The 261,131-nt window shown below is 43.1% G+C and overlaps 11 protein-coding genes and 2 long non-coding RNA genes across 15 annotated transcripts in view; 5 read left to right on the top strand and 8 right to left on the bottom strand.

Annotated features, from left to right (window-relative positions):
* The window catches only part of mcu (mitochondrial calcium uniporter), a 54,556-nt gene extending 29,583 nt beyond the window's left edge, over positions 1-24,973 (top strand). Inside the window, exons 3-9 of the mRNA XM_036547501.1 lie at positions 15,541-15,607; positions 20,464-20,634; positions 20,841-20,945; positions 21,539-21,699; positions 22,000-22,203; positions 22,706-22,822; positions 22,961-24,973. Coding sequence (XP_036403394.1) covers positions 15,541-15,607; positions 20,464-20,634; positions 20,841-20,945; positions 21,539-21,699; positions 22,000-22,203; positions 22,706-22,822; positions 22,961-23,041 — 906 coding nt within the window. The 3' untranslated portion in view covers positions 23,042-24,973. The remainder of the gene's footprint in view (positions 1-15,540; positions 15,608-20,463; positions 20,635-20,840; positions 20,946-21,538; positions 21,700-21,999; positions 22,204-22,705; positions 22,823-22,960) is intronic.
* A 4,674-nt stretch (positions 24,974-29,647) lies between these two features.
* Positions 29,648-39,148, top strand: oit3 (oncoprotein induced transcript 3). Its single transcript, XM_036546848.1, has 9 exons — positions 29,648-29,821; positions 31,261-31,635; positions 32,363-32,473; positions 33,675-33,797; positions 34,602-34,724; positions 36,525-36,685; positions 36,875-37,287; positions 37,551-37,650; positions 37,836-39,148. Exons 1-9 carry the CDS (start codon positions 29,773-29,775, stop codon positions 37,992-37,994), a joined length of 1,614 nt encoding a protein of 537 aa, XP_036402741.1. The 5' UTR covers positions 29,648-29,772; the 3' UTR covers positions 37,995-39,148.
* Positions 39,149-40,865: 1,717 nt separating this feature from the next.
* On the bottom strand, positions 40,866-43,661 carry pla2g12b (phospholipase A2, group XIIB). Of its 2 annotated transcripts, none has more exons than XM_036547340.1 (4): positions 43,194-43,661; positions 41,509-41,597; positions 41,231-41,396; positions 40,866-41,055 (listed from the first exon to the last, which is right to left on the bottom strand). In XM_036547340.1, the coding sequence occupies exons 1-4, from the start codon at positions 43,480-43,482 to the stop codon at positions 40,937-40,939; spliced, it is 663 nt and encodes a 220-aa protein (XP_036403233.1). In that variant the 5' UTR covers positions 43,483-43,661; the 3' UTR covers positions 40,866-40,936. The 2 variants fall into 2 exon arrangements, with proteins under 2 accessions (XP_036403233.1, XP_036403234.1); XM_036547341.1 differs by having other exon boundaries at positions 41,521-41,597; positions 43,194-43,660.
* A 2,650-nt stretch (positions 43,662-46,311) lies between these two features.
* Positions 46,312-51,244, bottom strand: LOC118790351. The gene is made up of 9 exons (XM_036547261.1): positions 50,651-51,244; positions 49,460-49,582; positions 49,060-49,200; positions 48,566-48,786; positions 47,750-47,799; positions 47,173-47,369; positions 46,711-46,764; positions 46,491-46,552; positions 46,312-46,389 (listed from the first exon to the last, which is right to left on the bottom strand). The coding sequence occupies exons 1-9, from the start codon at positions 51,242-51,244 to the stop codon at positions 46,332-46,334; spliced, it is 1,500 nt and encodes a 499-aa protein (XP_036403154.1). The 3' UTR covers positions 46,312-46,331.
* A 6,061-nt stretch (positions 51,245-57,305) lies between these two features.
* On the bottom strand, positions 57,306-140,680 carry pde10a (phosphodiesterase 10A). Of its 2 annotated transcripts, none has more exons than XM_036546831.1 (22): positions 139,972-140,680; positions 93,859-93,990; positions 80,735-80,763; positions 79,209-79,332; positions 77,784-77,833; positions 76,335-76,475; positions 74,719-74,874; positions 74,420-74,470; positions 72,849-72,907; positions 72,320-72,371; positions 69,792-69,934; positions 68,744-68,836; positions 67,494-67,680; positions 65,963-66,105; positions 64,843-64,926; positions 64,303-64,453; positions 63,589-63,744; positions 61,939-62,111; positions 61,479-61,590; positions 60,882-60,962; positions 59,843-59,931; positions 57,306-57,423 (listed from the first exon to the last, which is right to left on the bottom strand). In XM_036546831.1, exons 1-22 carry the CDS (start codon positions 140,054-140,056, stop codon positions 57,306-57,308), a joined length of 2,409 nt encoding a protein of 802 aa, XP_036402724.1. In that variant the 5' UTR covers positions 140,057-140,680. The 2 variants fall into 2 exon arrangements, with proteins under 2 accessions (XP_036402724.1, XP_036402725.1); XM_036546832.1 differs by lacking the exon at positions 139,972-140,680 and adding an exon at positions 114,118-114,181 and having other exon boundaries at positions 79,209-79,329.
* Positions 140,681-149,817: 9,137 nt separating this feature from the next.
* tbxtb (T-box transcription factor Tb) lies at positions 149,818-154,932 on the bottom strand. Its single transcript, XM_036547041.1, has 7 exons — positions 154,635-154,932; positions 153,514-153,778; positions 153,194-153,328; positions 152,876-152,937; positions 152,703-152,764; positions 151,296-151,428; positions 149,818-150,522 (listed from the first exon to the last, which is right to left on the bottom strand). The coding sequence occupies exons 1-7, from the start codon at positions 154,838-154,840 to the stop codon at positions 150,252-150,254; spliced, it is 1,134 nt and encodes a 377-aa protein (XP_036402934.1). The 5' UTR covers positions 154,841-154,932; the 3' UTR covers positions 149,818-150,251.
* A 2,236-nt stretch (positions 154,933-157,168) lies between these two features.
* On the top strand, positions 157,169-157,723 carry LOC118789676. Its single transcript, XR_005005470.1, has 3 exons — positions 157,169-157,222; positions 157,465-157,504; positions 157,639-157,723. It is a non-coding gene; the product is annotated as an uncharacterized LOC118789676 (long non-coding RNA).
* Positions 157,724-157,889: 166 nt separating this feature from the next.
* Positions 157,890-177,261, bottom strand: si:ch211-130h14.4. The gene is made up of 14 exons (XM_036547260.1): positions 177,194-177,261; positions 176,595-176,706; positions 172,920-173,039; positions 171,716-171,871; positions 168,263-168,358; positions 167,870-167,999; positions 167,637-167,752; positions 162,986-163,087; positions 160,584-160,655; positions 160,080-160,186; positions 159,379-159,439; positions 158,827-158,886; positions 158,512-158,614; positions 157,890-158,426 (listed from the first exon to the last, which is right to left on the bottom strand). The coding sequence occupies exons 2-13, from the start codon at positions 176,682-176,684 to the stop codon at positions 158,588-158,590; spliced, it is 1,137 nt and encodes a 378-aa protein (XP_036403153.1). The 5' UTR covers positions 176,685-176,706; positions 177,194-177,261; the 3' UTR covers positions 157,890-158,426; positions 158,512-158,587.
* A 2,033-nt stretch (positions 177,262-179,294) lies between these two features.
* On the bottom strand, positions 179,295-180,828 carry prr18 (proline rich 18). The gene has a single exon (XM_036547145.1). The coding sequence runs from the start codon at positions 180,683-180,685 to the stop codon at positions 179,900-179,902; it is 786 nt and encodes a 261-aa protein (XP_036403038.1). The 5' UTR covers positions 180,686-180,828; the 3' UTR covers positions 179,295-179,899.
* Positions 180,829-184,111: 3,283 nt separating this feature from the next.
* Positions 184,112-201,389, bottom strand: sft2d1 (SFT2 domain containing 1). Its single transcript, XM_036547038.1, has 8 exons — positions 201,217-201,389; positions 199,005-199,091; positions 196,654-196,736; positions 193,360-193,441; positions 192,540-192,575; positions 192,299-192,357; positions 187,530-187,559; positions 184,112-184,654 (listed from the first exon to the last, which is right to left on the bottom strand). Exons 1-8 carry the CDS (start codon positions 201,280-201,282, stop codon positions 184,615-184,617), a joined length of 483 nt encoding a protein of 160 aa, XP_036402931.1. The 5' UTR covers positions 201,283-201,389; the 3' UTR covers positions 184,112-184,614.
* An 11,310-nt stretch (positions 201,390-212,699) lies between these two features.
* On the top strand, positions 212,700-237,747 carry mertka (c-mer proto-oncogene tyrosine kinase a). Its single transcript, XM_036546853.1, has 19 exons — positions 212,700-213,014; positions 216,200-216,512; positions 216,710-216,810; positions 217,141-217,311; positions 223,971-224,057; positions 224,225-224,340; positions 224,587-224,770; positions 226,379-226,524; positions 229,131-229,266; positions 231,321-231,471; positions 232,676-232,764; positions 233,016-233,111; positions 233,519-233,599; positions 233,765-233,857; positions 234,545-234,663; positions 235,032-235,141; positions 235,475-235,634; positions 235,861-235,997; positions 236,359-237,747. The coding sequence occupies exons 1-19, from the start codon at positions 212,921-212,923 to the stop codon at positions 236,777-236,779; spliced, it is 2,805 nt and encodes a 934-aa protein (XP_036402746.1). The 5' UTR covers positions 212,700-212,920; the 3' UTR covers positions 236,780-237,747.
* A 4,018-nt stretch (positions 237,748-241,765) lies between these two features.
* On the top strand, positions 241,766-252,658 carry tmem87b (transmembrane protein 87B). The gene is made up of 20 exons (XM_036547259.1): positions 241,766-241,955; positions 243,379-243,439; positions 243,801-243,892; positions 244,025-244,159; positions 244,503-244,556; positions 246,097-246,150; positions 246,337-246,430; positions 246,729-246,790; positions 247,017-247,200; positions 247,669-247,768; positions 248,318-248,411; positions 249,316-249,387; positions 249,683-249,791; positions 249,880-249,938; positions 250,297-250,400; positions 250,772-250,845; positions 251,014-251,081; positions 252,190-252,242; positions 252,388-252,418; positions 252,617-252,658. Exons 1-20 carry the CDS (start codon positions 241,803-241,805, stop codon positions 252,656-252,658), a joined length of 1,695 nt encoding a protein of 564 aa, XP_036403152.1. The 5' UTR covers positions 241,766-241,802.
* Positions 245,295-245,843, bottom strand: LOC118790479. The gene is made up of 3 exons (XR_005005493.1): positions 245,826-245,843; positions 245,487-245,547; positions 245,295-245,328 (listed from the first exon to the last, which is right to left on the bottom strand). It is a non-coding gene; the product is annotated as an uncharacterized LOC118790479 (long non-coding RNA).
* Positions 252,659-261,131: the final 8,473 nt, after the last annotated feature.

Below are 261,131 nucleotides of genomic sequence, written 5' to 3'. Positions count from 1 at the left end.
GTGAAGTGTCCGTGCTCAGGGCTCAACAGCAGGGTCTCAGTGGGGATCCGAGTACACAACCCCACTGCACTGCTGTCATCATACTAACTACTATTCCACACTGCTCCTGTCATCCACCACTGCGATAAACTGCTCCTGTCATACTGAGCACTACTCTACACTGCTCCTGTCATCCACCACTGCGATAAACTGCTCCTGTCATACTGAACACTACCCTACACTGCTCCTGTCATACTGAGCACTACCCTACACTGCTCCTGTCATACTGAGCACTACCCTACACTGCTCCTGTCATACTGAGCACTGCTCTACATTGCTCCTCTGTACTAACCACAGTTCCTGTGATGTAACTGCTGCTGTACACTCCTCCTGTGCTGTATCCACCAGTGATCCCAGAACAATGTGAGTAGCTACCCGCCCCCCCTTTCTCCCCAACCACCTTAACCTTTATCAACCTTTACCACGCTATAAAGTCAAATGGAAAAATTGGATTATACCAACAGATGAGAGACTGGCGAAGGAGGAGTTCATCCGCCCTCCCTGGAGTTCAGCTTTCGCTTTCATTAAAGCGCCAATGTGTCGCTCCGGCGGCTCCGCAGAACGAGGTCAGCCGGAAGAGGCCCCGCGGGACGCGCAGAGTTAATCAAGCCGTTTCCGTGGCTCCTCGCCTCGTCCGCGGGCTGCCGCCAGGGCGAGAGGGCGTGTATCGCTGCGAAGGCCACGGCTGCTCCCCCATGCCTCCGTGCTCCTTCCAGTGCAGTGGGCCGGGCGCTGACCCGCTCGGCGCAACCAACACCACTCTGCAGAGAGGCACCCGCTCCACCGGCTTTTCAAAATAAAAGCCACCGGAGACGCCGTTTCCAAGGCTCAGCAGAACACGTGTAAATAACGTGATTAATACTGACGAAGGTTAGCTTTACTAGCATTTTGGCAAGATGGCAGCACTGGCACATGGAACACGCTGTTCTGCATGATTACGTTGTCAGAGCCGGAGGCTGTAAGGATAGGTGAGTTGGGTCTTGGGAAAAGAAGAATTTCCTTTTTTGTTGCTTGTTTTATTCCATTCCCGAAGGCGGCGTTCCACTGAGGAAGCCAGGCTCAGAATGAGGTGGACCTACTTTTCATAGGGTTCAGTTACCCTGTCAAACAAAACATTTAAAAAGAAATCACTGTGTTGGTTATCAGGTTCTTCCAGGACACCTCTCAGGCTGTGCACATAGCAGTGGGTTCTGAGCCTGTCCCCTCGGATTTGATGGATCGCAGCTTTTCCTCGCCTGAAATGCCGCCTCTTAAAAACGACGGTGGTACGGAGTTAGGTCAGCGGTCATGATGAATCGAACCCCAGGGGATGTCAGTGACTGACTGAGTGACTGGCTTCTGATGAGTGCAGGTGTTGAGTGCTGGTGATGTATTTCCCAGAGTGGGTGTGTGAATGTGCGCAGGCACGTGTGTGTGTGTGTGTGTGTGTGTGTGTGTGTGTCTGTGTGTGTGTGTGTGTGTGTGTATGCTGGGATGCACAGTCTCTCTCCCTCTCTCTTTTTGTAATACCACTTCAACTATTGAGTCTGACTTTTGCAAGATTTGGTAAAGAGAAAAGCCACATGTGTAACCAATCTGGGACACCTGCACACCATCTGCATCCCTCTGCATAGTGTGGAAAGAGAACTCTGGAGTGGTGGTGCTTGCAGGTCACGTGTCATTGGGTCGGGGGTCAGCTCAGAGTTTGCCTACCAGTCAGAATCAAGTGGCGCATTTGTTTGCATCCAGCTGAAGCGTGACAGCACGTCCATGAACTCCCGGGGGGTCAAGTTATGCGTAAGTAAGAATGCTTCACTCGGGAGCTATAAATGAGCGGGCAGATATTTGTCTCCTTGTGCCCCTGTTCAGATCTGCTCCAGTATGACAGTTAGCATTTGCTCAGTTGGTGTTGATCCCGGGGCATCTGCGGAGTTGATCTGTACTGGTACCGCGTAACCCTGCCAACATCGTGTTCGCTTGTGAGTAAATGAGAAAGATCATGCGCCAAATTTGCGCACTTCGCCAGCTGGATTGTGATGGATGATATTCCTGTTTTGGAGAGACCGCGACAGGAAGGCCGCGGGGAACGATGCTGATTATTTGCGGGACTGGCCTACAGCTCAGGAGGCAAAGTGATGATGCCGTAGTGCGAACTATCGATGGTGTGGGAGATACGGTGCTCAGCTTGTAAGAAAGCACACACATTTCTGCCCGTGATATTTCTCACAGGATGAACTCGTCCGCTTCCACTTGACTCCCTCGGAAGCTTGGTCATCCTATTAGCCTGTCTAAGGCTGGCCGACGTGCTGTCGACCCGGGTCAGCCTGCTGTGTGGACGCACCCGCCTCGAGAATAGCTGATGTAGAGCTATGACCTGTCAGTGGAAAAGCACTCTCTTCCTCTGTCCTCCTCCCTCTCTCTCGCACTCTCTCTCTCTCTCTATTTCTCACTTTCATGTGATGGCAGGGAGATGGGCTCTGAGCAGCGGAGCAGCATGCGGAGATGGCCTGAAGGTTTGATTGCTGCCACAGTCAGGGAAAGGCCTGTTTGCTGCGTGTCTCCCAGTGGCGTAAGCTTGCCTTAAATCACCGTCAGCTTGCGGACACACGCGTAAGGACTGTTAGCGCTTTCCCTGTCACGCCGGCATAGCGAGCTCAGTCAAAACCCGCAAAAACCCCACCCCCCGTGCCTGTGTTTCATCTCTCGTGCAGGTAACACGAGCTGTGTTTTGGTCTAATCGCTGTGATGATGTCCTTTAACGCCCACGGCAGCAGGTGCGGGGTGAGAGTAATTGCAGATAAAAGTCCCCCGGGACGTGAGGGAGGATTTGGCCCTGCAGGTAGAACCGCAGACGGCGGTTCCTGCTCCATTTTCCAGCTCTCCCTGCTTGTGCAACATTCCACTGATCTGAGATCTGTCAGGAGGAAACGATTGTTCTGTACACTGTGATCTTGATCTGGATCTGAACTATACCGTGAGTGGAGGAGAACGGAGAGAAAGGGAAGGCAGTATCTGCATCGGGAGAGTGGGGGAGAGTGGAGAGGAGGGGAAGGCAGTATCTGTACTGGGAGAGTGGAGGAGAAGGGAGAGGAGTACAGTTGATATCAGTGTTTGTACTGTGATAGCAGTGAATCAGTCAGTCAGTGAATGAAGCAGTCTGTCAGTTCAGTTTCATTTAGAATTCCGCCCCTCATTGCGAGTTCTGTCTGTCCTGCTTCAGTCCAGCGCCTCTGTTGTTTGTGTTCCTGTGCCTCGCTGCTGTAGTGGACAGAAGGCAGGCCTATCCCCGGAGCAATGTGCCTCTGCTTATTTCCTGCACCTGTTTCTGCATCAGCAAGTACTGATATCATCCAGCATATGGTCATTAGGCCTAACACGTGATCCACTGAAATGGAGAAGGGGATGCCTGACACAAGAAGTCTCGGATCACTGGAGGTCTTTGGCACTTTTTGTCACCAGCACCTGGGGTGGCAGTGCTGCTTGTTCAGTGTGTCATGCAGGTAGACTGATGGCAGGTCAGTGTTTAATAATGTCAGATTTAATAACCGACTGTAAGCTAACGTGTTTTAGAGGTAGACTGATTGTAGATCAGTGTATAGGCCTGATGATGTACAGGTTGTCGGTCAGGGTGTTAAACAGGCAGACTGATGGCCGGAGAGTTTTGCCTGCGATGCTGTGCTTTGCATAGCTCAGTGTTTGAGGTCGGCCTGGTTCGGTTTACTCCACCTGATGTTCTCTTGACGAGTGTGAGGATATACTGCGATCTGCCGGAGGGGAGAGGGTGCAGGGGCGGACAGCAGTTGTGTTCCAGGTCATTAAAACCCTCCCGAAGGGAGAACATGTGTCACGCTGCCCTGAGGGCTCGGGGTGTTCCACCTCAGTGACCCCTCCAGTGTGGGTCACGAAGATGGACGGCGTGGGGCAGCCGGTGAGCATTCGGCATGTTAGCAGAAGGTTAGCGGAAGGTCATTGGTTCTTATTCTGGGAAGTGGTAAGACAGAGCTTTAGCTGCAGTGCTAGTCTACATGTGTGAACAGAAGATGTGTACTGTAAACTGCTGTGGTACGCTGCTTCACTGCAGCGTATACACATACCGAGACACTGTCAAAGGCACCCTCACAGACACAAACAGATACACACACACACACACACACACACACACACACACAGGGTCCCAGGACTCTCCTGGCTGTGAGGCAGATATTGTTGGCTATAATCACTCATGGGCATCTTTTCCAATTAGCCTTGCGGCACTCAATACTGACTCTGTATTACTGAGCACTCACTGTGTCTCTGCTGCTGTGCAGACTGCCTGCATTCTGTGTGTGTGCGCCTGTGTCTGTGTGTGTGTCGATGTATATGTCTGCACGTCTGTGTGTGTGTGTCTGCACGACTGTGTGTGTGTGTGTGTGTGTGTGTGTGTGTGTCTGCGCGACTCTGTGTGTGTGTGTGTGTGTGTGTGTGTGTGTGTATGTGTGTATGTGTGTGTGTGTGTATGTGTGTGTGTGTGTGTGTGTGTGTGTGTGTGTGTGTGTGTGTGTGTGTGTGTGTGTGTGTGTGTGTGTCTGCGCGACTCTGTGTGTGTGTGTGTGTGTGTGTGTGTGTGTGTGTTGTCTTGCCCCTTTATTGTTTGCTTTGTCACAGTCAGTTTGCCTTGCAATGGCTGATTCACTGACCAACACACTAACAGGCTGACAAAACCCTGACACCTAACAGTGCATGCAGGAGAGAATTAGGCCAATATTCACTACCAATTAACATTTGTAAAAGAGACTAGTTTCAATTCTGCGAAAAGAATTGAAAAGAAGTCCAAGAGTCAGAAGAGGAGTCCCCCCCAATCAGATGGTCCAGGCATACAGCACTAACACACGCTTACACAGAGAACCCATCTTGTTAAAAAATGTAAAACGAAGAAACTACTGACAGTGAGGGAGCTCAGCCTGGCTACAGAGGGAGGCCATCACAGGCAGACATGGCTGCTAACAAGCAGCAGGCTGTGCACTGTCCAACCAGGTCGAGAAAAACAGATACATTGGGCCATTTGTGCTTAAATGTTTAAAAAAAACATCCTTTATCTTCACAGTCCTGCCAAGAATGCAAAAAATGAGATTCCTCCTGCTGTAGGAGAAGAAAGGAGCTATGTATTTTTGGCAGCATAATGTATTATTATTGTTCCTGTAATTATTGTAAGGGTAACAGTTGCCGTTGTTATTATTGATCACAAAGCTTTGGAGATATATACAGTACATATACCTGCATATCGTGCTGATCACAAATTGAGAGATGGGAGAGTGAGTAAGGTGAGGAGGGGCACTGAAACAGACAGGAGAGCTCTGGAGAGGGGGAGAAGAAGGGATGGAGAGGGGGAGACGAAGGGATGGAGAGGGGGAGACGAAGGGATGGAGAGGGGGGAGAAGAAGGGATGGAGAGAGGAGAAGAAGGGATGGAGAAGGGGAGAAGAAGGGATGGAGAGAGGGCGAGAAGAAGAGATGGAGAGGGGGAGAAGAAGGGATGGAGAGGGGGAGAAGAAGGGATGGAGAGGGGGAGAAGAAGGGATGGAGAGGGGGAGAAGTAGCAGAGGGAGGACGGAGTGCAGGATTGACTCCCTGCACGATATTCTGCCATCCTGTTTTGCACGGATGTGATGTCGTCTGCACATCCTGTGAGTGTTGCCCTTTGACCTTCTCTTGTCCTTTAGAAAGAGGCTGGGAATACCAGCAGAGGCAGAGTGGTGGAGAGTTAACACGTCTCCCTCCCCTTCGCTTTCTTTTCTGTACCATACTTTCCTTTTAGCTCTTTCTCACTCCTTCTCTTTTTCTCACTCCCTCTCCTCTGTTATTCCCCCTCTCCCTCTCTCTCTGACCTGAGCTGCCCTCCAGGTGGTATCAGAGGCGGGGAGGTGATGTTCCCAGTGGGGCCTGGAGTGGTGGCACTGAGGAGGGAGGGGTGGGGTAGGGGTCCGTACGTGGCGCAGTCCGCAGACGTGTGAACATTGGCACCGGCAGGCACCGCCATCTGTCCATGTGCGCAATCGGGCTGCCTCTCACCGCGCAGACAGACTGACACAGGACTGGCACACCGACCCACACTCATATGTGCAAACGCGCACACCCGCTTACACGCTCTCTCACGCATGCAGGAACGCGCACACATACCGAGACCCTGTCAAACGCACCCTCACGTACACACACACACACATTCCCATACCCTCATACAGTGCCGCACTATTCTTTATTCTTCCTCCCTCCCTCTCTGCGTATTCTCGCTCTCTCACTCCTCCATTCCCTCCATTGTTTTTTGTACATCCTGCCAGCTCTATTCTCATGTTTACCATTTTCACATGTTCCACATATAGCAAGAGAATGGCTTTTCATCTTACTGTAAATATTATACTTGCACACCCTTCTGTGTTTGCTGTGTTTCCTGCCCTTTAATCTGGAGATCCAGCCAGAGGACTGTTATTGAAATAGATTAATATGAATGAGTCCTTTTGATCCATATGAAAATTAGGCTTCAGACATGCATGCATTGATTAAAACTGTGATAACTCACAAAGAAATGAATTATTAATTACAGAATATTGTTTACCTAGCATGCTTCATGCCATTCAAGATATGCTAATACAGCATGATACATGGGATATGGTCAGATGTAAAGATATTTAGTTCGACCCGTGTGGTTTTAGTTTCAGTAAATAGGTAACTAATCTAAACCTTAAGTAGCTGGGAAATTGAGAAGGCTTTTGAACAGCCCCCTGCAGAGTGACATGTCCTTTGAGCTCATGTAAGATGTGATCGTAATAGTAGGGTCAGCTTGAAAATGTTTAGCATCGTCATTGTGTTTTTTTGTGTATTCATAAGAATACACCTATACTCAGTGTTTACCATTTTCCTGTGTTTATCCATTATTGCATATACACATGATTATATTTCTATTGGTGAAAAAAGTTTCCCAACCCCCTCCATCCTCCTTGTCCCTCTTCTTTTTCCTCCTTTTCTCCATTCCTCTTTCTCTCCATTTTCCCTCTCTTCCCGTCCCCATCCTCCTTTTTTATTCCCTGTCTCCACCCCCCCGCCCGCCTTGGAGAGAAGGCCGTCTCTTCCCCTGGTCAGCGGGGCCTGAAGGACTCCGGGTTCCTCTGAGGCTGTTGGATAACGGGATTCCTGTGCAGTCTGCACGTGCTCAGTCCGCCTCTGTCCCTGTAGGCTCAAATTACAGGAGGTTTCCAGATCATTTGTTCTGAGGGGGCGGGGGTTGTCTGTCAAGAGGGCAGTCCTCCAGGAGGACTCTTTTGGAGGGGGTGGGGCAGAGAGCACACAGGGAACCCTGCCTCTCTGTCTGTTCCCCTCCCCTCTCTCTCTCTCTCTCCCTCTCTCTCTCCCTCTCTCTCTCTCCTCCCCTCATCTCTCTCAAATCAATTTGCTCTATTGGCATGACCGTTAACAGTGTAGTACTGCCAAAGCAACAATGATTCAACAAACACAAACATAAATGTTAAATGCTCAAATCAAGCTTTCATAACACATCAGATAGATACACATTAACACAGGCTAGGCTGTAGAAATCAAGGCATTGCTGCTTTTGGTCCCTATGTATGTCTGCTCGGTGTCTCTCCAGCTGTGACATGCCAAAACATGGTGTGTAGCTAGTGGTGCTGTTTTCCCCTGTCCTACGAGGATCGGAGGTCTTCTCTCATCTGTTATTTCGAAGAAATCATTAATGAGGAATTTAATTTTCAAGTAGGAGTATTCACCTATAATTGAATAGTTCTCACAATACAGGAGGATGTGCATCTCTGTCCCTACCTCACCTGTTGTACAGTGCTCATGCATCCATTCTTCTTTTTAGCTTCTTAGCTGTATATAACACAGTGCAACAGTTGTCTATAATTAATAGTTGGACAGACCCACAGCCTGCACCCATGTACACTTTGACTTATTGTGCAGTAGCTGTTCATATTGATTTTTATATACCTCATTCATTCCATCCTTATTCCATGTATGTGTCCTGCATGACTGTTTCTGTTTGTTGTGCTGTCACCTTGACATTGTGTGCACTAGGAGAGAAACTGGAACCAGAGTCAAATTCCTTGTATGTGTAAAAGCATACTTGGCCAATAAAGTCTGGTTTCTGATTCTGATTTGGGCAGCCATGATGTTTGGTGTCTGCCTTTCTAAATGGCGAGACTGTGGTCACTGAGTCTTTGCTTGGCAAGGATCTGTCAGGAACTGCTGTCTGTATCTTACAGTGAAGAGAGAGTCTGCTAATCTGCGTCTGCTCGAGGGCCCGCTAGCAATTAAGTTTGTTTTGTGTTTTGGTTTCATTATCCGAATGTTCCGAATGTGGCATTTTGTTTCATAATTGTTTCATAATTTGTCTCTCAGCTCCCCTGTTCTCTCTCCAGGCTCCTCTTCTCTGTCTGCTCTTGTCTGTCTTTCCTCTCTCTCTCTTTCTCTGAACCCTTGTTTTCTCATCCTCTAATACCTCTCCTTCCTTTCATTTAATCCCTGCTCTCAAGTCCTTCGCGGCTCCGTCTTTCCTGGCTGCTTTCCTTCTGCTCTCTTTCTCCCTTCCCGCTCTCCTTTCCTTTTTCCTATTGCCTCCTTTTTTTTCTTCCTTTTCTCTCCTCTCTCCCCTCCCTCCTTCTTGGGTCAGTAGGTGTGAAGAAACACTCTTAAGCCTGGCCTCTGCAGTAATAATAGTTTGACACTCTGAGCGGTGTGAGCAGTTTTGGCCTGTAGGGGGCACAGTGTCGGCTCTGCGGGGGCGGGAAGCTGCCTTGCCACGTGGGCGTGTGACTTTTTCCACTGCTTACCTCACTGTGGGGTTCGCCCGGGCTGCCAGGGCTGCCAGAGCTGGCCTTAGACCAGGAGTGCCACAGTTAGAGCAATCATTGCACGCAGTCAGTCTGAGTGCAAACACAGGCCACTGCATTGATACACTGTGCACAGACGTCACTGCAGGGAGTTACAATGCAAACAGAGGTCACTGCAGAGAGTTACAGTGTAAACTGAGATGACTGCATAAGGTTACAATGTACACCTAGGCCCCCACACAGTGTTACAGTGTAAACAGGGATTACTGCAGTTACAGTTTAAAACAGGGATCACTGCATATGGTCACACTGTGAGCAAAGATCACCACATAAAGGCTCTGTCTCTGTGGCTGACTGAGGCGGGAGGGGGTGGGTGCAGCGGTTCTGGTTCACAGCAGATTTACGATGTGGTGTTCCTAGCTGTCAAATGACCATGTCTGTGCCACCTCACACCCAAATGAAATTTTCCTCCCCTCCACCATAACTTTGCCGATCCATCCTCTGCCTGCTCGCTACTTATTGACCTTCATCCGCGTTCTCCGTCCCATCCCCATTCTCCTCCCTGTTGATGAAAAGACAATGGGGTGTCACGTCAGTGGGGGTGCGTTTTTAGTGATTTATGAGTGTATCTGCGCAGAGCTGCGCAGGGCTGTGTAGGCAAAGTGCCTGCCGACAGAAAGCATTTAGGGGGAACATGGAAAATTAATGAGCTTGGGACCATCACTTAGGCTGTGTGTGTGTATATGTGTGTATGTGTGTGTATATATGTGTATGTGTGTGTGTGTTCTTTCCCATGGAGGTGGGTGGGGTGGCTGTGTAGTGACAGGCTAATTGAAATTTGAGCAGTTTGTACACACACACACACACACACACACACACACACACACACACAGACACAGACCAAACATCAGTGCTGAGCAGGTTTCAGCGCAGTGCAGTACAGGGGTGGGGGTGGGGGGGTACAGAGAGGATCAAATGGGGAAAGACATGGAGATTCACACACACAGAGAGAGAGAGAGAGAGAGAGAGAGAGAGAGAGAGAGAGAGAGAGAGAGAGAGAGAGAGAGAGAGAGAGAGAGAGAGAGAGAGAGAGAGAGAGAGAGAGAGAGAGAGAGAGAGAGAGAGAGAGAGAGAGAGAGAGAGAGAGAGAGAGAGAGAGAGAGAGCAGCAGAGAGTGAATGAGCAAACGGGATACCCCCGCCCCTCCACCATCTAGGCCAGGGATTCCTCCACTGCAGTGATCCTCCCCCTTCCCCCTCCTCCCTCTCTCGCCCTGTTCTCTTTCTCTCCCTCCCTCTGTCACGCTCTGCCCCTCTCCCTCTCTCCCTCATTCCCTCCCTCTCCCAAACTCAAACTCGGAATTATTTATTGGCACAAATCCACAATCTACTGTATTGCCAGAGCAAGGTTATAGAGGGGAAGCAAAGGTATGATGCAATGATAACAGCGAGAGACTGTAATTTGCATACTGATACCAGTATTACTGCAGCAGTAATCTGTCTGTCTTTCCCTGTGTAATAATGCTGTGTACAGTCAGCCCAGTTGCATTTGCTCAGGATTCTGGTGCTGTGATGTTACCCCAGATCCTGCCGTGACCCCACTGGATAAGCTATTAGCCATAATTAGAGAGAAAGACAGTGTTTAGTGATTAAGCTTGACAATGAGTGGAATCACAGTGCTACAGGACTCCTCTCTGTCTCACACACGCACACACGCACACACACACACACACACACATACACACAGGCGTTTTTTCTGATGTTGGCCCTCTCCTCTGTCATTTCCTTCTCTTTGTTGTTCTCCCTGTCTCCTACTCTGTCTCCATCTTCCTTTGGGCCCTCTCTGCACTCCTTTTCTCCAATCACTGTCTTCCTGTCCCATTTTTCTTTTAGTTCTCTTCCTTTCCCCTTTCTCTCCCTGTCTTCTCCTCCTATCTCTCCCTTCCTCTCCTCTCCTTCTGTGTGCCTCTATCTCTCCCCCTCTCCCTCTCTCTTTCTCTCTCTCTCCCTCCCTCCCTCCCTCTCTCTCTCTGCCACTTGGATGACATTGATTCCAAGGTTGCGGGGCTATCGACCGCTGTGCTGTTTAATATTTCAGGTGGTGTTTCAGTAGCTGCTTTGAGAGAGTCAGGGCTTTTCTCGACCACATCGGCTCCGCGTTAGACTGAGGAACCCCATCACCTGCTCTGACACACATTACACATGCTGCTCACATGGACTGCTGCTAGGCGGACGCATCACACACACACACACACACACACACACACTCACTCACTCACTCACTCAGACACTGGCACAAACACACATACAGGCAAAAACAGAGACACATACACAGACACTCACGCACACACACACACTCAGAAACAGGCGCATGCACACACACATACACAAACACAGAAACGGAGACACACACACAGACATACACAGACACACTCTGCACATGTTCTACACAGACAGCACATAACACGTACATACACATTTTGCTTCTCTCAAAGACTACACATACACTACACAAGCACTAAACACAGGTGACACATACACTGACACACACTACACATTATACATTCACTAAATGTCCTATACATTGATTACAAATACATATATCTGACACACTTGGTGACACGTGTAAATCTGTGAGCAAAAGCTCATCTGAGTAGTGTGCATGTAAAAGTGTAAATATGGCACTCATCTCATAAAATAATTTCCATAAGAGCAGAACTGCAGCAGGACTACAGCAGAGGGAGACAGCCAGACAGAGAGAGACAGGCTGGTCTACAGTCATGGCTGTCAGAAGGGGTCATGGCCATGGAGTCTCTGGGAGACAAGTGAGGGGCAGGACTGAGATGCACTTTCTACTGCACTGTGAAAATGGATACAGATGCCTTCCCACAAGTTTCATATTCGTGGGGAGGGACAAATGAATGGGGAAGTTCTGCGGATAACCGATGACCACATGACCCTTAAAGAATATCATTATGAATATATCAGGTCTCTTCTTTTTAATTTAGACTTGTAATCATTGTTATTATTATCATTATCGACACCATTTATGTGAGTGAAGTATCGTTGTTAATGTCTTTCTCTGGCAATAATTAAAATAACTAGCTTGCTTTGGCAGTATTTAACAGTGTACTGTCATGTCTGGGTATAAAGGAGGAGAGAGAGAAAAATGTCATGGAAAGAGGGAGAGTGTGTTTCTGTGGCATGAGAGGGTGTGTCTGTGAGATAGAGACAAGCTCTGTAACTTTTTTCCTGTTTATGGTCGGATTTGCCGTGAGCGTTTGCCAGCAGAGATAAACCATATCCCTGAGGTGAAATCTGAACCGGCATTCTGGCGAGATTCGCTTTTGCAGTGTAGCGGTTTTTCCTATTTCCAGCACCGTGTGAACTGTTGAGGAGCGCTGTGACTTTGACGCTGTGTTCACGAGCGTCAGTTCTGAATGGGTGCGTTCTGCGCAGTGCAGCTGCGCTCTCTGACTCCCGCGACGCGGCCTGTCGTATGGCGGAGGAGGGATTAAGGCTCAGGACCGTCTTGCTCGGGGTTGGGGGGGTGGAGAGCTGACCTTGAGAGATGGCTGATATGGAGCAGAGGTCAGCAGAGTCTGGCTGATGTGAAACCATTGACCCCTTTTTCACAGCGTGGGACATTAAGACAAACATAAAGACACATACAGACATCCAGCGCATGCACATACACACACGCAACACATGTAACACACAGAGAGGAAGCTTTAGAGATGTCGACACATACACACAGACGCACATACAGGAAAATGCATATTTAAAGGTCCACACAAACATGTGCACACAATCATACACAGACACACACATAAACATAAAGGTGAAATATGTACATAAGGCACACACATGCACATAAACATACAGTTAAGGATTCCCAGGAGGCATACACACGCAACACATGTAATACCCAGAGAGGATGCTGTGGAGATGTCAAAACGTATACACACAGACACAGAAACGGTAGATGCACAAAAGACACACATGTAGGAAAATGCATGTTGAAAGGTCTGCGCACACTCTCGCATGTGTACACACTGTTACACAGAGACACGCGTGATCATACAGTGAAATATGCGCAGGGTATACACACACACATAAACATACAGTTGAGGATACACAGAAGGCACCCACACACACGCAGAAAAACACGCGCACAAAGACACACAGTATGTGCTCACACAGAGCAGCCAAGTGTTCCTTGAATGATGCTGGCTGCGAATTGAGAGTGTTTACTGGGACTCTTTATGCTAACCTTTTGGGTCTGAAGGTAATGAATGGCCTGCATTCGGATCTGCGGTTGCAGTTATTACGGCAGAATGCTGCTCAAAGCAGAAATTGATCAGTGCCGTAATCAGTGCTTGTGTTGTTGTTATTACAGTAATGGTGGTGGATGATCATTACTTGTTAATTTAGTTGACATGGTGTTTTATCTTGAAAAGAAATGTGTGTCTATACACTGGCGAGCTTACAGCTGTGCTCTCACTGGCCAGGAGATTTTTCTGAGGGAGCAGGCATGTCCTCTCTGGCTTTCTTTGCACAGACACTCACACACACACATGCACCCTGAGACAATTACACACACTCACACACACACACACACAAACCATTTGCAGGGTTTAACAAAAAGCAGAAAAGAGGAGAATAGAGGAGCATTGTATGGCCCTCTGACCGATGGCGTTTCACCTAGAGGAGCGGTGGGTGGATGGCCCTGGCGGTGGCATTGCTGGGGGGGTTGGGGGGGCTTGGCTGTGATCTCTCTCACTCTCCTGCAGGACAGACTGAGCGAAACAGAGTGAAGGGGACAGAACCCCTGGGCCGAGGCTCGTTAATGCCTCATCACTAATTAATGTCACCTCCCTGGCCAGGGATCTGCAGTCCCGCAGGCATCAGCAAATTCTGTTCCTCAGATCACCCACCCCACGCCTGCCCCCTCCCTTCCTGCTGGGAGTTCCGCTTTGAGGGATTTCTGACACGACAGTGCGGCGGTAGTCTCGCAATATCTCGTCCTCTTATCGGCTCCGTTTTCTGATTGATGGCTGCTTGACTGATAGATAGCTGGATGCCAAATTGACAGCTTTGTGCCTGATTGACAGAGGGATGCCAGGGCAGTGGGCTTTGGGCTCAGCTCTACATTCAGGCCCATCCCTGCCTCTGACTCAGCTCCACGTAGGGGCTCAGCTCCACGTAGGGGCTCAGCTCTGTGTCCGAGCCCAGATCTGCGTAAGGGCTCAGTTCTGTAAAGGGGCTTAGCTCTACATCCAGTGTGTATGTGTGTGTGTGTGCGTGTATGTGTATGCGGCTGACCTGATATTTTGAATACTAAATTCATTAATGATTATTTAAAGGAGTGTTAGGGGAACAGTGTAGGATATCAATATGAGATCATTCATTTCTATTTAAAACTGAGAGAGGAACAAGCCTGGAGAGCCGTATCAGTGACAGCCTAGGAAACTCGGTTAGCTAAGACTGGTCCAGTAAGGCTTGTTTATTTGCCAGTGACATTAATCATGTCCTTAAAAGCCAGCTCTGCATTTCTGTTGACATTCAACACCCCAACACCCCAACATTCTGGCACATAAACAATTACCACAGCCATGCCCACTGTGTCAGTGTGTATGAGTATGAGTGTTTGTGTGTGTATGTGTCTGTGTCTGGCTATGTGACTTTGTCTGCGTGTGCATATCTGGGCTTGTACCGATTTCTGTTTTTGTGTGTGTTTTTGTGTGTATGTGTAGGGTGTGATTAACACTCTGTCCACTGTCCTTCCCCCTCCTGTGGGTCTGTGTGGCCCTTTATTCTGTCTCCCAGTGCCTTACAAGGCGCTCTCTGCCGGCGGGCGGCTGAGGGGAAACGGTGACGCATTTCTCAGATTTCCCCTAATGCAAAACATGTGGCTCCCATCTGCAGGGAGTGCAGAGGGAGACACGGAGAGAGAGAGAGAGAGAGTGAGGGGGAAACGGAGGGAAGGAGAGGAGGGTGGAGGTTTTGACGTTTCCCAGGCAGCCCCCCTCCGTCAGTTCCTCTCCATGTCCGTGTGTGCTGGTGTTTCCTCAATGACTGTGGTCCTCCACAGCTCAGGAAGCCATAACAGTGAGGGAACTTGCCTCTACTGTTCATTCATGGTTTACCGGCTGGTCCTCTGAAAAGTGGTGTTTACATGCGTGGGAGGAGTGTGTGTATGTGTGCGCGCGTGCGTGTGCATGCGTGTGCGTGAATGTGCAAGTTCAGAAAGGGTGTGTGTGCATATCAGACTTTCCGTGACAGGGCTGGTTGTTCTGGTAGGTCTGCGCATGTGTTGATTGTCTCTCCACCCTGCCCTTGGGTTACTGTGTAGAATCTGAACTAGAGGGCGTTCAGGCATTACTGTAGCATAGACACACACACACACACACACACACACACACACACACACACACACACAGCTTCAGTCCAATAAACAGCAGTCTGTTCAGACGTCAGACAGTTTGGCGAGTTCAGACAAGTGTGCTCTACCTGGGGATTGATTGTAAGATTGTAATTAGTGCGTGTGTGTGTATGTGTGTGTGTTTAAGAGTGCTTTGTCTGATTCTGTTTTTTTTTTTTTTTGCACAGGCGTTGTCAGGGAGATTTCTGTTTATTTTAAACATTGTTAACTCCTCCTGTTTCTCTCTGCCTCTCCCTCGCTCCCTCCCCCCTCCCTCCCTGCAGGGTTTGAAGGGTGTCCCCACATGGCAGGGTCAGAGGCTGCTCTGCTCTTCTGCAGCGTCTCCTGAGGGTAAGGCTTTGACCTGCGATACCATGAGGTGTGAGGCCTAGCACAGACAGAGTGTGATGCAGTGGGAATACAGACGTTTTAGGTAGTTAGATTCCAGGTAGAGATGTGTCCCTGTACATTTGCTGTAGAAATGGACATGGTGCCATGTAAGTATCTCCCTCACATTTATATACTGCCAGTGTTGCTTATGGTTGTATTAGGACATAAAGATTAGTGTTGGATAAATCAACAATTAGCGTTGTGCTTTCTGTGCATGTTTAGTTTATGTAACGTGACAAATAGGCAAAAATACACACTCCAGTGTTGTGTGTGTCGTTCAGATATCAGCATGACCGTCACTGGAAGTATCAGCGTGAGGAAAGTGTTTCGCCTGCTGATTTTCTCCCTGTGTTTGACTCCTCTCATAGGCATTGAAAATGTGTGATAAATCAAATTATTTTGCATTTAGTGTCTAAGGGAAGGAGCCTTGGAGAGACAGGCCATTCTTAGTTTCCACCCTGGGCGGTGAGGCAGCATGGGTAATGTAGTTTGACCTTTGCAGTCAGGGCCCATTCGTCATCAGAAGAGCTGTGTGGCAGCGCTGTGTGTCCCCCCCCTCCCCCAGGCTGACGGGAGAGGGGGGAGACTTGTGTCCTTGCTCGCAGCCTTCGGCGGTTTCATTAGGAGGTGCTGTGTGTTGGACAGCCATAATTAGGGCTCCGCCGATGCAGGTAGAGCATTCAGACGGAACACCTGCAGCCCCCCCTCTTCCTGGCCCCCAGGAGAGCGGCTCTGTGCTGATTGGACGGGACACTCGTTAGGAGTTAAACGCCAGCAGTCATTAATTTGAGAGAATTTGTAGCTGGCATCTGCTGTGAGAGGCAGAGAAAAAGACAGAATGAGAGAGAGAGAGGGAGGGAGGGAGGGAGAGAGAGAGAAAGAAATGACTGGTGAGGCGCTCGGTATCACGGAGAGTGGTTGATTTGCTCTGAAGTGGGTTTTAATGACTCTGCCATTATAGCACTGTGAAGAACAGAGATTTGGAGGCAGAGGGGGGCAGTGTTCACGGCTGTGGCAGAGAGGGACGGCCGCTGTCAACGCGGCGCTCAGGAAGAGGAAGCAGGGGAACGCCAGGAGGGAAGAGGAAGCAGGGCTTTCAGTTGGGACGGGAGCATTTTGGGGGGAGGTCAGAGACAGTAAGGAGGGGTTCCCCCACACGCAGTGTGGCCGGTAGCCAGAGCCCAAAACCATAGGCATTAAGTCGCCTACACTGCTTTCCCCTGGGGAAGGGAGCGCTCACATGTTTCTGTGGAGCGGCGCTGACAGGCTGAATGCACAGGGCCTGGTGAAGGATAGCACAGCACAGCACAGAAGAAGCAGGGATCTGAATGTGACCTGAGACCTGCCAGCTCCTGTTTGAGCTCAGGTGTTCGATCTCCGCTGATGTTTCTGCAGGGCTGTGAAATGCCCCTGAGTCATTAAGCACTGGACTCATTATCCAAGACTGATTTTAATCCAGTTGAATAAGGCAGTTCCACCGGACAAACTTCCCACAGTTATAAAGAACAGGTCAGAACCCTTCTTGGATTACTGTGTACATGACATGTAACCAGATATTTAACCAGCAGGTAAATACCACATTATGATATATTGTAATGAGCATGTCATTTTTTAATATAGAGATTGAATTCTGTTTGTTCACCTGATGTTTGCATACTGATTGAAATCTCGTCTGTTAAACAGGTGGACTGAGTGTAGATCAGTGTGTTTTACAGGTAGACTAATAGTGGGAGTGTTTTGCATGTATAGTTGTGCTGTACAGTTTTATCTTGTAGTGTTCAGACACTGATTGACCTCCACCTGTTCCCTGAATGAGCAGCAAGATTCAGGCAGCCCAGGGGCTTATGGGAGATGCAAGGATAGACATGGCCTGGAATTACACCCTGAAAACCAGCCCGTAAAAAATCACATGCTCGTCAGGGTTAATTACGCCTAATAACTGATCTAATTGAATGACATGATGTAGGGATGGCAGAAAGAATATATCATACTGTTCCAGAATAAATTTCAGAGCAGCACATAGCTGTGAATTTCAGATCGCCTGTGTGACTGATTGTACCTGATGATTTGCTTTAATTAAGGGCCCTAAGAGTGTGGGTGCAAGCAGTTGTAGAGCTGCTAGATGTGTCTGCGGATTAAAGGTGTCATCATGTTGTCAGAAATTCACCAAAGTGGACAGCAGTTCTGTACTAAGTGGATTTTCTCAAGCATGAACTTGAATTGAGGAGCCAAACAACATAGCAGCTCCCCTCCAGCCAATCCCTGAGGGCGGTGAAACAAAAGTAAAGCTGAAGTCTCGGCTGGTTTGCAGTTGTGTGATGCACAAGTCAGTGTGGAAGCTGTGTAACCGCTGCCAATTCAGGCCCCCAGAGACGGGTAAGCCGTGGGCGTGGGCTCCTTGGGATTGGATCCTACTTTAAACGGTGGCCAGCAGCCCAGTTACCCACACCAAGTCCTGCAGGGATAGGCTGGCTGGTAGGGTTCTGGTCACATGGTCCGATCACCAGTCTAGACTGAACGCAGCTCCACCGGCCATTTACTGTGAGCATTGCTGCAGAATCAACTAGGCAAGGATACGGCTCTGCTGATTGGTTTAACTGATCTGAGTACAACATGTGCCGAGCCGGGCAGCCTTATTCAGATTCATAGTGTGCGTGATGTAATGACAGGAGGCCAAATGCCAGAAATCCCGTTGCAGGACGTGTGGTCTCGTTTCCATACGCAGAGGATGAGTTGCGCTACGCGGGCTAAAGCTGAATTATCGACACAACACCGCCCCCTCCTGGTGAGATGTGTTATTGCAGTGCTTCAGCTTCCTTCCCTGTTCCACCGTGTGATGGATGGGGTAGTGTTTGAGCTGTCAGAGTGAGAAACATGGAAATCTGTCATTTCCTTCTCAGATCAGTCGGATAGGAATGGCTTCTGGAACGGCACTGAGCCTGAATTCTTACTCTTTGTCCTCTCCTCCTCTCCACCTCTCCTTCCCTCTCTCCTCCGCACTCCCCCACCCTCTCTACCCCTGTCCCCGGGCACCAGTGATGGTGGTGTGTCAGAATAGGTTTCTTGTGATTTCAGTAGCACTCATTTTAGAGAATAACCTCTGCTGGTATGGAATGGGGAAAAACAAAGCAGTTTTGTGCTTGGGGACTAGTCACTGGAACAGGCAGGGGTTGTGGGCCCTACAAGCTTCGCTTCACAAAGGCCTCATTACCCAAACTGCTGGATATCCTCCAATGGAGGGTTCTTCACAACAGCCTTTACTGTAGAGAGTGTCATCAAGATTAGTCAGGGCACAGCTGAGAGGTGCCAAGTCTCAAGATTTTTTCCCATCTGTGTCTCGGCCAATGTTTGAATTCATAAAACGCATTTTGATGACTCTTTAAATTCAGAGGTGAAGACAAGAGCACTGCGTACTTACACATTTAACTTCCGTTCTTCCAAACAAAGCCGGCTCTCCTGAAATCTCACAAGACCACACTGGGGAGGTGAGAGACTTAGAATCCCAGTCTTATTTCATGGTGGTTGACTGCCTCCAGAGTGCAGCTGAAATTAACTTTATGTACGATGATGGCCAGCACTGAAGTTTTTTTAAATGAAGTGGGCAGTAGATGTGAGTAGGTGCTGCTGTTGGTGTGTCTAGGGGTTAAATAAGTTCTGTGTTTTGTAGATGTGTGCATTTGTTCTGTAAAGTGATTCTTTTTGGGATGTGTTTTGGGTTTGTAGGTTTGTGTAGGTAAGACTCTTCTTCACCTGGTGATTTAATTAATGGTGTCTAACAATTAAGAAACCTCCCTTTCCCCCAACACTCTTTCTCTCTCTCTGCCAGACACCCCTGCTTACTGTTTTAGATTTTACCCATTGTAGTAAGAATTCAGTGATATTGCAGTGATAAAATGTTATGGTCTGGATTGTAATGGACCATTTTAGATTCTAATGTGATTTTTTTCATGGATGACAAGAAAAAAAGGAAATTCTGTCTTGCTAGTAGAATACAGGTACTGCTAGTTTTTTTTATTAATTCATGTTTCAGTGCATTTAGTAATTAGTCATTGTATTACTGTTTTGTACAGAAAATTTTTGGTGTTCACTTTACAGAATGTCTTGAAAGGACAGTGCATTTTTAAAGTTGTAAGGCTGGTCAGGTGAAATTTGTCTTCATTGCATTGTGATAGAGATCGTGTCTTGATAGAGGTGTTTTGCCTCATCCCTCATCTCAATGCTCAGTGAAGCAGCTATCTCTTTTAATGTCAAATGTCAAAGGGTAAGAGAGCTGCTACCTGCCTCATCAACTCTGTGATTGGACAGGACAAAATGGCAATTCACTTAAGCGGAACAGACAAGACAATGAAAAAATCTATTCACTCGTGTTCATTTAAAGGTAAACCTTGACTTTAGCGTTTAATTAATAACTTGGCTGGCTGTTTTATTAAAAATGTAGCGTGTACAATGAAAAGGGTCAGATCAGTTATTCGCTCGAGAGTTTCTCTATGGCGTGGATTCAAAGTAGAAGTCTAACGTGCAATGATGAAATATGTGTAATCTTCTTTGTGTCTTTGTAGAGTCTATATATCCTGTGTTTTCTTGTGTTTGATCTTTGGGATGCACTGAAATGTGCAGTCCTTAAATGACTGGATATAAACCACTCTCCCTCCCTCCCTCCCTCTCCCTCTCTCTCTCTCTTTCTCTCTCTCTCTCTCTCTCTCTCTCTTTCTTTCTCTGCCCCCCCATCTCTCTTTCTCTCTTCCCCCCCCCTCTCTCTTTCTTTTTTCTCTCTGTCTTTCTCTCTCTCTCTTCCTTTCTCCATTTCCCCCGGCCAGAGGTGACGGTGGTGTATCAGAACGGGCTCCCTGTGATTTCGGTGACCCTGCCGTCCCGCAGAGAGCGCTGCCAGTTCACTCTGAAGCCGCTGAGTGACTGCGTGGGCGTGTTCCTGCAGCAGCTACAGGCGGAGGACCGGGGCATTGACCGTGTCGCAATCTACTCCACAGGTACTCGTGTTCTACACCGCTCTTTGTAGTTACTCACATCTGCTACACGTGCATACTTCAGACAGGTAACAGTCAGCAGCACTGATGCATACTGCATAGATACTGTTTTGGTGTAGGACGTTGGCCTGAACTCACTCACTCACTCTCTCTCTCTCTCTCTCTCTCTCTCTCTCTCTCTCTCTCTCTCTCTCTCTCTCTCTCTGCAGATGGTGCACGGGTAGCCTCCTCCACAGGAATTGACATCCTGCTCCTGGATGACTTCAAGCTGGTCATAAACGACACCACGCACTTGGTGCGGCCACCCAGGAGAGGTGAGGGGAGAGCTTTACACCCTGGACCATGGGGTGGTAATGACCTGTAGGTAGAGGTCGTCCTGTTGATGAAAGGACCTGCCAGGCAGCAGTAGGTTGCTGGGCTGTGCTTAATGAGACACGCATCAATCCTCCAGTCTGCAGTGGCTCTCCCATAGTGCACTCTGGGACTTGTATGCAAAACAGGTGTATAGCTGTGAATACATTTTCACATAACTTTAAAGCTTGATGTGAAAATTTGAAAGTGTAATCTATCAGAACTATACTTATGGCAGAATTATCTAATTCCAAGGTCTCAAAATGAGAAAGAAATTCTATAATTCAAAAAGTACGTTTTGTAACAAACAAAAACAAAGGAACCAAAATTGTGTATAGGACTTTAACTTCACAAGTGTGGTGGTTGAAGTTTCAAGGTTGTAGGAGGAAATATAACATTTTTTGGTAGTAAAACACAACCAAAACTATATGTCATCCTGTCATCCTGATAGATGACAATAGCCTTGACATGTTTTGTATGCAGACTAATGTCTGTGTGTGTGTTTGTGTGTGTGTGTGTGTGTGTGTGTGTGTGTGTGTGCGCGCGTGCGTCTCAGAGTTGCTGGCACACGAGGAAGCGGAGAGGCTGAATGATGTGAAATTCCTGGTGCAGCAGCTGTACACAACCCTGCGCATCGAGGAGCATCAGCTGAGCAAAGAGCGCGAGCTGATTGGACGGCTGGAGGACCTAAACTCTCAGCTCCGCCCTCTAGAGAAGGCCCGTCTCCTGTATTTTCCTTTCAGACGTCTGTTGAGAATAACGAGAGGCACATTGATTGGTTAAGAGAATGTCTTGTTTAGGAGGCATTATCCCGTGAGCCACAACAAAATAAGCTGTTTAAATTTTAATTTGCAGTTTCAGCTGCAGTACCAGTTTGAGGCGAGATGAGCTTTAGAGTTTATGTTTCGATTTGGTTTTCTAGTTGAGGTTAGGATATGAATCTCGTGTGTGAATTTGGTGTCCTGTTTGACTTTGGAATGTTAAATCTGGCTTTGAATTTGACTGTGACCCGCACAGGTGAAGGAGGAGCTGAGCAGGAAGGCGGAACGCCGGACCACCTGGGTATTGTGGGGGGGCATGGCGTACATGGCCACACAGTTCGGCATCCTGGCGCGCCTCACCTGGTGGGAGTACTCCTGGGATATCATGGAGCCCGTCACCTACTTCATCACCTATGGCACCGCCATGGCCATGTATGCCTACTTTGTCCTCACGCGTCAGGTGGGTGTCTCAGACCTTCTACGGACCTGATTCTGCATCCCCTTTGGACCCTGTAATGTATCAACGATCAGTGACTTTCTTTATTCAGGTTATGCTTTTTACCACCTGTCAAATAAACATTCCCGATCTATTTTGTCTTAACCTTCCCTATCTGCCCCCCCCCCCCCCCCCCCTTCCTTAATTTGGTTTGTTCCTTGTCTGAACTTGCTGCATTTGTGGCTTGCCATGTTTTTTTTTTTTTTCCATGAACAAACATTTTCCCACAATGCACCACGTCATTACCGTAGAATCTGTCGGTCCACTCCATTGCAACAAAACACAAAAAACCAACACATGTGGTTTTGTCTGTTAATACACCTCAGGCCCACTTCTTCCAGTCTGTCTGTCCCTCTCCACAGCTGTCTGTCTGCCTTTTTATCAAATATGCCTCTTTCTGAAGTTAGCTAAACTCATGTTTTTTGTGCAGCTCTGATCTTTCACCCTCTCTTTCCCTTTCTCTCAGGAGTATATCTACCCCGATGCCAGAGACAGACAGTTCCTCCTATTCTTTCATAAGGGAGTGAAGAGGACCCGCTTCGATATTGAGAAGTACAACAAACTTAAGGACGCCGTTGCTGAGGTGAGCTGACAGAAGAAACACCCTCCCCCCTCCATTTACTTGACCTCACACACTACTGGTATAATGTTGCTTAACTTACTACATGGATAGTCATCTTTTTTGTGTTCCTCTGCTCTCCCCATTTTCTCCCCCCCCCAGGCGGAGTTGGATCTGAAACGCTTGCGGGACCCCCTCCAACTCCAGCTACCCATCCAGCAGATCACCGCCAGCAAGGATTGATGGGAAGAGAGGCCCACCAGTCCCTCCCTCCATCCTTCTCTTCCCTCCTCTTCCCTCTCTCCATCCACTCCTCTTGCTTTCCTCCTGTTTCCTATCTGCCTTTTTTTTTCTCAGACAAAACCATCACTTCAGCAACCAGGGGGTTCCTTTTTTAATTCTTTTTTTTTTTTATTTTTCTGACCGACAACAAAGAAAATTTATAATGGAAACCGGAAGAGGAGAGATTAAGAATAAGAAAAGCAATGGATCGCTTCTCACGAAGAAGGGACAAAATAATGATTTGCAAGGAAGTTGAAAAACGTTGAACTTTCCGCTGAACAAACTGCAACGGAATTAGGAGAGATGCAGGAAGTCATGCTGTCTGACAGGAAGTGACACGTATCTGGATAAGATGTAGTGACACAGCGATGACGCAAATTCTCCCACCCCCACCCCCGCCCTCCAAAAGAAACGTGTGTAAACAAAGCACCTACCCTCGACGAACACACGGAGAAGCCAGCCGCAGCATTACCGATGAATTAGATCCCTCCTTTTTTCTCTGAGAGAGGCTGTCCTATTTTGGGGTTTGGAGGCGGTGACTATTACTGGATATTTATCAAATTGTCACAGAATTACAAGGATCCTGAAGAATGTGTTCAGCCTACCTCACCCTGCACTCCAGATCTGTTGAGGAAAGGGAACATAGCTGTGGGGGTAAGAGTTGATGGAAGATTTGCTGCCCTGTCCTGCACCATACCACCATAGCCCCCCTCCCCTTCATGCCGTTGGTCTCTCCCGTTTGTGTGTACATCTCTTGTTGTCAGGCCCCCAAAATGCTGCCACCCCTCTCTCTGCCCGCCAATGAGGCCCCTCCCACTCTCTGTATGATGGACAGCAGATGAATGTTTGCTAATAAAGAGCTTTACCAGGAGCCTGTGTGCCCGGGCTGTCTGCTGCCTGGGCAGCGTGTCAAAAGGCCAGCAGGTCATGTGACACACTGCACTTCCTGTCTGTGACTTCCTGTGTGGACCTGGCGTCGTGTGCGACTGAGAGTGCTACCGGGCAAAAATAACATCACTGTGTGTTTAATTATTCCAAAAAAGATTTTTTTGGCACTTTTTAATTTGAAAGCCATAATAACTTTGTTAAGAAAAGAATATATCAATCAAAATGACCATAAGCTTGTTTTTCTCATTGGGGGAGGCACCCCCTCCCTCCTTTTTTTCCACCCAATCCGTTATACCCATCCACACACATCCTATGCCATGGAGTCCTGCCCATCTTCTCTTAACATCCCCTTTTTCATGCACCTGCATCTTCTCTCACATGCAGACGCACATATAGCACACGCTGTTCAGCTGTGATCTGTATTTGTTTTCAGGGATACTGTGTAAAGGCACAATCTCCACCTCTCTCTTGGGGCACCTCCCCTACTGTCATGGTCTGTGTGTATACTTCATTACAGAAATGAAAAAAAAAACACTAACAACATCTCCCACAGTGCCTCACTGCTTCCAAATCCCAGGATGCAGTGCGACAGGCGGGTGGTTGCTCCCTTACCACACAAGCTGCTTTGAGGTGATGGGAGTGACCATCTTGGAAAGCAAGTAAGGGTTTTGCCAGTGGGTAGTCAAGCAGTAACAAGAGGTATGAATGTGTGAATGAGGTTTGTGCTGATTCTATTTCTGATTATATGTGTAAGTATGGAGAAGCTTTAAGGCCCCCATAGTTCCCTAGTTCAGAAATTCTATGAACAGGAAATGGAGAGAGAGAAAGTGTAATATTTTAAAACCTATTGTAGTATTGAAGAGCTTCAGGTGACTTCCTGCCTTGCTGAAGAGCGAGATCGGTGCATCTTTGCATGCCTGCGAGGCTTCAGGGGTGTAGTGCTACCTCCGACCCCTATACCCTGCTGCGGTTCCACACTGCACCTGCACCACCTGAAAAAATGTCCTCTGCAATATAATTTATCTTTAAATGAACGTGATTCATGAGATTAATTTTGAATCTTTCTAAATCAAGTTTAAAAAAAAAAACATTGTGACTCAGTGTTTTTTCAGTCACTCAGTGACTCCTCATATGAGATTTTCTTTCTCATTAGCATATTTATTGTTAGATAATTGGAAAAGGTAGTCATTTAAGGTTTCCTGATTTAAAATAAAAAGACTCAAAATTGTAATCTTAAACATTCTTGTCCTCTGACAATTTTATTGAGTTTGTTATGCTCTTGCAGTGCATTCTTTTGCTGTCTTACAGAATTTTGTTCCGTCCTGTTTAAGTGAATGATCTAAGATTTCCCACCTTTGACTCCATCCCCTCATTCAGCAAACCAGGATGGCTACATGCGGTGTGCTCCCTTAGTAGTGAGTAGTGGATGACTAGGAACAATAATGCAACTGTCTTTGTTGACATGGGGACATGTTACCTGCATGGACTTGGGCCTTCTGCAGAGTTTCGAAGCCATATGCTTGTTTTGTCTGCACTGTTAGTTAGGTGAGGTGTACTCGTTGTGTCCCTGTGTGTTTGGAGTTGGAATGGCCTTCTTGAGAGAGGCAGTTTGTCTGTCTGTCTCTGTGAATTTGAAGTGGCCTCCAGTCTTGGGGTTTGTGTGTCAGGAAAGCTGCAAATTATCTGTCCTTGGTTTGGAAAGCACAATTTAATCATCTGACTCTACAAGGATGAAGCTAAAAGCTGAAGAGTACACTGTCTTACATTGGCCTATAACTGCTACAAGTAGCAGTGCATGTGTGCATATACACGCATATGCCTTGATCTTCTCCAGGTAAAGTAAGCTGGAACTGGGGTGAGATCAGTACTGTATGACATTGAGAACAAGTCTTGTTTTAATGTGAAGGGACAAATAGGTGGATAGATTTTTGAAAAACGAATGATTTGTTAATCATTCTCTGATTTGTTAAAGCAACCTGCCTTCTGACATTTGAGAAAGAGGTTACCCATCATTGTCCCTCTTTTGCCAGTTTCTCTCAACCTATGTCCAGATACGGGGGTAAGGAGATGAGGGGTGTATGGGGGGGGTGATCTCTTGCCATTGTAAACTGAAAAGGGTTGAGTAGCACCCCCAGGCGCTCATATCTGTGTGTGTGTATGTCTGTGTGTGCATGTGGGGAGAAAAGTGCAAGTCATGGTATTCATAAAACTTCTTTCCTCAGTTGGTTCTGATAAATAAATAATGTGACCCCCCCCCCCCCCCCCCCTTAACCCCACAAGGGCTGGTCACTTGGAGAGCCAGGAGGAAAGAATTCTCCGCCCCCTCTCCCGTCCCCACCCTCTGCCACCCGACACTCGCTGACAGCTACCATCTCCACATCTTTGACTCATTTCATTTATTCTTTTTTATGTTTTTTTTTTCTTTTTACAAAAATATATCGGATATAGGGGACTTTATTCTAAAGCGGGTGTTGCATGAATGTATGTTTACAAGGGGAAATTATATAGAAAAGATATTTAAAAATATTAATAAAAAAAGACTGATTTGTGAGAGCGCCGTTTGCTGAGAAACGGGCTCCTGGCCACCCGGGGCGACAACGGGGATGCTTCCTGTTGGGCCATTTGGGTAGGCCCGACCGACCCTCCCCCCACCCCTCCCCCTGCGCCCCCCCCCCCCCCCCCCCCCCCCCCGTTCTGTGTGTAGATAGGAGCCCAGTGTTTGAGCCGTAGTAGTGTAGAAGGAGCGAGCTGAGCTGTGTCCTCCTGCTCCTCTCCCCACGTGTCCATCCGTCTGAGGACGTTTCTGAGGGTCTACAGAAGGCAGCTGTGACCTCCTCCCCGGCCCCCCTCCCTCGCCCTCGCTCCCCCTGGTGACGCCAGGCGACCGGTCACTGCTGCCCTCGAGCTCAGACGCGAGGAGAGGCCCGCGCCGACAGCATGCAGGAAAACTCCCAGAGTGCACGTTTCCCAGTCCTCCCACGTTCCTTTATCGGCCCTTTTACTCTTCCCTTCCTTTTGTTTCCTTTTCTTTCCTTTCCTCAGTCACATTTGAATTTTTTGATGCGTGCATTGTTTTAAAATTTTATCCTGTTTGCGTGCACTTATCAAAGATGTTAAAAAGCAAAAAAAGTAAAAAAGAGTGAAGCAGGATGTAGGATTTAATTCATTTTTTTTCTCCTTTTGGACCTGTTATTTTTTTTTCTTTCTTTTGTTGGCATTGGATGCTGTAATGTCGAAAGAGATGAAAAAAATCTAAAAATGTAAAATCCTGTATCATTTATGAAATATGTATAAAAGAGAAATGTAATTCAGTTATCAATAAAATACTTATCCAGTTTTTGGAAATGTATGTCCTGTGTTGTTTTTTTTTAAAAGAATTATGTTTCATTCTGACCTTGATCTCCAAAATGGTTCAATGCTATGTCAAAGTTGTTTCTCCACAAATGGTCATTTTTAAATTTATGTATAGATTATATGAGTTTGGACCTGTCATTTGACCTGAATTAGTTTACATCTGTAGGTGAGGGACAGTAAGTAGAACTGGTCAGTATTAAATCATAACTAAGTCATACAGAGCGAAGCCAACTGCAGGAAAAGGTTCGAGACCAACACACCCCCAGCAGTTCCTTATGTTTATAATAATGGAATGATGAGAGAGTAGGATGTCATGACCATCAAAATGGGTGGAGCTATGTGTTATCAGTGACCCTCTGATATGAAAATTACATTTTGCTACGGTGTTTTGATTGGTTCACAGGAGATGGTGACACACAGCAGCTCTACCCATTATGGGGCTCATGGCGCCTCTCTGTCCCATCACCATGACATGATGCACATCATCCAACAAGAGCTACACAATCTGCAACTAAATCGATGGGGCCTGGCTACTTTTTGACATGGTTTCAAATCTAAGCAGGTAGCTTGCTAGCAAGCTAGATGAAAATGCTGAGCGTGAGCTATTTGCAAATATGTCTGGGAAATTATCTCACATGCTGCTGCTTTCCAGAATAGCAGTGATTTCCTGTTTTTTACTCTTTGTTCCAAAGTCCTGGGTTTGGAGGCTGTCCTCATCATCGGGGCACCCTGTGACATCAGTAAACCAAAGAGCAGGGTGGGAGGAGAGAGCTGAATTTAACCACTGCCCTAAATACACCACAAACCCATGTTTATAATATTACAATGGTATCCCAAGCTCGGAGTTGTATTCACAGTTAAAGCTGTGGTCAGAGTTCAGTGTACACTCTATGTTCATTGATGGTGTTAAGTGTAGCCATGCTAGTGTTAAACACGGTGTTTAGTGACGGATGTTTGCGTTATGAGTGTTGAGGACTGCCTTGTTTACAGCAAGGGATCCTTGACCTGTACCTCCGGTCATCCTTGACCCCCTGTCCTTCCCGTATCAGCTGGACATCCTCCTTAGATAGACCTGTCTGCGTCTATGGGGTGCTTTGTTTCTCCCCTACCACTCTTCACCAGACACGTGTACGGGAGGGGGCTGGGAGGGGGGGGGGAGCTTGAGCCCCTGCCCTTTTTCATCTCAAAGTCAAAAGTCCCCTTTCCTGCCAGATCAACCATTGCTAAGGCATACCCTGCCCTCCAGAAACCCTCATAAACATGTAAGTTTGGGGTGAGTTAAGGACCTGTGCACAGGTGTCCTCCTTTGGGGTGTATCACTCTACCTTCTGGGAGCCTACCTCTTGAGCCACTCTGCTGCTTCAGGTGGTTTCCAACTGTCCGGAGAATGAGACCAATGCAGATGGAGTGGAGGAGAGAGAGGCCGTGACGGAGGGCGGCTGAAAGGTTTTCTGATGATGGTCAGCAAAAAAGGGGAAGAGGAGGTCCTGCTCGTTCCAGCTCGTTTCGTCTGATGGCCTCATTAATTAAAAGAAGCAATTAATTTAATTGAAAGAAAAAAAAAGATTGGTTGGTGTAACGCCAGGGTGCTCCAAATAGAAATTACGAGGTCTGTTAATTTTTGTGTTTGAAGAAGTGAATTCTGTCAGCAACAGTCACGCTTCAGTGGCCTTGTTCTTCCACAGCAGCACAAGAATTGAATTCCCTCTCCCTCACCCCCACATCCCCAAACTGCCAACCCTGCAGAGATGCTCCACCCCCAAAGCTAATTCTGTCCCTGATTAGTTTATTGTTCTGGTCTTTCCGGCCTTCTGAAGAAAAAAAAAAAAGAAAAAACTCGGGGGGGATTTCACAGAGGAGAAATTGGAATGGAGAATAGAGAGACCCATTTTCTCACAAATCATTATCAGTCTAGACAGAAAATGGAGGAATAGAATTATGATTTTGAAAAAGAGAATGATAGAAGGAGGACGAATGATTTTGCTGAATATTGAGTGAGAGGGCTCAAAGTTGACGTCAGAGATAGGCTTGAAATGAGGGAATAAGGGATAAGGAACAGCAATAATGGAGGGATGTGTGGGGCACAGAGTGTGGGAGAGAGAGATTTGGAATGACCTGGTCTGTAATCCAGTCCCGTATGTGTTTTGGATAAGGCTGACTACTGGAACAATGGAAAGATGGTCCTGTCGCTGTTGAGTAGTGGGGGGGGGGGGGGGGGGTCAAGGTGAGACAGATGTCCTGTAGCCCCCTCCCTCTACATACGCCACACTCCCCCTATTTCTCTTCTTAGCTCAGCCAACCTTTCCTGCATGGAGATAAGAGTGGGGCCCGTTTATAAAGCCACCCCACTTTTCCTGGGCAGCCTAGAGAACGAACAGACACTCTTCCACTAGAGACTACTGCGGCCAAAGGACTGACATACAGACACTGACACCCTGAGCTCTCCCATCATGCTGCTGCTCCTACTTGCTGTTCTTTTGCAGGATGCACATGGAATTGGTGAGTCTCTCTGAACTCTGAACTCTGTAATGCAGGGAGTAACAACTCTGGTTATGAAGTGGAGGAATCCAGTTACAAGTGTTTTTGAATATGTACTGTATGTTCATGCTGTGCTTTCCACCTACATCAACAGATGGCAGACCCAGTTAAAAAGTGCTGGATCATAAGGGACAAATGCAGAATGCAAGTTCAGTGAAAGACCCTTTATGACCAACCATGGTGGGATTTACACACAGCCATCAACTAGCAGCTTGGGGGAGAAGTTAAAGAAGTGCTCAAAGAGTCTAACATGCAAGTGAGAGGGGCACTGAAATTGTTTGTACACTTCATACTAAATCACTGTTGAATTTGGCAGTAAAGAAGAACGGATAGATGTAAGGTTGGTGTCCCAGTGCTCAGGGCTCTGAACTCAAAACATTCTGTTGTTCTGACCACCACTCCAAGCTGTTGCCCCCTTCAACCTCATGGCAATCAGTAAATGGGCAGAATGTAGCATTTGTGACATTCTTCTTACTTCCTTTTGATGGATGGATAGATGGTTGGATGAGGGATTTGACAGGAGAGGGACAGTGATCATCACAGTGAACAGCCCTTTTAATGTACGGGGGGATTTACATTGGGCAATCAGGATTCCAACAGGAGATCCTTGGCTTGCTCCTCCAGTCATCCTTGACCCGGTGTCTTTCCTGTGTCAGCTGGATATCCTTCTCAGATAGACCTGTCTGCATCTACAAAGTGCTGTGTTTCTTGCACATTGTGTGTGTGTGTGTGTATGTGTGTGTGTGTGTGTGAAAGAGAGATATACTGTATAAACCTACAGCCTTCATGCGTATAGCAGGGCTTTATGGCAGCAGTAAGGACAGCAGCAGTATTGGGACTGCAGAGTCCCATTTGGCCGGCCCCGGGGCTGCAGATTGATGTGCTTTCTCTGGCTCGTCTGCGGGCCTGCCGGTCAGCAGCACCCGTGCTTTATGGCGGAAGAGATTGTTCCATTCCCGCTCGTCTCCCTCTGACACTGTGATTAACGCTCACCCGTCCTCGTGGCCAGATCCTTTCTCATCTCTGCCCATCTGGCTCTGCGTCCCATTCGCGGCTTAATTCTGCCACTTAATTAGATTGTGGAGTGAAAGAAAGAGAGACTATTGATTGTCCTCCACTGCAATTTGTTTATTCCCCCTCTCTGTATTGAGTCTTCCTGCTGACCCTGATTATGGTCTGAATAGAACGGTGTCTTGCGCTGATGTATGTGGCTCTAACAAAGACAGATATTATTTCACCCCTGTGGGTTGGGCTGCTTGTTTTGGCTGGTTGGGCACATCCGGGGATGACCTAAATTTGGCACTGGGGTGATGAAATGAAAGTGGATTTCTCCATGTGTTTTAGTTCAACCCCTTTGAGAAAATAACTACCTCCGCTTCCTCCCCGCCGGCCACGCCCAGCCCTGGACCCATGCTCCGCCTACATCAGCCTGAACGAACCCTGGCGGAACACGGACCACCACGTCAATCACTCGGCGGGCTTGCCCCTATGCGACAACCACGTGGACGGCGAGTGGTACCGCTTCACGGGCATGGCGGGCGACGCCATGCCCACCTTCTGCATTGCGGAGAACCACTGCGGCACGCACGCGCCCATCTGGCTGAATGGCAGCCACCCGCGCCCCGCGGACGGCATCGTTACCCTACCTACATGCGCCAGCTTCAACGACAACTGCTGCCAGTGGAACTCCACCGTGGACGTCAAGGCCTGCGCCGGTGGCTACTATGTGTACCGGCTGCCACGCCCCGCGGTCTGCTTCCATGTCTACTGCGGCCGTGAGTCCATCCGTTGACCCGTCTGACCCAGTATCACTGTCCATTCCACTGTAAAGTTCTTGCTGTGTATTTTTTTCCAACTCCCCGCCCGTCTGTGTGTCTATGAGCCAATCCACATGTCTGCCTGTATCTCTGTGACCATTAGTCAGACAGTCTGTTTTCTCTCAGTCCGCCTGTAAAGATCTGTGTGTTGGTTTCCTAAATAACTGCCTTTCTGCCTGCCTGTGACGTCAATTCGGTCAACATGTGTCCTTTGCTTTGACCCAGTTTAATGGAAATGATGCTGTGCTTCACCCAAAGCTCAGCACTTTTTGTTCTTTATGGTGATTTCTGGTTGTGAAAAAGTAACACTTGCCTGTAATTGCAAAACGGTGTCCCTGTGGTGCACTGTGGGAATTATAGTGTGAAAATAGCCATTGCTGGCATGTCAGTGGATTGGAGAATTGGTTTTGCCACGCTTCAGTGTAGGGTGGTGACTGTTTTGATGGGGCAAGTGTAAGGCGCCATTTGGGATTCAAAAGTCAGGGAGAAATAAACATAAAAGGTTAAGATTAAATATTGAAGCGAAGCCAGTGCCAATGTTCCAGTTTTTGCATTTGTCTCTCTCTCTGTGATAACTTCTATTTCCATGTCCCTTTGGTTTGGGTGTTGTCATAGCTGACATGCACAAGCTGTTCTTCAGGGACAGACTGGCAGTGAGCCGTGTGTCTGCCTGTTCATCTCTCAGATTTCTACGACATCTGCGACGAAGTGGAGTGCAAGGGTCCAGACTGCCAGGAGCCGGACTGTCAATGTGCCAGTGGGACCACCCTGGGGCCCGACGGACAGACCTGCCTGGGTGAGAGAGAGGGATGAGGGCAGGGAGAGAGAGAAGGAGAAAGGGGGAGAGGGAAGTAAAGGGAAGTACTCTTCCTTAAGGTATTTAAGACCTTTTACTCAGGTGTAATCCAGTGTTAATTCATCATCTTAGAAAATTTCCATACATTACATACAATTGTCAATGACCTTTTTAGGGTTAGAGGTTAGGGGTTGGGGTTTGGGGCAGGGTTAGGGTTACCCTTACTGAGCACATCCTGAAAAACCACCTGGGTTTTCTGATTAGCTCGCATTTCTAATAATTCCCTGCCTTACATCAATTTTTAACATTTTTACCTTCACTGTTAATTTTAATCTATATGCAGCATATGTTGCATAACTCTTCTCAAAATGAATATTATCAAAACCGAAAAAAATTTAAGGGGTGCCTTTCAAAATGTTATTTCAGTGGCTGTTTTGGTTGATTACAGTTTATTAAAATCCTATTTCACGATCATTAACCTCCTACTAAAAATGCACTCGTGTGATAGCATCACATGTTGATATCCCTCTCCTTGAACCCAAGGAGTTTCCTTGTCAGTAAAAAAAGTTAATCCAGGTGTGGAAAGTTACCAAGGTCAATACATCAGAAAATTATGCAAAGGACATTGGGAAAACCACTCATGTGTGAAGAGGGGCAGGGAGATGTACTGTAACGAGGGGGACAGGGATGGAGGAGGAGGGAGGAGGGAGAGGGGAAGATAAGGAACGAGGACAGGAGGAAGAAAGGAGGCAGCAAAAAACAGAGGAAATATGGAGATTGTGGGAGAAAAAGACGATCTCGGAATCTTTTCTCGGAGAAAGTGATGAAGGGTGGGTGAGAGAGAGGGAAGTAAGGAGGGATGGAGGGAGGTGGAGAGAAAGAGCAAAGGAAAAGAAATGCAGAGCACAGACTGGGTTTTGTTTGCGTGTGCCTGTTGACAGAATTTGCTGAGTCATTTAGATGTGTGATGGCTGTGTTAAGGAGAGCGGGAGGCAGAAAGACAAGAAGGGAAAGAGCATGTGAGCCTGGGGGGATGGGGGGGGGAGGCAGCAGAACAGTGCAGTGCTGATGTAATTAAGCATGTAAAAGCTGCAGTTGTCATTATCATCTAATCAGCCCCTCTCCCTGCTCAATCAATGAGTCACGTTCCCCTCCAAACCCTCTCTCTCTCTCTCTCTCTCTCTCCCTCTGCTGCGATCAGATGTGAATGAATGTGAGCAGGGTAACGGGGGATGTGCGGAGGTGTGTGTGAACACCAAGGGCTCCCGGCGCTGTGAGTGTGGGCCTGGGCGAGTGCTGGACGAAGACGGGCGGAGCTGCAAAGGTGAGGTCATCGCTGTCACAGTCACTGGTCAATACAGATGAGGTCAGTTCAGATGAGGTCATGATTTTTACATCACAATCGCTGTTCACGGATGAAGTCACTGCCATTTCATCACCCTGGCCTATAGTTTTTAGTCATTATGAGCTGGTTCAGTTGGTTACACAAACCAACGCTAGTGTGGCAAAGTAGCCTAAGACTCTTCTTGAAGGCCAATGACAATAAATTTCTCTTTTCTCTCTTAACCATAGCCTTGTTCCTAAATAAGCTTTACAGTCATCCCTGTCTGTGGATATACACACTTATGACTTTTGGGTTGAATATTATATTAAGAAGCTATAATCATAATGATTTTTCATTGGTATACACGTTGTTGTGTTACTATATAAATATATATATATATATATATATATATATATATATATATATATATATATATATATATACACACATATAGTAATGTATTACTATAAACTCCTAAGTATTCATCTTAAGTAACCCTGTATATGCTCCCAGATAACAGTTATCACAAAGCTACAACCCTTTGTACTTAGCTTTCAATAATAGGATTTTTTTCTGCCTTACGCTCCTGCATCACACATTGTTGTCGATCAGGGCTGGGTCCTCTCACAAACAGCAGCAGTGTTTCAGAGCAGCTGTCTTTTAGAGCTTCTGATGGTTTTCTTCGGCTGGGCCACAGTAGCCTGCTACTGTTGTAGTACACATGTGTGAGAATAACGCATGTCACAACACATGACTGGAGATGAGGACAGTGAGGAAGCAAATGACAGCGATTTCCTCCTGCAGAGGTCGAGGGGTGCCACGTCAATAATGGAGGCTGCAGCCATGGCTGCTCTATGCTGAGGGACTCCTTCGTGTGTCACTGTCCCCGAGGCCTGGAACTGGGGGAGGACCACCGCACCTGCCAGGGTGAGAGAGATGGAGAGCGTGTGTTTGTGCGTGATTTAGAGGTGTATGTGTGTATGTGTGTGTATGTGTGTGAGATGTACAGTATGTGATTTAGACGGATGTATGTGTGCTAGAGAGAGAATGATTTATGTGAGACACGTTGTGCGTATGTCTGAGTGAGAGAGATATGTATGTGTGTGCTAGAGGCAGAGTAAGAGATACATCATCTCCTGGAATATATATGGCCCGTACTCCTCAAACCTAAACTCAGGCTCAGATTTTATTCAGGAGGTTAATAGACGAGACATCATAATTCTATTACAAAGTCAGTGTGATGCACGTGCACTTAGGTTAAGGAAATCCAGTACCAGCTCAGAAGAGTGAAGTACAGCAGTTACTAAGGAGGAACAATAAAGTTATATAGAAAAGACCTGGCAGCCCACATCACTCCAATAAAAGGCCCAACACGAATATGGTTTAAAGGATAACGAGGAGATAACGGTGTGTGACAGTGATGTATGCCTGTGTGTGGCTGACATCCTCCCTGCTTAACCCACATATTATGATACAGCTTACTTTCAAACCCTCCAGACACAAATCAGCCATTTTCCAATCCACATCCAAAATGTGCTGCCACATGGACATTTTAACGCAAGAACAGGCCCAGAGCCAGGTTGTATCGTCACAAAGAGTAATAGCCATATATTTGGACAAGTCCCTCTGCACCTCACACCAGACACAACAAAAAAACAACCCTGACTGTCCTGTGAACAAAAATGGGAGAGGGCATGTCTGTCCAGCCTTGAGCCTTTAGATTGCTAGTGGCAGGATCAAAAAGGACAATTTATGATGCGCTCAGCTCCTGGGACTAGTGAAGTCAGCTGTTGTATCGTTGGACATACATGGACTCCCTCAGTATTTGTGCATTCATTGTCAAACCGCTTCAGTCAGCTTTGTGTAGTCAGTGAGCCAAAACACCCGTCTGAAGTCCTGCATGCAAAATTCAGTATAAACATATTGTGGGTACAGAGGAATAAATCCAACCACCTTATGTGGGGCTGAAAGTATACATCTATAGCTCTTATCCAGATCCAGAAATGGATTTACTCTTATAAAATGTGAGTAAATATGTCCAAAATATTATCTGTAGTACAAGCCTTATCAAACCCTCACTACAATAGCATGCATTAACAGAAACCTGCTTCAGGTCAGCACTGTTGAGTATCTCTTCACTAACAGAGATACAAAGCAGCAATGTGGTGCAATGGTAAGGAACAATGTTCCAAAGGTTGTTAGTTTGATTTCCACTGAGGTGCTGCTGTTGTACCCTTTGGTTATTTAATCTCAGAAAATATCCATCTGTGCAATTGGATAAGATGTAAAAAAATGGAAGCAGTTGCTTTCATCCAAATGGCTAAGCAATTACATGTAAATATAAATAAAGACACAATCTGACCCAGTACAGGCTCAGTAATCCCATCTTAACAACTGAAAGAGGCAGACACAAAAAGTCTGGTTTCCAAAAGATGGCCGCCATATGTACACTGCAAGAGAAGGAGAGGTAAAGACAAAGATACAATTCATACTACATTGGAAGGAGGCAAATGTATCTTTAACATTTTTTTAATTAGAAGTGTGTTAATTCCACAGAAACCTGTGATTTGAACCTGTAAATCCTGTAAGGTAAAGGAACACTTATAGCTTTCCCTAATGTAACCTGAAGTACAGTAGATAATTGCCCAGTGCTGACGTATGAAGAACGTGTTGTCAGTGTGTTCTCTCTCACTGTATTATCAGTCAGAGTTTTCTCTCTGCTCTCAGTGCCAGTGCAGTGCAGTCCCAGCTCCATAGAGGTATCAGTGCCTAAGGACATGGTGGGGGGCCTTGATCTCTTCCTGTCCAACAACTCCTGCCGTGGTGTCTCCAACGGCACCCACGTCAACCTCAGCTTCAGCCTGAAGACCTGCGGGACTGTCGTGGAGGTGAGATGAGCACAAAGCAAAATGGATGGTCTGTAGCCCTTCGGTCTGTAGCCTTCTGTAGCAAAGTCCCCCAAAGTCCCACAGTGGCCTCCCATTCAGCAGTTAGACAGTGCAGATTCAATTGCATCTCTGGCCACATGACTGTGCTTTCTTTTCATGTGTGTGGCAAAATCTGTGTGCGGCGCCCAGGTTGTCAAAGACAAGATCGTGGGGACTAACCTGGTGACGGGGCTGCCCAAATCGAGCCCCGGCAGCAGCGGTGACATCATCGTGCGCACGAGCAAGCTGCTGCTCCCGGTGACGTGCGAGTTCCCCCGGCAGTACGAGGTGTCGGACGGCTACCTGCCCAGCCTGCGCAGCGCGGCCCTGGAGCTGGCTGGCCACAGCGAGGGGCTCTTCCCTTTCAGCCTGGAGCTCTTCAAGAGCGCTGAGTTCTCGGAGCCGTACCGCGCCCCGCCCCAGCTGCGGCTCCGCGACTCGCTCTTCTTCGGTGTGGAGCCTCAGGAGCGCATCGACGGCCTCGCCGCCCTCGTCGAGAGCTGCTTCGCCACTCCCAGCGCCAAGGCCGACCAGGCGCTCAAATATTACCTCATCAAGGATGGGTGAGTGGCAGGGCCACCTCGTTTGGGGTGGGTGAGGAGCAGGGCACTCAAATATGACCTCATCTAAGATGGGTGAGTAACAGGAAGGTTAAATACAGCCTTATTAAAGATGGGTAAGGAACAGGGTACTCAGTTAGTATGCCACTAAGGAGAGGTAATTCCCCCAAGGAGAGGTTAATACCGTATGGAGATGAGGCTTGTTTAAATCTGCTTCATATCCTCTTGGAGGGTCAGTTTGGAAGAATCTCCTTCTCTCTCTCCAGATGCATCTCAGATGAGACAGTGAGGCAGTACTCTGCTAAAGACCAGCTGTCCAAACACTTCCAGGTGCCTGTATTCAAGTTTGTGGGCAAGGACAACCGGGTGAGTGGGAAAGCTGGCCTGGCTTACTATGGCCTGTTATGATGTGAGTATGTTATTATAATGTGTGTATGTGCTTGTGTGTTTATGATGTGAATATGTGTTTATGTGTGTTTGTGTGCGTGTGTGTGTGTGTACAAGCATATTGGTCATGTGTTTGATGTATGTGTTTGTTATGCCTGTTACAGGAGGTGTTCCTGCACTGTCGGGTGCTGGTGTGTGGGAAGGGAGATTCCCGCTGCTCGCAGGGCTGCCAGAGACGCTTGCGCCGGGAGGTGTGGACCAATACACACCAGGACCAGCGCCTGCTGACCAGCGGCCCCATCCGAATCCTGCCAGACCCATGACACACTCACTGAGGTTTAAAAGTCTTCACACACACACTCATACACATATCTACATTTACACATGCACATATCACACTCACAATCACTGAGGCATAAAGTCTGCAATCAAACATACCCAGACAGTCAGACACACACACACACACACACACACGCACGCACACACAAGCTCCCATTGTCCCCATCACTCTGATATATATGCCCTTGTGTACAACGCTTGGCCGTTTTGCACAGCACCAAAGTTTACTCACATTAAAGTGATTGACAACTCCATTAGAAATCGTTTGGAAGGGAGCTTGTGGTTAATTTGCTAGCGCTGCCAGATGAGCATTGTCACTCAAGCCCCTGGCTGCCAACATTTCTCAAGCCTCATTATTGTTTGTGCTACACTTTTAGACTCACTATATATCTGAATTGGTTCCATTTTTTATGACAATATAGAGTATGTGCATGTATACATTGATGCTTATCGACATTGATGCTTATTGACTACGTACCTGAAAACTATAGATTTTTACGAAGATAATATAAAGTATGTACATGTATACATTGATGTTATTTTCTGTATGACTTTATTAAATACCCCACAGTTAAAGTACTCCTACCAAAGTATGCAAAGCACTGGCTTTTTGGCTGTACTGACAGATAAAGATGTATGAATGTAACTCTATGGCAGCCTGTGAGTTCCAAACAGGGGAGGATGAGAACTTACCTTGAACCTCATAATGGTCCTTTATCATGCTTTCCCATGTTAATATGCACCACTCATCAGCAGCTGATTGCTTTCAACTTAATTATAACTCATTTTAACATAAAATATACATTATTACATTGAATAATTGTAATTACAACAAAGAGGTTGTAGATCATCGTAATTATCAAAGCAATTAGAGTATTTAACAAATCACTTTTCCCTGTTATAACTAAAATGATCACGTGCAAAGGCAGAGTTACATCATTAGATGCAATAAAGATGAATCAGCTGCTAATGTGTGATCCTTATTTGAACCAGTAAGTTAATCATGCAAAACAATAAAAAGCAGTTTCAGAATAATGATCAAGTATGGGTAAGTTCTCTGCCTGTCCTACATGCAGATCAGCAGGGCCTTATGTAAGTATGTGTTTGATCTCATTTTTTCTTTTTTTAACTCCTCAATAAAGATACACTGTTCATATTCATTGCTACTCTGAGTTCTGCGGTGCTCTCAAAATCAGTCGATATGACACAAAAATGTACAATATAGAACTCCTTGAAAATAACTGCTGCTCTTCAAAAAGCTTGATAAAATCAGGGTGTTCAACTTATTTCTGTCTCTCAAGAGGGATAGAAATGCCCAAAACACTTCAGCATGTCCAAAAGGCATTCTGATATGCTATTGAAACTAGAGTAACAGGTTAGTGTGTGGGTGAGAGATTTTGTTTCCATGGCACCTTTGCAACACAGATGAAGAGTTTGTGAAATAGAGCATACACTGCATCTTCATGAGAGCATATCAGACCGACTCCATTGTGACAGAAATGTAGCTTGGAAGGTCTGACATCATGAACAGGTATACTGAGACAGGACAGGACTGTGCAGTTACAGTGGTTAACTGAGCCATGTTATGTACTATAGACATATCAGATTTAAATACCTTCATACAAAGCATGCTGACACACATGATTTTTTTTAAGAATATGACTTAGGAAATTCCAAAAACCTCCCAAACCAACAGTATTACCAGTATTAGTCACACAGCATAATCCATACAAGTACTACATTTTCAAGGAGTGAAATCTTGACAAGTTGTGTTGTTTTTTATTAATGGATAATCTTTTTATTTTAAAAACAAAAATAAAAATAATACTTAAATCCAGATGGAAACTTAAAACAGCCATACAGCTGGTTTTTGAGACTTCATATTTAATAACTTAAAACACTGATTCTTTGAGCAACAGTAATATTATTAACATCATCAGTAATGCAACTTGTATACATCTTAAGTCGTTAACACCAAAATAATTTATACAACCAGCTCCTGGTAACTGCATATCAAATAATTACATACTTGCTTTTATTGCATATTATGCAAGTTCTCCCATGTAAATCCCTCTGATTTAGCCCTCCATACACATGTTACTCCTGTGCATACTGTGATCAAGAAGCTAACATTACAACAGTACCCATAAAATGCAATTGTCAGGGGCTGGCTGCCTTGGAAAATGAGTCTTCACAACATGGGAGACAGAAACAAGGAACTGAAAAAACCTCTTTTACAAATGTTCACTTTGCTGCAATGACAGACATAAGTCTGGAAACGGCCACAACCAAATGTCACAGTAAAATATTCCCAGAAGAGAACAAAATTCCTTGATATTTACTTGTCCAGCCCTGTGATATTCACACACATACATAAAATTATTTTGAAAAATCTTTTATGGAGCTTTAAAAAACTGCAATTGTCACAAAAGTTCTAAAATTGCTTTAAAATGACATATGCTGTACATTCTTTTTGCAATTTACCACTGACTGCTCATCGAGGTGTGAGCACTTGCCAAAAACTGCCATAGAGATGGTTTGTCCAGAAATGTCAGTGTGACCCAGGGCTACCATGCAACCCTACTTCTCTATAGGTTTTCCTTAGTTCATTGTTTCTACAGGGAGTGTGGTCAGATTCCATGTTGCCATGGTGACTGTATCCCAACACTTTCTGCCCATATTCCCGTGGCAGGTATTCTTTACAATCCTGCAATGCAGCATTACAGAGTATGTGTACGAGTGTGTGGTTCATTGCTGTGTATTGCAGTGCTGTGCTGTGGTGTGTATTGCTGTGTTGGTCTCTACTGCACATTCCTGTGCTATCCTGTGCTGTTTGTGTCTATACTGTATTATGCTGTGTACTCTTGTGCTCTGTCCTGTTGTATATTCCTGTTCTGTACTCTGCGGTGGGGTACTGTAGAATCAATCACAGCTCATCCTTTTCCTCTCCTTCACAGAAGCACGCTGCCCTCTGGCTGTTCATGTAGGGTCTACAGCCCAGAGTCCACACTGTGTTATAAAGGGTGTCTGCTACAGTCTCACACGCTGAGGGAGAAAAGGAAGAGAAAAAGAGAGAGAGAAGGGGATATTTCATTAGTTTATCCTCATGCATCAGTATATTTAATATCACAGTATGATGGTGTATCAGAAATTGGCCATACAAAGTATGACAGCAAAAACATCCAAAATCGACAAGCACAAGGGAGAGAGCATGGCTGACCTTCAACCTTTGACACGAAGCCCAGGCTCCTCTTGAGATCAGAGCAGATGCCGTGCAGGCACCAGCGGAATTTGGAGTCGCAGCGGTATTTGTTGGAGCCACAGGTGTCATAGCAGAGGTCCAGCTGGTTACAGCACTTCGTCATGGCTGGGATCCCCATGTCCAGCTGGAGGAAAGGGTCAGACAGATGGTCAGATACACCACACACACACAGGGTGTATGTGTGTGTGTGTGTGGTGTGTGTGCACGTGTGTGTTTACTGATAAATGGTTACATACACTTTGAGGTACCTGGAATCCCAGTAATGAGGAACTGCAGCCGTTTGGCTCTGGAGTCTTGTAGTCAGCGCGAGGAAGTGGAGCTTTTCCTGCAGGACCAACAGTATCAATCATATGCACACTACATAAACACTCCTGATTAGGTTTATAGGTTTATACACTTATTTCTCTTCTTGAATATGGCTGTCAGTATTTAGAGTGGTACGAATCTGCATTTAAGCCAGAAAAGCACTATGTTCTACTTTTTATGCCATCCAGTTCTTCAAGGTGTTGAATATGCTTGATTGCTCTGCTTGATTGCAACCCAGCCAACTACAATTTTGTATTCAATCAAATAAATTAAACATTGTGAAGATTTAAGGCACCATTTATATTCCAAAGCAATTTTTTGAGAAATAGTTATGTTTTCAAATTTACAAATGAAATGTGTTTATGTTCTGTATTATACATCCATTGAACTATACATTGAATGTAGCAGTTCAGGATAAGCATATGAGAGTAGTGCCCCCACAGTGTGTGACCTTAACCACTACACCACATCACCGCCCCAAATGTAAACTATTAGAAAGAGTCAACATCAAGGAACAGTCTACATCTGTGGGTATAGACAATGGGCCATTGGGTAAATGTGAACATATGGAATAGAATCAAGGCTCTAGGTATAAAGGGAAGTGTTGTTTCCATATCCCCTGTCACACAGTAGCGCTGCTCTTGTCAGTCTTAACTCTTAACTCTCTCTTCTTACCTCCCAGGCACAGGGCTGATTGTAACATTTGTAACAGCTTCTACATACACAATACAAAGATGAAGGCATTTTTCCAAATTTTCATGTTTCTCTCTTTATACATACATTTGTGTGTATTTCCTTATACACAGTGTCACTTATGCCGTCTCAGTTATGTGTGTGTGTGTTTGTGTGGTACCTGTGTGTCTGAGATCTCTGCATCTAGAGGAAGGGATAGTGAGCGTAAAGCAAACTGAAGTTTCATGAACAGTTTTGTTAAACAGACCCCGTCTCTATTGTTTGTTTGCCCCTGTGGCGTGATATCCATGGGTCCTAGTTTAAATGGAGTGATCACACCACTGCCCAGAACAGACTGACCTCCCAAAGCCTGACACAAAGTCAGGGATCATAGATTATACCAAGCATACAACTGTAACGAGAGTTATTAATGCATGGAATGGCTCTGAAGGACATAGCAGAAGCGGAGACTGTTAGATTATTTAAAACCATGATTGAATTCTACTCTACATAAACTAATAATAATAAACTCTACTATAAAATGGTAAGCCCACATGATATGAATGACCTTTTTTATAATTAAATTTTCTTATTCTTACACCGTTATACTGTAAATTATTTCTGCCCAAATGGTTTATATGTGTATTAGTGTATGCTGTAAAGGGTGCCATGGGTAATACTGTCTGCAGAGTAAATAAACTACAATTTGTTTAAAGGCCAAAACACAACCTCTGGTTTGCACTGGGTCAGGTGTTTTTTTCATAGGTAGCTGGGTTTCAACTGTGTTCTACATTCCAGCCTTCAAGAACACATATTTCTACTTTACATTCTGCACAATGTATCTCTCTGTCTCTCTCACACACCATCTCAGACACACAACCCTTTTCCTCTTACACACACACACACACACACACACACACTCTTGCTTTGCTGGGGCACTCACCGAATCGGCAGCGGTACTGGCACACACCGTTGCGGCCTCCCATCAGCTCAACCAGGGAGTCGAAGTAGCTGTTGACGGTCTGAAAGCTGTCCCGGATGGAGTTCAGCCCCCAGTCCGACTCCTCCGGTTCAGCCTTGGTGTCGTTGGCCACCTGGGGGGGTGCGGGGGTGTTTGCAGGGGTGTCTGCGGGGGCGAGTGCCGGGGCCTCGTCTTCCTGGGCGAGGGTGACGGCGGCCCTCAGGGAGAGGCACAGCAGGAGCGGGAGCAAGACGCGGGCTCCACGCGGCATGGCGGCAGACTTCTAGCAGGATCCGGAGAGAAGGAGCACCCTGCGGAGGGTAGGGGGGACTGAGAGCGCTGTGGTGTCACGCAGAGAGACGGAGGCACTGACAGCCACAAACGAACACGCTCTCACGTCTAATACAGCCCTGAGCGCGGCCGTCCGGACTTCGACCTGTTATCTCAGCAGGCAGACAGCGGGGCAGGCTCTGCAATAGAGGGGGCGAAGGTCATCTCCTATCATACCTGGAAAGAGGATTCTGTCTCTGTCTAATCCACTCCTCTCTCTCCTGTTTTCTTTCTCTTTGTCACCCTGGGCTCCTTCCCCCTGCCATCTTCTCCAGCCAGGGCCTTGTAGTAGGATCCTGGCCAGCAGTACCCAAACTCCAGGCACACTGTGTGAGTATTTGGCTGCCTCTGTCTCTTTCAACATGATGTCACACAATCTTACAGACACTGGATCTGTTCAGTTTGGCACAGGCTCTGTCCTTCATTGGACACGCAGTCTGTGAAAATCTATCTCAGCCAACAGGCTACAGTCACGCATAGCACAGCTGTTGATGTCTACAACAGGCATTTTGCTCAGTATCTTTAATGAGTTTTGAGAGCTCTGAATCACTTCACTCACAGGTGCCATCTGGAGGTTGGAAAAAATGCTGTGGATGACATCAGCTTCTCTCTCCAATATCTGATAAAACATATCAAGGGTGGGGTGGGCTCTTTGAGCAAACAATGAACATTTTGCAATAGTACCAGTGAGAGGTGAAACATAGATGGTAGATGTTGTTTTAGATGTACTTTCCCACATGCTCTGGACTTCAGTTCCCATGAGCCCTTCTGTGAAATGTTGCATTTGTTTCGTGTATTGAACTTACTCCAATAGTGTGCATACCTGTATCTCTCTCTCTGCATACAGTAAAACATACAGACTCACTGCCACTCTCTGGTGGTTGTGGATGCAGGCAGGAACACTTTCCCCACTGAATTTCCTGCCCTTCATGTTACAATGTTTATTCAGGAATAAGGCAAAATACATGCTCACAATTTTCTATCAATCATATCTTCAATAACAGCATGGAGTACAATACTCAAAACATTATTTAAAGGTGTGTTGAGATGGTCAACTGCATAGGTTTTTGGATCCCAAGTTTCACAATGCAGTTGCACTTTTGAGAAAGTACTTAAGTACTTAACCATGAATTACATCATTAAATGTCTACCCTACTATATAGGAAATGTGGAAAACTCAAGTGAAACACAACCCAGAACAATCAAGAATAGTATCCACCAGTCCACCAGGGGATGTCTGTAACCCACAGCAAGACAACCACAGATATGGCCCGTGTTACAAAAAACACTTAAAAAACTTACAAAAAACACAGCTTATTCGAGGTTCTGTTGCCAAATTAAAGATATCAAAAGCATTAACGACAAAAAATCATGAATACTATTAAACTGTTAAACACTATTAAAATAGTGAGCAGCATGCTTTGTAAAGAGTGTTGTTAGTGAACATTTGACCTTGTGTTATTTCCTGCCTGAGGGGCTGATTGACCAGTCATGACCCTGTTTGATTGGTTTAACTGAACTGTGACCTCATTTGACTGGCTCAGCTGAACTGCAAAATCCTTTTATTGATGTGGCTGAACAGTGAAAAATTGTCAAATGAATACGCTCATCAGTAAGCTTTGATTTATTCATTGTATTCTTAAATAATTTTTTTAAATAATAAATAAAATTATTAAATAAAAAACTTACCATAACCAATCTGACAGTCAAACGCTCGAGCTCCAGATCTCCTCTGCGGCCATACACTAACATGTAGGAACCACAAGCATTTTATAAACCAGTTCTCAAAATACACAGAGTTCGAGGATGTTTGTTCATGTTCTTCTGCTAACAGCTCCTTGTTCACCTGTTGAATGCTCAGACAGGTTTGTGTGTGCCAGAGCCACTGTCACCTTTGACTCTGCTGTGGAGTCAGAGACAGTGTGAATGTGACGCAGCGCAACCATGGTGACTGGCGGGTGGGGGGGTGGCAAGTGGCAAAGTCTGTCATAATGTGAGCTGCTGGAAGGTGGTGGGGCAGGGTAATAGTGTGTTGAGAAGCCTCTTCTGACAGGACAGGGCATGGGAGAGAGAAGGAGAGAGGGAGAGAGAGGGACACTACCCTAGGACACAAATCAATGTTCGTGCTGAGTCTGGGAAAAGTACGATAACCTTATCAGAACTCTGTCACTACGGTCACAGATATTTCTGTTTGTTTGGTTTATATGATGTAATTGAAGAACAGGCAAATGCCAGTAAGTCTCCCATTCATCTTCAAAGAGTAGTTCTGAGGATAGTGCATGTCTGAAGAAAAACTAATATTGAAAAGTAGCACAATGATGTCTTCAGTGATGTAGAAGAGCAAAGTTTCTGATGAGAGGGGAGCATCCTCTAGTGGAGATGGTCCACACCAGCATACATTTTTAGCTCTCTAACCATGAGTAAGTGATGTTCTAAGTTTGTTATAAAACGGTTATCAACAGAGTAAGACTATTTCACAGATGAAGGCAGTATATATATCAAACTTTTAGCCTTATCTCTATGAAACTATGTTGAGAGCGAATGTATGTAATATGTATGTTTCTACACCAGAACACATAGATTGTAAGATTTTGGGACAGGTCCATGGCTTGGTCTTTGGATTCCTTCTCTGGATCATGTTTTTACTTCAGCCTACACACAGAGAGAAGACAGAGGTCACAACGAGCTGGGCGATCAGCAGCAGCAGAGGCGGTGTAGAGGAAACCACTGGCTACAGTACAAAGTGAGTATTTTCTTTCAACTCAGTTGGTGAGGAAAACATGTTACTGGTTAAGAATTGTCTCCGTCTTCCTGTTTCATCGTGTACCATATCTTCTCCCAGAATTCCCTGAAACAAGATCAAATGTAAGTAGAGACCAGTGGGTAGTAAATACACAGCCCTTGACAGAAAAGTTTTACTATGTGTGCGAAGGTGTTGGTGATACTTACACTCTCTCCTCGTTGCTGGTTTTTGCTCTGCTCAGGAGTTTGGAGATACTGTTCTCCAAGTTCTTTGGACAAAGAAAGTGAAAAAAGACAGGTTTAGTGATTTTCTTTACTGTGCTCCCTTATCTTGCATATTGACATGTCACAGAGGTGAAATCTGTTCATTCAGAAATCACTATGTGACTAAAGCTGTTTGTGCTGTGTGTGTAAGGCAGAACCTTACCTTGTTCACATCACAGAGACGTGCACTGGAGGCTGACAATGTTACTATCTCAGCCTGTCGGTGAAAAAAATGCGTCATTACACAGCAAGCTACCATTCATACACTGCATTGTTCAGATCTCAAACGGAGCTTGAATAAGCATTTCCACTCATGACTTGCTTTCCTGTTCCTTTCGGAAGGGCAACAGTGCCAACAGAGCAATTCATCCATACTCCCTGCAGGGCTGCAGGTCTAACCAACCCTGGTCCTGGAACAATCAGGTCAGTAGCTTTTCCAGCTCTTATAACTGCTGTGGAAAATCAAATTAGTCTGTACACTGACTATTCAGTTCAGGAGCCAATGTGCTTGGGTGTACTGAGAACACTTTGAGGGCAGCAGTGCTCTAAGATCATAAGCAGAAAGGCTTTGTCTCAATGTGGACCACTGTATGGTAAAGTGGCAGTGAAAGATCTGGTACTGTACCTCTGAGTCTCTGATGCATTCCTCCATGGTGCTGGTGGTAACTGTGGAAACCATCTCTTCTTTGATCGTTTTTTCCAGAAGCCGGACCTCCTCCAGCATGTTCCAAACCTGGCACTTCTTTAGCTGAACCCAGTCGATGAGGGAGGCTGGACCCGCTCCCTGGTTCAGACCCGGGAGAACAGCTTCCTCCCGGAGCCCTGAAGAGGTACGTTGTGAGGAATAGGGTCAGAAATCCTTCACCGGATCATAGCTCTATTCTGTAACGGGGTCAGAACCAGTGCTGCTGCCATGCGAGCTACAACCAGATCTTGATGGGCACAGATGTTCATGGATTTTTATATGTTTAATGATATCTCTAATAAATACCTCAATCAATCAATTATTAGGTGTAAATCCTCTAAATCACAAATTGATTAGCAAACTCCTGAAAACTGCACATCAGCAAACGCAGACAGTACAGCATAACACTTGATTATGCAGGGCACCATGTAAGTATTAAGACCCTAGCTGAGTGAATATCACCTAACAGAGTCATAGTCATAAACACTTACACACAACTCTTCTGGAGTCCACTGACCTTTTCCTTCTGGTCCATGATCCCGTTCCCTCCGCAGCTCTAGCCTGACTCTGGAGCAGACATTCAGAGGACAGATAAAAGATCAACACTGAAACAAAGTGCAAACATACATTAAACAGTCTTCCCCTTCCGTATATTTATTTAATACATTAATTAGCTTGATTGAGCAATTTTGAGGCGTTCTGTTAGTTTCAGAAAGAAGCAGGCACTGTAAGCTCTTCAAACACAGTGGATCTGTACGGATCACAGTTTCTTGAGAGACTGTCACAATCAGTCATTAGAAAGGGAGGCTTCATGAACCCCATGCTGGATATGGGTAGGAAGTAAAAAATCATAACTCTATCCTTATTCTTTAGAATAGATGGCAATGGCATTTTATGACATAATTTCTCATTCTAAATATGCTTACATCTTTGGTTGTCAGTCCCTGCAAGCATTTTAAGAGAGAAGAAACGTTCAACTAAGCACTAAAGATGAGTGCATGACAAAGGACAAACTGGGACACACTCCCTATGGCAGGCAGCATACTGCTGAGCAAAGAGAGTTAGCAAACAAGCGATTAAAACAATGTAATGTAATCTAATGGTGTAGGGGGCAGTACGGTACTCAACCTTAGTCTTGTATCCAAAACTTTAAGATTTAATAACAAGCCTAATTTAACTGGAGATTTTGGTACTTTTTCACACCAGTGAAAACATGCCATGTGGTACATTTCTCAGTTAGAACAGGACTGGTTGTGTGCTGTATGTACAATATACAGTATTGTACTGGGAATTACCCAGTTATTACTGTAAGCACTGCTACTCTGTCACTCACTGATCATTCTCCTCCAAGGCTCTCCTGGCTTCCCTCTCCAGCTTCCACACCTTGATCCAGGCTTTTTCCAGGTCTCCTTCCCCAACTACCCCACTCCACTGCCCCCGAAGAGGAAGGGCCTTCACACAGAGGAGAAAGAATGTCAAAAACTCTGCCTTCAACAATGCAGAAGGTGATTCAGTTATAAAATAAAATGGAAAGAAAGTGTTTGATTGGATGTACTAAGCACTTATGACCAGCTATATCCCAAACTTATTCTAAACACCTCTCCTCAAAATGACACCGAATCACATAGTTGAGGGTGCCCCAAACTAGAAAAAGGAACTCTTCGTCACGTTTCAAAACTTAAATTTAAATTAATTTAATTTCAAACTCAATATTTCATGATAATTGGAAGTTAAACCACCGATAGTCTTTCACAAAAGAGCCCTAGATTTTCATTAAACCCCATTCATTCTTAATAAAAATTATTCTTAATCACAAGTACCCCTGGCACTGCTCCTGGATCTCAAGGCTGGAGTATGAGTATGGAATCTGCATGAATCCTTATAAAGAGTGAAAGAGGAAGAACGTACCATGTTCTGTAGACCTGACTGTGAATCAAGGACTGAATTCAGGTACAGATCATACTCCATCTGAGATAATGGAGGAACAAAGGAGAAAGATAGTAAGGAACTGAAACATTCCACTCTGCCAATCCTTCCTCTGCAGGGTATTTAATAGGTGAACAGTGAATGTGTAAGAATGACGTTGTTTTTCATGATCTCTGCCTGAATTTGAAAATGAATTTTTACTGGGGTTCAGTGTTCATGACACAGGACAGACAGGAGTTAAATTGGTCCACCCCTGATTTATTGATAGAATCAAAATCCATCTAATTCCATTTAGGATCACCTTTATTTGCCTCAGAATATCGCCGAACACTTGTGACCCATTGCAGATGTCATCAAAGGTGTTGCTGAAGATACGCAGTCGCTCTCTGCTGGGCCAATTCTCAACAGGCAGCTTTCTCAGTCCCTGGAAAAGGCAGGAGAATATGAATATGCACTATGAAATATGGAGAGCCAACGTGCTTCCACACTAGACATTTAATTGCAAGGGGAAGCAATTAACGTTCAGGGGGTAAGTTTAATGTCATGTCCTGCCCCCTAACCATGTCATAGTGAAGCATGATGGGAAGGCACAAAACAGGCAGACCCAATACCTACTTTCAACACATCAAAGCAAAACATGTTCCTGCTTTAAGAGGGTGCATCATTAATGTTTTACACAGGGCTCTTACTGATAAAAATGCCTTCCAGTGCACCTGTATTTTTGGTAAAAACCAAAGTAGAAGCACTTCTAGCATTTTGCCTGAGAAAGCACTCAATAAAATTCCAGGTCCTGAATTTCTTCCCTGTGTGTCTGTCTCCCCCTTGTGGCTGATATACGTAATAACATAGTGTGTTTTTCCACAGTAGAACCTTTATGATATGTGCTTATGTTGCAGTTTTATATTAAATAAATAGACAATTGAGGCAATCATTCAAAACAGACAGTATATACTGTGTGGCTGAGGACAACTCAATTCAAAATGGACAGATGTATCAGCTACTTATGAGGCTTATACCTTCCATTACAGATTGGGACACTACGTCATTAAGTTTCAGCCTTGGGGCATGGGTTACCTGTTACAGGATAATCTTTCTGAGCCATGACGCAATCACAACAGCTGAACTGTTCGAACCTTTCCATACCCTTACACAGAGGTGTGTAAATGTGTGAATGACATGAAAATCACCAAACACCTTGCACCAAAGACAGGTGCAGTTAATTCACCATCAAGATCTTTTCCAGAGAGAGACACATGGTATCAGCAAGGCAGGCTTGCAATGGGACCCAAATATTCAATCTACCCTGAGCATGGAAGTGAAGCTGAAAAGGTGATTCCCTCCAGAGAGATCTGCATTCACTTGCACCGTCTGGAATTATATCAATTAATAATCGACACAAATGAAATAATGATAGTGACTTACGTGAATACATATACGTGAATTTGTGTCATTATAGTTTAGTGCTGTTCTCATTGAAAAAGCTATTTCTCACCTGTTCCAGTCGCCTCTCGTACTGCTCTATGGCCTTGCTCCTGCTCAGGCACTTTTTCTCCTTCAGGTCCTGAGTCTTAAGGATAGAGTGAGCGAACTCCAGCCTCATTTGGAGCTGGTCTTTCCGGGTCAGGCCCGCCATATAAGACCTTGTGAACCAGTATCGGTCTGGGTCTCCCCTGGTAACAGTTGACTCAGTCTGCCGTGCGGTGCTTGGTTTGAGCAGGAAGAGCTCAGTCGGGTCCAGAAACGGACGGGGGGTTTTCTCCGCTGCCTCAGAGTAGGGGGAGTGGGCTGTGGCCTCAGCAGTAGAATCAGTGCCTTTGAACAGAGTGTTTTTCGTCCTCTCTACCCTGGCCTCCGTTTGGCTACGCTGTGGTAAGAGATCACATCTATCACGCGGGTTGACAGCACCCCGCCAGATGGGATCCTTCATCTTCCTGATGTTGTCTCTCTGGGAGAGCCAGTAAGGATTCAGATGTCCCGAGCTGTAGGCCCGGATGTCTGCTTTGTGGGCCTCCTCAATAGCCAGAAACAGCACCCGGAGCTCATGCCTGCTGTCAGAGTGGTGTCTCTGCTCACTGGCTGCACACATCCCTGAAAAGGTAGTGGGTGATTTGTCCCTGTGATTCGATGCCTCATTTTGAGTTGGATCAATGGCAAACATTGTAAGCACACTGCAAAAATATATGTTGTGTTTGTGTAAAAGTTCAGAATGTTTTCTGATAGAAGATAGAAAGACTCATAAATTATAGAAAACAGACTTGTAGGTAGTATGCCTAGTCTGTACAGTAACAGAAATCTTACATAGATTTGTTGTTGTACTTTTTCGGCAAGGCACTTTACTTGAAACAGTTCAGAAAAGAATTTAGGTAACCTGAAATACTCCATAGGAATTTAGGTCCACAAAAACTTTCACTCCACGAAATGACCCCACATGTCGCCTACATAACTGTACGTTAAAAATGTTAAAATACAGAATTGGGGAACAGATTGTAGGTTATAAATTTTAGACGCCTAAATATTATGGACTTTTAAAAGAGCACGATGGAACGAATAATGTCGTGAACAGATCATTGTTAAATTTATCTCCTGAAAATCTACCATAAGCTCATTAAAGCAATTATTTAAAACAGTGTCTAGAGCAACCAGAAAACAAACGCACATTTCAATAGTGTAATGTAATACCTTCCCAATGCTGAAATTCAGAGATGCAAAAGCTTTTTAATATGTGCCAGATGCGTCGCGACTCACGCACTAACCAAAATTCACTGCAGATGCGACAACTCGATTAATAGAAATGCACATCACGCACAGCAAACATATGAAAAAAACTACTTTTCAGCTGGGGTTTTTGTGTCGTGCAAAACACTTTTGACCGGTGAGGTAGTAACTACTACGCTGGCTAAAATCACAATGAAGTCTACAGGTGTGAAATGTTCTTGGCTTTTAACTTCGTGTTCAGCGAACGTTTGACATGACAGATCTCACTATCAAGTGTTTAGGCATGTAAGCGGAACCTTCTGGCACCTGTATCCCGCGATACGCTGAAAACCCCCAACAAAATATGATTCTACTTAAAAACGATAATGTTTCAAACTCTGAATGATAATGACCATTAGCTAAAGTACACGTAGGACACAAATCACTGTCACTGGTCTTTTCAGAAAAATCTTGCACAGACATACGAAGTTCGTAATTTCAATTTTCACTGGCAGATTTTTCCCTGCTGTGATTTTAGGTCAATCACTTGACGCACAATCGCGACTCTGATATTAAAATAACGTGATCAGTACTCACCGAAAACCAAACCAGGGTAAATAATAGCGGTAATACACACGCAGGAAGTTTCTCCCGTCGTCAAGGGTAACTGTCCACAAAGGACCTTTTCCTGGTACAAACTTGCTCTCAGTTGCACTCTCATTTGATTTTTAAGTGTTTTGAGTCTATGAAAAGCTATGCATCCTAGTCCATAGCGCACGCACAGACCACCGCATCTTGTAGTTTATGGAAACAAATTATTTGCATAAATGAAATTAATATATTAAAACGCTTACGTGTCAACACGTCTGTTTAAATATCTCATGAATTTTGTTGTCACAGAAAAGTTTTAAAAAACACTTAGACTGTGATTTCTTTAAAAAAAAAAAAAAAAACTCGACAAAAAGTTTTCTGTTCCTGTTAATTAATGTTAATGTAGAATTAATGTTCTAATCGTGGCATAATGTAAACACTAAACAGAAAGACGACTGTGTGATTATTTGCAACAATACACCAATAACTGAATGTGCCACAGAACTAACATTTTAATAGACCATATGGATAACTACTTACCTCACGATTCCAAGCTTCCCATCTGAGACTGTCCACTTCCCACTCAGGGGAAATAAAGGGCCGCGGTGACGCAGACGGCAGGTTTTGTTAGTTCTTCTTTACACCTTAAGAAATTCTGCCTGCATGGAACATTTCCAGGAGTTTGAGTTCCATGTGCTCATTAATTCCTTGAGAGACATGTCCTTTGTAAGGTCACCCTGGTCACCCTCTGGGAAAAGCGGATCCAGTGCTCCCTGTCACCGTAGCTGTTACTTCAAAGCTCTTTCAGGCATTCGACACGGACGACAAATGCCCACGGAGACAGTGAGGAGACCTCAGATATTACGTAGGGGACATTGTAGTGGAAACTGTGCCAAGAATAATGTATCCAGCTGACCTTACAGAAGGGTTTTGATGCTGTTGATTCTCAAAATAACTCATGCCTTGCATGCGTGAAAACTTACTGAACAGGTCTTGCAGTCATTGATTGTAGAATAACAGTTATATACTCTCTGAAACTTAACATTATACATTCTCATCAGAGCAGAAAGACATTTGTTTAACAAGATAGGACTCTTTGCGCACACCTTAATTCCCTATGCACTGTTAAGGTGAATAGTAGATTGAAGACTGGCTTCACATAAAGCCTGCTGCAATGCACTCCCTGAGTCAGAACCATATGAAGCAACTGAGCAAAGTCAATTAAGTCATCGAGGGAAATGTATTGCATCACTTTATAATGAACAAAATTTAACTTTTTTTACATTAACTTTGTCATCTCAAACATGTCTTCTTCGTGATTGCTCATTCCTCCACATGGGGGAGCTGGCTTAACAGAAAACTCCAGACGGCCCAAATCCTGTTTTGGACACAACGAAATACTATAATGCGGTTCAGGCAGGTTCTCTGCTTGAGTTAGATGTTAGGCTCACCCAGTCACCATATTTGTTAATGCAGTCAAATGAAGCCACAAACACAAAACAGGAGTTTTCGGAAATATTTAATAAAAGTAATTGATGTTCTTACATTTACAGTTGAGATATCATCTCCTTAATTCTGGGCAGCAGTACGCAACAAGTCTAGATGACCATTCTGTGTTACTCATATCGTACACTTTGTACAAAACAAAAAGGCCAACATTTCTCTTTGTATAAAAAATATAAGTTAATTTAAATTTAAATCTAATTAAGAAAATAATAATACCAATAATAATAATAATAATAATAATCATTAATAATGATAATAAGTAGCTAGACGTAGTGCAGATGAGGGGTGCAAATGGGTGCCGAACAAGCAGACTTTACCTGGGGTGTGTGTGGGGGGTGGGGTGGGGAGCACAATGCTGTAAAGCCAGTTTTGGGCAGGGGGTTGGGCGGGGTGAAGAGGACAGGGACTGCCAGCAGGGAAAAAAAAAAATAAAAACAATAATGCGGGGTCAGAAAGTGCAAGACTGCCGTCCTAAATTAGCACCATTGTAGAGTGTACAGCCTGCTTTCTCCATGGTGGCATTGAGCATGTAAGCCAATATACACCTTCTGAATGCTACTCAGTGAAAACATGGTAGACTACAGAGAGCTGCTGGAAGCAGTTTGGAAAGGTAAGACAAGGCAGAAACTGAACTGAAATCAAAAGCACACCCCTCAGTTTCATACTACCCACAATGCATCTGCAAACATATAAGTCAAGACAACATTCATTACAATGTACCTTTAATCCTTGGGCTGGGCCCAGCAAGCTTACACATGAAATGGGCATGTATCTGTCACCTTGGACGCCGGGCTGGGCAAATAGTGAAATGTTTTCCCAGCTAGACAGAACGTTCTAATGATGTTGCAGTGACAACCTGCTAAAATGTTGCTACATCTGTAGGGCATGGTGAGAAGGTTATGCGGAGCTGGGTTCAGCTCTGCTGAGTGCTCTGGACTTGAGACATACAGCTGGTGCTTGAATTACAAACCAGGGGATACTGAACTGTGAGGTGGATACTTCCCCAGACAGGACAGACAAATTCACGACTGGATTAGCCCTATCTACTGAATAATTTTGGTAGTCCTATGCAACAATGTAGCAAGGGAACAGAAAATACTTATCTAGGTTAAGTGGCAACTGCATGGAGTAATTTTTATATGGCGTACATAGTTCTTCCTGGATCCTAACCCTACAGTAACACCACACATTGGTAAAGGTTGACTTCTTAAAGGCCTTTTTTTTTTTTTTAAACAATCTGACATCTACCAAAGACAATGTTAGAAGTTTAAGTCACTTTTTTTTTTTTAAATGTTCAGCTCCCATCAAACCCCTTTCGAGACCCTGGCACACATGACAGATGTGGGCAGAGCCTGATATGTAGCCAACCAATGGATATGTGGCGCTGCCGCAACGTCAGTGTTGGGAGTGAGCAACAGGCCTGAATTCAGCACTTAAAGACAGAAATCCAGGCCACGCTTCTGTTATAGTCTGGAGGACCTGTCTACAGTATCTGTGCTTCAGTCTCAGATGAATCACACCATCTTGTTACTCTTTCTCCTGTTTTTTTTTTTTTTTCTCCAACACCACCCAGATGGCGGGTAAAAACACGAGGTGAGGTGCACGGGCCTCTGATTCACCATGTGGTTTGTTTCACGGGCTCCCACAAGGAGCAACAGAAACGTGCAGGTAAAATGCACCCCTCTGTTTGAAGGCGGAGCATTCCTTCAACATCACAGCAAAGTTTTCACATCACTTCCACAGACGTTTTCTACAGTAAGTGTGCGCGAGACAGGAAGGAGGGGTAGGCATATTTGAGCATATCTGGAAGGTCAGAGCAGGAGAGCGAGAGAACTGATATACTCCACACGGCATGGGACGAACAATCGGCCATCTGATGATCCCCAAACAAAGATGGTCCTGCTTTGTTTTGTTTTTCCCCCCTCCCAGAAAAAGACACTGAAAATTATTCTCCACTTCCCTTGGGCACTGAAGGAATTAGGGTTAAATTATATCACCCAAACCTCATAACTTTAAGAAATTAGCTTCATTTGACTGGGTTACATTAACACTACCTAAGAAAAAAAAACTTTGTTGAGTCATGCATTGTAGACCTGGCAAATGTTGTTATTAAAACAACTTGCTTCGATTCTGAGATATTTAAAGCATTTATTTTAGCATCTTAAGGCATTTATGGATGCCTTTATGAATGCATTTATGAATGTTTATTTGCTTATGGGAAATACATTATGAATGCTATCATTTCCAGAAACAGAGACTCAGTATAATTCGAAATAAGTGGGCTGCAGCTATGGATAATTTTTTTTTATCCCATTTTGGCTTTTTATCACCTCTACTTTCTACAATGTGGTCCCCTTGTTTATTCACCTCTGTGAACCACAAGAGGTCATTGTGGCCAGTACCATTGGTCTCAACTCAAGGGGTGTCCATAAAACAGAGCTTAGAGTGTTGCATTCTGGTAATCAGGCAATCAAAAACAGTGCAGTGGTATCCAAACTGCTGAGGACAGGGGGAAGGGGCGGGGGCAGAGGGGTACGGGTGTCTTCTTGGTGAGGAACGCTGTGACTCTCGTGTGACTCGAGACGGAACCATGTTATCTAATCCCCCCTGCACAGTCCTCTGTGTCTGGCACAGGGATGTTGAGGAGTTTTTTGCCATCTGTAGTTAAAATAGGCTGTATTTCATTCAAGTATAGTACTGATAAAGACTTTGTTTCCTCTTATCAACAGAAATCACTCTTAAGACCACCATGGCAGGGGAAACGGCCTCAACGTGCATCTTCACTAATGCTCAACATTCCGTCTGTCTCCCCAATAGCTTTGCGTGCGATAAGTCTACCACAGTAGGAAAAAGTACCATTTCAAAACAAGCTAAACCCTTTGAATTTACAGTCAAGTTTTCAAATCTCCTGCCTCGCAAAGGGCTCAGAGTTAAGGCCTCAGCAAACAAATGACCGCAAAGGAAACCAACCAAAATCAAAGCCAAAGAAAGTGGAAAAAAACAATTATAATAACAACAACAGAAAATTGGACACAAAAGCGCAAAAATCCACTCTGCCGAAGGTATTCCCAAGCGGTGCGGTTTTCAGGTGATTGGCTCACAAGCCGCAGTCATCAGCCTGAAGTCTCCACAGTCAGTCACAGGTCATGGTGAAATTGTCAGTGTTGACACATCCATCACCCAATGAGGTAACTGTATGGTTTAATGTCCTCTAGTGAAAATCACCTTCCCTGCTCTTGCTGCTCGCCACTTCCTGCCACCGCAGGGAGTGGGACATTCAAACAAGAAGTCCAGAGTCTCTGGCAGGGCTTGGGTCGCACACTGCTTGGGCTTGGCAGTGGCGGCCCCAGTACCAGTCAGTTGTCCACCTTCACAGGGCCAGTGTCTGCGGTCTCGCTGGACTCTGGGGTCTCGGGCGGAGCCCACGTCGTTTCCTCTCCTCTCACAATCCTCTCCCATTGGCTGAGGTTTTCCCTACAACGGAAAAAATAGAGTATACCATGTTTCATCTTTACGAAGCATGTATTTGCTCTCATTCTCGCTTCATGCTGCACTTTATGAGCCTCTTCAGTGTCAGTGTGTCTTGCTGTAGTGACCAGCGCTGTGGTCTTCAATGTAGCGGTGTAGAATAGTGCTTAGGGACCCCGGGTTTCGCTTGGAAGACCGAATTTAAAAGCTTCTTAGACACCACACTTCAGGTGCACTCTACCTGCAGGTTAACATGCCCACCTCACCCATCTGCACCTGAAGGGACATTCTGCTCCACTGTAGCAGAGCATGCTGATGAAGTCTAAAATGAGAGGACATCAGGGGCAGGAGGGGTAAGGAAGGTGATGACTCACACAACCTTGCTGATTTACTAATAAACGTCTTTGGGCACAGCTGAACTCCTCATTCCCATTTCTGCACATACTTGGAAAGCTATCATTCACAACGATGGGAGGGGAACAGAAAGGGCAGTCTGACCAAGACATGAGATTACATTTTTTTTTCACATTATATTGCATTTATTCATTTGGCAGATGCTTTTATCCAACCATAAATCAAATAATAAGGCGCCAACAATATTAGAAGCGCTGCAGGTTTCAATGGTTGCCCAGACAAGGTAGAAGCTAGCTGGTAGAGACAACGAGTGCGTTAACCCATTAGATTACGTTTTTTTTTTTTTTAGGTTAGTAGAAAACAGTTTTGAGACATGAGAAATTCCTTCAGGTGATAGTGTTTCAGGTGGAACGGCAGAACCGATGAAGTGTGGAAGTTCATTCCACCATCGGAGGACACCGACTGCAAAAGTACTGGCTAATGGGACCACCAGACTCTGTTTGGTAGCAGAGCGTAGCAGTTGGGAGGGAACATAGGCTTGCAGTAGTGAGTTCAGGTAGGTAGATGCAGTTTTGTTGGTCGTCCAACAAAACTGAGATGAGAAACTTTGTATTTTTTTGTAATTTTTGAAATTTTTTTGTAATTTGGTTTCTTATTTATTACTATTTTTTTTACCCTGATATCACTTCTGATGAGGGAAGATTAACTGCAGCCCTTTCAGACCTATTCACTCCGATTAGCAGCCCGATGCAGGTCCCAGGACTGTGTCTGATCTCACAGTTCGCTGGGCTCCACAGTGTCTGGGATCGCTGCCCACAAATTCCATTCCGGAACCTTGGTGCTGACGCAGGGCCCCAGCTTTTCGTATCGCATTCCCCGCAGATCAAGGTCACGAAGGCATTAACACTGCGATGGCCGGGAAGCCTGGAGCAGGAGCCATTCTGATCCTAGACACACGTGCACGCACATGCTCCCCGGACGCACGCTCATGTTAAGCACACAGCTATCAGAGTACCCCTTCTGAAGACCCATGTCAGCTATGGCGTTTTGAGATTTAAAAAAGGGAAACATGGCAAAGACAAATGACATGTCATGAGATGCTGTGCAATGAAGATGTGGATGTACGTGCATTACCAACTGTGTTTTAGCCTGTGCATACAATTCAGTTAAGTTTTTTTGTCATTGTGTGTGCATTTCACTGGTGTCTTTGAATGGTCTGTTTCAATTAAATTCCTACAGGTAAAAACCAAGTTCTCTGTGTCACAATATACCTCACTGCCAGAGACCCTAAGACTTTATTCTATAAGGCTGGAAAATTTCCAGGTGTTATTTCTCAAACACGATGGTCTCTATTGGCTAGGTCTGACAAACAGTTTATAATTCAGACCATGTTTTATAACTAAGGGGCCTCCTCAAACATGGAACAATGGGACTGCACCATAGTACTGTACCAACTTTCCAGACTTACAGTCCTATGATCACTACTGAGGTTTTTTTTTTAGCTAAAATATTTTTTAGCTAGATAAACAGTGTTGACGTCCCATCTTGACCTCACAATGTCATTGGTGATGCTTGGTGGCACTCAGTTTCACCCTGTGCCTCGAAGCCACATCACCACAGGTGCCAATATTCACAACAACACACACCCTCTTGTATGTTATTCCTTTAATAAAAAATAGCAAAGAACTCTAATTAGTGGATGTACTGATAGCATGTACACTGGTAAAGAACTTTGATTTTATAGTGATTTAACTACATTGTGGCAACACTCTGTTGGATCAATGCCACCAGAGACTATTTGCTGATTAGTTGCTGATTAGGATGAGGCAGCATCTACTTGATATACTAATGTGCTTTGTGACATTATGGATTGAACCCACAGTCATCTTCCTCAAATCTGCCTTGAAAAACCATATCCAAGAGGACCGACAGCATCCCGACAGAGCTCTTAGATGTACATTAACGGAGTTATGAGTTTGCACTAAAGCTTTAAGTATTTTCAAGACAGAGCAGGATCCCAGTGCTTAAATCCCTGCAATGTAAATGGTGGTAGAGGCAGCATGTCACTGACCTGCAGGCATGGAGGAGGGGCGTGGACGGGGGAAAGAGCTCAGAAAGGGTGGTATAGCAGGGGATCGCCACGGCATTATAGAAGCCCACCTGCAGGGACACAGATCAACCTTAACTCATTCGTCATCATCTTTCTACATACCAAGCTGTTAAGTTACGAAACAAGAAATTATACCCCCTATATTCAAATACTATTTCTCATACTGATACAGCTCTTTCACAACCCAGTCTTCTGTCATGTTGGGCTGCAAAAACTGTCAATATGAGGAGACATTTCTCTGAATTCACTGAGTTTGTGATAACCAACACATTTGCTTTAGTCTTCTGTACTAAATCTGGCAATTATCCTATTAGTCAACCTTATCCTGGTTAAATTCTGAATACGTTTAAGGTTATTCTGCTATACTTCCATGGTCATTTCTGATTTACAATCAGCTTCAAATCCTGGAATCGAACCTAGCTATTGTAAAGGTTGTGAACTGTTTGAAGAAAAAAAAAGTCCCCCCCCCCCCCCCCCCCCCCAGAATGTAGGCTACATGTTGCAGGTTTCCTTCACTTGAGTTTCTTTGGTAACTGCATCCCCGTTCACTCTATATGTGCTGATGATCATCCCAAATTACATGCATTCAGGTTTTTCCAGGGAAGTGTTTGTAGACACTAAACTAGAATGGCTACAGTGACACATGGTGGATTTCAGCTGAATTATGTGCTATACAGCCCTCGCTGGTGACCAGTTTCTCGCATCTCAGAAAATCCTTGATAAATTGTGTGTATGTCCCCAAATTAATATGCACAAAAAGTGCTTTCATTCTCTACCTATCCCCATAATCCCCCACACCAACAACACCCCACATCATGGAAGTTTTAACAAGGACACAATTCATCTGAAGCTAGGAAACAGCCTCAACAAACTTCAGATTCCTCTAAAACATAAAAGCATAGCACTGCTCCCATGACGGTTACCATTGTATGGATGGGACTGCATGGTTTTCCCACATGGAAATTCCCCTTATTTGAGCACTCAGCCACCCCTTTCTTACCTGTCCTTGGGGCACCTCATTTTTCTTGTCCCGGTCCATCATTGGAATAGGCTGTATGCCAATCTTCTTCATCTCATCCCCCTGCAGACAGACAGATGCAATTCCATCACACTGCATTGCATAACCTGTTTACAGAAGTAACAGTACAATGATTTGCAGTTCTTTATGATTTACATCTTATACACTCATTCATGACCCATTTATACAGCTGTAATTTTGTTAAAGCTATTGAGGTTGAAAACCTCTGGCTAAACTGGCAGTGCAGAGGCACTGTCTCATTTGGGATTCAAACCCATCACCCCTCTGGATGAAGATTATGTAAGACGGTACAGTAATCACATTTTTTTGAAAACCACAAAGGTATTGTAGATTTTCCCCTTTTGTCATAACACAAACTTTTCACTGGACAGTGAATTAGATAATGCAGTGGCACCAAACAAAATCAACGAATTACTCTGTAGTCTTGAAATATACATGTTCATCTGGACCTTTGTCCTTCAGTGGAACAGATATGAATCCATTGCCCCGCCCCCCATTTTATTTTCCAGTTTCCTGTAGTCTGCACAACCCAAGATAAAGCTTAACCTCCTCAAGTACCTCAGCCCAGAATTCAGCATAGATGTCATTAGCTGTGAGTCGTGTGACTGGCCACAGCTTAGTGACGGAGCAGAGGTCACACGCTGTCATCATCAGACCAATCACACGGTCCCTGGGGAATAACAGACAAGTTAGATAACCAATCAGCATCTGGGGGTCACCCTAAAATGAACTGCTGCACTGCACACTCCACAGCCTCAAACAGTGAAACCAAAACGCCTGCTGTGACATTCCTAATGTCGACTTAAGCTTGTGATTGACCTGTTAAAGATGTGTGTGTGAGAACTATTCTCAGAGGAATGTGTGTATGTGTGGTACTGTTAGTGGTCATATGATGTGCGTGTAAAAGAGTGCATTTTTCTGTGACAATGGCTGACCCCCTCATCTGTGCGAATGATTATTCATAGGCATCTCTACACCCAATTATCCTTTTGTCCTGTGGGTTTGTATGGTTTCTCACCTGTGCGCGTGATTGTTGAAGTCCAGTGCTCCTGTGGTCAGCAGCTCCACCAGCTGCTTGCGGTTGCCGAAGTACAGGGCCAGGTCGGTAGCGATGATGGCTTTGCGGATGATCTCCAGCACCTGCTCGTACTCACTGGAGGTGAGGTTGGAGAAAATATTGTGCCCTTCCAGCTATGGGAAACAAAGAGATCAATAAAAAAGCAAAAGCTCTTCTTATGAGGCGTTCGGCGGAGCTGGACTGCGGCTGCAAGCTGGATGGGCCTCTTTGGAACCCCTCCAGCAGTTCTACAGCTGGGCTGATGGTTCCAGAACAACCATCTGTGTTCTGTGTTCTACTCAACTGAATAAAGAAAATCTAGCGGAAAAACTGCAGTCCAATTTTGCTTGTTTTGATAAAGGAACCACAATTTTCTACAATGACATGCTTTCTAAAAGCTTTCTGGCCAGAAATTTCAAGCTGTTATAAATGTTTAGAGGTCCTGATAGAGATTATCTGTGTCAGTCCCTTCTCAGTCTATCTCAAGAGCATTTTTATCTTCGAGGCAACAAAGTTGAGGTGAAGTAAAATAGGCCAGGCATAAATAGAAAGTAAAACGTGGAATACCCACTGTAATAATTCAAAACAAGAGGCAAGCGGTATTCAGAGAGGTGCGCTGAGCAAAGCACATGTGCAATGTTTGCTGACCACTGAAAGTCACATGAAAGCACTCCTCCTTCTGCAGGTCACCCAAGATATGTGCTCAAGGTCACAGCCCTTAAGACTATGGTGTAAATACAGCCATGTGGACTATTAGGTGAACATGTGACACCCCAGATCAACAAGGTAAAAATGTAAATCATGGAGGGTTCTCTGGGAGAGCTCTGGACAGAACCAAGTGGGCTGAGGGTGAGTGTGACATGTGAGAGGAACAGATGGGATCCTGACTTTGTATAAGTGTCAGCCCCAAGGATTCCCCAGAGGGGCATAGAGGTATGCTGAGGTGTCACAGTGTACGGGAAGCGTAAACAGGGCAATTGTGGAGACCCTGTGGATAGCGTATACTGTAGCGAGATTGCTGGGACTGTCAGGAATGTAGGTGATTTGATTTCTACAGTCTCCTTAAATGTTCTTGTAAGTTACACACTGGTTTACAGGCACTGGAACCTGGTGTCTCAGCAAGGATCATTTACACGTCTGTGGGAGATTCTGTCCACAAGCAACCATTTGGTCCAGACATTAGCATAACAGTCACCAATGTTCTTGTGATGGGATAGTGATTAATTTTATTATCATCTTTGCTCTTGAGCTGTGAGTGGACCATCATGGTGGGTCCTGCGAGGTATTAAGACACTAACTGTGTCACTTTTCTTTGTATTTTCCCTGCCTTGTGGTGCCTGGTGTACTTGTACATTGTGATCACTGTTTATGCCCTTACATAAATGACACTTGACTAGAACCTGTATGACCACCAAGAAATCTCACAAATAGCAATTCCTACATATTATTGAATAGAGTATACTAAGGGAGATTACTGGGACCCTGTGAATAGGGTAAACTTCAGGGGGAATTTTAGGACCCTGTGAACAGGGTATAATGTGCAGAGATCGCTGGGACCCTGTAATGGTTGTAAGAGGTTTAGTGTGACCCTGCCACTTCTAGGACCTCTACCTGCAGGATGGACACAGTCTGGGAGAAGTGGTGCTGCTCCATTGTGGATGTGGAGTACAGGGCAGCCAGTGGGTGGTCAAACTTCTGCAGATAGCTGTTACTGTAGCCCCTGTGGTCCAGGTCGTGACACAGACAGGCCACCAGCAGACCCTTCCTCTGAAAGAGAGAGAGTGCAAGATCTGGACATCTGCATTGACAACAGTCTACTGCAAGGGGAAAGGTAAAATACTGAACTGGCATTCTAGAAGGGGAAGAGGACCTGGAAATGGATACATGCTACTTGATGACTGTGTGGACTGGGATTAGCTCTACCTGATGTGTGCATAAATCTGTTTCTTCCTGAAGAACATCATTTTGTCATCTTTAAAGCACAGCTGCTGAGGGCAATCACTAATGTGAATGGATCACTGCCTCCCACAATATTCCAAGGATACGGCCGGTGCAATAATATAGAGGCATTAATAGCAATCGTCATACTGCATCCTGAGGGTGGGAAACAGTAGGTGGACACTGTAGTGCTTATGGATGACAGAATGGGCATAATATATTTGTATGTTAAATTACAGTACACGGTCTTGCAATACTATTCAACTGCAGTGCTTATTAGCTAATCGGATAATGTGGCTGCACAGACTGATGCAGCCTGACTGTTTTTTTGACTGACTGACTGACTGACTGACTGACTGATTGTTGCCTTGAGCAGCACAGACCAACCTCTAGCTCAGTGAAGATTCCGGAGTTCTTCTGCAGGATGGCGTACATGCAGTGTGCCACCGTCACCGCGTGCTTCCAGTTGTGGTAGGGAACACGCCGGTAGTTCTTCCGCACCGACATGGTGAAGCGACACAGCTTCTCCAGCTCAAAGCTATGGAGGCAGGAGGGGTATGGGAGGGGATGGGAGGGGTATGGGAGGGGATGGGAGGGGATGAGAACAGAGGAACAGACTGACATCCATTCAAATTCTGCCCCAAAGTGCGCACTAAACAGCCCTCAATGCTTTTACATGACATCTATTTGGTATTCATGAACAGCATCAATTTCTCTGACAGGTGTACCATCTGTTCGTGAATCAATGTGCCTGGGTGTTAGAATGTAGTCTCTGTGAGCCTCTGTCTTTTTCCCTCCTATTTTTCCGCTTGTTACTGTAACAGGAGGGAGTTGCTTTGGTCAAAGAGTTAGATGGAAAAAAAAAAATGACACGAGCACTCAGCCAACACTTCCTGATTTCAGGGACTGCCGTGGTAACATCCCTACCTGTTCTTCCCGCAGGAGCTGTGAACCATGTACACGAAGACAGCTGGCCAGAGTTCCTCGAAGGGACTGATGTCAAAGTGGAACCTGGGTGAAAAAGAAACGACAGTAAGCAGAAAGAAAGAAAGTGGCCAAGTGCTGAGCTCCGCCAGCCCGTCACACAGTTGTCTTCCTCTTCCTGTTCTGCTAAATCTCCTGCCCCCCCCCTCCAGAGAGGACCCTCTGACAAGCCTGCAAAGTGTTAATGTCAACGTGATGCTTCACAGAGTCTATACCAGGACCAGGCCCAGATGGTCCGGTCCACAGCACGACATTGTGTTAAACTTGGGGACCCGGCTGTAGTGTTTGAAAGGAGGAACAGACTATATTGTCTGAAATGGGAACAATGTATAATGGACCCCTTTAACAGATCACCCATTTCACCTTCCCACCACTGTGTACCACCCACCTGAGAGCTGCATAGCAGTCAGAATGCTCACCACACATCATCTGAGGTAGAGAGGAAGGCTGTATTATAGCCAATTAAACTGGGGGAAGGAACAGATGAGCAGACTGGACCCAGACTGGAAATTTCGCCAAGGCACCCGGGAGCTGCAAATGCCAGTTTAACACCCCATGTGAAAGATGCTGTCTCCTACAGCAGTGTCCCTGGCACTGCATTTGAGTTACTTGTTTTCTACTTGGGTCAGAGGAGAGACTGGACCCAAATGTCCTTTCAGGTTTTCTGAAGGGTCTCCTATCCAAGTGCCAGTCAAGCCCAGCCCTGCTTATCCTCTGTGATCAGGTAGATTACTTGAGGACCTGCCTTTCTGCAGGCAAAATGTAGCGAGATGGGAAATTGTTCTGGCAAGGTAAGACTGGTTTGTGCGGGTGAAAATACTGTAGAGAGCAGCAGTCTCTGTAAAGCAAAAATGATAGGATTGTCAGTGTGTTACAGCAGCTGTCAGACACATGGACTAAGCCGGACTGGATCACAGATAAGTGACAGGTAAGAACTGACAGGTATATTCCTGAGTCATCCGGTTACCGGTTCCATGTGTGAGCAGCCAGGTAAAATGCTACGCTGTCTGTGAACGGACAGGGTGCACACAGCTCCACCTGAATGGCGGGGAATGACACTCACATCTCAATCTCCTTGTACATGGGTGCCGGCAGGGACAGCTGCGTGAGCGTCTTCCACTCCTCCGAGGTGCAGATGCTGTGGTACGAGAGCTTCTCCATCGTCACTCTGTAGATGCACTCCGAATGTCTGATCCGGTGATACATCTGTGAGCGCGCAGGTACACAGACACAGAAACAGAGACGAGCATGAGACGCGGACCTAGAATCACAAGATGATTCAGCCTCCTAACCTGTGAAGGGGAATCTCCAATAGAACCTCAATCTGTCCATTAAAAAAGGAAGGCTACCTGTCAGCACTTTAGACTCTGTTTAACCGTTTTACATTACATTACATTACATTACATGCATTTAGCAGGTGCTCTTATCCAGAGCGACTTCCAGCACAATAGAACAACAGAACATAAGCATATTCATTCATGAATGAGCAACAGTGTCAGACCAGGCTCACAACAGTCCCAGGCCAGTGAGTGTGAGCATAACACTATTCAATCCCTACCTGCAACCTGACTAGACAAGGGAAGCCGAGTATACTTCCACGCATCAGTCACTAGATCACAGAATCCAAAGCACATCGCAATACTACACGTTTTGTTAGAAACGGTGCATGCTGAGACAGAGAGGGAGAGCGCTGAGTGTGTCGGCTTCGGAAGCAGGGTCACCCTGAGGCGTACATGCAGAGGTCACACCATCAACCCCGCTACCGTAGGCCAACCATTTCTGCAGCGCACATACTAATGCTCCCCCGCCCCACACCCATCAATAAATCACTACCCCCCACCAAAGAGACTTACCTCGACGCGAGGCGTGAATTATGTCTGTATATAAATCCTATCGCCTGATGGCGGTTGGTACTTGTGGTCTTAAAATATTAACGTGCCTCATCAATTTTAAAAGTGGCACTGTGACGCTGCTATTACGCAAATGTTTCGCACTGGAGTGAGTCAGACTCTGTCGAGGGGGGGAGTCTCGAGCTAATGCACTGACGCCACCAAAGCAGCCGGGTAGACTGTTGTAATAATTCCTCCCTTTAACACTTGCACATAAACACATACTGGAAAAAAAAAAAAACACTCTTGACTCTGAGCAAGGTCCTGAGGTAGAGCCTATTTGAATCAGTCTGGGAAGAATCAAAATCAGATCTTTTGAGGTGGTTCTTAGGATTTGTGGATCATATATGGACAATAATTATAACTTCAGTTGGATATCAAAGTGAATCATGTCAACATGACTGTGCGAACATTGAAACGTCATTGTTGGACAAATCCAAAAATTATCTAACATTATTTAGATTTATCCTACTGTCGCAGAGCATACTACATATATGACTGTCATAATTGTATAATAAAAGGAACCTTAAAACCTTAAAAATCATCCTTTCTCTCTCTTAAAAAAAAAGAGTCCTTTCTCATGTTTTATGCAGACTTTGAGCCCTAACTTGAGACAACCTGAGATTTCAGAGCACAAAAATCTAAATTGTCACTTAACATACACCATGCACCATACATGTGTTTCTACAGTAAGGCAAAACTCACATTTGCACAGTGTAAGGCCAGTGCACAAAAGACAGCAAACATTTTAAAGTTGTTCTCGTCGGTTTTAGTGAAGGCACTTCCGTTGAGTTTGTTCACCATCTGTACGACACCTATTACAGTGCCCCGGCTCACGATAGGCATGCATAGAATGTTCCGGGTGGTGTAGCCAGTGTAGAGGTCCACATCTCTGTGGAGGAGAACAGAGAAAACACATTACATTTGGCTCATTTATTTCCAATAAAGTCCATATCTGGAACAACTCAAAATTTGATTAACGCACTGTAAACCCATTTGTGCACCTTTTTTATGGAGTACACTGAGGTCAAGTACAGTTCCTGCCTTAATGGTAGACACACAAACACACTCTGACAGCCACACAACTGATCCGAAGTCTCCTTCTCTCCATCTTAGGTTTTTGTCTTCAGTAACACTTTTCTTCAAGTGGATCTAATGAAACCTTCATAATACCTCTATCAGATGAGACTAATGGTTATAACACTTGTCATAAGCTCCCACAAATATTATGTACAGTTTAAAACAACTGACAAAGGAATATGAAGCATATGATATACATTATATCACTACTGACACAGAATCATATGTCACACGTTCTCTGAAAAACAGTAGTATAAGATGTTTATAAGATGTTATAAGATGGTTATAATTTATTACACAGCACTTATTAGGTTGTTATGAATGCTACATAAGACCTACTTCACTTCAAGTAAAATGTCATAAATGTGAGCATATTAAAATGGACTGATTGCATTAAACCTGAATCACAATATAATTGTGATTACTCACTGCACTGATATCTGGGAGCAGACTGGTGACTCTGTCTTTTGACCCATTACTTCATCTAGTCCACCAACATTGTGGTGATATCACAGGCCTTAAATTAATTCTGATTCATATCTCGTATCAGAAACAGAAACAGAACATCTGTGTAAGAAGTAGAGAAGCTTGTGGGGCAGCCGGAAGGTGGAAGGTTTCATTATATCGCACCTGCTATAGATTGCAGTACTGGAGCCACGAGAGTATTATCCAAGACAGTCCGGTAAAAACCAAGAAAAATACTTGTAAAACTACTGGAAAAACATCCGGCTGAATAAATATAATCAAAAGAAATGTGAATGAGCTGGGTTAAAATCCATAAGCACTGTGAACCATTCCAATGACTTGCTTTCAGCCATAAAATGAGAGAACTGTTATAAGAGAAAACCAACAGCAGCATGGGAATTTTTTTGTACCTGTTGAAGCGAGGGTCTGCATAGGCGTCTGGAATATTCAGAACCTCTCCTGTTCTCGCCACTTGGCCCGCTATTCCTTTTTCTATAGAAAACCTGAAAAGGGAAGAGTGCTTTGTCAAAGATGGGAGACTGAGGCTGTGCTGTGCTGTCCTGTGCTGTCAATGGCGCTACTCCATAACAAAACACTGTGAGCAATTCAACGTTTTATTCATTAATATGACAGCATAGTGTGGCTCCACCCATTCTAGGGTTTGTGGAGCTCTCCCAACACTGGTGACAACTGCACACTGTTGACAGACCAGACCCATGGGTGTTAGAACAGTTTTGCCGTTTTTTCTCAGTCCAAGTGGATTGGGGAGGGGGGGCAGGGATGGGGGTGAGGATGAGGGTGTTTGGGGACACGTTCCTGCCGAAGTGGCTCATTATTCGGGAACGAGGCCTGTCACAGTGCGCAGATGTCACTTCGTGGAGGGCTTAGCACCTTCCCTCTGTGCCAGGATGTTCTCTGCTAAGCCCTGGGAAGTGTTCCATCAACATGGGCGCCGCTGTGAGGGACAGTTTACACTGCTAGGCCTGGGCAAGAGCCACAGCGGCAAATCAAACAGCCGTCAGCCTTTTAAACACTGCAAAGCACACAAAGTGAGTCTCACTCAACATCTTATGGAACCAGTATTCAAACTGGGGAAAAAAAAAATCAGTGGACTGTCAATGAAATACAAAAATACAGTACCAGTCAAAGGTTTGGGTACAGCTGATTAAGACAATGGGAAACATGCATTCAAAGACATTTTGATCTAAAGACCTATGCTTAAATTCTTGAAATTTATTTCTTAGACAAACATAAATATTGAAGTTGATGCCTATATATGCCTAACCCATCTATGAGTAGGTGTGTCCAAAGTTTTGGCGGGTCCTGTACATCCCCCAAAAAACACATTATTGAAAGAGATGGGAGAGGACAGAGTTTTGGTTGATTGGTTGGAGGCCTAAATGTTTCCCCACTCTTAACCATGTGTGTGCACAGACAGACAAACATGAACACACCCACCTAATTTCTTTGGTCTTCCTAAAGACTGGTTTCCCTTCATTTTCCTCCCCGATGTCAAAGAGATCTGAGTACAGTTCTTTGTTATTGTGATCCACCTGGAAGAGCGCGCATCGGTCTGCATTCACCAGGTTTTTTGCATATATCTGGAAACACAAGGCAATACAGGTATGACACATGTGAGCTTGGGTCACACTGCTTGTTATGAGGAAGCATGTGTTATTATGTGGCCATTGTAAACTAATTCATAAATATTCACACCTCGTTATGACAACTGGTAATTGGTCTGACTGAAACAAACCACTGACCCCAGTTAGGCTGAGCATTTACATCTGTTGCCATTTTACTGAATGTGAGATTTATTAATGATGAATATTTAAAATAAGATGACATATAGGCAATTGACCCTATAAATGAAATGTAACAACACCTATAAGCAAATATGCTCCCAAAAAGGCCACTGCATTGAGCTACAGTCTAAGATGGAAGACATTCTAACTGTAGAACGTTATTACTGTGCCTTCTCATGACTTGCATGCTTGCACAGTGCTTAATTTGTAAGGGAGACATTCCATTGATTGGCCAACAACAGCTGAAGACCGCTCCGAAAAGAAACATAAGACCAATTTATACTGAGGTAGTTATACAGATTCCTAACCCTCCAGTGTTCCCTTGCATGGAACAGTCCAGCTCCATGGAGGGATCTTTATTCTTCGAGCCACAGTTTCACATAGAAGTGGACCTCAAAACTATTGATTGTTTCCATTAGCCACATTCAATTACATTTGGATGGATGCCATATTAAAAAGGCCATTTCTATTTACTGCCAGATGCAAGTGATGTGGGGTTAAAAGCAGGTCACCCCATGTACACTTGGCTACCTAGTATCTGATGTGGCCAGGGTGTGGTTACATTACCAAGGCAGAAATTGGCATTTTTATGAGACTAAATACAGAGGAAGCAGTTGCGGCACAAAGCCAAGACAATATTGCAATATTCTACAAAATTATTTTTAAATACATGAACATGTCTAAACAGGTATATATGGAGAAAAAGGTATAATTTTTGATTTTTAATTTTTTAATATTATAAACCAAATAATGCAGGAGGATATTATAATCTGCCAAGTTAGACAGCTAGCTAACTATCTCCTAGTAAATGAAGAGGTGCTCATCTAGCTAATTAACTAGCAGTTGTACTAGCTGCTTGTTTACCACAGTGAAGGAAGAAGGGTGGAGAAGGGGTGGACATATGGCATCATATGGTAGCTAAGTGTTCTTCAAGATATTGTAAGGAGCCCCAGTTTAGTTTTCAGCGGAATCTGTGTCCAGTGGAACAGCTAGTCCTCGGCTGGCGGAAACAAGCCACTGGATAGTTCCCTGAGCTTGACGATGTGATTACTTAATAGCGAATTAACAAAAGTCCAATTTTAATAGACTGCACACGGTGCACCTAGACACAGCATCTCCTTCAGACACATGAAGCAAACAGCAAATGCGCATTACAAAACCACAGAAGTCTTATTCCCACGATGCTTAATTAGCCAGCCCTTATTACAGCCTTATCACGCTGGGGCTGTACTTGTCGCTAGGTGGGGACTCCAGCCGCCTGCAGGACACATGAGCCGAGCAGTAATCTGGCCACTCCTCAGCTAACATGCTGACTATCACCCCACCTCCTCCCAACCCTCACCGCTCTATGTTTTTGCACTTTTGTCAATGGTGATGATCCACTGGAAGGGCACAATGTGGGTCAGTGACTCCATGCGTAGTGCATTGAGCTAAAGCAAAATCCAAAACCCGAGGTTGCTGGACATATGGGTCTAAGCACTGTTGGGTGGATGTATGGAAGAGTGCATTTTTCCTCAGTCACTGCTCATTGACCAGTCAGCCAGAATTTTGTTTCTGTGCCCTTCTCCTTGCTGAAAAGGTGAGTTGTGAATGTTCATGTATAATGAGACAACCCAGTCAAGATCTTCATACTTTGTTTATAGTTTTCGGCACAAAGCACTTACTCCTCCAACGTATTTTAATCCCGCCTTTGTGCTCTATCAGCACAAGCCTAAATATGCATCTGATTACAGTTAAAAATAATAACCAAGAGAGACCCCCTCTGCCACTCACTGGGCTGAATGTAGGGGCTGTATGTATCACAGGTTTGGTACATGAGCGCAGAGTTTCAGCATGACTGCTCTCATCTTCACTTCCTGTGTTTGATGCACTCTCGGTTCAGAGGAAAGATACAGCTGAGTAACAGTAATCCAACACTGGGGGGGTGTGCACACGTTTCCTTCATCTACCAGGTGCCTACGGGCTCACAGGTGACACAGCAAATCGGAGCACGACTTCATACAACATTCCACAGCTGACTACAGCATTGCTGTCACCACACACTTAAGCACAGTAAATTAGTGGAGAGGAACACTGCTCATCCAATCAGTGACAGGATTAATCAGCACAGAAATAGTTAAATCACTAGTCCCCTCAATCAGTTTATATGTAGCATTAGTGCAGAATCCCAGACATACTTACCATAATATGTTCAAGTAGGGAATCTATTGCCACAATGTTATCGAAGTATGTTCTGTCAAAAGGAGAACGAGAGAGAAAGAGAATGACAGCCACGGTTTATTACACATGCAGGACTTTGCTGCAGCCGTGTAATATTAATGAAGCTTGGTTATACAAACTGTAGTCATGGTGTGGCAATTGACCCTACCATCAAACCATAATGAATCTAATCCAGTTGTTGTCTGTAAAAAAATGACAAAACTTAACACAACCTATAGTCACTAATGTGAAAGATGAAAAAACTTCACTGAATCACCTGGGCCTCATCACATTATTTCTCAATTAGATTCTCATATAAGCGGTCATTCATGCAGAAAGGTTTGTACTGTAAAAATCATCTTATGCTTTTTACCCTTCAATCAAGGGTACAGTGACAATTCACCAGCATACGATTTCCAACTCACTTATTAGTCAGCTATTAGTCTTACGCTCTTGCCACCACTGCACCCCCAAACCCACACCACCCATCCCATGTATCAAGGCGCCTTACTTTGACACGTCCAGCAGGAAGTCATTGAGCTCAGTCTGTTTGGCCAGGCCTCTGCATACCTTAGGAAGCAAAGGAAGAGAAGAATGGAGGAATTGTGGGAATTGAGGACAGAAAAAGAGGTACAGCACATACCGATAACAGTAAACGATAAGATTCACAAACACTTTTGAGATTTTCAGGGGTTACTTCTGGTGAGAAAATCTATTATTTGCAAGCTGTTTGAGCAAAACACACCCCTGCCCCATTTTTGGCTGTGATTTGCAGCATAAACCTGAAAAAATGCCATCTTATGGGCATGACACCTGACATATACTATTCTGGCACATGAGTGAGCCTAGATTTTGTACTGCAAGTATAATTATGTTTTTAAGAGGGGAATCGTCATAATGGGTTAAAATCCTATGTAATAAAGGTATGATAAGGTCCAATAAAGTGGAAGTTATCTGTGTATTTAGCCTGATAACAGAGCTAACAAATTAAATTCACATAATTATAAATTTACATCATAATTCAGTTTTTTAGTTGGACATAGCAAGCACATCACATGTGGTGTGACTTGCAAAAACAAACAGAGAAATCCCTAGTTTTATTTGACCCATATTCTTTGTATTCAATGATATCTGCAATTCATAAGGAATAATATGGAAGTTAAAAGTATGTCTGAAGTCAAGTGGGAAGGGCCTGGTTCAGAGGATACACTTTACAAGTTACATGCAGTCTTAATTGGAGTGTGACCTCTAAATATGTCTGTGCTCAATGGTTTAACCTGCAAATTGCTTCTTCATTGAGGTAATAATAATACATATTTCCAAATGGATAAGTATATATACATATATCTCATATATGTTCAAAACCTCTGAAGAAAGTAAAGAAGCCATAGTGTACATTCAATAGGAATGAGATGAAGTGCACAGAATGGGGTCCAGGAATCCAGGAAGGTCCTGAAGGTGGTCTGCCTTTCTCTCTCCCACCCCACTCCTGCCTTCCCTCCCAGAGGAAGTCTCTCCCACTGTGCCCTATGGTGTGCTAGATGCTGACACGCTGTGTCATTAACCAGTAGCAACTGTTCATTCACAAACAAGGCTGCAGTGCAGTAATTGCCCCTCAGGAGACTTGGGTGTTTAATACACAGCACCGTTGATTAGAGATAGCCGCCTAACAGCACGGTGCCAGTACACAGTGGATTTCAGACTCAGGTTCAGCTCAAAACATGTGTACTGTACCAAGCAGCTCTTACAGAACAACATGTCAACCCTAAAACAAAAACATGTGCACCAAGGAGGTGTTTGCTTTGCTTATAAACACGTGCATAAAAAATACAGTCTACTTCTCAACTCTTACATAATCAATATGCCTACATTAACCCTAACTCTTATGGAAAAGAAAACTGCACATTACACTAGTCAGCTGTCAGCTGCATCACTTTCCAATGAACTCTTGACTATAACATACAACATCAACTCTGGCACAAAACAGATGCAATGCGCCTGTGCACAATGCAAAATGCAAAATGCAAAATGCAAAGTGAAATCAACATCAAGAGCCCTTGTTACTCCATTTGGATGACATACCTGCACTTGGTGAATAGCCACAGAAGCCCAAGCTAAATTTGCTGTTGCAACCTGGAAATACAATAAATCAAAAAAAAAAGAAAAATCAACAGACACAACAAAATGTTAGTAATATAATTATACAAACAAAAGTTGTTACAGTGAAATGTTTGCATACTGTGTGCAGACTATAACTCTGAAAAAAGTGAAAGAGCAGAGTAAAAGTGCTCTCCCTGCCCACATACATAATTTCTAAATGGCTATCCACTTCATCACGCACAACCATTGACCTCCCATCCCATCCCCCCGCCATCTCTCACCTCCTGGTGGCTGAGGTTGAAGGGATCCTTGCCCCACTGCCGGTGCAGCTCCAGGATGGCGATGAGATCTCCAATGGCGGTGAGGATGGGTAAACACAGAACAGAGTGCACATGGCTCCCTGAGTCCTGCCCTGTGCCGTGGGGGAACCGTTCGTCCTGCATGGGGCGCACCGCAAAACAATCACAGACTCCCTCACACTGGCCCACCCTTGTAGCTTCTGTAATCCTAGTCCAAGTATAGTATACGGTGTCATTTCAACAGGGTGTTTTTGGGTCAATCAGCTACTGATGAATGTCTGTGTTTGGGTAAATATATAGGTTTCCAAATGTCACACTAAAACCTGATGTTTGGTTGGGTAAATTAATACAACGAATGAGGCCCTGACTGATTCACAATTACAGTATTGTCATGTGACTATGGTCTTGGGGAAACACAGTTTCACTCCTCAACAGGTACCCACAGTGCATGAGACCACACACTGGAGACTGACTAGTAGTGTGTCATAAAGGATAGACTGTAGCAGGTCTCACATGTATTACATGTAAGAGGTTCTTAAAGATTGCTAAAGATTCTCAAGTGGATACAGGCAATTTACAGAGAGGGAACAGTAACATACACCCAATTAGCCTCCAACTAATCATGACAATACATAACGTTACCATGCTTGTCTGCTCACAATTGCTTGAATTCAGTGGAGAATTAGTAATAGTAATAGTTAATGTGCAAACTGTTTGCATTGTCAAAGAACACTGAATACAGTACACAAAGAAAGATAACATATCTTTCTTTAAAATAATCACCTTGCAATATCATCAAATAGCCCTAGGCAGTCTTTTTGTGCAATTAGGGGAGAAAGCCCCAGACATATTAAAAAGCGACAAACACCAGCACATTTTCAACACACATCAGGGTGTCCATTTTCAAGCACAGAATATTTTAAATTATATAGTGCTGTGCTATACTTGTCACCGCTGTTCTATTCTTAAATACTGCAGGACAAACATCCCGTAATAAAAGTAAGTTAGTATGGGAATAGTAACACTATGATCATCAAGGTGCCCGTGTCTCGCTGCTGAACAGTGATCTCCATCCGGGATCTTTGAAGAGCTGAAAAAGCTTTTCTACAAAGCAGGCAAAATGCACTAATATACAATAGCTGATCCTGAACCTGAGACACAGGCACCTCGCCAGCCTGTAAGGAAATACATGTAGACACTGTAGGACAAACAATTACAGTGGCAGTGCCCTCTCTAAAGCTGTCTTCCTGACAAGGCAGGACATCATGTCCTAGATGCAGAAGACTTGAAGTAGCACGGAGGAAGAACCCATTCAGTTCATCATTGAATAATTTCAGGTGTGCTATGTGATGGAGATGTGGGTTCTGCCTGAGCTCTGGGATGGCCTTGTAAGTATGCTTGTAGTACTGGGGAGGTTATAGAATATGACCCTGTGAGGCAATGACAGTTTGGCTGGGTTGTAGAACATAGTCCTGTGGGGTAATAACAGCTGAATAGTTTAATAAAGGTGTAGGATACAACCCTGTGAGACAGTAATAGTCAGCCTGGGGTGTAGGAGCTGACCCTGAAGGGCACAGGTCCACAGCCATAGCTCTCACCCCCATTATGTCCTCCACCAGCAGTGTCTTGCGTGTCTTGGCAACGTGAGCGGCGATGGTCGTGCCGAATGCGATGGGGCCAGAGGGGATGAGCCCTGGAAGCCCCTCCTTTGCCCCCGTCGGGGTGAACAAACATAAACTCTAGGAGAAACACAAAAACAGCACTCATGACATCAAAAATGGTATCATCATCCACCCATTCTTCCACTGTGTCACTTCCTCACACACTCACTCACACAATTTCACATGATCAAAATTAACCACAACACTCTGGTCCTGACACCTCAGAATACAAGGCAAACGAGAGGAAGTGCACGGTGATTGTTCCAATTCTACAGAACAGGGCTCCTGAGTGGCTCAACCAGTAAAGGTGCATTCTGTCGCAAGCACAAGGTTAAGCATTATGGTTCGGGATCAATCCCAGCCGTTTCATCAGCCGATGATGGCTAGGATTGCACAGTGACAGAACAAATTGAATTCGTTCCACCGCGGGATATAGAGGAGGGTAGGTCATTAGGTTGGCCAAGGGTTTAGGCTGCTCCATTGCACATTAGCACCCCCTGCTGATCAACAGGGTGCCTGCCTTTCTCCCTGTATAAAACTGCATATGTCAACTTCCTGCTGAAGTCTGCACTAGCTTAGTGGGGAGCTACAGAGCATAAAGTGGAGGCTGACATCATGTGTTTCGTAGGAGAGAATGTGTTTATTCGTGCCGTAACACATTGACTATAAGGGCTGCAGCAGTAAGGGCAGCATCTAAGGAAATAACTGGGCAAAGTTTAAAAAAAAGTTTTCCAAAAAACAAAAAAAAAATCTACAAAACATAAAATCTCTGTGGCTGTGTGCACCCTTGAGTAACTGTGTAAAACTGAAAAAATAAAAAAAAAACCCACAGTGCAGTTTCTTTAACCTTTCTCTCTGAGGTAGTCTTATGGACATCACAGATTCCTCAGCCTCTGTGACCAGACCAGGGGATGTAGCAGTAACAACAACAAAAGAGTGTGTTTATAATTTTCCTTTCAGACTTTGTGGTACCACGGCCATCACAGAGCAGGCAGGCACTCCACAAGACAAACAATGGAGACCAGCCTTAGCTGGAGACGAGGGACGGCAAACCTGATCTATGTTTCTCATGAGCTCCTATCTTAATCACCACTGTCACGAAAGGGCAGGCATTTCTCCCATCAAAGTTGCTCTTACAAAATGAATTAATCTGCATTACAGATAAGAATCTTGAACTGTGAGACTCCAGTGAGGCCCATCCAATGGGTTTTCATTTCAATAGAACCATTTGTTCTAAGGAGAGTTCTATTCTGGCAGTCTGCAACAGGTTGGAATGTATCCATTTGCTGCCTAGATCAGAGGTGTATAAGTTAAGTGGTTTGTCGCCATAGAAAGCACAGTTTTTGTGGTTGCTCTAGCACTGTAGAGACAGCCTTTGGCACTTACATTGTTGCATTCTCCCAGAAAGTAAAGTGCAAATCCATCGGCTTTCGTGGCTGTAAAAAAAACACAGAAGACAACATGCCACATAAGTTGGTTTAATCTGCAGGATTCCAAACACACACTGCATTCCACCCTTGAAGAGCATCTGAGATCAGTTGCCAATGACAGAGCTTATGTTTGAGGATTCCGACATGCAGCGCTGTAATTTCAAGCCTGATGAATGTTCAGCAGCTCCTTGCCATTGTGACATTAGAGTGTACAAAGGTTAGATTATAGAAGTAGGGTAGCTCTTCCCTTGACCTGCTCCAAGTAAACACTGAACTGCTCGACCACAAATTGTAGCAGAGGTGAATTATGTATATACACTGATGTAACGTCACCACAGTCTGTGCTATGGTGCACAATAAAGCAAATGTATCTCTGAACAGGAGTCAGACCAGCAGCGTGTAGCAATGATTAGTGCAGCAATGTGGAGCAACGGTCAGATCAACAGTGTCAAGCAGCGGTCAAAGCAACAGCACAGAGTAGGAAATCAGGGCTTTTTTTTAACCACCTTAAAACAAGTCCCTCATACTGCTCCTTTCACTGAGCACCCTGCTACCAAATTCAAGCCACTGAGTTTGGCTGCTATATTTTTGCAAGTCAGCAGTATACAGTGCCATCTGTATGTATTCATACTCCTGATTAAACCAGAACAAAATAGATGACATAAAAGGAAAAATAATGTACTGTCCAGAAATTGTAAAATGTTATACTTTAATCTTGATATCATTTTATGTCAGAAAACATGAGGTTCACATTTTTTAACAACTTTTTCAAATAAATTGTCTGTGACAGTCATTGATCACCACAAACTGTGAAAGGACTCTAGTGCACAAGAGGCAATAGCTGGAGATCTTCACAAAAAACTGGTATTTTCATTTCCATGAAGAGGTGGCTTGCATTTGACAAACTACATCTCAATGATAATGGGAAGCATGTCTTATCAGATGGAACAAAAATGTAGATTTTGGACCTATTCATCAGTGTTGTTTTGTCTGAAAATTGTGAAGCTTATCTTAAAAAATAATAAAATGCTTGTTCCAGCATGACAACAATCCACAGCTTTCATCCAAATCCACACTCTGTACAAACACACACTTTAAGTACAAAATACAATATTTGCAAATAGCCAGTTCAGTTTCCAGACCTCAACCCGACCAGACACTTGCAACTCAAACTCAAGGATGCAGTTCACAGACAAAAATCAAACTTTCTTAAGAACCAAGAGTTTGCGCTATGCACAGGGGTGTGAATAAGTGTAACCCTCATCTCTTCTGGAATAGAAGAAACCTTTCTGTGAAATCATGACCTGAGAGAGAAAGCCAGTCAGAGCTGACTGGTTGAATGTTTGTGAATCAGCTATGGGTGGTGTCACTGGAGGCCTACCAGTTTTGATGATGTTGCACAATTCGTAGAGTAGGAGCTTGTTGTCCCCTCCAGTGTCCAGCCGCTGCTCCATGTAGCTGTTGAGTTCATACACCACGCCCTGCATATTGCTGTCCTGGTACTGCTGGACACAAGAGAGAAACACACCATGCAACTCGCTGCCTTTATGTCAATCACAAGCTCTCACCCGCATCACCAGCCTCCAGCCACACCTTCTAATCCAGCATTGCCACGGTGATGCATTTCTGAACCTAATTAAGGCGGAAACAAGGGATTCATATGGAGATGGACCATGACAGACACTGAACATACATAATAACAGAATAATTAATAACCACGCAAGCAAAAGCCCTCGTTTCATTTTCATTGTGCCGGAGATGTGTTTATTACTCCACTGTGGTCCTGGAATGGCCATTTCCAGTTGCCATTGCCTTGTCAGACTTGAACACACCACTGGCACATGTCTGACAGGGTGTGGTGGGTTACAGGAGGTGGAGGACATGCAGCCCTGTGTGTGTTGAATGGTTGTACTAAATGGAGGTCGAGTCCTCCCTGGAGTTTTGGAAATGGTCCACTCGCTGGTTTATTCCACTCTGGCCAGCGCTCCACGGCCCCCCGCCCACACCTCAACCCCCACCCCCGCAGCGAGAGGCCAGTCCTCCTCCGCGACCCTCATTAGAGCTGTCGGAAATCTGCACAGGAAAATTATTACATAACGCCAGGCCCTACTGAGCAGAGAGAGAGGTGTCTGTTTCTGTGCCTGCCGTCGCTCAGTGACGAGAGGTCAGAGCAGGACGGTGGGCCGCAGGCGCATTGGAGAGCCCCCCCCCCAGGACACGACCCGTCCACATCCTGTTTTCCAGACATATGGATGACGCACTCTGAGGCTCCCCTGGGCCACACCCCCCCACCCCCCCGACGGTCCCAGGTGACAGCGCGTCGCCCGGATGTTCGTCTGCACCCTTCGAGTCCGCAGCGGTGTGGACAACGCACTTCTCTCGCTAACGGGCACTGCTGACGAGTGTGCGCTGGGTCTCCCGTTCCCTTGGGTCCTCAGAATCAAAGCCACCTGGAACATTTTCCAGACACGGAAGAAAACTGAACGTCACAGCGGCCTTTCAACATGTGCCTGATCTCTGGTTGGTGCTTGAAATTCATCTGTGGATTGAAAAACACTGATTTATCGCCCGTTCGTCAAGTACTGCTGTCCAGCAAAGCAACATGATACGATGGGAGGTTGGACACAGGAAGTGCAGGACACGTGACCCTGCTAAATATGGTCGAATATCACACTTCCTTCTTGCAGATGCAGGCTGAGGTTTTAGGAGCTCATCATGTTTTGCGATGTTTTGTGCCTGAATCTGGGTGACACAAATTAAACCCAAAGATGTAGTGTTGAATGCATCACAAATGCCACAGCCACACAGAAACAAACACACATGTATATGCATGTACAAGCACAAGTGCATCACACACACACACACACACACACACACACACGCACACACACAGGATGCCATACTTACCCTGCTGACTTCTTTTGTGGATGATTCATCTGTAAGGAAACAAACAGACTTTACATCAGACTCATGGAACATGAGGTAAAGAGCACCCTCTAGAGGGGGGGTGGGGTGAAATCTATTCACCAATTCTCTGATATAAATGTAGAAACAGGCAGGTGAAATCTCAGCCACACTAGGGTGGGTGGCCAACATTAAAACACAGAGGATGACCTAAAAAAAAGATTTGAAAAATTTGTTGGTCATGCCAGCTAGATCATGACAGCAGCAGTACAGCTGGTGCTAGCAGACATCAGCATTACACTGTCGGGACATTTGTGATGCTTGATGGAAGTGCTGTATCTCACCTTTTTTTCTGCATTCTTTCCCATATTTCACCCAACTTTGGTAATCACCAATTGTACTACTTAAGCTCAACTCACTGTGAGAACCACTGCACTCTTGAGGGAGAGCAGGGCAAAGAAAATGCAATCCCCCGATACGTCAGGACGTCAATGCGGCCCAACAGCACACTACAGAGCAGGTGCACTCATTGGAGGACAGGTGCTACTCCACTGACGTCTTCTGAGCAACTCGCAGGTGCCCCGACGAGAGAGCAGTGTGACGAGGGAGCCCTGGCTGAAAAACCCGCCCCTACCCCCGGAAGACCGAAGATAAATTATTCCGCTGCTGTGGGCTCCTGGTCATTGTCCCAGTATGACACAGCCAGTTTCAAACACGAGCCATAGGGCTCAGCCCAAGATGAGCTTCCTGTGGACTGAGCTACTCTGGATGCCCAATTACAGTCTTTGACAAGAGATAGAAACACTACACATAAACAAAAAACAGTAAAGTCTTGGCATCTCTGCATGTGTCAATGTACAGATTAATCACTGTTTATTCCAAAATGGTAAAGATTTTCCTGTGTTGCATGGATACATTGAATCTGAACTACAGTGTAAGGAGTCATTATGGCCTTCAGAGACAAAATCGAAGACGTTTTCAGAGCACTCTTGATTACTTCAGCCAATAAGAGTAGAGGAAGACTCAACAGTGTGTATATCCCCACCTTTATCTCCTTCACTTTCCACGCAGGAACACGTAATCTTTTCTAACAATTAGGATAAACGTCAGCTAACAAAGAAGAAAGAGTCTGACAGTCCCCGGTATGGCACACAATCCAAATACAATTACTCAATATGATTAATAAACCTACTGTAGGGATTAGAAAACAGACTTTTAAGCCTTTAAGATGTCAAATAATTTTTACACCCCCCCGAGTGTGGTTGGTACATGTTTACTGTTTACTTGTTCAGTTTTATCTTGTATTCTGTAAGTACCCGAGTCAAGAAGCAGGAGACAAAAATCACAAATCCCGCCCTTACAGCACTGACAAGTTAACGTAGAGCAAAGAGCAAGGCCGATCCTGAATAATTAAAATGGCCTACACCACCTAAAGTATCCCTGACCCTCTTTCAGTGGAACATTTAATACAATATTCATATTATTAAACAGTGCAGAAGAGATTAAAGAACTCAGATTGTCAGACAAAACTGTTATAAAACACCAAATAAGGAAAAGACAATTTATGGTGAGGCACAAAATGTAAAAACATAAGTTAAAAAAAACAAGCGTTTCCACTGTGTGACAGGAAAGCACAGTTCCACCATTCATTTGACATTTCTTTCTGAAATCGTGGTAAAATTCCACACTTTTAGCCCAAGGAGCTATTTTAGCATGGACACCAAGTCCCAGTCAGACGCAGGATGACGTCGAGAGAGGCCCAGAGACGAACATCCCGGAGCTAAAATCTAGGCCTATGTGTCTCTCACTGTGTCTGCACATGTGTGTGTGAATGAGTGTGTGTGTTTAGGAGCATGTGCGTGCGCACGCTGTTTGTGCATAACTGGGAGCATGTGTCTGAGAGTGTCCGCATGTGTCTGAGTGTGTGTGAATGACTATGTCTGTGCATGAGGGGGTGTGTGTGTGTGTGTGTGTGTGTGTGTGTGTGTGTGTGTGTGTGTGTGTGTGTGTGTGTGCGCGCGTGCATGCATTTCAGGGGTAATTAATTGCATTCCACAGTCAGTCTGTCACGCTTGTGTCAGCCACCAGGCTTTGGTTCAGAGGTCTCCTCCATTCACACAGCAGGGTCAGCAGGAGTGCATGTGCTGGAAGGCGTCTCGAGTTTCATGGTGGCATCCCATATTTTGCCAGAGCTGCACTGAGCATGCAGTAAATACTTAAGCAGCAGATAAACGTGTTACTGGAAAACATGCTGTGATGTGATAAAAAAGAAAGACAGAAAAAAAAAAACACACACACATAACATTCTCACAGCACTTCAGTAACAATGAAGCAGAACTACAAAGTTCTGGCCAATGATATCAGGTCTCAACCAATGATCAGCACTGTCAGGTTTTGATCTGTTTTGATCTGTGGTTTGGTTGAACATAAATTCCAAAGGGTGACACAGAAACACAGGTAGAATTAATTACCAGCAGTACTTTTGTAAAGTGTCATCCACACATGCCCACAAATCGTAAATCACCAATTCCAGGTTAGAGGTGTGATGCCTTGTTCCCGGTGTCTTATGATCCAGCATATTTCTAAGCCCCTCTCTGTACAGTGAAATAATGAGCACCCTGAGCACATTATCTATAGCAATTATTCAACCCAATAATCAATCCAGTGAAATAGTCCAGTGACAACAAGTTTGGGAGGTTGAGGCCTGTCCAACCTTCCCCCAAGTCACAGAGTCCTTCCCACACTGGAGATTTTAGATTTAGGTCCATAACTGGCTATGATGAAATAAAGAGATGGACAGACAGACCAACCCACAGTGCCTCCACGGGTATATAAAGCATATAGAAAGTCTTTCCAGCTCAAAGCCCTCCCATCAGCTCAGACTAATGTAGCTCAGGTCACAGGATGTGTGAAAGATGATCGATACAGTGACTCAGTAGCCACGGTGCTGTAAGCCTGCGGTCTTTAAGTACTGACCCACAGCTCCGTCAGTGGTCTTTCAGAGGTCAGTAAGCGGTCAGTCTGCGGTCGATTAGTGGTCAATCAGGAGTGAATAAGCACACCGAGTGCGAAGATTTCAAAAGGCCAGAGCCGTCAGCTCTTAGGCTAAGAAGCTCAAACACATCCCTGTCCCGCGCAAGGGACAGGGATGTGTTTGAGGTCTCCTGAACATGTGACCGAGGGGGACGGGTGGCCCCCCATGTGATGTGACAGCCCGTCCGCTGCAGCCCCTGCAGGTAGGGCAGTGGTCTCGTCCCGCTGGGGGGGACGCGCGGCTCGGCTCTCACAAACGCGTCATTGTCTGGCCGTGGCATTCATCCAAACGCGCTGATAAAAAGGCATCAGCTGCTTCCAGCCAACCCCACATCAGAGCAGCACGGGGGCTCCGCTCCAACCCCCCCCACCCCCCCCAACTCTGCCCCAATCCGGCCCCACCTCCTGTGTGGTTCTGTGTGAGGGTGACAGCCTGAGCAGAAACAGTCACAGCCACAGACAGGACTGCGTACATGTGACTGCAGTGTGACCGCGCCGCCTTCCAGCACTCACGCCAAACGTCACTTCCTGTGCGCTTCAGTGCCCGGCTTGTGCCCTTTCCAATCAAGACTATGATGAAAATAAAACAGTGAGCAACTTTTAAAACGGCATTACACATGGTCATGTTTCCTATGAGCTTTTTATAATTCCGCATACTCAGAAAAATGTAATAAATACGTTTGCCTTTTGCCAAGTGAGACTCACCTGAGACTACCATCAAGTGGTGTGTATCCTTTTTTAGCAGTAATATGAATGAGAACTTGTGGCAATTTTGTCCTTACTCACCTACACTGTGCATTTACAAGAGGATCTGCCACAACATGCAGATGTGGCCACTAGGGGGCATCAGAGAGTTCTGGTAGTTACTTCTCAGGTATGGCTTAATATTTAAAGAAATTAGTTGATTAAATATGGCAACTGGAATCACCAGTTTCACCAGTTTCTCCTGCAGTCAGTAGTAGTTCCTGAATCTGTTTTTTGCACCATAAAGTGCACCCCATTTGAACTGCAAAACATAGACAAAATAACCATGGATTCTAATAATGCTAATTCTAATAATGTGACTTAAAACATCAAACATCTGTGACAGACTCTTCTGCTAGGCACTTTTTGCCAGGACTGCATGCAGTGTAATCCTTCTTCAGGTTTAATGTTTTCAGTCCTTCGTCACACAAAGATGCTCCTCATGTGAAATCTGGTGTAAAATTTAAACAAATGAAAGTGGATGGAGTGGGGGGTGGGGGGGTTAAGTTAGCGTCTGCAGGTTCACGGCGTTAACCACAGACGTAGTGCAGCCCAGCACGACCTAGCCCGGTGATATTTTCTGCAGGAATGCATGACGGTCCACAAGTGCCTGCTACACTGCACGTCTCCGGGAGAGTGGAACACACTGACCCGCTTGTTCTGACGAGCCAGGCCTGGATTACGACATGGCCGGCGACAGGAACACACTGCCCTCACTAATAGGAATGAAGTGAAACTGCCTGAGACACATGAGTAAATACCACACTGAAATATTATTGTTTTTTTGGCATATACTTTTTTCACCCAGCATTTGCTGATAACTGACAATTAAAGTGGGAGGAAACACATTGAAACAAATCTATGGAAGCAGCACCAGAGAGGTTCTCCCCCCCCACCCCCACCCCCCCCATATAATTTTTTTTTCACGACTCTTTTTGTGTTTTGGTGCTGTGCTTAACATTTTTCGTTTGAACTCATCACCATTCTGAGTTTAGCCTTTGTAATATTCAGTACAAAGGCAAAAAAAAATCATGGACTAAAATTATATAGCATTACATAACACATATGGCAAAAATAGGATACATGTTCAGCTGAGGAGTCTGCTGAAATATAATGTGTCGTGCAAAGCCAAACATGAAGAACATTTATACGCGCACATCTTATGGGAAAAATAGCTCAACATGATACTGTAAGTGGTAAAATATTTGTTCCGAATACTGACCCCAGTCTCTATTTTTTTCCTGTTACGGGGAACGGGAAGCAGCACAGTTTGGCAGCCCTTCTCCCCCTTGTTGAATTATGGTAGATCTTTATTATTTATTTATTTTTTTTGCTTCAGCCTCAACTACAGCTCTTTTTACAAGCAGGGGTCATTATGGCTGTGGAGTGATGAACCATCTCTGTGACTGGGGCGTGAATCACTGCAGGACGCTGGGGGAAGGTGGGGGGGGGGGGGGGGGGGGGGGCGGTGAGGTGCATGTGGCGGGAGGGAGACGAGGGGGGTGCAGCCAGCCGTTGGCAGACCTCTGGAGGATTCGTGGCAGTGGGTCCGGGACTCCTCAGTCCCTCCTGACTGTGCACTCCGCCTTGTAAACAGAGCCAGCAGGACAAAGTTGGGGGGGGTTCTGACGTCAGTGGGGCCTGGAGGATCTCGTTAGTCAAAGCAGAGGGAGCGACTTGATGTATGTGCATGTGTGTGTGTGTGTGTGTGTGTGTATACGCACAAGGTGGTGTTGGTGCACAGTTTCTTGTCTCTTGTCCCACTCCTGCCTCAGTCTACACACTTCACATAAGGTTTGACAGTACAGTAACCTGCAAGGTATATGGTGGAAGAGCACATGTACACACACACACACACACATATATTTATGCCTGCCTTTACACACACGTACACAGCGTGTACCTGGTCTTGTCGCCTGATAGTCCGGCTAGAGCTCTGTAGGAAGTACATCACAGGAAGTACATCACAGAAAGTCACAGACCACTGAAATGTAAATATCATGGTTATACTGCTAGTGCTACTGCGACACAAGCAAAAATGCCATAATCTGGGCGCCACTAAATGTCTCTCTGAATACAGATCTATGTGGATTAGAGGAAAAGTCTGAATGAGGAAAAAACATCCACCCCAGATTGCTTTAGCAGCGGGGGAAAAAAGCAGTCACAAGGCACGAAATAAGACCAAGACCATTTTCAATGACTGTACATTTTATAGACATATCTTCTATAGTTTGCCTCACATATGAGACCAAGTGTTGCTTCTGCTGAAAATATTAAACAGCTTTTAGCAGAAAATAAAACTTGAAAAGTGACAGTTTTATGGTGGTGAGGCGTGCATGGTTTCCCTCAAACTGACCCTAGTGTAATCTCCCTTATTTATTTCTGAGGAACAGTATGAATGGAAACAGGATCTTCACTCCCTTTAACGTACGAGTAAATCCTGCTAAAATAAATATCCCCGCAAAGTCCAAGCTTCCTAATTTCATTTCTTTGCATCAGTTCTCTGCCAATTGTAGCATTTTCTAAAGGAGCTGGGCTGTACTCCTGACACCTTTACATTGAACCCTGGACTCATTTCATCCACTGTACCACGAGGCAGTGAGGTCAGTGCTGCAGACATTCTATTTTACCAGCAGGAAAAATCTCTCTCCCTATTCCTTACTGGTACAGCTGAGGCATTTTAACTGCAAACCACTCTTTTCCTTTGTACTGTACATGTGATTTTCTTTACAAACTGGCCTGAAACAAATTGACTGAGAACAAATAGTTACCCAGTAACAAAGACCAGCTTTTTGACAGTGACTTGATTCACAATCCAGCAAGTGAGTGTTCACACACATCTACCTTCATGAGAAGGGCTCAGCAACGGAGGGAGAAAATTTTCAAGGTAATGTTCACCTTAGAGAGCATTTAATCCTGCTGCTGTTATAGATTATCTTTGCTGTCACATCTTCAGAGAGCTCTTTAAAGCGGACTTACTTACTTCCTCTGTCGGTCCACAGCCAGTGCCTGCCTAAGGTGTGAAAAGAACCATGATTTTGAGCGTGTGCGTGTGTGTGTGTGTGTGTGTGTGTGTGTCTGTGGTCTGTGTCACAGCAGTTTACATTGTTCATGGAGTCTTCGGTTCTAGAACACGGACCATTTCACAATTTCCCTCTTGCTTTGCCAGCGCAAACAGGAAGCTTGCCCTTCCCAGAGAACAGTGGTGAAATTAAAGCAAAACACAGGCCTGTCTAAAGGTTGCCCTGTGTTTCCAATCATAAATAAATAAAAGGGTATTTAAGTACACTATAATATCAAAAACTAAATGCCACCTCTTTTACAAATATTGTGGTCTGTGGTGAACACTAAAAATGTTCAAAAATTCAAATATTATACCATAAGTTCTTAATAACAAATGTTTCTCTTTCAGCTAGACACACCTCACACAATCATAGCCTGAGGCCTGAAAAGTCTGACCTAGAACTATGAGTCAAACCAAGATAGCATGCGCACACAATAGTCCCAGCCAAGTGAACTAGCGACCTTATTCCACATACATAAACATACACACAGAGACCCAGCTCCAGCTCAACATACAGTGCAAACATTTTTAATTATTTGTTGGTAAAGCTGGATATTCTGCTGAAGTAAGTAATCATAGAAAGGTTCAACAGCTCATCTTGAGAGTGGACCTGGGGTTGTGTTCTTTACTCACACTGCCACACAGCGACCTGCCACCAAATAAAAAAAAAAAAAAAAGCTCAGTGAGACTGCGCAGAGGTTCAGTGGGACTATGAATCCAGAACAGCCCTCGTCACATATCAGGGCCAGCACACACACCCGCTGTGTTACGTAATGTGTGACGCTGAGTGCTCAGCAAGGGGGGACAACGGGGGGTCGGGGGAGGGGGAGGAGGGCTGGTGATGAACATGACAGATTCGTGACAGTGGATAACGCATGAGCGTCAGCCTGGAGAGGGGCCACACGTCACCCCTCACGTGACCAGGGACAGAGAGCATAAGGGGGGAGTGGGGTGGGGTGTCGTGGGGTGGGGAGGGGGGGTCCATTTCCAGGAATACGCGGGAAGCAGGCTTCAGGCAGAGGACATGTGCCTGGTTCACTATCTGGAGACTCTTTGTTAGGGATGGTGTAGATACCAAGGCAATGCCAATGGCTGTCCAACATGCATTTTCCTTTTTTTCCTCCACTCAGGAAAATCAGACAAAAAATAATTTAGCTAATGAAGCCATCTCAACAAAACAACCGCTTTTTGAAAATTATTCCCACAACATTCAAAGCTAAGCTGTTCGTATAGGTCACATTCTTCCGAACAGTAGTGACCGCTTCCAGTTATTCACATACAAAGCCACATTTGCGACCACATCTTTCCCAGAATAGGTCCCGGGGACCAGATGAGGACAGTTACAGTATACTCCTTTTACACTGTGGGGCTGGAACCAGGCTGGCACGAGCTCCAGCCACAGCTGGCTGATCCGGTGCAGCACAACTTGCCTTTCCACTGCATTACCCACAGTCAGAGCTATAGTGCACGACAACACACTGAATGTTGCTGTATGCCCAGATCAACATGTCTGCCTGGACTTCATCTAGAGCTCAAGGCAGGATTTTCCTAGTTTGTCCTTAATTTGAATAACAATGAACACCATTTTAGGAGCTCTGTGTTAGCTGAAATGTTGTTCAAGTAAATGAAAAATGTGTAAATAAGTCATGAAAAAACACATTTGTTACTCAGAGTTAAAGACAAACTACAATGAGATGTTACACCACTCAAAGCAGATTTAGACTGGGATTCAGAGAGAAGGAGAGGTGTGAAAACTAGGTGGCAAACTAAACCCTTCGTACCTCAGAAAAAAGCCCTGCTCCACAAACCATCAATACTTTTAAAAAGCACTGATAAATGAGAAGAAGGGTCTCGGATACCAATTCAATACGGAATAAGTGCAAACTGGTAAATATATAAAACTAACAACTAACAAGAGTGTCTGTAGGACTGCATTCTTTCCTGGTCCATTTCTTTTGCAAAGACTAAAAAAAGACATAAAAAACCTGACTGAAATCAGAGGAGGACATGAAGAATGAGAGAGAGAGAAAAATAAAAAAAGGAGCGATAGAAGGGGAGGGAGGGAAAGGCTGTAGAGGCAGCACACGCCAATCTTAAAGCACTGCCACAGGAAGAGACTTTTAAGAGATATTGCAGTTATGACGCTAAGCAAATCCCGCAGAGAGATGTTGGTATAATGAGGTGCCTGTCGTCCTGATTACTCACGTTTCCAGCTCGACCGGCGGTCGGTTCCCTCATCTCCTCGGCGATCTGGCGAGGAGCCTGACGCCGTGCCGGCACAGGCACCAGACTAGCCTGATGTCACTCTGGCGGAACAGCCGCCTTTTCCTTTCCATCAGCAACAATACGTACACTTTAGTGGGTGTATCTGCTACATTGAGTATACACACACACACACACCTAATGCCGCTTCCATTATACTCATCATATGTTATAAAAATATCTGTTGAATTTTATATTTCATGTACAAATGTGAAAGGAGAGAGTTCACTGATTTGTGATGTTATAAATTACCTCTGTTTGTTACTTAATATTTTAATTGTATCATTTAAATCAATATAAATGTATGTACAATTTCATTTTAATTTCTATTGATTATTTCTGTGTTTTATTTGTTTACATCCTTATTAATGGTGTGCTGTCAACACATTAGTTTCCATCACTCCTTGCTTTTATCCATTTATGAAATATGAATGAGATGAGATACAAAACCATATAATCGCAAAGCTGTGCCACAAAAGAGATTATTCCACCATTAAAGCTAGGAGCACAAATATTTCCATAACAGCAACAATAGAAACAAGATACACGAATCCCTCAAGTTCCATTGCATGGAGCTGGTCACACCAGAACTCACCTTGAATAGCTAAATTGAACTAGTTATTTTGTGTGATCACGTTCTGAAAGAGACTTTTTCTACAACAAAAAAGTGCTTATTTATTTCACTGGCTAGATGCAAATCGCAGGAGCTGTGGCAGAGATGGAGTGCTTGAAAGGAACTGATCGTATGTATGGAGTTCTCTGGAGCAACTACTAGTGAACAACACATCATTACTGCTTATAGTTACTTCCTTTGTACACCCTGGGTGTTACTCCACCAGTCATCTAGCAACAGTCTACTACCCCTATTAAAAAGGTAAGTCCATGCCCTTGCGTGTGCCATGAGTACCAGTGATGGTCAGTGTTATGCTGTATGGTTGCAAGGAGCAGGTTTAAATACCCTGTAGTACCTAGGAGCCTCAGGTGTAAAACGAAGCAGGTTCTGAGGCGCCTACAGGAGGACAGAGGAGGTATAGCAGCCGAGCTCAGAGGAGCATGTCAGTCTCTTACAGACAGTGGCAGCCCCTAGAGACAGGAAAATAACACTACTGGCTCCTCACGCTGTGGACTTGGGTTTTAAACTAACAGTGTTGCTCAATAGGAGATGTGCCATTGAGCTGTGAGGGCCTGGGGCTGGCTCCCTGCTCGGACCACTCCAGCTCAAGAACAGAAGGGGCGTGGAGGTATCCCATGGTTGTCACGGTGACTGCATCCGCAGCACACGTGGAGCACCAACTCCCCACTTGCCCCCTCTCGGCTGACCTGTACGTGGGTGGGAGGCAGAGATTCCACCAGGAACAGCTGATTGTCTGTTCTCCTTTCCTGTTGGCCGTTTTTCCATTTGTTTCTGTCCTGCTGGACACGGCTCAACAATGCCTCCTTATGCAATAGTTTGTTTTGTCAACGTTCCAATGGCGATTGCTGGCCCTTTGCGGCCATGCGCAGGAATTTTGAAAAGCCGCCTTTGCAGCTGTCGAAAAATTTCCCTGACTCCAACACCCCCCATCCACCCCCCATTATTAAAAACAACAGCTCCAACACCGTCACCACTTCAAAGAGAAGGGGGTAAAAGTCGCAGGCCCAAAAACCGGGCAAAGCGCTGTCACTCGCCACTGAGATTCCGCAGTGCGCGGTTTACCTTGATCTGGCCGCACCACGCTGCCATAACGGCCTTGTGTAATTCCACTAACGAGACACGTGCAATTAGGAGAGCGGGCCACCGCTCCCCTCCGTTCCCGAGGCAGTATAAAGGGGTGAATCATGCCTCTGCCGTGCAGACTCACTAGTAGCGCTGCAATCACGCAGGTCTGTGTGCCAGTGTTTACGTTACGAACTCATGTCTTTTTTTTTGGGGGGGGGGGGGGGGGGGGGGGAGTGGAGAGAACATAATAACAATATGCTAGTAACTCAGATCAGTGTCTTGTCTTCTGTATCAGAAAAAAAAAAAAAAACATACAGTAAGTCTGAATTACTGTTTTATGCCTAACCCTCAGTACATTTAATGTGTCACATTTGTCATTTAATTCCTACTGTGAAAATGCTTTCATTGATTTCTGTGCTTTCAGTGCTTTAAACCAGCCTGTGTGTACATACACATAACGCTTGTATATTTGTCTGTGGTGGAACTGTCACAAACACTAGTTAAAGGCCACTTCACAGACACTAATGGATCAATCTTCATGTTCAATGTTAATTCTGGAAGATGTTCCGAGATCTAGTCATAAATAATCACCGCTCAGTGATGAGAAGTTTACTCTTGCATTCACAGGTTAATGCATCTGAACATAAACACAGTGGCATGCACCAAGCTGCTAAACAGCCTAAGCTGAAAGCTGTAGACAGTGGGGTCAGTTCTGATAATTATGAGACCTTCCCCTACCGCATACAAAAATATGGAGAGAGCGAGAGACAGAGGCGTGGCTCATCAAAGAATGACAACAACCCCAACAGACAAAATAATAAATGGAGGAAAAAAAAATCTGGTTAAATCAAAATTCAGTGTCGGACGCCGAATGGAATGTCTGGGCCAGGCCAGGCAAAGGGAATGAAAATGTCAGGCTTGGAGCGAGGAAAAGGAGCTTTCTGGCGCAGCCCAGTTAAAGACAGCAGGCCTCCTGAACCAGCACCGGCCCAATCAGCAGAACGCCCTGCAGACTGCTGCACTCATCCAGAACGCCAACCCACCCCCATCGCCAGCCCGGGCCAGTCCCCGGGGGCCACTTCTGACGTCAGGGGCTTGAACTTGGCCAGGGGCCAGAAATGTGGGCCCCGGGTGGATTCCGGTGGGTGTGCAGGGGTTGGGGTGGTGGAGGTTGCTCTCCTGGTGGGTCTGTCAACCGGGCAGCGTCCTGACGCCTGGCACAGAACCAGCCGGCCCACTGAAATGGGTCTAACGACCCGTGAAGCCCCTAGAGCCCCCGCTGCATGCCCCTGCCGTCTCTCCCATGTTTACTCTGTGAGGCACGCACACACACATGCACGCGCTCACACTCACGCACACACACACACACAGACACACACACACATATGCATGCACACACACGCACACACTCACACACGCACTCGCGCACACACATACACCGGAGCCACAACACATGTATTACGCCACGGACGGGGAGTATAAACACATGACCTGCCATTTTTCCAGCAAGGGGAGAGTGATTATTTCCAGAGGAATAAAAAAAATCATCTCCTGCTTGATTAGAACAGTCAGGGGACATAAACATTGCCTTATGGGTAACGACCGTCTAGTCTCGGCTGATTGGGCCATTGCCGAATTTTGCTTTGTTTCTTCTGCAAATAATTTTCTGCACCTCCCGCTAACTACAGTGAAGACATCCAAAACCAGTGGCAGATTGCCTGCCAAGTACTGTAAATTCCTCCCTCCCCCCACAAAAAATGGTCTAAGATTGAAGATAGATGCTTCTGATTGTAATAAATATTCAAATGCTTGTCATGTACAGTATCAGGCTTACATTCTAGCTGAGGGCCCACTGTTAACCACAGTTAAAGTGGGATAAATCACCATTGTTATCAGATTCTTCCTTTGCTTTGTTAGGTATGCAGAGGCCTAACAGACTGAGGTCAATGCTTTCCTGTTGTGCATGACAAAATAAGGAGCTCTTCCTGTCACGTGAGGAGGAGCCTTGGGGCTGGTGGCAGCTGTGAAGAGTGCTGGTGAGGGCACTTATGACCAGAGTCATGACTGCAAATCCCCCAGCATGGTATTGGATCTGCACCATTAAGGAAAGGAAACACATTTTACAGTAAAAGCTGTGATATGTAAATGTACAGAATCTGAAGCTTGTTACAGAAACCAAGGTGGGCTCCTAGGTACCGACCTGCCATATGAGAACCTCTACCACAACATACCCAAACGCCATAGATTGGATATGAGCTTCAAATTCCAGAGCGTTCACACAGATGGAAAAAGTGTTGGTCATGCAAGAGCAGCTACTGTTCTTACCGACTAGCCTGGTGCTGTTCTTCCTCTGGAGCCATCGGCTGATGGTCTCGGCGCTCACACTCTCCGACACAAACTCTTCCAGCATCTGCGGGTGCAGTGAAAGGTAGGCCTTGACCTTCTCATCCGTCAGACCTGTAACCAAGGAAAACTTTTTTCATTCACTCTTGCTCAGCAACAAACTGTACATAACATGCACCTATTCCAGAAACAAGCAACAGTCACACACATATGCAGAGGAGTGCCTGGAGAAAAAAAAAGTCACACCTCAATGCTATAAGAGTAAGAGAGCAGCTGAATGAGAGAGATTGGGGTCTGCAAGGAGGTTAGGCCTCTGTTTTCGCTGGTGTGGAGCAGGCGTGGGAGGGCAGGCCGTATGGTGACCACTGGGACTTCCCCTCACTTCCCAGAGCGCAGCGAAGTGTTTATTGTACCATGATGTCTCCTAGGAGAGAGGCCCGCCCGAGTCGAAAGGAGGGGAAGGAAGGCTCGATTGCGCTTAATAGACAATTATGTCCTTGAGAGCTGGCTAAATGCAGCGCTTTATTGTCTTTGTTGTTGAGCAAACAGCCATTTGTGAAGCTGTCACTGGGGTAAAGTATGTATTTAACGCAGCCGGCAGGCGTCTGTGCTATCCGCTGCGGCCGCCCGTCAGAGCCGTCGCTCCTTCCAGAGGCTCTGACGAGCTGCTGACGGCTTCAGAGCCGGATCACTTAAAAAAAAACCCACGTCGGATGGAACAGCACTTTGGGTCACTAAAGGCGTCACGTGGCTTGAAGCTATAAAACACTTACCCTAAGGGTGATCTTTGAACCTGTGAGAGTGCATTCCATCTGGAGTATAAAATTAACTCAAGGATGTTTGTAAAGAGTCAGTACATATCAATGAACAAAAGCAAAGGTTAGCCATGAGACACGCGTAACAGCATCAAGCAGTCAGTCCAAGGGGTTGGTATGTGTGTGTTCCCTTGGTGCAATGTACTGAACACCTAATGATTAAAGGACACAGCTCTGGATTTCTTACGTACTCACTGAGGAGCCAGAGATTTGAGCCAGGAGATCTGTGACAAGCTGTTAGATGGGTCTAGAAGGGTGTTTTCTCATATTTCAATTTTAACAACTGTATAAATCCCAATAATATAAATAAATCAATAAAGTAGCAAAGAGCATGCTGTCAGGTTTTGAGGAACAAAAGGCAAACCTTAGTATGCACAGCCTAAGATGGCAGCTGATTGAGACTAACTGTGTTCAGAACAGGAGTGTAGAGTTGCCTGGCACGTGTCGAACCTGCACGTAAAGGAGAAGCGTCAGAGAGCTGGTAAGTTCCCCACGTCCCAGGCAGGGGTAGTGAAGGGTTACTGACTGTTTGCTGCACAACAGCAAAACACGACACAAGAAAACCGAGCCTGTTCTCTGAACGCTAAAAGGAAACAGATGGTGAGGACGGGGATTTCAGCTGACAATGTCGGATAGAGGGACCCTGCGAACATTTCCACCTTCCAGATAGCCCATCAGGCACTGGTGTAAGCTCTGATATAACCTTCCTGCCTGCCCCCACCGAGCTCCCAAAAGCAGCGGGGTTCCGGCCTTTGTGGGGGTGGAGGCTATCTCTGCCGTCCAGAAAACCGCAATACCTTCTGGACGCAGGCTCAACTTTCCTGGTGCTTTCTGAATGTCTCACCGGAGCCCCGAGACCTGCTGAGGATGCCTTTGAGCAAAGTGCACTGCACAGCAAATAACAGAGCGTGAAGATTGGGGCGGACATGACACAATGCTACAGGAATATGCTGTAGGCCTAACCAGATACCCAGTGGGGGGGATGGCCTGTCCCCTATAAGAAAAACACTGCTTATTTTTATTATTCTCCATCTTCGTTCACAGTTTGGACTGTTACATTTACAATTTACATACGCTCTGTAAAGACAGGCACTTTCTTTCCACAGTGAGCTGAATGCAGAGGGAGAGAATGGCAGGGGCTGAGAGAGGGAGATGGGGATCAGAGAGGAGTGTGAATGAGGACTGCCCTCTGCGAGGGACTCTGTGTACAGACTCTGACAGGTGCGCACAATGCGGGGGGACGCTGTGTCCTCACACCGGCTTTCCCACGATGTCGTCCTACAATATATGAGCACTGCCTTATCCTGTGTGTGCGTGTGTGTGTGTGTGTGTGTGTGTGTGTGTGTGTGTGTGTGTGTGTTAGCAGGGTCAATCCCTCTTAATGAGGGATCATATTTGCTCTAACAGCGCAAAGTTGGAACTGGCAGGTGAAAAGAGTCAGGGCTTAACATGGTGACAGTGCAGGGAGGTACAGCCAACAGGACTCTGCCTGCCTCAGATAGAAACGCTAGTAGGGAACCAATCCCCCGCTTTGTGTCGTTGGATGGGTGTTGTCTGTGTGGGGGTAAAGACTCCAGGAAGCCTCCTCGATGGTTTGACAGCACAGAGGCTGAGTAGGCCTCCTTTTACAATAAAAACGTTATGAAGCAGAAACCCTTACCCAAGCTAAGTTACGAACCTTATGCCTCAACCCTCTATTACCAACAAATTAGCACTGCAGCATGAAATGGAAACTGGAAATTTGATGGGCAAACAATGTGAAAGTACCAAAACTAAAGCCAACCACAGATCAGACCTGGATTACAAAACTATAACCATCAGTGCAGGTCCGGCATCCAGGCCCTTGACTCTTACACCACTCTATAGCTACAGTTCCTATTATTGGCCCCATCAGCACACACAACTGGAGCACCTTCCTGCCCCTTTCTGCAACAACTTGGCCTCCGTTTCTCTCTGCACTGGCCCAGCTGCCGAAACACCATCTGTCCCAGATTACACGTCTAAAACAGCATTAATGTAAAACAACTGGGCAAGGGTGTGGAACAGCTGTCACAGCCTTGGACTCAGGACCTGGGGGTCATGGCTGTGCATCTGAGGCAGGGCATGACTTTTGCCCTTAAGCTCAGGGGCACCCACCTTAACTGCTTTTGGCAAATTCAGCTGTATAGACAGGTTACAGAACAGATAAGATGGACTATAAGCAGTGAGAGTTGCCCTGAATGGGGCATCTCCCCAATACATTAAAATACTATAAAACTACTGATGGGACACTGAAGTTTCATGAACCCCAACACTGCTATGGCTGTAATGTGATACCAAAGACTACCAAGCAAATTGTCTGAAACTTTGCAGGGTTCACGAAGCCTCACTCTCACATTAATAATAAAAACATCCCAGGGGTCTTCACAACGGCACGCCACCCCACAAAATATACACATGTTCATAAGACAGTACCTTAGTGTAAAACCCTTAATGATATGTGATATACGGATGATAACAACAATATCAATAATTGTTGTTATTGTTATTATTAATAATATTGTTGTATACACAATACTATACTCTTTTGCATGTGCTTAGCAGATGCCTTCATCAAATGTGATCTATGCAAGTCACCCTGGGCACTTGTTCTGTTCGTAAGCCTGGACAGTAAATCACCATAATGTACTAATAATTATTAAACAACTCAAAATTAATATTTTGCTAGATATTAATGAAACACTCAGAGATCATGTTACAAATATGGACACACATTGCCAGTGTAAGAGCCGAAACATACGATGACAATCAGCGGAGTGAAGAGCTGCCAGAGTCATTGGGCAGGGTGTGGCTTGACTCACTAAAACACAAAGGAGACACAAACTGTAAATGGTCCCCATGCACTCATAACAGGAACTCCCCTTAAAATCCAAGCAAAGAAGCTGATTCGAAACGAGGACACCTATACCTTTTGTTTTTTTAATAATAGCATAAAGTCGCAGCAGGCCTAATCACATGCAGCAGCAGCATCAAAGTCCCCAAAGCATCACATGATGGCAGGAGCTCAAAAACAACAGGGTTCAAGACAGCCTGCAACCATGCGGCTTACAGCTTCCTGCCCCTCTCTGCCTCCACTCCCTCTCCATCCACAGCAACCCCCATCACACAGCCTCGCTCCACTCTTTCCAAGAAAGAAACCAAAAACGAGCCATTGTTCTCATCAGAAAACAATCCTGATGTTGCTGACATAGCATAAAGACATACAGGAAAAGACTTCTTTAGAGAGAGAGTAGAAACAAGATAGTTCTGCAAACTTCAAACCCAGTGAAAACTAGGCTACGTCCTGGCTAAAATAACCAAAAACTAAAAATTAAACTTCCTAAAATAATAAAATTCAGCTTTCACCTAGAACTGAGGGATAAATCCAGGTTGACACAGTCTTCATAGCAATTATCTATAATGGTGTAACAGTAATTTACAAATTATGAATTAATGTGTGTCCAAAACCAAATAAAGTTGTTCACATCTAATGGAAAAATGATATAATTATGCACTGGGGTACTGGAAGCTTGGCTCTTCAATGGGTTGCAAATTTCTTGGAAGTGCATGAAAGGATCTTTCCAGCAAGTGAGACAGGCAGATGTACAGAAAAGAAAAACAAGACAAAAGAAAAAAAAAAAATTAACCGTACATTATTAAACATACTATTTAAACCACAGAGCAACTGGACAGATTTGCCTCCATGACCAATTACGATACTCTACTGCATGCACTGAAAACTGCCAACTGCCCTTGGAACAAGCCCTCACTGTGTGAAGGTTAAAGTTCACAGCGTAAGCAAGTCTATTGGCGTGACAGTTCCCCCCCCATTCGCCTCTGAGCAAACGGAGGCCTGGCCTTCCCCGATTTAGATACAGCCGGCGGCTGGAATTCCTGGTTCGGCTCTGTGCAAAACAACCTCGGGGGGAGGCCACGCAAGGCCCCTCCTGCCCCATATGAGCTGGAACACACCGTCGGCCATCGGCACCACCCACGCCCCGCCCACACCGCTCCTCACGCCTCCGGGGTGCTCCGCTACAAAGCCGCGCAGACTTAGCAACCGCTCGGTGTCCGCAGTGGGGAGTGTGACAAAACGAGGCGCCGATACCGCAAGGAGAACTGGGCCGCGGTGCCGGCCGCAGCACGACCCTGCGGGCCTGCAGGTGATCCGTCCCACACGTGACATCTCTCTCTTTCGCTTGTCCTTTATTTTCCTCTCCAGGGATACTGAACTCAAGCTTGAATGTTCGTTAGGACACTCCATTTTATTTAACAAAATGATTTATCTTTTATAGCTTTAGCTAAATGCCACTGTAAATGATAACAGTTTGATACAGTGCTGATGTTTCTAGTGCACAAAAGCATGCCACAGGCCTTAAGAACTCCACACTGCAGATAAAACACTAAGGCCAATGCTACACTCTGCCCGAAGGCAAATCATGTGGTGTTGGCTGAGAGAAGTGGTCCCCAGTCCTCAGCCTTGGGCATCTCACCCATCCTTATCTGTGGCTATGGCAGCCTTGTCTGACCCCCCCCCCCACCCACCCTCCACACAACCCTCCCCCCCACACACCCCCACCACCCCTTCCCCTCTCAGACTTCGGACCTTGAACTTGTGAATACATTGCATACAGAGAATAGTTTCTCCTGTATTCTGTATGCTGTTACCAGAACCTGGAAAGTTTGACATACATTGTCCCGTTTGTTCTATAAAAGGGGTTTCCACATTGACTGCTAATATTCACTGGCTATAAAAAAGAGAAATAATGAAGCTGCATTTGATTACAGTTGATGGTTTTTTTTTTTCCCCAACGCTGTCATCCACCAAGTTACTCCCTGTTCCCCCCCATCACAACATGCTGACCTTGCCTGAAATAGCATGCCTTCTGTAATTCTGCTATGAACTCACAATGGGAAAATCAGGCCTGTCACTGACTAATCTTCGGATGCAAACATTGATGTGGGAGCGATGCGAGGGATCCAACAGGCTTGGGATTGTCCCCTCTTCAACACGACGTCTCACCAGCCCTGGGGATTTTAAGCCATGACCGTCAGGACACTTGTCCAGTGCAGTGACACTGAGCTTGACGTCAGCAGTTTCCTCGGGCGACCAAAAATTTGGGGTCGAGCAACAGCTCCAAAAATGATTAAAATAACGCTGTGAGGGAAACGGGACACTTTTAAACATGCTGTCTGCAGGACACCTGGGAAAAAGCAAGAAAAAATAGAAAAACAAACAAAAATCTGAAAAGCTGCTGGGAGTGCCAACAAACTCCTCAGCGTGATTGATTGGTTTTACCACAAAGATCTGTTACTACACCAGGCCCTGTGCTGGAACAACAGCCTTGGTTTGGCCCATAATGCACCATTCCAGAGGGGTGATGGTGGTGGTGGGGAGGGGCTGTACAGCATACCGCAAGCATTCCTTTTGGGGTTTTTTCCCCCTTAAATACTTCCTTTTGGTCTCTCAATAATTCTGTATGCAAATCAAGCATTCGTGTGACCAAGACAGTTTTTGGCCTTAAAGACCTCCCATCAAGACGTCATCAAAACCCAGATAATAGCACCGCAGCACCTGTGGGCCCTAGCACCCCCAATCCCAAATAGGACACAGCTGGCCACACCCATATGCAAAATTGCTCCACCAATAACGAAGGAATCGTCCGGTTAAGGCCTTTGTTAACTGCAAACAAGTGTCACATGACAATGATTTGTTATCACTGCATCTACTGTACTGACGATCACACTCCACTGGCCAGCAATGGCCAGTGCAAGCCCTTGATGCACTGCAGTGACCTTTGCTCCAAGTCTTTCTGTACTTTAACAAACACGACTCAAAGACGCCCATAGCCATCTCATAATTCTGTCATTGTAATGTTCTGCTCACATTACCGCAAACTTACACTATCTATTACCAAAGAATACTCCCTCCAACCCCTGACACGCATACGCACAAAGACTTACAGAGCGCAGTGGTGTTTCAGATGCATCATAAAATCAATTCTGAGTCACCGTCCACAAAAAAATCTAATTTGTAACCAACTGGAAATGCTTTTATTCCATGTCAGCACCACTGCACTTCCCCGCCACCCCCACCCTCCCCCCCAATATAAAACCAGATGATGTTTTATGAGACATGTGATTATTGGGTGGTTAGGGGGTAGGTCGAAGTTTTGAAGTAATTCCACACCACAAAAGCATCTGTTGGTATGACCCCTTATAGCCTGATCGTGTCCCGCCCGACCCCAAATACATCCTGGCTCCTCTATCTGCCGGTATGACTTCACCCCATTAGCAACTAGAAGTCTTATTTCATGTCACTGAAAGTGACATGAAGTCTCCCATGAGTACCTCTGCAAAACATTTTACAACTCTTTGTCTGTGACTGGACTACACCTCCAATAGATAGAGCCAACAGCTTGACTTGGGAGTTACAGGTTTAATCCCCAAGCAGGAAAGAATTGCAAAACCCTTGAAAAGGGACACCAGAGTCCCACATTACTCCAGCTATAAACCCAGGAGTTTAAAATTTGGGCCCAAAATTTCATGAAGAAATTCTGTTATTCTGCTCTGGGTAGGTGAGTGGATACCGTAAAGTTAACGCTTCTAAGTTCACACAACAGGCCTAGGGACCCCGTGGGTATCAGCAGTGGACGCCATAACGCTAAAAGCCTTTTCCACAGAAGGAAGGAAGATGATGGTGTCTCTGAGTTTAGGGCTGAAACGCAAACACGCTAAAGAACAGAGGAGAGCCGAAAAACACGGGTCTCTATATTCGGCATTACTTGATCAGATGACTGAGCTGCATTTCGCTGTCAAGGGAAAGGGGGAATAAAAAGGCCCTGGATCTCAACGGAGGCCTCATTTCTTCGCCTGCGTGTGCGTTTGGCCTTATTTTTACAATCTGTTTTTTTTTCCCTTTTTTCTTTTAGGGCTGATCGGTGCGGTCATTTATTCCCCTGGTCGTCTCAGATTGCGTCATTCCATTTTTTTAATACTTTGTGTGACTGAAGCGAGGGGGGGTGGGGGGGGCAGTGCTCTGGGGACCCAGAACATCTCTCTGCATTTCCTCACACGACCCCTAAGACTCAAGCACTGCAGCAACAGCGTCTTTCCGAGGAACCGTTTCAAGATTCTGACAGGGAAACATTAGATACCAAGACAAAAAAGGTCATAGTTTATGTATAGTCTAACATTTACCCAAATAGGAAGAAGAAGCCCGTGATTAAATGGGAACATAAATATACTGGTATTGGTGGGGGGAAAAAATATTACAACGCACAAATGATATAAACATTACAATTACCTACAAAGTAGACCTTTCAGAGAACCGCCCTGTGAAACAAAGCAAACAAGAAAAAAAAAATATTTATGAATGGGAAAGGTCATACGGACGTTTGTTTGTGGTGAGAATTTCTCCCCTATGAGCCATTATTGCCGGTATTACCCCGAGTGAAGCAGAAGGTTATCTGCTTTCCAGCAGCAAAAGGTTACTTTAGGTCACATTGACTAATTGTCATTATTCAACTCTATGGTTTCACAGTTTCATTTGCCAAAGCCATTCAGCACACACAAGAGCGCGAAAAGAATTATTTCACTGGAAAAAAAAAAAAAAAAAAAAAAAAAAAACAGAAGTAAGTACTGACACAGATCCAAAGTCACCTCTTTCACACGGCCATTTTCCTCCATATGAATATTCTAACTTTGTGTCGCCAAGTTTGGTCAGACCAGTACTGAGATGCAAACCAGCAACATTTGGCACCACACAGACCTGGGAAAGTAATCATTCATCCATACACTTTAGGGATTTATATCCTGATTTTGGGCCAATCAACATGCAGAGGCTGTCCATACAAATGCTTAGCAAATTGTTAACAGATCACAATATTTCAAGCAACACTGTAGACCAGGAACTATTAAACACTGCGTTTAATCCATTTTGAAACTGCAAGTTAAAGATCATAAATTGTTCTGGCCTATCATGTCTACTACCTGAGAACAGGTACCATTAAAGACTAATACAAATTCAGCTAAGGTGAATACTGGCTTCCTTCTGGAATTAAGCAACGTGTACATGCACAGAGCATTCTGGACAATGGTCCTCACCCTGGTTATGGTCATATTCCAAACAATCCATTTACATTCAGCAGGAAATATGACCACCACTAATACTCCTGTATACACAGTTATCAGACTAGCCTGAATAATACCCATAGAGGACTGACTTTTCCAGCTAATTATTTCTTTAGGAGAGATGCTTGTTTTTGCACTCTCATTTTGTTTTGTTAGCACTTCTGCAAAATAGTTTATTGCCAACGACTGTCTCCTTATCGCTCCAAAAACGCTAGCTTTTTTTTGTTAACCATGGCATTTAGCAAACAAGACTTATGATCCAAGTTCCTTTGGAAAACAATGAACACATCCAGATGTATGTTTATGGGGGAAATACCCTGAATATTGTATTTACATGACTCAACATTCCAATTAATAGAGGGACATGCCACACACCCTGTTCATATTCCTCTCAACACTGGAACACTGACTTAGTCCAGTTATGCTTTTTGGAATAAGGTGTTTGCATGACTCATGTTACGGTCAGAAAACTTGAATATTCAGGGTTAACACTGCAATATTAATGTGCAGGAAAACGTAGACAGTATTTAATGTCTCCATGACGGATATATTGCCTTCCACAAATCTGTGGTTCCACTCAGGGCCACACTTGAGGATTTGCGCGGCTGTTTTAAGTTTCCTATGAGACAGGGAGGAAAACAGATGTGTCACTGCGTAACAGCACCAACGATACCGCTCGCTAATTCTCAATTGCAAATACTAGCTCAGGCCGAATAAGAAGAAATGCAAAATGCCCCTGATGTTCAAAGTGCAACAAAATGCATTCTGCTGGATCACAAACAAAAGCATCTGAACTCATGGACAAAGACTTATACACATAAGGTCTTCAAATGTTTATTAGATGCAAAATATCAAATACCAACGAGCACATAAACATCATAATTGTTAGGAAGCTTGGCTAGTAGTTGTGGGTTCATTTCCCAGATGGGCCATTGCTGGTTTACCCTGGAGTAAAGAGCAAATTTGAATTGCTTTCCACCTGTTCAAACAGGCAACAGGACAATATATACAAATGTAAGGTATATGGATTGCGTCAGATAAGCAAATGAATTATGAGAAATAATGCAGTGATGTATGATCATAACTAAAGACTCCAAGGAATACCAGAGCATTTGTTTAATTATTCCTGTCTGCCTAAACCATGACATGTAATGTTATAACAAATGTAAATTTTAAAAAGTTTATATTTTTCATGACAGTTTATACAAGCTTAGACTCCCAAGAGTAACTTACCTAGGTTCTCCATCAGAGGTCACCGTTTTCTTTGCAAATACAATAAGAGGGAGAGATATACATATATATTATATATATATATATATATATATATATATATATATATATATATATATATATATATATACACATACACATACACACTGTGTGTATGTGTGTGTATATCACACATATCATATGTGTTTCTATACATACATAGTCTATTGGTACATAAAGACAAGATGAATAACTGAATAACAGTATATATGAATTGTCTTTGAAGTACTCAAATCAAATTTTACTGTTAAAGATTACCAGAATCCTGAAAACATCCGAAATGGTTTAACCAAATAATCTGCAAACCATTATTTACATTCCTAATAATCATACCAATTTTATTGATAGACAAACCTCTTTAAAACTAATTTTACATAGAAAAAAAAGGATAGGTTTGCTTCCTTGAGTTGATCAGGGGTTAAACATGAAAATGAAAAAAATGTTAGAGGCTTACGACCAGTGAGTCTCCCCTGGTTCATCGCTGCAACTGCGTTCAGAATTGAAACTGAGGGAGTGGGAAGCCTGAGGCATTAGACCAGGGACCACAGAATAGAGGCCAGAGAATAATAGTGACCAGATAATAGAGAACAGTCAGTAGAGACCAGAGAATCAAGAAGAGAGACCAGAGACAATCTGGAACAAAGAGGTGCTGAAGCTCAGAAGGCCTTTTTATTTAAGAAATAAAATACCGCGCTCCCCCTGGCGTGGTGTCAAGGGCAGGCTGCCAAGGTACTACTTTTCACTCGCCTGACATCGGGGGGGTGGGGGGGGTTGGGAGGGGGGGGTGCGTGCGTCAGCAGGTCCGTCTGGGACTCCCTGGCCCAGGAGCTGGAGAGAGCATGTGTTTCTTATCTTATCTATAGGGGGCTGGATCTCTTTTTGCACGGTGACGTGCGAACATTTACAAAAAGAGGGAAGAGGGAGGTGGCGGGAGGCACAGTTGACACCCCACCCTTGCACAGACGTTTGAAGGGGGGGGAGGGAGGGGGGGTCACGACACACAGCGCTACTGCATGTCACCGCAGCATGAAAAAGTAATGATGTGAATTCCCCACACGGGCCTGCACCGGGATCAACCTCGCCAGGACCCAGAACATCAGGGCAATAAATTTCAATAAATCTAACAATTCCCCCACTCCTTTTATTCTTCTCCAACATTAAACTCAATGCTGCAGATAAATGTTTGTGTGTGTGTGTGTGTGTGTGCGCGTGTGCCCTAAAGGAGTCCTACAACAGCCGGCTGAGGCTGTTTCTGAGGAACAAACCAGCACTTTGTTTCACTTCTTTTTGCCTGAAATACAACAGCATGTCTTACATAAGAATCACCCTTTTGGCACTGACCCTCAAATCATGATCCTTTTTTTAATAGATGAAAACAAAATTAATGAAGTGCTGTTTTGTCTTTCTGACCTCTCATAGCCACATGCACACTTAGATACACATAACAGACACAGACAGACAGACACACACACACACAGGCACATGTATGTATGAATACACACACACATATGCACACACACATACACACAGGCACATATATGATTGCACATACACACAAGTGTATGCACACATACATGTACAGGCACACACACACAGGCCCAACCACTCTCTCTCTGGTTCTCACACATAGACACACACCAACAGACACACAAACACACAGTATTCCATGGAAATGTCATTTGCATTATTTCGTCAGAACAGGTCATTAGATGTAAGACAGATTATAAATGACAACATCAAACAGAGATAAGACCTGTACAAAGGTCTGCGGACGTGCAGCGTAGCTTGCCTTACCGTCGAGTTCACCCTCCCGTTCACCGGCAGAGATGTCAGGGGAAACACAAGGCCTCATCCCTTCAAATAAAACAAGGCTCTCAACAACAGCCTGAACTAAGAAAACTTTTTTCTCATCTCGATCGAACACAACAAGCGGTTGCATCAGTCAGTCAGTGCTACCATCTGCATTCAGAAACACTGCTCAGATGCATCTGAATTAGCCTGCTGTTCACCTGCATTACTGTGGTATCCTGCTGCAGTTCCCTGATAATGCCACTCGTACAAGCATGTTTCATCTTTCATGCAAAAGTTTTTTTTTTTTCCCCATTTGTTTTAGCGGGTACTTTTTCCAGGCTGGCTTACTGGGCTTGCATGCCATTTCCTGAGCATTCACAGAAGTGAGTCAGGTTAAGTGTACAAAAGCACCCCCTCAGGATTAGAACCTGACCCCCCCACCCCAAAACACACACACACACACACACACACACACACACACACACACAGCGCTGCCCCTGACTCATGGTCCCTCTCTGACATCTGGAGAAATCCAAAATCTACAGCCTGCTGAGGAGTTCTCTGATGAGAACCACAGAAATCCCCCACACACACACCACAAAAAAATCCCCCATCCTGCTTCATACAAGGATACACAGCCAATCATTCACTGCCCTTCCTTTCTTTAAAAAAAATTGCACTACTTCAGAAAACACCCTTTCTGACAGTATTTCTGACAGTGTTTGTAGGGTAACAAAGCTTTGAACTCCACATGCATCAGCCTCTACCTGCCCCACCAGGACAAGGGTTTTGCTTGAACCACACCAAATCCATCAGCGAGGTTCGGACAATAGCCTTTGACCTATGACCTAACGCCTTTGGCCTGCATGGAGCAGCAACAACAACTCCTAAGACTGTTAGTGGAGCAGCTGATCAGCGATTAGGCTAAAGCCAGAGTTTAAAGGTATCCCTGTACGACACTACTGAAGTGGATCAGGTAGAGAACCTTGCTCAGCTGCTTGCTCAACTGAAGATCCAGCTGTGTAAACGGGCCACAGAATAGCATGTGAAAATGGAAGCAGGCGGGGTAGGCACAGATAAAGGAAAGCACTAAGCCAAATAAATAATGCAACTGATGTGGTTTTCAAAGGCCGTTCTTCCAGCGTGGGGGGGCCTGCGGGGAGTTTACCAGACATTACTCTGGAGCCTCAGAATATAGTCAATTATGAAGCGAGCAGATTTACACAGGGAATACAGCTTCGATATTACTGCACCCAGAAATCCGGACCTCTGCCTCACAACTGTGAACGTAGCATTCAAGGCCCACATGCCTTTTGGAGTTCAGCAAGAACGACATGATATCAGCGACACCTAATCTGATTAGAATCTCCACTGAAACTATCAATGACTTTAGATTGTACGGTATAGCATCTGCCAAGCACACACAGAGCATGCCTCTGTTCTGCTGGCCTGTGAGAAAAGTACACAGAGACAAAAGTCTGACAATTTCTTCTGCATGTGAGGGAGCCCTGCATGTGGTGTAGAGTGCTTCCTACCCGACAATGTGGCCTTCATTGAGTTAAGCGCTTCCTAGACATCCAATTGAGTTTGTAAAGGTTGCCAGATCACATTAACATTTACCTGGTGTGACCTTTCCACCTGACCTCGACTGGACAAAAACTCACATGCGCACACACACACACATACACATACACACACGCACACACTAATTTCAAGTTCAACCGACTTTACACAACAGCTGGCATTTAAATCCTTCAGAATTTGTCAGCGACCACAATGCGTTGCGAAACGGTATATTACAGTTAACATCCACATAAAACCACACCTAAAATAACGGTAGTCAAATGTACAACGAGAGCATAAAACTGAAAGCTGATGGAGCACTTCCTCCACTGGAGTGAAACGGGACAAAATGTGGAAAAAACACCTAAAACGGGTGGCTGTGTAGACCACTGCAATCACGGAAAGTTCTTTTTGTTTCACACAGAAACATGAGCAAGGGAGCAGAAAGGAGCTACGAGGGGTCACTCGTGGAGCAGCGGGTAGCACGTGCGCAGGTACCAGCGGAGGAGCGGAACGAAATGTGTTCCCAAGCTGTTTGTGTCGCATTGTTTGCAGGACTGTATTTTTCACATCCCCATGGTTACCCAAATACTGAGAACAAGACAATGATTACTCAGGGCAGCCATCTTCTGAGGGGAAAATATATTTCATGTGACAGAATTTTCAGAATAAAATGCCTTTCCCTTTCGCAAGCATGCAACACAAAATTTCAAGATCATTCTATATATTTATAAAAAAAGGCCAGGTAAAAATATATCCCAGATACACTAAGAATATTTAATTTTTTAAAGATAAGCACTGATATAATCAAAGAATCAAAGCCCTAACATGTTGCCCATCTTTCTGTGTACTGTTAATACCAGGCCAGCGAACAGTCATTCCCTTCTGCAGGAATGTGCTGATCCCAGGTCAGTGAGTCCGGTGACTGCTCCACCTCTCGGTGCTTGTTTGAACGCAATAATCTCAAGAAGCCAGAAAAAGCACAGTGACAACACCATGTCTGTGAATCAAGGAAATGAAAGGCCAAAACGCACACAAACGCACACACAGACACTTCCCCTTCCAATGCACAAGCTCTTCCCTTTGTGCCGCACATGGAATGCGTCATGCTGAACATGTACAATACTTGCGAACGTCTGGTGCCGAACGCATCACAGTGAAAGTCTCCAGCGTTTTCCCAGGCCTGTGAAGATGAAATCCCGGTGCTGTATCATGCCACGTCCAATCACACGCAACACACACCGCAACACACACACACAATAACTGGTATGGTCAGGATAGACATCTTTGAGAGAAAAACGAGTATTTAAATAAGTGTGCACCATAATAAAGGATTTACAGATGGATACATGTAACACACACACACGTCAACAGAATGTTATTATTCTGCAACATGTACAGCTCTGTACCCTCTACCACCCCTATCCAATCCAGCATATTGAGCAACAGGAAAATACACTGCTCAGGTTTGAGCAACGGCCAGAGGCCTCATATTTTTATGATGGTGGTATAATTAAATATAAAGAAATGATATTATATAACTGTTTAGCTATGTTTAGTTATTTAGGTATAATTCATGAATTTCATAGATGTTTATTTGTATATGTTTGCATTGGCTGCTGAGATATACTCTAACACGCCCTGCAAAAGACCTGAACAAATAACATATGGCCTACACACGCCGATATAAAATGGATGACATCACCTTCAAAGGCAAATATCAAATTATGTTTCCCATCCTCACTTACATCATTTCCTGTTGTGTGGAACAATACTGATATTTGCAGCTTTGCCATTATAAAAGCACTTTTTCTTAAAAACCACCATAAAACATTTGTTTCACGATGAGATACATTTTCAGTCATTAAAACTTTTCCTTGCATAAAAGAGTGAAGACCAAAATCACACATTACATAACCAATTCTTTCCCTTGCATGTACAAGCACAATGTCTTATGAAGCAATTTTTCCCCTCACTTTTGAGTTCTTTCATCAAATGCTTTCATTGACTGGATCTGACCTGCAGAAAAGGGCTTTAAGGAAACTCCAGTCAAATTTGTCTGGTTTCAATAAATTAAGATGACTGACATCTTAAGTGCATCACATCTGTGATGCTGCCTGTTGTGGGTGTGGCCACATGCAATCACAAACTCCAAACTCCAATAAACTGCCTACTAGAACAGAAGGCCACAAAGTACCCCCTCCCTTGTGTCATTGTCACACTTTCTTAAACATGGAGCCCAACACAAAGAGAGCCTCAGAGGCATCTACTGTGACATTGTGCAGGGCCCACAGTCCAGAGCAGAGGCTGGAACACCATGGTACCTTGATTTTTTTTTTTTTTTTTCCACGGCTCCTCAATTTTTTTTTTTGTCCACAGAAAGGCCTCTCTTGATTTACACCGCAGCTCAACCAAAATGAAAACAGGAGAACAAAGGGCAAATTCAAGCACAAAAATTTATACTTTGATCAAACTGACAATAACTAACGGCATTGAGCCAACGTACGTGCGTGTGTGCGTGTGCGTGAGAGAGAGAGCGAGAGAGACTGTGCCCAAGTGTGAGAGTGAAAGCAGGTGACTTTGTGAGACAGAAGGTAAGAGAGCTGCACAGGTCAGGTGCGTTTCTGCCTCTCACACGCAGCTCCTGCGGAGACAGTAAACACCTCCAGTGTTTATTTATCCCCCACCTTGTGCTGACCCATCTGGGCACATGACACGCAGGAGGAAAACATTCCATAGTAAAACACCCTCTGATCAGCACAGCGCACGACACACACCCTAACACTACATCACACACATCCTGACACACCTCACAACCTCTCGCTGCACCACACATGCTCACACTGCCTCATACACACTACAGACCTTCACAAACACACCACAACTGCACATTTATTACACGCATGTATTACACCACACACAAATGCACGTGCAACCCCCCCCCCCCCAAGCACTACCACCAGTATCACACACACACACACACACACACACACACACACACACACACAACACACACTTGGACTCCAGTACACCCCCCAACTGCCAATGCGCACATAAGCACACTCTTACAGACACGCACAGGATGAAGGCATAGCCAGTCCTAGCCCATCTTCAGTTCAATAATAAAAGAACATTTCCATTTACATGTAACGCATTAAAAATGGATTTTACAACATTAGTAAAGGTCAGAGAAGTACAAGACAGAAAATAATGACTTCTCAAAAAGAGTAAAAAGCACTTTAATTCCTCTGTGTGGCTTCAGTGACTTAAACCACATGGAGGGAGGGGGAGTGTACTAACTGCAAAGAGCTTCAGAAACAGCACACCAACCAGTCCAGTTCTGATTAGTGTGCTGTAGCTCCCAAATCACCCAAGACAGTAAGCGAAGAAGTGGCTACGGAGTCTGGCAAAGAGAGCTCCGTCCTCCTACCACACGCAGACAAAGCTGTTCTACAGACACACAAAGAAAACATTTTGGTCCCAACCCTACCACACACCAATCATAGTTTCTACTCAACACACATGCTCCCACACACACACGCACGTGCGAGCACGCACACACACAATCCATCCCTTCTCTGTCAATCAAGGGGTAATGAAGACATTTACAGCACCACATCCTGCAAACACAAGTAAATCTTCATGCCCTAAACTTAGCTAAGTGCTGACCTACAAAGGCAAATATTTTCCTGTGCAAAGCCCTGCACATATGCACTATCACTGATGGTCACAGATAAAATAAAAAAAGTGTGGGATAGTGTGAATATTAAGACACTCCACAAAAAAAAAATACTGTGCTTCTGCTGAATTAGAAATCCAAAAACAAATCCGCAATATTCCCTATAAAAAGGACACAACAAGTCTATTTATAGTTGAAAAAATACAGGGATATTCCCTCCCCTCCCCTTTACACATAATGCTCAAACAGATGAGGTCCTCAAATTCATCACTGCACCAACTTCTACCTGCTTAGCTGACAGGTACGTTGTTTATTACAGACGGACATTTAACCTCAAAAACCCCTAAAGAACACCAAACGAGGCAATGATTTGCAAAATGACTCCAATCCAAAAATATGACTCTTTTAAGATACATTAGATAGATACATGGTGATGCCATTTGTATAGTTTCAAACTGTAATATACTATCATCCCTGATTCAAGATAATTGTTCTTGAATAACTTATCTCCCATTGCCATTAATTACACGTGCTACATTGGCACCAATTACCAGCACATTACTTACAGTGCTTTGGCTTACAGGTGCATAGTAGCTGAAAGATACAAGTACACACAAGAATGTGCCTGCGATAAGAAACAGTAAACACATTCTGGCTGAAATTCAGTGTGCTATCTCATGAATCAAAATGAAATGTTATTTCATGTTATCTCATGTATCAAAATGTTATTATAGCCATACAGTACCATATTTATTTTACTCATTCGTTTGATAGGATACAAAAGGTTCGCTAATACCAGCTGATTTTTGGCCACTGCCTTTATCTGGGGTTGTTTAAATGTATTAATTTTATTCAACTGTATTTATTAACAAGATGATGCATTTCATTCGTTTTGAATTTTCAGTCATTTTAAAAGGAAAAAATAAAAAGGAAGCTCACTGATTTTATCAGTGGCAGTGGAGCCGAAGCTGTACAGATTGAACAACTGCACTGAAAAGAATGACTACTGAAGGCTAATGAGGTCCAACAGTTTAGCCAATTAAAACACTACAAAACCAAAGATATCTAACCATGACCTCTACATGTACAAAAAAAGAAGCAGTAAAACAGGTCACGTTGACAAATTTGAAGGTCCCTTTACCACACTGCTAACACCGACATCCTGCTAAGCTCTTCTTACCTCATTTGACTAGACTGTGTGCCTGATTGTGAGGCTGACTAAAAGTCCATTTTAGGTTATACAAAACAAACGTAATGTAGAATTACAACAAAGGTAAGGATTTTACCAGGCCCAAAATGAGATGAAAAAAAGAGTAGCACTGCAATTTGCCCAGAAGCAGCACTTCAGCTGAAAGCGTGTGTACGCATATGAACTCTAAGCCGACGAGGTCAGCACCTTGCAGCCTGTGATGCCTGAATGACATCTGTAGGATTTCTCGACTGTCATGCCAGCCCCCTTTCCCCCCACACATTCTGTGGGATCTATGAGGGACCCTCTCTATGGCATGCATCACTCAGTACCTCTTCCCTAACAGGAGATGGGACTGAGCAAGCTGACGTGAAGCCATGACTGGATGCAACCTGCATGGAGAGGTGATTGCGACCCCCCCCCCCCCCTTGATGGATGTGATTGTGTGGGTATGGACAGAGATATGTGATGTCTGAGGTTTCACTCCTCTGCCCCCCGGCCAAAAAAGGGTGTGTTGGCTAAACTTAAGCAATTAGCAATATTTCAGTTTTCCCATTCAAAGACATTTTTAATTTTTTTTTTTTTTTGCTTAAAAAGTGTATATGCTGGTGCCCACTGAGACCGCTGAGGTTATTAGGTACTTTGATTGAGGGAACCAGAGCCGCGATCCGACCCTACACACTTCCTGTCACGTCCTTGGACCCTCGATGCTCCTCCACTCGGTAGCCTCCGCAGAATATTTTATGACAATAAGCAAACAATTTTCTCTCTGGCAGCCCTTCGGAGATGATTATATTGATCCTTAATGGACAATTACCTGATAATTCAACCAATGCAAGTTTTTTGTACCACAGACAAGTCCATTAAAAATCAATACTTTGCCATTTGAAGAAAAGTACTCCAAACACATGACGCACATTTTTGCTACAGATAAAGTACAGGCATTTTGCGGGACCCCTATACTTAATATCGGAGCGCGGGATAGCAGGTGACCACTCCTATTCTCTCAATAACAACACAGTATTTCATGACTGACTGCAGTTACCTAATAAAAAGCACTTGTCCCCAATCAGTGTTCTAGAACAATATACGTTGATTCTCTCGTTAAACCAATTAAGACCCTGCCGATAATGCATTCCGAGGCGCGCCACGCAGAGAGCTGTGCGCGGTGGCCAGGCGCATTGCAGAACCTGGAGCTGTGCGTTTTGATACTACTCACCCCCCGGTTTGATGTGGTTTGCCGGCGGGACCCCCCGAGCTTACCGACAAGCCCATGAGTGTAGACCATCGCTCATTTTTTTAGGAAGACACTAAGTTGTACTCTCCGACCCATTCAAATGACTCCCGGTTCGCTAATTATACCCAGTTTTGCCTCCGAAGTTCGACACAACATTCTCACCTCGATGCGCTGTCGTAAGACACGAAATAACCCCCCAAAAAACCCCACCCTTACGTTACTTGTATCTGTGCAATACAATATTGATGGTCATGTATCGTTTGTAAATTAGTTCGATTCTGTCAGACGATTAGAATCACAGCGATAAATTTAATGTTTATTTGTATTTCTTATTATATATATTTATCCTTACATTGATCAGTGACCACCACTAGTGACTCGAACAATCACGTGTATGTGATTTTAATTAGCTAAACGTATTACAAAAACAGCAACAAAGTTTTCCAAAACCGAAAAAATAAATGTACATAAAATATGGGTAACCGGCCACTAATTCACTTCTTCTAAGTGGAAGAGCGTTCAGTATACATTGCATAAAAGTACCTACTTGTACCAAGAAAACAGTCCGTAAACCTTCTGAAACAGCTTGTTGAAGGCGGACCATCTTCCATGTCTGGCTCCAAGCGCAGAGACGGAGAAGCAAGGGAGAAAAACGCGCCTCTGTTGTAATTCCTGCTATAGACAGTCCTGCTGTTAATGAAATGATTCAACCAGAACGCGTGCGGATAGGGTCTAAACAGTCCGTGGAAGTCGGGTAGGGGAGAGCGGTGAATGGAGCGTGGTGAGTACGATGGAGTCCAGAGCTGTCTACCCCCGCTCGCCGCGCTGTAGTTAAACGTCGATCCGCCTCCTCGCCGTGGCAGCCCAGTAAGTTTGCACGAAGAAGAGGAGGATGACGGAGGAGATAACGGCGAGTACGCAGGCGAAGAGAGACGGGGAACTGCGGAGTGTGCGGCGATGCTGCTGCCTCTTCCCCGGCTGCTGTTCCTGGGTGTCGCTGAAAAAAAGGCGGAACTACATGCCCAACCGCTTTCCGGAGACAAACTGCTGTAAACGTGAACGCTGTCTCCGGATCTGTGCGTTTTCCCAGTAGTCAAGGGGGTTTGGGGGCGTGATGAGAGTAATTTCTCAGGGTTGGACATTCTCCGTATTTATAGCATTGAGGCAGGACGTTTGAGATTCAACGAGAGGAATAATGTGAACAGTACAAAAGAGGGAGGATCGAATCGCAGTTCTAATCCCTCGAGTTTTCGCTACCCACAGGCAAACATATGAAACATGTTCAGAAGATTTACGCGAAATTGTAAAATACATTGATATCTTCATCTATGTTCATTACTCGTGTTGTTGTTTTACAGCAAAATATGCAACCCAAGTCACTGCAGAGGGCTCTCGCCAGCACTCAGACATGAACACTAGACAGAAACCGCCCACTGCTCGACAAAACTGTCGCCAAGCACACTCTCACAAATATCTGAATGAAAATAGACACGTTTCGGAGAATAAAACAAGATCACGCTCGTGTAGGCTTTACATGGATCGCTGTTTTGACCATCCCTTATCCCCACAAAACATTCTCCGAGTTCTAAAACCGACCCCTAAAGAAGCAATCCGCTACTGCTGCTGCAGCGGCGGACAGTTTGATGCATTCTCGACGTCAGCACGCGCCGGTGAATGTGTGTTTGTATGTCTGTGTGTGTGCAGCGGAGAAAAGGTGATTGCTTAAAGGTACAGTGTCTCAATGCATCGATTTAGGCAAAAAACAGTCAAAACTAAACGGTTTTAGACCTAATTTTCAAAAAGGACCCATTCAGTTACTAGTATTGCGTGGCCTTAATAAGTACGCAGAACGGCAAATAATGAAATCATTCTAAGAGAAACAATTTCTGCGTATCATTCTGCACGTAATTCTGACAGCCATTCTGCAAGGCGAATGAAAACAGATCTCGTTTACTATTATATAACGTCTTCGTTGGTATATAGGCCTATTACAAAATCAAAAATTCCAAAATGTAAGAAACGCACTGTAATTTTAATTGAAGAGATGTATATACAAATGCATTTTACAGTTCACCGCAGCGATAAAATATATTTACAAGTAGAAAGCCCAATATCTATAATCAAAATGCACAATAGTGTAAATGGTGAAACACAGTAACTGCGTACAACAGGTTACTGTTATTGTTCTTACTAGAGACTATTAAGACTATGTGGATCACCAGAACTGTATATAAACAAGCATTTGCCATAATACATCTTTTCCTTAAAAGTAAAATACTGCATGAATATGGTTATTTGTACAACGTTTACTTGACAGTCGTACAAAATGCTAGAACTGCAAACCTGTTCATTATAGCAAATTATTCAAGGATATTCATTTGGTCCGCAGAGCATCTAGTAACTCCTACACTTTTTATCTACCTATGTGTATTCAACCAATTCTTTTAATCACTATACATTGCCTTGACTAATTCATTCAGCAGAATAATTTTGTCATAGACCATATGGTCTTCGTAATCCTTAAATCCACATAAATGTGCATTAGTCTTCACAGCACTGCAGAGGAAATCCTTGTCAGAACGAATGGAACAGAAAAAGATATATTCGATTTTTAAAAAAAACAAAAAACAAAACATAGACCTAAGGAATGCTACTGATACTAAACTCCACAGCATTTTTGCAACTGTGTTGGGATAGGCCTTTCGGCTGTTATCATGAATTTGTAGGCTGCGCATTTTTGGCAGTCGATTCCATACTTCTATCATTAATATTATATTGTACTTCTTTGCACTAAAGTGACTCATTGCACATGAATTCTTAAATGTCATGACACATTGAAGTCGCCGTACAAGCGAATCTCTGCAACATTATGAATTATCAACCCAAATGACTATCATTAATTTGAGTATTTTTGCATGCATTTCTTCGTTTTGATGCACAGTTATTTAAGGGCTTGGTTTGGATTCGGATACCGCACAGAACATAGCAGTTTAATTCAAATCTATACGATTTACAGCGTCATATGAATAGATGAACAACACAAACGTAGAACGTATGAATACAATGGTAATGTTTGCCATGTTTGCAATATTTTCAATACTCATGTGCACGCTATTGTGTTAAATTCCAAGTTAATTTAATGCATATTCCTGTTTGCAAATGTAAACAATGTACTTGAAAACTGTTTACAAAGCCTACTTAAACTGGGCATGTTTCTATTAAAAGAATAATTTCACCAGAACAGAGGTTTTCCGTTAGAACATTTCTAATTATCCGACAAAAGTTTGGTTTCTTTTCTTCTGGTCTTTTTTATTTATTTATTTTTTTTTACTGCGAGGTTTATTCAAAGGATTTCCTGTATCATTTTGACGTCTCATTGACGTCTTTCGGGCCCCACACAGCTTCCAAACCCTTGAAAATATTTCAGCCTTGATCTGTTAACTGCTCTGCCACGGCTGAACTCCCGGAGCCCGGAGTTGGTAAGGGAGCTGAGAGAAAGTACGACTTTCACTACCGCGAAAAAATACACCTTACTTCACGCATTCTTCTTATTGTAAAACGCTAAAAATTTATCGAATGTGTTCGTTCAACAAAGACCAAAGCAAGGAATCTTTATACCAGCGGGGGGAGCGTTAAGGTAACAGATATAACTGAATCTTTAACGCAGTCATAATATGCTCGACCAGCAATACTTACAATGTATTTAACCACCTTCAGCGATATGTGCCGAAATGTGTTTTCATATGAATAAAGAAACAAGCAGGCTTTAGAACGTGCCTCGATATGAATAACATTATCTGTTTTGCAAAATGTTCTTAGTTGTGTCTACCCTCAGAACGCAACGTTGCATGAACAGTATGTACATCCATAGTTAAAAAAAATCGTAGTCTTTACAAGTAAATTTAGGTATTCATTGAAAAAGAATTTTAAGAGTAAGGCCATGGATATTTTTATGCTGGCAAAGCTGTGATGCAGAATGTGGATTTATTTTAAACCGCCACGTTGAAACTAACTGTATGCGACTCAATACATGATGCACTTCAAAATGTAATGGTCAGCACTGTATCGTTACCACACACTGACTCCAGACGTTGTAATACATTACTCTCACATAAAGCTTTTTGGAATTGAACGTATTTGGTTTGTTATACATAGTACAATCAAAGTGATGGGTATTTTGGGTTATAGGTTTACAGCGTTGGTAAAATGATGCGAATGATAGAAGGTACATTATCATGCGAGATTAAATGTATGTACAAAAGTATTAATATGTAGCCTAACGACGGTAACACCGTTCAAACATTAAACGGAAACATAGAACTGATGACATAGACATGCCGGGACTTTGTGTGGGTGCTGTGATTATGACTTTTGTTCCCATGTTTTCTAAAGTGAAACATTGTGCTCTCCGATCAATTATATAAAATATGTGTGTATAACTTTAGTGTTCTGCCATAATTGTGGTGATGGATACTCTGTACATGTCACGAAATAAAGTGTATTGACACTTAACTCGGTGAAGAATGAGAACCCACTCCCATATATCAAAATATTTATATCGATGTAAACAGGAATTTCATTCAACTAATTAAAAGGAAGAACTTTTCTACACAGCTATGTCAAATTCTCAGCTCTGCCATGAATGCGCAGAACAGTTCTTATCATTATTAAAATCTATAGTATCACTTTTTATGGCAAACAACAGCTTGCCCCCCTGACATACACCACAATATTTAAGTAATGATATTTATTCATTTTGACACATGCTGTGTAATGGTATCGTTAGTTTCGCTGAACTCTTTTGGCTGAAAATTTTTGACGATTTATATTATTTGTACCGGTCTGTTTTCTCATTTTCTCGCCAGCCTTTCGTACCAGTTAAACGTTTTACTATCACCACACAATTCATCTTTGCCTCCTACTGCTCTGACAATATAACATTACTGTCTACCATGGGCGTCAGTTTGTTTTGAAAAGTGCTGGGGACAACGACGGGTTCGACGTGTTCACACCTTTTTAAAGTGGTGGGGACGAAATGGGCCACGACAAAAAGTGGTGGGGACATGTCCCCAGCGTAAATGACGCCTATGAAGTCTACGTTGAAACAATCTATAAATGCTGTTTTATGTTGTATAATCTCATTCTCGCCATATAGTACATATTTGGGTAGTTAACAGGTTTTACTTGTTATCCGTTTATACAGTTCCATGTTTACTGGGGCAATTCACGTTAAGGACCTTGCCCAAGGGTACAACAGCAGTGGCCCAACTGTGAATAGAACCAGTAGATTGGGGTCTTGCGCCTTATGCCTTATAACTACTCCACACTGCTGCCCCATACAGATTTTTGACCGGTCCCTTTTTTACTTGCATTGCAACAATTTCACATTAACTGTCATAAAGGCAGACATTGATTGATGTTATCATACTATACAAGTGTTCTTATGGATAGCACCAGACCAGAAAACAAATCAATACAATGTTTGAAACTTTGTCCTTTTAATGTATTCTATGACATCAAATACTTCTCAGAGTGGTATCCTTGTTTCCTTTGTATTTTGTTGATCCCCCATCCCCGTTTTGGATGTGCATACTGTGCTCTGTTTGATCCTGTGATCTTTTGTGTCCCCGGCCGAGATAGCAATTAGAAGATCCTGAATTGAGAAGCAACCAGTCTAAAGTCCTCTGTCCCCAATTACTGACACTTGCCTTGCCATCAAGGGCGTAACTTTGGATTGAACATTGGGGGGGTTGAGGTCTCCATGAATATGATTATTTGGGGGGTTTGTATTGGCCGGTTTTGATTATTGGGGGGGTTACAACCCCCCCATCCCCCCCATAATTTACGCCCATGCTTGTCATTCTTCTGTCTCTTATTTATGTTATGTTTCCACGTCATTACGGCAGAGTAATCTGTGAGCTCATCTACACCCAACTGACATAACAAACATTTCATCAACATCTGCAGTGACACACAAGAAACCCTAAGGTGGAACCACAATCTTGGGTTTAAGGCCAGTCTCCAAGATCCCTACTAGCACAATAACCTTCTCACAACATGGTGGCAACCATTTAACAGTTACAGTCTTCCTACAATATCACAACAACATTATAAGAACATTACAGTGCAGCATGTATTGTGTGACCTAGAGTATCTTGAAAAGCCTCTACTTGACTGTCTTTGCAAAGTTTCCTTAAGGGCTTTCATAAATGGACTGTAAACCAGCAATTGATTATGTTGAAAGGAAGGAAAGAGACAGAAATTCTACTCTATAAGTAGAATTGTCAAATAGGGACATACACTTCTTATATAATAACAACTTGCAGCTTTTTCATTATATAACATTATTTGCTTAACGTACCCACTCATCCCGTGTGACTTACATTGTTTAAGTACTGAACATTTATATAGATGCATTTCTTTTCAGGATTCATTTGTTCCTCACTCAAGACTGAAACAATGTCCTGCCTAGGATTTCAATCCAAAACTCTCTGTTCAGGAATCAGGTGCCTTAATTACTGCTGCCTTGACCACTGTGCCATACTGCTGCCCTAACCGCTGCTCCACACTGCTGCTCTGGCCTGTCCCTGGCCTGAGTTCTACACCCAGGAACAAGCTAATACCTTAGCATAAGAGCCACAGGTAAATGTGATTTAATGGACAAGATGCAAAACTTTAAGAGACTAAAGTCTGTGGGACCAGGTTTGGGTGTCTGGTTCTGAGGATGACAGTGAGTTAATTTAGGGGACCATTTAGTCCAACAGCTATTTTGCTGCCAGCAACAAAGAGCACCGAATTCAAACAAAAATGGCATTTTTCAATACTTATATGATAATTTAGTTACAAATGTAGTTACAAAGTTTGGCCGCTCCTGAAAGTAATGGACAAATAATGTGTGCAAATAAAAAATAAGCAGTATGTGTTTATATTTGTTACTCTACATTATTGTTATTTCTTAAAGTTAATGGAAAACACCACAGTGGTCACAATGAATACTCCTCTTATTCTGGCCAGACAACAGTTCACATGGTCCTGCTGCATGGGGAACTGCTCCCAGCACAACATAAGAGGTACAAAGCCACGGTGTCTCCCTGTCCTGCTCCTGTCCCTGTCTCTCCCCTGCACACGTGTACCCACCTAACACAGCGTTCTCCCAGGGCTGCATTGACGTGGTGAGGGTGTGATGCACCCCATGGCCGTCTCAGGCTTCGATCTCAAAGTGAGCGCAGTCCCGCATTCTGATCATTTCTGTGCGACAGGACCCGAGTGTGCTGCGTCACGTTGCTGTCCAGAGGGACATTCTTTTACACTCTGACACAAGCACATACCAGCACAAGCATACACACACACACACATACACACACACACTCATGTGAATGTACACAATTTGACAAATAAAACACACACTCAAGCACACACCCTTACTATCAAATATATATTTGACATTCACTGTGACTTGAAAGACAGAAATAACATATAACAGTATAAAATAATATGTTTAGAAAGTGCAGAAAAGGGATTGACCATAGCCTTTGATGTGGATAGTGACACATACCTAAAAAGTATGGGGATATCCTCAGGGGAATCCATACAGCCAAAGTGTCAGACTCAGCTAATGCATGATACTGTCAAACTGCTCAAACAACATTGTATCAGCACCATGTCATCACCGTTGCCTTAATGTTTGAGAAATATTGCGAGAGCATCGAGGGCTTGCTGGGTCTGAGCATTTGACATGGTGGCTTTGCTTGATTTGTGTCTCCTACTTGCAACATATGTCATTTTGCAGCAACACACTGCTCCTCGGCTATAACAGCGAGGCTTACGTGGGACGTCAGTCAGTGCCTTCTGCCTCCTTCCCCAGCTCCTGTGGGGCTCTTTTAGAGCCGTTTTCCTGCTATCTGCTGGCGCAAGCATCAGCCCACCCCTTGCGTCTTACTCTAAGCACAAAACCGAATGTTACCGTCATTAGTCTGCACCCAGTAGTATTCCACTCAGCTAACCCCTCCCCACAGTACCCCTGCGGAGTTCTCCTCCAAATCTATGTGCTACCCTTCCAGTTTCAAACTGGAATGTACTGAGTGATTCCAGTGGCGCTACCGTGTAACTGTACGTTGGAAACATTAGATGTCTGTTCAGAGAGAGAGGAGTAAGCATTCAACGCAACACATCTGAACCGCTGTCAAAGGCAGTGTGACAGACAGAGAGCCTTAAATGCACTGAATTTGATGTACTTCCGCTGAAGGAGGATGCAGGCGATGGCACAAGGTGTGCAGTGTCTCCTGGGTGTCAAGCTCCAGCCTGTGCCTGTAAACCACAGTGCACTCTGCCTTCACTTTAGTCTGATAGCTAGTACATTTTCAATGCCAATAACGTAATGTAAAGTATTACTGTTGTTGGTCTTGTCCCTCTGGATAAGAATATCTGCAAAACAAATACATTACTCATAATAAAATATAATTGTCATGCTGTAATTGCTGCTATAATTGTCAGCTGATAAACCTGGTAAGGCTAAGCCTAAACAACACCCAGTGAAGATGTTAGGCGGTCTGACTACGCAGGCTAAACCTACCCTGTCAAAAAACTGATTAAGGGTGCTGGCTATAGCAATAACCTGTCGCTCACTTGGCCTAAAAAATACTCAGTGCTAATGCTAATACTAATCACTGATCCTAGGTCAGGGATGTAGAGTATGGAAGACTAATTGGCCCAGGGCACACATTGGCTGTCCAGGACCAGCTGATGAACATCTGTGGTAGGATAAAAAAACAGAACAGAAACATTCCCACGCTTAAGTACGTCTGTTACTGACCCCTGCTATGCACAAACCCTCACACAATTGTACTTGTTAAAATGTGAAAAAATGTATATTCACAATATGTGAAACACATAAATTATTGCCACTTTGATAGGTGCCATTTTATGCATTTATTAAAAATATATACAATTTACAATTTTCTTTATGTCACAGGCATAAAATTTCATATGGAAATGGCAATGAAATATATAAAATCTACTATGTATGAAAACAGTTGACATATAACATTCCTTATTGTTGGTATAATATATATTGACATTTATATCTTTACATTAAACAGGGAAAGAGGCTGAGAGACCCAGCCCCAGGACAATATCAAAGCAAACAGGAAGTGACACAGGGGAAGCCCTTTGCAGAGAGGGAGATGTTGGCTCATAAAAAACAGCCTTGTGGTGAAACTAACGAAATGTCAATAAGGCCTTCTGTAGAGCAAAAAAAGGATTTCCCACATTTAACATTTTTTGCCTTTTTTATTGACCAAAACCTCCTATAAAAAAGAAAACCATCAAAGAGGCGACTGCGGTCATAATATTAAGGCAATCTGGGGTTTCCTTGCACTATAAAGTCAAGCCTCGGCATTCAATGCTTCTTCCAGCTTCAATGAAATTTCATTTTCCTCTAATAAATCAACACAAAAAGCTGATAAAGAAAATGCTGGAGATTTACAGATTTAATCCATTGAAATTTTAAGGGTCCAAATGTTCTTTCCTGGAAAAACAATGTAATAATACAAACAAGACCATATATTTAGCTCCCCACCCCCTACACACACACACACACATACACACACACAAAGAGACATAGTTCATATGTAGGCTCCTCATTTAAAACACCAGACAGACATGTATAAAGTGCATTAGCTACATCAGTGTACATTGTGCCCACTCTTAACTTGCTATTTGATGTAAAATACAAACACACATAATCAAAATAATGTACTGCCACAACCTTACAGTTTGGCTTTCCCATGGAAACAAAACATCCACATGAAATTGCTTTGTGGAGGAAAAAAAAAGAGTTTCCACAGACTTGATTTTGGCCTACCAGTGTCAGTTAGGTGGAATAATTAATAACCTTTGTCCATTTTTTGCATCATTCATATGCTTGCTGTTCTTTTTTTACATTTTACAAAGAAAACTGAGGATAAGCATCAGTAGGTAATGTAAATATTTCCACTAGCCACACCAATTAAAATGGCCATGAAACAGAGCAGTATATATTTTGGCATTGTTTTTACTGAATCATTATTATTGGATTAGACTGCCCAGGTCAATGTTCATAGATTGCATAACCTAACTTACTATTATCAGTGTGAATGATATAAATTCTGTACAAACATCTGTGATTTTAGTCTGATCTTATTCTACCCTGTCATGTCTCATTAAAGTGTAACTATCAAACAGACCAAACAAAAGAACAAAAATAAGCGTAAATGAAAATATGCAGATAAAAACTGAAAGAAACTTTATCTGGAAATAAAGATTTTTAAAACAACTACTTAAAAAACAACCACTTTCAGATTCTTCTCTCTTTGTAGAAAGAACCAAAAAAAAACCAGTCAAATCAAATCATTAATCTCATGGTTAACTATTATTTTATTAATCAGGTTAAGTACCCTTCTCAAGGGAACAAAAAGAGTATCATATTGCAGCCTTGTGGTTACAAGTCAATTTCTTAAATGGTAATCGACACTGCCACCTTTAAACCCAAAGCACCAAGGCCTTGTTTGCGTGTGTGTGTGTGTGTGTGTGTGTGTGTGTGTGTGTGTCTATATATGTGATGTATAATCTGATGTATAATATAATATACATGTACTGCACAGGGGAACACCTCATATGGAAACAGAAATGATAATTAAATATCCGAACAACAAACACATTTCTGATACTGTCCAAACATATTCTTCATTCCTTAATGGCTGGGGTGTCTGTATATGAATATTTCTATAAACACTTACCCAGCTACTATTTATGAAACACCTATGATTTCATTTTGATACTGTAAACACAAAGTGAAAGCATCCATTGGGGGAAGGGATAGGTCAAACAACAGGACTCTGCAAATTGTATGGGGCCCGTAGAGGTCCTCTGACTTCCAGAGATGACAGGTTAAATAATTTAAAAAAAATTTAAAAACATAATTTGGCAATGAAAAGTACTGCTTTGCATTTGTTTCTTGTTGATTTATTTAATCCCCAGCCTTCTGTTAGCAAGTTTCTAATTATATAATTAGCAGCCAAGTGTAGACTCAGCTCCAGCCAGATGTGCGCACTCCTGACTTAACACGCCTTAAAGAGGGTCACGTGACCCACACATAGAGCTGGCGGAGTCACGGAGTAGCAACAGTCAACAGGCATGGGCTGAAACGGCGGGAAGGCAGCCCAGGCCTCGGAGCAATGCAGCCGCTGTAGCCCTCCATTTTGTGAGAGCAGCCATGGCTCCTTTAAAAGCACTGCCACAAGAGCACAGGCACAGAGCACAAAGCCGCTGCGTCTACAGCGAAGCACACAGAAACCAGCCTGTGTTCTCATCATGCATCGGTGAGAGTCCTGAGACCAGGCGTGATCATTATCATTATTAATGAACTATTACTGTCGTAAATTTCATTAGCAGACGCTCTTGCCGAGAACAACTTGCACTTACACATACACACGTAATGCATGCTTGCATTTTTTTTCCACTCTCCTCATGTCATTCTGTCTGTTTACTTATGCAATTCACATGAAGTACCTCGCTCAAGGGTGCAATGGCAGCGGCCCACCTGGAAATCTGAATTAGTCCTTCTGCATTACTCCCTGTACTAAAAACAAGACGTCTCTCTTATCACGGTGGGAACCCTGCTCTGCACTTCACAGGCCCAGCTAAACATAAGATCTGCAGCTGTAAACTCGAAGAATGTGGCACACATTAAACAAAGAATCACAGCTCCGTTTGTACCTGGAATACAGCGACGCTGTAGAAGTAACCACGTGTGACCCATCAGATGCATGTATGGCGGAATGCCAAATTGGGAGACAAACTATAGAAATTGTTAAAGACACTCTTTTTTCATGTAAACCCAGAATTTACTTCAAGACATAAAGATAATAAACATATTATGTAATCAAGGCAAATGTCCCATCTTTCTTTCCCTCTCTGGGCCATATCTGAACATTCTTGTATGTTATTGTACATTACTACGTCTGTATGTATTTATCTGCCTTTGTGTATGTTTAGGGGGATGACAAAACTTGCTGGTGCCTGTGATCTAACCTTAGTCTTTGTGTAAGGAGCTGAGCTTAAAACAATAGAAAACTAACTATTAAAAACAGGCCTCCTTCACTTTTTTCCCAGAATGAGTTGCACTAGGGGCCTCTTTAAGAAACCGTCCAAAGGTTCCTCCTGAAGTCACTGACATTTTCACTTTACAAAATAATCTCTTTCCTCACACCACCAGAACAAAATTCAGATTGAAAAGCAATATGCGGGAGTATCTAATATGCAGACACTTGCCAGTGGTCCTAAATAAACAGTGAAAGGAGAGATGGAGGCTGGAGACCACTCTGACGGCAGAAAGCGTAATTCTTGAGACAGCTTAAAACGACACATCAGGCGAAATCAGCATGACCCGGGCTCCGTGTGCACGGCGAGGATGCCTCGCGCTACATCTGCAGCTGGAATGCGTCTGCCTTTCCCTCCACAGCAAGCCCTTCCCTCCGACTTCAAAGCACAAGAGAAAACTGCGAACAGGATGGCTCCGCACTGTTCCTGCACTCCTAACGTCTGCAGGTTTCCTGCACAGTTTCTCAATCTGCGCAGATGTATTGTCAAGTTTAAGCTTAATGTTCATACGTTAGACTGAGGGGGATCCAAATTCCTTTGTTAATGAGTGATATCTGTTAAAAAGAGGTTTAAGAGGCACAGGCCTTTATTCTATTCATCTGTTAAGCTTGAATAGAATAACAACGTATGTTGATTGTTTCTGCCATAAACCATAAACTATACAGAGGCAGTGTTTGAACTGTGGCAGCTTGGAGAATTAAAGACAATGTAAAATGTTGTCCCCAAAAATCTGCTGAACAGTTTTAAAATTTTGTAGGGCCAGTCACAGTGAAAATAAGATCACTAGCTTATGTAGGCTGAATGAAAGGCTTGTTGTAAATATCTAACATCTGAAATGCTACATCCTTGCATTCCTGTGTGATTATCTAACACATGACATAGCTCACTGTTATGTATTACCTTCGCTGCTGCTGACAAGTTTTGATAAATCAAGTTTTGAGAATGTGTTTTAGTTTGCTAAAAATCAGGAATATGACAAAGTTACTCAGCTTTGCATCAGGAATGGGAGGGATTAAGCTGTAGTTTTGTGTAAACACATGGCTCTGAGAATGCTGTGTAACTTTACAATTGTGGTTGCACTCGTGGATCCTGAGGAATAGGAAACAACTGGTTCTCCTAAGTGTGACATTTTGGACATGTCTCCTTTGACTGAGTAATGCACGTATCGTACACCTATTGAATTACACTTTAGCGCAAGCCATCTCAGCAGCACAGATTGCACAGCAGAGCACATTTGTGCTGGTATTGAAGCCAAATGATGACAAAGCCTTATTGATACTGAGCGTGTGTATGCGTGTTTGAGTGTGCATGGGTGTAGGTTGCTTCAAGTGGTCAGAAATGGGGCACCATGGGCCATGGGCAGATCCCTTTCTCTCTCTCTCTCTCTCTCTCTCTCTCTCTCTCCCTCTCTCTCTCTCTCTCTCTCTCTCTCTCTCACTCTCTCTCCTATCTCAGTCACTGGTCTTTCTTTCTTCCTCAACTCTCCTTCTCTTTCTTCTCTCTATCTCTCTTATGCCTATCAGCCTTTCTCCCTTTCCCTTTAATTTTCTGTCTCTTTCTCTCTCTCTTTCATGATCATGAGCGTGCGAGAGCTCTGATTCAGTGGGGGACCCTTGGGGCCCCTGTTCCTACCACTGAGAATAGCGTGAGGAGAGTTGGCTGGAAAACAGGATAGGGACGACAAGGAAGAGAGAGACCAATGTCCAATACTGCTACTGTGAAGAGCTACAGTGCAGAGATGCCCTGTTACACTACCAGAGCCAAGAACTATTTTTCAAATACCCTATTATATTATATTGATTGCACAAGCACATACAGTACAGAAATACCCAATTCACTGTTTTCATGATGAGCTGAAGTACAGAAATGCTGTACAGTTGTTATACTGTCAGTGAGAAGAGACTGAGGGCAGATATGTCCTGTCACACTATCAGCAAGAACTGTTACAATGCAGATACCCTGTTACACTGTTGGTGTGAAGAGCTGTTGTGTGAATACCTTTTTATATTGATTGCACAAGAACATACAGCTCAGAGGTACCCAATTCACATTTTTTATGAGGAGCTGCAGCATGGAAATGCCCTGTTACACTGTCAGTGAGAAGAGACACAGGACAGAGATGCCCTATTTCACTGTCAGTGAGAAGAGCTACAAGACAGAGAAGCCCTGTTACACCATCAGAGAAAGGAGCTACAGGACGGAAATGCTCTGTTACACTGTCCTGTTACACTCTCAGTGGGAAGGGCTACAGTGCAGAGATAGCCTGTTACACTCTCAGAGAGAAGAGCTACAGTGCAGATACCCTGTTACACTGTTACCGTGTAGAGATTCCACCTCTTTCTGCTATGCAATCACAAACTGTCACTCTGAGATTCTGCAGAAATCCTGTTGCCTGTTATAATATACCACTTAGCTTATAGATGGCAGGGACAGTTGCCAGCTGGTAACTACTGTTCATACTGGTTTGTGTTTGAAATTCTAGAGACAGTTGCCATATTTACTTATAAACCTGTTATTTTTATGTGAACCTCTTTGTTGCTTTGCAGATTGCTATGAGATAAGCTACTGGTTATACTGTATTTGCTTTTTTGACTATCTCCTGCCAGTGGCAGTATAAGTAGGTGTAATATATTAATATTAATAACAATAATACAATTCCTCTTATTATTCTTCATCTTCTTCTTATTATTATTATGACAACACTAACAACTACAGCAATCTCATTGGAAAGGCAATAGAACATTGAGTTTGTATAATTCAGCTGTAAAAAATTATATTAAAGGAAATTTAATTCCAACCATTGTTCACCGAGTTCCGGTCACACTCCCCACCCAAACAAATTCCCCCCACGCACACACACACACACACACACACACACACACACACACACACAGACACACACACAGACGCACATACATAGGAAGCCCTCCACCGTGCCCCCACCCCCCAGCCCTCATTGTGAGTGAGTACTAATGCAGCGCACAGCGCTTTTCCCTGCATCGCCTGCACTGCCACTCCACACGCTGGCTGCAGCATTGACGTCAGAGGCACTCTGATAAAAAGACAAAGACCCCAGAGCTCTGTGCAACTTATGCACTGCGCACAATACCTCGGCTCCCAGCTCCGCCGGACACTGTCTCTTTAACACGGCAACGTGTTAGCATGCATAAAGGCCATCGTTTCACTTTTTCTGAAAGAAAATATGAATGACCAGCATGTGCTTCACTGTATGCGACTTTAAATTACAGCACACTTTCCCTTAAAACCTGTTAACAAAAGCGGAGAATGTCCTTTACGGAGAAACTGGGACATGTTTATACCCATTCAGGGGTCTCCACAAAAAACAGAACAGTGGCGTTCCTCCACCATGTCCTTGTTCCAATGCTACCATCTTCAGTTTCACAGGTATGTTGTAAACAAAATTAAGACTGCCTGTGTCTACTCTCCACTCCACAGACTATTATCTGAGGGGTCTTATTTGATATCATTTAAAGCACCAGGCTCTAGAGATTGGCCTCAAAGGTTGTGTGAGAAATGCAAAATTTTCCAGCTTTGCAGTGTATTAGATTATTTTTGAACATTTCCTCCTCTGTTGCACCAGCATGTCACATGATCCCGGAGAGCCATCTGCACATTAGAATTAGAATTAAAGAATCAAAATACAGGCATTGTAGTGCATGTGCTACAGTGGCAGTGACAGATTTTTAGCATACATGTTTTTAAATGCACCCTTTAAGAGGGAAAAAAAAACATTCTTTACATTTTGGGTTCCTATTGTAATGTACATTAAATTGTAAATGAGCAGAGATGCTTTTCTTTGCGTTACAGACATTAACTGAGACAAAAAATGAGAAAGGCTTACTGTTTCCAGTAAAAGATGGAGGGAATAAACCGAACGGCTTCACCTCTTTCATTTGGATGTCTCTCGCTGCCTAGAATCCCCTGCTTTGTGAGTACAAGGACAAAACGCAGCAGCACTAAAGAGTCATCACAGCCCGTAATTTGTGTCAAGATTGTAGCAGCATGTCAGAGATGCTGTGGTGACATGTGTACTGTTATGTAAAGTCATAAAAGTGAAGACCACCATGAGGACAAGACAGTACAGTACCTCCTGTCACGTAGTATATCTCTTTCTTTAGAGTGACTGCGTAAAGCCAAACACCAATTTACATTATTAGTAAGCCTTCTGTGTGCGTGGTTATCGTTGCATGAAATATTACAGACTTGTGTGTGCGTCGGGAAATCAGACTGGATTTCAAATGCCCCCCCCCCCCCCCCCAAAAAAAAAAAAAAAACTTTCCTAGCTATTTAATAAGCGGACTGTCGTCCCACAGGTGGTCTAAACTGGTCTAAACCCCTCCTCCAGGGGGCCTGAGGCTAACACAGGGACCAGAGGGGGACGAGAAAAGGGAGAGGAGCAACGGAGGAGGGAGAATGACAATAAGGAGAGAGGGGAGTGAGACAAAGGAGAGAAGGGGGACAGAGGGAGAGAGAGACAGAAGGAGAAAGAGAGAGAGCGAGAGTGTGTGTCCGTGCAGAAAGCGTGTGATGCTGAGTGGAGCTGAATGCTGCAGAGAGGGAGCTGCCAAAGACACATGAATCAAAAAACTATCTAAGCGGCTGAAAAAAAAAAGCGGAGGGAAAAAAGAGCAGGAGGGTCTGTGTGTGTGTGTGTGTGTGTGGCGGTGAAGGGGGGGGGGGGGTGTATCTGCGTCAGAGCTCCAGCCAATACAGTCAGAGATGGGGCAGGCTTCTGCTGCAGACGCTGTTCCTGCCACTCTCAACGCCTGCCAGGGCCTCATGTCGAGTACGTCAGAGAGCTGGCACGAATTACTCCTGCCTCAACCCTTTCAGATCTCTCTCTCCTTTTTCTCTGTTTCTACCCCTCCACACACACACACCCCTCCCCCCAAGCTGATGTAACCAATTGACAAGCCCCTCTGATCAATTACCTTAGTAAAGCTAATGAAAATAAGACAGGGCTTTGCAGCAAATTGAGTTTATTATTGAGTCTATTATGAGGGCTGGGCAGAGTCAGGAACAGCCTGGGAACTGGACAGGGTAAGGGGTAGGTAGCAGGGGGGCATTTTTCTTTGCTTTTTTTCTGGGGGGGCTTTACGCATGACTACAAATTAGGGAAATAAAAAAAACTGCAAAAGCAATGCTTGATTCACCAGTGCATCAGCGTGCTGTCGCTATGTCTAAACTGTCTACGTCTAACATGGAGAGCTGTGGTTCGTACTTGTAAAAGTAACAAGGTGCCACTGAATGCTTAACTGAAGTTACCACAATATTGCAGCAATGTTACAATAATGTGGCTGGATGAGGCCTCTTAGATTGTGCGCAGTCAGAGAGAACACACGGCATAAGAAGAGTGGAATTCCCATATCCACAGTATAGCTTATGTCTGTTAGCCCACCCATCTGTCTGACAGATTGTCTCTTTCTCTAATATTACCTAGTTTCCAATAATTAAAAAGAATTCAAAATAAGGGATATTTTTTTAGGCAGCTCTCTGCAAATCAATGCGTGATATTCTCATTACAGAAGACATATATCTCTTTAATTTGGATGTCTAGGGGAGAAGTCATAATTTTACAGCACAGTGTTCTACAAATCCAGCAATGTCCCTTAAATTCCTTCCACACTCAGAAACACACACACACACACACACACACAGAGGCCACCGTTCATAGAGACAAATGACCCGGAATTTCTCTGAAGTCATTCCCAACCTGCACCAGCGCCCTCGTTAACTCCAAATGCTCTAAGAGCCGATTATGGTGAGGAGAGAGGGAAACCTCTCAGTTTTCCCCATATGTCACCACCTCATGAATTTTAGACAGGAAAAAAACAAACACAGTGTTTGTGGATAATTGGTTCTGTATGGGGGCTTTCCTCAAACACACAGCTCTAACAGACAAGTAAAAGGGTTATTTGTGTGAAAGCATAAAATGAAGAGATAATTAACATCATCAAACATTAAACATATAGTCCCGGTTACCCTCATAGTCTAACGACGCTTATTCAGAGTCATGCGGACGTGCTCACACTCCAACACATAAAAAATTCTCATGTAACATTACATCACACACACACACACTCACCACATACGCAGGTAACATACACAAGAGACAGAAGGGGACACAGCTTTGAAGTCTGTTTGTTTCTCCCACTCTCATACACACTCACATTTCTTCTCTCACATACACACACACACATTGTGTCTGTCTTTCATGCTCTTTCTCTCACACATACCGACTCTCACACACTCCCTCTCTCCCACATTCTCTCTTCCCCCCTCCGTTTTTTCCTCAATCTCCCCACCCATCTCTGAGAAACAACACACTCTTTATTTGTCAGCAATGGACAGTATTACAGTTTGTGGATATATGACAAAACAGGCTGGATTCGAGACCAATACACGCAACACATCACGGTACTCACTGTCACCACCAGTTCAGCTAGAGTAAGGCTGATGGTGGAGCTCATCAAATACGAGCTTTGTCGCAAATGATTCTGACAAAAGGGTGAGGTGCCAGACGTGTGGCTCTCCCTTTGTTTCCCACATGCAAATAAATGCAAATTAAACTATGAAAGCACAAATTATTCACCTCTCAAACATGACTTGATGTTCTCCTGCTTGCTTACTTATTGCAAATTAATTTTACATGATTGTATTTATCATTAATTTTATTAGAAATTATTTTAGCAAAGCCTCTTCAAAAGAAGTGCACTTGTAATGCACTAATATTTTTTCTGACGTTATAACAGTCTGGTCCAGCTCACTGCAGTAATCCGTCTCTGAGCTGTAATGATGTCAGAGCGAAATTTTATGGCACCTGTGATGTCACTGTTGTCTGGGAATGTGGTGAACTGGGAGTGTGGGTCATATTTCTCCTTCGCAAAGTCACGGCCCGTCACCGGAATGCGTCCCACAGACGATGCACAATTGTGACCTCATCACGGGTGCTGTGTGCGTTGCCTCGGCACAGACGGGGAAGCCATTACTGGCACAACGTTCGGCATTTTATTTCTCTACGGTTGTGATCTGCTCTTAGACAATGCACGGAGAGACTCTAAGGTGCTCAGCATGAATTTTGTACCAGAATTCCATTACAGGAGTCTCCTTCTGGATCAAAGCCATAACAAACCTTTAAATATTAACACTCATCTCACTAAGTCATGCTGACCTGGGAGAGATCCGAAAGCAGCGTGCAAAGTCTGGGTAATGCATTCTGTCACCTCACTTCCTGTGTCTTGGACAGCGTCAGCGTAGATGGATTATGCCCCCAAACATTCATCCTGGTATAATATCCACTCCTTACACAAACCACAATTTAGGCAGATTATAGGTGCTTGAGCTGATCCTGGACAAGAACAAGTTCATCTTGAACAGCTGGAAAGTTGTACTACACTACATCTATATACTTCTTTATTCTTCATTTTATTTATTTATACACACAGGCACACACACAAACACACATACACACACATACTCAGAACACAAACATGCCCTGAATCATAGTTATAGACAACAGCATGTACAAAGCAATGCAACGATTATGATTTGTATGAGAATTCTTAAGACAAGATTACTGTGCACAGAGCTCCCCTAAAAATACTGAAACACACGGGTGTTAGGTTAGACACTCCAAGCAACAATAAAACAGGGTTTTTGAGCCTACTGACAAAGTGGGAGGGGGTGCATGGGAAAAAGATTTGTGTGACACATCACACTTTTTGTGGACCCCCAGAGACTGCAAAATTTTTGGAGAGAGGGGCTGTTTAAAATGAATGTCACAAAATGGCAAATATTTCACAGATATCCGTTGGTGAAATTTCCTGAATTATTCAATTTACTATTACATGTAATTTCAAAATTATTCAATCAAGAATAAATGTTTTATTTTTAAAGCCACTGAAAATCATATTGATTCAGGTTAACCAGACAGATTTTAACTGGGTATCCCTGTGGTTCTACTCTATCCCAGTCAGAATCAACCCAGAGTATGTTAGAAATATTAAATATAAAAAGATAATTCTTCAAAATATGATCACGGGGCTAAACTATTGCCATGTTGTATAATGATGTAAATGGTAAATGGTAAATGACAATGATGTTTTAAAGCAGATGCCTAAAGCACAGGAGACAAACAGGAGCCATTAGTGGATCTGCGATTTTGCAGTCTGCAGATTTGCACTTTCTGTCCCTGGTTTTATTCTCTGTTATTAGATGTGGAGCTACACAACAACCCACATTCTCTGTCATTTCTCTTACACACATATTGATGTTGCATTTTACATATTGCATTTATTTATAACAGTATTGCATTAACATACATATAAATCAGTTGTTTATTTCATTATTACATTGTTTTTATATGGAAAATTACAGCTGTTTGTGTCTGGGATAAGTCTTTATTATTGGTGAAGTAAAATATTCGTGAAGTTCCCCATCTGCTGGTATCTCTACAACGTACCCCCTCCGCCTTCAGCCGGCAAGGCGAGCATCAGTCCCTGGTGAAAAACAGGGACAAGGCACCATGCCGGGGCTGTGAGTCCTTTGCTCTTATTGCAGGGGCCACTAATTCGTTGAATCTCTGAGTGAGAGAGGGCCCCTTGGAACTTGTATTCTAGTACAGTAAATAGATATAACAACACAGGACTGGGAGAGAGAATTGATAAAAAATTGTTTTTGTAAATATACTGTACATAAATCTGAATAGGGATATGTAGGTAATGAATATATACACATCAATACACGCAAATGTGGAGGTCAGATATTTAACTGCATTTACTGTTGCCAATGTAGTAAATTCTTCATTCAGCACATGAGGAACACCCAAAATCTCAAGACAACACAATTCAGTTATGATTGTTTACAGTGCAACTTTCTAGTCTGTCGTATGCTGAGCTGTGAAATGCATTTACTCATTGAGATAGCGACATTCTTCACATTAGATTTCAATTTGCCAATCTAGACATGTTTCTGAAAGAATTGGTTCTTCAGTTACTCTGTGGTCTTCTGGAGATGAAAAAAATATTGCATGCTGGTCAGCAATGTCTGAATCAAATGACTACATTCTCAGATTTAACAGATTTGCCTTTTAGCCACAAAGTTGGATTTTGCATTCAAGATGGCAGTCTCCTTTGTCAAGAAACAGATGACTACATCTCTGCAACGTGCTGGAAAGGGAAAAAGGGGGCCATTGACCTTTGATCAGGTCATTCTGTTTGACATTTAAGAGCTATCTAGTGACAGAGATTTCTTAAAGGCGAAAATGTATTAACTTGACCAAAATAAGAGCAATTACCTGCGATTCATTTCTTGAACGCGTTCATATAATGGCTTGTTAATGTCAGGATCTGCGAACTTTTCCCTCAGAATGTAAGCATGCAGTTCTGCTTTTTACCGCTAGTCGGCTGTGTTGGACAAGACAAAAGCATCAAGGCCAGAAAACACAGTACTGTTCTGCAAGTCGAATTAGACATTCTTCGGATGAATACCTTTTTTGTGGTGATGATAAAATAAATATTAATGCTATTCACTCAGTGCTAAATCCATATCCACTATCCAAATACACACATGACATGAGGTGCTGGTTTTCTTAAGTTAAACTAGTAATATACTGCATTGCCACGTATATTTAAAAATGTTTTTGTTCAAAACTGTTGTTTTCACACTTTGTTTTATTCTAAATACATTTATTGAGCTAAAAGGGTATGGTAGGCTATTATACATCAGAAATCAGAAAAAAATGGCAGATGAACCTGGTTATATGCACTTTCAGTCGGTTTTCAACATGAGCACTGTCTATCTCTACAACATTGTTATTGTTTGTTTAACACTGGTCGTCTGCTCGTCGCAGTCGCTCTGAAGAGGCTCAAATAAATATGAATGGGTTTTCGAGCCGCTTGCCAGTATGCTTTCGATAACCGGGTAAAAAGACTGTTGACTCGTGGAAACACAGGACGAGCTGTTCAGATCAGGCACGCCGGCGCCGGCGCTCGAGCCAGCACCGTGACGTCAACCGTGTGGCAGCTACGGTCGCAATCTGTCTGTGTCGCGGGCCCGCTTCCAGCAGCTCGAGACGGGGCGCGCTCACACGGCCGCTACTATACGTCTGCATTTCGTGCGCCCACGTCAAACGGTCCGTGAAACATAAATCCTCAAGAAAATGTTAAGCCATCGATTTATCTACGTGCTATTAATTGAATGAAACGAACAACAAAAGCATAACACTGCGGATTTCTTTCGCACGAAGCACAGACGATTTTAATACAGTACACTGCTAGTTGTAAATATGTAAAATATTAGAGAAAAGGTGGGTTGGATTCCACAGCATGTTTTCGCAACCCTTTTTTCACCCTAAACATGAATCTGCAGGACAAGAAACGGGATGATTTTTTAAAACCACAAAAATGCTGTAATGATTTGAGGTTATAATTGTAATTGGGGAATTCATATAATTGTAAATTCATCATTTCAGAATTAGCTTTGTACATTCCTTGATTTTTACAAATCAAACGTATAGATACGATCACTGCTGCATGAGGCATGGTTATTTCAGTAAAGCCAACTTGATAGCACTCTGCATCTGTTCTGATGTGGATTAGCTACAATAAGCTTCTGAAACAGATCTGATGTACTGATAACAGCTTGGTGTCACTGTACTGCAGGTGCTTATACATCCAACTGTCTATGCTCAGATAGTATCTGCTGTACTCAAGGTTCTACAAGGCTGCTTTTCAAAAGAATATGCTGGAGAGAGAGAGAGAGTATGTGTATGTGTATGGATGTGTGTTGGTGTAGCATGTGGTGCAGTGAATACGTGGCATAGTGAAAATGTGCCATGGTTCCATATGTCTGGCTCCCCACACAAGGTCTCATTTCCAGTCTCTACTCCAGTGGCCGGACAATGACCCTTTTGTAACCCTGATATGAATCTCATTACCATGATGCTCCACCTTCTCCTCTGACCGTAGAAGCCCTTGTAGGACAAAACAGAGCACAGCTAGAACATGCAGGCCTACACACTACTGCAACAATGGCATCATAACTGCCGTTAATATGATCTGTGCAATGAAAAAGAACTACCATCCTCCCCTCTGTTTCACACAGACAATCCCTGGTCAAGTTCCCAGATTTTCAGGCTTTAGCCTTATAAGACAAACATTTGTGGCATATCAGCAGTCATACTACCCCACAGCCTGCTACAGTTATAAAAAAAAAAAACAACTGAAGCTAAGAGGAGCTGGACTCGGTTTGTATTATACTTGGATGGGAGACCTTCTGGGAAAAAAAAAACTTGCCACAGGAAGTGATGCTGGTGAGAAAGAACGGGACAGTATTCTTTTTTGTATCATGTAAAAAAAAAAAAGACCCCCATAGCAGTGATGCTGTGAACACGGTGCTGCAGGGGACACGGAATGAGTGATTTTGGATGTAACTTTAAACCAAGCTCCTGACACGCTGTGGTCATTGACCGTCTTATGGAACTTCTGGTTCTCTTCCCAGATTTTTTAAGATTCCCTGGTGTTCTGGCAAAATTCCCAATCAGATGGTATGGTCATCATTCCCCCATTTAACTAACTAAATACAGCCCCTCCCCCTCTGTTTTAGGAATGCACGATGTGCATTCTGGTAAAAAAAATTGGTGAAAACTGCCGCGCATCACGCAGGTGAGTGCTTCACACCAGTGGTTGTTGCTTTCAGCAGTCAGTTACTGCATTCACTGTAAAGTGCTTTTAGACCTCTGAAAAGGATGGAACGTGCTGTATAAATGAAAGTCATTACTATTACTGAATGAGCAAAAGGGGAGGGGTTTGGCAATGGGGCGTCCTGCTGTGCAATCCTCATGGCAGCAGATGTCCTGCTCCACAGGGCAGGAAGTACCCAGTTCCCCTCTCACGTGAGCCAAGGGAGATTCTCACATGGGTCTCAGCCAAACTACCATGGCTGGGAATCAACTGCAAGGTTATGCCTCACGTGCAAGCACTGCCACGCACTCGGTGTTGCTGGCTCTGAGGTCTTACAGGCATGGTGCTGTTCACCCAGAAAACACAAGGCTCTGGTTCCAGTCTTTAAGTCAACTGCACCAAGGACTCTCAAGAACACTTACAGCCAAGTTGTTTTGTTAAAAAATTATTGTATGATAATCGGTGCTTACCTTATTGTTATCACTTTATTACTCATGTACATAATGTGTGCTTGAAATCTATTTTAACATCTCAAGAAAGTATCCGCAAGAATTTAAATATTTAAACGAAGGAAAATATCTGGTTGAACAGACGCCGGAAGTCAAATACATGACACTCATGAGGGTAACTAGTAAACTCTTCTAATACTTTTTGTTATGCATGGTCAAGGGTCAAGATATCTAGTAATACCACACAGTACTATCCTGCAACTGATGTCCTCTATCTGTTGTACACCTCTGCTACTTCTTCTTTGACGCTGTTATAATTTTCCTTTTCATGAGAGCCAGTGGGACACTGGCCAATTCCTTTAGTAAATTAGAATATCTTGTATGACATCTTTGTACAGCCAGACATAGCTGAAAACAGATTAGCATGTGCCACAGTGGACATGACGGTTCATATGTCTTCATCTTGGGTGTTGGTTGCACACTTTGAAGAGACACTAAAGCAAAGTATTTATTTGATAAAGAGTTCCAGAAGTGGTTTATTAGAAACAGTTGGTGTTTTGAATCAAACCAATAATTCCACAGTCAGAGCACCTTCTAAAAACATCTAGCAGTGCTTTCACATTTGCTGTAGTACTGCCCACAGTGGTACCTGTACAGCTCCCAATAAATGGCTTGGAGATGAGTGCATTCATAACATCTGCACTTGAGTGCTCTTTAGTTTGTCGTGCGTCACTGAAAATTTGATGTAGTTTCCTTTGAGGTAATATGATTTTTCTCTACCAGCTTCCTGGTGTTTAGCTGACGTGAGTGTCAAAGCTAACAGTAGCTTTTCAAGCTAAATTCATTATTCAACCCCAAAATTCACCTCAGTCTGCCCATGTGGCTATAAGCGCTGCTATCTCTTTGCTCCAAAAATCAAACCAGTCTCCTGCGTGTAGGACTTTTATATTCGTTTTATGATTTTATACAGTGATGCAGAACACCAAAAAAGCACAAACATACTACTCAGTGCCTGATTTCTGTTTCCCTGATTGTTATCACACTAAATATACAAGTCCCACAGTCATCTCTTAGGAGGTGGCTTACTCCTTGTCAAACTGCAGAGCATCTCTGCAGCAATAAAAGACGTGATTCACGACACACATTGTGTTAACGCGCTGGCAATTTAGTGCAACAACAGGCAGCACGGAGTTCTAGGGTGCTCTAGAGGAGAGTACGTGGTATATGGGAGAACGTAAGTCACCCACACCCAGACACAAACTCTGCAACCCTCTGTTAGAGGGACTGGACATTAACACATTCACATCTTTTTGATATTAATGATGGTTAAGTGGATACCTCAAGGGGCTCTAATGCCTTAACTGTCTACCTGATTTGAGAAATCCCCTCTGCATCAAGGGACGAAAATGTTTCTAAGGAAATTCCCTTGGCATCCCAAGTATTTCCCACATTTTACAGTGGTGTTTCATTTAAAATAATATGACAGATGGTAGACTCAAGTTTACACATTATACTGTAACTGATTATTTTTTTTCTTTTCATTTAATGATTTCAACAAGGTGCGTCAGTGATTTCATAAATGGCAGATGACCTGGCTTTCCTCTGTTTTTTGTCTTTACACAGCAAGTTACAAAGCCCTGTGTGTGTGTGTGTGTGTGTGTGTGTGTGTGTGTGTGTGCTGTCTGCGCGCGCACGCGTATAAACAGAGAAAAGATCACCTCAAGTGTCAAACATTTCTGATGGAATGGAATGACGTAATTAAATGACGTCTTTATATTGTGTTAAGGTGCACTCTGAATGCACTCCTCTTTAAACTTACTGAAACGAGACTGAGATTTCGGCAGCTCTTTGTTGTTCTTTTCCAATCTGTTTTTATTGGATAAACAATCTACAGTTACATTGTCGCTTCCCAAAGGCATTCATAACTTTTCCTCATGGTCTGGCACCTGCACTTTCATGAATGATAATGTCAATACGTAAAAAATAAAACTACGTTAAACGTATGGTGCATATATCACGGATTCCTCACATATCCTCCCGTGACATTAACATGATCCAATCCGCGGTGATACCTCGCTGAAACATGCGTGCTTGTGGCGTGTGAGTTCCTACCTTGTTCACTTGCGCCCGCGCGCGGAGAGCCCTCGGCGTTTGCGAAGCCTCCTTCATCATCAGGACTTTTCCGTTTCTTCGACATTTGATCCTTTTCAATATTATGCCTCCTCCTGCAAGGTTTGGCTCCAAGGCGGCTGTGGGAGGCGGTTGAAAACGAGACACTTTGAACTGGCAGCGCAAGTGTGTGCGACAGGCAGAGGGTAGTGAAGAAATCCAAACAAACCGCAAGCCCATTAATTCGGACCTCTCCGCTCTATCAACTGCGCTTTTGTGTATTCCACCAAACCAGCGCGAGGGGAGAAAGTTGACAGGTGCGCGAGCGCTCGGCCTCTGCAGACGTTGAGATGAGAGAAGATACTATCAAAATGTAGCAACACAACTGCTGTTGGATTAGCTATGTCTTTTCGGACAAAAACAAGCTAAGATTTTTTTGTTGTTGTTGCTGCTGCTGCAGATGAGAAATATTGTTACGGCGGCGATTTGCTGATCACGTGTGCCCGGGATTATACTGGACGGTGTTTTGCGCGAAAGTGTGCATCAGAGGCGTCGTGCTGCTGAACTGTAGCATTCGTTTCCGTGAGAGCACACACAACACGGCGGTCACTCGTTCAGTTTTACTCGCCGATTGTAGCATTTTCATTGCAGTCATTTGCATGGTTGGCGGTAAACCAACTAGAATTCAACGCTCAGGCGCACACGGGCAACAGATCTCCAGGCAGACTCAAGCCTCCCCAGTGGTCAACAGGGAATATATAAACCCAATAGCTACACAGTGAATGAACCTGCGCCCTTCCACTCTGTTTCCCTCACATACTGCACTGCAGCCCCCAGAAGAGCAACCCCTTCAACTAAGAGGCAACAGAGTGTTCAAAATTGACACCGGAAAATGTCTACATCACTGTTGCCGTGGCGTGTACAAGAGAAGCAGCGGGTGGCAGATGTTCTTAACATCTGTGCCGCGGGAAAGGATCTTGTCTGATCCCTCATCACCCCGCTTATACAAAGAAGAGAACCAAACTTAAGCGCCGGGAAATCAGAGCACAGTACCTTTGCGTTCATATGGTCGAAATCGTCAGTCCCCCGACGTGTTAAAGATGATCCACTTGCCTTTGACTGCCTCTTCATAAAACTTCTTAATCCAGTTGCCAGGGAGACACAGATCGACCAAACGGGCATGGTTCAGCATCGGTCTGAGGCACTTTGATTTTCACCGCAGTATTCTATAGTTTTGAATACCCTGAGCCCAGAGTTAGCTTTCTGTTGTGACGGCACCGTGTAACTTAGGAGTTTGCCTGTAAATAGGGGGTCCAGCACTTGGGTAGCTCTCGTGTCCAGGAGGAGGCTTTGACGTCAGTAGCTCTCTTCGCAAACGGTGCCAAGGCTGCAATTCAGATTGACTCAAACGATAACCTCGCTTATCCTACGCAAGCAACCTGAACCTTTAAATTCGGCACGACTCATATTATCCACACACGCACTCCCCTGTACACATGCAAACCTTAAAAAGCTCTCGTGCTTTCTGGGGAGAAAGAATATCACAACCAAAGATAAAAAGACTATCTTCAAATAGTTTCATTTGACATTAACTAGCTCATGCTTTCCCATTATGATTATGTTTAGCGGAGCACGGTTTAGTGATTCAAACAGGTGCTACTCTGCTTCGCGTAGCTGGTAGAAGTAGAGGATTTCTGGCAGTAACGGAAAGCAGACACAACAGAAGCGCATTACCTTTCTCTGAAACCAACCCTTTGTAATACTCACGTCTCAGAATTACTTCATATGGGGCTTCAGGATGACCGTATTTCTCATTATATATGGTGATAAAACACATACATCATTTGCCAGTGTGTTTTCACGCAACAAGAAGGTGGTTATGTGTGTAATTTGGATCGTATAATAGCTATTTGTGCATTTTGGGATCACTTTACCTTCGTTGTTTCTTCCTTCAAAATGAAATTTGCAATAGTACTGAAATGGGTTCTTTGAATAAATATTGCGTACAAAGACCTGTTGTGCCATTATCAATGAGAAAAAAAAATAGGAAACTATTTCATGCACTAGTTGGTCAAGCACCTCATTTCCGTAGTACTGTTTAAAAGTACACTCAAAGGAACATTGTCCATCGATAGGTAATGCATGCAAGTTAGGCGGTAGAAAATGTTCTAGTCGGGTTGCGAGGCGCTCTTAGCATTTTCATCACCAAGTTCCAGTGCATGAAATCGACAGTTTTTCATCGTCATTGAAAACATAGGGATATATACATTTATGCTATGACAATCTAAAACGAAATAAACCGACGTGATCATGTTCTTATTCATGATATCTTGATTAAAACTACGACCTGATTTGTCTCACATGCATACTTTGGATTATATTTGTGAAGGCAGATGGGTAATGTCACAGACATGGCTTTGCAATTCAGTGCTTTATCGTCTAGCCTGCTGTATCTTCTCCTCTGAGAACCCCGTGCGGTTTTCATGCAGATACGTCTTTCTTCCTGGCAGTTTCGTTTATGCCAGTGACGCCCTCAGTGTTGTCTGTAGGCAAACACGCTCTTCGCGCTTGGGTTTTTTTTTTTTTTTTTTGCCCCCATTCACTGCAGCTCTTGACGTCAGAGCTGCTTGCGTCAATGCTCCCGCTTTGACAGAGGGAGCTTTTTTCAATAGGATCCTAATGGGATTATTACGGGGGGAAATCAAGGCTTCGGGGCATTTTAGAGCTGGCACAAAACTACATTTTCTTTGTGCTCTCGATGCTGTTTGTTGCATGAATACGACCAGACGGGGCTCTATATATTAAGTATTTCATAAGTAGATTCCTTTTGTTTTATGAAGAAACCTTGCTGTAGAAGACGGTAGCCCATTTGCAAGAGACACCCCGATGCGTTTGAATGCGTTTGCTTCTTGCCAGCCACACCTCCCTATTTTATGAAATTCCAGCTGATCTTCAGTGGACAATCTATCGTTTAGGCTATTCTTATTTTTTTTCCACAGAGACATAGACAGAACCAATCACGACACACCCGAATGTACTATTTTTGGAGCACAAGATGAGTATGCATATAGTTGCATTTTAAATCCCTGTATTTTGGTGATTTTTCATCTGCGTCGGCCTATATTTTGTTATATCGATATAAACACTGCAGGGCCTGTTTTACGAATAAACAGAGCTACTATGTGTTACAATACTGTGTTATTTAATGGTGCACACATTGCAGTTATTCGGTGTAACGTGTTTTCTCTCGTTATATGTGAGGTATTCCACCTGGTGATTAAGCAGGCAGCATTGTTAGTTACCTAAATGATGCATTTCCATAATTGCTGACCCTCAGTCTGTCCACAATGAGTATATGGGCTACTGCACGTGGCTAAATCATGATTTAAGTCTATGGACCGGAGTGCCATTTTGTTTTAAAATTTTCTGGCAGCGGCCACAGAAGTACAATCGACGCATTTGTTTTTTTCTACTCTGTAAGGAGCAGATTACACAAAGCTTAACTCTCGGGATTTAACGGAAATGAATACATGCAAAATGAAGACAGAATGGTTTTGTTTCGCCCTTGGTAGACACGAGCTCCTCCAAATAACGTGAAATTAATAAGGCTCGTGTGTTGCCAAAGTATCAGCCCCTATGACGTCTGTAGCTGTGCCGCTAGACCGCCTCGCGCAGTACATCATTATAAATGCCTGGCTTGTGCGCGCCGGGTCGCGTGCCTCCCATTCCATGGAACTCCGCTGAGGAGACGCGTGCATTATCCGCCTCTTTCCAAGCCTGCCTGTATGTTTAAAGATACACAATTATCAGTAGCCTACTCTGTACATTCGTGAAGGTCCCCAGCCTCCCTTTTAGAAATAAAATACAACATGCATCACTAATATTGACCGCGTAGTGCACAGGAATGCGTTCTGTCTGGGAGAGTGTGAATTGGTCTGTGGTTGCACGGGCTTGTAAATATAGGAATACCCTTACGTGCAGCCGGTGCCAACATTATAGATCAGACAGATAAGATGAGATGATTACAGAGGATAGGTCGCAATTAAGCACCCTTTGGCATTAAGACAGAAGGATATTAGATGCAGGCAAGAACGCAATAAATCCCTCGAGCCAGAGTATTGTCTTTGAAAACGAGGTCATCTTCCACAAGACCACCCTCTCTTCACCTAACATTTTTATATCTCCTTTTCCCCTGTAGAAGAAATGCCTCCTGACATTGATTTCAAGGTCTGAGTATGCTGTCTGTCTGCCATGCCGCACCTCAGTGAATTTCCAGACTCACACAAACACCTCCCAACAGCCCATGTTCAGCCTGGGTGATGCCACCCTGTAATTTGTGCCCCCCCTGGTATTTCTCATTATGGGATCACACTCTCAGCCATGTCACTCCACCTCCACTTTAGTCACAATGATAAGGATGAGAAAAAGACTTCCTGTACATTACAGAATTATTTCAGTGTACAGTCAAGTTGAGTCCAGTGCACTGCACCAGTGGTGTTTTTACATGACGTCATGTGCTCAGTGTCACCCCTGCTTATTGCTTATTCAGGGCAGCCAGCACTCTACATTGTGAACATAAATATGATGCATTTATACAGCAACATGTTCACTGGAGGACAGTTATAACCTTCCACGCAGACATAAGAGCAGTGTCCCACCTAAAATTCAAACCCCCGGCCTTCAGAAAATTTTCACCACACGCAGCTTCATGTACTATTAGCACAAACTCTGTGACCACTAGAACACAGCAGCATGTCACAGCATGTTAAATAATCCAGACATAATTACATGGGCAATACTGTGAGGCACAGGTAGATCCACAGCACTGACAATGAAGGTCTTGATCAAGATAAAGAGGCAATTTTGAGTCCAAAACTTGAAATCAGCTGTGTTCTTCCATTTCATGACCTGCCTCAATGAAAATACCCATTGGGATGGATCCCCTCATTGGTCTCAGCTATGCAGCTGCAGCTATGTAATTAAATATGGTTTAATGTATAAGAAGAGTGCAAACACACTAAATCTAGCTTACGTATAATATTCCAGAAATAATACTGTGACACTGTAAAGTGTACAGGCCAGAAAACAAATTGTATACCCTTGTTTGGTTGCAGGAACAGGGAAAGAAATTTTCAAGCTAAAAGTGAGATGGCAGAGTTCAACACTTCCTTTTTTACATTTGACTGAATTAACCTCCACACATCCAAGGTCATAAATAACATACATTGTTAATGCTCACTGATCAACAGTGAGTATCAGGATACATAACAAATGAACCTTTCATAAAAGTGATTAACATGGGAGTTTTTTTTTAATGAAAAGTAGGTAACACTTGAAGTCATTTCTTTTGGAGCTTGACGGTGGGGAACCGTGGTGCGCAAGCAAAACAGGACCCAAATTAGTCTTACCACTAAACAATTGATTCTTCTGTGTCTGCTTCTTGCGTGTGTTTGTCCAGTCATGGCTGTAGAAATTCAAATTTCGTTTTTGCATATCTCGTCCTACTTGCAGTTTAGGTAATGGTCTAAGTCACAACATTGTGTCCACCAGATGGCGTACGTTAACAGTTGTGTCTATATATAAGTCTATATGTAAGACTTCGTGGAGCCAATGTATTTTCTGTTTCTGCTCACAGACACTTTAACTCTGAGTATTATTCCCAGCATATGGTAACTGGTGATGGTGCTCGTACAACCATAAGCAAAGCAAGCTCGCAGTGGTTTCGGCTTATAGATTGTCACAATTTTAGGGGTTGCAGACACAAAAGAAGAAAATATAGAATTTCCAATATGTATGGCAAGTGCAACCATCACAGTAACTATTTACCGTCGGGCGACACCATATCAAAGTCAGGCGACTAGCTCTTCCCGTAAATACTTGGCAAACTCGGGGGCAGATTAGAGTGATCTACTGCGCTATCTGTTGAAAGGCAATGAATTTACAAGTGATGCAAGTATGAGCAAGATACAAAAACCGTCTGTGTTCTTCTGCCACCTGCTGGACAAAAATGGACATGTTCCATTATTGCCGTCGTTCCCCTGTTGCTCGGTCTCTGTGCAGCGCCTTAAAAAAGATGAATATTCTTGTTTCAGGAACTTGTTTGATCGCGGATTAACACATAAATTTGCTTTGCCCGTGGACTAGGTTCCATAGAAACAGATGAATCTGGTTGTCAGCAATGATACGTAGATTTTGATGAAAACTAAATATACAATAAATTGAAACTGAAAATTTAAAATGAAAATGAACAAAAATATGATCTTGTCTAGTCTCCAGAACCCTGTCCAGGTTTTCCATGTCACAAAGTCAAGCACATAGGATACAAAAGCTGTCATTCTTAAAGGATCATTAAAACGCATACAGATATATATATATATATATATATATATATATTTGTAAGTCGCTTTGGATAAAAGCGTCTGCTAAATAAATAAATGTAAATGTAAATGTATATATATAATTTCTAATATAGTCAAACACTAACTTAGCTGCGTGTGCATGGATTTTAATTAAACTTCATTAATTTTCCCACACTATTACTCACAAGCACATTGATAGTAAAGTAAAAACGTCAAATATCAAGGTCATAAAAACTTCTGATATATTTTATATGCACAAGATTCTTGCAACTTGTGCATTTACCATAACCCTTTTTCCAAAATCCATGCCTGGAGAATATATGCATTTTTGCAGCTTCTTTACACTGACCATATAGGTTGTCTGTCCCTGTCCCCATGGTTGTTAGCATGTAGATACTTTACTATTCTGATAGTATTCTGTGCTCTTGGCTCAAGTTAGGCACTGGGTACTGTGGTTTTATTATGGTTGACAGTAGATGGCAATAGTGAGACCTTTTTTAAAAAATTAAATGGCTTCAAAAAGTTTTTCCCCACACCAAAAAATATTACCATAATTATTGCCATGAAATACAACTGTATTGCCAGTAGTACAGATAAAATACATGATGGTCACTGTAGAAGGTCTGAGCTTTGTGGCCCACACTTAAAAAGGGCCATTTTATTTGCCCAAAAATGACTGCAATCCCACAGTGGCAGAACAAAGTGGCCACATTCCTGTGGATATAGAGGTGGGTAGCTTGGTCAGGGCCTCCTCATCTCACCAGGCACCCTTCGATTCAACCAGCAAGTTGCTCAGGTGATGCCAGTGGCGTAGCTCCCACTCCATAGTGGTGCCTTGTCTGTGTGTGAGCAAATCAGCGGATTGAGTTTGCCTCACTTCAGTGCTCCTGTGTGAGTACAGAGGTTGTTGTGGTGAAATGAACCAAATATGTTGGCGATTCCAGAACAAGGTTGTGTAAATGGGGAGAAATTATGTTCTCTCAGTAAGAGAACATAATTTCTCTTACTGAGAGAAATTATGTTCTGTGTGATGAGATTAAGTGACCCTGTAGTCCATTCCCCAAGATGTAGACTTTTTCGTATCAACACCACCAGTTTTAACCTCAGACCTGTAGGCCAACTACTCTCACTTCCTGCACCATCACAGGGCACCTGACACCCGAGTCACACTCAGCTATAGAGCATCACTCACTTTCCACTGTCCTTCAGGTGTTCTGAACAGGAGAGATGTGGCGTTGTCCTGTCAACCAAGGTCTCTGTTGATAAAAACAAGCTTCCTACAAGCCTGCCTCTATACTCTGATAATAAAAAGACAGTTGTTCAGCTGTTGGTTTTCTTTGTTTACATCACTTCAAGAAAATTGAGACAGTTTAAAGGGGATACAGGCATATTCAGATTTTAAATTGAGGTTGTGACACAGCCAAAAGCATACTACTAGTGGATAGAGGGGGCACAAAATCAGGTGTGGCAATTGTAGTTTGACTGCTAGCGGTCAACTGCTCTCTGAAAGCACGAGACCTTATCACACTGAGCAAAAGAAGAATGTCCTTTTTAGATTATATTTACACACAGCAACTAAGAAACACGTAATAATTCCTATGTTCTAATTAAAGGTGTGGTTAATCACATGCATAGCTACACAGAGTTTATGTAATGCAATAGGGCTGAATAAAGATTGATCAGAAGATTAATACTGTATTAGTTATACAAACAGTTAGCACATGTGAAAAAAGGCCTGACAGATGCCATTGTGAAGCAAAAGGGCAGAAATGCGGTGATTATTAATTCGGAGAGAATTGTCCCTGTCTCATGGGCCTGTGAATTAGAGCCAGTGACAGTCCAATAGTCGAAGGTTAATCAGCGCGGTTTCTCGCCATGCTAGACAGTGCGAAGTCTTGGCAGACGCTGGGCCGCGTTCCCTGAGTCCTGGGCGGCCAGTTCTCTGAGATCGTAGCCGCCACAGATGGATGCAATTCCTCACCTATGTGAGCAGAATTCTCTCATAAGCGGAAAGTACACAGAGTCGAGCTGGCCTGGCCAGCACCCGTCATTAACCATCCAGGGAAAAAGCGCGGAGCCGCCACAGAAATGTTCCCAATGTGAAACAGCTAACTTTGATGGGATGGTAAAAATTTGGTTTACCTGTGTTCAAAGTGGCCCAGGAGCACCCTACTTCACAGCGTGGCTTTTTCCCATGAGTTTGTGCAAACTACGGCTTTGAGTAATTTGAGCGAGAAGCTGAATTTTGCCTCAGTAGGTCACTGTTCATGAAAATTGTTCTTTGGGATAATAAAGTCTTATAACTGACTTATGATGTATTCATTTTCTTCAGGTAAGAATTCTTAAAATTCTCACACCAGGGAAATGAAGTGGAGCAGATAACACTCTACAGGAGCAGTGTGAAACTAGATTCCTACTGCACCACAAATGAATGAGTACTCATATTTATGTGGCCCTGGACACAGGTTATAATAAAAGTTAACTAGCATACATGAGCATAAACAGATTTCACATCACCATAATGTTATACAGACATTTTAAAAAATTCAAGAAACATACTTAATAGTTCCCATCCCTTCTCTGTCATATTTGTGCTCTGTAGGAAATGTGATTTTCTGTGACTTCCAGCTATTTTGAGGAAGAGTGTGTGTGTGTGTTTGTGTGTGTGTCAGAGGCACACAAAGGCCTGGTCTGGACTCTCTGCTCTCAGGGTGGGGTGATGAATTACTGGCTGTTATTGCGGGGTAGGGAAAGTAAGAACATTCTCTCTCTCCCTCTCCAGATGAGTCAAACAAAGTGAGTGTGCTTTTCGTGCCTGCTCAGAACTGAACCCCCCCGTGACCTCGTCACCCCGCACTTCAAACACGTACACTGCTTAGCCAGCAGCTACAGGGCAGCAGTGAGGGGCAGGAGGCAGGGTGGGAGTGCAGTGAATTAGCCCCGTTAAGTGGTCTTGAATGGGCGCCTCTGCTGAGCAAACAGGTTACTGCTATCACACGTTTATCATTTTTCACATGAAACGTGTTTAGACCACAAGCAGAGGAGATTGTCCCTCTATAAACTTTCAGAGGAAAAGTTTGCAGAAGCCCCAAAGCTCACGCCAATCATTTGAGACAGCACTGTTTTTGTTTAAATGACACTAAATATCGTAAGAAACTGTGTAGCTCATCAAAAAGAAGACCAGACAAAGAGCCACAAGTGTGACAAACTGTTTACTGTTCATTTCAGTATCAGCTCACAAGTACAACAGAAGTGACTTTCTTCTTCATTAACACAAATGAAACAAATGTAAACAATTTACATGGGAAAATTCAACATGAGGTAACAATAAAATAAAATTATATTCATATTTACAATATGGACAAAGCTAGGGATGGTTTATACAATTAGCACAAAGAAGTGCTATGCTACAGAACTATAAAAAATTATAAATAATTCAAGATAGTTTTGCATAGTCTTCAATGCCTCCTTGTTTAAAAGGGTGCTTTAATCTTAAATCATATCTTAAACAAAAAGAGGAAATATTCATTCAGAGTTGTGATAAACACAGGGTGAAGAATACTGTGACTCTTCAACTGTACACCCTTGAAGGGAACAGATGCTGCGCCAGTGTTTTGAAATCAAATATGTCAAGACACAACAACGCATATGTTCATGTGGTGCTTCAGCCCAGTTCACAGTGGGAACAGAAAGTAAAAAAAAAAACATTTTAGCTTATTAATGTGCTCGGGTCACATCAAGAAAGCAGGTAAGAGCTCAGTATGGTGTTGTCTGCTTATAGTTCATATTCACCTCAAGTCTTACAGCATTTCTTCATGCATAGTCAAAATCACATATTTTCAGATGCTCCTATAGATTGTAACATTTCTGAGACATCGATGTTCAGTCTGTGGGTGGCTGTCTTATGTGTGGAAGTGCGCAGCCCTACAGGGAAGGGGGAGTGACAGGTGTCCAGGCAGTGGCCAGGCGTGTGTGGGGGGATGTGTCGTACTGGGAGACCTCGTGCATGTCCGTTGGGGCAGCGCTGTCGTACAGCGGAGAGCCTGAGGGGTGTCCTGTGCTGGGGTGGGAGAGGCTTGGGTAGTGGCTGGCGGAGCCTCGCAGGAACTGGGAGCCCAGACCAGTGGACATCCCACTGGACTGAGACACTGGCGTGAGCGAGGAGTTACTCACTGACCACAGGCTGGGGTACTGGCTGTGGGAAGAAGCAGACAGATTTTAATTATGCATGTTATATATTTGATATGTGTGGGTGTGGGTAAGATTGTGGGCGTGTGTGAGAGTTAGGGTGAGAGTGGGGGGGTGTGGGTGGGGGTGAGAGTGTGGGTGAGAGTTAGGGTGAGAGTGGGGGTGTGGGTGAGGGTGAGAGTAGGGTTATGGGTGAGTGTGAGTGAGAGTCGGGGTGAGGGTGAGGGTGGGGGTGAGGATGAGAGTAGGGTTACGGGTGAGGGTGAAAGTGTGGGTGTGGGTGAGGGTGAGAGTAGGGTTATGGGTGAGGGTGAGAGTGTGGGTGTGGGTGAGGGTGAGAGTAGGGTTATGGGTGAGGGTGAGAGTGTGGGTGTGGGTGAGGGTGAGAGTAGGGTTATGGGTGAGGGTGAGAGTGTGGGTGTGGGTGAGGGTGAGAGTAGGGTTATGGGTGAGGGTGAGAGTGCGGGTGTGGGTGAGGGTGAGAGTAGGGTTATGGGTGAGGGTGAGAGTGTGGGTGTGGGTGAGGGTGAGAGTAGGGTTATGGGTGAGGGTGAGAGTGTGGGTGTGGGTGAGGGTGAGAGTAGGGTTATGGGTGAGGGTGAGAGTGCGGGTGTGGGTGAGGGTGAGAGTAGGGTTCTGGGTGAGGGTGAGAGTGTGGGTGAGAGTGGGGGTGAGAGGAGTGGGGGTGTGGGTGAGGGTGACAGTGTGGGTGAGAGGAGTGGGGGTGTGGGTGAGGGTGAGAGTAGGGTATGGGTGGGACTGGGGGCAGAGTGGACTGACCTAGAGTTAGTGGCAGGGCTTGTGCTGTGGCCCATGGGCAGCATGCTGGAGTGGGTAGGCATCTGTAGGCTGGACCAGTTCTCATGGGAGGACAGCATGGACAGGCAGGCAGATGAATTGTCTGTGTAACCATCTGTGAGACAGCAAAAGGCAACACACATGAGAAACCTTTGTCAACCCACGTTCTACGGTCTTATTATGATTTATTTACATGTATTACATGTACAGCAAAATGCATTCAGATGGATATTTAGCAAAGTAGTTTAGGTTAGGTTAACTGCTCAAGTGTATGACAGCAGTTCACCACCTGGGATTTGAATTGACAACTTTCTTGACACAACTACAGTTCACAACACCATAGCACTACTCAGAAATACTATTCTTGTCCATAATCGCTTCCAGGTCACCTATCATAGTCAACATATTATGTTAGGTTGGCAAATCCCATGGATTGACAGTATTGCTCCCTTCATGACCATCTAATTGCTATCTATCTTTTGCTCATTTCTAACCATTTGCTTTGCAGACACCCTCATTCAGTGCAATGTACGTAGCTCATGCTTTTAAATAATTAACATATTTTCTCAAATATTATCTGATATATAAGTTATGGATATAAGCCATGTTCAAGGACATAAGAGCAGTACCCGACCTGGGAAATTAACCTGCAACATTAACCATTAGGTTAAACACACACCCTTTGACTTCTAGTGTGTGGCTTGTACCGTATACCCAGGCCCAGAGGCTGAGGGGTGTTTGTGCATTCCGTGCTTGTTGGGGGGGCTGTTTATGACTTCAGCAGGTGGTCTGCGCTAAGGGAAGAGAAATGCAGAGTATTCCAGGGAGGGCGCTCGGGCGAGAGAGGCCCCCCTCGGGATTGGGATCGACCTGGGTGTTTGAAGGCTAGAGAGGGGAACAGGGTGACGACACTCACTGGGCGATGGGTTTCTGTGGGTGTAGGGGCTGGGGTACGGCGCAGAGCGCGGGTTCCTCAGTGTGGAGTAGCGGTCGCAGCCATGTGAGGAGGACGACAGGGACAGGGGGCTCCCAAACTGGGGGTGAGGATTCGCAGGGGTGCAGAGCGATCCTGTGCCCGGGATGAACCAACCACCTACTGAGGAGAGAGAAGAAAGGGAGGAAGGGAAAGATAGGAGAAACAGAGTTTGAAAATCGTGATATTGTTATATTCCTTGAAGTGAGAAATGAGCCCAAAGCATTTTTCATGGTGTCCATATATTTTCCATGCAATACTGGAGCAATTATCATTTTATTTTCAGTGTCTCTTTCCAGAGATTCTCATTTAAATAATGCAATCATCAGTAACAACATCCTGGTATCACATGCAACATATATTTAATGTGAAAAAAGGTGACTGCAGTAGTATAGTAGCTGTCATTTGAAACTTACATTGGGAATATCCAGACTGTTGGTTGTCCCCAACTTCATCTATAATGTCTTTGTGATCAGTTCTATAAAGAGAAAATAAGATTTATGCACAATTCACTGGATGTATTATTTAAACAAACAAAAAAAAACACAAAAAGGAATAACTTATGTATATTGAAAAAAATATATCGTACCTCTCTTTGGCATCCAAAAATGCTTTGGCGAATGGGTTGTATTTGATTTTCAGTGCTGTTATCTGCCGGGTAAACCGAAAATTAAATTTAGGACATAATCTTAGAGTTACAAAGGCAATTCGTTTTACTTTGAAGTGTTACGTTCCGCCATTATTACAAGTTGTTAAACGGTGTCATTCATTTACGCATAATTGTTGCAAGGCACGGCGTGTTCAGACAGATCTTCTTTCAGTACAATTACAAATAGCGTTTTACCCCAGGATAAATATGTAGAATCCATCAATTCTGCTTTATAAACGAGGCAAGACGCGCACTCACCTCTTCGTTCTGGTATGCGGTAACTGCAATGAACTGCGTCTCCGGGAAAGAGTGACTCGTGATCATCCTCTGCGGGCCGCCGACCCGCACTATGTGGATGCGGGGTTCATACTTGTGTAGAGAGTTCAGCATAATCTGCGGGAAAGCGTAGAAACAAAAAATATTTTTAATGTTATCTACATTTACCAAATTAGACCAGAGGCGGAGATGACAGCCAGAGCATGAACCAGCACTGAAACTGGTTAGCAAAAGGAGCTATGATGCAATTTAGTAGGCCTAATTTTAATTTTTTAATCCAGAGAAGGAGCAAGTTATCTCACCTGGCCACCTCCGTTCAGTTTGTTCGTGAGTTTGACTTTACTGAAGGAAACTGGGGCTTTCATCCAGTGCGCTCCGAAGTTCGGCGAGTCTGGGTGGATGTACACGCAGCTGGGGGCCTGTGGCTCGGGTTTGCCGCCGGGGACCCACTCTCCGTTCACGTATTTCCACCTATGATTGTCCGCTGCCATGAAGTCAAGCAGAAACGAGTACATGGCGTTGGGATCCAGTCCTGATACGCTCACCTTCAGCACAGGAAACATCCGCCTGTGGGCACGGGGGAAAATATTGGAATGATGGTAATTCATTTTTGTAAAAACAGGACGCCACTTGAGCAATGTGTCATATGTCTTTTAGGATTAGACTATCCACGATATATATTTTATCTTATTCGGCAATCACAATTACCATCCTCCAAGGAGAGGAGGGTAGCATTATTAAGTATCTCAACATATACGAACAATAACTTTTTGCAGACGCACTCATGCCAGCTGTAGACAATGTAACACTTCTGCCTGACAACAAATAATAAACACGGGTTTACGATTAGATTTTACAGCAGCATAAAATACCAACGACAGAATAATCAACCCCGTAATTTTATATATCTACAATGTGACCATCTACGCTATACGTAGCCTATTTACAGGTGAATAGGCTTATGCCGAATAGGTTAAATAGCTTTTTTTGTAACATGTAGAAAACATTGCATAACTACCAGACATTTGTTACAAGTTATCTTAAAATTACATACTAATATTCTTTAATAGTATGTAATGTTAAGATAACTTGTCCTTCAAGGTTTTCATTTAAACATCGTAAACAAGCACTCGTTTACTTTATTGCATATATGAAGACATTACTCCGTAAGTCTCGTTGTATTAATTTATTAATTATGAAACATAATTCATATATATTTCTTAATAGAAATATGAGATATAATTTAAAGATGACCGATGCTGCTTTCCACGCCATGAATCGAAATGTAATGTGAGGCCTACCAAATAAATTCTGCCCTAATGTAGAGCAGTTATAAAAATTATATAATTATATGTTGATATAACAAATGTATACAGTGTTATTGCAGTACCTACACGCTGCGCATTCAGGTCCGTACACTTACCTGCCATTCTTGGTTACTATCATTTCGTTGGTGAGTTCCTTGAACTTTTGCCACAGTTCGTTCTCGTCTAGACTAACTTTGAGCTCTCTTTCCGTGGGGTCTCCCTTCTCGCTCCCCGCCTGTAATTCGTTTTCCACGGCGCTCAGAAGGTGGTCAACTCGGTATTGCATACTCCTCCCTGGACACTCGCTTGAACTGGAGGCCATTCTGTCCAAAATCTCCAGGGCTATGATAAAACGTTAGCTTTTGGTTCAAGATAGGTGCTTGTGAACCCTGCTATACGGTCTTTCAGTCCAGTCAGTATATTCCCATGGTTCAACAAAAAATCAGCTTGGAATCATCACTCTGATTAGTTCCAATTAAATACTCCCCGGGCACCCTCACGACACCGCACGGCGTGCTGGAGTGAAGCTGGTTGGCTGGACTTAGCTTTGATGTGGACCTTCCTGCTCGTCATTGGACAGATGCGGCCATATCAGTCAAAATGGAAAGTACCGTCTGAAGTCAATTGCCCATAGCAAATTTGAATAGAACTACTTTACTTAAATCTGTAAATATTTACACCTATATCAAAGCCACACCTGCAACAGGGAAACAAGACATTTCCAGTTCATATTGTAGGCTACGACTTTTAAATTGTTTGAAGCTGGGCCACAGCTTCTCCGACCGTTGCGTGTGCTACACGTGAGAATGATCTATTTAATATTTATAAATTCTATGTAATATTATGTCATGAAAGCCAATATAATATTAATCACAATGTATAATATTATCAAACATTTTAATCACATGATGTATTTTGCCCTAAACAGAAATCTCCAGGTAAATCTCAAATAAGATAAGGCTACATTTAAATTTATTTTAAGTAGGCCTATACAGCTTGAATTGTATCCGCAACACAGAATAGCCTGTGGTAATTATATGCATATGTAATAAATACTCTATTATCGTCTTATCTGAAGTGCTGATTAGCAAACTTGAAAAGTTGTGGAATCCTGTAAGATTATATAAAGTCATCCAGAACGCATAGTGTCCATCGATATAACATCTTGCTAATCTTATCAAAGTGTGAAGAGGCAGACGATGCGGATACACTTGTGCTTCCATACGGTCCGTGGAGATTGTTTAAGTTGTTTATTAGCTTCAGAGCCTGCGGGAATCGCTGTGCTGGAGTGACAAAGCGCAGGAAACTTACAGCGGTCCATACAACGCACTTAAGCACAAAGCCTGTTAAAAAGGAAACGGTCTGCGCTGCACATAAAAAGGGATGACTGCGTATAGGTGCACCCTTTCATTTGACATCGACTTGTTGAAGACACCATAGGCTATGCAGTCCAGCTCAGTTACTATCACTCGCTGAGAATCGACTGTGTCCTCTAACAATCAAATCTTATATCTCAACAGTCCTGTTTAAGTCGTCTCATTGTATTTAAAACCGACTAATCCTTTGTTTTTTAAGTAAGCTTTGATATACTTTATTATTGTATTAATAAGCGGTAGTATCTTCTCGTGAGGTCCAATGATGGGACTTATAACGAAGCACATTTTTATTAATATTATACGGGCCTCTTCATTTTGTAAGTGCGTTTGTTTACATTTGTTCCTGGAAGCAATTCTCCCAAATAAATAGCCTACCGAAACGCCAATCATACAATCTACGACACAGATAATGCAATTACAAATATGAGAATAATTGTTGTCACAAAAAAATAAATAAAACACAACGCTGTAATTAATTCTTGTAGGCCTAGTTATTATTCTTGTTATCACTATAGACTGTTAGGCGATCTATAGCTAGCATACTCAATGTGTTTTTATTATTATTCAAGTCAATTAAAAGTTATCCAAATGATTATTTTTCATTCAACCAGCCTAATTCAAAAAAGTTTTTTTTTTTTTTTTAAATCAATTTAGTAGATATAGGCTAATGACGAAAACATTTAAAGTAGTAGTCAAATTGTAATAAAAGTAGCTTCAATATAGCTTTCAAGAATATTAAAATTTCATAAACTTGTATATAGTTGTAAGAATGCAGACGGCTCACTACTGAGATATATCTACACTCGATTATTTTAGCCTTTATCTTCATAGGCGCCAACTTTTAAACAGGAAGCGGAGTGCGTCTTTCATAACTCGTTTTCAGGAGAACAGAAAGCGGATGCCTACAGAAAGGGATGTCTGAAATCAATAAACCTCATCATGATGAGTCTGCAGAAATGAAGGAACTTCGTCAGCTGCAGGTAAAGTTGTAACGATTATCGAGCTAGAAAATAAACCAGGCCATTACTTTGGACTAGCTAATGCTAGCTAGCTGTGATTCAACTGCAGCCGTGTACTGGAATTCTAAATCTATCAAATAAGTTACAAGCAATCAGTAGCCAGCTAGCCAGCAAGCAAGGTACATCTTCGTAACTGATAGCTAATTTCACACCATACTTATCTAATTCGAAGTTTGCTGGCGAGTGAACTACCTGTTTCTGTGTTTTGAAACCCATTTCATTTAATGTTTACAGCAGGAGCTACAGGCTTTGCGGAGAATACGGTCATCTCTGCATGCAGTTCAACAAATGGTGGGCTATGTTAGCCAGGTAAATTACGAAACTTTCTTTTGATGACCAAAACTTCTGTAAATACAGTAACACAAGTTCAAAAGCTTGTATAGCCATATGAATCAATGTCTGACACATTGTTCCATAGCTGTCAAACTGCAGATCGGTCGACCTTATGTCGACTATATAGGTAATTGATTATCAGTAGTGGACACTTGTGAAAATAATGGCCTAAGAGTATTATTACTACTACTAACTTAGAGGAATATTTTTTTTCACAGAATGTTCAACTGACAATTAAGAATGAAAATACTCTGGCAGGTGGGTACAGTTTCAGGCTGCCTGAATAAATGTATTTTTTCATTGTAAATTGTGACTTTTAACACACATTTGATGAGTGGACCAAACGTTTCTTACATTCAGTTGCAGCAGTGGACTTTTTTTTTCTATTTCAGATCTCAATCAAGGCTGGAAAATTTTCTTCACTGGACAAAAATGAAGAAAATCAACTGGATCTCTTCACATACATTGCAAGGAACTAAAAGCCAATCTCTCTGCAATAAATGTAATTAAATTGTATTTATCTTCAAAAATGAATAAATTTGTATATATATATATATATATTTATTTTTGTATCTCTGAATGATCATATTCTGCATGAGACTACCATATAATCCCCACCCCCAGCACATCTCTCTTGGTTCTATTCATCTCAGTCCCTCCAGATGGCCACTGACACTCATCGTGCTGGTCCTGCATAGCACTGTCCTGCAGACTGTGTAATGGTGGATCTAGGCTGTGTTGAACATGTGCGTGTCACTTCTGAAGTTACTGTGCAGATGTCCACCACTTCACACCAGCTTTTCTGTTAGCTGAACTCAGCAGTGATTGCAGCGATGAGGTCATTCAGCAATTCATGGCACTCGACAGTTCTGCGTGTCCAAAGTCTTGCTCTAAACTAGCTCTGATTGGGAGTGTTCTCTTTTACGTATGACAAAGGGCTGGTTGCTTTTCCCTCAGTCTTATTGGAAGGAGTTGGTGTCAGTTGGTGTCTCATTGGAAGGAGTCATTTTTCATCCTGGTGAGTCAGTACAGAGGGATGCAGCACATTCTCACTTTTGTTCCATTGCATATTTTCTGTAGTCGCTGTTGTTGCTGTTGCTATGGGCGGTGTCCTCATTGCTCAGCACACATTGGCATTCTAAACGTAATTGGTCCAACTTTTACAGTGATGGTCTATGACCTAAATGGGAACAGGGAAGTTGTTGTTTTTTAATGTCATTTTAATCAAAAAATATTTCCTCAGACTTAATGGGGGAAACACTCACTGTCACAGGATGCTGTTGACAGACGTCCTCCAAGGTTAAGGGCTCGGGTATCGCGTTTCTGGCCGTCTCTGTGTGCTCAGAGATCACTTTTGACCATTGGGTGCTGAAATGACACATTAGAAATCACTGCCTATCACTTGAGAGACTATGGCAGAGTGGTTAGGGAGCTATATTGCTCCCCACAAAGATGCAGATTTGATTCCCAGGTGGGTCACTACTGGTGTGCTTTTGAGAAGGATATAAATGCTTAATATGTAAAATGTATTATGTAATTCACCCTGGATCAGAATAAATTATGTAATGCAAAAGGTTTACCCTGTAGGGGGTGGTGTGCCATGCTTTGGAGAAGAGGCAGGCATCTCTCTTGGGCTGGTCCTGGGTGATAGAGACAGGTGTGGGAGGGAACATTTTTTGTTGCAACTCTTCCTCACTTTGGAGTCATCAGCAGGAAACACATACTGCAACTTAAGAACACACATGAAAAAGCATTCCGTTTTTGACAGAAATTAAGTATTGGATTCCCACTATTAAAGCACAGCAATTTCGGGAGATTAAAGAAGCGTATTAAGAAAGAAACCTCCAGCAATTCAGTCCATGTTGACATATTACATTTTTATCTCAAGGGAAGGTAATATGCTTTATTACTATCAGAAAAGTTTCTTTAAAACTAATAAGGTTTTGGATACAGTGGATACATATATATATATATAGATAGATACACATCTACATAGATAGACAGATATAGATATCTACGGAGTAGGAAACACACATGCTGTAAACTCACTGCCAAAATACAAGCCTTCAGTTTACCCTAGAGAACAAGGGTTCTTTGAAACCTGCTTGTGTTTGTAAGGTTGGGTAACTGACCAGGCCACGAACGTGGTCCTCCTCTTCCCAGTGTTGAAAGTGTCCATTTCTGTCCAACATTCTACCTCATGAAGGTCACACCAAGCAAAGAAAAACAAACTGGAATTTTAAAAGACGATAAAACATGGAAGCACTGTTCTGCTCATTTGCTGTGACCAGCCACATTTTCACTGCTACATTTCATCCTCATCCTCAGAACCAAGGTGGCAGCGTTCAAATTTCTGAAAAAAATCACCAAAATCTGTCATGCTGGCTCAATCAGCATTCTCATTTAGTTTAGTATACTTCTGAAGAAGAAGCACTAGCAACAGAGTAGACTTTGTTTTTTTTAGAAAAATTACTTGAAACAAATCAGTTAAATGAGAGACTGTTTAAGGCATACATTGGGATATATGTTGTAGACATTCCTGAAAATAAGTTGTATATCTGTATTACTCTTACACACAAGACTGATTCCTGGATAACACTTCCAGCAATTTTTTGTTGTAACTCACCTGGCTCTACTTCTGTAACGCATTTACAAAGCTACTTCAAATGTCCCATTAACATATTGTAAAATATTTTCCCAAAATGGCGAATAATGAATACAAAACACACTGAATAATTAAAATGGATTTGATGATGTGTTCTTGATTTTCTGGCTTTTTCACAGGGGCAATGACATGTTCTTTTGTGCATGGCTGGGTAACAGATATACCCACCGCTGTGAGGTCGCCATGTTGGTGAGGGAGAGGCTGTGCATGAGATGCAGTTTCTTCAGATTTGAGCCTGCTTTTCTCCTTTTCTGTGGTGGATCGCAGATCCTCAGCTGTTGGTTGCATTAGTGAATCACAATACAGCACGAAACGTTCTAGAAAGACTTAATTAGTGAGAGAACACATTCCTTCCTGGTTTGAAAAACGTTTTCTGAACATTGTCTAAGTTCCAGTGTAGAGGAGCTCTGGTAATGGAACATGTGATAGCAGGTGTCAGATTTGAGGGATAAGTTATATGGAGTTCATTGACATTATGAGATCTATTTTCTACAGAGAGGAACTGAATTTATCACTGAGTCCTATAACCATCTTTATCAAGAACACTTATTTAAAATTCTCATGACAGGCAATAAAAGTGAAGAGGATATCTAACATGTGTATTAATTACCCCAACAAACACAAATAAATGAAATTAAAAAGGTTTATTATCTTCACACCCTGGCTGTGTACCTCAGGAAGAATGCTGGGTTTGAACTGGTCCAGAAAACCAGGCTGAAGTGTCACGAACTTGGGTACTTGCAACTGATGGTGTTGAAACAAAAGCGATTACTGTGCAAATAATAAATAGATAATAAACATAGTCCTCAGATTTGTACATGCTCTGCAAGGAAAGAGCTTTTAAAAACAGCGTTTGTCAGAGTAGTTTTCCATGATCCTCTAGATGTGGACGGATATCAAGCAAACTGGTTGTCAGCAGCTGCCTGTCAAATTCACTGTTGCCATAGTAATGACAGAACACAATCAGCATCAGGCGATGAACTTCATGGACAGCAGAGATGGGAACTAGACTGTGTGACATCATCATTGGCTTTTTTGGAGACTCCTCTGTGTGATCATGTTTCAACTGTCGATCGAGTGGGCATGTGGGAGCAGTGATGATGTGGGTGTTACACCCTTACTGCCACCATCCAACCCCCTCCCCAAACCCAAGTGGATGTGTCACTCTTGTCATTGCACATTCACACACTGAGACCACTGTTCAGCTCTCATGGTCAGGGCATTCACAGCCGAGCAGGATGGTGGCTCCATTCCTCCATTCACAGATTCTAATACATTGTCAAAACACTGGCTGCCAGTTGCTGAATTTTACTTCTTAGAAGAGGACTTTTGAAGAGGCAGTACTGGGGGTTTAGGAGTTGCCTGTTTGTTTTGTACAATGAATATTTCTCATTGATAGCTTGTACAATTGGATATCTAATATCCACTGATTGCAGTACAGCGCATAAGCATAGCGGTTTCTTTCACTCCTCCACTCTCTATTGTATTGCATTTTGAGTTAACTGTTGGTAGGTCACAACTGTGTCATGTTAGTCACGGTTCCTGGAGTGCATCTCTGCATTTCAAACAGCCTTCCCACAAAGGCAAACACCTATTACATTCACAGGCCTTCCACAGTCTCCTGATATTTCCAATTGGATAAAAACTACACTCACATAAGGGCTTCCATTAAAGGTGGTGATTCCTGCCTTATCTGACAGACGACCCCTCATTTCACAAATCCCACCCCCCCCCACCCCCCGCCTCCCACATGCGCATCCCGTTTCCCACACACGCAGACGGCTCTGGAGTTTGTGACCGCTGAGAAAAGCTGCTGTCTCCACAGTGATGAATGTGCGGCTGCGGAGTTGAAACGTTCTCTCTGTCCCTCCCCCGGGGCTGTCAGCAGCCGGGCGGTGAGTAATGCCCCTGCCCGCTGCCCAGGCCAGCCTGTCTGCCCGCTGTTTGCCTTCCTCCAGCTCCTGCTTGGCTCTGTTTGCCCAGGTTGACTTTGACACCAAGGTGCAAGAAAATGAGTCCTCCAGGTCTGCATGCCTGTCCACATGGACCACCCCCTCCACTGCCCTCACCCCTCCTTGCTCCCTTCACTCCTCTTTATCTGCCATTTCCTCCCTCTCCTCCTCTCTCCTTATGTGTCCACCCCACCCTTTACTGTTGCTACAGGACATATTTCCACTTTCCACAAGACGTTTCTTCTCCTGTAGAACAGAGAAAATAGTCTGTGTCTCTGTTGCTGAAGTATGACAGCATACATAGGTCTAAAACAACTAGAGTAAGATCGGATTTTCATGTATATTTAGAAGCTATATGGGCACTGGTTTCTCTACTCAGAATTAGAATGCATTTTTTTTAGAATTTAAAGGTATTGCCATTTCATAGGAATGGAAGACAGAAAGAACTGTGTGACTGTATGTACAGTTTTACACTTTTCTTTTGGAAGGATTATGTGGTCCTGAGATTTAGGTGTACTCAGCATTTTGTTTGAAATACACCCAATAAAAAACCATCATTATAAAGTTACTTAGAAAAAAAAGAAAGTGAGAGAGGAACATCACATGATTCATCATATTCAGAGATCATATTAATCTCAGAGCTCTCATTGGCTTTTCTCGAGAACTCTTCTGGATTTTGACACTTCAAGTCCCTTCTCCATTTGTTTCCGTCAGCTTTCTTTGGAGAAAATACATTAAAACATGCATCTGTTATAATACCTATGTGAGGCTGCTTGTATTAATAAACCTGTGAAATCTGTGATAAATCATACATGTTTATTCTTGGAGTGGCAGTGGATGACTCTCAGGAACTATTTCAGACACACATTCCTCTATCATGGTCTTTTGCGCAGGAGTTCCAAATCTTACATGTTGCCTAAAGGTTTACTGTTTTGGGAGAGTGTGTGTGTGGGGGGGGGGGGGGGGGGGGGGCATACTGCTTTAAAGCTCCAAAAACAGGACAGCAGCCCCCCCCCCCCCACCAGTAGCTCTCCCCAGGGGTGTGTGGACTACTTCTGCAGGTGTGTTTGCCTCTCATCGCCAAGTTAAGAGGGATTACTGGTCCTGCGGTTTGACACTTACCTTGGGAAACATTTGCTCCATTTCATCCTGCTCCTGTGGGTGTTTGCCCTGTGGATGGAGGGCGGTGTCACTGTCCCCAGCCTCTCCCTCAGACAGAACGGTCTGTGTGCAGAGACCAGCGTAGACAGTGGTCAGAAAGTGCAACCAGTGTGGACAGGGAGCACAGTCAGGCAGCATGGTGTGGTCAGAGAGGTTAGATTAGATTACTGTCATTTAGCAGTCACTTTTATCCAGAGTGATTTACATAAGTAACAGTTTTATCCATTTATACAGCTGGATATTTAAAGAGACAGGTGTGGGTTAAGTACCTTGCCCAAGGACACAATGGCAGTGCCCCAGTGGGGAATCAAACCAGCAACTTTTTGGTTACGAGTCCTGCTCCTTACCACTACACCGCTTTACCACACTGCCACACGGCCAGAGAGGCTATTTAGAAAGACTTTAGTCATGACCCATAAACCACACAATGCCATATTTAGTGAAACATTGCTGAAAATAACTCTTGTGATTTTAAATGATCATCTACGCTGATAACGTCTTACATCTGATATCAGCTGCTGCATGGACTCAAAAACAACATTCAAGAATAGCATTCAACTGTTTCTGGCAGACAAGATTCTACTGGTGATTTAGTTGGTTCTCTTACTGAATAAGTATTTATGATGGGTTTCAGATTTTAGCACCATCTGTGACACTTTTTTGATGAATTCACTTCTTTCCTGATCATGTTCTTTTCTTTTGATTGGTGTACGTGGTGTATTGAGATTAATATTATGTAAGAAATGAAGACATATATAGATTACTCCAAGTTCTCCTGGCTAAAGGCATTCCCTAAAATATTACAAATCGTCTATCATTTTTTATGTACAGGGCTAGCAGGGTTTTTTTGCAGTATTGAAAACCCAATGTACTCACACACACACATATATGATATCTGTAGTTGAAGTAGACTCTCAAGGTGCTAGTTGACAATATTTCCTGCACTGCACCAGCATGACAGAAGACAATCACATCTACAGCTTGAAAGCTACATCCATAGAGAAGATATATTAGATATATAGAAGATATAAGACAGCATATTTAGAGGCATATTTAGCTGGTGTTGCATGCACTCACAATAAATGGCTGATAATTCAAATTAAGTGACGTGCTCCCTATCATCTTTACAAACAAAACTTCTCAGCATTCTTAGCAAACCTCCATCTTGGCGTGGCGACACAGACATTGTTTACGTATGTTTCAACCATTCATTCCAATGTGTTTCTAATGGATTCTGGAAGAATCAGACCCAATATATTTCGAGTGGCCACAGGCAGAATGGCAGAACCAGTACAGCACACTGCTGCTTGAAACAGCATGCAGCAGTCAGTCCAGAGGCTCTCCCCAGCACTGCTCTCAAACATCCTTCTCATGCACCCCAGTCTGCTGCCTTCTCTGGTCCCCAACCCTTCAACATCCCTGCTGGAGTGGCTGAGTACTTAGATATCTTCTCTGACATCAGAAGGTTGTGGATTCACAACCCAGCCATCCATTGCAAAAACGTCCACCTGTTTCTTTGGCTCCCAGAACTGTGGAGACAGCAGTGGCCCTGAAAGGGGTAGGTGGGAGCAGGGCGACGTGCTTTGTCAACCTACTTGGCGCCGTATGAATCGGGATATGCTCGGACCCTATGTGGGATTGGTGTGGGTGCGAGAGCTGACCTGAAGAGTGCGCGTCGGGTTGTTAATATGTTTCTAATGATGTGCTACTTCTCAAGGGTAGCCTCTGCAAAGCACAGCTCACACCTGATAACACTGCACACCCGGGTGACGGCACACTTTGTCTGCTGGGTGTAAACTGGCCTCTGCGCTGGGTCCGAGCAGCACCTAGTTTACTCACAGCACAGTGCAGCAGGTAACAGGCCTGTACAAACCAGGCGTCCCACACAGCATCGAGAAACACCACCACAGGCTGGCGAAAATGCCCCACGGATACGCTAACACGGAGCTACAGCAATAGAGAGTTGGGAGATAGGGAGATGCAAGTCTCAGCCTGGTACGAGACACACATGAGCGCAATAAGAGACCATGTGTGTTTCTGTGTGCATGCCTCAGTGTGTGTGTGTGTGCAAGTGTATGTGTGTATGTATGTGTGTGAGTGGGGAACTGCTCATTCCTTTCTGAAGACAGAGTGGCAGATGTGCTAAGAAGTTGCAGCAGAGTGCTGGGCGTCATTCTTTAATTGATTTGGGGGAGATGGATTGGTGTTCCCAATGACATATTTGATTAATGGATGTGAAATTCAACATGCTGAAAAGACATGACGACTCTGTACCGCTCATAAAACACATGAATGAATGATCAGGCATGATTAATATCAGGTCAGTCTAGCCATTACAACTAGATTAGCCAGATAGTGCTTTATTGTTTATATATAATAAACAGATTCACTATTTATCTATGTAGAAAGTGTTTGGCTATCTAAAAAGACACATAATCAAACAGACAGACACAGACAGACAGACAGATACATCCCAGAATGTTAAAGACAGATCCACAGATATTATTAAAGTTCCATGGCTTTACTTGGTTTCAAACTCCTTGCAGCTAATTACTTTTGGTTTTTCAGGATCTGGATCAGCATTTCTCAGAGAAGTGGGGAATCTACCTTGGCATGTGGAGCGGACTGGGTGTGCACGCGGTAGGGTGGGGGTGGGCGGGGGGTGAGGATTGGGGAGGGGGGAGATTGGGGGTGTTTCACAGGCAGCCATGTTTGTCTGAGAAGCAGTGGGAATTCACGCCAATGGAAGACTTGTCAGCACAAGCCTATGTTACTCTTGTAACCAGACCACTAATGTCCTTCAACCAGGTAGCACCAGTGGCAGCAATTTCGCGGACATCACGCATGCCCTCACTAAACAGACTTAGATAATCGTTGACAATGGAAATGATGGTCATCCTAACAGTTGTGTGTGTGTGTCATATGAAATGGAAGGCCAGAGATGGAACAGTCCTGTAATGGGGGGGGGGGGGGCTTGAAATCTGAATTTGTTGAATTTAGCATTCCTGTAGAGTGCTAGAGGTATTTATAGTACCCTGATGAAGAAGAGACTGTTCCATAACTGAAAAGACTGTTTTTAGGGATAACATCATGTGCAGTCCTTTGCACTGTTGCAAAGCAGCATTAAACATAAAAGGAGAAAATGGTTTGGTGAAAAATGCCTGATCTGTGTGTTAACCTCAGATTAGTTGCGAAAGCAGGGAACTACTCGACAAGGTGGGGTGGTTTAATGCATGGTGCTGACACCTGACCCGATTGGTCCATGCCTTTTATGCATGGAGAGAACTGGACATTTCCTCCTGGATGATGTTTGTCGGAGTAACTGCGAGGGGAGGGGGATGTTTGGTCATCTCACTGCCCTGTGAGTCACCGACCCTACTAACACTTTCCGAAACGGGGCTTGTGTTTGTCCCGGGACAAAGGGCCTGGAGCGGTGGAGAAGTACGGTAACCCCCCCACCACCCCGCTCACCCTCATCCCAGTCTCATCACAGTGTGGTGACAGACCTGCTAATCACCCCAGAACTGAGGCCAACTGGGTCTGATCCCACTTTCCAAGTACCTCTAAAGAGCTTATAAGAACAAAGGGACCACGTGGAGGTGAGTGGCAGCAACCGCAACCAAAACCACAACTGTGATTCTGACTGTGGCCACAACTGTCACAAGTAGCTACTTTGAGGATTTGGACAAGAGGAATGAACCTATGCTAACAGCACAGGCAAAATACCCTTTCTAGTTCCTGTCCTTTGAGACTTTTATCTTTTAAAAAACATCCCCTTTGAGATGCTGTACGCAATAGTGTTTTAAACCTTCACAACAAGAACACAGGGGTTGTTTGGTCTAATTTTAGTCAACATTTGAATTCTGCATATTTTTCTTCCAACACATCACAGTATAAACAAGTATTTTTGGGCTGTCAAATTCTCTATAAAAAGTATGCTGTTCTCACTTTAGCTTAGCTATGAGGGAGATTATCTGTGAAGGTGTATCACTGTGAAGGATTCCATGTGCCAAGGAGATTCCCAGTGAAGATTTGCTGTAAAGAAAATTCACTGCAAAGAAGGACTGGCATAAAAGAGTGCCAGTGTGAGACTGACTTCATTTCTGCCTCAGTGGAGAGGGATAGATTGTGCTGATGGAGAGGCCAGTTCTGCCTCAGTGGAGTGGGGTAGATTGTGCTGTCGGAGAGGCCAGTTTTGCCTCAGTGGAGATGGATAGATTGTGCTGATGGAGAGGCCTCAGAAAGGTCAGTTCAGAGGGCAGGTAGTGCCCAGTGAGGCTTGTGCCAAGCAGGATGAGGAGTTCAGCTGGCTGCAGGAACCAGGCCTGACGCTGCAGTGCCTGTGCCACATGGCATTGGGGCACAGGGGGGCCCCTCATCTCTCACACTTGTGTGAGGTATCACCCCACCCTACCTGGCTACGACTCACCCAACCCCACCCGCACTGCCCACTGCACCCACCCTGCAGCTGCTCTGGACTGGGTGACACAAAGACATGAGCACACTTATTCACAAGCTTGTGCACAAATGCACACACAAACACACATCTGCACACCAATGCATACGCATGAAGTACACAAAATGGTTAGACACAGCCCTCTTGGTGACTCACTTGTTCCTGGTGACTTCCTTCATCCACAGTGATCTGAACAATAGGAGCTGTCCTTGACTTCTCCTTCTGTCTCCTTTCCACTGACCTCTGATCAGGAGCGGTCCTGCTGCTAATCGCTGTCGACACCATTAATCACTGATCAGAAACCCACAGTCGGACACACTGTAAAATCAGCTGTACAAGCCTGTGTAAGAGCGCGGAGTCTGATCCTGTCGCAACTCAACTCCTCTCACGGATCTCCTTCAGCCTGCTCTCCAGACGGGCTGTCCCATGGTTCTGTCCCACCAACGACCTGAACTCCTCCTGGTCCCGCCGGGTCTTTAGGCAGCCACGCCTGGCCAGTTCATCCTGCAGGTCCACAATCTTAGAGAAAAGGAATGGATCCAAGTGTAATTGTGACAACAGGCAGGAAGTGGAAGTTAGAGGAGGCGGGCAGGTCCACAGAAACACAGGAACTTAATATGGCAGATGGGCTACTGTTTTCTGTGAAAGCTCATCCGGGTGGATACAGTACACAGGGAATTCCACTCAATTTTTTACACAATAGTCAACGCAAGCTTATGAAATGTTTTATCACTTAAGACCTTGACAGTCTAATGACATGATATTTGATGTGTGAGGCCTACCAGATAGTAGCTGGTTTTAGGCAGAGACTTCAGGTGGGAGTCATCGTGTGAGAGGGTGCAACAGGGCAGCTTCTGTCCGAGCACTCTGCCATGCCTCTGGGAGAAAATGAAAAAAGACAGGGCAAGACATACATATGTCAATACAGACACACAGATGGAGATGAAAGACAGAAAAAAGACAGGGTAAGAGAGAGAGAGAGATAAGAAGGTGAATGAAATCTCCATTTGTTTTTTTCTTTAACTTTTTTTGCTTCTTTATTATACCACCCTGCTATATTATTAAAGATCAAGGCAAAGGAAGATCGTTCTTGTACATTCATGCTCTTCGCACCAGAGGATACCTCCTACCCTGATAATAAAGCCTGTTTGAATCCCTGATAGAGACAGACATACATGAGAGAGACAGAGAGAGGTGAGAACCAAGAGGAGGATGGGTGTCTTTCAGTAGCTGGGAAAGAGAGCACACAGAACAAATGAGAAGTAAACACACAGCCACAGGAAGCCATTAACTACAGCAGGGACAAATTAGGACCCAGCGGGTGTTCTTGGCTTTGCCTGCTTTGGTCCTGCCCCATCATGGTGGCTTTGACAGAACCCCTCGAACCGGGCTGAGGAAACAACAGGCAGTTTCATTAGCTCAGCAATTTGTAGCAAAGGATTCCTGCCGACAGGACCATAAAGCCCTTTATAGGCTTTCCTTTGTCTTCCTCCTCAGTGCAGGTCATTAGAGGAGACAATTACAGCCTCCTGAAGAAGCTCAGACTTTATAGGAAGAGGGAGATAAGACAGGATCTTGAGACCCCCCCTGGCCATCATCCTCCGCTCCTCCACACTTACAGACGAAGACTGTTGCCGTTGTTGCCCACCACACAGATGTCCAAACTCAAAGTCAAATGCAGCTTATCAATAACTTTGTACCCTAATGCAACATGTCCTAGAGAGGCCCTTCCCTGTCAATTAGTTCATACCTTTCTATTTATACTGTATCAGTAACATACTGCCATGCAAACAGTGAACATTGTGCAGTGACTATAGGATGTATTTGATGTTTGTTTTAAGTAGTTGTTTAAAATAATTTTCTAAGGTTCACATTTACACCAAGAAATCTTAAATATAATTTAAAGTACACTGAAATAAAGAAATACAAGAGCAGGTATTTACTAAACAGTTCAAATAATAGTGTATGTTTCATAATAACATTAAAACATTTCTTAATTTACAGATAGACATGTAGACATGACTAACATAGTGTTCTCAACCTGACCAGAAAGCCTAACCTGTTCTAACCTGTTCAGAAAGCTCAGTGAAGCTTTAAGATTTAAGGCAACTTGCATGGTTTTACAGTTTTATTCTATAATTATCCAGACATCAGTTGATGATATCATGGCTTAAAGCACCAGATTCATTCAAATAGAAAACACTTGCACACATTGTTGGTGACACACAAACACAGTGTCACCAACAATCCTTAGCCTGCTTCATAAAGCTAATTCTCAAGGCTTGTATGGGACAGTTTTGTAAACCAATCTATGGTGAATTTAGACTGTACTTCTATTAACTTTCAGGTTTTGCTTTTTTATATTCACTTGAATTGTTTCAGAAATACAGAATTATACTTTTGCCTTGAAACAGTATTTTGTAATTTGGATTAAAGGTATATTGTGTACCAGGGTCTGCAGTCTGTATGTGTACTTCTCAATGCTTCCGAAGTCACCCTGGATGTGGGTATCTGCCAAGGTGAATTAGTAAAAGTGTGCTGCCTGAATCATTCTTTCAGCCTGGACTGAGGGCTGCTGGTACACTACACACAGGGACCCTGAGCACCAGTCTCTCATCTCTGCCCTTGTCTCTGCTGAGAGGAAATGCAAGACTCAAGGCACCTACTTGTTAATTGCTGCTCTAATGATCTAAGTAATATGCATGTCACTTTGGGAGGACATGCTGGCTACCCTCTGCTAACTTTTTTTTCACTTGAAATTTTTATTGTTCACTGTAACAGAAAATGGTACACAGTGGTACAGTCACATTTGTACATTGCCAATAGTGTTCACAGGATGGAATACATGCAGTATGTTAGGAACTGAATATGACAAATTATGACCAACAAAAGAGACAGAGGAAGGAAAAACACTGTAAAACACACAGACAAACACATCACAAAAAATGTGAAACATTTAGGTAGGATCTTTGTAAAAATCTTTGTAATGTAGATATAATTATTAATGATCTGAAATACTATATACAGGTTGAGTGCTCCTCTCTATATACTTTACAAATCTCAGGTAACTTTTAATGCAATACCAGGATGGGGGCTGGGCAAGGGAGGGGGGGGGGGGGGGGTTCTGGGTTTTGGTGGGTGCCCAGAGAGTGTGACTTTGATTTTCCAGGTTGTGTATTTGAGCTCAGACACAGTCAGGGGGGTTGTAAGGGACAGACAACTCCCATTACCGTAAACCACCCAACCCCTGAGTCCCACGGCTCCCAAAGCTTGCCGGCCACAATTTATTTATGATAGTTTCAACTGATGCTTTGTGTGTCCATGCCATAATAGTAGCTCAAGTGATCTCTAGGGCAGGTCTATGGGTTCATCCATGAGTACATTTACATTTACATTTTTGTCACTGAGGGCTAAATTAATTTATATACCAGTAACGCAGGCACAACTTTCTGACTCAGAAGTCCATAACTGCCTTTGCAATGAGTTAAACAAAAAATTAGATCAGTGGGATATGACAGCACACTACACTGTAGCATTTTCCTAGATTGAGAAAACCGACTCAACTTCATTAATAGTCCAAGACTGAGGTTTCCCTGATGAAAACTAAACTCCACATTAATTATTGACCTACATATTTCTGCTCCTCTTGACCCATGTCGTCCAAAGCTATACCACCTGAACAAGCACCCCTGCTTAGCCTGGCCCCCAGAGCTTTGAGCCCTACACTTTGCTTGAATTAATGAATGAATGAATCAATCAATCAATCAATCAATCAGTGTGAATTAATATCACTAAAACAATGCAGGTTGGCGTAATGATTGTGTTACAATGGGTTTTGGATGATCAAATGAATAAGTTAACAGCATAATGTTTTGTCTGCAAATGTAATGCAAATGTCTGTTTAACTGTAAACTGTAAAACTGTACATATTCTTCATTGTCATTCATGAGACAGTAATAAATACATCAGAGAGCACTGGAAGTCATGGACATAGTATCTGAAATATAAATACACGCTGCCATCTGTTGATTCTTGGTGGTAACTGTTCTTTAAGTCCATCCTCATAGGAAGCAACACCAAAGTCTACTTCCTGGAGCACCAAGGTGAGAACAAGGCGTATAAAATACTGGGTCCTGAATAACATCAAATAATTTGAGAGCAGAGTTCTTGTGGAAAGTGTGCATGTGTGTGCGTGTGTGTGTGTTTGTGTGTGTGTGGGGGGAGGTTGTAGTTACCTGTTCTCTAGCTTTTTCTGGGGGGTTGAGACTGGCCTGTTCATGGCGTTTGATCTCCTGTCTTTGTCTGTGGATTTTCTCCTTCAGCAGAGCAACGTAGCGACGGTACATCACATTTCTCAGCAGGTGCATGTTCCTGTACACCTCTAGATGGCGCTAAAGCACAAGGACAAATTCCTTCACTGAGCCAAAGATAAAGGGGAACATGTAATTCGTGTTTCACGAAGTTTTGCAAGTGGCTATTATCATGGCAAGGTGAGGTGTACGTGTATGTTAGGTGAGTATTTCCCTTCTGTCAATGAGAATTATCGTTCTAAGCAGATTATATATTTTAACAAAACAGTGACGGCAGTCGCCCTCCGGACACACCTGGGTTGACAGCTCTCACGTATTCACTGTGGCGCTCACCCGTTGACACAGTGGGAACAGATTCAACAAAGCATGAGTGTCACAGTAAATACGTGAGAGCAGGCAACCCAGGCAACTGGCAGCTTGCAATTAACACACACACACAAACACACGCACACATTACACACACACACACGCACACACACACACAAAACATGATGACAGCAGCAGTGTTCAAAGTCCCTCGTCTTAAGTGAGTGTCATTTCTGTCACTGAGCTTTGTTCTTATGATCAGCAGTAATGGGGCTGCAGGTGTTTCAGGAACACACCCAGAGTGCCTGGAGGTGTTCACTCTGCTAGGGAACCTAACTACTTGATCAAACAAGTTCCAGTTGGCCTTGACCCCTGCATCCCTATAGCTCAGTCTTAAGCTCGTGTGCACACTGACTTCAGATCAGTCCACTACAAGCCTTTTGTCTACTGCCTGTGCTCACACGCCATTTCCTTCATTTGTGAGAATTTTTGCTTTTGAAAAGAATTAAGTAACTTATCTTTCTCAGGACTGTACGCCATTCTGAACACTGTATATATTCAGTGTGGAACATTTTAAGGTTTGGTAACATAAAGTTTCAGCAAGGGCTCAACCTTAAGACCGCTGTTAACAAGTCCAGTTCCATTATCACTGCTCCACACTATCTGGCACTGTGTGCCTGCCATTTTCACCCTGCTGTGGGCCTACAGGTATGAGGTCCAACAGGTAGTCCATAAAATGGCCATACTGGTTAAACTGATGCAGTAATAGTGTGAATGATTGAGACTTCCATAGCCCACATCAGTACAAGCCTACAGCAGTTACCTGATCGAGGGCAGCCTTCTGCCTGACTCTGGCTTCCTCCCCTGAGTCGCTGCGGGAGGTCTTCAGGAAACCTCCCTCCTCTTTGCTACTCAAGCTCATCTTCTGTTGTTTTTTCTCATCCTGCAAAGAGCCAAAACACAAATTTGGGCGAAGTTCTTTCTATCTCTCTCTGAAACACACACACACACACAAACCCCCCCCCCCCCCCACACACACACACACACACACACCAATAGGCACCTTCTTTTACCGACAAAAAACACCCACAGACAAGTCTGTCGTTGTCTGGTTGCAGTGTCCTTTGACAACAGCAGGAGCACTTGCGCAACTTCACAGGAAGTGTTGAGAAGGAACACAGTGTGTAATGATGTGCCCCCCCCTCCCACCCCCAGCATTCTCTCATTCTGCCCTTCTCCCTGCTTCCTAGAAACAATTTCATAAGGCTGTTATCTGGATCTGGATGCTGTACCGTGAGTACGTCACTGCTGGCTATTATCCCCCTCCCCCACGCACACAGTACAGGGGGACACTCTTCTTTTACGTAACCTCAACCTGTGACGCCAGAGAGGACCCAAAGTCTTTATACAACAGTGATGTCAGACAAGAAAAACAAATTAAAAATCACATAACTGCATCCTGTAATCTTTTCAGATTCAAAGAGCTCTCTGTGAACGTAAATCGGCATGTTATGCAGCTAGCTAATTCAGTGCTAAAAGTCGACTGGGATGGGGAGGCGCCGTTGTTTCCTGTGTGCTCTTTGCAAGGTTCCTCACATATGGAACACACTGCATGTGAGCAAGGAGCCAGGAGAGAAAGTGAGACCCTGCTGTGGCGAAAGACACAGGGCTCTTACCAAGCTTATCATACTGTATGTCCCATAATGTGAGGTCCCATAGGGATCTCATGTTACACAGAAGTGTTCTCATGCTATTGAGCCCTTAAACCTTTCTGGGAAAATATAGATCCCTGCATAACATGAAGTTGTGATCCACTGGTTGGAGCCCTGGACACAGAGGACCTGAGGGCTGAGATTAAAATCTGTAAAGACAGATTTTTATAATTTTAATCATTCCAGTGTAAAACCATCCATACAAATGGGTCAAAGCATATGTGAGATGCGTGTGCATTGCAAGTAATTTTGAAAAATAAATAATGCAATGTGTTAACATTTTTATCATCGTTAATACCTTTTGTGATGAATAATGTTGGTTGATACCTGCGGTCAATGTCCCCCACCCTGTCAGTTAACACAAACCTTGAACACAAGTGCTTGTTACTCAACGACCACTCTTTTCTCAATGGAGAGGGGTACAAGTGCCTTGTAGAACAACCACCTCTTACATTGGGCAAAGCTACTTTACATTCGAGGTGCTCTCTTTCAAGCACTCTTCAAAACCATCTGAATACCAAATTAATTAGCCAGCCCCACATTTCCCTTTCTGGCCTACACACTTAACAGGACCAATGGAACATTCAGCTTTACAATTTCCCTGTCTGTTATTCAGAGTCTAATTGGATTTTAGAAATAGGCCATTTCTTATGCTACAGCAATTTTTTGTCATCAGACACATGTCATCAGCAGAAAATTCTGCCATGAAATTGATTTGTAATTGACTGAATTGAAATAAGGAGGAAGGAAGACGCAGCAGCCCTGAACATGGCAATGTTTTTCCTTGCTTTAAAGGACTGGATTGTTTTTAGGTGGGTGGGTTCTTTACCTCTATCTTGAGAAGATCAGAACAAATGGCAGTCAAAAACTAACCACCACACAGCTGACAACAAGGACAATCAGATCTGTCCTGCGAGGTCTCCAGCTCTTTCAAACCTCAAGACAATATTCTGAGGGCGACACGTAGGGGTGAAGTGCCATCAGGTGGGACAGGGGCTTCATGTTCTAGCCTGTTCTGGGCACATTCTTGCCAGGGAACGATTTGTCACTCCACTGGCAGTCACTGAATGCTGGATTCTCTGCTTTTATGGCTCTGGTCTGTTTAGGAAGTGGCTGCTTTGTCTGCCTACACAAAAGGCATTAGGGGAAGACAGTATTTATAAGCTCTGTTGCCACAGTAATAGTGAAAAGGCGATTGGGGGAGGGGGGCGCCCAGCACTGCTGTTATTTGGTCTCTCATTTCTACGAAAAAAAAAATGACTGTGAGTGACGATCCTAGAAGAGCAGTTTGTTTTTGCGACCCTGCCATCATTAATCTGAGGTGCACAATTGGGCCTTCCTGTGCCACACGCTCTCACACTGTCAGACGCTGGGTTGGCAGGGCAGAGGAGTGTACAGAGAGTAGAACATTAGCCCCCCCAAAACCTCCCCCCTCCAATCTCTCCAGTCTTCACCACAAAACACACAGGAACCATGAGCCCAGCATTGAGAGGAACAGATAGAAAGAGTAGGGGTAGGAACAGAAAGGAAATGACAGAACAGAGGAGGAGAAAGAAAAGAGAGAGAGAAAAAAAATGGAGAGAACCAAAGAAAAAGGCAGAGGGGAACAGAATGAAAGAAAGAAAAGAACAAGGGGGCAGATCAGAGACAGTGTTGCCAGTTGTAACCTAGACGACCGTCGTAGCAGTTGGTCTCTCCTGCCTTCCGTTCCTGACAGGCAGGCTCAGCGCACAAGGGTCTGATTTTGCAAACCTCGGCGATGATGTAAGGCGATTAGATGCAGGAGCAGACCACCCCAGGGCCATGTGGGCCTGTGTGAATGGTCGCACTATATAGGGGACGGGACTGCAAACAGCTCTGGGAGAATGATACCAGCAAAGGGTGATGGAGACAGCATTGTGAACAATGCCCCTATTGAGAGCTCACAAAGACAGGCCTTACGCAACCATCTTTCACCCAGGCAGTTGGATCATCACAGGTACCATGCAGGGAAAAGACCGTGTCGCAGCACATACAGTGCCGTACAGACCCGTGCGTCGCGACTGGGGACTCAGTGCTCAGCCCTGATCTCAGCCTCATTCGTCCCCAATGCAGGGAGAATTACTGTGACCGAGACGAAGGATCAGTTGCTGTGAGCTGAACGTATTAACGGCACGTGAAGCCACAGCAAAACTGAGATGGAAGAAAGAGTAAGTTCAGGGAGCAGAGGGGAGGTGAAAAATCGTGCTCAGGGATACAACAACAGTGTCCATCCGGTCCAGGGTGCTCTGACCACTACACACGGTTTGTGATTAGAATGCTGCAGCAGAGTGATGTGATAGGAATACTGCTGCAGTGGGCAACAGAGGCTCACCGGCCTTGACACTGACCCTTGAAACATCATTGGTCTTGCTTTTAAAAAGAGCCAAAGAATGCAAAAAACAGGAATATGAGGGTCAAAGGGTTAAGTGGATACCCACAAAATGGCTAATTAAATACCCCAGTACTGATCATTACGTTAGATAGGAGACATGGCGAAACAGGAGTGAGGCAAGTCAACACTGAGACAAAGGGCCCTTGTGTTCTCTCTACAAACATTTTATTGTGTACAGTTTCAGTATTCAATAGAAAGCTCCAAAGAGAAAGAGCTCCCCTCGCGAAGAAAATACTGAATGTTCTTTTAAGTGCTTATCATTGTGTGGGAGATTTTTTCTTTTTATGACCCACTGCACTAAGATCACCAACTGCCTGAAAACCTTGGTTATAATATTTATATAGCAATTTTCATTTCAATAAACTGAGTTTACCTTTTTGATATATCCTGGAGATAGATATGTATCCAAAATGGATGGAAGGGTACTCGAGTGATGGATGTCAAGACCTTTAAGAGACATCATCCTGACATTTCATGGCCGTCACCTTCAGCATTGAGATAAACAGGTAAACCAGTTAAAAAACATACTCCCACTGCAAGCCAAGATGCATCAAATGTAATAAAAAGTGTAAAAATGCTTGTTTTGAAAATGTACAATGAAACTATGTATCTTGCCCTGCTGAGGAAAACATTGTCGTTAGATGTAAACTGTTAATACGCTGAACTTAATGGGGAATGCATCACACGAAATACAAATGTGTTTTGTATAACAAGAGGCAAAGTCGTAACATACAGTATTCATTACATATGCGACTCAACAGCTACAATACAAGCCATAATGCCATTAACGTTGTCGTTACTATTGGAAAGGGCTGCGCGCATCGCGTTTGGCGTCTGATCTCATCCGAAACAAACCGGTCGCCGAACGATTAAAATTATGCGGACACGGACATACGCGTGCCCCCTAGACGCGTTTTATGTTGTTCACTGTATGGTTTCATGAGAATTGATAAACATCAATATTTTACTTACCATAGATGTGCGCCAGCTAGTCCATGGAATAACAACACACAAAACAAAACTTGTATGAAAGGATTTCCAGACACTAATCTGTAGTCAAAACATACAGCCCGATCACCCACAATGCACCATTAACATTTCAATAAAACTTTGGTAACCGGGTTACCAGCTATAATGACAGAGTCTTTTGAACAGAGGCTTCAATGAACATCTTTACAGCTTTCATGAAATCAAGATAGGACAACCCTTCTGGCTTTGTGCTATGTGAGATCTTGAACATTTGTTCACATTTTGGCGCGTGCAATATTTACTTCCACGCAGAGTGGAACGGTGTTCCTCTAATACGTTTGGTAGACTATATCAAATTCTGTTTTTGCATACGCTGGTTCTGAAAATGCAGAATCAGTGAGAATTGTTAAAGGCTACGCATTCAACACTTTTGGTATCAAAGAAAAGCTGTGTGATAATATTTGTATATATATTTCCGGTTTTTGAACTTCACGGCTTTCTGCGAACCGTTGCCAGCATGTCATAGGGAGCAACCTATGGCCAAACACACCTCTGTGAATGAGGGTAGAATGTCACTAGCAGGGTCTCTGTGTCTGAAAATAATTACGCTAGTTCCGTCCTCCAACCAGACTAATTGCATGATATTTAACCGAATAACGGTTTTAGCTGGAGCCACCGATGGAATGCAAAAACTGTAGCTACATTTTCCCATACAATTATGTTTACTTGCTCTCTCAAATTTATAAAAACAAAGGTATAAAGATGAAAATACTGAAATATATAAATACCACTTACAAATAGAGTGTAGGATCGTATAGCTCAAACAGCCGTACAGAACCTCCCTCAACACGCATGTCTGTCGAAGCAGGTTCTTTAGCCCAATTCAGAATTGGAGGGAGGGCCAGAACACAAAAGACACTTCATTGATAAGAGAAACGACTGTGCTGTCTTTGCTCGGGAAAGACAAAGGCGAGACAAATGAATTTGCTTTAGGAGCCTAACCTACATCCAGTGTTGTATTTACTTTTTCACAAAGACTTAAGCAAAATGTACACTGATTATTCAACGGATAACTTTTACTTGGCTAGCTATTTTTTTATTTCTAGGCCAAGCACTCTTTCTCGGTGAACTTGAAATATACACAATCTAAACTGTGGTAAAGAAAGAAATCTCTCTCATGGGTTACATGACGTCCTAGTAGTCTATGTGTTTACGAGATGTTGCTATGGTGAGAACAGGTCCGTTGCTCATTGGTACCTCCCACTAGATCGCCTCTAGGCCAAACGACCTCTTGACCAAAGGCTGCAGTACACCGCCCTAATCTGCACAACTGCAATACGTGCTCCTGGAGCCGTCTGTACATTCTTTCACATAGTTTTAAAGAGTGAGAAGAGGAGACCCGAATAATCCCCCGTGACAATGAAATGTCTGAATTCTGTTGCTGATAACCACACTTTACTGTTAATTTTGTTTTTGACAAAAATACCGTCATATCGCATGGATATTTACCTGAAATCCATGGGTATTTGGGACTAGACTGACAACCACATGGAGTGACGCGATATACTTTATTTGCCTCATAGATGTTTATTGTTCACTTGACAGTCTGGTTTACTTATCAACCACTGCTACTCGGCGGATTCTATCAGCGCGTGCACAAGGGGAATTTGGCTGCAGCCACGAGTCCTGGGCTAACCTTATTAGGGCTATATGTAAGCGGCTTATTTAACTAATAAGAGCACAAATGGCTAAGCTTGCCTTAGAGTGCATAAAGCTTCAAAGACATCTCAGTCACACCTGATTTTTGACAGGATTCCCGATGTAAGAGAATATCTCTTTGTGAAATTTCCCCTGAAAACTAAAATTTCAACTATGCATGAGGCTTTAAAATCAACAAAGAAGCTATCACTAAACCTGCCTTTGTTGTCAGGTTAAAGTTAACGAGTTGGCATCAGATCACAGTGGCTGGAGACATATCGCCTCACCCATTTCCAGTGTTTACAATATAGCAGAACTAAATGATAGAGTCAGTTCATTTTTTACACATTTTATTGCGTATAAACAGTTTAAAAAGGACAAAATAACAAAAAAAAAATAACACTGGTGCAAACAAATACCCTTCGCTACATTGCATAATAAATACTGTACATAGCTGGTGCGACTTTATATACAATGTTTATTTCCATCAATACCGTTTCACTGAGCTTCCACAGCAACATTAGACGGCTAGTTGATAAAAACAAAGTCAATTGGTCGTCTGACCGAAGGCGCGTAAATGTTGCCTGTGCCACTTGACAGCTTTTGTTCCGCTACACAAAGGAAGAGCCCCTTTGTAGGAAAACTCTGTTACAAGCGGATTCCTCCCGTGGATGTCGACATTTCCCACATCAACATTTTATCCTTTATTTCAATTCTTCCAATTCCGATGGAATGTTCAATCACAGACCTCAAAACGCAAAGGCGTCTTTCCAAAAATGACAAAGCCATGTGCAAAGAACGAGCGCTTTTAGCAGCCAAGATAACGGCAATGTCTACGTGTTACTGAAAGACAAACATAAGCAATGTTCTTACATCAGACATAGGAAACCTTCCTCTTTGACAAAGGTGGTTACAAATGGATTTTTTTTATGTTTGTGAGCAGTGTCCCATAGTCTATTTCTTTGACTAAGCAGTCTTGTTTTCTAAAAAGTAGAAATCTAAAGTGCTCCATTAGCAGCTTTTTAGGTGTGGAAGTGTTGCCAGTTTGTCCACCTTCCCAAAGGCAGCGGCACTCTCTACTCCTTTCAGCCACTCTTTGCATTTCCTCACCACAGTCTCGTCTACATCTCCGTCCTCCTCTTCATACTCCACATCGTCATATTTATACTGGTCATTTAACAGGGAGATTTTTACGATCGTGCTGATGTCATCAGGACTCTCCAATTTGGCAACCGGAACGTTACTTTTAGCAGCACCCTGTGCCCGTTTGGAAGGGAACACGCGCCGGTGCCGAAAGTCCGCGGAGGCGCAACACTTCTGCTGCTTTGCCATCATCTGCTTCTCCAAGTTGCGCTTCTGAATGACAAGGATCGCCTCTGGGGTGAGGCTCAGGGAGAAGTGGATCTCCTCCTCGCCCTCCTCCTTAGCCAGGGAGCTGCGAGAGGAATGCTTGCTGCTCTTTTGCGTGGCGGACTCCCCCGAACTTGACCGCGGCACGCTGTCACACGAGTCGGCCAAAGGTTTTGGTAAAGTGAGCCACGAGTTCTTCCCCGCCGTTGCCAGACTGGAACCGTCCATAGGAAATTTGCTCTTCTGTTGCAGTGGCTTTCGCCCCAGCTGCTTCAGATTCGCCGACGGCCACGACGTAGACAGTTTATCTTTTTCCGAATCCTTCTCTTCCCTGGCTGTGCTGCTGAGCATAGATTGAGGAGGTACAATGTTGGGTTTCTTTTTCCTGAATAGCTCCTTTCCCGGGGAAGTGATCCGCTGGTGCAGATTGATCGGTGGAAAAGGCATTTTTATAACGAGTAAGAGGAGACAGGACAAAAACTCTCAGAATAAATGTAAAAATTGTAAAATGTTGACGAATGTGGTTCCACTGGCATCATCTGCCAAAGTTAACAAAGACGCGGACCCTTTTCTCCATGCACGCCTGCGAAGTCCATCGGCAGTTGTGGCGGTGCTTTCTGCTGTCGGCTCTTTATTTTGCTGGGCGGCGGGAGGCGTGGCCAGAATATCGTTCGGAAGCACGAGGCTGGAGACAACAGTAACAAAGCCACGTTACATACACAGCGCCGGCCTGGGTCTAAAGCGAAGGCACACAGGCGTTTTACCCGACGAGACAGCACCCATTTCCCCCTGAAGTAGATTATACACCTGATCAAATTAAATTTGCTGTTGAAACTAAGATGTTTGCCAGCCTTTCACACACGAGTTCATGCACTAAAAGGACTACTGTAAAATTACGAAGTGGTGTAAATCAGCTGTATGCTTTAATGCTATTGTATTGTTGAAAATTTACTAATAATGCATAAGATCATAAGAGAGCTAAATGATCACGTTAACAATGAAGTCTATCTGAATTGTTCAGCTGGAAGTGGTATTCAAAATAACTGTACCGCAGGCTTATCTATTTATGTCTAGTTAGCAGAGCATCTATATTTTGCCCCATCTTTACTTAAGAGAGGCACTGACCTTCCAGTTACCCCCAGAAGATTAAAGATACAAACCACCTGTATTCTACTATTGATTTCTGTGTCACATCTACTGTCGTTCCTAATGGCATACTGAATTATATCTGTTCATGTCTTAACCATCATGTGCACAACATCTCTATCCCTGTCAGTTTCACCAGATGGTATTAGATCTTTCCATATTTCAAATCCTGAGATAAAGGCTTATGGTAATTGCCACAGTCAATGGTTATCAGTGGTATGGTAACCCATGGTAACCCTAACCCACTGCTTAACTTGGTTGCAGCTTTAAAAAAAGCTCAGTTCAGACAAATGCAATGCCATGTATACATTTCATGAAACTCTTTAATTCATTAGAACCCATAAATGTGAAACTGTATACTAAATAGTCAGTCACAAAGTGAATATATATTAATACATATGAATGATATATATATATATATATATATATATATATATATATATATATATATATAAAATACAGTGATATATATAATGTGTGTGTTTTGTATTATCATTATTTATTTGCCATAGCGATAACCTTATCTCTAAGGGCAACATACATATCTTTTATTTGTGGTTGTAACCAAGCAGCTCTAGAAAAGTACTGTCACTCACACTCTGAGTGAACTACTCACCAAAGATAACAGAGCTACCATCTTTTGTAGTAGAGGTGTGATATGGAAAGAATCCAGCAGAGGTTATTCATTTGTTTACTGGCCCTCTTAGGGACAATGTTGCATAACATCATGACATTAGCGCCAGCACCAAGGCTTCTGTTTTTCCTCAAGGCTGGGGATGGAGAATTTTGGACATGGTCATAGATTACATTAAACAACCTGTAGCTCCTACATCTGTTGTCACTAGCTGTGGTGGCAGATGCCACTATACCGAGACTTTGCTGGTGGCTTTTGTTGACACAGAGAGAGTAAGACTGATAGCGTGTACCGCGACATGCTCATATCATAAGTAAATGGCGAACAGGGCCAAGACTTACAATATTTGCGTCATCAAGACTGTATGGTATGTCATAAAAATATTTTACAAAGCCAACAAGGCCAACGTAGAGCTCACACTGCATCTCTTACTGCTATCATACAGCATGTTGGAGATACTCTTTTTTAGACAGGTGTGCCCAAGACAACCAAACCAGACCACTCAGAATTTGGCACTTGCCAGGTCACCATGCAGGCCAAAAATGATAAGGGGAGCAGTGGAAAAATGTTCTCCTTGTTCTTCATAGATGTATTCAGGCATGAGCCTTCACTCTTGCCTTAAAGGTGATGTCTCTGACCATTCCTTTACCTACATACTCTTATGATTTTCTGAACCCTAAATGCCTTGAACACATAGGACATGTTTGAATTCTCATCCATTTATGTCAAATGACTGATTAACAAATTTCTTCATACAGCAGGTGGTCTTTTGTAGTTACTGTGGGAGAAAGCAACAGGCTAGCCATCCCCAAATATATCAAACTTCTACATGATATACAAATAAAGCATTACAGCAAGCCAAAACTCAGATCTATTTGCAAAAACAAAACATGACTTTTTGCAGTGAAATAAAAGTTAAAATGATCAATATATGAATACAGCTAACAGAATTCATCTTAGTACAGTGATTAAAATTAGTGTATGCATCACATTGATAATGGCTTAAATATTCATATTCATATTCAAATAGTCCATTTTCATTTGAATTTTTGCCATTATTGGTACTTCATTGAAGGACTTCATGTGAGTTTCTTCAGTAAATTTGACCCCATTGCCTTAGATAAAGAACCAAATGAAAACCCAAAGAAGAACATAAATAACAAAACTGTTGATGTACTGACAATGAATGTGTGGATCCTGGATAGCATTTTACTTGTTTTCATTCTTCTAGTTGTTGGCTTTGTCTGACTAAAGAGACTAAAATGTCCCCACTGATTCCTGTATTAAAGCGCTTAATGTACAAACTTCTTAACGGGTGAAAATCAGTCTGAAAACAGAATTTATGTGCGATTCCATGACAAGAACGTTGTATTATTACTCGTATATAAATGCTAAACACGAGGTATTATATTAATCCCGGAAGGGGAAAACTCATTAATCTATCATTTGACAACAAAGATGTCCAGAGACATTCAAATCCTCTTCCTTATCACAGTAATGGACAACACGTGCCAGCTCGACGGAGAACTCCGGAGAGTTCTTCCATCACCATAGCAACCGTAGCTTCGGAACCACCACCCACTGCTTTATACACTGTAAAACTGACCTGCCCGCCATCCACAAAAAAAACTGGTATTATTAGCAGCATGTTGCTTCAATACAGCTTGGACAACTGGGTTTGGTCATTACAACAACTGGCAGACAAACAAATCACCAGAAATGAGCTTTTTAATGATGAAGAGAGAGAGAAACTTCTTCTCACTCAGCACGTGCAGGAGAGAAAAAAAAGTCATTAGTTCCATGTCTTTGGATCTGCAGCTGAATAAACACAGAGCTTAACGCGCTGTGATGCCCTGTTGAGGTAATGGCTGTTCTACTGTCGCCAACTGAATAATATAACATCATTTGAAACAGAGAGGAGTCACCATATTTTTAACAGCCCATTGCTCTCCACCCCTCAAGCCAGAGTCCATGTTTCTCATCTTTTAACAGTACATACTGTAATGAGCAGCATTAATGGATCTAATTCCATTGATTCAATGACATAAACTGGACCACAGGATTTTTGTTGAACAAGTCATTTATTGCATGGAGTGAAGTTCAAAATCATTTGTAAAAATATTTTTTTTTCTTACAGGGTACAAAGTATTTGTTAAGTCATAATGCCTTTACTGCCTAGATCATGTAAAATGAAAAATGAAAGCACAGCTTGTTGCCAGTAATCCAAAAAATGTATTAAGACATTATTTCCAACCCTTTTGCAGGAACCACACAAGAATCTGGTATCATTCTGGCCTATAATATATTATAAAGGTTCTTAAATATTTTCATTAAGCATTCAGCTTTCTCTCACCCAAAGCATACACTCACATAAAAAAGGAAATGATCTCTCTTTGTGCAAGTATAATACAGCCATGTTAGTACATGTATGTAGTCTCTAATAGCTGTCAATACAATTATACAAAAGCCATATCAAGAAATGTTTCTGAGTATATCTAAGAAAAAAATAACATGAAATAAAATGTATTATTTTACATATTTACTCTGTTTGCATATTAGGACCACTCTTCACATGATATGCTGGCAAAAGGTGGCTTTAACTCAGACATGAGGTGAAGCACTTCATGACAGCATCCCTAGAAAACAAAAACACATTGTCATGGAAACATTCTCCTAAAGAGTACACACAAAAAGCTTGGGTGAACTATTGTGTTAAATTATATTAGACTATACTACTTCATGAGACTTGTAATGGCTGAAAAAAACATACCCAAGCAAAAAAAAAAAAAATGAACGAGAGGAAATGGGAAAACCTATATCTGAAAAGCCTATTTAAACACCCTCTCCCGTCTTCACTGTGCCATATAGTCTGAATTATAGCTGTCTTTGTGTACGCTCTCCCTTTGTTGTGGTGGCTGGGGCGTAGCTCATGAATATTTAATCACGTTTTGGCGGGAAAGCGGCACATGCTCAGAGTGATGAACAACCCCCCCCCCCCACCCCCCCTTCAGGTAACGTGGTGTTGGGATGATGCAATATCAGCAATCACCACAGCAACAGCAGAACAAGGTCACGCTGCCTTGCCTGCCGCTTTTCCTGCTTCCCTCTTTCTCGCCCTCCCGTCTCTCTGTGTTGCTATGCAGAAAATACATCCCTTACTCAAAATTCACTGGAAGAGGAGGTGTGAAACCAGACCAGGTTAAAGAAAGTAGGGAGGGGGAGAAAATCGTAACAAAGACCGGGAAGCGTGGGTGCGTGAAGATGGTAACTCTCTCTAGAGCCCAGATACGTAGTTCACCCCCACACACACACACACACAGAATACAAATACTTCTTTCAACCCTGCTAATCCGCACCCTCTCCCTGCCACATCCCTTCTTTTCTTTGAAAAACACTACAGTGAGGTCAGACTGCTATTTCAGCGTTCAACATTTAAAAAAAACACAGTGAATAAATGATGATTTAGAGACGACCCCTTTTTTTTCTGATGAAATATCATAGCAACGTGTCCCATAGCCACACGTCAAAAACAGCAGCTGCAGCAGGTTTCTAAACTGGCTGAGAATGGCTATATATAGTGCCAACTGGGTAAACCACAGTAAGATATCATAATATGATTAAAGAGATCAGCTTTAGCCATTTAACACAGTCTGAAAGACCCCAAACCCGGAAGGACCACAAGAATGTTGGTTTTCAGACTGAAAACTGCCCTGTTTGTGTCTTCACTGTCAAAATACTTGGATGGCCAACACAATCCGTCCTATAACAAAAACAACAAAAACCAAGACATACCACAAAGCAAGATTTATTAATCCCATCACGACAAAGTAAAAGCTTTCAGCCAAGCAAGGGCTTATATACAGTGTCTTATAATAATTCAACACACGGAAGATGTGTCCCGTTTTCACCAAAGCTGGGGGGGTGGCACAACAAAGAAGCGTGGCGCAGAGATCAGACATTATCATGAAGATGTTTCATATGCGCTGCAGCCCTGCTGGCAGGTTTCACAGAGGCTCTATGGCCGGGCTTTGTCTCCGCCCTCCCCTCCTCTGCCCTTGGGAGGAATTGACAGGCCGCAGGCGGGGGACTCCTAAGCTGTCGGGATGGATTACCGAGACGCCTGCGTGTGTGCAGTTTCTGAGCCTTTGGGGGGAGGGGCAAGAGGGGTTGGGGGACCAGAGAAAGGGTGCCTCCACACAGCATCGGCATTCCAGCACAACACAAGATGGGGGCACAGTGTCTGCCACCCCCCCACCCCCCCAACTACTACGGCTGCCAAAAGCCCACGTCCTCCCTGGTGTCAGGACCACTGCATCACCAAAAATAACAAAGGGGGCTGAACGACAAACAAAAAGAGTTTGACTAAAAAAAATAAAAATCCCAATGATATATTGGGCCATAATTGTGGTTTGTTGTACTCATGTTGTACATATGCAACCAAGCACCTCTCTGAGGTTTCATTTTCAAGTCTTTCTCTGAAGAACTTAAAAATCCATTCAGACCAGGGCTCTAATTAGATAAATGTGTTACGTGCTAAACGCAAGCCATTTGTAATCTCTCTTGAAAAAAAACCTTTAATGGAGGCTTAACCCTGACATCAGTTTGGGAGCGCACGAACAGGGGTAAAAAGGACACTTCCATGCTCTCCTGCACCTTGTGTGAATATTTCACCGGCTACACAATAGACACTAAAATAAACAGCAAAATCTAACTGTATTTTGTTTTGTTTTGAACATTAATGGATAATGTAAATAGCCACAAAGAGTCTATCCAGGGAGTGAAAAAATAAACAAGTGGCCATTTGTGTGGCTCTGGGAGCTCAGCGTGCTCCTGGTCTGCATTTAGCGCCATATGGTTGGAGAAAACAAGCCAGCGCGCAGAGGTAAATAAAAACATGTTTTCATTCAAGGGTCGCCCTACCCCCACTCATCCCTCACTGTCTGTTCCTGTGTGTGTGTGTGTGTGTGTGAGCTCGCATCTCTCTGAGTGTGCGTTTTATGTGTGTGTGTGTCTGTCTGTACATCTGTGTATATGTTCCACTTGGAACGATGCCATTTGTGGTGCACCGTTTTCATTCTCAATCGGGACTGAAAGTTTCAGGGATCGTTAGCTTATAACCAAAGCATCTAACACCAAGTGGAGCAAATGTAAAGACAGCACAAGAATGAATGGAGGAGTGCGAAAAAGCATCCTGTATAATGCCATGAACAATACAGGACACAGCTCACAGAAGCTCAATGTGCTGCGTTTCCATGGACGTGGAGACACCTGAAATGATTTTAATAGAATTTCCAGATCCTCCCTCAGGCTCAGACATGAGGGACCTCACTGAATCTGAGATAGCACAGGACCATTTCATAAATTGTGTACTCTGTAAATCCTCTTGGTTGTGAGTAGAGTGTCTGCTATGAATAAAATCAATAAACAATGTAGTGTAATGACACTGAATGCGTCTGAGGGAATGCATCACTTACACCTGTGGACCAATGAGCATCTGAGGGAAGCTCTTACCTGGCGAATGGAATGTAGGAGATGCTGTACCTGTAAAACAACAGGGAAAAAGGTAAAAGGCATTAGATATAATCCCCCTGACCTTTCTGAGGAGAGAAGGGGATGCAGTCATTTAGCACACTGGGATGGGGGGGGTGGGGGGAACAACACTCTTCTTACTCAACCAGATTACCGGTCCCTTTAATCAGGGGACAGGGAAAAAAGTGCATAACTTCTCCTGAGACAGCAGCTGGACCAAACCAAAAAAAAAAAAAAAATTGAATTAGTGTCTAAAATCCATTTAAACGTCACAGATAAGCCTCCAAGGGGACCCACGAAGTGCTTAAACCGAGTGGGGAAAATAATCTAGGCCCAACATTAATGCAAAATTAATCTTACATAATAATCTAATAATGACCCTATCATTATATAAAACAAAACAACTGAAGGGCAAAATATGGTCATCTCTTGTTGCAGATGAAACGGAGATGAAATCTGAGATATTCAGTGCACCAATATAAATCTAATCTCTACCAAGACACTTTCAGTGTACAACTATGCAATGTCACTCTCAGGGACAAATCAAATATTCTCCATGTCAGTATGTCAGTATATACATATTTGTAAAAACAGCACTGCCCCTTAAAGTAGTGATACCAATAAGAGGCCATCCTACAGCAAATACATTTGCCCACACTACATCATTAAGCTTTTTAATGTTTAATTATACTTTAAAAACATTTTAATATGCAAAAATATCTTTAAAAAAATCAACAAGCATGCAGGTTTCAAGGCATCAGGATATTGTGGTATTATCACACCGATGGTGTCTGTGCCTGTACTTGGTATTAACAGACTACAGAGAATAGATATCACTACAGGTTGACTATGCTATCCTGACAGGACCATTGGGGAAAGGCACTATTAGAGCTACTGGAGGATTAGCAATGATGTGATGCAGTGAGAAAATTAACATGGAGAAACACCACAAGGTGAGTGACCATATATGACAGGATGAGAAAAATGGTCCAGGATGGGCCATTTACTGTGGGGCTGAATGAGCTCAAATGGCAGAGAAGGAAATGAAAGGGTCACTATGGTTTGAACAGGGTTTAACTATCACTGTGCAAGTATGGTCTGTACCCTGCCAACCTGCAACTTGGTGGATGACATACCTATCCTCCCAACAGACCCAACACAGTGAATAAAGGTCCATACAAAAAAAATAAATGAATCCCACTGCATGTAACATTCCGTAGCTTACACTCACACAATACAGCCCATCCTTGTTGGGACAACAGTGCACTGTATGGTGAATAAAACCTGTACAATTAAATAAATGAAATAGGACAACTAAGCTCAACAGTTCAACAAATGAACAGTGCTTTTCGAGTAACAGAGGGTATTTAGGCGAAAAGGCTGTCTTATTCAGTAAGTAAATAAACTAATCCTCCATATGGGTATATTCTGTAGCATGGAAAACGTTAATTCCCTTTGTGTACATGTCATTCATTCAAAAAGAGATTTAAGCCTGACCCAGCGGGAACTCGAATGCTCTAATGAAATGATAGTCCCACACCAGCCGGATCCAACATGTTTTGCCATGGTTCAGGTTGCAGGGCTTTACTTAACAGGACACATTTCATATGAGCAAATTAAGTTCTAAGAGGTATAACTTGAGACGAAACGCAGCGACCCTTTGGCAAAAGAGAGGAAGTCATGTTCAGGAGGAGGTAGGAGGAAAATTTTGCCTGGTACCCCTAACAACCACTGAGGAAACATTGAGAGCAAATCTACTTTGCCCTTTGAGTAGATCACGGAACTGAGCCACTCTGACAGGAAATGAAGCTGCAGCAGATGCGCATGAATTCCCAGATGAGCGTTTAACCCGAGAGCGGGTACAGGGAGCTGTGTTGGCTCGCCTGGCACGGCGTGCCATTTGCACATCCGAGCGAGGAGGAGGAATTCCCCTGGCTTCCCGTCCAGAACGGGGGGGGACACGGGTCAGTGGCTGGCTGCACTGTTACGGGAACCGACGCTTGAGCTCGCGCGCACTCAGGGCCCTCGCACATCCGACGGGCGGTTGCCAAGACTACGCTCGTCTGACGCAGCCAGGCCCACAGTCTGAGTCAGCAGCGAGGGAGGTGAATGTGAAGACTGTAAAGTGGCAGCAATGACACTGCAGCGAATCCAGATCTGGTGACGTGGGAACTGCGACAGGCAGGTAGGCTGCTCTGGCTGTTCTCTTCCTGCCTGCATGCGTGTGCGCACATATACACACACACACATATATACACACACACACACACACACACGCATGCACACGGACGCACACGGACGGACGCACACGGACGGACGCACACGGACGGACGCACCACACACACACTGTCACTGGCAGCTGAGTCTGGACATGGGCAGAAATCTGAAGGCACCATTGCCCCACAAGCTGTCCATTGTCTCCCTATATTTTCTCTTAATATCAGATGTGTTAATATGGGGACAAGCAGTGCTACACTTCACTTTGCCCCTGGGGATCAATGGTTTGAATCCCAGCGCAGAACACAGGTGCCGTGTCTTTGGCACGTTACCCATACTGCACTGTTAAAAACCCTAGATGTATGTAATGACATAACCCCCAAACTGTAAGTTTTAATACTGAAACTTATGGTCACAACACAAAGACCTTCATCTGAACTCCTGCCCTACTGACACAGCTGTGTCAGCTGGTCTGAGAACATCAGCAAGGGATGAACAAACACACCAAATAGGATAAGAGGGTCAGACGACCACAGAAACTAAGTTTGCTGCCAATATTCTTGTACATTTCTGAGTAAAAGTACAAAAAAATCAATGACACTGTCCTTTGATTTAAAAGAAGAAACTAGCAAGTGTAAAAATACTCGGTACACCCCCCTACACACAATTTTAGCGCCAGATCACGCTCTGACTAATCGGTGCTGACGACACACACCTGGTCACTTGGCGTAGCTGCCGCGGGCATTCGCAGCCCCGCTGCTCCTCGTGCTCTTGCCCTCGTTATCGGCCACGGGGGCCGTGACGCGTTTAGCGGATGAGATTAGCGCGCGCTCCCCTCGAGGGCACGTTCAGCTCGTTAACCGCAATAAGACCCATCTGCCTCCTCTCTCCGCGGGCGAGGTCGGGAGAGGAGCCGAGGAACCCCGGGCGCCGTCAGAACGCTTCTGCGCGTGCGCGGAGCGCCCCGCTGACCTCCGGGCTGACAGCTGAGGAATGAGCCCTTTACCGGACTGGGACAGCAGTCACGTCACCTGGATTGCGTGTGCCGTCTAGAGTTTGCACCTTGAAACCGTCAATAATGGGTGCCCAGAACTACAAGGTGACACTAAAAACGGCAAACAACATACAACTGCACTCAACCCTGTAATTCCTTTTCATAATGCAAATGACTTTTGCATCGTAACATTTAATGTCCCTATACTTGTTTTTGAAGGGTTCTCAACTGTAATTCCATTGCAAAGTATGTAATTAATTCTAGATTATTCCTCATTGTGTTTGCTATTGTAACTGTGGTATTAAAAACTGTGCATTGAACCAGACAAGGCCATCTGCTAAGTCATGACAGTAACAATAATTAGAACAAAAACAACATGACCAATAATAGCACAACATTACTTCTCTACAGAGCAGTGGTTCTCAATGTGTGTTACAAAGTGGTCAAAAAGCAGGACTTTGAATGCGTCATCCAGACAGCACAAACACCTCTTATTCATACATAAAAAGAGCCTTCAGCAGAAATCACACAGACCTGCTCAAATGTTCAAAGTCAGATGACGTCTAAGATGCTTTATGAATAACACAACAGAGGTGTCTGCATTGTGAGGAACCCTGTGTGCTTTGCTGGTGCAGAGTGGGGACAAACAAAGACAACTTCATAGTCAGTGTCTTCATTTTAGACAGATTCAGGACATGGAACATCAGGAGCTGCCAGCTACATCATGTCAGTGTCCTGCTAGAGTGACAAAAGATGGACTATATATACACGCTACCTGTAACCAAAAAAGAAATAAGGCTTTTTCAAAGAGGGTATCCCATAATCCCTTACTACAGGCCACTCACATGTCACCATCGCTTCTTAACAGCAAGTCCCTTGGTCTAGCAGACCTTTCAAAATAAGCCTACCCTATCGTATGAAAATGTTGCCTCTTTTAGGCACATCTCCTCCAGCTCTCACACAGGGCACAAAGCCTCAGAATGACATGCCAGGTTATATAAAGAGAAGAGGGAGCTCTTGCAGGAAGTAAGCCGTGGCGCATCGAGCATGCACGGGATCCGCCTTAAAGAGTTTTGCTGTAAACAAGATTTAGCACGTGCTTGATAAAGCCCGGGTCCAGCGTACTCAGACAGGGCCTGAGAGAGAGGGCCAGCTGGCTGCCCGGAGTGATCAGCACCTTCACAGCCAGAGACACCAATGTGCAAAATGAGCTTGGAGGAAGAAGTCGTCCAGGAATTAGGTTTTGTTCCTAGTTAGGACACCAAACAGTTAGCTGGAATGCTTCCATTCCACTTATCTTGTGCAGAACACAAGTGGATATATTTTTACCTAACAGCATTTACATTTATTCATTTTGCAGATGCTTTAATCCTTAAAAAATCGACTTTGTGTAATCGTCCTCTTTCACAATGGCACTTAATCATTGTGAACTGCGATAAAGAACTTGAAAAGGGGCAGTTTAAATATGTAACAAATACAGCCATTTGTTTCAAGGGTCATGTAATCACCACAGAAGATGATAGCGAAAGAAAGGGCTTACCATGTCATTGCCAAGAACTGTAATATGCAGAATAGGATGGCCAATCCCCTTTTATGCCACTAGAAAATAAGAAAAAAAAATCAAACCACATTGTTTCATTAATTAAGACATATTTTAGTATTTCTGCTTTAAAAAGTCATGTTTTCACTATGGACAGTTTTTAAGATAGCTAATTTGGGCTATTTTTTCCAAATTTGATTCAGCTATTATTTAACAAAAAAATATTACAAAACAAACATACCCAAAACACTGAACACAAGGTCAATATGAGGCAAAGCTAGGAGGGAAAAAGACAGACAGCATCATTAGGCTATGCCAATCTGTCACACAGATCACATGCATTTCCTTCCACAGTAAAGTGTTGTTTTTTTGGGACAGGGTCACTGCATAATTCCACTTGGCTTCAGCCAACCGTTTGTCTGAACCACTGACCTGACACCAATATCTTTATAATCCCTCTGTGGCCTTAAGGAGGGAGTCTTAAAAAGTTTCAGATGTTTAGTTGCAACCGGGAGTATGTTCAATCAGCACAATGTCATTAAGCTCTCCAGAGGCCTGAGGTGCGAAACAGCCATCGCAAGGGTGTGTTAAGTTTTTACCCCCGGCAACAACAGCAAGAGAGTCACATGCAAGGCTCAATAGCAAAACTAAGGACAGGAGAGTTCAGTTTAGTTTATCAACCCATTTTAACTGACTACACCTCATGAGTTACAGACCACTTCAACAGCTGACCTGGTCTAGGAAGAATCAACAACACTTATACTGGCATTTTCTAATCCATTTCAGTCAGAGCTGAAGCGTTTGAGAACATAATGCAGGAAAAACATCTGGCTGGACATAACTTGTTGACTCTAAACACAGACCACACTGACCCTAAACAAGGCTGATGGTTATATGGTCTTCTTGTCCAACTTAACACCTTTCCTGGATTTCTATGCATTAAAGACTGGTTCTAGGAATGAAAGCCAAGGTTAGAACCTCTATCTATCAATTAATAATCCTTTGCACAAGCCAATGGGATGTATTGAGGATCAGGTGGTGGAGAGCAGGGCTGTCCTTACCAGCATCACACATGTGGCGAGCAGCCTGGTAGGTTCAAACATGCGCTTCAGCTGCTTCAGGGGTCCCATCAGGAAACAGGTGCTGTTAGGAGAAGAGGCAGCAAGCCATGAGCCCCAATTAATAACATATCACCTGCAAGTGTGTGACATAAGAAAGGCAGTCCCCACACCAGTGTTAAGGACATTTACCTTCCTGTGTGACATGTGATCAGTTACCTAGTTGGACTTCATGGAATAGCTGGTCAGTCCAACTTTTGACTTAACATGAGCGTTAAAATAGTAGGGGGAAAATACATTCCATTTTTAAGTGACCAGCAGCACTAGACACTCTTAAGGCTGACAAATTGTTCAGAACATTTTGGGCATTAGAAACTCCCTTCCATGCAACTTCCAAGTATGGCGAAACCTTACTAAGAATGTGTCAATACCTGCCCCATTACTGGAGGGCTCCGATGAAATGGGCAATGATTAACAGAATGCATATGAAATGCCAGGTCACGGAGATCATAGCTCTAGTCATTATGTAGGTGTTGTCCATGGAGACTGCAGACTGATTCATTTGACTATTGGGCACTTCTCATTTTAAGGGTCTTCAGGCGAGGTATAGGTAGATATTGGCAGTGACAATGCCCTTTCATTGTTACCCTCATCCTCATTTATTTCAGAAACATGACAAGACACCTTGGGTGATGACATTACCATCACATCCAAAAGCGAATTTCCCACACTTCAGTGAGGCTGCAATGTCACTCAGTGGACAATGGAGCACTGAGGACTGGTGGTCAGAGCAGCAGTGTGAACACAATTCTTGGTTCAAGGTTGAGACATGGTCCTGAAATGTACTGGGAAATTAGTGTTTTGTGGTGAAGAATTAAGTTATTCATAACCTGGAGTAGCAAGTCAGCAGCTGCAAAGGAAATGAACTGAATGAATCCTGATGAGGACAAAGGTCGTACTGCATCGACTAGAAGTCATAATGCAAGGACACGCTATTCTTCAATGAAGACAAGAAAATGCCAACAGTGTAGTGTCTCACCTCAAAAAAGATACAATATCAGACTTCAGAAGACGCTTAATCAGCTACTGTAATGAAGTACCTAAAGCAGGTACAACAGAGATAAAGACACTGTCCAAGCCGTGCTAACAAACCTGTGAGACACTGTGTTGCTGTGTACATTGGGTAGCAGCCCAAGAACAATAGAAGAGTTTGCTTTAGGGTTTTAAGCAGTTCTGTTTGAACAAGCCTGCACCAGTCACTCCAGTGATTAGGGCAGGGCCTTGTAACCTTGCATGTGACCACACCTGTCTCTCTGACCGCACCACCATGGCAACAACCTCAGACAGGTATTTCACTTGAGGGCCATAATGTCTTGCAGTCCTAGTGACCTGGAAAAGGTGCAGACAGTATGGAATCTGGGACGGGGGAAAATCCCTGAAACGTTTCCTTTCCAGGTTCAGTTAAAATAGCATTTTAATGACTGTGCTCACTTTTGGCAACGTCAGCCTTGGGCTCCACTGCTGTGCAGTACAGCAAAATCTTTATCTGTGCATGAAACTCTCTCAGAAATTACATGCAACAGTGTTTGTAGCAACAGCTAACAAGCTACGTCCCCACAACATTCCTGTGACAGGAAGGTGACATCTAACACAATATTGTACTAATCTTACACTTATGTTACTGAAACATGCTGTGTCAGTACTGTGGAACGCTACGGCATAAAGTGGTGCTGTTTACAAAGCAAGGACAAACATGTCTGTTTTGCTGATAATGCACTAGGCCATCATAATTTTCCCACATGGATTCAAAACAAACCTGTTTTACAGTTTGAAACATTAGACAGCCACACACATGCATGGTAAAACACACAGAAACCTGACACAGTATGTTCTGGAACACTACCTAGTGCCTCAAGATGGCAATAACAACACAATGATTTGCATTTGCAAGGTGACGTCTGTACTTTTCCATATTCGTCTCTAGCAAGCTTTGGGACCACAATGCCCCTTCACTTTTTGCCACTGTGGGGAAGGGAGCCACACCTTGTAACCACCTGAAGAGCGCACATACTCCAAATTACTCTAGTACACATTCAGCTGTGTAACAGATAATCTGGTAAATGTAATCTGAGTAAGTTGTTCTGCATAAAAGCCTTGTGCTGAGGAAAAATAAATTATGTAATGCTGTGTAACTGTCCTCAGATGATCTCAATAAACATTTTGCTTCCAGGTGTGAAAGGAAAGGCTGTCTGAAATTCAGCAGCCAGGCCGTCGTCACACAGATGGCTGGTAAAACGGCTCTCTGAATAACGGACTGTCCGTTCTGGAGCGTAATCACTCAAAAGCAGACACTTTGCTGTGGAATGTGTTGTATAAGCAGTCTGGTGTGCGTGTGCTTGGTGCATTCACCCAAATGTCTTCCTTTAGTGTCATTTTTAAAACACTTTTGCTGAGAAGCTGTGCTTAGGTACTCAGGGTAGTTTGGTACAGTGATGTAACCACTGAAACAAAAGAGCATTTCGTGCACGGTAGACTTTACACCCACACTGAAGTGTTACATATCCCTGCTTCTCAGCCTCAAATGTTACATTTATATTCTGGCAACAAATCTGGATGATATGGGACAAAAATACCATCAAATTTGATGCGCTTAAACCATGACTGAAAAAAAAAAAAAACTGCGTAAATAAAGCTTATGAAACCAACTGCAAAAACATTTTAAAATGATTAACTCTACCTTGAGATTTTTAGCAGGAATGTTCCCACCAAATGGGCCTGAAACGTCTACACATTAACCAAATGTTAACTGGGAAATGGGGAGGGCCTGATGCTGTTAGACACATTGGCTCAGCAGGGGCTGTTAACTAGTTATGAAAGAGTGAGGCTTCGTGAATCCCATCATGAGGAGGAGCTACCATGTGCTGTCAATCATTAACTGTATAAACCAATCAAAAGACTGCGCTCGATATAGCAAAAAAAAAACTGTGCAGTTAAAATGAGTGAACCACTAATGACATGTAACAGGACAGCCTTCATTAAATCTTAGCCTCTCACTGCAGATGATAATCTTAATGCTAAAAATGATGGCAAAACAAACAAGGGCCAAGACAGTGATTTAGTCTAATTTTGTAAATATGAGAGCAAAATATACAGTAGCGTACATTTGCATTCTGTGATGTAACAGATGCTCTTATCCAGACCGACTTACAAAAATGCAGAGTAGTCCCTGACCTTCTGAGACAGACGCATACACAAGCTCCTTAAAGCAGTTTGGCTGCAGCTGAGAGGAAATCTTACCTTGCCAGGGCGGCAATGTTCCCCAATGTGTAGAACACAGCAAAGAGCTGAGTGCCTTTGGGTAAGAAAAGCAGTGCTGTTCCCTGTTTGAATCAAATAAAGAGACACATCATCACACTGAAACAGAGCTATTCATACCTGTGTATATCATCAAAGCCATCCTCTCCTGCATTCTATAGGTATCAGAAATGTCTGTACTCTCTCATCAGTGTCACCTTTATCCTATACAATACTTACTATTACTGGAACCAAAACTGTGCCAATAACTATTTCTTTGGCCTTACTTGCTTGATTGAATGAGAGCAAAAAAAATCTACAATTGTGCTCCAACTACATACTTCATGTCATGGAAGTAAAATCACTTATACAACAGTTCTGAGAGAACCTTTTCAATTCAAAAACGTCTGACCAACCAAGTTTAGGAAACAACAGTGCTACTTTCAAAATGGAAACACAATACATTAAAACAGTGCCTACGCCACCTAGTGGCAATAAGCCATATCACATCATATTGTATCATGAAATGAGGGTAAAAGGATCTCTTTAAATTTCCTGATGGACACCGCCCTAATATACAAATTGTAATGTTTTGTTTTTCTAAACTAAGCAAGGAATCGAACCAGCAACATTTCAGTTACAAGCCCTGTTCCCTACCACTACGCTACACTGCTACCCAAACGACTTTCACATTTTCCAGTTTTGCTCCTGTGAAGTGAAAGTAAGCTTCAGTACTTGCAAAGAAAACAGTGCCTAAGGAGACAAAACGCGTTAAGAATGTCCGCTTTATTTTTATTATTGTTCTGTAGCAGAGACTCAAAGACCTTAATGTCATACCAGTAAGCTTGTAAAGAACATCGACCAGCAGACGCTAAATCTCTCTACTCAAGCAGAAGAGTATGTACTCTAATGAAAATGACACCTAGGAATTCAAATGAAAAAGTTTCACAATGCTTATGACTTCTAAAACTCCTCTCTCGTAGTGTGCTTTACATTCAAATGTTAATGGCCCTGGGAAAATGTGCTGTTTAAAAGGTGCAAACTCTGACATGCCCACTTCTGCATATGGCTGTCTGTGAGCTGAACATGCAAAGTGGTTGAGCCGATATGGTGAGTAATATCAATTTGTGGTGTCTGTGTCATCTCATACTCAGTTTCTCTAAGTCAGACAGAGAAGGGAGTGAAAGGAGAAGGAGAAGCAAGTGAATGAAATAAAGAAAGAGAGACACAGGCAGTGCTGCTTCAGAGAAGATGAGTAAGAATAAGTAAAAGATGACAGGTTAACAGACTGGTATTAAATACAGTGTTAAAATTTATTCTAAGTGAAAGGTTACATTAAAAGAAACCTAAATGTGATTACCAAAACTGAGAACTTACCTATAATCATTCACTTGAATCACACTAGACCTCTGCAAATAGTGTGTGTATTGCACCCCCCCTCCAGACACACACACACACACACACACACACACACACACACACACACACACACACACACACACACACCCCAGTGCACAAAAAATCAGGAATTGTAATGAAGAAATGAGAAAGAAACCGAAAGTGATTTAAAAAAATTGAGATCAGCTTAAAATTGAGATCAGCCGAAAACTGAGATCAGCCTGCAAGCTTACCACCTCTGTGTGTGTCTCACATTCTCGCATAACCCACACTCAGCATATGTGTGAACTTGTAACACATGTGATTGGTCGATCATCATGTTTTGTGAGCAGTGAAATAAACTAAAACTACTGTAAGAGAATGTAAATTTAAAATGCAGCAATTGCTTCAATCCCCTATCCTGAGTTTATCCTGAGGGCGGCAGTGTAGCATAGTGGTTAAGGAGCAGGACTCGTAACCGAAAGGTTGCTAGTTCAATCCCCGCTGGGATACTGCTGCTGTACCCTTGGGCAAGGTACTTAACCCACAGTTGCCTCAGTAAATATCCAGCTGTATAAATGGATAACATTGTAAAGAACTGTAACCTATGTAAGTCGCTTTGGATAAAAGCGTCTGCCAAATGAATAAATGTAAATGTAAAACAGCAAAGCAGTTTGACTGAATGACCTCATAGTCTGCTGTGTGGTTAATGAGTCCAACAACACTGAAAACAAAATGTTTAAAAGCTGTTACAGAGTATGGTGTACAGGAAGGCTTTTTTTTTACACCACTTTTACTAACGTGAAGTAAAAGTAAAATATATTCGCCAAGAAGACGTGTCAGTGCCTGGAGGAAAGAAGTAATATATATGCAAATATAAGCTTGTGGTCTTCTAACCTGCCATGTACAGAAAGACAAGAAACAGACAAAGACAGGGTTAAGTGACTGCAAACTGGAAGCATGGAAATTAAACTCACGAGTATGGAGCACAGGATCCCACAGGCAAAACAGATGATGAACCATTTCACCCGTGTGCTGTAGCTAAGCGTGGAGGCGTCCAGGACCTCAAAAGAACAAAGGGAGGATGTCACATGGTGCACAACGTCCTGAAGCCCCTAAAGCCTGGTGCCATCTCTTAAAACACGCTGACAGCGTCAAAGAGACACAACTGTGCTGACTTTTCACAAGGCGTGCACACACAGACACACACACACACACACACACACACACACACACACTCATTCCCACCTCAAATACGTAAGAACTGGGATGTTTTCCTTATTGTAAGAGGATACTCCATCACAGCAAATCCCAGGCTGAATTGACTTGTATTTCTGGTGACACATCTTTCCCATGATGCCTCTGACAATTACATTCATGCAAAGATGGTTCAGTTTAACTTCTCAAAGAATTCACTGACTTAAATTGTCACAAGTGTGGACAATAAACTAATGTTGGCCTACTGATCATTTCAAACCAAGCAAACACCTTCTCCAACTGAGGGTACACAGAAGCAGACAACTCAGGTGGTTACCTGCGAGGGCAGACATCTCTAGGTTAATTCTGGCTCACAGATGTGTGGAATGTGTGGTCATATCTGGGGCAGTTATTTATTTCTCTGTGTAAAAATGGGGTGAGTTCTTTGCAAATCATATATCTAATAATAAATGAATTATTTTACTATTATTCTTACTACTATTACTAAGTTTAAGATCATGCATTACATGACAATCATGGCGGAATGGTTTTCAGTCGAATTATGACCTTCCAAAGACAAAAGAACTGTAAGTGTAAGAACTAGTCTTTATCGAATTCAATCTCTTTTCTGCACAGCAAAAGATCCTTTCTTCCAGGACCTGCCTTCAATGTTCCCAAGAAAGTCCTGCTTTTGGTGCATGGAAGCCCATACCCTCTTAAATGGTTTGACCCACTGCCGAAATAATGATATTTTGAAAGATCAGATAGTGTTTAACACACAGTCTCGGTTACTCCAAATCTGTGCAGTATACATGAGTATGCATTTTGCGTTTCTTCTTTCATACCGTTGTCTATTACAATAGAAGAAAAATGTCTTCTCTCCTTTCTGGCGTGTTTATAACTTCACGTTTTTGTTTGGATTTGTTTGTCCTGTCATTATCAGCTGTACTGCTTATAAACTTAAAGAATAAATACGACATAAGAACCACAAATAAATGACATCCTGCTCCCTACAACCGTAACAGGATCTGTTTGACCAACTTGTTCTCTCGACCACAAGAATTCTGAGTTTCAAAAAAATAAATAAATAAAAATAAAAAAAGGCAGTGACTGATCCGCGGTTAGAGCTCTCAGGGACAGAATCTACAGAAGTTGATTAAAAAAACCTTACCTTATTAGGTCCATTACTTCCCGTTGTAAGCATGGAAAAGGTAGCAAAATGCAAATAAACATTAACATTCTCGAATAATATCTAATATCCAACGTGAGTCCCATGGGTGGCGCCTGGCTCGCCCCGGGTGTTGCACCAATTTAGATACCACCCAGCCAAAGTGGTACAAATGTAAATGTTTATTTATATTGTAAATACATGATAATGCAACACCGTGACAGGTCGCCATGCTGTCTCAGATGTCTCCCACAGCTTAAGTTAAGTCTGAGATCGTCGTGGTTCACGAAATGAACGTGTTCACATTAGTTTTTGTTTTGATTTGGTCTTACTCGACTAACCAGCAAACTAGTTAGCTAACGTTAGCTGCAGAAATTGTATCAGACGTCAGCACGGTGGCAGCCATAAGGACTTCATTCCCTGTTCATTTGATACGTAATTAGCTATCTAGTCTATCCTGTAGAACTCACAACTGCTGACGTAGTTATCAAATACACGAAAAACGGACACAAAGCTAGCCAAGCTAGGTGGTTAGCTAATCAAGAAAGCTGGGCGCTACCTTGCTAGCCGATGACTAGCCTGCTAGCTAGTTGTCGTTTCAGAATCATATTGGTTTGCTTGCCCACAGCAATATCTTGCAAAGACATCTCGCTGAGTTAGCTGATAAGGTAATAAACATCTAAAATAACTGTGACAGTAAGGTTAACAGATTGGCGATGTGATAAATACAAAACCGACGTCAGTAACGGTCAAAAACGAGAAAGTCAACATTCCGAAGTCGTGCATGCAGGAGTAACGTTAGACAGACTTTCACGTGTTTATACCTGAGCAGTAAGACCAAGCTCTTCGTTCTCCTCCTGGCCGCTTAACACACGACGAAGTTTATCCATCGCCTTTCTATAGGTTATAAATGCTTTTGCTATTTCACTAATGTACGCGAAAATTCATACACTTCCTCTAACTTCTCTGCTACTCTACACTAGCTACCAAAGTCACGGGGCTGGGGCTCGCTATCTCCGCTGTGTTCGCATGCAAATACGTCAGCTCGTTGTGCTACTGAGTGCTCTTGGGCGTTGTAGTTCTACTGCTAGTAGACCTTTCAATAAATGTTCAACTTTAATCCAGGCTTCAACTTCAATTTCAGCTTTCCATTTGCATCTATAGTTTTGACTTTTATGTTCACAACTCAGTCGAGTTTTATTAGTTTAATGGAAACTCAGAACAAATGGGTGGTATAAACTCTCTCAATCTCTAGAAAAACTATTTGCTCTAAAATCAAATGCAATCAAATGCAACAGAATCAAAGGAAATAAAAGATCCCTGTGTTCCAGGGATGAGAGCATAAAAACATTTGACTTGTTACGTGGCTTGCCACAAAAAGCTGCAACTTCATTGAACTCCAGTGGCATGATGTTGGACACTATCCTGCCATGCCACTAATCTGTGTACCCCTTATGGTTAGTGTCCTTTTTAAAAATAAATAAATAAATAAATAATATGCGTTGTAGGACTTAACTTTGGTGGAAAAGAAAAGGGCCATTGGTCATAATGTTTTGTCTGAACACTTACCCAATATTGATTTACCAATTCCAGCAACTGTAATGCCTGTACGGTAATGCTATGTCGAAACCATGAGCCACACAATTTACTCAAATGGGGAACAGGGGTTAAACACCATATAATCTTCCTCAATCTCCTCTGCCTTTTCCCTGTAGACAACATGGAGCTAATTAGCACCTTTGTAAACCTTTCATGTTGGAAAATTTAAGATTCTCCCTCCTCTAGCTTACCAGAACACCTTGGTATGCACATCATCAGAAGTCCTCTCTCTTTTTGATTAGTTTAAACATATGTGAAACAACAAAACTGAGAACAAAATTATACCAAAAAAGTGCTCATTTTGATGGTTTTTATAGTTTTTAAATGTGAAATAGTCTAGCCCTATTTGTTAAAGCATTATTTTAACTGGTATTCAGAGCTGACTTCATTGATATTGCTTATGAATCTCTACTTCACAATGCATCAATATAAGAATTCTGCCACTTATTTGACATATCTTTTGCATAGCATCACCTTGGTCACATGACCATATTCTATAACACCACTAAACCAAATGCTGTTAAAGGTTATTTTAATGAAGCATAAAGCAATACATTTAGGACTGGACAAATTACTTTCACTTACATTGCATTGCATTTTGTCATTTATCAGATGCTCTTTTCTAGAGCAGAGTACAAGATAGGTACATTTAACATTACATTGAAAGTATCTGACATCCAGCAGACAATCCTGTCCAGAGTGACATGCCAGAAGTGAGTAGCCTAAATTTAACATTACATTACATTTTTGACAGCCAGCAGATGGTTTTATCCAGGGTAACTCCCAACGTCAAGTACAAAGGGTATCAAACAAAACAACACAAAATGTTACACAAACAAGGACATCATCATCCACATGGGAATAAGAGCCAGTGTCAAACATACAAAGCTGAGACCACAAATGCGCACCAAGCCCAACACACAAGTGCAACACAATATACCCGACAAGAGTGTACCATTCCAACACAATACCAACACATACCCTGAAGTAAAACTTCCACATGTAATGGATGGGATTAGGTGCACATAGTTCATTAAGATCATTAACAATAGCAATAAGGGATTGTGATGTAGCAGCCTCTCCCCTAGTGGCTTCCCTAGTGGGATCTTCCTTCATGGTTTAACTGCGTGGATGAAACATTAACATTATTTAAAGGCTGTGAACAATTGTTGTAACTACGAATAGAATTTTCTCTAAAGTAATACACATATATATATTATATGCTGTGCATTAATGAACCAAAAGATGGCGCTAAGTAACAACTAAAGTTCATGCCAGATGTAGAGCAGGTTTACATAGTTGCTATTTTGTTACATTGTCAGTGAGATAAGACACTTTTGACACAAATAACTCCACGTGATGTCGTCACATATCCCCTTTCACAATGTCTTCCAACTTTGATCAAATTGGGGTTTAATTTTGATATATCACTTGTGCTGTGCCAAAGGCTTGGACTCTGGATGAAGGCTTTGAAAGCTATACTGTTGATTGTGGTAAATACTACATAGCGTTGCCTTCATATAAACTAGCAGTGTTTTTTGAGTTGCTTTGAGTTTCGGGAAAGTGCTTGTGGTGATAAGTATTGTATTTTAAGTAAATTTAAGTTTATGTAAATTGCAGCTGTGGGTGTCCCCGAAGAGACTGTGTCTGGATTATAGATACAATCATATTACTGGGTAAATACAGAAATTTAGGAGAAAAAAATCTGTATCATTCAAAATTTCAAAATATATAAAAATATAAAATATCAAAATTTCAGTGATTATTAAACTATATCGGCAGATGCTGTCGTTATATCAAAGGTCTTAAGGTATTTTACTAAGAAAGTGGTGTCAATATGCAACATCTTCAGAGCAAAGCACGAATTGCCAATACCCTACGTTACTTTGAGGAAATGGGGATCATCTTTTTGTCATAAGTTATTTGTTGTGCCTCCACCCCGTGCAACTCAATGGCCATTGGTTGGCCACTGGGAGAGGTCAAACAGAATATAGTAGACAGATTGCTTCTCAAAAGCTGCAGATAGGAGGAGGAAAGTTTTACATAACTGACACATATACATCAGATCTTCTGTTTGAAAGCTCATGTTTTTATTTAGATATGAAATAAATGAATGTAACAAGAGTGTAAAGAGAGTGCCTCTCTTTCAAATGTTTTAATTTCCTAGGACCCTCACTCATCTTTCTCTGAGCAGCATCTCCGGCAACACCTTTGAGGGACTGGTCAGGGTTCTGAGAATGTGAGTACCTGCCCAGGTGTTTTTTTTTTTAAACGAATTTCTGCCTCTTTTTTCGTTGTGCCTTCTGGGACGGGGTGTTGTGCATTAAGTTCTCTTCACCGCAACATCGGGGAAGCTGAAGCATGACGAAAGTAATCCTGTGATACAGTCGCACGTAGCCCATTTTGGCCTATTTTTCCACAAAATTCTCATAGAGCATCACTACGGAGCAAATGCCGAATGGCTCTCTCTCTCAGATTTCACCTGGGGGTCCATTGGGCTCCTGACAAGCTGCTAGAGGGCGCTGATGAGCAGTGTGATGGAGGATCCTGGCTGATGTAACTTACCCTACCCTACAAGGGAGTGAATTATGTTCTTTGACTCCTGGTGGATGACACAGTCCAGACTTGAGCTTGCAGTGTCTTTGGCTGTAGGGCTCAGTCTTCTGTCTGAACGAGCACCTTTACCAGCTGAGCCCCTCTGTGTCTTGAGACCATGAGCGTTTTTGTTTTGTTTGATGCCTATGGGACCAGTGTCTTGGGTCATGCCCAGTTGGTAGTTTTATTGAAAGTTTTCAATGGGTATTTTTCAGAAGTGAAGTTCAGATCAAGATACTGAGGAGGAGTTATACCCCTGCTGTGGTCTGATTCCACCTCAGCAATAAAGCCTGTGGAGATGCAGAAATTACACTACAGACTTGTTTAGCGTGCAGGCAGGCAGGCAGGCAGGCAGGCAGGCAGGCAGGCAGGCAGGCAGGCAGGCAGGCAGGCAGGCAGGCAGGCAGGCAGGCAGGCAGGCCTGAAACAGACTGAAACACTGTGACGAACTGGTAAAGAAACAGAGCAGATAGAGGGGTATAAATACACAGACTGATGATGAGACAACAGGGACCAGGTGTGCAGGATGGGCTTCAGGTGGTGGGTGTGGCAGCAGGGCAGATAGGCGGGACAGGAGGTGGGGCAATGGGCTGAAAACAAAAACAAAAGCACATGCACACAAGAAAAACAAAACAAATGACACACCCACACTGACAGACCGGAAGACAAAAAATGACACAAGCAGGACATCACGTGGAAGGACTGACAGGTTTTGACTGGAGAAACTGTATTAAAGTACCCTGCACAAGGGCAGAATAGTGGTGCGATTCAGACTAGTAACCTACGGGTCCAAAATATAACTATTTCTTTTCTTTTCCAGTGAGTGCTAATAGTAGGCTCCCAGTGAAAATGCTCATAATGAATCTTGATGTTTATTGCTTTTCAGTGAAATTATCCAGAACCAACACAAATTAAGAAAATTAGCAATGAAACCAGAAAACTGGCAGGTAGACTGACTGCAGAGAGTGATATGTCTGGCTTGGAACTGTTTCGATACATTCCATACATTTATACTGTAGCAGAAAAACAGCTGCTGCTTCTGCATGTGAAAGAATTTGTCTTGCTGTGTTGAGTGGAGGGCAACAGTGTACAACAAGCAAAAGAAGCAGTTTAGAATTTGAATACAGTGAATTTCTTTATTCCTCTTTTATAAACAGGCAGTTCCAATGTTGACAATTGAGGAACAACAGCAAACTGTGATAAATTTAAATGGTAGATGTAGAGAAAGAAAGAGAGAGAGATTTCAGTGAGGGGCTGTTCAATTCAAATGGTTGAAGTACAGTTGACTCGACTGTGTACATGTAGAGAAACCAATTTTCCTGGCATTTGCATTCATTCATTTCACAGACATCCTCATCCAGAGAGACTTACAAATTTCAGAATATTTGGTGCATAATTTGAGAACATTCAATCCCTCTACTCCTCGTTTTGGATTTTAATTTTGGTTTCATTTCATATTTGTCGAATTGTTTGGATTTTAGCTTATGCTTTTGCTGTTCATGAGCGGGGCTTAGATACCGATCTAATTTGTGGAAAAATATTTTGACAGCACTGTTCCCTTGGCCTTTGTCTCATCATATCAATGCTTCCTTAGGCCAAACCAGCCATTTGAGGTTAGAGAATGAAATGAGCAAAAGGTGGTTCCTGCTCTCCCTTGCAAACTTCCCCTCAGTCTCTCAATCCAGAATGAGGAATTTTCACTTTCCCATCATTGTTCACTTGCCCATTCTGTTAGACAAAGTGTATATGCATGTAGACTTCACTTTGGTCTGATACCCCAGGATTCCTTTTATCTGATATCACAGGATATGCAGCATGAAAAATTGTACAATAGTTTCTTTCAAATGTGAAAGCTTAGCTTGGTCCATAACAGTGTTATTTCTCCATTTCACCTTTTAGGATGAAAAATGAATAAATGATTTATCTGCCTCCTGTACCATCATATCCAGACTCAAAGGTCATAAAATATACTAAACACATAGAGATGTGTGCAGCATCAGTGACGCATTATGATTCCAACACTATAAAAACTTTTATAAACTTTTATACATTCATTTATTGTTAGGTTCCAGGTGATTTGCATTGGTTCAGTCACAGATTTGACGAATATGACAAATACATGTGATATTAGTATTACATTTTTCTTTCCACATAACATTTAACAATCAATCTTGAACATAATCAGTCAGCCTTGACTTTGACACTATGGACAAGACCACCCTTTGGGTCTATGTGTCCATATTGGCAAGGAGACAATCACAGAACAGTGCTTAGTTAATTTAGGTGTAATCAATTTGGACATGACTCAATATGTTTGACAGAGCACTGCCCGTTAGGGGAGATGAGTGGGGGTGCAGGGGGCAGATTGAGCTTTGGACTCAGCCTTAAATCACAGCCAAAAAAGTCCAACTTGGACAGAGGATGGTGTGGAGTTTGATCAACAACGAACACCATTTTCATGATGAGACAGATGATTAGATAAGACCCCTGAATTGAATATAGTTATCAGCATTAATAGGAAATAACCTGACAGATAAAAAGTCACTGTGTGACTCTCCCCTGTACAGGACTGCAGGTGGAAGTGTCAGGATGGATGTGACCTGTAATCCAGGGGTGTGAATGCTTTTTGGCAGATGCTGTAAATGACTTTCTACCTCTGGTGTGTTATTTCAGTGAAATTTCCCGTAGCATCTCCTTGGAGACCATAGAGACACTGGCATTCAACAGCCTCCTCAACCTCTCAGAGATGTAAGTGTTTATTGGCCTTGACCACAGACTCTCTTAAGACCCAGTTTGATTTCTGACCTGATGTAACTGTATTCCATTTTTTAGGAATTCATACTGATGCTGTGTAGTTAAATAGGATACAAACTGAGAAACAGCATACTAATTTATCATAATAAAACAGAAAATAAACAGAAGTGTAAAGTTTCAGGATAAAATGCATTCCATTTTGTTTGTGTGTATCTGAATGTTTCTGCAGTGCGTGTCCTTGGTTAGCATATAAAATAATGTATTTTCATTTTTGACTCTGGGTAGCACAATAGAATATTTATCTCTCCATTGTTTTAGTATACACAATTGAGCTACAATTTTGTGCACTGGCATGTTGGAGTCTTTTGGAGTCTGTTTTTCAGCCCTGCAGTCTGTTTAACCATTCATTATGGTGTCACAGTAGTCTGAGTGGAATGTTAGGGATTCTACATAGAACATTGATTCCACATGTATTTCACATGGAAATTTTTGCATTTTAAAAGTATATAATTAAGCAAAATATTTGGATATCAAAGATCTACAATGTACATCTAGTAGTTTAATATGCTATGCGTTTTGCATGTTTAGTACAACAATTATAGGAGTAGATAGTAATTACATTTTGAAAAGAGAAAGAATAATAATAAAAATAAAGAACTGTGCTTTACATGTTGCTACATGCAACCTAAATATGAAGCCAAACTCCATCGCAAAACTGACAGACACAACCCCACTTCAGCTGACTATTGATTGGAGTCTCTTTCCCTTCACAAATGAAGCATGTTGCCATACATTACACATTACACAATACAGGAAAGAGATGTTTTATCTTTCTTTAAATTGAAAATATGAATAACTTGTGACCTTTCCTTTATTGGCAGCTCAATCCAGAACATCAAGAGCTTGGCACACATCAGACGACGAGCTTTCAACAACCTCCCGAAGCTACGATATTTGTGAGGGTTTTCCTAACCTGAAAGAACTAGTTTACTTTATTTATAAGGAGTACACTGGGTGATATCGTAAACACATTAACTTAGAGTGTTTGTGTTTACCAAGCAAATATTTATTGCAAATGAATCATCGTATGGGTGTCAGGAGGTTTACGCGCTGCAATTATTCTTCACTTGTATCTTGGCAGTTAAAGATATAATTACTGATGTTGAAGTTCAGATTGCACGGTGCAGAAATTAAGAATAACCTCATGATCAGAAATGAAATTCCGATTTCATAAATTTTAAACTCCTTACATTACGCTCTATTATTGGTCTTGATTGGCTTTAATTAGCGCTGAGGTGTTTGCCGTTTGTGCTTCTCTTGTGTCTGCAGTCAGTTCCTGTCTGTATTTCTGCTCCTGTGTTGACAGCAGCCTGAAGGGCTAAACCCCTGTCTTCTGGCAGTTTTCAAAGTGAATGATATAAATCATTGTTTTTTATGTTTGTGCTCCATACCTCAGAGTGCATTACCACCTACAGTAGCCTGGTGGCACACTGTGACCTATTAAAATCTCAAAACAAGATTAAGGTTTTTTTGTATACGTATCCTTTCAACACTCTTTTGACATTGTTTTGGGCATGCTTTGGCCATCATTGTCCTTTGACTATATAAGCAAAAATATAGGTTTTTTAACAGGTGCATCTCTAACACTGGGATCAGCCTTTTTCCTGACCTGACAACTATCTCTTCTCTGGAGTCCAGTTTCATCTTGTAAGTTATCATGTAAATTTGTTGTCCAGTACTTGGGTGCGCAGTATCAAATCACAGATAACAGCTGCAATGACCCAGGGCCCTTCACCTTGGTTCTCCTAATAAGTTACTCCTAGCAGCACACCCTCCCTCAATACCCCTGCCAATCACCCTTCCCTCCAGTTTTCTCCCCAGACTTAATAGACGCTAACTCTCAAGCCATAAGCTCCTTAGCGAGCATTGTTCCTGTTCAAAAATCCTGTCTTTAGTGTGATGCTGGAAGGCAGCCAGATTTGCAGTAGATACAGATAGCTAAATGGATACACTCCTCAACAACAACATAGAAAATAAACCTGGTTCTGAAAAAATGTAACCACATTGACTTTCTTAATGCCAAAATCAGTACTGTGCTATGCTGCACACAGTTGACAATTTGACACACAATTACAGCTACCAATTTAATGTCTAGTTATCTGGCCTGATAATCTTGGAAATGCTCAATAATAACCAGCCAGTTATCTGTCTGCCTTGGGGTCAGGTAATGTGTTTAAATTAATAAAGGTTGTCCTTGCCTATAGCATAGGTGGGTTGTTCACAAACTTGTCACTTTCTCCTCAAAATGTGTAGCTAACATATAAGCATCCATCTAGCTCATGGAACATTATTTCAGATTGTGACTAATTTATGATAGTATCTGGGGATAAATACAATTGGTTACGAACAATGAAATTGCCATAGACAGTTACGAACCTGTATGCCATTAACACCAGCCTCTGCATTAATGTGTTTAACAGGTAAGTGATTATAACTAAAAGCCAAGCTATATTAGCTTGTTAGCAACATGTTTAATTCATCAAAAGTTAACATTACTTTTACTGTTTTTTTCTGATTGGGTTTAATTGAATTAATTTAATGAATTCACCTTGTGAAGTTCCCAAACTGACATGAGAAACATTAGATGTGGTGTTTGGAGCTTTCAGAAAAAAGACACAAAGTGCTACATTGGCAACACTCCACTGGCATGTTTGTTTGTGTTTACTGCTTGTTTCTAGCCAGCAGCTGTTATTTAGCTATATGGCTAGCCATCTGGATAATTAGGCAGCTAGCATCATTATTTGGCTAGCTAACACAATGATATATCAATGTCATGCGATTAAAATTACTTGTTCTTTCAAGTGATGAAAGCCGCAACAATTTAAATAACCTGAGTTGTCATGCATTCCAAAAATGTTTAAACCCTTATTCAGCAGTTCATCTGTCAGGTTAGAGGTTTGAGTGAGTCACTCATCTTGACACAGGTCAAGATCTGCCATCATTGACAGATCATATTTATAAAAAAAAGGCATAGAATTAAGACATGTGTTGACTCTCTAGATGTTACAGAACAGATTTATTGTCCACCAGGGATATTTGTGACAACCTAAACCTTCAGTCAGTTCCTCCCAACGCCTTCCTGGGGATGACAGAGGAACACACAGACATGTGAGTTTATTTCCTATCATGGCTACTTGATTTCCAGGTTATTTGTGGTCAGTGGAGCAGAGCTTGAGTTATTCTGTTGAATTTGAGACAAAGAGTGAATGTGGAAACAGTCCTTAAGCAGTATCACTGCCTTGGCCTGTATGCTCCTACCATCACTCTCTGCTCTTGACTAAAAAGACATTAACAAGGTTGAATTACTTATTGTTGTGTGTGGGGGTCTCTATAGTTACAGCCATAAAACCTTTTCCACCCCTAAGGCCCAGTTTACACGAGACCGATGACTCCTAACTATCGGAATCCCAATGGTCTGCCAGAGCAAACGTGCATTTTTAATATCTTTCAGGTTGGAAAGTTTATATCTACCTGCACATTGCCAATGGACCCTCATACTAGGACAGCATGAGAAACATAAAACTGATATACATAATTGAATCTTTATATTTTACTGCTTGTTTCCTGTCACTTGTGAAGAACAAAGATATGCGATTTCTCTCTTAAATATCTGACAGGGTTATATGTATTAATTTCACCATATACTTCCTGTGTCCAGTTTAATATTTTTTCAATATCTTGGGTTTCACATTGGAATGTCAATCATGCCCACTTTGCTCCCCTTTCTCATCATCTGTGCAAATATTTGTCTTTTTCTAACAGACAAACGTCCAATTTAGAAACTTGTTGAAGCAAATTCCTCAAAATAGTGCTGTTGTGTGTTCTGTTTCTAATTACTTCTCAGAGCCAAGACACCCCACGCTAAATATAAGAACATTAGCATCTCTATTTAACTCAGGGATGCCTGTCAAATCTTCAGAATTCACCGTGTAGAATCTGGTCAAGATGGGTCTACTAATCTAACAACATCTCCAATTCATACCCAGATATCTGTACATCTTAATCTGAGAAGTCTCCTCAAGCATCCTACATCAAAACTACATTCAAGGATACTGTGAATGGGCATGTTCAACTCCTGCGCCAACCCCTTTCTCTACGCCATCTTCACCAAGGCCTTTCCGGCGAGATGCCTGTGTGCTCCTGGGGGCGCTGGGGTGCTGCGAACGCACAGTCAGTAGGAGCCGCGTGCATGGGTACTGCCATGGCAACCACACATGGAGACGGAACAGCTCTGGGGCGGCACACACGGGCCCTCACTCAGCCCTGCAGTTGCACAACATTCCGCAGCCGGATCTGAAGGAGAACATGGCAGGCAATGTTGAATAAACTGAGCCTGGAAAGCCCTTTCTCACCATGGACGTAAGACATGAAATGATGTTTAATCGTGGCTCATATCCATTTTTTGTATGTCTTTGTACAGTGGGCATGTCATATTCCAACACCTACCATGTCCTGATTTTTTGTTCAAATAAATTACTTTTACTAGATTGATCCAATCAATTAATAACCTATGGACAAAGTTCAGAACAAATTTCTAATTAAATAATTTTGTTGCATGAAAATGGACCTTGTGCAATACATGTATTACTGGTTACTAATTACAGGTACTGGATCCATCTAAATATTTATTATTACTTTATTATTATTTATTATTTATTATTACATAAACACATACATATTACATACACCACATTGTTAATTTGGTGGTCTAATTTGCGTAAGTAAGTATCCATTTCGACATTCAAAATCGCATTCCAAAACAAAATTAGCCAAGACCTATGCCACCTGATAAAGTCCTCCTTGGCACAGAATGTCAGAATTCCTGGAGCATCGTGACACGTGTTTAAGTGGTGGTATTTATTGAAAAATTGATGTATTTGTTTAACGGAATGTTTTATAGTTTTTAAAGATTACAGCAAACAAGGTTGTAGTTTTAGCTCGCTGATGTACCGTTGTGACCATTCTTGTCTCATTAATCTAACGCTATTATGTATTTCAGAGTATTTCCATTTAAAGAGTTGGATTGTTGTGCGTATTATATTTGCGCAAATTTAATTACATTCGTTCAAATCAACATTTTTTGTTTAAGACAAAAGATTTGGGGGTATTTATGAAAAATATAGTGTAACTTAAACTGTCGACTAGAGGCAGGGATTCCCTATGTAGACCCATGAAAAAGAGCGAAATCCCGCCTCCTAAAATGGCATCTCCGCAAACTTCGAGTGACGTCAGCGGCAAAAGTTTATTTTCCTCAGAACGAACGAAAGTCGCAATCGAGATAAAGAGCGGAGGAGCCAAGCAGAGTGGATGTGTTGCGTGGAAAAGAAGCTGCTCATGGAAGTAAAATGAGTTTTTCAGAGTGCAAGAAGAATATCCAGTGCTGTTTATGAAAACACGTTAAGGAGATCCCATTTACCTCAGAAGAACTGCAACTTTAAAGTTTTTTTTCCGACAGGTTCTGCGGTGGACTTATCTAAGGTGGTTCTGAAGCAGTCGCTGGATATCTTTATCCAAACCGTTATGGCACTAACAGCACAAATGTCTGAAAGATCGGGACAGATTATCCTACACATTGCTTTAAGTCTCTTCATATTTTCAGCGGAGCTGATAACGGGTGAGTTGTCTCAATGTTTATATAAACTTTGATTGCTTACTTAAATCCCTGTAGAACTTTGAACGATGAATAGGCTAATAACGTTGGGGAATGGGCCGCGGCCTTTGCCCCATCATATACAATCGCTGTTATAACTTTTTCCATTGTTAAACGCAACTTTGTTATTGCTAACTTTCGCCTTTTTTGCTGACTTGACTTTTTGTACTGTCACTTGGATTGTATTTCCCTGTGCTCAAACTACACCTGAAATCGGTCTCTTTTTGCGTGTTTTTGAATGTCGTTTAATTGTATTGTTTAATTATTGTTTTTTTATTCGTGTCTCCTAAGTTTGCCCCCCCCCCCCCCCCCCCCATCACCCGCAGTCCCTGAGTTATAACTAGAAGCATATGCGGCGTGCGGTTACTTGTGTTTTCCTCTTAATGAAAGCACGGCCAGGTGGGATTAATTAGGTTCAAGAGAGCCCAAAAAGTGGTCTTTCCATTCCAATACGTCGTGGTCGCGAATGTGAAATAGAAGCGCCCCTTTCAGTGCTGCCGTTGCGCTTTGATATAATGGAACCTCACGCAAAAGACAGTCACGGACCTTGAAATTTATATGAGTCATACGTACCTCGTGTGGGTCGGAAGTGACTGAGCATAGATTTGTAATTTCACACAGGTCAGTGTTGTACAGATTAAGGTGAATTTGCTGCTGGATACTGCAGTATACTTTCTGCATGGATTGCTGCTATGAAAGAGGTCTTTATTAGCCGGAGCATAATCTGACAGAAGACTCGTGTTATTTGACCGACCACAACTTGAGAGCGATAAATCTGCATTAGGCTGCAGGTCTTTTGCCTACTGTTATTACAGCAGTACAGAAGAGGCCAGCTGGGTGAATTCTTCTGTGGGACAGAATCAACAAACAGACAGACACTTAGCAAGTCATCTGAAACAGACAAGAACAGAGGTTGTTAGAGGGTAAAAGAGGTTGAATGTCTGAGATCTTCTGGAAAAGAAACTGACAGTTAAGAATTCAAGTAGTTAACATTGCAGCCACAGTATTTAGTAACATTTCAGGAAGGACCTTCTTAGACACTGCTGATGGCAGTAGAAGGCCCTAACAGGCTCCTAACTGATTAATGAAAATGATACTTTTTTACAGACGCCACACATCATCAAGAAAGTTGCAGCATTTGCTTGGTCTCTTGCCTCTTGGAAAGCTGCCCCCTGTGGGATTTCCTTTGCTTCTCATTTGCTGTTGTGCAACATTCACACAATGTGTTGGCCCTGTTAGTCTCTGAATGATGCAATGCGTGAGAATAAAAGAAGTCCTGTATGAGAAGGATTAAACTCTGTCACAGTGGGCATGCATCTCAGTATGGGATCAGAAAGTTTCAAATGTTACTGTTGTCCAGTATGTGTAACAAGCTGTACCTTCCATTGTACAATATTGATAGCTCTGGTGTAGGTCACTATTGTTTTGTCAAGTTGAAATCACCCCACAGAGTAAAACACTGTCTACACAGGTGTGTAAAAAGCTTTCTGTTTATCACGGAGCAGCTGTGGAGTGTGCCCCATGTTAACCACAATGCTTTTGTTATTTTGCATTTCAGGACTGAAAGGGAGTCAAGTGTTTTTCTTACTCTGCCTACTTAAGCAGTGCTGAGTTTGGTGGTTGGTCAACTTTACAACGCTTTATTTTTTGTTTTGTTAAGTGATCCTGTGTCAGCAGACTATTTTAGTCTGGATCTTTTGTAAAATGAGTCAGAAACTGGCACTTGTGCTGAAGAGTAGGATTCACCACTTGGTGTTGTTTGATCCAGAGGTCTACTCATCTAGCTAATGGAATAAGATTTTCCTGCCAGCGCACCAACTGTGCGACGTTAAGACTATTACATAATGTTTTTTAACCACAACAGCATTGCATTAGATGAGGAAGATACCCCCCCCCCCCCCCTTCTTAGCCTGTTTTAATTCACTTGGAAACACAGTACAACACAGCTGGCCTGAAATCAGACAGTCCGTAGTGGAACATTGCTCGCTGTCAGAGCAATGTGCTTCCTCTGATAACATGCTCCTATGGTGAGAATGGGAGGAATTTCCTTTGCGTTGCAGTGAAAGTTGATCTCGGTCTTTCTGGTCGCCTTCGTGATAGGAGGAGCAGGAGTATAACTGGGCTGGATCTGCCCAGGGGGAGTTGCAAATAAGGATGGCTCGACAGTCAGACACTCTTGGTGAACTGCAGCACCTGTCTGCTACTCCTCTACCAGGAAGAGTCCATTGCATGTCTTTAAATTAATTATCCAGAGTGACTTCCAACACAATAGAATGAAAGTATATCCATTCAAGTTGAAAAGTCTAGGGTAGGTCCTGTTTTTTTTAAATAGGCCTGTTTAACATAAACATCATTCAACTGGCAAGCATTACTCTGACTAATGCTCACATGGCCACTTGCATACATCCAACACTATATGTACACATGCAGCTAGTCACACAGCCCTACAGTGATTTCTGTCCATAAATACAGTCATGTGTACAAGGATTGCTACATACCAATTCCAGAGGAGACAAGGAGAATAAACAGGCTACAGAACAGGTTTGTCAAATGACATGTTTCTAACAGCAGGGTCTATGCTATAAAAGCAAGGCAGTGTTCCTTGATGAGAGCACCTGCTTGCAGTTAGGCGCCTTTTTAATGTTTTATTAACATGTCTGTGAAATGAGTAATGGTTGAATTGCTCCATGCATGGCCCTTTGAACCTCCCAATAAATCTTTGCTTTAAGCTTGTTTAAAGAACAGGTCCCAGACAATCTTCCTCCTTCACCCACATTTCCAAAGCTGTGGCACTGCTATACTGTTGTGATTACATTTTGCACATGGTATAAACTAGGTTTTGTTAGATTATGGAAGCAGTCAAACACTTACACAGATTAGTGACCATGAACAATGCCCCCACCCTGGTTCCCCCTCTCCCTGATCTAGTGCTGTCTCGTTGCCCTAGTTGCCGTTGCAGATTTAGCAGTTTCTGAGTAAGGTTTTTTTTTTCCGAATGTCAGTTAGTGTCTGTTCCCTGTTTCACTGGAAGGCATGGCTTTGTGACTATGTTCTGGATGTAGATGTTTTCTCTCTTCTATCGCAACAATTTAACTGCACTCCAAAGCTCAGCGTTTATGAAGGTGTTCCTGTTTCCTGCATACTTATAGCTCAGCATGATGGGAGTGTCACTCTCCCAGCTGCATCCCCCGAGCCCCCCGTCGTCCCAGTGCGGGCCCCCAACGTTCACCTGAAGCAGGAGGACATCCAGAGGCTCAGGTTCAAACCCACTGTGAGCCAAATCCGTCTGTCAGAGGGCAAGGAGGTCAAGTTCAGCTGCTCGATTGACATCCATGATGTCTCCCTGGACCTGACCATCATCTGGTGGAAGAATGGCGTAGAGCTGGCTGGGAACCTGCAGGCAGTGGTCAATGAGCTGCACACTGAGGAGCAAGGAGTGGTCACACTGCTGTCTACTCTCAGGTAAGTGCAAGCAGGCAGTGTGCTGAGTGATGTCACTTTGGGCTCATCTCGCCATTAAGGGTGCTATCTTAAGAATAGCTGTGCGATATGCGTGTTGTTTATTCTATGCTGTTTATTCTGTTGCTTTTCCAGGCAGTATATTGTGCTGTATCGTGTTATAATATCTTAAAACATGGTATATTGTGTGTGTTTTTCAGTATTAATAGTGTGCGACGTGCTGACGCGGGGGAGTACCGGTGCAGGCTGAGTGTCAGTAACACCGTGATCGAGTCTGAGCCCATTCACATCCAGGTCGAAGGTCAGTTAACCGTGGGTTGTTCAGTTGTTACAATAAAAGTTTAACTCTTGCTTAATCTATTCTCCTCTACAGAGGTATGCAAATACTGCAAAATGTTGAGCTCTCAAGAGCCATAGAGCGAGTTGTGTGCCCCTGGTTTGGGCTTGTCTGTCTACACTAGTGACAGAGATTGTAAACTTTGGTTCACTTCTCTTGTCAAGCAATAGCTTAGGAGGATGCAGTTTGTCTGGATGTCTGGAATGTTCAGAGTGTGCCCAGTCAGCCTATGTGAGCGCATGTGTTTGAGTTTTACTGTGCCTTTAACACTTGCGACTTTGGATGGGTACGCAGGTCTTCCAACATTCACTAGCCACCCTGAAGACGCGAATGTCACGCGGAACTCCCCCTTCAACCTCTCCTGTGCGGCGGAGGGGCCCCCCGACCCTGTCAACATCGTGTGGCTGCTCAACGGGACACGTGTGGATTCCCCGCGTCCCTCCCCTTATGACATCACTATACCAGGTGAGTGACTGCAGGGCCGCCTGAAACGACTCTGAGTGACTTCACTTCGCTTCACCGCGCCAGCCACGTTATTCCTTCCTTTGCTAAGAAGAAATATTGACTTGTATAATTTAATTAGTCTATTATTCATGCACATCTAGAAAAAACTTTGTAAGGGAACACTTACTAAAGAAAAAGAGGAGATTAACTTCTTCACACAGCCTTGATTTGTATATCAGGAGGGACAGGAGCCTCTAGGGAATCACAGTACATTGAGATTGATAATGCATTTCTAAATATATATGAATATATATGCTGTGTGTGTGTGTGTGTGTGTGTGTGTGTGTGTATATATATATATATATATATATATATATATATATATATATATATATATAATGATGTTTTGAATTGTCTATTATGGTTTTCTACATTCAACACATCTTTTATTTTGTTCTTAATTCTACGTAATACTTTCTTCATAAATTTTGTGGAATGCTTAGTGTAATTTCTCCAACATTGACATTATAGATGATCCTTTCAGTGGATTATTTCATGACATGTTACAAATACACCATTGTCCAGGAAGCCTCAGTTATATAATTAGTCACATCTTGTTGTTTTTCACTGAGACATTCATAGCTAAAGACCACATAACTGATGTGTGAATCCGGAGCTGCATATACTGTAGGAATTGTGCTGACTCGGCCCCCTGTATTGGAGCAGCCATGAGTAGGCAGCACAGAAAGTGGTGGAGATGGTGGGCTCACTGTCTCTTCCCTGCTGACCTAAGAGAAATGAGTCATTGTTTCTCTTCTCTCTGAGTTCCCACAGGGCTCTGGAGAGGTCACTGACTCCTCTATAGTTGTAGATGTAGATGGTGTTTGATCTGAATAAATCACTCACTAACTTAAAAACAATGGGTTGGGTTGCCCTCCCTCCTCTTGAGGTGTAACCAGTGGTGAGGTAATTACTTCACTTCATACGTTGTGTCTTTGTATGTTAATTATGTGGACATAAACAGCAACAACAAAAGTGTGAATAAAAGTTGTATTCAGGGCAACCCATGTTAGATGCAAAAAAAAGGTCAATAATTAGGGGTAAAAATTCCCACTCCCACTAACCTTTCAGTTTGTGCCGTGCAGTGAATTAAAATTTTTATAACTGAAGCCAGTGTACTAATGACACGTTTTAGTGAAGATGATCACATGTAAATTGGCCTTTTTACAAAAAAAAAAAAAAAAAACATTTTCATACCAAATCCATTGGTATGAAAAATTTTTCCAAACACACAAAAAGTGCTGGTTGTTAAGCAGATTTATCCAGGAAATGCGGATTAGTTTGAGCATTGAAATCCAGACGGGACTGAGGTAGTTTACTGCAGTGTTGACATCAGGATAAAATGCAGCTGAAGGTAACTGCTGTTTCGTGATTCATTTTGTAAATTTAGTTCATAGTGGGAGCTTTTACATGGAACTGTGGTTAAATAGAAGTCTTGCAAAATCTAAATGTTCACCCTGGCATATTAGACAAAAGGAATTCCAGGATATTCATTCAGTTTGAAGTGTACTTTCAAGTACACTCAGTCGAGAGGAGAAATCGAGAAAGTTCCTCTTTCTCATATGGGACACCCTTTACCACATGACTTGGCCACATTTTTAGGGGAAGTGCTTAAGACAAGTGAGCAAAAATGTTGTTTGGGATGCAGCCTTTGAGTTGGCGGAGACCAAGAGCTGAAATTTGGAGGGTTAAAGGTCATAGCTGGGCTTTGGCACAGCATGTGGTGGCTCTGGTAGCAGAAGGGGGGGTCTTTGGAGGGAGAAGGGAAGAGAGGATACTAGGTTTTCTGCCACTGGGACAAAGGCCTCATTCACAGGCCTGTCTACCACGCTGATCTTCAGCAGAACGGGAGACGCTGGATCAGGGGGGCGCTCTGAATGACCTCGTTTCCACTGGGGACTGAGCCTCATTCATGAGAAGGAATTACAGAGGTCTGAACCTTGTGCTGTGCTGCATGAAGTGCATGGGCAGCATTACAGAAACAGCACTGATGCATGCCAGAGTTCAGGTGCCATAATGCTCATAAGAGTATATCAGGACCTTGAGGAAATGCATGCTGCTGGTTCTTTTGCTCTGTATTTTCCATGCATTCACTTCTCTGCCACTGACACTGCCAGTTATCTGTGAGTCTGTCACTCAGTTTCAGATGTCCAGGCATCTCACTTAAAGTCAATCATCCAGATGTCTGGCTCTTGTGCTGTCAAAGTGTTTGTGCTATAGATCTGTCTGAGTCCATGAGCTCTAGTTTTGTGCTTTTCCAGCATGACTGAAAGTTGTAAATCCTCGCTAGTTCTTAAAAACAACATGTCCTTCCCTTGGATGTGCCCTGCCCTGCTTGTGTAGGAGCCAAGCAGCAGTGACATTAAGCCCCTCACCAAGCAGTGTGAGAAGAGACAAGGGTATTTTGCTCTGCTTTTTAAAAATAACAATTATTAAAATTCACACACATAGCGTGTTTGCATTGGACAAACAAAGAGCTGGCACACCAAATTAGGGAGGGAGGCATAAAACATTTCTAAAGGTCTGAGTGAAAAAAATGTTATTTAAGTGACCAGTAGTGGCACAAAGGCTGGCTGTCCTGTTTCAAAATTGTCTAAAATCTGCTTTATAAATGGCATGTATTGATTGATGTGTCACCCCCCCCATCTACTTTACACCATACAGTGACAGAAATGTGCTGGTGTATATGGCTCCCTCTTCCCTTTACCAGAGTGCTGGTTTTGATGAAACCATACAGTGTACTACAGTCATACTCGCACTGTAATTAGAGGTGTGCTCTCTGGCACGTTTGGTTAACAAAACTGAATTGGTTGTGAATCCCAGTTTTCTGATGTGCCTTGAGTCTGTATCAGTAAATGAAAGGCTTATTCAGTGCATTTGAGTGCAGTCTTTTCTCTCTCTATTCTCTTGAGAGCTCAGAAACAGTTCATCAAAATACCATTTAGCAGCAATTTAAGCAAAAACATTATGTGAAAATGGAAGCAAATTATGCTGTGGATGTCTTAGTAATGACTTAGAAATTTGTAGAACACAGAGGCATCTGCATTTTATTGGATCTGGTAATGATGAGGGCCAGGCAGTTTGAAAGGCTCCCAAACCCAATGATTACAGGCCATCAGATCTGCCACAAACATACTTCCAGGCAGCACAGCCAATCAAATGCCACAAGCATGTTGTTCTGCTCAGTCACGTATTTACCAAGTCACCCCTGCAAGTTTCTGTTTGGTTTCATTTATCCAAAGTAGGTTTTTTTTTTTAATATGATTTTTCAAACTCTCCCCGATTTTCACACCGAAGTACCTCAAGACGGTTTAAACAAAGTTTGAAAGGTTTCTGTTGTGCTTCTTTCTTTTGGCTTTTTCCTGTAACGTCACACTTTCTTAATGAGCTGTGATTTGAAATGGACCATGGGAGAAAAAACATTTTATTGGCTTGGCCCTGTATCTTGGTGCTGGGAGGCAGGGCCTTCACTTTGTTTACTAACAAGGCAGCTGCAGCCCCTAAAATAGTCTGCGTGAGGCAAATATTTGCTGTCCAAAACCAGCATTCTATTCAGCATAATATCAGTGTGACCGTGTGCTGTCTTGTCATCGTTTAGGGGACAGTCATTTGAGGCTTCCCGCTTGTGGAAGGAGGTTTGTGTTAAATGGATTTGTACTGCTTTCAACCCACAGGAAATCATTTATTCTGCCTTAAAAAGCATTGAAACAACCAAAAGGTTTAGTGTTCTTTCATTTTTTTAAAAAGACCAAAGCAAAAAACCTGATACAAAGCTACAAGCGTAGTTGTGAATGTTTGTAACAGGATGAGTAACTACAACTAGAAAAGTCTTTGCTGTCAAGAAATAAATGTCATGAAAGACTAAAAAAAACTAGACCATGTATCATAGAATAATCTATCCCAATAAGGTTGGCCTGTCCTCTTGACACCCCCAATAATGCCATTAATAAGCAGGAAAAGTTTTACAGTTACTTTAATGATGACAGAGCTGGCCTCTGTCTGCTGGGGTGGGAGCAGGACATTGATATTGATGCATGTGACCTAAACGAGTTTCCAGTCAACTCCCATGAGCTGGAGAATGTCAGCCTTTGTGAAAGTTTCCAGTGCACAGACGGGAAATAAAATGAATAAATAAAGCGATAGTCATTATAAGACTGATATCCTCCTCTGGAGTGTCCTGCAGTGTGGAGGCGGCTGAAAGAGAGCGCCACTCAAAGCTGTTTACTGTGGCCCGGGCACATCACTTCTGTTTCCACCACTGGAAGTGGGATTTCAGTGACGTTTCGGTGAAAGGAGAGTGCTTCAGTGCGCTGCAGAAATGAGACGCATGCAACAAATGTCACAGCATGCATCATTTCTCAGATGGCCTAACCCGGGGTCATTCATGCACCATAGATTTCAGTGTATTATAGCATGTTTCCATACAGAAAATTCAGAATTAAGTAATTAAGTATTATATTTAAGTACATTATACACATTGTGTGTACTTACTCCTACTTGGGCATGTCATAAAAGCACCGCTACCTCAGCTGTATTCAGAGTCCAGAGTACTACCTGACTGGCACATTACATTCCTGTGGTGGTGTCATTGGTTTCTGCAACTGTGAGGGAGCATTACCTGTTCTACATTGTGAGACAGAAGCACATTACATTGTCACTGGGTAACGATTTCCATTTGTAAATGTCAAAGACAGACTCATTCTCATCCCCTTTTCTCCAGAAAATATTCTTGCTGAATTTAGAATAGAATTTAGTAGTGTAAAAGCAGGAAGGCCTCACACGCTTCCCGGCTCTGATGCAAGTTCCTGTCACGCTCTTCCTGTGGTACACACCCAGGGCTTGTGAGATCATACCCAGGTCCCCCTGCTGAGTATCTTAAAAAAAAATGTCAGGATTCCACATGCAGATGAACTCTGACCCCAGAAGTTCATGGGTCTGACAATGAGAGGATATGGAGTTTTTAGACATTAGTCATATTCCCATCTATTGTGCAAACTAATTTGGGTATGCCACAGTAGGGCATATCCACAGGGATTGTCCATGTCATGGTCTTGAAAACATTTTCCATGGCCCAACGTCTTTTCCAGATGGTAGTATTGTGAAGTGGCAGTGTTCCTGATGAGAAGTTGTGGTTGATTTTAAAATGGGCCTTTTCCCACCATATTTAGAGTGAACTGTGAGCAGTATTTTGTGCTCCTCTAAACCCCACAACAGAGTACTGAAATAGACTCTTCTCTTTTAACAAACACCCTCCATCAAACTCCCTTGCCCCAAGACAAGTTTCTCTTCACAAACATAAACTCCCTTGCACAAATTGCAGGAGGTGAAATGTGGGGAGTTGAAAAGTAAGACTTGCTTTAGTATGTGGCTTCTCGGAGGTTTTTTTGGTTGTCAAAATAAAAATTTTTGGGTCCCAAGTGGTTCGGTTTGCAAGTTTTTCCATTTTAAGCTCAGGTTGCACTCTACAAAATGGGTTCAAATCCAGCCTTGTCAGTTGCCAAGAGTGCACCCCACAGTGACAGAACAAATCAGCTTTGTTCATCTGGGGATAGGGGTGGATAGTGTAGACAGGGCCCTTTTATCACACCTCTCCCAGAACCCCATGATTTGTTGGGCACCTGTAAATTGCTTGGATGATGTCAGTGGAGTATCACCTGTCCTCCAGTTGGTGTCCATAACTGTAGTGCGCTGTGGAACTTGCTGTGTGAAAAAATGACATGCATGTGTAAGGGAGGATCGCATTCTCCTCTCCCTGTGTCTCCATGTGAGTGCAGAGGCTGTTGTGGTGTGAGGCAAGACTAAATTGGTACAACTGACAGTCACAAAAGCAGTTGAGTGAAAAAGGTTGAAAATGAAAGCAAAAGGGGGTGACGTGCTTTACATTTTACACTAGCCCCCGATGTTTAATTTGCTTGTGAGAAAACAAAATCTGGGCCAGTTCTATCAAAACACAGACTCACACCCTATGTGAAAATGGAGCTCTGGAGAGCAAAGCAGGACAAGCACTAAGTGCAGTTCAAGTACAGTGCTGATCTGACTCAAAGCTGAAATTTCCAGTCACTTGATGTTTCAATAAAGGAATTCCAAAGAGGTCATGTTTGAACCCCTTTCCCGAAAAGGTTCGCCAGAATAAGGAAGCAGAAGCGAGATTGACTCCAGTAATGTCAAATAAGCAAATAAACACATTTCAGAGAGAGTTTACAGTTGGAAGTGTAAATTAAATTACTCTCTGATGGTCACGTCGCTAACCCGTTCTTTATCGTTTTTTTTTTTTTTACATGACTGTTTTTTAGCAAAAGGGCCTTTGGCACCATTTGTTGAGTGACAGATATGCAATAAAGAAACCGAGGACCCATGCTCATTTAGGTCTTACTTTAGGTCCTTAGATCTTACTATTGCAATTTCACTATTCCACTTTAGCATAATCATTTAGTAACCCATACAGTCTGTTCTCTGTACACTAGGATCCAAACATCTGGTCTATAATGAGGGAATGAAATGTTGGTCTTCTCTTATTAGAGACTCCACGCACACAAGCAGGCCTGAATGTGTATTGTTTTGTGTTTTTCCTGATGTTGTGCACGTCTCCCCTAATCATGCATTGTTTTGTGTGTCTCTAGGTGTAGAAGGTGTCACTCAAGTCAGTTGTGAGGCCCGCAACGAGAAAGGCCTCACCACATCCAGAGAAGCAGTCATCAATGTCAAAGGTAAGACAGAGATACAATGTTTAAGACCTGACCTTTTTTCAGAAGGTCCTTGCCCTCTTATCTTCTGTGAGTTTATTCCTCCCACAATAAGGCCTGCTTTTGTAATTTGTGTGTTAAGGCATTTGGACTGTGAGAACAAAGGTGTTCATTTATGCTTGCCTTTGTAGAACTTCCAGCTCCTGTCTCCCAGTTGAGACTGACATCACGAGCATCCAATAATCTCATTCTGAAGTGGACCCCGGGACATGACGGGTTCTCCCCTCTCACTGCCTGCCATATCCAAGTAAATGATCCCTTGTTACAGATTTAAATAGAGGACATGAAGCAACCCAAAGGACTCAAAAGACCTGACTAGTTGGAGCCAATCCTCCACAGAAAGGTCTTTGATCCTCTTTATTTTAGCCTAAGTGGATCGTTTTTAGTTGGACGCAGGAGATGTACTGTGACATGCAGAGAGGCTATTAATTTCCAAATGAACGTCTGTGGAAATGTGCTGTGTTCAGCTCACTTTCGTTTTGCTCTGTTGAAGGTGAAAGAAACGCAGCCAGGAGCAGATGGGTCTGTGCGTGTCATCAACGCCTCGGTCCCGCCCTTTCAGTGGGACATCTCGGACTTGCGGGCCATGACCCGCTACAGCATTAGAGTGGCCTGCAGCAATGAGATTGGCTCGTCTCCCTACAGTGCCTGGGTCCAGGGCAACACCACAGAAGGAGGTGAGCACCAGGTTCTGGGTTAACTCTGGTCACTGGTTAGTGGGTATTGGGCATACAGCTCTCCAATTGATTGTGGGTACTGAAAGTCTGCTGTGTGCTTTGAGGTAAACAGCAGGAGAGTGTGGCTCTGTGAACCCCATAATGAGTGGAGATATCCCATTCTGACCACCACTAAGCCACTTGAACCAATTAAAGTGCTTTGCTTTTCCATGCAAAATGCTTTCCATAGGAAAGCATCGGGTTCGCAACAGTGTGTCATTGTAATTCACCACATATTTTGGTATTCATGTGGTCCACTGTGCAACAGGCACTTGTACAGAAGTTGAACTCACCTTGTGCAAGACAACCAATTTAGTAAACATCAGGGTACTATTCTGCTGTTTAAATCCTTCATTTTCTCCTTTTCTCTCTCCCTTTCAATCCAAATCTAGGTTTTTTTTTCTTGCTTTTCAATCCTTTTTCACCTAACGTTTAGTCGCTTATGTTGCTGCTTTTGGTTTGTGTCTCCGTGACAACATTTGTACTTGCAGGAGTGCAGGTAAGGCAGATGAAATTTCCTGTTACACCGGCAAACCAGTACAGCTATTTTTCAGACCACACAGTAGTGTCCCACGGTGCATTAAACTGAAGTGGGTGGTAACTGGAGGATACACTATTCCATTGATATCATCTGAGCAGCTTGCCAATATCTGACAAGTCGTAGACTGACCCTAGTCGACCTACTCACCCCAATCGCTGGCATAACAAATGCCAGCTTGATCCACTGTTCCTAATCATTGTTGGCAGATGATATGGCTGGTTTCGAACCTGGGATGCAGGAATTGGCCTACCCTCACAATGAGTAGCGTAATTACTAAGACACCGAGGAGCTTCTGTGGTAGATTTTGAACAGGAGCTGGTTCAGTGCTTTGAGTGTGCGCCTGGAATAAACGGTCTCAGGGAAAGGTCAGCAGGGCCTGACAGTCTGACTCGGATACAGTACAGATACCAGCCAAACTCATGAGGAATGAACCACAGGCCATTTCCAATCTACCTGATCTTTATGGGGGAGGGTGCCTTAGAGCCTCACGTCACATCCTCCTTATCTTAGCAACTCCCTGAGATTCCCAAACGGGAAACGGAATTGGTCTCATGGCGAAAGCATGCTATTTCTGTGGGGTGGAGTCACTTCGGATTTCCTCTCTGTTCTTAGAGGCACTACAGGGACTATTTTCGGCAGCTGATGGCAGATAGCTAACTCTGCTGGAAAGGAATTTTCAAAAGCCGTTTCAGTGATATTTTTTCCTATGATTTGCACTATGAGTGGATTGTTTTAAGACTGTCTTATTGTAAGATGAAATGGAAAGTATGACAATTGTCCCATTGACCCCTGATAAGAAAAGGAGATATGGTAGTCTGTAACATCTGGTCAATACACTTATTTTTTGGAAACAACATAAAGTATACACCACAAAGTTAGCATGAGACACAAAGTCAGTCAAGATAAATGAACACTGATTATATTTGGCATTTATTGTTGTTCTTAGCCTTTAAGGGTAATACTCTTGTGAAAGAACAGGCCATATGTTTCACTCTAAGACAGCACCTCTCCCCTCTGCGATTTTTCAGTGCCATCATTGCCTCCTCACAACCTGACAGTTCAGCTGAATGACTCTGTGCTTGTGGTGCGCTGGGAGGGCCCCCCCGAACATAAAGTGAACGGAATCCTTCAGGGGTATGATGTCATCATCAGCCAAGGAAACCATGTGAGCAAGGTGAGTCTATGGAGGCGTGTGATGATGTCAGGTCTGGTGGAAGAAGTCAGAAAACTGACTGTTTCCTGTGCTAGGATAGAACATGAAGGACTCCTGTCATATTCAGATTAACCTTTTACATCGGTAAAAGTCTGTGGGCAGTGCACATTTCAATTAATCATGTTCTGATGTACCAGAACAAGAGGCAAAGTTATTATTCACTGATATTTGCATGCTCAACTAACTTTTTCTTTTTAAGTAATTCAAATAGGTGTTGAGAGAATTCAGTATTCAGATACTTTTGGCTCTTCCACAGTTTAAAGTCACTTAACAGCCACAATGGATGAAATTTATCTCACCCCCAAAATGCATATACAGTCTTACTGAAAATAAGGAGAAGTAAAACTGAATGCATTTTGGGTTGGCCAGTTCTGGGATATGTATCAGTTAGAACTGAAATCTTGTGATTTACAGTGGTCCTCCATTCCCTGGTATTTGTTGCAAAAAGCAAAATGATAACTTCCCTGTTTTTCTGCACTCTACTTTTGACCCCTCATGTTCTTTCTTGTATAAGTATCCCGTGATTTTGCAATGAAAAGTGTCTCGAGTTGACTTTTTGTTCTTGTTGTTTCTGGCATGGTTCATGTGGGATAGGTATTGCTACAGTATAGCTTGGTCCTTCTTTGACATGTGATATTTACAGCAGTTGTACCACAAAAAAACAACGCATTGTCTACTAGAAAAAGCCGTGATATGTCCAGATTTAATTGGTTATTAGTAGGGGATCAGAGCCCTGCCTGCCATCCCCCCTCTCTGTTGATCAAGTATCTGCTGAACTGTCATGTTGCTGTCCAAATATGGTGCTCAAACAGGTGGTGTTTTGTTCCGGAGATAAATGTCTTTTTCCAGGGGTTTGGCAGTGAAAAGCCACACAGCTGCACTCATCGTCCTCTTTTTCAGTGTATGTGGACAAACGCTATCCCAGCCTCCTTTTAAAGTTGTGGCTGTCTTCAGCTGATGGTTAGATGGCTCCATGTACAGTGGTTTACGTATTTTGGGATCAGCCAACAGGAATATGCAGTAAACTTCAAAACAACGTTATTTAGCTTAATGATGATATTCAAGTCAAGAATGGATAAAGAGGCTCCCGAGTATCTCCATGGTTAAGGTGCTTGCCTTGGGCGCAAGCCAAGTTCAACAGCTCAGGTTTGACCCTGGCCTTATCATCGTGTGACGATCAATGGGAGCCCACAGCAGTGGAACAGAATTGGTTTTGTTTCATTGAGGATAGACATTGATGGGTCGGCATGAGTTGCAGCCACTCCTCTGTAGTGTGCTGTGTGGCTTGTGTGGAGAGGTTGTCGCAGTGGGAAAAGCCAACTATACAAGGGGCAATTCCAAAATACGGTTGCATAAATTGGGGGGGAGGCCTGAAAAAAAAAAAAAAAAAAAAACAGTGGATGTAGATTCTGACAGTGAACATAGCTGCCAAGCAACTGTGTTTGCAGCCTTTTCGTTGCCCCCCTTTAGAGCTTCCTGTCAGTCTCCACAGCGACGGGAAGTTGACTGTGTGAAAAATGGAGTTCTGTTTTCTTTTCTCCCTCTTGCATTCCCCGCTGAGTCATAACTGTGAATGAATGGAAAATGAAAACAATGGATATTATGCACATGTTCTGTTCACTCATGGCGACCACGTAAACCGTGATTCACGTGGCGAGCTGTGTCAAAACAGCCATGCCGGGAAATGAGGGCTACCTAAAGGTCAGTTGTGTCACCCACAGCTGGGCTGGATTCAGTTCATACGGTCGGTTTTAACCCGTAACAGTTAAACCAACAGCCTGAATATCAATGAGCGAATGTGATTTTTCAGATTTATGAGCACGTCATTCCTGTGAGGTTTGTCGACGTTTGTCAATTTTAAGGATTTTTAAAAACAGATTTGCAGCTGTGCTCTGTTATTGATGGTGTTAAATTTAGTTAAGAAAGGTTAGAACGTAACACAACTGTTCAGATGAGATGACCATTTCTCTGGCTGAATAGGGTTGCACTTGTCTCCGGGGTAGTGTAGCCTTCGTTGGAAGTTCCTGCCCTCTGGCCTGGTTCTGCTTCTGGCCCTTCTGCCAGGCACACAGTCAGCATTATCCCGCACACATCGCCACGCCACGTTGTGCAACAGGGGCTTTGTCACTGTCACATGCCCCTGCCATCCCCTCCTCTCCCTCCGCACCCGCTCAGACACATGGTCTGCTTCTCCTTTTCACTTTAACACCTGCACTCGCCCTCAGTGACTGGGTTAGAGTCTGGCTCCTGTCCTCACCCCTCGCTGTGCTGCACCTACATTCTGGTTTGTTTAGGGTCTGGATTGTGCCTCCACAGTACTAATGCTCTGACTACTTTAGAGCCTGGTTCTTGAGCTGGACTGGTCCTCTCCGGCTAATACCGATACTGCTGATGCTAAGAGGCCTGATTATGTAACAACTCATACTGAAACAACCATTTTACTCTGTACTGTGGAAGAACTTATTTTAAGTGCATTTCACTGGTAAACATGTATGTCCTGCTGATTATAAATGAAACTGAAAAGTTATCTTGTCTTTTTTTTTTCCCTCTTTTCATGGGTGCTGTAGATTCGCAGTGATACGAATGTGGCCTACATCCCAGTCCAAGTGTTCAACACAACGTATAGTGTGCAGGTGGCAGCCTGCACTCAGAGAGGGAGAGGTGTGCTCAGCCAGCCTGTGGTGCACTTCGTACCGGAAGCTGGTGGGTACCTGTACTAGAGTTCGCACTGAGCACTATTGTTCTGAAAAGCATTCTATGTATCATAATACCTACATGAGCTATAGAGGGTCTGTCTACTGATGCAAGAAATCATGTTCAAAATGTCAGAGAGAGCAGTAGAAGACTGATTACTTTGTACCCTTTTCCTCATTTGTGCATCTGTATTACTTTATCTTTATTACTTCATTATTCCTCATTAGGGCAGTTTTTTTATCTGTGCAAATCTGGAGCTACCAGAGGGGCATATTTCACTTTTCTAATTTTTCTTAAAAATATTTTCTCACATATAACCCATGTCATCTTAAAATAATTGAGTTTCAATGGTTTTAAACAAAAGAGTACACAGAAATTTTAATGTGTCATTTGTAGTTCAGTAAAATATGATAATTGATCAAGGATCTGAATACTTTTGCAAGGCATTGTATATATATTTGTTCTTACTAAGGCCTTTCCACCACAGCCGTCCTTAGTTGGGGGACTACTCATGCATATACATAATTCCATATCATAACGCAGTGTGTACACTCAGTACAATATTGTTTCATCAGTAAGGTCTCATCATTTGGAAAATCAGAAAGTTCAGTCCCCCCAGTTTAGTTTGGCTGCTGAGTCTCATGATATAGATGTTTCACTAACTTTTGTTTAGTACCTCTCTCTGTCTCGAAAGAATGGGTTGGTAGCCTGCAGCGTTTTTTTTCCAATCCCCATCATTAAGGTCTTGTGGTAATCTATTTTTTAAAGATGTAATTTCATTAGAAAGCATCTGTATGGCTTTCTGTGCTTGTCATTGTTTGCAATGTTATATAATGTTATATAATGCCTTAGTTAATAATAAATTTTGTAAGATATTAGACTTAAGAAAGAAATTATGCTAGAGGAGCTTTTATGCCAGTGTGAATGAAAGGAAATGTTCTTTTGTGTCAGACAAATCAGAATCCTCCAGACACTAGAAAGGTTGTGACTGCAGCTATCTGACTAATGCTAAGGTTGAGTAATACAAAGGTTAGTAGGACATAGATCTATATTCCCTGTCCTATACGGATTATGACTCAGTATAATATTAACATCTCATCCCTAGACTTAGATCTTCCATCTGTATCCTCGGTTGTGTTGTTTCTGAAACCCTTTAGCATTACATGACATTACACTGGCTTTTTAGACATATAGTGACATTTCCTGCAGAGATTAAATTTTGAACTACAAGGCAACAGTTGGACCCCCTTAGGCATAACCAGACTTCCTTCTTCCTTACTAGTGCTGTTCCCTGGTGACTGGCTCATTTCCTTTTTAGGGCAGTGATACAAGACTGTTTGGTCACAGACAAATACAAAGAAAATGGCAATAACATACAAGCAAAAATAAGTGAAAATAAAAATACCCTCAACTGACAGCAACTAAAAAAATGTAATGAGGCAGAATTTCATGCAGTTGGACAGTTAAGCAATAAAGGAGATCATCCTGCTGTGTGTTTAAATGGGTCTCTTTCACCAGGTGTTCGTCTCACTCAGTTCATTTCAGAGAGCTTTTCATTTCAAATGCACAGTTGTACTATAATTTTATTATCCGTGTGCATTTCCAGCTGTGTGTGTTTACATTTTGTAATTTGCAAGTACACCCTTATCAAGATAATGCATAAACTAACCTCCAACTGCATAGGACAGTGATGCCCTGATTCAAAGTGCTTTTTCCAGAACTGTAAATGTCCCATCGTAACACTGTGATTTATTGCCTCTTAATTTTGCTGCTCTCTGAAAGGAATAAAGATCAATAGTTCACGTTTTAACTTGTAGTTGACGGTACGTGTATGATTGGAGGTTAGTGGTAATTTTTTGTTTCCTGGAAAAAAAACTGAAAGAATTTGAAAAATCCGTCCCATGGAATGTGTTTACAATGGCCCACACTCTGATCTGTTGAATGAATTGATCTGAAGGTCTGTGTAAAAGCCGAATGTGTGAGGATGCTAGCAGTATAATGTCCTGGTACCTTCCATTCATATAAATGTCTCCTGTGTAACCATGCTTCTGGCTCTGTTTCAGACCCTGCTCTGTCTCCGTCCTCCAGTCCTGACACCCGGGGTTCCAACTCCATGTACGTCGTACTGGGGGTGGTGTGTGGGTTCTGCCTGCTGCTGCTCATCCTCTGGGCGGCCGTGTGTGTGCGCTCCAGGGTTCTGGACACCCGCTTTGGGTGAGTTTGGGATTGCCCCCGCCCCCCCAATTCTTTTGAATTTTACCTTGCACAATGGTGGGTGAGCCTCTTTGCAGAGGGGGACTGATGATTGTTTCTTCTCACTCTCTGAATTGTGCACATCGAGGTATGACCGGATACACAACATACTGGCATTGGACGTTTGTGTGCATTTCACCTGCAGAAAGAATACCAGTATTGCTTTTCTCTGTCCCTGTCCTTTCTTGTAGACTGCTTTTGGCACATGTAGACTACTTTTGACATTGTCCTAGGCATGGAATATCTCAATGTTTTTTGTAATTTTTCAAAAATAGTTTTTGCTGTATGACATCTGCCCTCACATTTGTGTGCTGAATATCGCTTAACCTGATCAAGAAGTTGTGTAATCACGTTTGCTTTTTGGAAGTCTATATGTCACGCAATCAGACACACACAAACGCAAAAATGTTGGTTTAAAAATTTGGGCATGGACCATATTTGTAGTGTTTCTTCAGTGGAATGATTCACGTGTGAATCCGTGGGTCTGCATCGGATTTAAATGCCTTTAATGTCTCTCTAGGGAGAGACCCAATTGAAATTGAGAATCCATATGACTCTCCTCCCTGTTCGTACTCTGCCACATCATGCCTGTCGGAGCAGCAATGCCTCCCTGAGGTGGAGAGGCGCAGGATGCAACAGCAGCTCAGTGTTCCCTCTTCCTGGAAATGTCCCGCTGCTTCCGCAATAGAAGCTTGTACTAGCAGCACGTAGGGTGTGAAGTTACTCGCCGCATCCGGAGGCTTTGTCAATAAAGAGGCTCTACTTCCCCGTGAGCACCCGCATCTCCACCTGCAGCTGAGCTTAGTGCAGCTGGAGACGAGAGGACCATCAAAACAACTGCCCCCCCGCTTTATCTGAGAATCACTAAACAGACCCTGACTCACTGCTGCCGGTCAGGAAACCGATAAGAGCGAGTCATGAGACACAGTTACGAGGAGTGAATACTGAAACTCCCCTCGGTTGCAGACATCCATACAGCTTCCTGCAGGTGTTTTGTTTCGCTTTGACCCAAAGAAAGGAGTCAGGGGGTCAATTTTTGGCTATAGCAACTTTTCTCCTGCTGGCAATGATGCAGTATCTGTCTCTCTCCTCTTTCCCTCGCTTCCTTTCTTGCTCTGTTTTGCTCCTAATGTGCTACCTTATGTCTCACCGGCTCCCTCTTCAGGCAGGTGTTTGGAAGTGGAGAGGATGTACGCCATACTGTCCAATACAAAGCGCAGAGGTCCTACAACCGATCAGCTATTGAAATCACACGTAAGTGCTATCCTAACAGATGGTTTTTAAAGTAATTCATGCCAAAACAAAAGGATTATGTGTTAACTTTTTGCTAAATAAAAATTAATCTCATCTGTTAAGATTTGTCAGAATTTCATTTTACAGAAGGAGGATCAGAATAGGACAGAATTCATAGCCTGCCAGGCTGTGTTTATACTCGCACAGGAAGCGAAACGTGAAGATTCAAGGTTTTAATGCAATATGTGTCTGATCTGGTTTGCCCTTGACAGTCGGCAATCTGGGAGTCAGTGAAGAGCTCCAGACCAAGCTTCAGGATGTGATGGTTGTGAGGAGCCTGCTGTCCATCGGAAAGATTCTGGGAGAGGGTGAGAACCGCTCGCACAATGACATGCATCATTATCTGCTTGGCAGATGCCCATGTCTACACTGCTGTATACTGTGCTGCCAACATTTATACATGATCCAGTGGGTGAAATCATTTATAAAACTCAAAAAAAAAACAGCCGTTGTCAAATGAAAGGTTTAATAGTATTCCCCCATGTGGGAATCAAACCTGCAGCCTTTGGCTATTAATCCAGGTCATTAACCACTATGCCACACTGCTGTTTTGGGGATGATAGAAAGGGGGCTTTATGCAATTCTCCATGTAGTTCACACTTTGTGTTGACATGGAAACCTTGTGTAGAGTGGTCATTGCTCAGAGATCGTTTCCCAGGGCTTGCATTTCAGGGGTAGATGTCTGGGGTGAACGCTCATCTCTGTCACTCCACAGGGGAGTTTGGCTCTGTGATGGAGGGTCATCTGAAGAAGCCGAATGGAAGCAGTGAGAAAGTTGCTGTGAAGACCATGAAATGTGAGCAGACCTTCCCTTTGACTTTAACAACTGGGTGTTTGTCTAAGATGCAATCGTACACTTATGGAAGCAGCATGTTTAATTTGCAGGGCAGAGGTCAGCTGCATCGTTTAAACACCATGCATTTTCACACTTCTGATACCATCCATTTTATTCTCCCATCAGTGGACAACTTTTCCCAGAGGGAGATCGAGGAGTTTCTGAATGAGGCAGCCTGCATGAAAGACTTCCATCACCCCAATGTCATCAGACTGCTGGGTGAGTGCCTGGATCTGCTGACTCCTGCTACACCACTGCTACCCTTCTATTCCCACATTGGGCTGAACAAAAGGAAATAAGCTACGCCAGTAATGACGTAAATAAAACGAAAAGCAAGCCTAAAAAGAAGTGCTCATTACATGATATGCATTAACCACAAGCACAGAAAAAATAAAAAAATTGAATAGTTCTAATAATTAATAAAGCACATGGAAATAAACACAAAAATGTGAGGTTGTTTTTTTTTTTTTTTTTAAGTTTTTAAGCTCTGCTATTTGACTCTTTGGCCTTGTGTTAAAAGTCTCCTAACATGACCTGCCAAAATACATGACAGACTGTTAATTCCTCCACAGTGGAGTGTGGTCTGATGAGTATTAGAGTTTCCTGACTACCCGGTGTCAGCAGCTGAGCAATGCATGCTCAGCGTGATGTGTTGATGTGTCTGATTAGACAGCGCGTCATGCATGCTCAGCTGTGATGTGTTGAGTTGTCTGATTAGACAGTGTGTCATGGATGCTTGGTTGTAATTTGTTAATGTGTTAAATTAGACAGCATGTCGTGGACGCTCAGCTGTGAATTGTTAATGTGTCTAATTAGACTGTGTGTCATGTGTGCTTGGCTGTGATTTGTTGGTACACTTGATTGAACAGTATGTAATGGATGCTCAGTTTTTGATTTGTCTCTCAGGTGTGTGTTTAGAGGTGGGCTCCGGTCGCTTTCCCAAGCCCATGGTCATCCTTCCTTTCATGAAGTATGGAGATCTCCACAGCTTTCTGCTGCGTTCTCGCCTCGGGGAAAGCCCTCTGGTAACCCATCACTCTTTGTCAATCAATGTCAATCACCATCAACTTTAGTCAATCACTTTCAGTCATAATCAATCATCATCAATTAGTCTCTCTCAGTTACAAATCTCTGATAATGTCAGTTTCTGACAGCTGTTACCACTGCCAGTCAATCATCAGTTTCTATCTACTGCTATGGTGATAAGCTTACATGTAGATGTTTTTCCCCTAAAAGGCATTTGTGGCTGCACTAATTAGGTAATGTCAAATGGTTACTTTCTATAGAAATGATCATTTTTCATGTCTGTTAAAGGTAAGCTAATGACTATGGTTTCAGGACTTAACTGTGAAATCACTTCACATGATAGTAATGGAGGTGTTGTTTTTTTCAGTACCTGCCCACACAGACTCTTCTAAAGTTCATGATTGACATCGCCCTGGGCATGGAGTACCTCAGTAGCAGGAACTTCCTGCACAGGGACCTGGCTGCCCGCAACTGCATGTAGGTCTACTTCAACTGATTGCAGGGGTGGTTGAATATTTGTGCGCATTTCCTGTAAAATTAGGTACACATCTCACTCACAAATGAAAATAACTGCACTGACTTTGCACACTAGACAACTTCTTATGAAAATGGTTGACTTTGGCTCACTAGATTTTTTTTGACTGCTATCCATGGTAATATTTTGGGTATGAGTCATCTCTGGTCTGCTGTTAAAAGTTGTCGAGGCCTTCTAGTCTGGCTTTGCTGAAACTATTCACAATAGACCCAGAGAGTTTGGCAGTGTGATACGTGGTGACCTTGACTGACAGAGGGTTTTGTCTGACTCGGCAGGCTGAGAGATGACATGACGGTGTGCGTGGCGGACTTTGGCCTGTCTAAGAAGATCTACAGCGGGGATTACTACAGGCAGGGCCGCATTGCTAGGATGCCTGTGAAGTGGATTGCTGTGGAGAGCCTGGCGGACCGGGTCTTCACCGTGAAGAGCGATGTGGTACCGTCCACCCTCCTAAACCCACATTTCCCTCAACATAAACCCTCCCCATTAAACTTATGTAATTTCGAATTCTCAGCAATGACAAGTTTGCTTTTTAAAATTCAGACATGGTCAGTTGAGAGCTACGTTGTGAGTGAGCTGGGATCAGAATGTCCGAAGTTTGAGTGTAATTATGTGTGTTTAGCAGGAGTAAGTTTGATCCCATCTCTTGCTTTGTCCCCAGTGGGCGTTTGGTGTGACGATGTGGGAGATAGCGACACGCGGCATGACGCCATATCCCGGTGTTCAGAACCACGAGATTTACGACTACCTCCTGGAGGGACACAGACTGAAGCAGCCAATGGACTGCCTGGATGAGCTGTGAGTGTTTGTGCTCTGCCTGTATGTGTTGGGACTTTGGAGTGGGTGTGTGCAGAGAAGTAGATCGTTTCCTCCCTCTGCATTAGTGATACTGTCTGGCATGCTAGCGTTAGAACTTTTGTTGTGGTCGTCAGAGGGAATAAATACATGCCTCATTTATTCAAAGTTCGACCTTTGATGCTTACAGCAATGCTGTGCATCTTTGTAACAAATGAAAAAAGAAGGAAAGGATACATGGTACCTGCCATTGTATATATATTGTAGATTGTAAGTGAAAACAGTGTTGGTCTTCTTAGCACACACATTGTAAAGTGTGTGTCCAGATTTGAAGAGCCTGTTCCTCCCACCCACCTCTCCCCAGGTATGAGATCATGTACAGCTGTTGGAGAGCGGACCCAGTGGACCGGCCATTCTTCACTGAGGTGCGAGTACAGCTGGAGAAACTGGCAGAGAAGCTTCCGGAAGCATCCAGCAAGGAGGACATCATTTACATCAACACCAGCCTTCCAGAAGAGGACCAGGGAGCAGATATGGAACCCTGTGGGGGTGCTCCACTCTTCAGCTCCTCCCCCTCCTGCAGCCGCCCTGCCCCTGACACCACCCTCGTCACCGTTGACGTCCACGAGAGCATGGAAGAGGACGACGACCGCTATGTCATTGTCATCGCCTCAGAGGGCCCTGCTGCTAAGACAGACACGGGCGATGTGGACACACCCCTCCTCACAAGTGACGGCACAACACTGGCCAATGGCAGCCATCCTGGCGAAGGGCCTTGTCTGTAGCAACCATCTGGCAGCTCTATGCTCCTGCTGTGATGGGCAGGCTAAGAACTCCACTCCTATTGGAAGGGCACGAACGCCAGCGCCAACTCTTTGTATGCTAGTGACATCGCCAGCTTAACAGACTGCTGACTGACTGGACATGTTGCTGAGGATTGTGAAACGGCATTGTTCCCTAAAAGGCTTTGTTTGTTGTTTGAAACCAGTAATGCTTTTTACTGAAAGTCGTGAGTAGGTTTGCAGTACTTGCGAGACCCTGACACAGCCAGAAAACTAAACAAAAACAACTGCCAGACTTCCAGTTGCAGTCAAGAGAAGATGTTGAACTTCAGAAACAAAACTGAGAGAATGTCTCTGGAAAAATATGCAAATATCTACCCTTGAGGAAGTTTTACTTTTAGAGTCAGTATAACATTGTAGATAAAACTGTGAACTGCAAATGCCAGTATTTTTGTAATTGTTACAGAAAGTGGGGAGGGACAAAAAAACAATCAAAACCTTTGACTGCTGCTGAAGAAATGAATCTGTATGTTGCTCTCCTTTTCTAATCACAGCATGAATATGCACTTTGCATCAATACTCCAACCTACTTTGATGTCATTTTAATATGTGAAAACTATGCTGTTTGTGCACAGAAGGATTTTGTAAAAAGAAAATGACATTAACTAATGTCATCAGCTTTGTATATACAATATGAATATGTATATGTGCTGTACATTCTGCTTGAAATATGATTTTTGTTTATTTTCAACCAAGCTAACAAAAGAAAATGATTCCTCAGGCTTGATAAAGGGCCAGTTTATATTGATGATTATGAAACCAGGGTTAGACTCTCTTGGACAAGGCACTTTATCTTACTGTAGTTACAAAACTCCAGCTATGTTAATCCATCAGAGAAAATGTTAGATGTAGAACTATTTTGTTGCCATGAAAGGGCTGTTTGCTAAGAAAATAAATTATGTAATGTAATCCTGGCACCTGTGGGTATAATTGTCAAATCTCATTGTCATAATTAAATTACAGTCTGTATAAGTTTTAAATTTGTCTGAACGTTTGAGTTTTGAGTTGAAGTATCGAGTTGTCAGCAGGGTGTAGGACAGTTTATAATCCCTCTCATTTAGACAGACACAACACCTGTTCATCTGTGTTTAACTAACAAAGCAGCAGGCTCTCTGCCCTAAAGCTTTAGCCCTCATATGAAATTGCTACTATCAATACATTTTCCTGTACACAGGACAAAACTCACCCATGCTGATTTACAGCAGGCTACAGCATTACAGTCGTCTAGTATTTTTTAAATTTATGTTATTCTTAATTTAATAGCTATATATGAGATATAAAAATATATCACTTGCAAGGCCTTGATTAAATCTGGATTCAGGACTAATGCAGACAATCAAAATTTATTTGTAGTTAACGTATTGAAGTCATTATCTATGTATGGCCATGTACAGACTGAAGTGTTCTTCCCTCGGAAACCTTCACAAAAATGTTGTTAACAGATCTATTTTAAACAAGGTAGGTAACAAGCTAGGAATAAACACTAACTTCACTCCAGTAATCGTTTTTTTCAAGTGGTCTAAGTTTAAAATGTTCGAAATATGGGATAATGTGTTATACGTACCATCGAATAACGAGAGGCCTGGTTACAGAAAGGCAAGAGAAAATTATCTGGAACAGACGTGTCTATTGTGGCTACAGTAGACTGTGGTTCAGCAAAGAGGAGTGATTTCACCTGCAATATGGGAGGATAGTTATGAGGTACCATACTGACATCATAAAAAGATTTCATTTTTGTTGTAGGAATTGGGAAATTATAGTATTGTATGTCAGCTGACAAATTTAGAAAAATTGACATGTGTCATGATAAATTGTAAACTGCACTACAGAAAAATAATTTAATGGAAGACTTTACCCAATTTGGCCTGAAATACACAACCCAGAAAAGTGCCACAGACTGAATCAGTGGTTTTGAAACGTTTTACAGGTGATCTACATTTTTAAAATGACAAGCCATTGTGATCAAAGTCCTAACGAAGTAAACTAAAAGACACTGAACATGCAATCAGACTTTAAATACCCCATTTAAATTTATCATTTAATATAGTGTCATCAGAATGAGCAACAAACTTGTTTTTCAACAGGTGTAGTAGCATCAGAACTAATTTGTTTTCTCAGTAAGTGATCGGTTTTTTATCATCAGTAGGCTATTAACAGGACAAGTTTCTTAAATGCAGTACAATCATCAGTATCATCAGAACAACTTTCTAAATGATTACATCGTGCAGTTACAAAGTATAGAACAGCTGATAACGTAATTTTACACCTGAGATCTAGGCTTATATTGTAGGTCTGCAGTTTAGTTTGTCAACTCAATTTCAATCTCCCGCGACCCAACCGAGGGTCCAGATCTAAACAATGGGACTACATTTTCTAGAATCTAGATCCGTGTTTCCCAACCCTGCTCCTGGAGGCACACTGTCCTGCATATCTTCTATGTATCCTTCCTGCTTGACTAAATCAGGTGTGCTCAGCTAATCAAAAGTGCCACTGATGAGTTCAGTCAGGTAGGTAGAGCAGGGATAGATAGAAGATATGCAGGACGGTGTGCCTTCAGGAGCAGGGTTGGGAAACGCTGATCTAGATGACTAAAATCACACTGAATTCAAAATCCTCTCTCAATGGCACACTAGTGCCATCTTGCGGCAGTATCCATACATGTCTTGTACGATTTGTTCTCACTAACCTTCAAATTTCACCCAAATAGACCAGTTCCACTCATTGGCGGAACCCATTGACCCATTGAGTCTTTTTAGGGGTGCTCAAGCACACCTAAATTTCATCTCAGCACCTGTAAATATGAATAATAATAATAATAATAATAAATTATTATTACTTTCTGAAATCATTTTAGCCCTCTAACGTTAGATTTTGCGAACTTGTCTAGGTATCACGGCTTGGTTAAATACTCGTTTCTGATTGGCTGGAGGGGTGTGCATTATTTCCCTGTAAATGCACGGTAATAATGCACGGCTATGAAGTAGTTCCAGTGAAAGTGGCCTTATCACCGTTCGAAATTAATACGCAATCTCATTCAATTTTACTGAAGATTCCATTGACAACCGAACATAACGGCAACATTGTAATAACATTAGATAACGTTTCAGTTAACAGCAACAATACAGCTACAGCATCAACAAAGTGACATCGTCAATACACTGTGAAATTTGCCACTTAAAATGGAGAATTTCTCAGAAATAACATTTAACCTTTTGGCAAGAATGGAGACTTTGAGATTTTTACAATAAATGGAAACGTTCAATTTAATTTCAGTAAATGAGTACGATGTAGCTTATAGTCACCGTTTCCACATACGTACGTTTAAGATGACGGACACGAATGTAACGTTATCCACTTCACCAGCCAGTGTAGCTGGCTACATCAGAAGTTTTTAGTTAGTGGGCTAAATTACTGTAGTTTCAGTAGCCGCAGCCTAGATGTGTAACGTATAGTAGCCTTATTTTTTTATGTAGGCTAATATAGTACATTTTTAAAATAACTAAATTTTAAAGTTTGGATGTGTCAAGATAGCTATATGAATGGACATGGAGAATCTGCGGATGTGCACATATTGTAATATATATTTTGTTAAAAAAATAATAAAAAGTAGCCTAATTTAATAATAGTGCTGAATTATTTCTTTGGTAAGTAGCCGTGGTATAAGCGGAATAAACCACTCCTGGCGGTGCAGTTCTATTGAAATAAACCACTTCAGGGTGGGTAACGGCGCTTGGCTTCGCCGCGGGGCTGCATCACACCACTCTGTCATGGTTTATTTCCATAGAATTGCACCGCCAGTCGTGGTTTATTCCTTACCTACAAAGTGTCTGGTTATAGTTCCATGGTGTGAATACTGCCAAAGAACGGTAGCTGCGTATTTCGCTAGAGATTATCGGATGTTAGCTTTCTGTGCAACTGTGCTTGCACAGTTGCCAGGTAAGGAGCTAACTGATGCACTTTATTATTTTAGTTAAAGTAGTCACAATGTTTCTTATTCTGATAGAATTGGGCTTCATGGTATATTTACAGTACATTTGAACCATTGTTAATATTCACTACAATAGACCACCCAACTAATTAGGTTGCTTCTGAAGGTAACATTGTGTACCTAATTGAATTGAGGTTTGCCAAAGTGAAAGGGGTTGAATACTTTTGCAAACAGCATATTCCATTTTTCATTTACTTAGAAAATATTTTGTGGTGTAAAACTAGTGTTACTTAGGCTACTAGTAATTAATTAAAAGTATTATTGTTGTAAATTAAAATATCATATATAGGAAAAATATTAATGTATTAATTGTTATCCAGTGATTTAGCAGGGGGGTTGAACACTTTTGCAAGACACTGTATGCATGTCACATTCTCATTAGGGGCTGAGCCCCCCTAAAGGTCTGATCCTAGAATCGCCCCGAGTTCCACCAAGGGGTTTCCTTTTAAGCAAACATAACTTTTTTAGAAATCTGGTACTTACTTAAAAAGTAATGCAAATTGCTGCATATGTGGTTGGTAGGGTGTGGGGCCTGATTATTTTAAACGGTTGGCTATATTTCACTCAATTAAATGTTTTAGAGATCCTTAGCTAGGTGTAACTGATAAAGAATAATTTTGGGACAAAAGCTTCACCATTTTTGAGAACGCAATTTCCAAAATTCACTACGAAATTCGTAGTCGAGCAAATATGACGTTTATTAACATGGCAATTACATTTTGTGGTCAGACTATCCAAATGCATCTCCACAGGAAGGCCCTGGCTATAACCAGTTGGGCTGGGTGTGTAATGTCATTATTGTAATTAATGTAATTAATATTACATTAATAAATATTGTAATTAATGTAAATGTAACATGTGATAGACTGCATGTCTACAGTGTGCAAGCTGATACGCCAGTTAAGGACCGCAGGTGAGACGCTGACGTTGCTTGCGGCAGGTGAGTTGGCTACGCAGGGAAGTGTTTGACAGGAAAACATGGCGGCCTTTGAGCGCTGGAAGACGTGGAACTGCCCCGCCAGCAGATCGAGAACGTGGTTGCTTCTCCTGATTGGGACATTCTTGAACAATTTCAACGGTGGAGTCGATGCTGCCCCGGAGACGGGAAAGTGGATTATCACAGTCGTCAATGTAAGTCTTTTGTCGTTGCTCGCCAAGCCTGCATTCTGCAGGAGACGCGGCTGAGGGTCAGCACAGAAAACGGGACGTGGAGGACATTCAAGCTGGCTGATAATGTTACACGGCCAGCTAGCTAGCTAGCTAGAAGCTACCCGACTCCTTAGCCGGCATAACATCACATCAGGCCAAACCTCGCTGTGTTACACAGTACTTGAAATCTACATTTTGCAAGAAATACATTTCCGCAAGTTCAATAAATAGGGCATGCCACTATGAAGTTTCTCAACCCATTCGCCAATGTTGGGGCTCAGCTAGGTTGTTAGCTAGCTACAAGCTAATATTAATGCATAGCTAGTAACGTTGGCTGTCATTCTAAGAACAAGCATACATTTAGCCCAGCTGTGTGTTAAGGAACTTATCTGCAGCTGTTAGCCAACTAGGCCTGTAGTGCTAACTAGTTAGTGAGGTTAGCCAGATGTTACATAGCCAGACTAACTCGTCTGGCTAATCAGAGTGACGTTTGTTTTGGTAGCTAACGACAGCTACTTCTGCCGATTGTCCATCTGTAGTGTTTAGAGAGAATTTCGCAGAAACTAATCTCTTGTCAGATTTTGAGAATTCCAAATTTTCACTTTTTACTATCGCCTATAAATTGATAAGTATTCTGTCCATTATCGTAATTTTAATTCCCATGCCAGCAGGCTATATATTTCAAGTATCAAATACTTTGGGGACGGGCAATACTGCACTATGATCGCTAGCAATCGGACAATGTCATAAATTGTTTAAGTAACTACAGGGCCAGTTTGTCCCGTTGAATTAAGAGTGTTCACAACCCAGCTTGTTCTGCGTCTGAATAATTTTGTTCCATGTGAAGGAAACATTTATATAAATCTTAAGAGCTGAAACGAACACTACACATTTTTCGCAGTCTAGACTACATATTTCCGCAGTATGGAACCGACCATTTGTATTCATAGTTAATTCATTCAGTGATGCAGTCACAGTATTTTTTTCTGTAACAACCCGAGATATTTGTGAAACCCGCTTGTCTAGTTTCAGTTTGGTATGCTGTGTGAATGGGTTGAAGCAACGAGTTTTTGTGGAAGCTAAAGTCGGATTAAAGGTACCTTGCAACGTTGTGCAATGTGGTGATGTGGCTATTTTCCTGTGCCTGTATCTCCAGCCCAGTTCCAGAGACGGCGTCGCTAACACTAGACTCAATGCTATTAAAAGAAACTGAATTATTAAAACAAAGTCCCTGGTTTTCCACAGATGTTGTACCTACCAACGTATCCAGTTGCAGAGTTTGTAATGAGAGATACCTTTGCTGCAGACGCAAGGGCTGTGACCAGTACTGCACAAACACTGCAACGCCCTTGTTTTCAGTGTCTTTTCTTGAACTTCTACCAAGGGTTAATCTACTTTCTTTCAGACCTCAAGACCGTTGCTACTAAGGAAATCCATGTACAAAAACACAGATATCATATTTAAAGGTAAATGCTCTATGTGTAGACTCTTCATGCTCTGTGGTCCAGATGTCATCACATACTTGGTCCAACATATCTCTGTGTCCCTCTCCTTTGTTGTGGCAGAGAAAGAGCAGAGATGCCTGTGGTCCACTTCTGAAACAATTTTCAGCTTCAGTGTTATAGAAGCATCATTTCTGAATGTGAATTTACCAGCCCTGTAATAACCTAGTAGTCCAATGCAGAGAGATGGTTATCTGGTTAAGAACACAGGCTTCGTATTTTAATACATTTTAATATGCATTTTTATTTTCATATGTAAGTGATGAAAAGGCTTAATTGTGATTGTGATTATAGTGCTTTTTTGGTTTTGTCTGTCTGTCTTTAGTTACATATTTTGGTTGCCCGGAAGAGGTGAAGTTTACCATCCACTGGTATTTGAAATACTACCCCTGTCACAATGAGTTTAATAATATTGATGTAAGTACATGGACCATTTTATATTCACTGTAGCATTGATATGTGTTGCTCAGTGTTATGTAATTTATACTGGCTCAAAGTTTATTGGGACGTGAAGAGAACCATTGTGATTCATTATTATTTTTTCCTCAGGAAATGTATGATAGAACACCATTGAGCCGAGGGGAAAGTTTGGACCCTAACCCCCTGGGGCGTGGGGAGTACATTGAGCATGAGCACCAGCAACTGACCTGTAACAAGGACCTGCGCTTCTTCCCCATGCTGAATGTGAGTTTCCCCCTACACGCAAGGAGGGCCTCCATACACAAACTTCACATAGAGTGGTCTCTGTTGGGGGTCCAGTGTGTCCAGTGATTTTCTATCTAAACTAAACAGATAACTCATAAGCAAGCATTTTTGGTTTGTCCACAAATTTTGGTCATTATAAATTATCAAGCAACGAATTCTCTATTCTCTGATTCTTCCAAGTGGCACTTTAAACATTTCTGTGAAAATGAAACAAAAATTTATGTAAATCTGCCCATTTACTCTCCTTTTTCAAGATTTATTAACGAGTTACTGTTCATTTCTCTACACTCCTTCTCTATCTCCTGTGTCATTCTTGTTTCAGAAAACGAAGGGACTGCCTCGGCCTGTGGCACCACCTGTGGCAGGCATGGAACAGGTGAGAGGAGGAGACTCACAATTACAATGGCTTTTATGACATATGTAAAATCCGCGACATGTTTGTTGGAATGAGCGATATTATAGGATGAATCAGTGGTGTAGGGTTCACTGTTGCTTTGGCATAGGACATAACAAAAGTGCTGGGTGACTTTGTTTTCTGTAATATCATGTCGTGCAATATTTGCATCCCCTTTTTTGTAAAGCTAGGTGTATCCTGCAGGTGATGTGGCAGTGATTTGTCATGAATCACTACTTAAGTACTTATTCCAGTGGTTTTGAAACATTTTTATCCTTCTGAAGTATTGCATATCCTGTAATGTAATACCTCTCTGAATAAAAGGATATTTTGATGCGGTTTTAGGAGAAATCATTATCAACTCCAGCATCAGAGGCTGATACTCTTAACTGTGTGGTGTACTGCACACATGCATTTTCATTGTGGTGAGATCATAAAATTTATTGACACATTAGTAACCTGAACTACCCAGTTCAATTGACTTTAATGGGCTGTCTGTGTCGTTTCAGTTGATGATGATGGATTAGGTTCATTGTTTCCAAACATATATATTGCAGCCATTTTCAATGGTGCCAACAATGTCTGTGAATAGAGGTTCTTGTAGACCTAAGTTTAACTCTGTCAAAAACAAATCTTATTACTATTGGTTATGTGTAGATGTAACGTAGATCGTCTCCCCTCTCCGTGGCACTCCGCGTTGTGTTGTGTGTGGAACAGGGACGCCACAAAGGACCTGATTTTAAGAATTTTATTTCTGACAAAACACAGGGAAGAAAACAAAATCAGGCACGGAGCGAGCCAGGCGCGTCACACTCCTCTGCCTCTGATAAGTCGCAAAAGAGCGCACAAAACGAGTGCAAACAATTTACACAAAATAAACAGAATATAGGGAAAACACAAAGCATGGCATACCTGACAAAACACAGGGAAGAAAACAAAATCAGGCACGGAGCGAGCCAGGCGCGTCACACTCCTGCCAACACACAGGCAACCACACTTTAAAATACTAGCATCCACAGTCGCATCCACTAGTAGGCTATGCAACGGAACTGTATAGTAATATCCCTGATACCTGCAGCTGCGCTAGCTAGCTGCAGCATGGCAAACTCAATATGCAGCTGAAAACTTTAAAACTCGCGCATATTACGCACAACATCCTGACATTCACTGCTGAAAATTTCCCCATGACAATATACAACAATTTAATGGTTGATTTATTAAAACAACAAAACAGCACAATGACACACGTACCTCTGCCTCTGATAAGTCGCAAAAGAGGCAGAGTAAGGGTAACCCTGTCATTTATGGTGCCAGCGTGGGAAAACCACGCCCAGTGTCAGGAAAAAGATACAATATATAACAATCCTTGAGAAAAAAAAAAATCACCGTGAGAGGGGAAATTCAGGGAATCACATTGCCCCTGCTACATAGAGTCATACATTCAGGGCAATGGAATATACCGCAACAACAGATTACAGTCCTGTTTCAGCATCATGTTGCAAAGCTTTTATCTTCTCCATAGGATGAAAATTATACCAGATGGAGGACAGAGGAATCAGAGCGGCATTTTGTCACAGTAAGCCTATAAGCCTTCATAAAAAGTGTAGATGTTTACATGGGAAGTGCTTGTTATGATTGAGGATACACTTCCATTCAGAAACCCTGTGCTGTAACGTATTTGTCATATGTTCATGTGGCCCCTTTTTACTGTTAGAAAACAATGTAAGAGGTCATTTCATGATGAAACTGTGTACCTGTTTAGGATGACGTCATAGCCACAACATGGAGAGATGGACCTTACTTGCTTGTAGTGTCAATCAAGTCCACAAAACCAGAGGGAAACTGGAATCTAACTGGTGAGTGTTAACACATATCTTTTGCAAAGGACACTCACAATTTCCCATAAGACAGATCACTATATAGTAAATTTAGACCAAATTGATAGCTTCATGGCTTAATTTAGTTTTATTGGTGATATGGTGAAGGCTGATGACATTATTGTAGTTGAATTTATGAAGAGGTTTACTGAATCAATTTTTCCCTCCCCAAACAAAGCAAGGAACAGTTCCATCTTTTTTCACATGTCGAGTAGTACCTTTAGTAGTATAGTTTTTGTTGTGAGGATGTCTAATCATAGATTTTGTTTTCCCTCAGTGAGTGTTGTAATGAAAGGCAGTCATGGATTCATCTCCATCACTGAATGGCCGCTCATGATTGTAAGTGTTTAATCTTATTGTGCAGAGGTTCTGCTATGATGTCATATCTCCTTGTCTGCACTTTGAGTTTTGCAGTTTTGCAGCAATCACGTACTCCAAGCTCAAGGTCTATCAGGAAAACGCATTGGTTCTTGCCAGATTAAGATTGGGTCTCTCTCTCTCTCTCTCTCTCTCTCTCTCTCTCTCTCTCTCTCTCTCTCTCTGTCTGTCTGTCTGTCTGTGTCAGTTCTACATGGTGATGTGTGTGGTCTACATCCTGTACGCCCTGCTCTGGTTCCTTTGGTCAGCCTGCTACTGGAAGGACCTGCTGCGGATCCAGTTCTGGATCGCCGCTGTCATCTTCCTGGGGATGGTGGAGAAGGCCGTGTTTTGCGCAGAGTATGAGAACACCAACACTGTGGGCTCAGCATGTGAGTGGCCTTACCGTTCACTCGCTACTGCTGCAAGGGGTGGGGGGATCAACTCCTTTGTCTCTTTCTGTAAAGTCCTCCCAAAAAGGGGAGTAGTTATTGGACAGATATGGAGACACCATAATATTCATGAAACCGTATTATCAATCTGTTATTAGTTATTAATAGTAATTATTATCAGAAGTGTGGGGTCTTGTTGCATCACACAGTGCTGTGCCTTTACAGAATAGTAGAAAAGCTGATTTCCCTGTTGAGGAAGTTGGCACTGTATCACTGCATGGTGAATGTTGAAAAAAATGGTCACTAAGGGTTCTCCCTTGTAACCATACAAATATACTTATATGCCCACAATACACTATGCAGAGATGTATAAGATATATAAGAAAAGTTGTCTTTTCTTGTGAGGAAGAGCTAGCCTTTACTCAATATTTGAAACTATTTTTTTTTTGCAATGTTGTTATTTGACAGCGCAAGGCTTGTTGATCTTCGCCGAGCTCATCTCTGCACTGAAGAGGACGTTAGCGCGACTGCTTGTCATCATCGTCAGTCTGGGCTATGGGATAGTCAAGTAAATCTGCACCCTAGTCATTATTGTTGTCATTATTAATTTGTTTAGCAAATGTGCTTACATAGTGTGAATTGCGTAGCTTACATATCGTTCAGTTAGTACGCTGGATAATAAGAATTTACACTGTTCAAGGGTATAGTGGAATTTAGGAGTGCTACTTGTAATTGACACATTTGGAACCCCTTCTGCTTATCCTCTACAGCACAATATCGTCCTTTCATTCACAGAGTAGCACCAAATCTGTGTAACTGCTTGTAGTCAACTTGGATGTTGTCAGATGGATGTGCGTTGGACTTTTGAAATTTGCACGTAAGGGAAGTCAGTAAAGACAGTGGGATTTACATGGCACAAACTGAGTATTGAACAGTAAAGCAGACTGTGCAGTTACCTGATATGCAGTTATAGAACATTGACAGGTCCCGGTTTGAGTAGCCCAGCAGAGGCTGCAGTCCTTCAGTATCAAGGCTAAGCTACTATGTGTTAAAGGTTATTTCTCCCTGGTGCAGATGTTTAACTGAGATGTTTGTGTGTGTGTGTTCCTTGTGCTAGGCCTCGTCTGGGGACCGTGATGCACAGAGTGGTTGGGCTTGGGGTCCTCTACTTCGCCTTTGCTGCCATTGAGGGTGTTTTGAGAATCACAGGGGTAATTCAGTGTGTTTCTGTCTCTTTTCATAGGGATGTATATGTGATTATTAAAAAGCTAGGCTTTCAAGTCATTGTCAACCCAATTGATTAATTCATGTGGAATGTCTGATCAGAAGATGGCTGAAGTGTGCGTGCAGTTGTGATCTTATTTTATTATATCTTATGTGTGACTTTGTTCGTTTAAATGCTATGTCCATGAATCCAAATGTATTTATTGATTTGAAAGGGACGAGACAACGGCGCTGCCCTCATAACTGCCATTGTTTTGGCTGTGTTCGACTCGTGTTCCGTCTGGTTCATATCCTTAATAGGAAAATTTCATAGTTGTGTGTGGTGCATCGTGGGATTGTTGTAACACATTAGAAGTACAGCCCATGGGCTGATTAGTTGAAATGAGTAGTACACCTTCAGAAAATCTGGTAATACTTTTACTCTACTTGATGCAGCATGGAAGAGGACTGAAGTATCTTCAGTAGAGGTGACCTTGAATAACTGGGGAGTGTTTGCTATCATATCTGGGTCACAGAGCTAAAAATGTCAAATCATTTCCCATGTTATCAGCTGTATGGACACAGGCCAGAAATTGCAGACCTGATGAATTGAAGCCAGTGGTGCAGGAACAATTAGTTATGTGTTGTGATAGTTATGGTTAGTTATATTAGTGTTATGTGTTAGTTATATTTTTTCATGCAGTTGGTTGTTTGCTTTGAAACTGGTGGATCTCCCCCCCCCCCCCCCCCCCCCATTTTCCTTTCTGACCATCTTTTTCTTTCTGTCCTCTCTCCCCTTATTTTCATTCCCTCTCCTCCTCTCTCACTGTCTCACTCCCCTCCCTTAATCACACTGCTGTCCTGTCTGTCTTTCCTTTCTCCCTCTCCCTCCCTCTGTCTCCGCTCTCTCAGGTGAAAGATTCTGACCTGGCTCTGCTGGCCAACATTCCCCTGGCCCTGCTTGACTCCTCTCTGTGCTGGTGGATATCCTTCATGCTGTGCCTCTTTGCACCTTTCTGTTCCCCACGCCAATCCTCTGTCTGGGACGGTTTCAAAGGTCTCTCTGCATGGCTGCTGTCCTGTTTCTCCTCCTTGTTAAAAGTAGTGACTTTGTGGGAAGGTGATTTCATCAGTCTGTACACATGCAAGTCTATGTCTTCTCCTGATAAAGATGAAGCAGTGAATAATGTGGTATATTTATGCTATGGCTTTACCGTATTTGTGACAATAGATGCCACCTCTCTGCTATTTTCCCATCGTTTCCTTGACTCCCTCTAACATATTTGTCAGTTTGGCACAAACCATAAAAACCCTGAAACTAAGGAGAAATCCAGTGAAGCTGTCCCTCTACCGCCACTTCACCAACACACTCATCTTTGCTGTTATCGGTCAGTAAGATCCCGGGTCCCAATGCAATCATTTTGCTTTTTCTATTCAAAGCAGTAAAATTCATAAGGACACTTGTTTCCCTGACAGCCTCCATTGTTTTTATGGTATGGACGACAAAAAAGTTCCGGCTAGCAGACTGCCAGTCCGTGAGTACCACTTTACATGATTAAGTAGAAGTTACACTAAAAAACTTTACAGGATGTGTAATGTTGCCTCCAAAAACGTAATTCCAATTTTCAAATATTTTTTGGAAATTCTAATGGTTTGTCTGTCATGGTCCTCAGTGGGTAAACAAAATTTATACAGTTATCTTCTTTTGGGGGTACTCTGAGCTTATGTTAGCATGACCCTGGCCTGTTTCTCATTGAGAAATATATTCTCAATGAGAAACATTGAGATAGTCTTAGGTCCAGTGCAAAGCGGCCTATTAGCACTTGAAGAGTTTGTTCCTCACTCATCAAGCTATTGCTGCTGAAAAGATTTTCTTGTGCCATATTTCTGCAGGACTGGATGGAGCTATGGGTTGACGATGCCTTCTGGAGGTTCCTGTTTTCCGTCATTCTGCTTGTCATCATGTTTCTATGGAGACCGTCGGCAAATAACCAGAGGTGGGTAACTGTTCCGGGCCATTGTTGACATATGAAACAACAGGCAGTCTTTGTGTGCCACACTTTTTTCCCATGTTGTCACCTGTCTTAAAAAGTAACTTGTTTTCATTTTAGGAAAAACTACATCCCCTTGTAGCTTCACAGAGAAATTGGTTTTAAGGTTAAGTGGTTTTCATTGTATAACATTTTGTTCCATTTTAATCTCTTGGTATGGAGTTTTACCGACAGAAGTGTGCTTACTAAAGTTTTCAACACAAGAAGTAGATCTTAAAATTTTGTATGTTGTCAATGTGAATCAGCATTCATTCATTAATTTATGTTTTTACTATTAGATGTAGTTTTCATAAGTTACAGTCTCAGTCTTCCTACAGGTATGCATTCACTCCTTTGATTGACGACTCGGATGATGAAGAAATCGAAGAGTTTCTGGTTTCTGCTAATTTGGGTATGGTCTACCAATTGCAATAGAAGAAAATTTACTGAATGAGAAATTTCTTTTCAGTGCATGTAGTTTGTTGAAGTGGTCAGTTTTTATTTTAAATAATAATATGCTTACAATATTTTACATTTAAGTTTTTATACATATACTGTATATGTTCCTTATATTTGCCAGCTGAAGGTATAAAGCTGAGGGCATCAAAGAGTGAAGCAAATGGAGTAGTGAAGCCTGTGAACAACCTGGTGAGTACAGTATGACAGCATTTACAACAGCACCATCAGTGGAAGAGATTCAGCCATCCATTGCTGTAGTTATTTCATCATGCTCTTTACTTTCATCTGATTTTGCGTCAGAATGAAACCTTTCCACTCTCTGACCTTGACCTTTTCGTACCTTGTGAAGCCAGAGCTTGTGTGCAAAACCTGTTCAGAATCTGGGTTTGTTTCCACTCACACAGTTTCGGTTCCATTTAAACTTGGCCATGCTAAAAATATTTTTTCCCCTTACCGCCAGCTAACGGTGAGGTATGGTTGACCTAGTACTAGATGTAGCGACAGTATAGTTACACTGTTTAGTGGAAGTACATCTGTACGGAACCAACAAAGGAGGAAGTAGCCTGGCACAGTAAATTGTGCCACGAATAGAACTGTTGTTAATCAACATTGAATATGTCTAGCTAGATGGACACATTATTTTCTACATGAGAGGAAAAAGGAAAATGACAAAACACAGGTAAAGGCAACCACCAGTTAATTATAGTAATAGATGAAATGGTGCCTGAACAGATTAAAAAGTGTCAAATTAAACTGTTTTCCACCAAGCTAGATAGCAAGCTAGCGAGATAAGTGACCTGTTGCTAATTGTGTAGCTAGCTAGCAGTTTTAGTGGTGTTTACCACTTCCTCATCCTCACATACCTTATGTACACCTACATCTACCTGTGGCACATCCACCATGGTATATCTACATCCAGTGTCCCCTTCACACATCCACTGTCACATGTCTGTGTACTGTACACTTTCACATATACCCATAGAACATCCATTGAAACCCACTGTGTGTTTGTATACAGTATATGCACTCTGACAGTTCATACAGAAAACCGCTGCAGGACTATAACCACTGCTAGCTCAGCTATTGTCAAAACACTGTAACACTTTTGTGTAAATAATAATAATAATAATAATAATAATGAAAGATTATATCCAACAGATGATGATGTTGATTTAATGCAGTCTCTCTCCTTCTCCCTTTGCCAGTCTCAGCTGTCTTTCCCTCCCTCCATCCCTGTAGATGTGAAGTTCTCTCTTTCTTTTCGGAATGATGTAAATATTGTTCACATTTTCTTCAGGATGAAGACTTAAAGTGGGTGGAAGAGAACATTCCTACTTCTCTGTCAGACGTGTAAGTGTCACAAGACCTTGCATCTCATTATGTGACTTGATCTCTCCATGTGTTGAATGTCAAGAAAAACCTGTTTTTTATTGCTGTAAACACAAATGGCTTTTTTTCTCATGCAAAACGTGAGCTGGTATCCTTTCTGTTGCAGGGCCTTGCCCATCCTCCTGGACTCTGATGAGGTAAGAGCTAGCATTTTACCTTTTGATGGACAGTATGAATGCTATGCTTTTCATTTGTTGTGTCATGTGTACATCTGTTGTTTAATGTTTTTCAAGAGAGTGTGTGGTTATGTTAATGATGTGGATAGAAAGTAAATAGGTTTGTCTCTGTGTTGGTCTCATTGTCATAACAATTTGTGGTGTATGTCACTGTTCCAGGAAATCATGACCACAAAGTATGAGATGTCAAAGATGGAGTGATGGACCAGAGCGCTGCTTCACACTTGAAGGAGGAACGGTAGAGGTCAGCCAACGGTGGCGCTGACCAAAGCACCCTCTGTACTATATCCTGCAGGGTGGAGGCAGAGGTCAGAGGTCAAAGGTGTCATCACTCAGGGTCATTATTGATCTGAGGCCTTTGTTTGCTTGTTGAAAGAAAAGAAGATCACTGAAAAGCCGTCTCTATCCAGAACATCAACATTTCTAGCCTTGTTTATTTAGTCTGAGGTTATTCCAAAGAGTCTGATTTATGCTAACCATGTATATTTTTGCCCCTCCCCTCATTTGTTTCAAAGAGCCCTTTTCCTCTGTAGAGCTGGAAGCTTGTTGATTGATGCAGCTCTGTATGGTTGCTTTTCTGTTGTATTGCCAACAACCAGAGCCGTAGGACATGACATCGTGCCATCTGCCCACATTGAGAAGACTGGCTACAGTTTAAGGCAAAGATTTCCCAACAAAAGCACGTGTCTGTGTGACTTATCTGGTCTGGTTGTTTGCTTTGTTTACTGTGAACAGTGATGGCAGCATTTTGCTTTCTCCCTTGCATTTTTATCTTCTAGGTTTAAAGCACTTTTCTAACCTTGTGCAGCTTGGTGACTCCATGTATAGCTCACTTGTACAGTGTGTAGGCCAGCCCCAGTAATGCTACCTGGCTGAACTGATACGGGATACCACAGCAAGCAAGATCATGGTAAATTACGTCAGAAGTGAACTGAGTCAGCCAGCCTGGTTCCAGCTCTATAGTGGAAACGGAGTAAGACACATTTATGAAAAAATTTGTATACTTAGGAAAATGTTTAAGGTTTTCCTCCCAAGAGGTATAAAAATCTTTACCACTTACTGTAGGTGTTGAAGATATTTCTGGAAAAGTGAAATTTAATCAGAGCTGTCAGATTCCCAAAAAATGTGACACATAAACATTGAATTCTCTATTTATTTAAGTTTACATTGCTACCAATCTTTGTATGTTTTTAATAAAAATAAACTCATCTTGAAAAAAGCAAACTGAATTTATAAGCCTGAAATGACCAAAGTCTGGCACATTTTTCTTTGCATTATTCAGGTTGTATTGAGAGTATGATCTGTCCCTCTGTGTGAAGCAGGTTGGGGGACATCTCCATTTCCATCTTAAATATATGTGTGTGTGGGTGTGTGTGTGTTTGTCCCTTTGTGATACACAATTTACATTACTTTTGTGAATCAGAAAGGCAGTACTAATGAAGTATTCTCTTTCATTGAGTCACAGTATTGAGAATGCAGTTAGATTTTGAAAGCAGAGTTATTTTGGTTGTTGCCGTAGAATCTAATGCTGCTTTTTTGTGGCATTTCTCCAGTCTGAGTGACTGAGCTGGCAAGCTGCACCTTTTCTCCCAATCAAATAAAAAGCAATATATGTTCTTTAATAAGGTTTACACATCAGTGCTGAACCCTGTTTACCTGTAGTTTTTTCTTTAGATTATGTTAAGTGTACTTAACCCTCCATGATGCCATCCTGAAAAAACGATTTTTTGTTCTTTTCTTGTAAAAGGGAATGGCTTTTTATTGTAACTTTTGATGCTGTGGGATCATTCATAAAGCCTTACTTTTAAACCAGGTTGAACCAGTCAAGACAGCAAATTTGGAGGATCTTGTGGCATTTTAGTTGCTCTCAGAAATTCATCTTATATATGTTATGTGACATCTTGTTTATTCTTTGCTTTAAATTTAACAAATGTAGCAATTTTGGCACAGTAATACATTGACTGTTATTACTGTTCATGTGTACAGTTTCCTCTTATTGCCTTTGGAAGCCTTTATGTACTGTATAAATTCGGGCACATAGAGGAATCTGGATGTGGAAAAAAATTAAAGCCATTTTTCATCTTTCTCGGTTTCAGATGTTGGCATGTGTATGAGTCTATGGTGATATTTGCTATCACAGATGTGGATGTGATTTGAAACTAACCATGTAGATGTGTGTAGTTTTTCCACCTTTATCATTGTGAATTTCAGTATTTTGCATTGGGGTTTAATCTTTTCTGATTATAAAGTAATTCCATCTGTGTTAGGATGTCTAAGTATGGTATGATTGATTGGATTCTCTTTTTTTTTGTCCATTTTGTTTCAGGTTTTCTTTTTGTCGGGTTTTGTTAATTCCCAGTTTTTACATGAGCCTGTAAATCTGTACTGACGATTTTCTGTTGCTTACAATGAACGGTTTTTGTTTTCCAAAATTACAATATTGATTTAATTTAAGTGTAAATAAAAATCCTTTATTTTTATTGACAGTTCATTGTGGTTTGCAGTGTGATTGTTTTTATTTCTTTTTGCAAGAACATTCTCTTTCCCTTTGGGTTAAAGGTTAAAATGGTTTTAAAATGGTTAAAATGCTTATGTTTAGATCACAGAATGGCCTGGTGCTTTATAGGGCAGAAAACATGGAAATGCCATGTTATAGCTTTACAGCTTTGTGGTGGCTGGGGTAATGTCCTGGGACTTTTAGTTACGCTAGGTAAACTGCAACCAGTCTGGCCATAAAGAGTTATGGTGTTTACCTTTGGTAAGTTAATTAGAGGGTTGCTGGTTCAGATCCCAGATTTGATTGCTGTACCTTTAGGAGAGGCACTTAAGGAAATTCCACTTAGTATGTACCCTGATAGGATCTAGGGGTACACACCCGCACTACCTATTTGTGTGACCTTCTTACAGAAGGCAAAAGTTAGTGGGAGTTTTTAGCTCAGCTGTAGCTGGCCACGTGATGCACATTCACTGACCATTTCAATTGCCTTGGCAACACCAAGAATGTAATTTTTCAGGAGAAATGAATTTATTTCTGGAAGCATGCTTTAAAGGCTGATTAAATGGTTAGAATTGCAAGTGGGCAAGCTGATCTCAGATCTCAGATCAGTCATTGAGGGCAGAAAGTACTTAGAATGATCTTGCCTGGGATTAGAGGCTTCATTTGTGATCATACTATGGTCTTCATCAATGCCTGCCTCTATATTAAATGCATTGACACTCATGGCCAAGCTTCTAAAAGCTATATTACTCAATTTCTTCTGTTGGTGTAGACCAGTGTTTCTCAATCCTGCTCCTGGAGGCCCACTGTCCTGCACATTTTCCATCTTCCCCTGCTCTACCAACCTGACTGAACTCATCAGTGGCACTTTTGATTAGCTGAGCACACCTGATTTAATCAAGAGCATGTTAATCATACTAATCAGGTGTGTTTGGAGCAAGGATAGATTGAAGATATGCTGGCCCGTGGGCCTCCAGGAGTAGGATTGAGAAACACTGGTGTAGACCTATCCATTTCTTTGAACAGAAACTCTTCAGTTGGGACAGGATGTGTCACCAGGGGGCAGTCAAGGCCTGAATACCTGTACAACTGATTCTATTGTCTTTTTATCCTATTGCAAACTGAAATGCTGCTGCTATATTTTGGCAATAAGTCATTTCCAGAATCAACATGATATGTGGCTGCCTCCCATGAGCTCAGGTTGGATGCCAAATACATCCTCAGACATTGTGTGGCATCAGATATTATATCACATTGTATGGTGAATTATAATGAAAATGAATTTGTAACGGATGGATTATACCATGCTTGGAGTTTTTATAAAGATCAAATGCAGGAGATTCTCTGTTGCTCTTCGGGGAGGGTGTAGGGGAATGCGGGCCTCACAGATGGCTGCAGGAAGGTGGGGTTCACTAGATGGAGAACAAGGGCAACCTTGACAAGGTGAGAGAGAGCCCGACCGATAGAGGTTAAACCACAGAGGAACTCTTCACTCCTCAGACAGTCTTCTTTGCCCCTACTGGACTTTGACAGAGTCTGGAGATTTTTGCCACAGTAAGCTGTACAAACTCCAGCCTTTGACCTATCCCATGCACTGATCAATGCTGACACCCTGGTTTACAGACTGTGTGTGACTGAGATTTAGATGTGTGTTTCCTGTGTGGCAGTCTCTGTGGTTGTAATGAAGGAATTACACAGGTCTATTCCCCTGTTGTTGTGCTTTAGTGATGCATTCCCCACTCTGGAAAGAGTCATGCGCTGTGTACTGTGTTAGCCAAAGCCTGGAGACTCAATGGATTAGAGGGTAGACAGGGATTGTGATAGCAATGCAGCTTGCTGCTGGTCTCTTATCAGTGCATGGAAAATTTAAGTCATGGATGGGGAACCACTGTTGTACCCTTAAGTAACAATACCTCAGTGTAATTGTTGATTGCCCTTTATAAGGGTGATGTGCTAAGCAAATGAATAATGGAATGGAATGCATAAGTTGAACCGTATGTATAGGCAGTAATAAGGAGAGAAGTAGTGCTGTGTAGGCAACAGTGTGGAGCCATGTTGGGGTATGTAAACAATAGGTTGCAGGTTATAATCCTGAGTGGTGTTGCTTCCCTGACAAGGCTCTTAACTTGATTTGCTTCAATGTAAGTTATGTAAGTCTCCCTGGACAAGAGTGTCTCATGGGCAAATTAATGCCACAGTATCACAACAACATTGTGCTGAGCACACAAATAATGGTATTATATTCCAGTACGTCCCCATTCTGAGTGGTATTCGGGGCACTTTGGTATGTGGCACATCTTCTCTCTGTCGCTTAACTGGGGGAACAGGCCAGAGCAGCTGGGAGTCTGTCCAGCTGGGATATGACACGCTGGCAGTGATGAGCACTGACAGCGTGAGCCTGATCTGTTTACTCACACCACGGTCTCCAGCGACCTCCGGGTCATTTGCTCCACATGTTCCTAACCATAACTGTCCCAACTCAACGCTGGCTTTGTGTGTGCTGCTGTTTGATCCAGAGCTTTCTCCAACCTCAGCCTATTAATTTGTGGGAATGCATGCCATCCGTGCGTGTACAAACAGTCTGCTCAAAATATGTTGAGTCTAGCATCCCTCCACCATCACATAACAGCATATCTTTCAATTAGACTTTTAGTTTGGGAACATTATGAAGTGTATTGTATTGAATATGCTCTACATTTTTCAGAAGCAGAGGTGATGCTTGATCAAATAATTTACATGTATATTTTTGTCAGTGTTTTATTTTGATAGTGATAGTGTGATAATTTAACAGTGATTCAGTGAGTCATGCCATGTCAGAACCATAACATGTATGATTACTGTAAAAAAATAGTCAGTGGATGAAATGCACAACAGATCTGATGATCAGCTGCACCACATTGTTATATCTATTTAATGTCCCTTTAAAGACCCTCCAATCGGTGAGGTGAATGTGTTTGGCACAGCCTGCGTTGAGCTAATTAACCAAGGAACTCAAGGGAGCACAGTTAGCTACTGTTGAGAAACCAAACAGTTCACATACAATACACCCCTACAGTTCATTTATGATCTATGAGACTTCAGGGGAATACAAATGTGTTGTCTGTTCTGCAAAACAGTATTTGGCCAGTTTGCCAGCATAATTAACCTCTGTTTACTCTTTCTTCAAACCATTTGGACAGAATGCCATGAAGTCTATAATTTTTCTTATTGTTCATAGGCAGTTAGAAAGAGACTTAAAACACTGTGTGTGGTAATAATAATAAATACATTCATACATGCACCTTGTTTTTTTTTAACAGAAACACTCAAACACTCAAACCGTCACAGCTGTAACAGATGTAACCCCCCCCCCCCCCCCCCCCCATTACAGATCCATAATAAAAAAAAGAGCTCAGGGCTGGTACAGATGATTCACTATCACATTGCACAGGCCTGTTTTCTTTACTCTTCCTATTGGAAGTCCAGAGACTGCTTTCTCTCCTCTCTCCCTCCTGCTCCTCCCATATGAAAATGTTATTTGTAACTTAATCTGTGTGCAGAAAATAATGCAGGAATTGCTCCTGTGCTGGTTCTGCTTAAAAAGAAGGTCTCAGCACTGTTATCGCTCAAAGAGAGGACAGTAAAACCTACTACATATGCACTGCAGATTTGCGGTGTGCCGTCACTGTGTACTGCTTGGGAGAGGGGCTGTATACTACAAGGGGGGTGTGTCTTGACATTTGTATCTGTACACAGCCTGCACAACAGTTTCCATGCTCCCTGGTAAAAACAAGAATAATTTTTATTTATGGTACACACATTTATCACAGTGTGTTGACCAGCAACATGGATTTTGTTGGAGTCTATGATTGTCATAAATATCAATTATTATAAAAGGCCCTTGTGTGTGGAGGAGTGCCCTTCAATGAGCAAAAACACAATTTTGCAGCATAAACTTGTGGATGTGACAAAGGGAGGAGGAGGGAGTGGCATTAAGCGCCAGTTCTATTGTGGGGGTGGGGTTCATTGTCGGAGGAGGTGCTGTCCAGCATAGTTTCGAGTTTTCTTGTCTGGGGCAGGTGGGAAAGGGCTTGAGATAATAAGCATGATTTGCAGAGGGGTTTTTTTTGCAGGGTTGAGGGGCTATGTGATATTGAGAGTGGTCTTTGTGGGCTTGGTAGGGTTGAACAGTGTGCCTGGTGTTGAAGGGATCTGACAACAGAGCTGCATATTCTCATGAGTCTGATCTGTACCTGGGGACAGACACACACAGAGATCCCTATTCTCCTCACAATCGTCTACTGCTTGGACTCCTTCCAAATACATATCCCAATGTGGAAAACGATCTTGTGCTGCCACTACACTTTCCCCTCCTTTTCCTGTAAGATATATCCAGAGCAGAAGTGCTCTCATTCACCGTTCTTTTCTTTCTGAAACAACCCACTGAATTCATTACGTAGCCGCTGGTATTGTTCTGTTTTCTGTCTGGGTCTGAAACGTGGTTCTCTCGTTATGACTCCGTGAGACTTCGTGATTGCTATTCGAGACGCACCGAAAACCAGAGAAAGAAAATGTGCGCCGTTGTTGATTCAAGCGGATCGGGATTATCCGGTTGAGCGGATACCTACAGGAATTTCGGGTATTTGGAATGCGAAGTTATTTCTTCTGAAAGGCAGCGCGTGCAGCAGGTGCCACGCGACCCACGTGAGCCAGTTCGCTGTACAGATTCGACGTACCGTTTTGCGTTTAGCAATATCCAACAACAAAAAAATCTTCAATATTGCCTATAGGGCGTTAGTTAGGCGTTAATTGACATCGTGTAGTTGCAGCGCTACCTCTCAGTCTTCCGTGTCTTGGCCCAGTAGCGTGTGCGCTGAGGAATGTGAGCGCGTTTATTATTTTTCTCAGTGAGACGGTAGATTCTTTTTTTTTTTTTAATAGTTGAGTAATGGCACGAGCAATATGTCTCCGCTCAGAACGTTTCGAACATGTGCGTAGCAAATAGCTCTGTGAGCGTCGGTTGTGAGCAAGGCCTCAAATAAGCCAGAAAACAGAGGGCAGGCATGCTACTAATAATTACCGAAGGAAGTCTTGCATTTGCCATGAGCGCGCTCTGTCATTCGGGAACTGAACGTACGGCCCAGGCATGTGCACCACACTCCCTCCCCATGCTAAAGGCTTGCGGTTCTTTTGATCTTCTTACAGCAATTTAGACCCAGAGACAGAGGGAGAGAACACATGTGGTCGACATTACTTTTTTTCTCCAACAAATATCTAATTGAAAAACACATCGAGGTATATTTTTAATTTCCTGATGCTTATTGTTCCAGTCAATATGAAGTGCCCCTGGCGTTCTGCTCTTTTTAATGTGGATCATCAGTTTTTGACCTCAACTTCACTGGGCCCTTGTGTAAAAATCACTTTGGAGCACATGCCATGCTGTGCTTTTGCCATTAACATCACATTTTAAATGGTTGAATTTAGTGATTTCACTGCAGTGTGTCTGTGTGAAAGGCAAGCAAGTGTGTGAATGTAGGTGTCTGCCTCACAGACGTATGACCAAGAACCGTATCTCTATCAGTGTCCATACAAGACTCTCCCAAATACAATAATTACATTAATCAGATGAGAAGGGCAGGTAGCCTTCAAGGTGCATTAAAAGTTAGTAAATGCACTATAACAACCAAGAGGGACTAACAGCAGACTTTAAGGGACATAGGGACAAATCTGCAGGGACAAATCAAACAGGTAAAACTCATCCTTCATTAACACAGAGAAAAACAAGTCCTTGGGTAAAAAAGAACAACTAGTGTTGACTTTATTTCACTTATGCAGAAACGCTCATGTGCAATACAGAGAAATAGAGTTATTATAAGGCACAGAATTAGAGATGGATAATGATATTAGATACCTGATACATACTACACTGGCAAGGTCTTCAGATTGCATGGTTCCCGTAGTTACATATGGTCTAAAAAACACCTACCTGTAATTTTTCTATTAATCAGTGAAGAATATAAAACACACCTGTCCAGAATATAAGTCTTCTGTGAAAAGCATAAATGACATATTTTGCCTTTACGTTTTGGTTGAATGACAAAGGAAAGGAAATACAGGCATACATGGACAATGAGGACAACACGCTTTATCAATGTAAAAATAAAACATATTTAGATAAATAGGGGCTGTGGTTTGTAT

Source organism: Megalops cyprinoides, chromosome 15 (assembly GCF_013368585.1).
Source record: "Megalops cyprinoides isolate fMegCyp1 chromosome 15, fMegCyp1.pri, whole genome shotgun sequence".
Taxonomy (NCBI): Eukaryota; Metazoa; Chordata; class Actinopteri; order Elopiformes; family Megalopidae; genus Megalops; species Megalops cyprinoides.
The sequence above is the reverse complement of the archived record's forward strand: the minus strand, read 5'-3'. Positions and strand labels throughout refer to the sequence as shown.

Excerpts from the sequence above, each read along its gene's own strand:
- oit3 (XM_036546848.1), top strand. The coding sequence starts at position 29,773 with ATGCTGCTGCTCCTACTTGCTGTTCTTTTGCAGGATGCACATGGAATT. Across the intron at positions 33,798-34,601 it reads AGACGGGCGGAGCTGCAAAG|AGGTCGAGGGGTGCCACGTC; the intron begins GTGAGGTCATCG and ends TTCCTCCTGCAG. Across the intron at positions 37,651-37,835 it reads TTGTGGGCAAGGACAACCGG|GAGGTGTTCCTGCACTGTCG; the intron begins GTGAGTGGGAAA and ends TGCCTGTTACAG.
- pla2g12b (XM_036547340.1), bottom strand. The coding sequence starts at position 43,482 with ATGCCGCGTGGAGCCCGCGTCTTGCTCCCGCTCCTGCTGTGCCTCTCC. Across the intron at positions 41,397-41,508 it reads GATTCCAGGTACCTCAAAGT|CTGGACATGGGGATCCCAGC; the intron begins GTATGTAACCAT and ends CCTTTCCTCCAG. Across the intron at positions 41,056-41,230 it reads CTTCGTGTCAAAGGTTGAAG|CGTGTGAGACTGTAGCAGAC; the intron begins GTCAGCCATGCT and ends TTTCTCCCTCAG.
- LOC118790351 (XM_036547261.1), bottom strand. The coding sequence starts at position 51,244 with ATGTGTGCAGCCAGTGAGCAGAGACACCACTCTGACAGCAGGCATGAG. Across the intron at positions 49,583-50,650 it reads ACGAGAGGCGACTGGAACAG|GGACTGAGAAAGCTGCCTGT; the intron begins GTGAGAAATAGC and ends TGCCTTTTCCAG. Across the intron at positions 46,390-46,490 it reads ACCAGCAACGAGGAGAGAGT|GGAATTCTGGGAGAAGATAT; the intron begins GTAAGTATCACC and ends ATCTTGTTTCAG.
- pde10a (XM_036546831.1), bottom strand. The coding sequence starts at position 140,056 with ATGTCGAAGAAACGGAAAAGTCCTGATGATGAAGGAGGCTTCGCAAAC. Across the intron at positions 69,935-72,319 it reads CCCTACTTGAACATATTATG|ATATATGCAAAAAACCTGGT; the intron begins GTAAGTATGTCT and ends TTGTGTTTCCAG. Across the intron at positions 62,112-63,588 it reads AGACTGTGTCCATCCTGCAG|CTGGAAGGGCACAATATTTT; the intron begins GTAGAGGTCCTA and ends TGTTTCCCATAG.
- tbxtb (XM_036547041.1), bottom strand. The coding sequence starts at position 154,840 with ATGGCCTCCAGTTCAAGCGAGTGTCCAGGGAGGAGTATGCAATACCGA. Across the intron at positions 151,429-152,702 it reads ACAGTCTGGATATTCCCAAT|ATGGTTACACAGACAATTCA; the intron begins GTAAGTTTCAAA and ends GCTGTCTCACAG. Across the intron at positions 150,523-151,295 it reads AGCCCTGCCACTAACTCTAG|CCAGTACCCCAGCCTGTGGT; the intron begins GTCAGTCCACTC and ends TTCTTCCCACAG.
- si:ch211-130h14.4 (XM_036547260.1), bottom strand. The coding sequence starts at position 176,684 with ATGATGTCTCTTAAAGGTCTTGACATCCATCACTCGAGTACCCTTCCA. Across the intron at positions 171,872-172,919 it reads AGAAGGCTGCCCTCGATCAG|CGCCATCTAGAGGTGTACAG; the intron begins GTAACTGCTGTA and ends CTTGTGCTTTAG. Across the intron at positions 168,359-171,715 it reads CAGAAAAAGCTAGAGAACAG|AGGCATGGCAGAGTGCTCGG; the intron begins GTAACTACAACC and ends ATTTTCTCCCAG.
- prr18 (XM_036547145.1), bottom strand. The coding sequence starts at position 180,685 with ATGCCTTTTCCACCGATCAATCTGCACCAGCGGATCACTTCCCCGGGA.
- sft2d1 (XM_036547038.1), bottom strand. The coding sequence starts at position 201,282 with ATGGATAAACTTCGTCGTGTGTTAAGCGGCCAGGAGGAGAACGAAGAG. Across the intron at positions 196,737-199,004 it reads GGATCCTGTGCTCCATACTC|GGAACAGCACTGCTTTTCTT; the intron begins GTGAGTTTAATT and ends TGATTCAAACAG. Across the intron at positions 184,655-187,529 it reads TCCTACATTCCATTCGCCAG|GGATGCTGTCATGAAGTGCT; the intron begins GTAAGAGCTTCC and ends TTTGTTTTCTAG.
- mertka (XM_036546853.1), top strand. The coding sequence starts at position 212,921 with ATGGCACTAACAGCACAAATGTCTGAAAGATCGGGACAGATTATCCTA. Across the intron at positions 216,513-216,709 it reads ACACTGCTGTCTACTCTCAG|TATTAATAGTGTGCGACGTG; the intron begins GTAAGTGCAAGC and ends TGTGTTTTTCAG. Across the intron at positions 217,312-223,970 it reads TTATGACATCACTATACCAG|GTGTAGAAGGTGTCACTCAA; the intron begins GTGAGTGACTGC and ends GTGTGTCTCTAG.
- tmem87b (XM_036547259.1), top strand. The coding sequence starts at position 241,803 with ATGGCGGCCTTTGAGCGCTGGAAGACGTGGAACTGCCCCGCCAGCAGA. Across the intron at positions 250,846-251,013 it reads TCTGGTTTCTGCTAATTTGG|CTGAAGGTATAAAGCTGAGG; the intron begins GTATGGTCTACC and ends TATATTTGCCAG. Across the intron at positions 252,243-252,387 it reads CCTACTTCTCTGTCAGACGT|GGCCTTGCCCATCCTCCTGG; the intron begins GTAAGTGTCACA and ends TTTCTGTTGCAG.